Source organism: Oncorhynchus keta, chromosome 34 (assembly GCF_023373465.1).
Source record: "Oncorhynchus keta strain PuntledgeMale-10-30-2019 chromosome 34, Oket_V2, whole genome shotgun sequence".
NCBI lineage: Eukaryota > Metazoa > Chordata > Actinopteri > Salmoniformes > Salmonidae > Oncorhynchus > Oncorhynchus keta.
In genome coordinates, this window is record NC_068454.1 from 45,399,798 (window position 1) to 45,688,155 (window position 288,358).

At 41.7% G+C, this 288,358-nt stretch overlaps 2 protein-coding genes across 2 annotated transcripts; both read right to left on the reverse strand.

Moving 5' to 3' along the window:
• Window positions 1-11,167: 11,167 nt before the first annotated feature.
• Window positions 11,168-39,948, reverse strand: LOC118367201 (caveolae-associated protein 2). The gene is made up of 2 exons (XM_035750352.2): window positions 39,230-39,948; window positions 11,168-15,132 (listed from the first exon to the last, which is right to left on the reverse strand). The coding sequence occupies exons 1-2, from the start codon at window positions 39,779-39,781 to the stop codon at window positions 14,251-14,253; spliced, it is 1,434 nt and encodes a 477-aa protein (XP_035606245.1). The 5' UTR covers window positions 39,782-39,948; the 3' UTR covers window positions 11,168-14,250.
• Window positions 39,949-52,365: 12,417 nt separating this feature from the next.
• Window positions 52,366-215,289, reverse strand: LOC118367202 (tomoregulin-2-like). The gene is made up of 10 exons (XM_052493947.1): window positions 214,591-215,289; window positions 177,800-177,909; window positions 148,807-148,936; window positions 130,432-130,458; window positions 76,350-76,446; window positions 59,180-59,328; window positions 58,119-58,178; window positions 57,594-57,720; window positions 55,020-55,178; window positions 52,366-52,717 (listed from the first exon to the last, which is right to left on the reverse strand). The coding sequence occupies exons 1-10, from the start codon at window positions 214,763-214,765 to the stop codon at window positions 52,621-52,623; spliced, it is 1,131 nt and encodes a 376-aa protein (XP_052349907.1). The 5' UTR covers window positions 214,766-215,289; the 3' UTR covers window positions 52,366-52,620.
• Window positions 215,290-288,358: the final 73,069 nt, after the last annotated feature.

The following is a 288,358-nucleotide window of genomic DNA, read 5'->3' on the forward strand; positions in this document are numbered from 1 at the left end:
TAAAATGGAGCAAACATTAAATAAACAAGTAATTACAACTTATTTACATTGTGGATAATGTGTGTGAGTCTTGATAGGCCCAGAGTATGCACTTCTGGGTGAGGCTGTCAGGCAGTGGTGGAGTGCATGGTAGATCTGAAAGAGAAATGCACAAAGTGACCAAGTTTTCAGCTCAACAACATGTATGTGTGTACATCTGTTGGTATGAGTGAGCATATGCACATAAATGTAAGGGAGGAATAAGAATATGTACATATACATATACATATATGGTTAAGCGATGGCCGTGTGACGTAAGCAAGATGCTTTAGATGGTATAGAGCAGTATATACATATGAGATGAGTGACATAGGATATGTAAACACTATTAAAGTGGCGTTATTTAAAGTGACTAATGATAGGCATTGGCAAGATGCAGTAGATGGTATAGAACAGTATATACATATGAGATGATTAATGTAGGATATGTAAACTTTATTAAAGTGCCAATATTTAAGGTGACTAGTGATACCTTTATTAAGTCCATTTATTAAAGTGGTCAGAGATTTGAGTCTGTATGTTGACAGCAGCCTCTCTATGTTGGTGATGGCTGTTTAACAGTCCGATGGCCTTGAGATAGAAGCTGTTTTTCAGTCTCTCGGTCCCAGCTTTGAGGCACCTGTACTGTCCTCGTCTTCTGGATGATAGCAGGGTGAACAGGCAGTGGCTCGGGTGGTTGATGTCCTTGATGATCTTTTTGGCCTTCCTGTGTCATCGGGTGCTGTAGGTGTGATGGAGGGCAGGTAGTTTGTCCCCGGTGATGCGTCGTGCAGACCGCACCACCCTCTGGAGAGCCTTGCGGTTGATGGCGGTGCAGTTGCCGTACCAGGCTGTGACACAGCCCTACAGGATGCTCCCGATTGTGCATCTGTAAAGGTTTGTCAGGGTTTTGGGTGACAAGCCAAAATTCTTCAGCCTTCTGAGGTTGAAGACGTGCTGTTGCACCTTCTTCATTTCAGTTTGTCTGTGATGTGTACGCTGAGGAATTTAAAACTTTCCACCTTCTCCACTGCTGTCCCTTCGATGTGGATGGGGGGTGCTCTCTCTGCTGTTTGCTGAAGTCCACGATCATCTCCTTTGTTTTGCTGTCGTTGAGTGAGAGGTTGTTTTCCTGAAATCACACTCCGAGTGCCCTTCACCTCCTCCCTGTAGGCTGTCTTGTCGCTGTTGGTAATCAAGCCCACTACTGTTAAGTGGTCTACAAACTTGATGATTGAGTTGGTGGCGTGCATGGCCAAGCAGTCGTGGGTGAACAGGGTGTACAGGAGGGGGCTGAGCACGCAGTCTTGTGGGGCCCTAGTGTTGAGGATCAGCAAAGTGGAGATGTTGTTTTCTACGTTCACCACCTGGGGGCAGCCCGTCAGAAAGTCCAGGACCCAATTGTACAGGGCAGGGTTGAGACCCAGGGCCTCCAGCTTGATGATGAGCTTGGAGGGTACTATGGTGTTGAATGCTGAGTTGTAGTCCATGAACAGCATTCTTACATAGGTATTCCTCTTGTCCAGATGGGATAGGGCAGTGTGCAGTGGGATGGCGATTACATCGTCTGTGGACCTGTCGGTGCGGTATGGAAACTGAAGTGGGTCTAGGGTGGCCGGAAAGGTGGAGGTGATATGATCCCTGACAAGTCTCTCTAAGTGTAACGGTTTTCTAGGTGTGGTGAAGGAGAGTCGGACCAAAACGCAGCGTGTAGATTATGATTCATGTTTAATGAAAAAAAATAATAATAATAATACATAAAAGTAACAAAAACCGAAACAGCCTAAACTGGTGCAAACTAACAGTAGATAGTTACAAGGACACTAAGGACAATCACCCACAAAACAACCAAAGAATATGGCTGCCTAAATATGGTTCCCAATCAGAGACAACGATAAACACCTGCCTCTGATTGAGAACCACTCCAGACAGCCATAGACTCTGCTAGATCACCCCACTAGCTACAATCCCACTATATACCAAAACCCCAAGACAAAACACACCACAATACAAAAACCCCATGCCACACCCTGGCCTGACCCAATACATAAAGATAAACACAAAATACTTCGACCAGGGCGTGACACAAAGCACTTCATGATGACAGAAGTGAATGCTTCAGGGCTTTAGTCATTTAGTTCAGTTATCTTTGCCCTCTTTATAAATTATATTTCTGTATAGATTAATAAAAAAATCAGCCTTTAACTAATTAAATAATTTTTCTTGTCTATTGCATAGTTCCAATGTGTAACCACTGATTGGTAAAAACAGTGGTAGTGTAAAATTTTAATACATACATTTTTATTCATTTAATTTTCTTTCACCTTTATTTAACCAGGTAAGCCAGTGGAGAACACATTCTCATTTACAACTGCGACCTGGCCAAGATAAAGCAAAGCAGTGTGACACAAACAATGACACAGAGTTACACATGGGATAAACAAACATGCAGTCAATAGCTCAGTTGGTAGAGCATGGCGCTTGTAACGCCAGGGTAGATTCCCGGGACCACCCAATAGAATGTATGCAAATGACTGTAAGTCGCTTTGGATAAAATCTAAATGGCATATATTATTATTATATATTAAAAATCTATGTGCAGTGTGTGCAAATGTAGTAATGGTTCATACACAGACTGGCTACATACCTAGCTACACATCCATAGGCATACAGGTATTTTTTATCCCCCACTGCACAATAAGCAAGAACATAGTTAGCTAGCTATGTTACTTCAGCTGCATTGCATGGCAAATATCATCAAGGCAAGCTTGCAAAATTGTACATTCAATTTGCAGTACTTTTCTTTTTCTTTTTTTTTTTTACCAGGAAAAGCCCATTGAGACCCAGAGTCTCTATTTCAAGGGAGACCTGGTCAAGAAGGTAGCAACAATCAATACATTACATAATTAAAACATACAACACAACACGATCCAGCCTAAAAAAAAGGCATCAGGGTCATTAACATAAAAACTCTTACAACTCTGATCTCAATGATCACAGATACAAACGGACAGACTGATTGGTTACCATCTTGGATTTCATATAGGGAGGTAACATGCTTTAGCTAGCTAGATTCTTTACATCCACTGTTTCATAAGACAACAGCTTGGTTTGCTGGTTGTTTCAGGAGCCCCTAAAACATTAATCAATACGAATTACAATTTCATACTCATGTCCCAACACCCATAAAGCTAGCCAGCAAGTTGGCTAATGTTAATTAGACAGCTATATGGCTAATGTTAGCTAGTCAGCTAGTTTGCTAAATAGAGATTTTCATAAATTAACTTCATGACAAAAACATTATAGTTGTTTGTCTCTACATTAAACAAATGTGGTTTCTACTGACAATTGAGATGTACAAACAATGACGTAAAGAAATAGTGAGTGGATGAGTGGATAAGAGGCAATTTCGATGAAGACATTAATGAGCGAGTTAAGACTGGCGTAGTCAATATAACTATTTGTTACTAACTTTTGAAATGTACAGCGACAGAATTCAGAACATTGGCCGTTCTTACAGTATTCTCCCTGTACAGCAAGTCAGAACCATAGGATAAGTAAAGGGGACACATAAGCAGACAATGAAAGCTCTTACAATATTCAATGAAGACATTTTATTAAAACAGGCTATAGGCTACATTTGCACCACCAAGTCAGAACAGTAGGCTAAGTTAGGAGGGGGATAGGGATCAAATTATTAGGGTAAGGCACATGGGCTAACAGCTTACTACAACACTTAGTATTACTTGGTATTACTTTCTTAGCTACAGTATATATATTCCCTGGCATATTACATAATTTATGCAGCAGCATTCAAGCCATTTTTGGACTCACCTTGTTGTGCTGTGCTCACTTGAACAGCAAGGTGGCGCATGGGAAATTATGCCATCAAACTTTTTCAACAAAGTCTGGAATTTTTGGGATTTATGGTGATTTATGGATTTATGAGTTCCCGACTTCAAATTCAGAGGTGGATGACCATTTAAAATGTATTTTCCCAGTCAGAGCAATTTTTTTTTCAGATGTCTTAAACTTACTGAAGTCTGAGATTTCCCAGGTCTGAGTTTCCAGTGGCTTTGAACACAGAAGTCATGCTGATTGACAGCATGGCCAATGTATTCAACCTTTTCAGGCCCATGGTGTTTCATGTGAATGTTCATCCTTTTACATCTTGAAAAATAGACCCTTAAACCAAGACTTGGACCACACACCCTCTCCACTGAATAGCAGGCTAGTGATTGCTTTGCAATGCTTGCAGTTAGCCAGTGATTCCTTCCAAACCACTTATTGTTGAATTTGCGATTTCCAACTTGTTGTGTGATGTTTATGTGATACGTGTCATATATAATTTGTCTTCAAATGACAAGGATTGAAAAGGATTTGCCAGTAGATTGTTGACTTGATTCATCATGATGACTGCTTGTCTAGCTTGCTCGCTAAGATTTTGAAAGTATGATGTTGACATGATCAGTCCAATCAAAGCTGGTAGATCTAACTTGATATGACTTAATTGTATCTGTGGCCAATGACCTTGAACCTTCTTGGGCACTTCTAATGTAAATATACAGCAGAACCCAAGGGGGTTGAATTTTTGAGCTCTCCCTATCGATTTTGCAGTGACGTAGTGTCCCATGAGTGACAGAACATTACCAACCCCTACGCTCTGTATTTCCGCTGGCTACCCCACCACCACAGAAATCACTTAACATTACCAACCCCTACGCTCTGTATTTCCGCTGGCTACCCCACCACCACAGAAATCACTTAACATTACCAACCCCTACGCTCTGTATTTCCGCTGGCTACCCCACCACCACAGAAATCACTGAGCCAGGCTGAAACAACTGCACCAGTCCTATGGTCAAGAACGAGATGAGAGGTGCAAATTAGGAGAAAACATAAATGCACACTTTAAACGGGCACATCAATAGTCGTTTTAGACAAAGTACAATAGACATAATTCAAAATGATAAACACACAATTGTTATAGTGACTCAAGGCTTGAAATTATAGGCATCCCATCATTTATTTTGTATTTATATTTCATCTTTATTTAACCAGGTAGGCCAATTGACAGGAGGTTCTCACAACTACAACCTGGCCAAGATAAAGCAAAGCAGTGCAACACAAACAGCAACAAAGAGTTACACATGGAATTAACAAACATACAGTCAATAACACAATGGAAAGTCTATATACAGTGTGTGCAAATGAGGTAAGATTAGGGAGGCAAGGCAATAAATAGGCCATAGTGGCGAAATAATTACAATTTAGCAATTAAACACTGGAGTGATAGATGTGAAGAAGATGAATGTGCAAGTAGAGATACTGGGGTGCAAAGGAGCAAAACAAAAAAAAACAGTATGGGGATGAGGTAGTGATCTGTGAGCTGCTGGGCCTGGATTAAAACTTGTTATCGCTAGGACCGCGTGCAATGAGACAGAGGCTTTCTGCCAGACCACTCAGTAAAAGAGCTCCAATGAGCCCCTCCTTTATAGTAGAATCATACAACCAGAATCTAAAGACGGTGACATCTTGTGGAAGCCCTAGGAAGTGCATGCACATCCATAACTTAGAAGGACTTCAAATGGCACTGTTTTGAAAATCGAGTTCTCACTTCCTGTTTGGATTTCTTCACAGGTTTTTGTCTGCCATATGAGTTATGTTATACTCACTAACTGTTTTAGAAACTCAGAGTGTTTTCTATCCACCAGTAATAATAATATGCATATATTCCCATCTGGGACAGAGTAGGAGGCAGTTTACACTGGGCATGCTTTTCATCCAAAAGTGAAAATGCTGCCCCCTAGCCCAAACAGGATATATTAACATCTACATCACCAGAGGAACAATGGAGGAGTAGGATAAGGGTATGGCTAAACGCTATAATAACTCGTCGTCTAGTGTGTTCGGAACAGAGAGTAAAAGGAGCATGTTTCTGGGTACGGAATAATAGAGTCAAGGCATAATGAACAGACAAGGGTATGGTAGGATGTGAATACAGTGGAGGTAAACATGGGCATTGAGTGACGATGAGGGAGGTTTTGTCTCTAGAGACACCATTTAAACGAGGTGAGGTCACCGCATGTGGGGGAGGTGGAACAAAAAGGTTAGCTAAGGCATGTTGAGCAGGGCTGGATGCTTTACAGTGAAATAAGACAATAATCACTAACCAAAAGAGCAATGGACAAGGCATATTGACATTAGGGAGAGACATGCGTAGCCAAGTGATCATGGGGTCTAATGAGTAGCTTGGCGGGCTGGATACACGGCGATTCAGACAGCTCGCGGGTCAGGGCTAGCAGGCCAGTAGAAAGGCCTTAGGGGATGTCACGACGGAGAGTCAGTTGTAGCCCCTTCGGGCAGTTACGTCAGCAGACCAGTCGTGATGGATTGGCAGGGCTCCGTGTAGTTAAAGGGTCCAGGCCAATTGGCAAAATAGGTATTGTAGCCCAAGAAAATTGGCTGATGGACCTCTTCAGCTAACAGTCCGATATGCTCTAGACAGCTAGCATGCCACGGCTAGCTGGTTAGCAGGTGGGCATTCAGGGGACGTCACGACGGAGGAGCCTGTTGAGAACCCCCTCAGGCGGATTACGTCGGTAGACCAGTCGTGAAGGATCTGCGGGGCTCCGTATCGGCAGTAAAAGGGATCCAGGTCAATTGGCAAATAGGTATTGTAGCCTATTTGGCTTATGGACCTCTTTAGCCAGCCGGGAGATGGGCCTTGCATAGGCTAGCTCCAGACTAATTGGTGCTTCCTTCGGGACAGAGACATTAGCCACTCGTAGCCACTCGTATAGCACCTAGCTAGCTGCGATGATCCAGGTGAAAAGGTTCAGAGCTTGCGGTAGGACTCCGGAGATGTGGGCAAAAAGAGTCCGGTAAGCTCTGGGTTGAATCTCGCTGTGCAGACTGGCAGTTTTCAGGGCTAAAGGTTAGCTGATGACCACTAGCAGTGGCTAGCTGACTATTATCTAGTAGCTAGTTAGCTGGCTAGCTTCTGTTGGGGGTTCCGGTTCTAAAGTAAAGAAAATAGCAGATCCATACCACATTGGGTGAAGCAGGTTTTATCATCCCGGGGTTAATAAAAAACATGTAATGAGCTGTTCAAAACAGACTAGGACAGTTCTGGGACGAAAAATTCTAATTTTATACAAACCCTGTAGATGTTAATAAAAAGCAGCACCCACGAAGCAGATACAACAGATCAAAATGTTTAGCTTTAAATGTTGACTAACTATTGTTTGTTCACATTATAAGTGCAGCAATCGCATAACGCATACCGCTATAGGCTACTCACGGATGTCCTAAAAATGCAACCACCAGGAAAACTATTTCTTAAAGCGCACCGGCACCTCAAATGCGAGTGGTTTCATGTGACAGAGACACTAATATTTGTGAGAAATTTAAAAAGAGGGAAGATCTAACAACTAGGATGGGTTGTTAATATGATTAGGATTATGTGTTTGGCTTCTGGACATCGAAAATACATTTGATTTGAAAACCAACAGAACAAGAGAAAATGCTGGTTTCAATGGCATAATGTTAATGAGGAAATGTTTAGACTATGGTCAGATTTTGGTTAGGCTACTTTGAAACAAGGTAAGACATGCCTCAAAAAATTACATAAAACTTGCAGGTACTGTATTCCCTCCACTCAGATTGCAAGGTGGGTGATGTGCTATGCGCAATTGGCACTGCCCGTTCTCTCGTTCTTGTGACCATTTGATCTTAACAAACCGTGCCTTGCCTATGTCGACAGAATCAAGCCGATAACGTTGTTTAACATTATATTTGTCAAACATGACTGGTGTTTAGCCTATATTTTTGTAATTAGTAATAGTAATAATTCTCAATTAAGTTTGGCTACATTTCTGGTGTCTCCCTCATGTCAACATAGCAGTCTCATCACTGTGGAGCTATATTTATATTCATTCAAGTCACGAGTGTGTCCCAAAGTTGATGGGTTCATTGATCTCTTCGTCAATTTCTGGAAGTCAACCCCAGTTTCGTCAGCAACACGTGACAGCGCTGGGCCTTCTGAGCAAGTTGGTAGGGGTAAGGGGTTTGTTTGGGATTCACAGAGAGTCCGCTGGCAGACTTGAACTGACAGCCTGTTTGAGAGAGGGAGACAACAAGAACTTATTGTAGATGGATATATGAGAAGCTACATCTCTGCTGTAGCTTGATCAGTAGGCATACTTTTAATCACTTTCTTGTTCTGCTCTCTCTTCCACTAGTCCACTGAGCCTCTGTCATGTCTGACAGAGCTGCATTTCTAAGAACTGACAATAAGAAGGGAAAATATTAAGCAAAAAAGTATCGGTTCATTTCTATTTAAGATTTAAGATTCAACAATCTTGAAGAGCACTGATCATGTTGCATCACCAATGGTTTATGCGAAGATTGAGGTGTTATAAGCTGATCCTAAATCAGTAGCTTAATGCAGGACTTGCTGTGGCAATTAAGGAAACACAAATTACAGACTCCAGCAGTTCCAATCTTTATTTGCCTATCGTGATGCTAAACTCAAGCGTATCAATCAAAAATAGACTGTATGGGAAGAAAATACATTACAGCAAACGTTGCTAAGAGTTTTCTGCCATGGAGAAATAACTTATTTGGCTTGAGGGATTACAACTGGGTGAAATTTTGACTAAATAAGGTATCATCTAAAAAAACATATGTTTTGTAGTAACAAAACTAGTACTCCATGAATCGGACTTCTTACCTGTGACATTCACCTCTTCCACCGTGAGAGCCGATGTGTGGTGAGATTTTCTGGCATTAAATGGATGCTGTGCATCACCCAGGTTGGTGCTGCTACTGTACACAGTGGTGGCAGGTGGGGTGAGTTACCCCAATGCACTATGAAGCTTATTGAAAAGCACTGGAAAACTAGAAAACCTCAATAACAGTCACATTTGAATCACAACCTCTACATATTGTACACATATTGTACACACTTTTTTCAGTACTGTGACATCTATAGATGAAGAAAATCCCCTACATGTGGATAAGCACATACCATGCTGTACACAGGGCACCTGGCTTAAGTTTTGCCAAGGGACCACTTTATTTGTGCAATGTTTACTTGAATTCTGATTATTTCCAGGGATATATGACATGCTGAAATATACTCTGAGTGAACAAAACATTAGGAACACATGCTCTTTCCATGACAAAGACTGACCAGGTGAATCCAGGTGAAAGTTATAATCCCTTATTTATGTCACTCGTTAAATCCACTTCAATCAGTGTAGATGAAGGGGAGGAGACAGATTAAAGGAGATTTATTTAAAGCCTTGAGACAATTGGGACATGGATTGTGTATGTGTGCCATTCACAGTGACTGAGCAAGACAAAATATTTTTCCTGTGTATAAAGAATGGTCCACCACCCAAAGGACATCCAGCCAACTTGATACAACTGTGGGAAGCATTGGAGTCAACATGGGCCAGCATCCCTGTGGAAAGCTTTCAACACCTTGTGGAGTCCATGCCCGGACTAATTGTTCTAAGGGAAAAACTATGTTCCCTTGACGGAGTGATGCTGCATGTAAAGATTAATTCTCAATTTACCCCACTGTCCCCTACTTTATTCCGGATAGGAGGGTTATCATTTCATTATATGATGTGTAAATATGTCATTGCCCTCCACCATAGGTTCCATTGTTCATTGTTTAAAAACATTTTTTCATCAGACAATGATACACCATGGGATATTTCTAGGAAACTCTTCTTGCCTCTCTTTCCCTCTAAAGCTTTGATTAGAAAAACATATTTTTACATCACACTCTTTGTTTACCAGACCTCTGTAATGACTGACAACATTTCAATTTTATTACGTTGGATGCATATAATTGTGCGGTGTAGGGTTCAACTTATGGATCAAGAGTGGTATTTCATGTGTTCACCTGGGACGTGTGAACCCAGGACATACAGTATGTCTTGACAATATGACAAATGGTTGCTCTGGTGGCAATGCCATGATATTTTACACTTTTAAGTAAGTAGAAGCCCCCCCCCCCTCCTCCAAAAAGCCATATTACAACCTATGTGTTGTGCTAACTGCGTTGTTTGCTCTTTAACCTGTTAATTTATATGCCTTGCGACCATAATATATAGGCCTAAAGGGCAAAACAATAAGAAAACAGTGGCAGAAAAGCACTGCCTCCACTATTCCAGCACCGTTTCAACTTCAACATTTCAACATTATCAAATGACCCCTGCTTCGTGTAATACAGTGACAACTAAAATATACCAAAAACAATTTAGTCCAATCTTAGTCCAATCAACATAAGCTAAATATGATGTGGCTGTCCATGATTCTGATTCCTGTGTGCGCGTGTGTGTGCATTCGTGCAAGTAGAAAAACATGTTGATTCACCCTACTTGTAGAGAAACGCCGATGCCATCCTCCTCTCTTTCATGTTGATGAAACGGTCTATCAGTCATGCAGTGCACACTTTATTTTTTGTTGTCCTCGGGTACCTGGCTAAAATGCTTGCTTGCTTGCCGAAATTCATGGGCAACATTATCTAGTTAGCATTAGCCTTCTACATCTAGCTACATATTGAACTTCCATCCTCTCAGGTCAGGGGCACAACAATGTATGAGTTAATGGTTGGATCAGAATCACCATTATTATCATTGGCCAGTACAGAGAATACAACCACAAGTCCAAATTCCTTTATCCATCCATGGCTAATTTAGGAACGTGCCAATTTTAGCTAGTTAGCCACCGGATGACAACAACACAACCAGATGCAACAATTGAAGTTATTTCTGTCAATGACGTATGCTCTCAATGCGATTTGATTTGAGTCAAGCCAAAATCCACGCTGGCTTCCCTTGACACTTTTTTTTTTTGTGCACTAGGACAATTCACAGTTGAGCTTGTTCAGCTCAGCTCAATGCTGATTGGCAAATGTTTTGTACTTTTTTTTATCAAGGGAGGCCAATTCTCGCTGGCTTCCATTGTATTCAATGTTATGGGCAGCAACAATGTCATACTCATTTTGACCAGATAGCATCAGATGGCCCACACGTAGAGAGACAGATGGGTGCTGTTTCGCTCCTTGGGATGCTTTCTCCTGTGAATTGCGAGTTGAAGGAAAGTTATGAAACACAGAGACAAAAGATAATAATTTTGATTTTGTATTTTTTTATTGGTACATTTTGTGTGGGGGGAAGCCTGGCTTCCCTTGGCATCCATGAATACACACCATTGATTGGAGATTGGCTGCGCTTTGGAAGAGAGTGAGAGAAAGATGAGTGTGAGACAAATGGGGAGAGAGAAAATGTGTGTGTGCATTTGTGTGAGAGAGCAACAGGGAGAGAAAGAGGAGGAGATGTCTCTGTGATGGATAGATAGAAAGAGTATATGGCTTGTGGTTAAAAAATGTAAGGTCATGCAGGTGCGCAAACAGTTGGACATATCTCTCTTCAATTCATACCTCCTCTCAAAACATGGGTCCTTATTCTCCAATCATGGATTTCAAATAATTGAATTGGTGTTGGCATTCACCATTTTTAAATTCATGACACTGAGTGTGGAGAATCGGGATGCAACCTGTCCCATTTTCTGTTCTACTCCCACTGTCCAAAAACAATGTTTTTCTAACTTATCTACCCTCCTCACCCCTCCCCTTCCCTGCCCTCCCTGCACAGGTACTCTCTATCACCCTCCGTATCCTCCTCATCCTCCTCCCTCCCTTCCTCCCCTCCTTCCTAGTGAGCCAGTGCCCAGGGGCCTCCCTGGGGGCAACACACCTGTGGCCCATGAGGGCCCCAGTTCCCCCTGCCGCCACGTCCAGGCAGAGAGGGTAGGGCATGAAAAATGGGCTGCCAAAGAGTCATATGTCAAACCCAGGAATGCCTCTCTGCTCTGCCTCTCCTTCTCTCTTTCCCTTTCTCCAAGATCTCTCTCAACTGAGAAATAACATACAATACATCTGCTTAATGGTTTCATTCTGTTTTTAATTACATTTCTTTAGACACCTATATATTTTGGAGGCCCCTAAGTGTGTACTAGGCACTGACTGGTTGCAAGGCACTTGTCATCAGAAAGGCATAGGCCAGGGGATGTATATACTCCCCACAGAGGGGTTTAAATTCCATTCCATCTTATGGATATGAAACCATATAACCAGTAGCCACAAGTTAGTGGCAAGTGCTGCACATAGATTAGATGAACTATCCTCCCTTAGTGATACGAGCAAGTAGATTCCAAAAGGAGAATTTAAAGGAATGGAATCTTTCACTATCACTCTTATCTTCTAAAACATGCAGGAATTCCTCGCTCCCGGACAGCAATTACTCACACCAGCTTGTGTAGGCCTAAGTTTCAAGGCTTCCGTGCGTGCAGGAGCATGTGTGTGAATGTCTGTGTGGGTGACTCTGTAAATGTGTGCTAGTTTATTAAGGAAAATTCCACCAATCATCATCCCTGCTGTATTTCTGTATTTTGAAAGTTACATATCTTAACTTGATTGCTGACATGCAAAGCATTTTGGGACTATATCAACAATGGACTAATGAAACAAATACCAAAATAGATTTTGGGTGGAGTCTTCCTTTAAGATTTTGTGTGTGCATGTGTGTGTTTCAACCATATAAGAATGTGTAAATGCTTGTTTATGCTTGTTTATGCTATTCAAATCTTGTTTATGTGAGTGATCAACTCCAAAAGTCCACATTGTTAGACTATAATATTATGGAAGTACAATACTCAGGAGACAGTACCCGATAAAGTTTGACAGTATTCAACAAACCTGATTCTATATAAATCATTATACCCACTGATAATCCCATAATCGAATATGTACATACACATAAGATTAGAATTGCCCTGATATAGGGTGGTTTAGGAAAGTCCCAGTATGTAGAGCCTTAAGGTAGACGCCAGTAGACGTTAACACAAGACAGCTATTTCAACTTACTCTCCCCAAATATTGAAGGTGTGGTCTGTACCTAGTGAACCATTAACCACTTTCAAGCAGTTTTTTTTTACACTTTTTCTGGTGAGTATTTATTATGGCAAATAAACTAAGGTAGGGATGGCACAAAACTGCCTCAATTATATGGCTCTTTTTTTACCCTGCACTCAGGTTGTGTGGTTACATCAAGACATGGGTCAAATACATGTATCACAAACATTCAAATACCTGAGGTGTGCTTGATTCAGCTTCACCCACATGCCTGAGGTGCAGAGTTTGCACTTTTTGGGACTATTCCAATGGTTTTATTATAAGCGAAATGAAGCACACCGCATTTGCCACATGTATTTGACTCATCCGAACACTCTAAACGACTTTTCTTCTCTCGTTGTACTTCCTCTCTATCCCCCTTCTTACATTGAACCCGCTCTCTGAAATAATAAAAATATCCTTGATGAAGATAAGAAGCTATTTTCAGGCAGAGTATTTGGACAATATTTCAGCCCTATATCCCTTCAGCCTTACACCACCCTTGCTGTAGAAACCTAGCTACCAACCATACCAATGCCCAGACTGCCTGGCAACAAGCTACCATCCCCAAACTGTGGAGCTTTACCTTTTTTGCCAGAGATTTACCGGCATTCACACGAGGCAGAGGAACAAAGAGACTATCTGTCAGACAGACAGAGAGGCCCATGCAGAGACAGACAAATAGAGAGAGATAGTTGGCTCAGTGTACTGGAGATGTGCTGTTCTCTTGAAACAGAAGCAAGGTTCCAGTTGGGAAGGTGAGTAATAGTCTCTTGGCACAGTGGTTCTTTTCTTAAGGTAGCCCCACAGAAGGGTAGCTAGTTAAACACACCAGGCAGGAGCAAATGATGCAGGATCACTTGATCACTCTTGATAACTCTGGGTCACTCAGGATCTCTAAAGGGGAGGTTGGTGATCTGGGATCAGCCCATGGATCTCCTGGATCAATAATACATGCAGGACTGGAGTCGAAAGAGAGCTACAGAGAAAGGGAGCTGCATGGGGATGGCCTGTATCGCTGGCACAAGAGCTTGAGTTTTTTCAGGAATAGGTCTGCTAAGGACACGTCTTTCATGTTGTGTATATACATTGTGTGTGTGTGTCCATGTGTGTGCATGCGTGCGTGTGTGTGCATGTCTGTCTGTCTAGGAGATATCTCGGAAACATGGTTTGGAAAGACGGAGGGATGACTATACTGTTGGCATGGTAATATAAAGAGGGCAGGGAATGTGCAGGAGCAAAGGTTGAGGTGGATGCGATTAAGAGACTTGCTCCACAGTGATTCCAGTAGCAGAAGGTATGGGAGCTTTCATCTCCACCGGGCTCTCCTGCTCCTCCTCTTCGTCATCCTCCTCTTCCTCCTCTCCAATATCATCATCATGCTCCGGGACAGCGAGCCCCGCCGGACGATCAGTGGTCAGGTGACACTCCAGGCCCCCTGCTTCTCCATTGAAGGTCAGCTTGGCCTCTACGCTCCCAGTGCTAGATGGACTAGCCAGCTCCTCTCCTCCCTCCACACCCAGCACTTCCTGGGAATGCACCTCGGCCAGGGGCAGATCCCCATCCATGCTTCCCAGGGGAGGGATATCCACGTGGGCATGCCCGCTAGGCGAGCCTCCGGGCTGGGTTGAGTCCTCCCCTTCACCACGCATCTTCTTCACATTGAACGTCATTGGCGACACCTTGAATGAGGAACTCTTAGAGGCAGGGCTCTTTGGGTGGTTTGGTGTGAAGCTCTTCTTGATCTTCTCGCGGCTCGCTGTCGGCACAATCTTGGTGCTGATCTTGCTCATCTTTTTCTCGATACTCTGGCGTGAGAAAGCCTTCTTCAGGCTGTCCACCTTCTTCAGACTAGAGCGCTTCAGCCGGTCTGCTCTGGATCTCTCAACAGAGGGCCGGGTTGCTCCCAGACCCAGCGTTGCCTCTTCCTCCAGGGCTTCGTCTTCCTCGTGGTGACCCCCAGCATCATCGTCGGAGGAGGACAAGCTGATGGTATGAAGACCCTCCTCCTGGGAGCGGTTGGCGTCTGTGCCGGCGACGGACGGGGCAGGCGCCACAGGGGCGTTGTCCTCCAGCTGGCTGGCCTGGGGGGTCTTGGGGGAGTCCTTGAGGAACACGCTGGAGGGGATCTCATTGTCTTCCTGAAATACAGATGGGCGAGTGTTAGGATTAGGAAGGTGGTCATGTGAAAGAATGGGATGATCACTTGAACCAAGCCTTAGGTCATGACTTATTAATCAAGTGGATTAACACAAAACCATGCACACTATAATTGTTTTTGATTGTCAAACATAAGTATCAGCATTAAAACATACGTACATACTATATATATATATATATATATATATATATAGCATCTATAATTTAGTTCAATTTACATGAATCAAACCGTGCATGTGCACTGCAATAATGAGCAGTATACAGTACATCTCCAAACCTCTTCCAGAACAAATAGTTCCTACGTAATCGCAACATTTGAAAAATTACATGTATGCCATTTTTATGCTGCTATTTTTAAATTAAACTCTCATGGGAATACTTCTAACCACACATGCACATAATCCACGCAAACATTCAATTAATTTCACCGTACATCATTTGCCGCTGTATACCTTGGCAGCCATTAACGGATGTCAAGGTTCAAGTGTGTAACAGTTTTGGACATGTTGTGCACATCTTTTTTTCAGTAAGAGCTGACCCTGGAAGAAACCAGTCTCCACATGTTTCTTTTCTCTACTCCTGCAGACATCTGAGGAATTCCTACCTGTTTCTCTGCATGAGTCTCCCCCTCCCTCCTCTATACCTTCACTCTCTCCAGCCATGAAAAAAAATCTATTGCTATGTTGAGAAAGAGGGAGTGTTAAAAAGAGAGGGTAGTCGAATATCCTGAGGTATCTGAATTACTTTGCTTGTTTGTCTTCTCTCGTCATCTTACCTCCTTCTTCCTCCCCTCATTCTATGCGCCTCCATCTCCCTATTTTTCTCTCTCCTTTTCTCTCTCTATACCTTTATACACACACACACAAACACACACGCGCACACACACACCTCCTCCACATATATTATAAGCAGCTACAGTCTATCCCAAAATGACAGTTGGTGGTTTGTCATCTGACAGCTTCCAGAGCATTAGGTACTCAAAAGTACCAGTTACAGGTACCAGCCACACCCATTGATACATGTCAATGCTGATGTGAAAGTGGGTAAAGGGTAAAGGTTTGGAATGCGGTTAAAACAGAAAATAAATAGAAATAAAAAGAAGTGCCTAGCACTGGGATTGCACCCATGAGCTTCAAAACCATAGCCCACAGTTTAAACCCTGCGTCCATCCCATCTACAATGCCCTAGCAAGCCTACTAGACACTAATAGACACTCGCTTTGCCCCTAGTGAACAGTATTGAATTGCATGCATGCACAAGACATCTCCCAATGTCCTGGGGATCTGGACAAACGTCTAACACTGTAGTTGATCTGGTGGGACCTGGCTGCTTTTTGTTTGCATGCATCTATTGCTTCACGAGTTCACTCAGGGCTCAAGATATGCCAATGTAACTTCAACTTCTACGTAAATCATGTAATTATGTCAAAAGTGGATTTACGCAAAAGTTTGAGTAAGTCAGGATTCAGTAAATGACCCAGAGTGGAAAGTAAGCGTGTGTGGTGTGTGTGTAAAGTGGTTATATTGGAAAGCCCCAAACTATCTTTGAGAAATGAATCTCCTTTGTAGTTACTGTGTGTGTGTGTGTGTGTGTGTGTGTGTGTGTGTGTGTGTGTGTGTGTGTGTGTGTGTGTGTGTGTGTGTGTGGTGTGTGTGTGTGTGTGTGTGTTTCCGCTCAAACGCACGCATGTGCATGTGTCATTTATTACACAGCATGGAAGAATGCTGGAAGCTATAGGAAGGATGCCACACATTGCTTTTCTGACCATGTGATTTGTCAATAGGTTGTCCTTAGTGTCTAGTTTGGGACCAACCAGAAAGACAGGAACAGCCCTCCCCCATCAATCCCTCACTAACTCACCACCAGTTGCACGCCCTTTCAGGAAAGAACATTATCCTTGACAGACTAAAGGTGCCTTAAAGAGGGGCCTCTCTTTTTTTATTGAGGTGGTGACTGTGACACATTGATGTATTGTTTAAGAGGTTACGTCTGTTGAATTACATAAAACACAAGTATGTTAATGTACCATGTTACTTTGAAGACAAAATTACCTGGGTCATGTTCATTAGGACATGCAACTTAAAATGCTTTAAAATGCTGTGCAAAGAAAAAAATGAAATTAGTGTTTCTTATTGGACAAGTCCAGGTATTCACTTGCTGTTTCAGTTTGTTCACTTCCATTTGGTGCCTAATGAAAGTCTATGGAAAGAAACATTGCTTTGAAATCCATTAAATACATTGTGAAGCATACAGGAACATCGGTGAGCTGGATTTTTTGTCAAACATTGATATTTCTCCTCTTTGCACCTGGGTGACCACCAAGTCTAGGTCCAAAAGGCTCCTTACCAGCTTCTACCCCCAAGCCATAAGACTGCTGAACAATTAATCAAATGGCCACCCGGACTATTTACATTGACGCAAAGTAAACAATACATCACCAGCCTTAATAACTAAATATATGAAATGCCAATTCACCATGAAATACCATATTAACCTGCAGATATCAGATACCCAGGACCTTATCTGAGCCACGCACTGCGTGATTCACAGCTCAGGTGGAATTAGGCGGATTCCAAGCATGTGCAGCTTCTAGTGACAGTGGAGGTAAATCTGTCATCAGTGTTTTGTTCTTTTGAGTTCCTCAGGATTGATCCCAAAGCCTTTTATTTAGACCCTCCGGCTTTAAGGAAGTGCCTCTAAACGCTGCGCGGATTCAGTTTTACTAATTTCTACATCATATGGATAGACCCATTTTATCAAGGCCTCCATTGACATGGTAATCAATATGACTGTTTATGTTGAACTCCGGTTTAAGTCAATGATTCTCACATGCACTAATGTGTATTTAATATGGATTAGGTAAATCAAGATTGACAGGATTCTCAGGCGTTCCAGGCACAATAACCATATCCAAAATGTATTTATTGCACAGAAGAACAGCTGACCAATAACATAGGTCAACTTTTGTACTGTGACGGATAGTAAATTGACATAGGCTAGTGCTTTTGCTTTTTGTTAGGCCTACTCATCTTGTTGGCTGACCAAAAGTAGGCTAAATGTGGACAGTTCTTCAATATTCACCTCGGAATTCGATGAGAGGGACGAGTGCAGTTGCGCCCCCATGTGTCTGTCTTCATTCACTAATTTTGTATACATTTTTTATTTAACCTTTATTTAACTAGGCAGGTCAGTTAAAAACAAATTCTTATTTTCAATGACGACCTACACCGGCCAAATCCGGACGATGCTGGGCCAATTGTGCGCACCCTATGGGACTCCGAATCACGGCCGGTTGTGATACAGCCTGGATTTGTAGCCTACTTCTTAGCTGAAATTCCTGTGAGATGGACCCAATCATGTGACGAGCATAAGCTACATCTGACAGAGCCATGTGAGTGAGAGGTGCTTCGGAGCAGTGCAGCTGGGAGAAGGGAACTATAATTATTATATTCAGCCCAAGGGCACAACAGCCACATTGGCCACAAAAGGCATGGAATTTTTTTAAGGGGCATTATGGTCACACTAGGGAGATGCCAATGCAAAATTCGAGGCTTGGTGAGAATATTATCAAGTGTTTGTCAAATTGTGAATGAGAGACTGATGAAAAGTGTGCAGCTTTAGACTTTTTTCAAATCATCATTAGAGTCACATCATACAGCCTTAGAATGTATTCTAATCAAATACATAGCCCAACGTTCTTATCCTAATTAAAGTTGAATAAATAACTCTAAATTAAGTATACACAATGCCTTCAGACCCTTGACTTTTTCCACATCGTGACCCGTTTCAGGAAACTAGGCGTATGTCGCGGGTCACTACTTCACAGGAGAGCCGTTTGAATGTAAACTTTTTAAAATTATCAAAATGCTTCTTTTTTTTTTACAGAAATGCCTTCTCGAACATGTGAACGTTCAACGTTCATTAATAACAAACTTGTATACCATCTGTAAATACAAATACAATTCTTAAATTAGCCTAGTAGGTTAAGCCACAGAAAAAGCGGCATTCTTCCCACGAGCGATGATTGGCTGAGATAATGAGTGGGCTGGACATGCCGAGAAATTAGTTTGGATTGGTTTGCCATATAACCTTCTTCTGTCTATTTGACCGGGTCAGTATGTCTAGGTAATCCTGTCTAACGTGTTTTTTATGTATCGTCTATTGCTCCCTACTTTCCGGGTGGACCGAGTTTTGAAATCAGTGGAATTAGAGTGTGATAGCTAAGGGGGTGGAGAAAACACCTGTATCGGGATTACATCTTCAAACTAAGGGCAACTGTGGCATCTGTGACAGAGGGAGAAGCGTGCATCCATGTATATGAGCAAGATTGTCAGGCTAGCTACATTTTCAGATATTACACATTTCTAATTTTGTCAAAGTCATTTTAATTTCAAGTTAAAGCTAACCTTACGTGTATGATCTGTGTAGTAATATTATTCGTATTTCAGAGCCATTTGCTTGGTTAGGTATAGCCTAATATTAGCTGGCTAACATTGAACCTGGTTGGTTAGCTACCTGCAGATTCATGCAGGGTAGTAAAGTCACTAGTTGGGAATATGGTTCATTGTTTAGCTATCTAGCTAATTACATGTCTTAACAAAAGACTCCACTATGCAAATAACCATTTCAATAGAATGTTCATGATGTCACTGCAACAACTGTTGATAGACGTAGCTGATACATTCACTCTGGCTATCTATTCTGATTTCAGAGAACTCTTGTCTGAGTGTGCCAGAACTCAGAATAACTGATAAATTTACAAACGCTTAACACCTGTTGAATATGGCCGGTGTCACAGTGAATGTTGGCAAAAAAAAAGCATAACTAAATTGTTGCCAACAGCACAGTTGCAGTCACCAACGTTCAAGATAACATAAAAACAGCCTAACCAGCTCTGCTAGGGTGAGTAAAATGGTCAGTGAGCTGTTGTCTCATTGTTGTCTGGAAGTAGCTAGCAAGCTAGCCAATGTTAGCCAGTTAGCTTTGGGGCTTGACTGCTGTTGTTAGGACAGATTGCTCGGATCAACCCTGCTCCTCAGCCTCACATGTGAATCCTTAAAGAGATGGGTGGGGCTAAAGCTTAAGAGGATGTGAATGACGCTGAATGGGTGTAGTCAAAGAAGAGCCCCCAGTAGGTGTAAACAAATATAAAAGTGAGGTGAAAGTTTATAAACTTTCAAAGCAGAATTACTTTCCCATTGTTCTTCAACGATGGTGTGTGGTATGACATTTTATAGCTCGGAGTTTCTACTTTTATCCAATAAATTATTATTTAAAAAAAAAAATGTTATTACATAGGACCGAATTGAGCCGGTAGGTCACATATATCATAGCCATATCAGGGCCTAAAATAAGGACAACTCAGAGTATGGTATACTGTTATTCTGAAGTAGACTACATTTTCTTCATATCATGTTTCTTTAGGTCTGTCTAAAATAAATAATGGATTTATTGTGATTGTGTATATTAAATTGATGTATTATACTTTTTTAAATGTAGATGTTACAAAGGTCTGCATCAGTGGCTTGTAGGTTATGCGTGGAAGCCAGGAGATGCTAAATATGTTTATGTTAATTCATGTCTCAATTACCATGAGACCAGCAGTTATTTGCTTGACAATCACCGACTGACAAAATTTCATGACCGCCACAGCCCTAGTTAGCACCTCAGGGCACAGGTCTAGTTTCAAACAGACCTCACTGGGTTAACCTGTTCTCCCTCTTTCCTTCCTTCTTGTCAACCATCCACTCCCTTCCCTCCATTTCTCCTTCCTGCTGTTGATGAAAAGAAGCAACTGTCCCCATTTCAGCGCAGAGATGACAAACATATCGAGTGCCACACCCATACTTATCCTTCCAACTGTCGCTCCGAATTCAAAATTGTATTAACATGTTCAGTGGTGACCCGTCATTCAGGGTAGGTGGGCCTGTTTAGCATGTTACTTTGGCATTAATACATGTCACATGTCGTTATGCAAACAATGAAAAACAAAAAATAGAGTTAATAGTTCCATGCAAACATGTTCTCTTTTTTGCTTTCTTGAGCAAGCCAGCTCCAAAATGCAGGTGTTTCAGCCTAGCTCAGGGCTTTCTGTGGTGGTGGGGCAGCCAGCGGAAAATTTAGAGCGTAGGGGTTGGTAATGTTCTCTAGTTGCGGCGTGATTGGCTCAGTGCTCTGTCACTCATGGGGACACTGCAACATCTATGGGTAGAGCTTGAAAATGCAAGCCCCGTGGGTGCTGCCATAGATTTACATTAGAAGTGCCCTTCCGAGAAGGCTCAATGTCACTGGCCACAGATAAAAGGACGTCAAATCATATTATATCTACCGTAGCTTTGATTGGACTGATCATGTCAACATACCATCCAAATCTTAGCTAGCAAGCTAGCAGTCATAATCATGAATCAAGTCGAAAAATATACTGGCAAATCCTTTTCAATCCTTGTCAAAAGAAGAGACATTATGAAGAGAAATTATAGATAAAACGTATCGGTGCTCATCGAATATTGGATATAAACATTACACAAGAAGTTGGAATTCGCAAAATCAACAATGAGTGGTTTGGAAGGAATCAGCACTATGTTGTCCAAGTCTGGGTTTAAGGGTGTGTTTTCCAAGCTTAAAAGGATAAACATTCAACATGAAGGGACAGAAAATGTTTTAATTTTTAATTTATTTAACTAGGCAAGTCAGTTAAGAAAAAAATATTATTTTCAATGACGACCTAGGAACAGTGGGTTAACTGCCTGTTCAGGGGCAGAACGACAGATTTGTACCTTGTCAGCTTGGGGATCTGAACTTACAACCTTCCGGTTACTAGTCCAACGCTCTAACCACTAGGCTACCCTGCCGCCCCAAGGTTGAATACATTACCCATGCTGTCAATCCAGCATGACTTCTGCTGTGTTCAAAAGAACTGGAAACTTGGAACTGGGAAATCTCAGACTAAAGTGAGTTCAAGACGACTGAGAACACGAAAAAAACTGAGCTCCGACTGGGAAAATACGTTTTGAACGGTCATCCAACTCGGAATTCCAAGTTGGGAACTCGGACCACCTTCTAGAGCTCCGACATGAAGATCACTGATGTCCTGATTCAACCTTGTTTATGTTCAGTCTTCACAGTTGTCTTGAAAATACCATGAATCCAGAGAATGCCAGACCTTGATGACAAAGTTTGATGACAACATTTGCCCATGAAGGATTGCCGCGCCTCCTTGCTGTTCAAGTCACCACAGCACAAGGGGAGTCCAAAAATAGCTTGTATGATGCTGATGTAATATGCCAGGGAGAGATGTATACTGCAGCTAAGAAAGTAATTCTAAGTGTATGTTGTGTAGTAAGCTGTTAGTATCCCATGTGTAATTTGGTCCCTTTCCCCCGCCTAACTGATTCTACTGTTCTGACTTGGTGGTGGACATGTAGCCAATAGCCTGTTTTAGAGAAATGTCTTCATTGAATTTTCTAAGCGCTTTCATTCTTTGCTTATATGGCCCCTTTATTTATCATATGGTTCTGACTTGGTGTACAGGGAGGATACTGTAAGAACGGCCCATGTTCTGAATTCTGTCGCTGTACACGGAGATGCAGTGCCTTTAGACTGCTGCGCCACTCAGGAGCCCTACAATAATTGTGTGTGTGTGTCATTTCTTTAAAAAAATGTATTGAACCTTTATTTAACTAGGCAAGTCAGTTTAAGAACAAATTCTTATTTACAATGACGGCCTACACGATCATTGAGATCTTTTTCTTCACTAATCTAAACGTAATTGTTCCAACCCTGATGCAACAAACCTGATTATATTAACTAAACTTTGTTTGAGCAGAGCTGGATAAAACGCCTGTACACCCAGTATACTGCAGCTCTTCAGAAAGGTCCCCTGAGATAGACAGACTAGCTACTCTGAGTTGATGAAGGGGGCAATGTAAGCCAATCCTGCATACTCTTTATGTTCTTTAGAAGAAGTATGGGTGTGGCACGATAGTGTCATCACTGGCTTGATGAGATCATCAAGGAGTCTGGCAACAACAAGCCACTTCCGTCTACGTTCCCTTTTGATACTGTGACACAACATCAACAAAAATATTTTGGATCTCAAGTCATTCAAGAGGCACACTTAAAGTACTGTCTTTCCTTCTATTGAGTGTGTGTGTGGGTGTGTGCCTGTGCATATGTCTGTGTATGCTTGTGTGTATTCTCGGGATTGCATTATCCGTCTAGCTCACCTAGCCTACCGGTATATTAACTATCTCTAGGGTAATACATTAGCTTAACATTTCCCTTACCCAGATTTCATAGCCTACATTTAAAACAAAGCCCTGTCTTAACATCGAACCACATGAAAACATGAAAACAAGCCATGAAACGAGGGTCTATGCGTTTTGAAGGGGCTGCCAAATGACACCCTATTCCATATTTAGTCAGGTGTGTATAGGGAATATAACCCTATATGGAACAGGGTGCCATTTGGGCCTCATACATTGACTTCATGTGGTCTCTATGGAGAACAGGTGTATTTTCTGAGCCCTCCAAAAATCTACTAGGAGGTTGATTCCCATGGGGCAGCGGTTGGCACAGGTGGGTTGGCACAATGAGTCACGTGCCTACTGGGGACTTCCGCAACGAGAGGGCACCACGTCACATCACTTACTTAACACACACACACGCACACACAATTTCAGGAGAGAGGCATGGGAGGTGCTCAAAGGAGAAAGAAGACAACAGAGAAACTAAGACAAACTAAGTCTGAGTCCTCAGAGACACTTGGTTGATTGCCCTGTTATTGTGTGGTTTGAATGGATTGAGAGGAAGAAGGCTCAATGCACATTCAAACAAACGTATTAACGCATCCCCTAAAGGGATGGACTCGACACACAACTTGGGCACAAACCAAAAGTCATCTAACTCATTTCGAACGCACTTCTCTTCTCACTATCTCTGTCTCTCTGTATTTATGTCACTCTCTTTTTTCTTCACCTTTTTACCCTTCCTCCATCTCAGTCCCTTCATTTCCACTTTATCTACACAGCCACCTCCTCCCCCTCCCGACATTAGTGTCATCACATCCCCTTGTCCTGGGAAAATAACAAACCTGGAGCCTCTTCCCTGAGCCTCTATCCATGGAAATTTGACTTCATCTGCATGTGCTTTGATTAGCCTGCCACAAAGCATTGTGGGATTCCACTGGGTAAAGCCCAGTGTTATGTAACATTTATTCCCCCGTGTCACCAGGGCCGTAGGAAGGAAGGAAATGGGTTTCTGTCGTTTGGCGTTTGGAGAGATCAGCCATGTGATTGGCTGTTACCTTAGTACAACATACAGTACATGACCAGGGGAAAAGGGAAATAGGTTAACACACATGGGCACACACACTGGCAAAACAATGAACAGGGGATACACACACATATCAGTACATGCAAGCAAGCACGCACACACACACAAAGACACAAAGACACACAGACACACACACTGGCAAAACAACCCCCGTCACATGATGGTTTTCTGATTGAACAGCCAATATGAACTGAGGTAAAGACAGATTAGCATGTCTACTGAAGACAACTGTTATAGACTTGATATGAAGCATCCTAGGTTTTATGTCACGCTCATGTAGTTTGCCGTATTTCAAGTCAATACAACATAATGACTCATCATGCCTACCCATTAAGTGACCACACAGGATGGCACAACATGTTTCAGGGCATCTTCCCCACCACTACCGAATGGGACAAAAAAAAAAGGCATGACTGAGCTTATGCAATTACAAAAATACAATGCCCAATTCAACTCCAACCTCAAGCTGCTAACGTGTTAACCAACTCAATGCCGGTGCATAGAGTGGCCTCAAAGCATCCTGTTGCCATGCCAAGCTATGGGATGCCTATGCTAATCTTGTTAGCCATTTTGCACGTTGAACTTGTTCTGTTCTTAGCATTGTTTCAGGACAATGGCGTGGGCGTATATCATGGCCATTGTGTCGATAAGCAGCTATGGAGATAATACACTTTTTTTTGTCAGAGTAGTTCTTGATTGTTGCATTGTTTACTTGGACTTTACTTGGAAACGTCTATGTGAGGTCAAATGTCAAATCGAAGCAGAGAACTCCAAGAATTGTCTCGAGCCCTAGTTGGTTGGAATAAAAAACAGTAAAAGTGGGCTATTGTTTTTGCTTTCCTCAGCCCCTAACATTTGGACCTTGAGACTTTGTCCTGAGAGTGTGGATGAATGGCTGCCTGTGCCACGATTCAAATGTCAAAGAGAAGCAAGATAACTCCATCTGGATTGAGGACACTGAAAAATGACAATGGTTTTCTCTTTCCTAACTCTATGGCTTGGTTTGATCCCTCGCTGGTCTCCCCCAGTCACCTCTTCTCCACCAATTCGATTCTGTGATCCCTTTTATAAAAGTCACCACCTGTATGTGGAACGTAACCAAATTGCTAGCCGTGTGTGTGCGTAATAGTCATGACACACACACGTCTGGGAGTTATGGGTCTATAGGGACTCTTTTCCTTTACCGTTAATGCAAAATAAAAATTTATATCTTGATATATTAACTAAACTGTTGCATTCTAGCCCTCACAGCATACAGATGGACTTAGCTTGGTTCAAAAGAAGGTATTTCTTAAGTATTTATTGAATAATACAATAGCTTGGGCTCGTTTCCATTACGTTTATACTGTCCCTTCGGTGATAATGTTTCAATAGAGAAGTGAAAGCACAACCAGAGATGGGCAGTATTTCTGTTGCATGTACTTGAAATATGTATTTCAATTACTTCTGAGTATTTTGTAATTGGTATTAAACTGGGCTGAACTACAGTCCAATGTATTTTGTAACAAGATACTTTCGAGAGCTGTAATTGGTATTTCAAAATACATATTTCTATGGACATTCACATCCAAGGCATTCTGTCAATCGCCAAACATTTCTGTAAAAACCCAACACTAAAGCCTTGCCTTCCTATATTTCTAATTAGTCTCGCGCTGTTGGCATTAGGTGCACCCAATTCAGCTGTCCTGCACGCCGTTGTTCCCATTTTGAACCATTTCATGTGTTTGAAGGTACAAACTCTGCCATTATGACGTTTTTAGTTCTGTTTAAAAAAATCTGAGTGGTCGATCTCAGGTTGCCTCTTGAATCAGAAAAGGTTGGTGACCACTCCTCTAAATACATGGCTCTGGTAATACCCAATGGGCTTTGTAGTTCATTTTAGTATATACATTTAAATTTTTGTCAGTTAGCAGACAGATTGACTTGCTCAACAAAGGGAGATAAACAACAACATAACATAGTCATAGCAAGTAAAACGTTTCTGTAACTGTTACTGGAAGTGGACCGAAGCACAGCGTGGTGAGCGTACATATTGCTTTTATTTAGAAATGACGCCGACAAACACAATAAACAATACAAAACAACCGCAAAGCTTACGGGCTATTTGCCACAAACAAAGTTAACGTCCCACAAGGAAAGGAGGGAAAAGGGCCACCTAAGTATGGTTCCCAATCACAGACAGCGATAAACAGCTGTCCCTGATTGAGAACCATACCCAGCCAAAACATAGAAATACAAAATCATAGAAGAACAAAGCAGAATGCCCACCCCACATCACAACCAAATAAAACGGCTCTCTAAGGTCAGGGCGTGAAGGTCCCCCCCCAAAGGTGTGGGCTCCTGCCGCAAAACCTGAACCTATAGGGGAGGGTCCAGGTGAGCATCTATCCGCGTTGGCGGCTCTGGTGCGGGATGTAGAACCCGCTCCACCTCCGGCTCACCCCGCTTTGGTGGCGCCTCTGGTGTGGGGACCCTCTCCACGGGCCCCAGACTGGGGACCTTCGCCGCTGGCCCCAGACTGGGCACCCTCGTTGCAGGCCCTGGACTTGAGGCCCTCACTGGGGGCTCCGGACTGAAGGCTGTCGCTGGGGGCTCCGGACTGGAGACCGTCGTTGGAGGCTCCGGACTGGAGACCTTCGTTGGAAGCTTCGTGCCATGACTCCTCACTGGAGGCTTCGTGCCATGGATCACCACTGGTGGCTTCGTGCCATGGATCATCACTGGTGGCTTCGTGCCATGGATCATCACTGGAGGCTTCTTACTATGGATCATCACTGGAGGCTTCGTGCCATGGATCATCACTAGAGGCTTCTTGCCATGGATCTTCACTGGAGGCTTCGTGCCATGGATCATCACTAGAGGCTTCTTGCCATGGATCTTCACTGGAGGCTTCATGCCATGGATCATCACTGGTGGCTTCTTACCATGGATCATCACTGGAGGCTTCATGCCATGGATCATCGCTGGAGTGGAAAGACACACAGGAGGCCTGGCTCTGGGAGCTGCCACAGGACTTACCAGGCTGGGGATACATACAGGAGGCTTAGTTCTGCACGCAGGTACAGGAGACATACTGGAGGCTTTGTCCTCGGCCGAGGCACCAGATACAATGGGCTGTGGAGGCGCACTGGAGGTCTCCAGCTTAGAGCCTGCACAACCCGTCCTGGCTGGGTGGTTATCTTCACCCTGCAAATGCGGGGATGCTGGCACAGGATGCACTGGGCTGTGCAGACGTACCGGAGACACAGTGCGCAGAGCTGGCGCAGGATATCCTGGGCCGAAGAGACGCACTGGAGACTAGGCGCGCTGAGCCGGCAGAATCCGTCCTGGCTGGATGCTCACCCTAGCCCGGCAGATGCGGGGAGCTGGGATGTAACGCACCGGGCTGTGAACGCGCACTGGAGACATCGTGCGCTCCACCGCATAACAAGGTGCCTGACCAGTACGACGCTCGCCACGATAAGCACAGGGAGTTGGCTCAGGTCTCCAACCTGACTTAGCCAAACTCCCCGTGTCCCCCCCCCAACATGTTTTGGGTGGGGCTGCCTCTCTTCCTTGCTAGCCGTGTTCCCTCATAACGCTGGACCCCTTTACCAGCTGGCTTCGCCTTCCTCTCTGCTTCTATCTGCTCCCACGGCAGGCGATCCTTTCCGGCCAGGATCTCCTCCCATGTCCATGATCCCTTGCAATTCAAAATGTCCTCCCACGTCCATTCCTCCTTACCACGCTGCTTGGTCCGTTTGTGGTGGGAAGTTCTCTCATGGCCGTCAAAGGAAGTGGACCAAAGCATAAAGTGGTGAGCATACATATTCCTTTTATTTAGAAATGACGCAGACAAAAACAATAAACAATACAAAACAACAGTGAAGCTTACGGGCTATGTGCCACAAACAAAGTTATCTTCCCACAGAGAAAGGAGGGAAAAGGCCTACCTAAGTATGGTTCCCAATCAGAGACAACTATAGACAGCTGTCCCTGATTGAGAACCATACCCGGCCAAAACATAGAAATACAAAATCATAGAATAACAAAACATAGAATGCCCACCCCACATCACACCCTGACCTAACCAAATAGGGAAATAATACGGCTCTCTAAGGTCAGGGCGTGACACTGAGAATGTTTTTGCTGTTTGGGCTGGCTACTTGCACATTTATTTTTGTATTTTAAAATGCAAAATACATGTATTTTTATGAAATACACTACAAAATACATGCATTCTACAGTTTATTTTGATACATTGATCTTTATGGTATTTTGTAATTGTATTTTCTAATTATATTTTGTCATTTATGCACATCCCTGAGTGCAACAAAGTAACCTGGGGTTGTCAAACCACCTATGCACACAAGGAATCATTGACAGCCATTGGCAGTATGCACAATGTCTTAGGAGACTGAAACAGTGAGACGCCTATAGTTGTCAAACCTGAATTGGTGAAAGGCAAAAGAGCAGGACTCAGGGTAAAAAAAACTAACACTCCTCAAGAAAAATACATTAAAGAAGCCTCTCGCTCTCTCACTCTCAATTTCAATTTCAATTTAAGGGGCTTTATTGGCATGGGAAACATATATTTACATTGCCAAAGCAAATGAAATAGATAAACCAAATTGTAATAAACAATAAAAAAAAGAACAGTAAATACTTTATATCAACCTCTCCTTGTGTTTTCATTTAGTCTAATTGTGTCACAACTTCCAGCGAAGTTGGTTCCTCTCCTTGTTCAGGCGGTGTTCGGTGGTCGGCTTTACTGGTTTTCTAGCCATAGATCCATTTTTCGTTTTCCATTTTTTTTGTCTTGTTTTCCTACACACCTGGTTCTCATTTCCCTCATTAAGTGTTGTGTATTTAACCCTCTGTTCCCCCCCATGTCTTTGTGTAGAAGTGTTTGTTTGTCGTGCTTGTGCACATTTGTTACTGGTGCATGTCGGGTTTTGTACCCATGATGGTTATTTTTATGTCGTTGGTTTTGTACTAAACTGCTCCGGCTATTACCTAGTTCTGCTCTCCTGCGTCTGACTTCACTGGCACAAGTTACGCACGCCTTTACATATTGCCTTCAGAAATTGCCTTCACATACCTCCTTCCCTTTTTCTATTCCTGAACTTTTCTTTTCAGCTCTTTAACTCTGTCCACCTCTCTCTCTGATGTCTTTTTTTCTCTTTAACTCTCTATTTTCCACCCCTCTCTCTCTCTCTCTCTCTCTCTCTCTCTCTCTCTCTCTCTCTCTCTCTCTCTCTCTCTCTCACTCTCTCCTACCCTCATTCTTTTTTTGGACTCTTCTCTCACCGTAGCCTGTTCAAAAAGAGGGAGATTAACAGAGGAATGAACCACAAAGGGAAAATAAGAATGATAACAAAGGGAGGAGCCACAGGGTAAACAAACATATTTGGTCATTTAAGTCTGCAGGTCTATCTGGCTCCACAGACAGGGACAGACATATTAGGTGTCATGACAGAAACAGGATCATGTTCAATAGATTAGGGCACACATCATTTTTTAGAGTTTTGGGGATTTTGCAACAGAAAATGAAAATGAGTCATAGTCCCTCCCTGTTTCAGTCTGTTTTCTTCCGTTTGGTGACTATGAACACAACACAGTGTTGGGATTCAAGGCCCACATTCATGTTGCGGAAGCTGTCACTGAACAAAACTCATCCATGCACATCGGGGGATAAGGAAACAAAAGGCTTTGTTGTTTGAGAGAGAGACAAAACCAAAATTATTGAAAGGAGAGGGTATTTGTACGTGAGCCCTGCCCACTGAAACATAACACCTTTGAGATGTAGGCACGCACACACGCACGCAAGCACACACACACACACACACACACACACACACACACACACACACACACACACACACACACACACACACACACACACACACACACACACACACACACACACACACACACACACACACACACACACAATTCATGGATATACCCTCAAGACAGTTTTGGTTCTGTGCTTGGACCTGTGGAAATAGATTTGCTGTATAACATAGACGCTGTAGAGTTGACTATGCATACTTAGAATAACACATGTACTAACGTCTACACTATATCATGTATCCAAATTAAGATGGGGTTCACACTGCTTTACTAAAATTACATTGGTCAATACAGTAATGTAATACCGTAATATATGACATTTACAAAGCAGACACTTTTATCTAGTCCACATATTTCCATGTGTGACCCCAGTGGGAATCGAACCAACAACTGGTGTTGGTAGTGCCATTCAAACTGAGTCACTTACAGAACCAGTACAATACATAAGTAGAATGCAATACTGTAAAATACAATATATGATGATTACAATTGTCACACCCTGACCATAGTTTGCTTTGTATGTTTCTATGTTTTATTTGGTCAGGGTGTGATCTGAGTGGGCATTCTATGTTGTTTATCTGTTTCTGTGTTTGGCCTGATATGGTTCTCAATCAGAGGCAGGTGTTAGTCATTGTCTCTGATTGGGAACCATATTTAGGTAGCCTGTTTGGTGTTGGGTGTTGTGGGTGATTATTCCTGTCTTTGTGTTTGTTACACCAGATAGGGCTGTTTTCGTTTTTTTTCACGGTTTCTTGTTTTTTATATATTGTTCTATTTTCATCTTTATTAGATGTATCACAATAACCACGCTGCGTTTTGGTCCACTTCTCCTTCAACAGAAGAATCCCGTTACAACAATACTGGTGGAAGATGTATGATTGCCATCCCATTGAGCGTACCACCCTCCTTCAGGGCATTGATGAGGCATGCAATGACATCATTCCAGATCTATCTCAAGCTTGGATTAACAATAACAAAATGTTTTTTTCCCCAGGTGGATGAACAATGAGGACATTTACTGCAAAGTTTGAGAACATATGGCCAAAATGCAAAGTAGTGCCTGCTAAACATTGTTTCTTTAATTTGTTTCATTTGATTACAGTACACCTATAAATAAATTATAAATTATATCTGAACAATACATTTGTTTTTGTGTCAATGATTGTGAAAGATGTCTTTAATGATCACACTCAACATGCTCAGCGCTGACACAAATGACTGATGATTGGCTGAAATAAATTGATCGTAAGAAGATTGAGGGAGCTGTTTTATTAGACATCAGTGCAGCTTTTGATGTCATTGATACCAACATATTGCTGAACAAAATGTAGGTGTTATAGATTTACATCCTCTGCCTTATTATGTATTGGGAGTTACCTATCTAATAGAACACAGGGGGTTTTTGTTAATGGAAGCCTCTCTCATGCAAATTAATTTGAGTGTGGTGTACCACAGGGCAGCCGGCTAGGGCCATTATTGTTTTTACAAATGACCCCCAACTAACCTTGAATAAAGTCTGTGTGTCTATGTACACTGACAACTCAACAGTATACACGATGACTGCATCAGTAAAACAAATAACAGACACTTAACATAGAGCTCCAGTCAGTTTTAGAATGGGGAATTAGCAATAGGCTAAAAGCTACTAAAAGCTACATTTTTGGGACAAATCACTCGCTGAACGCTAAGCCTTGTTTAGATATTAAAGAATTAAATAATGTGGCTATTGAGCAAGTTGAGGAGACTTGTTGTAATCGTACTTTAGAAAGTAAGCTTTCATGGTCAAAAAATACAAACTCAATGGTTTCTAAAATGGGAAGAGGTATGTTCATGATAGGGCGTTGCTGTGGCTCTTGACATCTCAGTCGACCAGACAGGTCCTACAGGCCCTACTGTAGTTTTGTCGCACCTGGACTACTGCCTGGCTATGTGGTCAAAGAAGGACATAAGTAAATTGGAAACTGTCAGTAACTCAAAGTTGAGGAGAGATTGACTGCATCACTACTTGTCTTTGTGCTAGGTATTGATGTATTGAAGGTACCGAACTGTCTGTTCAAGCAGTTGGCACACAGTTCAGACATTCATCGGTACAACACAAGACACGCAACCAGATGTTTCTTCACATTCCCCAGGTCCAGAACAGAGGCTGGAAAACGCACAGTATTAAATAGAGTCATTACTGCATGGAACTCTCTGCCACCCTAGGTAACTCAAGCTAGCAATAAAACCAGTTTAAAAAAAAACTATTAAGGACGGTGAACACGGACGGTGAACAGCCATTTTATATATTTTATGATTAATTTACACTGTACTATGTATTAGACCTAGACATTGTTTGTACGTACTGATATGTAGGCTATGTGTGATGTTTTAAATTGATGTATTTCAGTCCTTGACTAATAATGTTCTGCACTATATATTATGTCTTGTTTCATGTGGACCCCAGGAAGAGTAGCTGATGCTTTTGCAGCGGCTGATGGAGATCCTAATCCTACGTTCAAGAACACAAAGAAACAGGGCTACGATCAAGAACACAACGAAACAGAACACAAGGTTGACTAAGAAAATAATTACAGAACCTTACACTTGTAGTGTATTTAAGCTTTTAAAAAGCTTCTAAAGTTCGTAATTTCTCATTTAAAATGTCAGACTTGATTTGCACTAATGAAAAATGTATCAATCGCTATAAAAATATCGAATAATTATAGTCACATAACAATATATATTTTTTTATAATAATAATATTTTCCTGCTGTGTGAAACTGGCTCAAAATAAGGTATGGGATTTGTACCTATCCAGTCACTTAAAGAGTTGTGCTTATTTTAAGGAAACAAGGAGGGAAGCGTGGATTTCTAAGTATTTGGAACATGGTCTTTAAAACCCCTTGGAACTACCGCTCCCGGATCCGGGAGAATTGTCATCAACTGACACTAAATTAGCATAAAGTAACAGACAAAAAATATTACTAGAAAATATTCATATTCATGAAATCACAAGTGAAATATATTGAAACACAGCTTAGCCTTTTGTTAGTCACCCTGTCATCTCAAATTGAAATTATGCTTTACAGCCAAAGGAAGACAAGCATTTGTGTAAGTTTATCGATAGCCTAGCATAGCATTATGCCTAGCTAGCAGCAGGCAACCTGGTCACGAAAATCAGAAAAGCAATCAAATTAAATCGTTTACCTTTGATGAGCTTCGGATGTTTTCACTCACGAGACTCCCAGTTAGATAGCAAATGTTCCCCTTTTCCATAAATATTATTTTTGTAGCCGAAATAGCTCCGTAAGTTCTTCACGTTTGGCTGAGAATTAGACCGGAAATTGCGGTCACGACAACGGTGAAAAATATTCCAAATTAGCTCCATAATATCGACAGAAACATGGCAAAGGTTGTTATAATCAATCCTCAAGGTATTTTTAAAATATATATTTGATAATATATCAACTTGGACAGCTGTATTTTCAGTAAGACCGGGAGGAAAAATAGCTACCTCTGTCTATTACGGAAGAATTACTCTGAGAGCACTCAGCTGGCCACTTCCGCAATGTAGTTGTTTATGCTCATTCTTCGACATAAAGGCGTGAAACTATGTCAAAATGCTTTAGACACCTTGGGAAATACATAGAAAAAGGAATCTGGTTGATATCCCATTCACTGCTCAATAGGGACGCATCAGAACGCAGATCTTTCAAAACATGAGTCACTTCCTGATTGGATTTTTCTGAGGCTTTCGCCTGCAATATCAGTTCTGTTATACTCACAGACAATATTTTTACAGTTTTGGTAACTTTAGAGTGTTTTCTATCATAAGCTGTCAATTATATGCATATTCTAGCATCTTGTCTTGACACAATAGCCCGTTTACTTTGGGAAGGTTATTTATTATTATTTTTTAAATAGTGCCCCCTAGTTTCAAGAGGTTTAAGACTAATGAGTTGAATCAGGTGTAAAAAAAATGGAAGAAAAAAAACTGTGTAAGAACTGTTAAATAATCCCTAATACTGTGAAGATTGATGGTGGATTGACGGTGGAGACATGAAGCAGTAATAAACTACAAACATGAAACAGGACAGGAACAGCGTCTGGACAGGGGACAAAGTCACAACATCAATGCTGACACGGGGATGAAACAGAGGAAACAGACAGATAAAGTGGAGGCAATCTAATAATGATGGAGCTTAGGTGGGTCCAATGAGGCGCAGGTTCGCATAACGAAGGTGACAGGTGTGCGTAATGGTAGGCAGTCTGGCCACCTCGAGCGCTAGAGAGGGAGAGCGGGAGCAGGCGTGACAAATACAGGTGCTCACTCACTGCCACCAATGGTGACAAGCCTAGAAACCTTTGGTCATGAGTTTTGTCACAATGGCAGTAAAAAGTCTGTTAGCTTACAAAATAAAACTGAATTAATTAATGAATTAAAGCTGCCTACTGAACTTTTCGATTTGATGAGCTGCATGGTCAGATTATTTTTAAGTATATGGTGCCAAAGTGTTTCCTTCTTACTTATAGAATGCAACGGTTCAAGTCCAGTATGTTAGTTAAAATAGTAATGACTGTCACGTATACTACCTCTCCGGCACACGAGGTCACCATGGTGCTCATTATTATGCACACCTATCACCATCGCTACGCACACCAGCACCTCATCAGACTGACCTGGGCTCCATCACCTGCCTGATTACCTTGCCTACATATGTCACTCCCTTTGGTTCTTTCCCTAGGCGTTATTGTTTCCGTTCCATTGTTCATGTCTGTATGCTACCTGTGTTTCTTTTGTTCTATGTTAATTTATTTATTAAAGCTTCCCTGAACTTGCTTCCCGACTCCCAGGGTACAAGTTACAGAATAACGCCTCCCCAAAGGGAAGCATTAGGGAGTGTTTTTTTAATTTATTTTTTAGTGTAGCTGACATCTGATCCGGTTGTCGCCAACGGAGCAACCGGGGATGCCTCAGCTGGCTTGTCAGGCTTCCATGCCTCAGCCAGCACATCAGATTTACAAGACCCGGTTGGCCCGTCAAGCATCCGTTGCCGAGTCTACAGAGGAAGCCTCAGCTAGCTCGACAGGCTTCCATGCCTCAGCTGGCTCGACAGGTTCACAAGACTCGGTAGGCTCGGCAGGCTCCCATGCCTCAGCCAGTTCGTCAGGCTCCCATGCCTCAGCCGGCTCGTCAGGCTCCCATGCCTCAGCCTACTCATCACATTCCTGCGCATCAGCTGGCTCGACAGGTTCCCGTGCCTCAGCAGAATTTATTTATTCAAGATTACCTAAACTTGCTTCCCAACTCCCAGCGTACACATCACAATGACAGATAAAATGTGAAAGATCAAAGATCCCACAACTTCAGCCATGCGTTCTCCTGCACGAATACATTGTAATACAAAATTGCTTGAGTCAAATGTGTTATAGAACGTCTTTCGACGAGGCTGTGTATTGTTTTAGTGATGCAGCATGTTTAGTTTGGTTATGAAGTGTGTTTTCATTCAATGCATTTGGATTTAAATGTGTTTTGATAGTGTGTGTGATAGAAGGCCGTCACTCTTGTTGTCACTCCATGCCTCTCAATGATTAAATGTCCCATAAACACTAATGAGCTCTCAGAGGACTTCCCTTCCCATACCACCTTGCCAATCCTACTACTTATCTTGAAAGTTGCACACATGCATGCACACACACGGACGCATGCATGCACACACAACAGATGCCTGCACACATGCAGGGACGCATGCACGTGCACGCACACTCATGCACAAACACACACACACACAAATGTGAACTGCCCAGCAAAGTGTGTTGCATACCACGATTGTGTCACTATCCCTGTTTCCCATTTTAATATAAATGAACATTTACCCTCTTGCCAATCCAAGACCTTTCACCTCCCTTAAATCAACAACTTACTTTGTCACAAACAGAAACTATCACATGACATTGAAATACTTCTCCGTGGCTGGGAAGGGAAGAATATGGAGACAGGAAAAGCGCTGGAGCACAAACACAAACAAACAATGGGCCAAATTGCAGTAATTAAGGACTACAGTTTCCCCCGGCCTCGTTAAAGCTAGTTACGTAGAGAAAAGCAGCCGAGCGGCAGGGACCTGTCAGCCTATCCATGGCAGCGCTGGTCAGTGCTCCTTTGGCCCAGAGCGGTGGATATCTACTGAGCGCCCTTAGGAGCGGCATGGCGGCATTTCCACCTCTGGTGGCATGTACAGAGCAATGTGTGTTCTCAATTAATACGTGGAGAAATCCGTCAGTCAGAGGGGAGACATGTTCTAGGCCAGGAGCAAATAAGAGACAAAAGAGAGCTCAGGGGCGTGGAGTTAGAATTGAAATGCCTTATCAGTGAGTCGCGTTGTTTGTGACTCATAGCGTGTTCTTTGTATAGGTGTGTGACAGAATGGCATCCTCTGATGGTTTCTGAGAAAGGAGGAATAGCTGCACGTTCAAATGATAATGATAGGTGGTTTGTGGCGAGGCTGCTCACATGCTTATGGTTAATTGGTTCAGGAACAGCCAGCGAGAGAGAAAGAGCGAGATAGATTTACAAAGAGAGAGGACAACTCTAGAGAAACACAGAAATACACAGAAAGAACAACTATAGGAAATACCTGTGGATAATCAACTATAAATGCACAACCATTAGACTAGAGTCTGGGCAGTTTGAGCCAATGTGCAGTATTTGCACCTGTTGCTATTGAACAACAGCGGTAGTACCTGGGTAACCAGATAAGACCAGTTCCTAGGAGCTCTTAGGACTTAGCCTGTGTCAATATGGCTCACCCTTTTCCTAACTGAACACATATCGAGCCCTATCCAATCATTAGAGAATATACTGGCCACACAATGATTCAGTATATTTGGTATAATGGAGCTAGGACTGAGCAAAGAGTAAGGTTGGGAAACACTATGCAAATACTATTAAAATCACCTCCCGGGTGCAGTGGTCTAGGGCACTGCATTACAGCGCTAGCTGTGCCACCAAAGACTCTGGGTTCGCGCCCAGGCTCTGTCGCAGCCGGCCGAGGCCGGGAGGCCCGCGGGGCGACACACAATTGGCCTAGTGTCCTCCGGGTTAGGGAGGGCTTGGCCGGTAGGGATATCCTTGTCTCATCACGCACCAACGACTCCTGTGGCGGGCCGGGCGCAGTGCACGCTAACCAAGGTCGCCAGGTGCACAGTGTTTCCTCCGACACATTGGTGCAGCTGGCTTCCGCGTTGGATGCGCGCTGTGTTAAGAACCGCCCTGGCTTGGTTGGGTTGTGTTTCTGAGGACGCATGGCTTTCGACCTTCGTCTCTCCCGAGCCCGTACGGGAGTTTTAGCGATGAGACAAGATAGTAATTACTAACAATTGGGGAGAAAAGGGGGTAGAATAAAAATATAAAAAAAACGAATTCACCTGATCACACCTTTTATGTGGCTCAGCATGACACTAATAATGCTAAATGTTGTCTTGCTGTTCAATTCCTATACATGTTTATATTATAATATTATAGATTAATTATTATTTCATATATAATGTATAGTGACAGCAGATTGCTTCAGCTGAAACCAGATAATTATCCTGAAAGCAAAATTATTGGCACCCTTGATAAAGACGAACTTAAAAGATACTGAGCTATATTGTATGATCAGAAAATTGGGAAATTTCAATTTCATTAACACAATTACTAATAGAAATATATTTTGTGTAACAAGTAATACATTTTTTAACTTCAGAGGAGGACAAGCAAGACAAAGTCACTCAATGTAAATGCATAAATCTAATTGAACTACATTTGAGATCATTATGCATAATGTGTGTTTGTCAACAGATCTAGAGTACTACCCTCTGAACCACACACACACACACACACACACACACACACACACACACACACACACACACACACACACACACACACACACACACACACACACACACACACACACACACACACACACACACACACACACACACACACACACACTCCCTCTCCCTCTCTCATATCCTATGGAGTTCTTCAAAACACCACTCCCTTTATACTGTAGTTTTCCCACCATGAACTAGAGAACCTAAGGGGGCTAAAACTGTACACGTAATTCTAAAATATCTTAAAACACACCTTTTTAGTTTTGCTTTTCCTTAAAGGTGCTATTTAGTCATTCAGTTTTTATTGTTGTTCTTTTGTTTTTTATCCTGTTGTTTGTTGTGTTGTAAATATTAACATTTCTTTTTTCATTGCGTTTTATGTTTTTTTCCTGTGAAGCACATTGCATTGCATGTCTAATACTATTATTATTTGCATGTCTGAAATAATAATAAAGATTCATTTGATTTGATGATCCTGCTTCTCCCTCTCACACACTTTCACACAGCTGCCACAGGCCCATTGCAGCTACACAGAACGCAAACATACAGAGTAGGCTGCACTCTTACATACCCTTGCATTAACTCCCAATGTGCACACTAGCTTTCACGCATGCACGCACACACACACACACACACACACACACACACACACACACACACACACACACACACACACACACACACACACACACACACACACACACACACACACACACACACACACACACACACACACACACACACACAAACAATCTATACTTTCAACATTCTCACAAACCTGACATTCTGTTCTCCCTCTCACACAATTGGCACACATGCACACAAACAAACAAATACTTTTAACAGATTTAACATTCTTCCCCTTCTTTTTTCACAACCCCTACACAGATAATGAAAAAAATATCTCAATACTCTCTCACCCTCACACACTCACAACCCCCTTCCCCATTACGCACCCTTACACATTCCTCGCTTCGGCCTTTCCCTTATTCCCCTTACACAAAAGCTCATCCATCCAACCCATCCCTCCATCCGCCCCTCCATCCCTACCTGGAAGATGAGAACTTTGAAGTGGTTCCTCTTTAGCAGGTGTCCATGGTTGGCCTCCAGCCTCTTCACCTGTGACGCCTGCTTGTCCAGCCGCTCCCGCACCTCCTTCATGTGGGTGTTGACCTTGTGTGAGCGCTCTAGCAGCTTGTTCACGCTGTTGGATGTGCTGGTGTGGTTCTTGGAAAGGCGGGTCACGTCACCCTGGACCCCTCGTACAGCTCCCTCCAGGTCGGCCTGACGCAACTCCATGCGCTGCTGGTTCTCCTGCACTGCCTCCAGCATGTTGACCAGCTTGTCGAGTAGAGCCACCACTGTGATGGCGCTCACCTGGTCCTTGGCAGTGGGACTGGTGGGACTTCCAGGCCCGAGGCTCCCAGGGGTTTTCAAGCCCAGCCTGGAGAGGGTGTGGGTGGGGGACGAGGGAGCTGGGCTCGGGCTGAAGCTGGACACCAGTAGGTCCATGTTGTCTTGCTGTGCCTGGTACTGCTGGGGGTTGACCAAAATGCTGCTGCTGTTGCTGCTGCGCTCGGCGTGCGATGAGTCTTCTCCCATGGCCACAGGGTGGAGGGGTTAAATGTCCTCTTTTGAAGTGTTTAAGTAAGTTAGAGGGCTAGAAGTGGAGGGAAATGTGGACTGACTTGTTCTGAGATGTGAAGAGTCTCTGTCAGTTAGTTGACGTTGTTGTTGTTGTTGCTCCAGAGAAGGACTGAGAAGGGAAGAAGGATTCTCTCCTCTTGGTTATTTTGGTGTCCCCTCCCCTTTTTTAAAATATTTTTTTTACAATGTGTAGTAGAGCAAGAGTTGTATTGCACACACCCACTTTTCTTCTCCCTTCTAAAAACCTCCTCCAAAGCCAGAGGGGAGGGGCATGGTTGTCCTGGTAACAGGTCTAGCCCTAAATTGCTGGTAGAAAATTACGCCAGAGATTGCCACTGTGAGTGTTCATGTGACTGCTCTCAATGCCTGTCCGTTCGCATGAATTAATCTGGAAAGTCTGTTTGAGTGGCAATTTGATACAATGAGCATTTCTGATGTTGTGTATTTGTTTATGCCAGTGTGCCTGTCTCTCTCCCAGGATCAGGTTTGTTTGTAGTTTGTTTGCAGAGTTCAGAGTTGTTTGATTAAGCAGTAAGACCTGGGTGTGGGGGTGTGGCATATGACCAATATACCATAGCTAAGGGTTGTTCTTAGTCCAAATGCAATGCGTGCCTGGATACAGCCCTTAGCCATGGTATATTGGCCATATACTACAAACCCCCGAGGTGCCTTAACGCTATTATAAACTGGTTATCAACGTAATTAGAAGAGTACAAATAAATGTTTCGTCATACCCGTAGTATATTAGATAAGAATGAGTAAGACAGAGTAAGACCTGGCACTGGTGTGGCTTGGTGTGCTCCATTCTAAACACTTCAACATTTTCACTGGTGCAAATCAAGCATGATACATCTCGCTCTGTATGTTTGCATGTCCCGATATGTACTTTTCCAAACATGCACAGACAAGTATGTGTAATTCGGTGAGTGCCCACGTGTGCAGCATGGCAGCCCTCTCCACCCCTCCCTCTCCTGTTCTGTTTTTCTCTCCTCTGCTCTGTAGCTTCGGTGTTGGGCCACTGTGGCACATGGAAACGAGGATATACGTGTTTGAACAATGAGCTCGTCTTTGCCCCTAGCACGGTGCCAGGATCCATATACCACACACACACTTGAATGCGAACACACATGCATGCTTAACGAGGGGCGTTACACAAAATCTCTGTGTGTGTGTGTGTGTGTGTGTGTGTGTGTGTGTGTGTGTGTGTGTGCGTGTGTGCGTGTGTGTGTGCGTGCGTGCGTGTGTGTTCATGCATGCATGTGTTTGGCTGTGTAAGTATATGTTCTCTTGTAAAAGTGAGAGACAAGGGAGTGGGGGGATTTGTATGTTTATTTATGGGGCTGTGGATATCCACATAGAGCAAAGCATTTGTAGAATATAATGACAAGAGCTCACTTTATCACTGTTAGCTATGGAAGGCATTCAGGATGGACACCTTGTTCTGGCAGTTATTTGATTATGTTAGGGTTAGCAATCATGTTAGCCAACCAAGTTCCAACTTCAACACTTTTGCCTTCGCTGACTCAAACATCTTAAACATTTTGTGTTCGTTTGTGTGCATGTGTGTGTGTGCTTTTCTGTGTTTATGCATGCATGTGTGTGTGTATGTGTGGGTGTGCGAGTGTAATCCTTCACACCTCCTTAACTTGAAAGTTTGACCTCCCTGCATTCTTATAGTTGAACCCTGAACCCTCACCTTTCCCTACTTTGGAAGACTGATGATCCTATTCTGTCATTCATCCAATGTGTGTGTTTCCTCCTACACTCTTTCAGATGTCTCATTTCATCCTCTCTTTCCACATACAGTGTGTTCGGAAAGTATTCAGACCCCTTGACTTTTTAAAAACATTTTGTTACTTTACAGCTTTATTCTAAAATGATTTTTCTTTTACAAATCCTCCGCAATCTACACACAATACCCTATATTGACAAAGTGAAAACAGGTTTGTAGAATTTTTTGCAAATGTATTAAACGTAACAAACATAAATACCTTATTTACATAAATATTCAGACCCTTTGCTATGAGACTTGAAATTGAGCTCAGGTGCATTCTGTTTGCATTGATCAGTCTTGAGATGTTTCTACAAGTTGATTAGAGCTGTACATTTAATTGATTGGACATGATTAGGAAAGGCACATACCTGTCTATATAAGGTGCCACAGTTGAAAGTGCATGTCAGAGCAAAAACCAAGCCAAGAAGTCGAGGGAATTGTCTGTAGAGCTCTGAGACAGGACTGTGTCGAGGCACAGATCTGGGGAAGGGTACCAAAACATTTCTGCAGCATTGAAGGTTCCCAAGAACACAGTGGCCTCCATATTTCTTAAATGGAAGAAGTTTGGAACCACCAAGACCCTTCCTAGAGCTGGCCGTCTGGCCAAACTGAGCAATCGGGGGAAAACGGTCAGGGAGGTCAGGCAGGTGAGGTAGGTGGTCAGGGAGGTGAGCAAGAACCCGATGGTCACTCTTACAGAGCTCTAGAGTTCCTCTGTGGAGGTGGGAGAACCTTCGAAACGGACAACCATCTCTGCAGCACTCCACCAATCAGGCCCTTATGCTAGAGTGACCAGACGGAAGACTCCTCAGTAAAAGGCACATGACAGCCTGCTTAGAGGTTGCCAAAAGGCATCTAAAGGACTCTCAGACCATGAGAAACATGATTCTCTGGTCTGATGAAACCAAGATTGAACTCTTTGGCCTGAATGCCAAGCGTCACATCTGGAGCAAACCTGGCACCATCCCTACCGTGAAGCATGGTGGTGGCAGATTCATGCTGTGGGGATGTTTTTCAGCTGTAGGGACTGGGAAACTAGTTAGGATCGAGGCAAAGATGAACGGAGCCAAGTACAGAGAGATCCTTGATGAAAACCTGCTCCAGAGTGCCCAGGATCTCAGACTGGGGCAAAGGTTCAACTTTCAATAGGAGAATGACCCTAAGCACACAGCCAAGATAATTCAGGAGTGGTTTCGGGGCAAGTCTCTGAATGTCCTTGAGTGGCCCAGCCAGAGCCCAGACTTGAACTCGATCGAACATCTCTGGAGAGACTTTGAAAACAGCTGTCCAGCAACGCCCCCCACCCAACCTGACAGAGCTCGAGAGGATCTGCAGAGAAAAATGGTAGAAACTCCCCAAATACAGATGTGCCAAGCTGCTTCAACAAAGTACTGAGTAAAGGGTCTGAATACTTATGTACATGTAATGTTTCCGTTTTTTTTTATTTTTAAAAATTAGCAACAGAAAAAAACTGTTTTTGTTTTGTCATATGGGGTAATGTTTGTAAATTGACGAGGGAAAAAAAAAACTATTTAATACATTTTAGAATAAGGCAGTAACTTCACAAAATGTATAAAAAGTGAAAGGGTCTGAATGCTTTTCGAATGCACTATATCTCCCCCCTCATTTTATTGTCTACTTTTGCCTGTTCCTCAATGTACCTGTGCTTTGCTACAGATTTCCTACATATTTCCCTTACGTTGAGGACTCTGTCCTGTCGCTTTCCCTCGTCTATGTTTTAAGGTTGGATTACCTATGTTGCTTCTGTTTCCCCTCTATCGCTTCATCATGCACGACACTTGTGTGCACACGTGAAAGAAAGCACCAACGAACGCACACACACACACACATCCCATCATCTCAAATGTTATATTGCGAATAAAATCATTTCCAAAGGATGGTGTGTTCCTGACAGATGGGTACATTTGAAAAGAGCCCCCTGCTGGTTAAGCAATATAAAAAACACTCCGCTTTTATCTTCAGATCTCTGTCAGTGTGCTGAATATATACACCATGAAATAAACAACACTGATTCTAGTGTGAAATCTGCAATATTGACCAGGGCAAAGCACTGGATACTTTTCAGGTTTTATAGAGATCCATTTCTACATCTGAATGACATAAGCATATGCAGTAGTAAAACACGTTACCATGTCATAAGGTTTTTATTGAAAGGAATGAACAAAGATAATGGGGATTATAACATTCCTTAGCTACAAAAAGATCCAAGCAACTCTAAAAATCTTTCTGAAAGTCTTGCCTTCTGGAAAAGTGTCAACCATTTATCTTTAACTTGAAAATCTCATATTCTACAACTAGGAGCCAAGTAGCACATTCAACAACAGTGTCTTAACATCTTTAAGATGTAAACAAACATGTTACAACAGGCTGGATGGATTAGGCAAACGTGGTTTTGTCTAACAGTCTTCCTGGGAACTATAATGGCTGGCTATTGGCCAGTTGCCTTCACCCATGGGCCCCTTGGCAAGTTTGGTTGATCAGCAGGTTTTTCATTTTGAATATCATGGAAACCCCGGGCACACCTGTCTTTGTCAAAACTGCAGTAAAAAATATATATATATATATATATATATATATATATATACAGGTGTATAAGAGTGGAGCAAATAAACAAAATAACTCGGAACAATATGTTGATATAGAAGGAATCAATCTTGACAATAAGTGTCGCTGAGAAGGTACAACCTTTGTTGTGGCTTCATCTATTGACTATTGGAATAACAGAAGACACAGGAGCTAGAGTTGCACTCCCATGTACTGCATCTACTATCCTGCCTTGATGACGAGCTAGTCTCGCCCCACCCACCCACAACTATAACGACACTGTAAAAATCAAAAGTCTCAAAACACTCTGAAAAGCACTGCACCTAAACTAAGATCTGGTGTTTCGGAGGGTGTTTGAAAATAAACCCACTGTAAATGTTGTAATGCACAGAATGCAAAGAATGTCTTTTTGTGTCTTTAAGCGTGCTGTGAAAACCCTTTTGGAGGGTTTCAGCACATGTAAAAGCAGCATCAAAACACCAAAACAATTTCTCACACAATCAATGGTTTAGAAATGCAAATAGTTTATAGCCTAAATATTGAAAATAAGGGGCTATGGAGATTTTTTTTGGGGGGGTGGAACTCGACCCCAAAATGTTCAATGCTTTATTTAAGACAGCTGAGAAACAGAAGGAGCAATAAGATGGTACATTTCATAGGAATTTTTCACACTCAACCACACTGACTGACTGACTCACTTGTGACTGACTGACTCATGTACAAATAATATTGAGTAGTTATTTATGATGCAAGGTCATTTGTAGATCAGCCAAGCTTGACTCACCTTTAACGTCGGATGCAACGTCAAACGCACCCTGTGAGAGGTCAGTCTGACGTCAATCAATCAAATGTATTCATAATGTACTTTTTACACCAGCAGTTGTCACAAAGTGCTTATACAGAATCTCAGCCGAAAACTCCAAAGAGCAAGGAATGCAGATGTTGAAGCACGGTGGCTAGGACAAACTCCCTAAAAAGGCAGGAACCTTGGAAGAAACTTAGAGAAGAACCAGACTCAGAGTGGTGGCCAGTCCCCAGTCCTCTTCTGGCTGTGCCGGGTGGAGATTGTAAGATTACATAGCCATTAAGGCCAGAAGTTCTTCAAGATGTTAAAATGTTCATAGATGACCAGCAGGGTCAAATAATAATCACAGTGGTTAGGTGGTTAGTGCAACAGGTCAGCACCTCAGGCGTAAATGTCAGTTGGCTTCATAGCCGAGCATTCAGAGGTTGAGAGGTTGAGAGAGAGGTTGAGAGAGAGGTTGAGAGGAGAGAGGAGAGAGAGAGAGAGAGAGAGAGAGAGAGAGAGAGAGAGAGAGAGAGAGAGAGAGGTAGAGAGAGGTAGAGAGAGGTTGAGAGAGAGGTTGAGAGAGAGGTTGAGAGAGGTACAGCAGGTCCATGGCAAAGTAGCACGTCAGGATTCAATAACCAAAAGCAGAACAGCGGAAACTGGATCAGCAGCACGAACAGGTGGACTGAGGCAAATTAATGTTCCTTTCATTTGATGACATTCTGAAAGATGTCTTTAATAATCACACCTTCCAGCACACATGGGATAGAAATTATGGAAATGTAATGTTCAGTCAATTTTAATGGGTAGTGCAAGTCAATAGCAGTCAGTGCCGTTTCAGGACAAGTTTGTTTTTTCATGAACATGGCCTTTTTTCTGTTACATTTTTCTAATTACATTTTTTCCCTTCCGTCATTGTGGGAAGTTGTATTTGTTAGGGCTACTATAGCCCTTGTAAGCTTCACAGTCGTTTTTGTTATTTCTTGTTTTGTTGGCGACATTTTAACAAATAAAATAAAATGTACGCTAAACTAGCTAGCTGCATTTGCTAGATAATAATCATGCAGTAAGTAAAAACTGAAAGTGAAAAAAATGATTACATCTCTCTCTGTATCTCTCTTCCTTCTCCTTCATTTTGGAAGAATTGAATTTGTTCAACTATTGTCTTTATCTTTGAGTCAACTACTTACCACATTTTATATGCTGCAGTGCTAGCTAGCTGTATATTTTGCTTTCAGGACTAGATTTATGCTCTGTCACAAATACTGGGAAAGTCTATGGAAGGGGGTGAGAACGGTTTACAGTACTGTAGGATACCACATCAAAGGGCAATTTTGAAACAAACAAAAAAACTGTATAACACACAGGCAAATACTGACTGGTTTTTCAATGGAATGTATTTCCCATTGAAAGCCATAACCACCATGACTAAATCCCTGTTTGTACCTGATGCTAACATGCGTCCTTTGTCCTGATCTTGTCCACATTCTAATTGTGCCTACATTTTCAGAAATGCATCTACACATGGTCATAAAATGTCTCTTATCTGTCCACTTGGTCCATATTGTGACCTGATTTCTTGATCTCTCCCTTGTATGCAAATTCTTTGAGAGATATTTTTTCAAACATAAATACAGTATTGATGGCCTGAGTCAATGGTGCCATCTGTTAATGATTTTAGAGGGCTGGATAATGATGATTTAAAAGGTTTTACCGGATACTTCCGGCGCCGACAGAGATGGCCACCTCGCTTCGCGTTCCTAGGAAACTATACAGTTTTCTGTTTTTTTACGTGTTATTTCTTACATGGGTACCCCAGGTCATCTTAGGTTTCATTACATACAGTCGGGAAGAACTGCTGAATATAAGAGCAACGTCAACTCACCATCAGTACGACCAGGAATATGACTTTCCCGAAGCGGATCCTGTGTTCTGCCTTCCACCCAGGACAACGGAATGGATCCCATTCTGCGACCCAAAACAAAGACCTCGTAAAAGAGGGAAATGTAGCGGTCTTCTGGTCAGGCTCCAGAGACGGGCACATCGTAGCATACTACTCACCCATGTCCAGTCTCTTGACAACAAGGTTGATGAAATCCGAGCAAGGGTAGCATTCCAGAGGGACATCAGAGACTGTAGCGTTCTTTGCTTCACAGAAACATGGCTCACTCGAGAGACGCTAATGGAATCGGTGCAGCCAGCTGGTTTCTTAACGCATCACGCCGACAGAAACAAACATCTTTCTGGTAAGAAGAGGGGCGGGGGCGTATGCCTTATGATTAACGAGACGTGGTGTGACCACAACAACATACAGGAACTCAAGTCCTTCTGTTCACCTGAATTAGAATTCCTCACAATCAAATGTCGTCTGCATTATCTACCAAGGGAATTCGCTTCGATTATAATCACAGCCGTATATAATTCCCCCCCAAGCAGACACATCGATGGTCCTGAATTAACTTTATTTGACTCTTTGCAAACTGGAAACCACATATCCTTAGGCTGCATTCATTGTAGCTGGGGATTTTAACAAGGCTAATCTGAAAATAAGACTCCCTAAATTGTATCAGCATATCGATTGCGCAACCAGGGCTGGTAAAACCTTGGATCATTGCTATTCTAACTTCCATGATGCATATAAGGCCCTCACCCGCCCTTCTTTCGGAAAAGCTCACCACGACTCCATTTTGTTGCTTCCTGCCTACAGAGAGAAACTAAAACAAGAAGCTCCCGTGCTCAGGTCTGTTCAACGCTGGTCCGACGAATCTTATTCCACGCTTCAAGACTGCTTCTTTGACTTGGATTGGGATATGTTCCGCATTGCGTCCAACAACAACATTAACGAATACGCTGTTTCGGTGAGCGAGTTCATTAGAAAGTGCATTGATGATGTCGTTCCCATACCAACGATTAAAACATTCCCAAACCAGAAACCGTGGATTGATGGCAGCATTCGCGTGAAACTGAAAGCACGAACCACTGCTTTTAACCAGTGAAAGGTGACCGGAAACATGATCGAATACAAACAGTGTAGCTATTCTCTCCGCAAGGCAATCAAACAAGCTAAGCGTCAGTATAGAGACAAAGTAGAGTCACAATTCAACGGCTCAGACACAAGAGGTATGTGGCAGGGTCTACAGTCAATCACGGATTACAAAAAGAAAACCAGCCCCGTCACGGACCAGGATGTCTTGCTCCCAGGCAGACTAAATAACTGTTTTACCCGCTTTGAGGACGATACAGTGCCACTGACACGGCCAGCTACCAAAACCTGCGGACTCTCCTTCACTGCAGCCGACGTGAGGAAAACATTTAAACGTGTTAACCCTCGCAAGGCTGCGGCCCAGACGGCATCCCCAGCCGCGTCCTCAGAGCATGCGCAGACCAGCTGGCTGGTGTGTTTACGGACATATTCAATCAATCATTATCCCAGTCTGCTGTTCCCATATGCTTCAAGAGGGCCACCATTGTCCCTGTTTCCAAGAAAGCTAAGGTAACTGAGCTAAACGACTACCGCCCCGTAGCACTCACTTCCGTCATCATGAAGTGCTTTGAGACTAGTCAAGGACCATATCACCTCCACCCTACCTGACACCCTAGACCCACTCCAATTTGCTTACCGTCCAAATAGGTCCACAGACGATGCAATCTCAACCACATTGCACACTACCCTAACCCATCTGGACAAGAGGAATACCTATGTGAGAATGCTGTTCATCGACTACAGCTCAGCATTTAACACCATAGTACCCTCCAAACTCGTCATCAAGTTCGAGACCCTGGGTCTCGACCCCGCCCTGTGCAACTGGGTACTGGACTTCCTGACAGGCCGCCCCCAGGTGGTGAGGGAAGGTAACAACATCTCCACCCCACTGATCCTCAACACTGGGGCCCCACAAGGGTGCGTTCTGAGCCCTTTCCTGTACTCCCTGTTCACCCATGACTGCGTGGCCATGCACGCCTCCAACTCAATCATCGAGTTCGCGGACGACACTACAGTGGTAGGCTTGATTACCAACAATGACGAGACGGCCTACAGGGAGGAGGTAAGGGCCCTCGGAGTGTGGTGTCAGGAAAATAACCTCACACTCAACGTCAACAAAACAAAGGAGATGATTGTGGACTTCAGGAAACAGCAGAGGGAGCACCCCCCTATCCACATCGATGGGACAGTAGTGGAGAGGATAGTAAATTTTAATTTCCTCGGCATACACATCACGGACAAACTGAATTGGTCCACCCACACAGACAGCGTCGTGAAGAAGGTGCAGCAGCGCCTCTTCAACCTCAGGAGGCTGAAGAAATTCGGCTTGTCACCAACAGCACTCACAAACTTCTACAGATGCACAATCGAGAGCATCCTGTCGGGCTGTATCACCGCCTGGTACGGCAACTGCTCCGCCCACAACCATAAGGCTCTCCAGAGGGTAGCATCAACGGGGGGAAACTACCTGCCCTCCAGGACACCTACACCACCCGATGTCACAGGAAGGCCATAAAGATCATCAAAGGACAACAACCACCCGAGCCACTGCCTGTTCACCCCACTATCATCCAGAAGGCGAGGTCAGTACAGGTGCATCAAAGCAGGGACCGAGAGACTGAAAAACAGCTTCTATCTCAAGGCCATCAGACTGTTAAACAGCCACCACTAACATTGAGTGGCTGCTAACACCACACTGACTCAACTCCAGCCACTTTAATAATGGGAATGGATGGAAATTGATGTAAAATATATCACTAGCCACTTTAAACAATGCTACTTAATATAATGTTTACATACCCTACATTACTCATCTCATATGTATATGTATATACTGTATCCTATATCATCTACTGCATCTTTATGTAATACTTGTGTCACTAGCCACTGTAAACTATGCCACTTTGTTTACCTACCCTACATTACTCATCGCATATGTATATACTGTACTCGATACCATCTACTGTATCTTGCCTATGCCGTTCTGTACCATTACTCATTCATATATCTTATGTACATATTCTTTATCCCTTTACACTTGTGTGTATAAGGTAGTAGTTTTGGAATTGTTAGGTTAGATTACTCGTTGGTTAATACTGCATTGTCGGAACTAGAAGCAAAAGCATTTCGCTACGCTCGCATTAACATCTGCTAAACATGTGTATATGACAAATACATTTGATTTGATTTGACTGTCAAGATCTGTCTGATCCAGACACAATGCTTGCCTGATTACCTCTGGAGGTGTTCAGAAAGATCAGATCACAATCAGATAAAAATGCATTATGTAATATGCATTAATAGTCTACACCTGTCTTAAAATGTGGGCACAATCAGAATGTGGACATTTTCAGGACAAAGGACGCATGTTAGCACCATGTTTTATGCTGCTAAAATGTCGTGCTGCTGCCATGTTTTGTTGCAACTATGTTGTTGTCATGTTGTGTTGCTACCATACTGTATGTCTTAGGTCTCTCTTTATGTAGTGTTGTGTTGTCTCTCTTGTGTTTAAAAAAAAAAGTTTTATCCCCAGTCCCCGCAGGAGGCTTTTTGCCTTTTGGTAAAGGCACATACCATGATAAAATCTCCCTATCCCTAAAATAGAATGTTAGGAACAATCCCATCCTATGTGTAAAATGCTACATTCCTGTGAAGAGGACACACATCTAATTCAACACTGGTCCCGGAATGATAACATTCCCATTGCGCATATTTGGTCGCGCATGCAGACATTCAGAGTTTCCTGCTCCTACCTTACCCCCGATCTGAAAAAAATTAGGGGAGAGGACAGGAAGAGAGGATTCCACACGCTCGGCTGTGGGGTGAACTGGGAAGTGCCTCCCCCCTCACCCCTCCTCTCCGTTGTCTCAATCTCGGTGGAATTTGTGTGGAATCCTGTAGTCTGGCAGTGTAGCCTTTGGGTGACCCTGACATTGACCACAACTCCTCCTGGTCAGCTCAGTTCAACTGTAAACATAACAGAACCTGGCCAGTGAGACCACTTTGAAAATGTCTTGTCAGTGGTGTGTACAATTCAAAATTAAAGACTTTTCAACATACCTGTATGGTATTTTAAATCTGTCAGCTGGACATGTGTATATAATTTGTGTGTGTGTGTGTGTGTACCAGTGAAGGCTGCTGAGATGGCTCATAAAAATGTATGGAACGCCACAAATGGAATGGCATAAACCATGTGTTTTATGTATTTGATACCATTCCACTGATTCCTCTCCAGCCATTACCACGAGCCCGTCCTCCCCAATTTATGTGCCACCAATCTCCTGTGTTGTGGATGTGTTTAGCTATACTTGTGGGGAGCCTAAACCGAAAAAAAGGGAGTTTAGGGTTAAGGTTAGAATTAGTGTCAGGGTTAGGGGTTAAAGGTTTGTTTTATAAGTTAGGGTTAAATTCGTTTTTCGGGTTAAGGATAGGTAAGGGTTAGGTTAAGGATATGATTTTATAATAACTTGTGTCCTCCCACAAGGTTAAATAAGTCTGTATGTGTGTGTGTGTACATGTGTGTGTGTACGCGCGCGTGTGTGTGTGTGTGTGTGTGTGTGTGTGTGTGTGTGTGTGTGTGTGTGTGTGTGTGTGGGTGTGTGTAGAAAAGACATCACCTGCCAATAGCACATAATTGGCAAGGTACTGATACTGTAACTCAGTTACTGTAACTCAGTTTTCTTTTAGTGGGGTAGACATATGGTAAAATAGCACATCCTTGTGTCAAGTCCGCTCCTCACCATCAATTATGGCCTTCAAGGTCCAAAGTTGTGGAAAGTTCCGATAGAAATATCTTATGTAGAACAAACATGCTTCTCTGACATTTAGAATAAAGAGTCATCATGTATCAACTGTAAGACAAATGTCATGACATTTCTATCTTCAATGTTCCACAACGCTGAAGCTCAGGTTTTCTTTTTCTATCTGATAGTTAATTGATCAACACATTTCACTGATTGCTGGGAAGTTCACTCACCTGCCGCCCACTAGGCCCTGAATTGATGATAGATCCAAAAGTAAAGATCTGAAAATACACATTTCATCTCAGACAAATGTACCTGTTGTCTCTTTCCTCTTAAGAATTCATGTTTTCTCTTGAGAGTGACGTTGTCTTAACCATAAATGTGAGAATCAACACTCGACAGCAATATTGTAGATCGGCCAAGGTCACTTTTCATGATATAAATTATTTATTTACATTACAGAAAAAAGACCCCACCAAGACAATGTAATAACTATTGGAAATAGACCCAGTAATACATAACCAAACAGAGCTGTACTGTAGTACCATAGATTCCTCTTAGTGACCTATACCACAGGTGCAAGGCATCACGTGTAGACCCCCTCCCGCCCCAACCCCCTATTGGTTCTACCCCTAAAAACAACCAACATTCCCCCACGAACATCAGATAGCCCACATCTATAGCCCCCCCCCCCCATTGTTTCCCCCCCACTCCCCATTGTTCTATTCCTCATGATCGGGGTCGGCGAGTTGGGGATTGCGCGACCTCCTAGATGCCGATCTAAGGTCAGTTTTGTCCCCCTCCCACCACCCACTCCCTTATAGTTAATTCAGGTTGGGATTGAAGGAAAGAAGGGTAAAGCTGATCCTAGATCTGTGTCTATGGTGCAATTTGGACCCAGAGCGGAGCGGGTCTTAGGGTTTCCCTGGGGAGGCTCACTCAGATGAGGCGGGTGGAGGCGCGCATGGTGTTCTCTGAGCTGTAGTGGGTGGCGTTCTGCTTCTGCCGATTGACCCTGTTGCTCCGCGGGCACTTCCTGTCCAGACAGGATGTGGAGTAGAGGACAGGAGAGGAGAGAGATAGATCAAGAGAGAGACAGAGAGACAGAGACAGAATGCTATGTAATTTGCCCTATGTTCAGTATCCCAGGCCTTGATGGTGAAACTCATCGTTATTTTTTTTGTCATTATAAAGAAATAGTTCTTATTTATTGAACCCCGGTTGGTTTAGTAGCTGGATTCCTCATATACTTGAAGATACACTAATTAAGCCAAGAAGGGCATTGGATTGCTTTAGAAATGCTTGTTATAAAAATAAGATAGCCTTCGTTGCCACCAAGTGGAGTGGTTAATGACATGCATGTCCATAGAGAGAAGTGAGAAGTCTAAATAAAAGCTGATCTGTCAACAATATATTACTACCAGATAGCACTTGTTCAATCCAAATACATAAATCAAGTGGAAGAAATTTGCTTAAGTTATTGAGTCTGTAAGAATCTAAAGGACAATGTTCCCTTTAACTGTAGTTAAAGGACTTCATTTTTTTTTTAACAAAAGATGACTTATAATGCATTGTATTTAGGGCTGTAAAACTAATACAAATTTTTAAAAATCCAATGAACTCGCAGGAGTTGCAAAAATATTGCTTAAAGTGAGCTGTAATTAAGATGTGTCATACAAGAAAAGAGAAATCCTGATGTCTTGATTTTGTCTAATGTAATGGTTAACAAAATTGGGTAAATTGAGAAAGAACACTTTATTTATCCTCAATGTCTATCTGTATATATTATGTATTTTGGATGTTTTTCTTCCACTAAAATTACAAAAGATTAACTTGAGTTTAATAATTAACAGCCCTAATTATATTGCAACTCCTGTTGATTTTTCTACTTCTTTGATACATATGAAATGGTTGGAGCTATTATGTACTTATTCAAAATATTCTGTACAAAACTTTGTCTATACACTTTGAACAAGAGGCTTTATAAATGAATGGTTATGTTATATATTCTTCCCGAAATACATAGATTGGTCTTCTACCTATTCTTTTGAATATGTTTATCAACTGTACACATAGTATTTTCAATAATAATAAATTATAATATATTAAATGATATTTCTGCATTTAGAATACGGGACAATTATGGGGGTGAGGGTGCTATAAATAAATCCAAATGTACTAAAGGTAGAGAGTCGTAAAATGTGTGTGTGTGTGTCCTTTGCTATAGAAGCGATGTGAATTTGTTTAAACTGCATTGAATTCAGAGGTTTACAGGGAAATAAATTAATGTAATTGAGCTACACAGACAGTCCGTATCTTTCTATCACACTTCTCTCTCTCTCTCATTCTCCGACTCGCCCTCTTCCTTTTCCATATCTCAGTCTCCTTTTCTCTGTCTCTCTCTTTCGGGCTCCATCTGTCTTACTCCCTCTAATTCTTTCACTCTCTTCTAATGTCTCCCTCATTAATTTTCTGTTTCTCATTTTTCTCTTTATCTATCATTGATCTTTCTCTTTCACTCTCTCCCCCCGTTCTCTCTCTTATTTCTACCTCTGTTTCTCCCTCTCTATTTGGAGGAGTTTCAACTTGGTGAAAGCTTTAAAAACTTTATTAAATGTCATGTTTTGCATAGGTCAGCCTAAGGGCAGAAGGCTGCTGACTGAGTGGCTGAGTGGCAGTGTGTGTGTGTGTGTGTGTGTGTGTGTGTGTGTGTGTGTGTGTGTGTGTGTGTGTGTGTGTGTGTGTGTGTGTGTGTGTGTGTGTGTGTGTGTGTGTGTGTGTGTGTGAGAGAGAGAGTGTGCACAGTGGGAGCAGAGTTCTTCTCCACCCTCCCTGTGGTGCGAGAGGTAAACAAGATGACCTTTCTGCATTCCCTCCACAGCACCTGAACGTAACCCCCTATGATTGCACTCCCTCTCATCATGACATCCCAATGTGGAAAATTGATCTCTGTTTGTGTATGTACTGTATACAGTCCTCTGTGGGAGTAGGTGGGCATGCATTTGTGTATAATGTAATGAGGTAATGTAATCTGTTTCCTGTCTCATGGATAGCAGTATGAATATTAGGATGCAGGATTGCTTTGGGCAAGTGTTTGTGTGTATGCACAGCATGTGAAAGTATATGCATAATGGTTGTGTAATGTAGTGGTTCTCAAACTCCTTTGGTTACTCAACCCCTAATCACCCCCTGTGGATGGCCAAGGTACCGTATGCGTGCTCACAGAAGTGTGTGTGCGTGTGTTTGCACAATGTGGTTGTGTATGTGTGCACATACATGTGTATGCGTGTGTATACTGTATGAGTGTGCATGTGTGTGTGTTTGTGTGTGTGTCCTACCTGGTAATACAGAGTACCACCACACAGATGATGGCCACCTGCAGAGCTCCGATGATGGAGGCGATGAGGACGTAGCGCAGCTTGCCAGAGCCGGGGACCACGTAGAGCACATTGAACTCCTTAGTGTCACAATGGGGCCCGCTGAAGCCTGAGTGACAGCTGACACACACACACACACACACACACACACACACACACACACACACACACACACACACACACACACACACACACACACACACACACACACACACACACACACACACACACACACACACACACACACACACACACACACACACACACACACACACACAGGTTGATGTTAGTTTGTGTACATGTATGTGTGTGTGTTTTGTGCATGCGTGCGTGTTGTGTGCAAGTTTGAGGTCACCATAGTTTACAGGCTAATGTGTTTCTGAGGTTACAGGTGTGTGTGTCTTTAGACTGTATGTGTTTGAAGTAACTGTAAACTCCTGTTTATACCTGCTGCTAACATGCATCCTCTGTCCTGATTGTGTTCACATCCTGATTGTGCCCACATTTTTAGACAAGTGTAGACGATCAAAAGAGACATTGTGATCTGATTGTGATCAGATCTTTCTGACCACCTCCGGAGGTAATCAGGCACACATTATGTACGGATATACAACAAGTGTAGATGGAGCTGGACAGTGAAACCATTGAAATCCTCATTATTCCGCCATCTAAAATCATTGACAGGTGGCACGATTGACTAATGACAAGAAATAAATATAATTTTTTTAAGAATATCGATCAAATTATTTGCATATAGGGAGGTACCAGGAAATCTGGTCACAATTTCGAACACAGTGGGCGGATGAGAGACACATTTGAATGCCACCTGTAGACGCATATCTGGTAATGTGGGCACAATCAGAATGTAGGCAAGATTAGGACCAAGGATCAAATTAGTGCCAGGTATAAACAAGGTTGTGTGTGTGTGTGTGTGTGTGTGTGTGTGTGTGTGTGTGTGTGTGTGTGTGTGTGTGTGTGTGTGTGTGTGTGTGTGTGTGTGTAGGAGTTATCTGGAGGACCACTGTCTCTGTGGGCCTGGTCTAAAAGCGGTACAATTTAAATCAGTCTATCCTTCTCTCTCTTTCTCTGGGGAGGTCATTACCTACCAACACCTGCATCACCCTGCTCTGCACACACACACACGCACGCACGCACGCACGCACGCACGCACGCACGCACGAGAGCATACAGGTCGCAGTGGTGGGTAGTATATGGGGCTTTGGTGACAAAACGGATGGCACTGTGAGTGTTGGAGGCTATTTTGTAAATGACATCGTCGAAGTCAAGGATCGGTAGGATAGTCCGTTTTACGAGGGTATGTTTGGCAGCATAAGTGAAGGAGGCTTTGTTACAAAATAGGAAGCTGATTCTAGATTTAATTTTGGATTGGAGATGCTTAATGTCAGTCTGGAAGGAGAGTTTACAGTCTAGCCAGACACCTAGGTATTTATAGTTGTCCACATATTCTAAGTCAGAAACATCCAGAGTAGTGATGCTAGTCGGGCGGGCAGGTGCAGGCAGCGATCGGTTGAAGAGCATGTATTTAGTTTTACTTGCATTTAAAAGCAGTTGGAGTCCAAGGAAGCAGTGTTGTATGGCGTTGAAGCTCATTTGGAGGTTTGTTAATGCAGTGTCCAAAAAAGGGCCAGGTGTATACAGAATGTTGTCGTCTGCGTAGGGGTGATCAAAGAATCACCTGCAGCTAGAGCGAATTCATTGATATATACAGGGAAAATAGTCAGCCCGAGAATTAAACCCTGTGGCAACCCAATAGAGACTGCCAGAGGTCCAGACAAACAGGACCTCTGATTTGAAACACTGAACTCTATCTGAGAAGTAGTTAGTGAACCAGGCGAGGTAGTCATTAGAGAAACCAAGGCTGTTGAGTCTGCTGATAGAATACGGCCAGGTCGAGGAAGACGGCTGCACAGTACTGTCTTTTATCGATGGCGGATTATTAAGCGCCTCAGATTAAGAGTGGTGATCTAGGATCAGGTCTCCCTCTGTCCACGTAATCCTATTCATTTGGATCTAAAAGGCAAAACTGATCCTAAATCAACATTCCCATTCATCAAAACACTACCGCCTCCATACAACAGAGGGTGCCAGAGACCTTCACCAATTTTCCCCATACAAGTTCACTATGACCACTATTCAGTATTCAGGGCCTGTAGGCTTGAAGAGCTACGGGTTTAGAGCCGTGTTGCTGTGAGGGGAGAGATGAGCAGAGGCTAAAGCCCTGTCACTGTGACCGCAGCACAACCCCACTGACCTCACAGGTTAATGGGCTTGGTCTGCCCACAGGCTTATTACTCAGCCAGAGAGCTCGAAGGGGCACAAGTGATCATGGGTGTGTGTGTGTGTGTGTGTGTGTGTGTGTGTGTGTGTGTGTGTGTGTGTGTGTGTGTGTGTGTGTGTGTGTGTGTGTGTGTGTGTGTGGGCGGGGGATTGAGGTTGTGTGTGTCAGTATGTGATGGTATGTGTCTTGTGTGTATGCGTGTGTCAGTATGGCTCTTTGTGTGTGTGTGTGTGTACCTGCAGGACGGCACAGACAGTATGTTGGGGTATTCACACTCTCCGTGGACACAGTAGTTCTTGTAGTGCTCGGGACAGGGAATATACAACCCTATGGCCACCTCTCCTCTCTGGTCCGGCTTCTCTTCTACACACACACACACATACACACACACATCACACACACACACACACACACACACACACACACACACACACACACACACACACACACACACACACACACACACACACACACACACACACACACACACATACACACACACATCACACACATTCACACACAAAGTACAGAGCACAGAAGCAGTGAATGCCAAGGGATAAAAAAAAAATGTATAGGATTGAAAGGGTAAAGGTGAGTCTCACTAATTTAGCATAATAGCGTAATTGCTGTCAATGACATTTATGAGCACTTATGCACTGTGTGCATTACTTTTTTCAAAAGTGCCATGTGGAATACACCCTAAGATGTCTAGTCCCGTCTGCTATTATTCACAGACCTGATACACACACACGTGCACCTACCTGAGTAGTCTTTCCTGGCATAGTGTCCGTCTCCGGCTTTGGTCCCTGTCATGATGTCACCTGAGAAGGTAGTCAGAGTAAGAGTGCTGATTAAGACCTCTTGCATACAAGGTCCAACCTTGTACAGTATGTCTATTCTTGATCTAACAGGGAAAACAGATCCTCAATCAGCACTATGAGTCATGCTAGAGACAAAATGACAGGCTAAAACACAAAAATGACCTTGAACCAGTAGCTAGGGTAGTAAAGTACTTCACTTCGTAGTTTCTTTCTAATTTCTTTCACCAATTCTCTCGTCTATGAGTGTGTCAAGTGTGGTTTACAATATTTAAAAAAAAATGATTATAATAATAACTCTATGAAACAAAACAAAAATAATTACTTAAAATGTTCTAACAATATGTAGAGCATATATTTAGAGTATTGAGTGTTATAGGATCATGATTTATCCTATTCAAATTATCCAAACCAAAGGTTAGAATGCTGGATAACTGTTATAAAACCTTCCATACAATATAATACCATTTTTATTGATTCATTTGAAAATATGTATTTCTTGCTGTCACAGAATTGCTGTGCTCCATTCAAACAAGAAGAAAAGTATAGATTCTTGGTGAATGGGTTGCTGTTATAAAAAACATAATGATGGTGTTTTGTTGACGTGGTTATGTTGTATTGCTTTGACCTGGATTGAATGTTGGTCAAATTAAAATGATAAAGGTCCCAATTCAATTGAGTTGCTGATAAAGTATTCAAGGACAAATATGGCTCCACGTCAAAATTCTGTGAGAGGAGTTTTTGACAGTTGTAAGGAGTTTGAAACTTCCAAAACAGCACAAATATTCAGAATTAACTGGCAGTGCGGGTCTTCCTGTATCTTCAATTGATTGAACTGGGTCCTAAATGACTAAATATGAACATAGAAAGAGGTGAAGGAATAATAATAATAAGAAAACATTGGATTAACATAGTGTTTTTCAAAATGACAGCGTGTGTGTGAAGAAGAAGAAGAAGAAGAAAGAGATATAGAAAAAAGTTGTGTATAACAGTAGCTATATCACCTTGGCAGTGGCCCAGGTATTTAACCTCGATCCTCTCCTGCTTCTGACAAGACGCCTCCTTCACCTGGCAGGGGTTGTCATAGGAACGGCCATCTGAAGCGCAAACCGGGTTGAAGCTGATGTGGGAGCAGTCAATGTTACACACGCACCTGCCACAAAAAAAATGATGGGACACATCAAATAAAGAAGACAGCGATGGAGAATTGTAGTTGTAATTATTCAGTGAATCGCTGTTGTTGAGTGTAGTAGTCTATTGTGTTAAAACATTTTTTACAGTAACTGTCAAGAGTTTGGACACACCAACCCATTCAAGGGTTTTTCTTGATTTTTTTACTATTTTATACATTGTAGAATAATAGTGAAGACATCAAAACTGTTAAATAACACATATGGAATCATGTAGTAAGCAAGAGAGTGTTAGACTAATCAAAATATATTTCATATTTGATTATATTTGATATTTGATATTCTGATTCGTCAAAGTAGCCACCATTTGCCTTGATGACAGCTTTGCACACTATTGACATTCTGTCAACCAGCGTCATGAGGAATGCTTTTCCAACAGTCTTGAGTAGGAGTTCCCACATATGCTAAGCACTTGTTGGCTGCTTTTCCTTCACTCTACGGTCCAATTCATCCCAAACCATCTCTATTGGGTTGAAGTCGGGTGATTACGGAGTCCAGGTCGTCTGATGCAGCACTAAATCAATCTTCTTCTTGGTCAAATAGCCCTTACACAGCCTGGAGGTGTGTATTGGGTCATTGTCCTGTTGAGAAAACAAATGATAGTCCCACAAAGTGCCAAACAGATTGGAGGGCATATCGCTGCACATTGCTGTGGTAGCCATGCTGGTTAAGTGTGCCTTGAATTCTAAATAAATCACAGACAGTGTCACCAGCAAAGCACCCCCACGCCATCACACCTCCTCCTCCATTTGGACTCATCAGACCAAAGGACAGCTTTACGCCGGTCTAATGTCCATTGCTCGTGTTTCTTGGCCCAAGCAAGTCTCTTCTTCTTATTGGTGTCCTTTAGTAGTTGTTTCTTTGCAGCAATTTCGACCATGAAGGCCTGATTCACGCATTCTCCTCTGAACAGTTGATGTTGAGATGTGTCTGTTACTGGAACCCTGTGAAGCATTTATTTGGGCTGCAGTTTAAGGTGCAGTTAACTCTAACAAACTTATCCTCTGCAGCAGAGGTAACTCTGGGTCTTCCTTTCCTGTGGCTGTCCTATATATATAATAATATATATGCCATTTAGCAGACGCTTTTATCCAAAGCGACTTACAGTCATGTGTGCATACATTCTACGTATGGGTGGTCCCGGGAATCGAACCCACTACCCTGGCGTTACAAGCGCCATGCTCTACCAACTGTGCCACAGAAGGACCATGTCCTCATGGTCACAAGTGTTTAGCAGATGTTATTGCGAGTGTAACGAAATACTTTGGTTTCTAGCTCAAACAGTGCAGTAAAATCTAACATTTTCAGAACAATACACACAAATACACATATATTTGAATTTAATAGAATACAGCATATACACTACCGTTCAAAAATGTGTGCTCATCTAGAAATGGCCTTGTTTTTGCACATTTTCTGTACATTAAAATAACATAAAATTGATCAGAAATACAGTGTAGGCATTGTTAATATTGTAAATGACTATTGTAGCTGGAAACAGAAGATTTTTCATGGAATATCTACAAAGACGTACAGAGGCCCATTATCAGCAACCATCACTCCTGTGTTCCAATGGCACGTTGTGTTAGCTAATCCAAGTTTATAATTTTAAAAGGTTAATTGATCATTAGAAAACCCTTTTGCAATTATGTTAGCACAGCTGAAAACTGTAGTCATGATTAAAGGAGCAATAAAACTGGCCCTCTTTAGACTAGTTGAGAATCTGGAGCTTCAGCATTTGTGGGTTTGATTACAGGCTCTAAATGGCCAGAAACAATTAACTTTCTTCTGAAACTCATCGGTCTATTCTTGTTCTGAGAAATGAAGGCTATTCCATGCAAGAAATTGTCAAGAAACTCAAGATCTCATACAACGCGGTGTACTACTCTCTTCAAAGAACAGCTCAAACTGGCGCTAACCAGAATTGAAAGAGGAGTGGGAGGACCCGGTGCACACCTGAGCAAGAGGACAAGTACATTAGAGTGTCTAGTTTGAGAAACAGATGCAAGTCCTCAACTAGCAGCTTCATTAAATAGTACCTGCAAAACACCAGTCTCAACGTCAACAGTGAAGAGGTGATTCTGGGATGCTGGCCTTCCAGGCAGAGTTGCAAAGAAAAAAACATATCTCATACTGGCCAATAAAAAGAAAAGATTAAGATGGTCAAAGGAACACAGACACTGGACAGAGGAAGATTGGAAAAAAGTGTGTTCAGATCACAAAGAAGAACATGAGACACAGAAACATGAAAATATGCTGGAGGAGTGCTTGACGCCATCTGTCAAGCATGGTGGAGGCAATGTGATGGTCTAGGAGTGCATTGGTGATGGTAAAGTGGAACAGGGTAAAAGGGATCTTGAAGAAGGAAGGCCATCACTCCATTTTGCAATGCCATGCCATACCAAATTAATTAAAATACAATTTTATTTGTCACATACACATGGTTATCAGATGTTAATGCGAGTGCAGCGAAATGCTTGAGTTCCTCCCAGCTGCATGTAATAAAACTTGAGATTTCCTGGGGTAACAATGTAAGAAATAATACATAAAAAACGAAATACTGCATAGTTTCCTAGGAATGCGAAGCGAGGCGGCCATCTCTGTCAGCGCCGGAAGTGCTCCCTGTGAATGGCGCTTAATTGGTGTCAATTTTCTCCCAACAGGACAATGACCCAAAGCACAGCTCCAAACTATGCAAGAACCATTTAGGGAAGAAGCAGTCAGCTGGTATTCTGTCTAAAATGGAGTGGTCAGCACAGTCACCGGATCTCAACCCTATTGAGCTGTTGTAGGAGCGGCTTGATCGTATGGTACGTAGGAAGTGCCCATCAAGCCAATCCAAATTGTGGGAGGTGCTTCAGGAAGCATGGGTTGAAATCTCTTCAGATTACCTCAACAAATTGACAACTAGAATGCTAATGGTCTGCAAGGCTGTAATTGCTGCAAATGGAAGATTCTTTTGACGAAAGCAAAACACAATTATTATTTCAATTAAAAATCATTATTTATAACCTTGTCAATGTCTTGACTATATTTCCTATTCATGTTGAATCTCATTTCATGTATGTTTTCAGGGAAAACAAGGACATTTTTATGTGACCCCAAACTTTTGAAAGGTAGTGTACATTTGAGATGAGTAATGCAAATTATGTAAACATTATTAAAGTGATCAGTGTTTCATTATTAAAGTGGTCAGTGATTTCAAGTCTATGCCTATAGGGCAGCAGCCTCTACGGTGCTAGTGATGGCTATTTAACGGTCTGATGGCATTGAGATAGAAGCTGTTTTTCAGGTCCCAGCTTTGATGCACCTGCACTGACCTTGCCTTCTGGATGATAGCGGCGATACAGCCTGAATGGATGCTCTAAATTGTGCATCTGTAAAAGCTTGTGAGGGTTTTAGATGCCAAGACAAATTTCTTTAGCCTCCTGAAGTTCTGTGTGGGTGAACCATTTCAGTTTGTCAGTGATGTGTACACCGAGGAACTTGAAGCTTTCCACCTTCTCCATTGCAGTCCTGTCGATGTGAATGGGGGGATGCTCCCTCTGCTGTTTCCTGAAGTCCACGATCAGCTCCCTTGTTTTGTTGATGTTGATAGAGAGGTTATTTTCCTGGCACCACATTGCCAGGGCCCTCACCTCCTTCCTGTATGCTGTTTCGTAATTGTTGGTAATCATGCCAACTACTGTTGTCGTCTGCAAACTTGATAATTGGTGGTTGAACAGAGAGTACAGGAGGTGAGCACGCACTCTTTTGGAGGTGTTTTTTCCTACCTCCACCACCTGGGGGCGGTCCGTCAGGGCTTAATGAGCTTAATGATGACCTATGAGGAAACTATGGTGTTGAATGCTGAGCTATAGTCAATGAACAGCATTCTTACATAGGTATTACCCTTGTCCAGATGGGATAGGACAGTGTGCTGTGCAATTGCATCGTCTGTGGATCTATTGGGGCGGTAAGCAAATTGAAGTCGATCTAGGGTGTCAGTTAAGGTAGAGGTGATGTGATCCTTGACAATTCTCTCAAAACACTTAATGATGACAGAAGTGAGGGCAACTGGGCAATAGTCATTTAGTTCAGTTACCTTAGCTTTCTTGAGTACAGGAACAATGTTGGCCATATTGAAGCATGTGGGGACAGCAGACTGGGATAGGGAGAGATTGAATATGTCCGTAAACACTCCAGCCAGCCGGTCTGCACATGCTCTGAGGACGCGGCTGGGGATGTCATCTGGGCCGGCAGCCTTGCGAGGGTTAACACGTTTAAATGTCTTACTCACACCGGCCACGGAGAAAGATAGCCCACAGTCCTTGGTAGGGGGCAGCGTCGGAAGCACTGTGTTATCCTCAAAGCGGGCAAAGAAGTTGTTTAGCTTGTCCGAAAGCAAGACATCGGTGTCCGCACGACTTGCCTGGTTTTCCCTTTATTGTCCGTGATTGTCTGTAGACCCTGCCGCATACGTCTCGTGTCTGTGCCGTTGAATTGTGACTCCACTTTGTCTCTATACTGACGTTTTGCTTGTTTGATTGCCATAAGGAGGGAATAACTACACTGTTTGTATTCAGCCATATTCCCAGTCACCTTGCCATGGTGAAATGTGGTGGTTTGCACTTTCAGTTTTGCGCTAATGCTGCCATCTATCCACTGTTTCTGGATGATAGCGCTTGATGGTGTTTGCGGCTGCACTTGAAGAAACTTTCATATTTCTTGAAATGTTCTGGATTGACTAACGTTTATGTCTCAAAGTAATAATGGACTGCCGTTTCTCTTTGCTTATTTGAGCTGTTCTTGCCATAATATGAACCTGGTCTTTTACCAAATAGGGCTATCTTCTGTATACCACCCTTACCTTGTCACAACACAACTGATTGGCTCAAACGCATTAAGAAGGAGAGAAATTCCACCAATTAACTTTTAACAACCTGTTAATTGAAATGCATTCCAGGTGACTACCTCATAAAACTAGTTCAGAGAATGTCAAGAGTGTGCAAAGCTGTCATTATCGCAAAAGGTGGCTACTTTGAAGTATCTCAAATACGTTAAACACTTTTTCGGTTACTACATGATTCCATGTGTTATTTCATAGTGTTGATGTCTTCACTATTATTCTACAATGGAGAAAATAGTAAAATACAGAAAAAACCTTGAAAGAGTAGGCGTGCACAAACTTTTAACTGGTACTGTGTGTGTCTGTGTGTAACGGCGTTCTTCGTTTGTCGAAAGAGAGTCGGACCGAAATGCAGCGTGGTGGTTACTCATGTCTTTAATGAATGAATCGCGATACATGAAATAACTTAAATAAATACAAAAACAACAAACGGAACGTGAAACCTAATTACAGCCTATCTGGTGAACACTACACAGAGACAGGAACAATCACCCACGAAATACACAGTGAACCCCGGCTACCTAAATATGGTTCCCAATCAGAGACAACGAGAATCACCTGACTCTGATTGAGAACCGCCTCAGGTAGCCAAGCCTATGCAACACCCCTACTCAGCCGCAATCCCAATAACTACAAAACCCCAATACGAAATACAACAAAATAAACCCATGTCACACCGTGGCCAGACCAAATATATAACGAAACACAAAACACTATGACCAAGGCGTGACACTGTGTCTGTGTGTGTGCGTGTGTATTCATTCTGGCTTCATATGCATAAAACAATTCAGCTTGTTTATTTGTGGTAGTGTTTACCATTTTGTCCATGACTTTGACTTTATGTCTCAGAATGTCAGAAAGTGTTTGTGTGCATTTGAGCATGTGGAAGAGATTTATGAATGTTCTTCGCCCAGCAGACACCCCTCCAACCATACATGCTTTATCTATTAATTTGCTGGATGCAGAGTAGAGGTCGACCGATTAATCGGAATGGCTAATTAATTAGGGCCGATTTCAAGTTTTCATAACAATCGGAAATCTGTATTTTTGGGTGCCGATTTTTAAAATTCTTTATTTTATATATATATATATATATATATAAATATATATATATACCTTTATTTAACTAGGCAAGTCAGTTAAGAATACATTCTTATTTTCAATGACGGCCTAGTGGGTGGGTTAACTGCCTTGTTCAGGGGCAGAATGACAGATTTTCACCTTGTCAGCTCAGGGGATCCAATCTTGCAACCGTACAGGTAACTAGTCCAACGCTCTAACCACTGTACTCCACGAGTATCCTGCCTGTTACGCGAATGCAGTAGAAGCCAAGGTAAATTGCTAGCTAGCATTAAACTTATCTTATAAAAAGCAATCAATCTTAATCACTAGTTATAACTACTAATCCCGTTTAGCAGGCAATATTAACCAGGTGAAATTGTGTCATTTCTCTTGCGTTCATTGCATGCAGAGTCAGGGTATATGCAACAATTTGGGGTGCCTGGCTCATTGCAAACTAATTTGCCAGAATGTTACATAATTATGACATAACATTGAAGGTTGTGCAATGTAACACGAATAATTTAGACTTAGGGATACCACCCGTTAGATAAAATACCGAACGGTTCTGTATTTCACTGAAATAATAAACGTTTTGTTTTCAAAATGATAGTTTCCGATTTCGACCATATTAATGACCAAAGGCTTGTATTTCTGTGTGTTATTATGTTATAATTAAGTCTGATTTGATAGAGCAGTCTGACTGAGCAGCAGCAGGCCCGTAATCATTCATTCAAACAGCACTTTTGTGCGTTTTGACAGCAGCTCTTCGCAAAAACAGTGCTGTTTATGACTTCAAGCTTATCAGCCCAATGGCTGGTGTAACCAATGTGAAATGGTTAGCTAGTTAGCAGGGGGTGCGCTAATACCGTTTCAAAAGTCACTCGCTTTTAGATTTGGAGTAGTTATTCCCCTTGCGCTGCAAGGGCCGCGGCTTTGAGGAGCGATGGGTAACGATGCTTCGAGTGTGGCTGTTGTCGATGTGTTCCTGGTTCGAGCCCAGGTAGGGGTGAGGAGGGGGACGGAAGCTATACTGTTACACTGGCAGTGCCTATAAGAACATCCAATAATCAAAGGTATATGAAATACAAGTGGTATAGAGAGAAATAGTCCTATAAATACTATATTAACTACAACCTAAAACCTCTTACCTTGGAATATTGATGTCTCATGTTAAATGTTAGCTTTTTTACATGGCACGTATTTTGCATGGCACACATTTTTACATGGCACACATTTATACATGGCACATATTGCATATAGTCACGTATTACTTTCTTCTCCAACACTTTGTTTTTGCATTATTTAAACCAAATTGAACATGTTTCATTATTTATTTGAGGTTAAATTGATTTTATTGATGTATTATATAAAGTTAAAATAAGTGTTGATTCAGTATTGTTGTAATTGTCATTATTCCAAATAAATAAAATTAAAAAAATAGTCTGATTAATCGGTATGGGCTTTTTTGGTCCTCCAAAAATCAGTATCGTATCGGCGTTGAAAAATCATAATCGGTCGACCTCTAATGCAGAGTTCAACAGAGTTCAAGTGAAGGTCAAGCAAATCATAGAGAAAGCAGACTGTATTGAAATCCTCTCTGATGGGTGGTAGAATGTTTGTGGGCAAGGAATAATTAACTACATCGTCTCCACCTCTCAACCAGTATTCTACAAGATCACAGACACATGGGACAACAGACACAATGGTCTCTACATTGCAGATGAGCTGAAGGCAGTCAGTCATCAATGACCTTGGACCACAGAAGGTATTTGCACTGGTGACAGACAATGCTTCAAGCATGAAGGCTGCTTGGTCTGAAGTGGAGGAGTCCTACCCTCACATCACGCCCATTGGCTGTACCGCTCATGCATTGAATCTGCTCCTCAAGAACATAATGACACTGAAATCAATTGATATACTCTACAACAGAGTCAAGGAAATGGTTAGGTATGTGAATGGTCATCAAGTTATAGCAGCAATCTACCTCACCAAGCAAAGTGAGAAGAATAAGAACACCACATTGAAGCTGCCCAGCAACACCCGTTGGGGTGGTGTTGTCGTGATGTTTGGCAGTCTCCTGGAGGGAAAGGGGTCACTCCAAGAAATGGTCATATCACAGCCTGCCGATATGGACAGCCCCATAAAGAGGATCCTCCTGGATGATGTATTTTGGGAGAGAGTGGTAAGCAGCCTGAAAATCCTGAAACCTATAGCAGTAGCCATTGCACGGATTGAGGGAGATAATGCCATCCTGTCTGATGTTCAGACTCTGCTCGCAGATGTAAGAGAAGAAATCCGTACTGCCCTGCCCACTTCACTGTTGCTCCAAGCAGAGGAAACTGCAGTTCTTAGATACATCAAAAAGCGTGAAGACTTCTGCCTGAAGCCTATACATGCCGCAGCGTACATGTTGGACACCAAGTATGCTGGCAAGAGCATCCTGTCTGGTGCAGAGATCAACAAGGCCTATGGTGTCATCACTACCGTGTCTTGCCACCTTGGCCTGGATAAGGGCAAGGTTCTTGGCAGTCTGGCGAAGGGCTTTGAGATGGAGATGCAATATGGCAGCTGTGCCAACATATCTCAGCCACCAGGTGGAAGGGACTTTGTGGATCTGAGGCTCTTTCCCCCGTTGCTTCCATCATCCTCCAAATCCCACCAACATCAGCCACCTGAGAGCGCAACTGGTCCTTGTTTGGGAACACACACCAAAGCACACCAAAACAGGCTGACAATGACAAGGGTTGAAAAATTGGTGTCTATCAGGGCAAATTTGAGGCTTTTTGAGCCTGAGAACGAGCCATCCTCAACAAGGTTGGAAAATGACAGTGAAGATGAGGCCACAGATTCTGATGTTCAAGAGGTGGACATTGAGGAGGTCCAGGGAGAAGAAATGGAAGTCTGACAGGAAGACATCCAAAGCTTTAGTTTCTAGACTATCATACAGATGTATGTTGAAAACATTTTTATCAGATGTGATGAATCAGTGGGGATCATTCAATATTCCCTTTCTTTTGTTGTTCAGTGAAATCATCCAATGTGAAGAGTCAACTCATTTAATTAAAGTTCAATTTGTAAATAAATCGTTTTTTAAATATCTATTGGAAGGATATAATCATTTGTAATTATCCTGTCTCTCCATATAATATGGCTATGTATCCACTGCAAAAAACATCAACATTTATTAATTTGCATATATTTCCGTTAATTCACAAATATTCCCGTAAATTCCCACAGAAGGTTTCCCCCTCTGAATATTCCCCAAAATGTGCAACCCTATTAAATATAACAGTGCATTGTTTTTCATTATTTCCTTTTAAGCCTTTCTCAAACCATACGCCTAACCTTAACCACTCAGAATGAATACCTAAACGTATCCTTTTGAGTTGTTTCTGCTTTAACCCTGTAACCACTCAGAATTAACCCTGTAATTACTCAGACTTAACCCTGTAACTACACGGAATGAATGGGTAAAAAAAAATGACATGAATCTAGAATAATGTCAAATTTTGAAGGGAAACTGTGAGCTCTTTTTGGAAATTACACCAAACTTGCAGTCTCTAGGCAGTTCTTGCTGAGTAGCTCTGAACATTAGACACTGTAATTATAAAACTGTCATTATTCTCTGCTCCTTTTCTATTATCCCCTGGCCCAGAGCACTGGCCCTGCTTTACAACCTGCTCAATTTAAATAGTGCAAACACACACATAATCACAAACAGACAAAGACAATCTCATACATAGAAGTATAGATATTCACACTGTGTAATGAAATGCATGACCTAGACGCACACACACATGCACACACTCGCACTCCCAAACAAACACATAACGCATACAGAATACTCCTTCTATTATTACCGCACACACACTCACATACACACATACACACACACATCCAGAAGTGACAAGTGCTTTCAGAGGCTTGCCATCCCGAGTGGCCGTGTGTGGCGGTCATCAAGGATAATGTCTGTAGGCCATACATTGTTTATGGAGCCTCTCACTTTCTCCACAATAGGCACTACCACTGCAATACTGCACTGCGTCAACACACACACACACACACACACACACACACACACACACACACACACACACACACACACACACACACACACATACACACACACACACACACACACACACACACACACACACACACACACACACACACACACACACACACACACACACACACACACACACACACACACACACACACGAACATGCACAGTGCACACACAGATACACCCACCCACAAATATACACGTAATATGTAAAGGTAATAGGATCTTTGAATATGTGTGTGTGTTTTTACTTAGCTTTTGTTATTTTTCAAAATGTTTTTACATTTCTTAAGGGCCCTTGGGAGACTAGCCCTTGGTCGGCTAAAAGAGATGCTAATACAATGAAATAAAATCACACACCTACCAACATATATCGACAGGGAGGGAGAAGAATCAGAGATGGAGAAAGAGAGAGTGTCTGGGTGGGTGTCTACCAGAGTGTATGTTTATTGGTGTGTCTGTGTGTGAAGAGCACTTCTTGGTAGGATGTGTCTTATTGATTTGTACAGTGCCATGTGATTTCCCCTCTATCTAAACTCAATGATTTACTGCAGGATTCCTGTGAACATGTTCTCTAAAGGCAACTTCCAGTCACGCAAACACACACGCACACACACACACACACACACACACACACACACACACACACACACGCATGACCGCACAAACACGCACAAACACACACACACACACACACACACACACACACACACACACACACACACACACACACACACACACACACACACACACACACACACACACACGCACACACCGCACACACACACACATAAACAAATGCACAAGGAGGCATGCATACACACACACACACACAATGCACACAGAGGCACACACAGGCAGGGACGCACTCGCTCATACACACACATTCGGTAGCTAGACCACTCTGCACCCGTCCCCAGCCACTTCTACATTGTACAAAGCCACAGCTATATATGCTATTGCTGTTAAATATAACATTCGTTTTTATAATCCCCAGCCTCATATTTCAGAGTATCCTTCTAAAGGACTAAGAGACACAGACAGAGGAAGGGAGGATTAGAGAGAGAGAGAGAAATAAAAAGAGAGAAATATAGAAAGGGCGAGAGGGAGAGAAAACGGAGGGAACAGAGGCAGTGAAGCTTGTTTGAGGCACTGAAGCGGGAATCCTCTTGCAGGTAAACACACACACACTCACAAACAAATAGGGTAGATTGGGGAGGGATGCATGCGTGTGTGTTTGTTGAGGGGATAAGGTGTGGGGGCCATTCAGCCTGATAAAGACATTTTCCAACTTCCCTCTATTGTTCTGTGGAACTCAGTCCATTTATCCTTCAAGAAACTTTTTAATTAAGTATTTGCCTTAGGGCTGTACCTATATAGAAAAAATCTTGGTCGTCCAGAGTCGTCTGTTCTTTCGACCAATCGATTGGTTAACATTTTCAAACGTGTCTTTTTCCATATATAGACACATCCTATGTGTTTAATCAAATCAACTATATGCAGTGAGCTTGTCTGCTGCTTTAAGCGCACTGTTTGGTGAAATAATTAAGACACACAAATGACTAGAGGGAGTCAAACCGTAATTGATTTGACTGTGTCAGGCGGGGCTCAGACTTGCTGCGGTGTGTTAACGAAAAATGACTGTGTGACTAGCACCCATGGTCTCTCTTTCCTCCCTGCTGCAGTGGTGCACCATATACAGTGCATTCGGAAAGTATTCAGACCCCTTGACTTTTTCCACATTTTTTTACGTTACAGCCTATGCAAAAATGGATTCAATTGTTATTTTTCCTCGACAATTTACACACAATACCCTATAATAACAAAGAGGATTTTAGATTTTTTTTTTTTTGCAAATGTATAAAAAATGTAATTTACATAAGTATTCAGACCCTTTACTCAGTACTTTGTTGAAGCACCTTTAGCAGCAATTACAGCTTCAAGTCTTCTTGGGTATGATGCTACAAACATAGCACATCTGTATTTGGGGAGATTCTCCCATTCTTGTCTGCAACACCTCTCAAGCTCTGTTAGGTTGGATGGGGAGCGTAGCTGCACAGCTATTTTCAGGTCTTTCCAGAGATGTTCGACCAGGTTAAATTCCGGGCTCTCGCTGAGCCACTCAAGGACATTCAGAGACTTGTCCCGAAGGCACTCCTGCGTTGTCTTGGCTGTGTGCTTAGGGTCGTTGCCCTGTTGAAAGGTGTACCATCGCCCCAGTCTGAGGTTCTGAGGACTCTAGAGCAGGCTTTCATCAAGGATCTCTCTGTAGATTGCTCCGCTCATCTGTCCCTTGATCCTGACTAGTCTTTCAGTCCCATCCACTGAAAAACATCCCCACAGCAAGGTGCTGCCATCACCATGCTTCACCGTAGATATTGTGCCAGGTTTCCTCCAGACGTGACACTTGGCATTTAGGTCAAATAGTTCAGTCTTGGTTTCATCAGACCAGAGAATCTTGTTGATAATGCTCTGAGAGTCCTTTAGGTGCCTTTTGGCAAACTCCAAGTGGGCTGTCATGTGCGTTTACTGAGGAGTGGCCACTCTAACATAACACCCTGATTGGTGGAGTGCTGCAGAGATGGTTATCCTTCTGGAAGGTTATCCCATCTCCACAGAGGATCTCTGGAGCTCTGTCAGAGTGACCATTGGGTTCTTGGTCAGCTTCCTGACCTTCCTGACCCCGATTTCTCAGTTTGGCCGGGCGCCCAGCTCCAAGAAGCGTCTTGGTGGTTCCCAACTTCTTTCATTTATGAATGATGGAGATTCTTGTGGATCTTCAACGCTGCAGAGATCTTTTGGTACCCTTCCCCAAATCTGTACCTCAATACAATCCTGTCTCGGAGCTCTATGGACAATTCCTTCGACCTAATGGCTTGGTTTTTGCTCTGACATGCACTGTCAACTGTGGGACCTTAAATAGACAGGTGTGTTCCTTTTCAAATCATGCCCAATCAATTGAATTTACAACTCCAATCAAGTTGTAGAAACATCTCAAGGATGATCAATGGAAACAGAATGCACCTGAGCTCAATTTTGACTCTCATAGCAAAGGATCTGAATACCTATGAAAATAAGGTATGTTTTTTATTTTTAATACATTTGCCAATATTTCTAAAAAAAAACGTTTTTGCTTTGTCATTATGGGGTATTGTGTGTAGTAGATTGATGAGGGGGAAAAAACGATTTCATTAATTTTAGAATAAAGCTGTAACGTAACAAAATGTGGAAAAAGTCAAGGGGTCTGAATACTTTCCGAATACACTGTAACATCAACAGTGTTTATCGCGTTGTCCATGTTGCTGAATCTGCAACATAATTACAGCCATTTCAGACTGAAATGTTCTGTTACCGAAATCCCTAATTCCTCAACACTTGCTCTCTTTACATGACACGTGTATGCATTGCATGTACCTGACCAATACGGTCTGACCTAAACATATCATAATCACATCAATATATACGTTCTAACAAACTCTGAACACCGTAACACGTGACAAATTAACTCAAAACTGGGAAATGTTTACTGGTTGTTCAGGAAACAAAGGGGAATTCGGATGTATGGAATAAATCTGACTAGTTCTGGAAAATAATGGAGATCAAGGAAATAAGGTAAGGCGCAAGCGCTGCGTGTGCATATTATGTGTGTCAAACAGGTGCTGTTAGATTACAATATAATTTCTCTAACCGTGTAAACAACACTAAATAAAATATAAGCATAACAGAGAGTCTGTTGTAAAGGTTTTTGGGTTATTTTTGCCTTTATTACAGCAGGGACCAAAACCACTCGAATTCATTCATGAACGTAATATCCAAAATGGAAATGTTTATTTGTTTTTTACGCTAATTATTCAAGGATCCCTTCGTTATTTTATTTGAAAACTAAATAGCTAGATTGCATTTCAAATCATGAATAACTCGTATGCTGTATGATGACATTAACTAATTAATGATTGATACAGTACTGTAGCTTATATAGGTTTTGAAATATAGGTCTCAGTAAGTTACCGTATTAAGACTTTAGTGCAAACAACACTAAATAAATTATAAACAATAACAGAGAGGCTGTTCTGACCAAAAAATTGTCAATTCTTTATTACAGCATAGCAAAAATGTAAAACAGACGAATTTGTGAAATGGTTCATCCGAAATGCTGTGGTTAGTGCTCATGAAGGTTTGGTGTTCACACAATCAGAAGGCAGGATCGGTCTTATTTCTGTAGATATCAAAATAATATAATATCAGTCAAACGTTTTAGAACACCTAGTCATTCAAGAGTTTTTCTTTATTTTTAAAATGTTCTGCATTGCAGAATAAAAGTGAAGACATCAAAACTATGAAATAACACATAGGGAATCATGTAGTAACCAATAAAGCGTTAGACAAATCAAAATATATTTAATATTTGAGATTCTTTAAAGTAACCACCCTTTGCTTGATGACAGCTTTGCACACTCTTGGCATACCTTTCAAATAGCTTCATGAGGTAGTCACCTGAAAAGCATTTCAATTAACAGGTGTCCCTTGTTAAAAGTTAATTTGTGGAATTTATTTCCTTCTTAATGCATTTGAGCCAATCAGTTGTGCTGTGACAATGTAGGGGTGGTATACAGAAGATAGCCCTATTTGGTAAAAGACCAAGTCCATATTATGGCAAGAACAGCTCAAATATGCAAAGAGAAACGCCAGTCCATCATTAATTTAAGACATGAAGGTCAAGTCAATCCGGAAACTTTCAAGAATTTTGAACGTTTTTTCAAATGATGTCACAAAAACCATCAAGCGATAAGATGAAACTGGCTCTCATGAGGACTGCCACAGGAAAGGAAGACCCAGAGTTTCCTCTGCTGCAAAGGATAAGTTTATTAGAGTTACCAGCCTCAGAAATTGTAACCCAAATAAATGATTCACAGAGTTCAAGGAGACACATCTCAACATCAACTGTTCAGAGGAGACTGCCTGAATCAGGCCTTCATGGTCTAATTGCTGTGTCTTTGTGAGATGCAGAGTAGATGAATGAATGATATCCACATGTGTGGTTCACACCGTGAAGCATTGAGGAGGAGGTGTGATGGCGTGGGGGTGCTTTGCTGGTGACACTGTCTGTGATATATTTAGAATTCAATGCACACTTAACCAGCATGCCTACCACAGCATTCTGCAGCGATACGCCATCCCATCTGGTTTGCACTTAGTGGGACTATCATTTGTTTTTAAACAGGACCAAACACACCTCCAGGCTGTGTAAGGGCTATTTGACCAATAAGGAGAGTGATGGAGTGCTGCATCAGCTGACCTGGCCTCCACAATCACCCGATCTCCACGCTATCGAGATGGTTTGGGATGAGTTGGACCGCAGAGTAAAGGAAAAGCAGCCAACAAGTGCTCAGCATATGTGGGCTCTCCTTCAAGACTGTTGGAAAAGCATTCCAGGTGAAGCTGGTTGAGAAAATGCCAAGAGTGTGGAAAGCTGTCATCAAGGCAAAGGGTGGCTACTTTGAAGAATCTAAAATCTATTCTGATTTGTTTCACACTTTTTTCGTTACTACATGATTCCATACTTGTTATTTCATAGTTTTGACGTCTTCACTATTATTCTACAATGTAGAAAACTAAACTAAAACAATGTAGTAAAATAAAGAAAAACTCTTGAACGAGTCGGTGTGTCCAAACTTTTGACTGGTACTGTATATGAATGATTTATAAAGCCAGGCACATTTAACAGTTAGGCTATTGATTATAGACCTAATTAAGTTGGGGTTTCCTCTCTCCTCACTTTTCTCAGACAATTAAGGCAAAAGCTGTTTTCTCATCTCCTAACTCCGCTGCTGCCTCCACAGCATTGTTCTGGTTAATGGTTACCTTTGCAAAGATGCACATAGCAACATGGTGTAGGAAAATGTGCCACTTCAACAGCGCACTGATGTGTTTCAGAACAGTGGATAGCGACCACTATCCACCATTGGAGAAAGTGCATCTGTTATAAAATAATAAGCGTTGCACCATTGTTTTTACATAATGTAACCATATACAATTTCAATAGCACATCTTAGAATGATGGACTGTGCCATCCCTATGGCCTCCACCATGAATTACTCCACTCAGACAGGCACAAATCAGACAGGTGTCTTGTACACCATGATTTTATTTATATTTTTTTGCCACTGCTCGACTAAAGAAATCTTGATCGACCAACAGTTTATTGACCAAACAATCGACCAGTCAACTAAATGGGAAAAGTCCTAATAGACATACTGCTCATATATTCTTCTTATCCTGTATACTTATACTAGAATTTTGCAATATGTAACTTTTCGGGCGACCCAACCAAATTCACAAAGAAATGTGTGTTATACATCTGTCTTTCTCACTCGGGGCCTCCCGAGTGGCACAGCAGTCTAAGGCACTAGAGGCGTTACTACAGACCCGGGTTCATTCCCGGGCTATGCCACAACCAGCTGTGGCCAGGAGTCCCATAGGATGGAAATGAACTATGGTTAAAATATGTGCAGTGAAAAGTGTTGCCAATCAAAAAGGTGTCCCATTAGAGGAAATGAAGGGTTGCATAAAATGTGACAAGACACAAAAATATATGCATTCATTCGTTTGTTCAACCCCAATCCATCCAATCCATGAGTGCCATGCAGATATGCATTGGGTCCCATTTTTTAAGTTGGCCTATTTGTGTAGCGTAGTCAGGTACATGGTTTCTCATGGTCTCATGATGAGGTAGCCCTGCCTGCGAATTCAAAATGGTTTAATGGTAATGACGTTGGTTTCTCCTGTGGGAAAACAGGATTCAGATCCCACCTGTGACAGTTGGTATGACTCTACTGGGGGTTAAACTCCAAACCTTCCTAACTCAGGGTGGACACTCTATCTACAAGGCCACTGAGTATGTACTACGGTTACTGTTATGACTCCTAAATTAGTTGGCCAACTGTGCACTAACCCTGATGTTTACTCACCATACGTCCTCTGCGTCCACATCGCACTCTGCCCCAAACTGGCAGATGTCACAGGTAGACGTCTCCTTCTGCCCAGTCTCCGCTGACCCCTCACCCCCTGAGAGAGAAAGAGCAAGAGATGGAAACAGAGACATAAGTCTAATAGATCTAACGTCAAACTTTATTTATTTTATCAATGTATTGTATTTGATTTATTTTTGCTGTTTTCAAAATAGCTAAACATGCAGCCAGGCAAACCCCTCTTGCTTAACAAAATGTGTGTTGACTATGTCACGGATTTTTCTGCCATTGAAATCCTTGGGCGGGCCGCCTAAGTGTTTTTCTTTGGGCCGAACAGTGCAAACAGTGTAAAATATATACATAATATACAGTGCCAGTCAAAACAATTGGACACACCAACTCATTCCAGGAATTTTCTTTATTTTTACTATTTTATACATGGTAGAATAATAGTGAAGACATCAAAACTATGAAATAACACATATGGAATCAGCCAGCTTTACCTGGATTGCTGGCCACACACACAACACACATACACACAATAACGATATGGTCATTTAACCAACGTACTAGTGGCCGCATGCAGAAATCAAACCCACAACTTCACAGGCCCTTATAAGGCCCCTACAGACACCCATACATCTACACAGTGTTTCAATAAGTTTACTTCCCCCAGAAACACTAAAACCACAAAATCTCACAATTCCTCAATCACAAAATGTTACTGTGACCCCTAGCAACCGAAGTCAGACGTCTCAAGTGCCTCTACAGCCACCCTATCTAACAATCAGCCCGTACGGTCACTTTGATTCACACTTTCCTTCCTTCCATCCCTTCTTCTTTCCCTTTCTCCATCCCTCCCTGTCTCTATCTCTGCCGCCTGAAATCCCTGCTGATATTTCTAGAGTCTCTCCTTTATTCCATCATCATTTTTTTTTCTTCGGTTTGTTAGGGAGCCACCGGCTGTAGGTGGCAGGACTAGAGTGCTTTCTGGTTGCCTGTGAGCTTATGGGGGTCAAATGCCCCTACCGGTGCATAGCCACAACTCATCAGTCGCCAGGCAGGGAAAAAAGCATCCCTCCTCAGAGAATCCCTTGTTTCGCATCCTTCATTTACCCCCTACCTTGAGTTGTTGCCTTGTGGTGTTTGGAAATAATCTTTGGACTGGATAATCCTGGTTTTTAGTCTCGCTTTCATCTAGATTAGTGCTTGTTTGAATGTCCTATTTTGAATTGGTAAGTCAGTTTTAGTGTTAATTTCATGAAGCTTTGTCCTTGTTTTGGTTCATTCACTATTGGTTTTGCCGACTCTTGTACATGTTTGGTCTGATTAGTGCTTTGGTTTGTCTACACTCGAACATGTTTGGCTTAAAAATCCTTCTTTAACCTGTCTCCTCCACTTCATCTTCAAGTGAGATCAATAAGGGAGCATAGCTTTCAGCTGGATTCACCTGGTCAGCCTATTATTACTGTTGTAATAATAATTCATAATTAACTTGATTTCTATGGATTTCTATGGATTTCTATTTCATAGAATATCAAAGTGCTTCAAGAGCAAAAAACAAACAAGCAATATTTCATGATAGGTCAACCAATAGAGGCCAACTCTTTGAAATGTGCTTCCTCTGAAGATATAGAGGGTCAGTTCTTGGCTTGAGAGGAGAGATCTGGTCAGAGGATGGTGGATGACGGTGATGGAGTCTGGGAACCAACCTGACTCTTTTAGCCACTGAACTTCTGTTCCACTCTGTGTAGCACACACTTGGATGATGCCTCAGCAGCTCAGAAAGCTCACAGCACAAAGTTCAGAATAGTATGTAGCCTGTCGTCCTCACTACGTGCTCTCTGCCTCAGCACTACTGTATTCCTCCATCTCTCATTCCTAACAGGCTTCAGGCAACTCTTCAAATTATGTTCTCAGAAGATCAGCAACTGACAGCCAGGTGAAATCTCAGTGTCCAAATGCATTTTTCAAACAAAAACATTACCCAGCTTGCTAGCTATCTCGCCAAGCCAAAAATCTGTCAGCTAGCTAGCTAGCCTGTGAGAGCAAAATGGTCAAAATAGGTGTTCTCTCATTTGTGTTTGGAAGTAGCTAACAAGCTAGCCAACATTTGCCAGTTAGCTTGGGTTCTTGACTGCCGTTGTGAGGTCAGAACGCTCGGATTAACCCTACTCCTCGGCCAGATGGTCCAGCGTACTCTCTGAACGCTCCGAGTGCGAAATGCTCTGAATTTACGAAATGAAAATCTGACAACGCTCTGAATTTACGATCGCACTCCAGATTGAATTTATGAAGACAACGTATGTCATGAATGTTTTGTACACTTTGAATGATTTGTACACTCAGCGTATATGATAGTAACAACTTTATTGTCTTTCTGATACAATGTAATGGATAGGCAGCTTATTTCAGGCAAACGGAGGGATGCCCTTGGGGCCATCTACCTTGGGGCCAAAAAGGAGCCGATGAGCCAAGGCGCATCGACCTAATGTGGCAAACGTCATGGGTCCAATGTTTTAACCCGCATTGGGCCCACAACGTGCCAATGTGAACATGTTTGCTGGGTAGTGCTTTGGTTTGTCTACTCTTGTGCATATTTGGTCTGGTAAGTACTTTGTTTTATCTTAATTTGATCTCCCTGTTGCAGGAGAACTTTCCTGCAATACAGATTTAAAAAGGCTTCAGAAGTTTGTAATTTCCACTTTGACATTTTAGACTTGGTTTTCCCTTATGAAAATGTATCAATCCCTACATCATGATCGTACATCCATTCATATTTGTCTGGTTAGTTATTTTTTGTCTACTCTTGTATATACTGTATTCGGTCCGATTGGTGCTTTGGTTTGTGACCCCTTTCTGACTGTTTCAGTGCCTATTTAGTCTGGTATTGTCTGGATAGCACTTTCTCAACGTTAAATCAAGCCTTGTTTACGTTATAATTATTTCCTTGTTTTGTTGATCTCAGTATTGGTTCTGACCATGTAAATGCATGTGCCTGAAGTCCTAACACACCAGTAGAAAGGAGAAAAAGATTGGCAAAAACAAGAAAATAGAAAGTTTCCTTGCAGTGACAGTTTGAAAATTCCTCTCCATTCCTCCATTTTTGTTTGAACCTGTGTCTTTGCCCTTAGGTCTCACAGACACAAACACACATCCTGAATGCTTAAGACTCTTTCTCTCTGTCCCTGTCTCTGTGAAGATTATAACCCAGTCAGGCAAGAAAAGGTGTCCTTTCTGTATTCATGGGACTATTCTATACTTTAGGTCTCTCCAGAAGGTAAGGTGAGCCTCCATTCTCTTAAACAGCAAAAAGCAGCTTGAATCCCAAAGCAGTACTACATACAGTAACAATATAACAATACCAACTGCAAGTTCCAACCAGAGAAAATATGCAAAATAGTTTACAAAAGGATATATCATACAATTGATGAGTGTGAGTTGCATTCAAGTGTTCAAATGAGGTTTCATTAGACTTGAAGTTGACAGTTCAATTATTCTGTGAATTTTCTTATCCAGGTTGAATTGCCATGATTGACTGCTGATTGCAAAAACACCTCATTTCAGCCTTTCTTACACATTCTCTGCTGTATAAAACATGAATAAATGTCATACTGAAGCTGTATTTTAAACTGCATCCCTTACCCAAACGCTTCACCTCACCTCACCTCACACACACACAACCACCCCCACACACACATGCTCACACCTGCACAAACACACTCCACATAAATACCCCCAACACCCACCTACCCCTCTCCCCACCCACCCTACACTCAGTAAAATGACAAAGTGACTTGGGACAACAGGCAGTGCTTTACCCTCTTTCCTCCCAAGTCCCCATATCCCGATTATTTTGGTTGCAACACTACACATCTCCCCTGTTCCTGTCTACTCATCCCAGGAATCAGGAGACACAGGAAGGTACTGACTGTAACAAAATGCCCTGTTTGTACTCTTCACATCACACTGTATTGATCGGAACCAGAAGCTGACCAGCGCCCCATTTGGAAAAGAAACAGAAGAATTCTTAAATGTTCTACCTGGAACTAATACATATGGCAGCAAATACACTTTTGCAAGACTTACAAGATTCATAGAAGATTCCTGTAATAACTGACTTAAATGGGTGGTTAACAATTACACATAACAGAAATGTATTATAAAAAACATGCAAGAGTGCAAGCTAAGCCTAATAAGGTCTCACATGCATGGGACATACGACATTTCAATGCAGTTGGATCATAGTAATAACAGAAATGTTGCATGTAGTATATAAAAAGCATACAAGAGTGTAAGCTCATGCAATGTGACACTTATTGAAAAAAGAGAAGAGGAGAGAAGAAGGACAGGAGGAGGAAAGGAGGAGGAGCAGGATATACTGCCCAGCCTTAACCATGGAAACTCATAACTGAAAATGTATTTACACAAATGTTGTATTTTTATTATAGTAACACACATACAAATACATCAAACGTACAATCAATCTTTTCCAAAGACCCAAAGGGGGAGCCAAAGACGAAGAACAAAGATGGAGCGAGAAAGGGGGAGAGAGAGAAATAAAGAGAGCGATGAATAAATGGTACGCAACAGATAAGAGATGTATGGTAAAGTTTGATTTTGTTCTCAGTAATAGAGCTCCCCACACTGACCAAGACTCCTCTCTCAACCGAGACAGAGGGAGAAAGAGACAGATAGAGACAGAGAGAGAGAGTGAGAATGAGAGAGAGATGGAGATTTAGGGCACTCCAGCAGCACCTATCACAGGGATGATGAATGAAGCCCACACACCTCTAAAAAACATAGTGTTTCAAGAGCGACCTTGGTTACAAACACAGAGAGGGAAATGGCACGTACAAGCATGGAAGCACACACACACACACACACACACACACACACACACACACACACACACACACACACACACACACACACACACACACACACACACACACATACACACACACACATGGTGCATGGGATGATGAGGACTGTTGCTGGTCTGTGGTCACTAGGACAATGCAGCTTTCAGAATTGAGTAAACCATATGCTTCACTGTTATTACTGGTTGATCCTAATTTCCTTTCAACTCAGTAGAGCTAGATGACTGTAACGTAAAAAGACTGCATGCCACTTTCAATACTGGCAAGTATATAGTTTTGATCAGCGATGTGCAAGACATCAATTGAACCAATCCGGCATGGCAGTACATACACAAACCCCTGTTTCCCACTCAATTGATATTGCAGATTGTGGTTACCTATAGTAAAAAAGCTAGCTCTTTTTGCCTCTAACAGTTAAATTCTACCATTGAAAACCTTGAGAAGGTGCATCTATGTCACCTCAAGTTAAGGGTTCAGTATGAAATACACTCTCTTCTCGATGTTTTGGGAGTTGCCACCTCAAGGCTTACTACAAAAGCATGTGACAGCGTGCCGTATTTGGCAATGGTCTTGGTAAGTGGAGTGCATCCTTCCTTGCTTCCTTGACTAGACTACTGACATTACATAATATTCTGTTTCATACATATCAATGTGCTTTTATGGGAAAAAAAGAAAAAAAAACGGGCTATAAGGATAACACATTTATATTCGTAGCTGCATCCATCATAACAAGAAATAGATGACAATGTTGGTCATGACAACTTGTTGTATTTTTTTCCTAACCATTGATTGGTGGCAAAATCCGCAAAGACAGTTTGCTCATATGTGGCAGATGTATATATTTTCAAATCCTTTATTTACAATATTCATCCCGTGCCCACACATGTCTAACTCAGAAAAGTGAAAGCATACCTTTGAGAGGGGTCGTAGTTGTAGGTTTTTATACAGTAACCAAATCCAATCTGTGAGTTAATTTTACCATTGGAAAAAGAGATACTGCGTAAATACTGCAATGTGGGTTGAATCTAATTGAGCCGCTAATTTTCATTTTCAAGGTGATGATTGTACGTTTTTTACCAACACAATACTACAGTAAATGTGAGTCCACAATTCAAAGATTGTTTTTGCACCCCATGGGGAATTATTGGCAATAGATGTCAATAACTTGGCACCTTACCACTATGAGCTCACTGACCAGAACCTTATTTGCTTGAGATGCACATCATTTTAATATCAGAGCCAGCCATTGGACTTCTGGTAAGTCTGCTTTAGTGAGGAAGTTGGGATTAGGTACAACTATGTTTACCCACCACAAAATGTATATACACTGCTCAAATAAATTAAGGGAATACTTAAACAACACAATGTAACTCCAAGTCAATCACACTTCTGTGAAATCAAACTGTCCACTTAGGAAGCAACACTGATTGACAATAAATGTCACATGCTGCTGTGCAAATGGAATAGACAACAGGTGGAAATTATAGGCAATTAGCAAGACACCCCCAATAAAGGAGTGGTTCTGCAGGTGATAACCACAGACCACTTCTCAGTTCCTATGCTTCCTGGCTCATGTTTTGGTCACTTTTGAATGCTGGTGGTGCTTTCACTCTAGTGGTAGCATGAGACGGAGTCTACAACCCACACAAGTGGCTCAGGTAGTGCAGCTCAGCCAGGATGGCACATCAATGCGAGCTGTGGCAAGAAGGTTTGCTGTGTCTGTCAGCGTAGTGTCCAGAGCATGGAGACAGGCCAGTACATCAGGAGACGTGGCAACAACCCAGCAGCAGAACCGCTACCTCCGCCTTTGTGCAAGGAGGAGCAGGAGGAGCACTGTCAGAGCCCTGCAAAATGACCTCCAGCAGGCCACAAATGTGCATGTCTGCTCAAACAGTCAGAAACATGAGGGTGGTATGAGGGCCCGACATCCACAGCTTACAGCCCAACACCGTGCAGGATGTTTGGCATTTGCCAGAGAACACCAAGATTGGCAAAATTCGCCACTGGCGCCCTGTGCTCCTCACAGATGAAAGCAGGTTCACACTGAGCACATGTGACAGACGTGACAGTCTGGAGACGCCGTGGAGAACGTTCTGCTGCCTGCAACATCCTCCAGCATGACCGGTTTGGCGGTGGGTCAGTCATGGTGTGGGGTGGCATTTCTTTGGGGGGCCGCACAGCCCTCCATGTGCTCGCCAGAGGTAGCCTGACTGCCATTAGGTACCGAGATGAGATCCTCAGACCCCTTGTGAGACCATATGCTGGTGCGGTTGGCCCTGGGTTCCTCCTAATGTAAGACAATGCTAGACCTCATGTGGCTGGAGTGTCAGCAGTTCCTGCATGAGGAAGGCATTTATGCTATGGACTGGCCCGTACGTTCCCCAGACCTGAATCCAATTGAGCACATCTGGGACATCATGTCTCACTCCATCCACCAACGCCACGTTGCACCACAGACTGTCCAGGAGTTGGCGGATGCTTTAGTCCAGGTCTGGGAGGAGATCCCTCAGGAGACCATCCGCCACCTCATCAGGAGCATGCCCAGGCGTTGTAGGGAGGTCATACAGGCACGTGGAAGCCACACACACTACTGAGCCTCAATTTGACTTGTTTTAAGGGCATTACATCAAAGTTGGATCAGCCTGTAGTGTGGTTTTCCACTTAAATTTTGAGTGTGACTCCAAATCCAGACCTCCATGGGTTGATAAATTTGATTTCCATTGATCATTTTTGTGTGATTTTGTTGTCAGCACCTTCAACTATGTAAAGAAAAAGTATTTAATAAGAATATTTCGTTCATTCAGATCTAGGATGTGTTATTTTAGTGTTTCCTTTATTTTTTTGACTGGTGTATATGAGCAATTACCCCCAACTTGTCAACTGAATACAGTTTAAGGAGTTGGGCAAAGACTGAAATTGGGTTTGCGAGTTACCCTTTAAATGTAAAAGAAACTAAAAAACTCCTTAAATGAACATGCTCCAAACAAAAAAGGAAGTTGATAATATAACAGCAATAACAGTGTGCTGGGTGAGTTGTTGTTTTCCGTGGCCATGACATGACCCCCCTACATTCTGAAATGGTATTTTTGCCCCCCCCATCCAGCTTTATCAATGTTCTCTGGTAAAAAAAAAAAAACAGGCTCCGGTGTGCTTTAGGACCATGCGGACGCCTCAGAGCGGTCGGGTAGGCTGTTTGGCAGTTTCAGCCGACTGGATTTAGAACCGAGCAGACACCACAGAGCATGCGGCTGTTGTCTGTGTGTGTTGTGCTTTTTCTCCAAGTTGTAACAGGACGCAGGGCAGAAACTGGCTACTCTTTATTTGACTGATGTAGCTGGCAAGGCAATAGATGTTTGACTTAACAGAAAAACATATTTATTGTACTGACATGTAACGTTAGCTAATGCATTTCATGTTTCATCCTGTCTGGACTGAAGTTCTGTCTGAAGCGAATGAACTAGCTAGCTAGTAGCTACCACAGTCAGTTCAGCTCTAGTTACTGTATCTGTTAGGTAACCGAGACCCCTTAGTTTTTTCATTTTTACTTTATTTGAAAGTTTCTATTATTATTTCCTATGACCGACAAGCACATCTGGTCTGGACATCAAATCAGGGATTACTGACCACAAATTAAACTTTCCAAACCTGGAAGCTTTGTATTGAACATCCAAAGCAATTCCTTTCATCATTTTACCCGGTTCCGGGTTGGAGCGAGCGGTCGCATTCGCACTTCGCTCTGCAGGTTGTATAACTTTTTCATTACATTTCATTATAGTACAACGGTTGATTTGTCTAATCTTAGCAATTCTTCTTAGCTAGCTACATAGCCGTCCTTGTATCAGAGATAATTGCATAATTATCGTATTTCGTCGCCCTAACGTAGCCTTCACTGCTATTCGCCCAGGAGCTAGCAAACGCTAGCTAACGCACACAGATTAGCATCACTGTAGTGCTATTCACTCAACTGAACGACTTGATTAGTCTAGTGTTAGCTAGCTACATAGCTGTCTTTGTTTCCAAGATAATTGTGTAGTTTAGTGTGTGTAGCCTTGGAGTGATTATCTTAATTCACTGAGGTTCGCTAGCCAGCTATTTGTCGTCCTTAACGTAGGAGACTCTGCTAGCTAGCCAACAGCTAACAGCTAACAGCTAGCCAACGTCTACTGTTTCGAATTCAATCACCGGTCAGGTAGTATCACATTTTCATTTCATTTCATTACAGTACAACGGTTTGATTTGTTTGATCGTAGCTAGCTACATAGCTAGCTACATAGCCGTCTTTGTTTCAAAGATAATTGTGTAGTCTAGAGCGATTTCCTAGGTTAGCTAGCCAGCTATTGTCGTTCTTTTAACGCAACGTAACGTAAACAACACTGCTAGCTAGCCAGCTAGCCCCCGAATAGTAGCACTGTAGAAACTATTACACTCAACGGAACGACTTGATTAGTGTAGTGTCAACAACGCAGCCACTGCCAGCTAGCCTACTTTAGCAGTACTGTATCATTTTAATCATTTTAGTCAATAAGATTCTTGCTACGTAAGCTTAACTTTCTGAACATTCGAGACGTGTAGTCCACTTGTCATTCCAATCTCCTTGCATTAGCGTAGCCTTTTCTGTAGCCTGTCAACTATGTGTCTGTCTATCCCTGTTCTCTCCTCTCTGCACAGACCATACAAACGCTCCACACCGCGTGGCCGCGACCACCCTAATCTGGTGATCCCAGCGCGTACGACCCACGTGGAGTTCCAGGTCTCCGGTAGCCTCTGGAACTGCCGATCTGCGGCCAACAAGGCAGAGTTCATCTCAGCCTATGCCTCCCTCCAGTCCCTTGACTTCTTGGCACTGACGGAAACATGGATCACCACAGATAACACTGCTACTCCTACTGCTCTCTCCTCGTCCGCCCACGTGTTCTCGCACACCCCGAGAGCTTCTGGTCAGCGGGGTGGTGGCACCGGGATCCTCATCTCTCCCAAGTGGTCTTTCTCTCTTTCTCCCCTTACCCATCTGTCTATCGCCTCCTTTGAATTCCATGCTGTCACAGTTACCAGCCCTTTCAAGCTTAACATCCTTATCATTTATCGCCCTCCAGGTTCCCTCGGAGAGTTCATCAATGAGCTTGATGCCTTGATAAGCTCCTTTCCTGAGGACGGCTCACCTCTCACAGTTCTGGGCGACTTTAACCTCCCCACGTCTACCTTTGACTCATTCCTCTCTGCCTCCTTCTTTCCACTCCTCTCCTCTTTTGACCTCACCCTCTCACCTTCCCCCTACTCACAAGGCAGGCAATACGCTTGACCTCATCTTTACTAGATGCTGTTCTTCCACTAACCTCATTGCAACTCCCCTCCAAGTCTCCGACCACTACCTTGTATCCTTTTCCCTCTCGCTCTCATCCAACACTTCCCACACTGCCCCTACTCGGATGGTATCGCGCCGTCCCAACCTTCGCTCTCTCTCCCCCGCTACTCTCTCCTCTTCCATCCTATCATCTCTTCCCTCTGCTCAAACTTTCTCCAACCTATCTCCTGATTCTGCCTCCTCAACCCTCCTCTCCTCCCTTACTGCATCCTTTGACTCCCTATGTCCCCTATCCTCCAGGCCGGCTCGGTCCTCCCTCCCGCCTCCGTGGCTCGACGACTCATTGCGAGCTCACAGAACAGGGCTCCGGGCAGCCGAGCGGAAATGGAGGAAAACTCGCCTCCCTGCGGACCTGGCATCCTTTCACTCCCTCCTCTCTACATTTTCCTCCTCTGTCTCTGCTGCTAAAGCCACTTTCTACCATTCTAAATTCCAAGCATCTGCCTCTAACCCTAGGAAGCTCTTTGCCACCTTCTCCTCCCTCCTGAATCCCCCCCCCTCCTCCCTCTCTGCAGATGACTTCGTCAACCATTTTGAAAAGAAGGTCGACGACATCCGATCCTCGTTTGCTAAGTCAAACGACACCGCTGGTTCTGCTGACACTGCCCTACCCTATGCTCTGACCTCTTTCTCCCCTCTCTCTCCAGATGAAATCTCGCGTCTTGTGACGGCCGGCCGCCCAACAACCTGCCCGCTTGACCCTATCCCCTCCTCTCTTCTCCAGACCATTTCCGGAGACCTTCTCCCTTACCTCACCTCGCTCATCAACTCATCCCTGACCGCTGGCTACGTCCCTCCCGTCTTCAAGAGAGCGAGAGTTGCACCCCTTCTGAAAAAAACCTACACTCGATCCCTCCGATGTCAACAACTACAGACCAGTATCCCTTCTCTCTTTTCTCTCCAAAACTCTTGAGCGTGCCGTCCTTGGCCAGCTCTACCGCTATCTCTCTCAGAATGACCTTCTTGATCCAAATCAGTCAGGTTTCAAGACTAGTCATTCAACTGAGACTGCTCTTCTCTGTATCACGGAGGCGCTCCGCACTGCTAAAGCTAACTCTCTCTCCTCTGCTCTCATCCTTCTAGACCTATCGGCTGCCTTCGATACTGTGAACCATCAGATCCTCCTCTCCACCCTCTCCGAGTTGGGCATCTCCGGCGCGGCCCACGCTTGGATTGCGTCCTACCTGACAGGTCGCTCCTACCAGGTGGCGTGGCGAGAATCTGTCTCCTCACCACGCGCTCTCACCACTGGTGTCCCCCAGGGCTCTGTTCTAGGCCTCTCTTATTCTCGCTATACACCAAGTCACTTGGCTCTGTCATAACCTCACATGGTCTCTCCTATCATTGCTATGCAGACGACACACAATTAATCTTCTCCTTTCCCCTTCTGATGACCAGGTGGCGAATCGCATCTCTGCATGTCTGGCAGACATATCAGTGTGGATGACGGATCACCACCTCAAGCTGAACCTCAGCAAGACGGAGCTCCTCTTCCTCCCGGGAAGGACTGCCCGTTCCATGATCTCGCCATCACGGTTGACAACTCCATTGTGTCCTCCTCCCAGAGCGCTAAGAACCTTGGCGTGATCCTGGACAACACCCTGACGTTCTCAACTAACATCAAGGCGGTGTCCCGTTCCTGTAGGTTCATGCTCTACAACATCCGCAGAGTACGACCCTGCCTCACACAGGAAGCGGCGCAGGTCCTAATCCAGGCACTTGTCATCTCCCGTCTTGATTACTGCAACTCGCTGTTGGCTGGGCTCCCTGCCTGTGCCATTAAACCCCTACAACTCATCCAGAACGCCGCAGCCCGTCTGGTGTTCAACCTTCCCAAGTTCTCTCACGTCACCCCGCTCCTCCACTCTCTCCACTGGCTTCCAGTTGAAGCTCGCATCCGCTACAAGACCATGGTGCTTGCCTACGGAGCTGTGAGGGGAACGGCACCTCAGTACCTCCAGGCTCTGATCAGGCCCTACACCCAAACAAGGGCACTGCGTTCATCCACCTCTGGCCTGCTCGCCTCCCTACCACTGAGGAAGTACAGTTCCCGCTCAGCCCAGTCAAAACTGTTCGCTGCTCTGGCCCCCCAATGGTGGAACAAACTCCCTCACGACGCCAGGACAGCGGAGTCAATCACCACCTTCCGGAGACACCTGAAACCCCACCTCTTCAAGGAATACCTAGGATAGGGTAAGTAAGGGTAAGTAATCCTTCTCCCCCCCCCCCCCAAAAAAAAAGATTTAGATGCAAGTGGCTGTTCCACTGGATGTCATAAGGTGTATGCACCAATTTGTAAGTCGCTCTGGATAAGAGCGTCTGCTAAATGACTTAAATATGAATGTAAAATCACAGGAGTCCTCACAAAAGACACAGAATAGGTAGTAGAGCTGGCGTTCTAATCAGACCAAGGAGAAGGGCAAAGCACCCTCCACTTCCTACTATATTACACGTTTAGAGCATGCATTTCCTACCAGAGAGATAGTTAATCAGTTTTACTGAGTTTCGCTAAATGGGAAGGTGCTATTGGTGGCTATACAGCCTGCAGGGTTTTCTGTACATCGCATGGACAGGAAAAAATGACTTTGCAGGAAAAACAAAAGCGGATGAGTATATTTTATGATAAACTACTCATGGTGTCATTGTAGGAATGTACAAACCCTTAAGATTTCCCCCGACCTGGAATACCACATGATCAAATGCCTGATTCGGTCTTATATAGCAACATTTGAAATTGTGCTTTTTACATTGGATAAAAGTAGATACTCAGAGCTAGAAAATGGTATATCATACAGTACAGGAACAATGGGAAAGTAATTCTGCTTTAAGAGTTGATAAACTTACAAAGTTCACTTTTGAGAAAATGATTTTGATACACCCACTGGAGAGCCCTTTGTCTACACCCATTCTGCATCGTTCACACCCTCTACAGCTTGAGCCCCACCCATCTCTTTAAGGATTCACATGTGAGGCTATGTAGTAAACAACCAACGATTTCAAGACTAAAGGCTGGTTTATACTACGGGTATGTTCGTAAATTTAATCTGGAATGCCAGAGTGTGCTCGTTCTGGTCGGGGAGTAGGGTTGATCCGAACGTTCTGATCAAACAACATCAATCAAGCGCCCAAGCGAACTGGCTAACATTGGCTAGCTTCCTAGCTACTTCCAGACAGAAATGATAGAACAGCTCACTGACCATTTTACTCGACCTATCAGACATGGCTAGGCTATTTTTATGTTATCCAGAGCGTTGTTGACTGCAACTGTGCTGCTGGCAACAATTTAATTATGCTTTTTTTGTCAAAGTTTACTGACACCGGCCATATTCAATGGGTGTTGAGCATTCATAAATGTGTCAGTTAATCTATACTCTGGCACACTTAGACGACAGTGCTTTGAAATCAGAGTTGATAGACATATCAGGTAAATCGCTTTGGCTATCAACAGTTGTCGCAGTGACATCATAACCATTCTATTGAAATAGTTACTTGCATAGTGGAGTCTTTTGTTAAGACATGTAGCTAGCTAGCTAGCTAGCTGAACAATGAACCATAATCCCAACTCATAATATTACTATCCTGCATGAATCTGCAGGTAGCTAACCAACCAGGTTCAATGTTAGCTAGCTTACATTAGGCCATAACTAGAAATGCAAATGGCTCTGAGATACCAATAATATTACTACACAGATCATACATGTAACATTAGCTAGCTAGCCAGCCAGCTAATGTTAGCTAGCTAACAGTACACATTAACTTAAAATGAAAATGACTTTCTGACAAAATTGGAAATGTGAAATATCTGAAAATGTAGCTAGCTAGACTATCCACCTCCTTAGCTATCATACTCTAATTTCACTGATTGCAAAACTTACTCCTCCAGAAAGTGGAGAGTAACACTTCTGCAGTTCTACTACATGATCTTTGAAAAAAGACGTGTTAGAAAGGATTCCCTAGACATACTGACTAGCTGTTATGGAGAGAAAATTGCAACATGGCAGACCAATCCAAACTCATATTTTGGCATGTCCAGTCCACTCATTATCTCAGCGAATCATGGCTAGTGGGAAGGTTGTTTACTTTTTCTGTGGCTGAACAAACTAGGCACATAATTTAACAAATGTATTAGTATTTTCAGATGGCATACAAGTTTGTTATTAAGGCACATTTCTGCCCAGAAATGAATTTTGATTAAAAAAAGTTTAAGTTCAAATAGCTCTCCTGTGAAGTAGTGACAAGCGACATACGCCTAGTTTCCTGAAATGAGTCACATATGCACCTTAGAAATGATTTGCACGGACTATCCACAAGTGGCAGAAATCGGTGGAATGAATACACCCCAGATCACATGCAAACAGTTCACTTTTATAGCAGCCACATAAAAACAGCATAATCTTTGGCTCGTTGTCTTTATAACTATCTAAGTGCTCTCCTCCTCTCACCTTTTCCCTTTGTGTGTGGACTTCAGTGCACAACACATCAGCTGTCTGTGACCAGGCAAAAAAAACTTTCCAAGCCAAACCTTCATAACCATGACCGCTAACCACTACACAGCCTATATTTGTTAGGCGGAGCGACACAGGGGAACCCAAGAGCAGACTCAGACGAGGAAACAGGGATGAATGAACCAAGATATTTATTGTAACACAGGGAGATATGGAGTGTAGATCCGGGGAAGCTCGGATGAGTTGTAGTAAACCAAATGTGGAGACTGAGGTTGGAGTGAGCTGGGTAGAACCGGGTAAACAGGTCCGGAGGGGAATCCAAGGTAGTGGTGGTGAGCTAAATCCAGAACAGGGAAGTAGGGTGGTGAGATGTTGAATGGGAGACAGGAGCCAGAGACAGAGCGGTAAACTGCAATGAGAGGATAAACAGCGTCAGGCAGGGAAACAGGCACAGCAGAGTAACAGGATCTTGAATAATCATAAATAGCTAGAAGCATGAACTGACTGAGCAGAGATTACAATCTGGCAGAGTGGATGTGGACTGAGTATTTGTAGAGGTCTTGATTATGAAACGAGTTGCAGCTGCTAGGGACCTGCTCTGACTCCAGCACACCTGTCTCCAACCACAGAGTTACACAGAGAGGGAGAGGGAGAGAATGTGCTGGGGGAGAAACTGCAGGTCAAGAAGACACAGAATGAACGTAAATATGATGTAGCTACTAGAACTAACGTGTTAGTGAACCCATACAAAACCAGCTACAATAATGTAGTACAGTGTACAGTCAGAAAGCATTTAGCAGTTACATTGGTGGCAATAGAGTAATAAAACCAAAAGCTTACCTTGACATAGAAGAGTTCCAGTGTTGGATAGACATAGCCAGCTAGTTAACATGGCATATGTCTCTGTTTGAGCCAGGTGTTTGAGTAGGCTAAACTAGATAGCTGCATTTTATAGTTAAGTGAAAGTTTAAAAAAAAAATATATATATATATATATATTATTTCTCCTTAATTTTGGAAGAAATTAATTTATTAAAAACTATTCAACTATTGTCCCTCTTTTAGTCAACTACTCACCACGTTTTATGCACTGCACTGCTAACTAGCTCTAGCTTATGCTTGCAGTACTAGATTCATTCTCTGATCCTTTAATTGGTTGGACAACATGTCAGTTCATGCTGCAAGAGCTCTGATATGTGGGAGGACGTCCTCCGGAACTTGTCATAATTACTGTATAAGTCTATGGAAGTGGGTGAGAACCATGAGCCTCGTAGGTTTTGTATTGAAGTCAATGTACCCAGAGGCGGACAAAATGTAGCTGTCCTCCAGCTACACCATTGGGCTATACTACAGAATGCCCCTAAGCCTACTGTAAACCTTCATTGGAAAACAGTGTGTTTCAATCAATTATTTGGTGACGTGAATAGATTTAGTATAGTTTTATCTAAAAAGGATAACTTTTTAAATATTTCACAATTAATTTTTTTATGAAATTCACTGAGGAAGATGGTCTTCCCCTTCCTCCTCTGAGAAGCCTCCACTGCTACCCACACATCCAACCCTTACACACAAACACACACACACAACAACCACACACTCAAAACTCATACACAGACTGCACACAGTCAACGCTGCTGTTCTAATATACACTATTGATTCCTCTACCCACTATATATTTGTAAATATAGTCCAATATTACTATTACTTGTTATTTTTTACTTGACTCTTTTCATTGTTATTACTGATCATTGATGAATGTACTGCATTGTTGAGGGAGCTAGCACATAAGCATTTTTCTGCACCTTTTATACCTGCTGTACACAGTGTATGTGACAAATCATTTTTATTTTGATACAGGAAATCATATAGCAGTTGTCGAGATCATTGATAGTGTCTAGGGACGACATCATCATGAACTATAGGGAATGGAGGACTATTCACTCTCTGAACCATAATCTGCCTGCACTGAGAGACGATCCATTATTAGAAGACTTGCACCGACAATTAAACGATTTAAAAAATCGATCCAAATGACATTATCAACAGCCTGGTGCCCCTAATCATTGAATCTGTGAAAGTGGCACACAGGGCCCGTGCGCATATGAATAAAGGCCACAGTCAAACAATCCATAAACATAATGGACATTGATATCGAAAAAGATGACATCACTGAAGTCCAGATTCAAATGTTTAATTTATTTTTCTTATTTTTTTTTCTCTATAGCGCTTTTTACAAAGTAATTTGTTACCAGCAGCCGAACAAAATAGCCTTGCCTGAATTCTCAAAAGCAAGTCAAGGGCGACAGCAGCAATGACAGGGATGAAAAAATGACAAAGAATACGAGACATGGCGGTAATGACTGAATGTAAATAATGATACTATTAAGGGATTTGATGAGAGGCGAAAGGGAAACACAAAACTTGCAAATATCCCACAGGTAGGGTGAGGAATGTTGAATTTCTATGGAAAAGAACCGTCAACCATCTCTCGCTTCTATTTTCATAAAAGGAGACATGTATACCTATACATTATATATGACAGTGGCATTGGTTTGTATGCTATTGGTACAGTACCTAAAAAGGCCAAGCACAAATGTCACATTTGGTGACACGTTTAAGCTTTTTTGTTGTTTTAATTCATCTGAAACAGAGTGAAAAACGTCATACAGCAGTAAACCATGTGTGACCCTTCAAGAGTTAACCATTGAATATTATCCAGAGACGGGTGTTGAAAATTTGCTTGAAATACAGGCCTGCCTACACACAATGGATTGGATCGGTCTTTATCCTAAACCCTACAATGACAATTAAATCCATTGAGGGACCCCAAGAGCCTAATGTTGACAGTGTTAGATTATTTAATGGGTTATTCTCATGCCGGAGCACTACCCAATCACGAACTGACAACAATCACTCCCCAACAAGGCGTGCTAAAGAATACTGATAAGATGATTAGAACAAATACTTATTCATCGCTTAACCTTAGTAGACAGTGACACTTTCTTCTACGGCAACTTACAAAATTACATTCCACTATATTTACACAGCAATTTTTTTCAATTTAGGCAATGCAGGGACTGTATCACTTTCCCGGACCCAGACTTTACGGGACTAAAAAGCGATTTCAATGGAACTTCTCCACAGACCCCAAACAAATCATGATAGATACAAATCTAACATCAAAAATGGTCTGGAATGCATATGTATTCATTTTTGTTATAGAGTACCTATGTGGAACAACATACACTCAGTGACCAATTTATTAGGTACACCCATCTGCTACCAGGTAGTTTTACAATCCTCAATTGTCCAGTGTTGGTGACCGCATGCCCACTGGAACCGCTTGTTCTTGTTTTTAGCCGAGAGGAGTGGAACACAGTGTGGTCTTCTGCTGCAATAGACCATCCGTGAACAGGACCAACAAGTTGTGCATTCCGAGATGCCGTTCTGCACACCACTGTTGGACAGCGCCATTATTTGCCTGTTTGTGGCCCGCCTGTTAGCTTTCACAGTTCTTGCCATTCTCAGTCGAACTCTCACCGACAAGCCGTTTTAACCCACATGACTTCCGCTAATGTCTTTTGTTTGTCACATCATTCTCAGTAAACCCTACACAGTGTCGTGTGTGAAAAGCCCAGGAAGTCGGCCATTTCTGAGATACTGGACACGGTGCGCCTGGCACCGACGATCATACCACGCTCAAAGTCGTTAAGGTCCCTCGTTTTGCCCATTCAAATGTTCAATCGAACAGTAGCTGAATGATTTGATTTGATTTGAATGACTCGACGCCTGTCTGACTGCTTTAAATAGCAATAGTAAGTGAATATTTAAAATGCTATTTCTGAGTAATTTTGACTACCTAATATGGCGCGTATCTTTTTGGCTCTTTTGTTGTCTAAAGCCTGTACTCAGATTATTGCATGGTTTGCTTTCTCCGTAAAGTTTTTTTTGAAATCTGACACAGCGGTTGCATTAAGGAGAAGTTTATCTAAAGTTCCATGTATAATAGTCGTATCTTTATCAATGTTTATTATGAGTATTTCTGTAAATTGATGTAGCTCTCTGCAATATCACCGCATGTTTTAGAACTACTGAACGTAACATGCCAATGTAAACTCAGATTTTTTTATAGAAATATGAACATTATCAAACAAAACATATTATCTCTATTTCTGCTTTTTGTGACTCCTCTCTTTGGCTGGAAAAAATGGCTGTGTTTTTCTGTGGGTTGGTGGTGACCTAACATAATTGTTTGTGGTGCGTTCGCTGTAAATCCTTTTTGAAATCGGACACTGTGGCTGGATTAACGAGAATGTTATCTTTAAAATGGTGTAAAATACTTGTATGCTTGAGGAATTTTAATTATGAGATTTTTGTTGTTTTGTTTTGTTTTGAACTTGGCGCCCTGCACTGCACCGCTAGCGGAAAGAGGTTCCAGTCCAAGACAGGTTACCAACTCATGTCTAAACAAAAGACTTCAAGTTAAAGCTGGCAGTGAGCTACAGTGCCTTTCAAAAGTATTCATCCCCCTTGGCGTTTGTTTTTCCTATTTTGTTTGATTACAAACTGTCATTTAAATGGATTTTTATTTGGATTTCATGTAATGGACATACACAAAATAGCCCAAATTGGTGAGGTGAAATGAAAAAAAATAACTTGTTTAAAAAATTCAAAACACAAGTAGTCAGACCCTTTGCTATGAAACTCGGAATTGAGCTCAGCTGCATCCTGTTTCCATTGATCATACTTGTGATGTTTCTACAACTTGATTGGGGTCAACATGTGGTAAATTCAATTGATTGAACATGATTTTGAAAGGCACACACCTGTCTATATAAGGTCCCACAGTTGAAAAAACAAAAAACAAGCCATGAGGTCGAAATAATTGTCCGTAGAGCTCTGAGACAGGATTGTGTCGAGGCATAGATCCCTGGAAGGGTACCAACATTTTCTTTGCAGCATTGAATGTCCCCAAGAACACAGTGGCCTCCATCATCCTTAAATGGAAGAAGTATGAAACCGCCAAGACCCTTCCTAGAACTGGCCACCCGGCCAAACTGAGCAATCGGGGTAGAAGGGCCTTAGTCAGGTAGGTGACCTAGAACTCAATAGTCACTCTGACAGAGCTCCACATTTCCTCTGTGGAGATGGGAGAACCTTCCAAAAGGACAACCATCTCTGCAGCACTCCACCAATCAGACCTTTCTGGTAGAGTGTCCAGATGGAATCCACTCCTCAGTAAAAGGCACATGACAGTCCGCTTGGAGTTTGCCAAAAGGCAGAAGCAGAGGCTGGGAGACTAGCCAGGATTGAGGGAAAGATGAATGGAGCAAAGTACAGAGAGATCTTTGATGAAAATCTGCTCCAGAGCACTCAGATCTCAGACTGAGGTGAAGGTTCACCTTCCAACTAGACAACGGCCCTAAGCACGTAGCCAAGACAATGCAGGAATGGCTTTGGTACAAATGTCTGAATGTCCTTGAGTGGCCCAGCCAGAGCCCGGACTTGAACCTGATCAAACATGTTTGGAGAGACGTGAAAATAGCTGTGCAGCTACGCTCCCCGTTCCAGGCTTTGGTGATAAAATGGATGGCACTGTGACTACATCCAGTTTGCTGAGTAGAGTGTTGGGGGCTATTTTGTAAATGACATCGCCGAAGTAAATGATCGATAGGATAGTCAGTTTTACGAGGGTATGTTTGGCAGCATGAGGGAAGGATGTTTTGTTGTGAAATAGGAAGCCGATTCTAGATTTAATTTTGGATTGGAGATGTTTAATGTGAGTCTGGAAGGAGAATTTAGAGTCTAACCAGACACCTATGTGTTTGTAGTTGTCCACATATTCTAAGTCAGAACCGTCCAGAGTAGTGATGCTAGTCGGGTGGGAGGGTGTGGGCAGCAATCGGTTGAAGAGCATGCACTTAGTTTTACTAGCATTGATAAGCAGTTGGAGGCCACGGAATGAGTGTTGTATGGCGTTGAAGCTCGTTTGGACGTTTGTTAGCACAGTGTCTAAAGGGCCAGATGTATACAGAATGGTGTTGTCTGCGTAGAAGTGGATCAGATAATCACCAGCAGCAAGAGCAACATCATTGACATATACAGAGAAAAGAGTCGGTGTGCAAGCTTGTAGCAAATACAGGTTTACCAATCTTGTAGCATCATACCCAAGAAGACTCGAGGCTTTATCGCTGCCAAAGGTGCTTCAACAAAGTACTGAGTAAAGGGTCTGAATAATTGCGTAAATGTGTTACTGTGTAAATTATGTAAAAATGTGTTGTTGTTTTTTTAACATTTGCAAACATTTTTCAAAACTGTTTTTGCTTAGTCAGTATGGGGTATTGTGTGTTGATTGATGTGGGGGGGGGAAACGATTTAATCAATTTTAGAATAACGCTGAAAAGTAACAAAATGTGGAAAAAGTGAAGGGGTCTGAATACTTTGCGAATGCACTGTAAATCAGATTATTTCACATGGAGATGTTGGAAGCTAAGGCTTGCTAGCTTGCTAAGGCTAAAGTAATTTAGCTATCGCCCCCTTGTGAATGGGAGTTTTAGAAACCCGGTTTCCTGTTACCAAAAAGTGTCCGCTGCTCCAAAAATCAGACTCGACTCAAGCGCACACACGCATGTAGATATATTCACCTCAAGCTTATAGATCCCTTTTGCCCAATGAACAAACAGCTTTTCTCTCCCTCTCTCTCTCAAACTTACACACACACACACACACACACACACACACACACACATAAACAATGTCTATCACTCTCTGCATCCATCTCCATCCAGTGGTGTAAAGTACTTAAGTAAAAATTAAGTACTACTTAAGTAGTTTTTTGCGGTATGTGTACTTTAATATTAATATTTTTTACAATTTTTACTTCACTACATTCCTAAAGGATAGTATGTACTTATTACTCCATACATCAAACCTGACACCCAAAAGTACCAAGCAGGACAGAAAAGGGTCCAATCCATTTTCTATTGAAGTATCTTTACTTTTACTCAAGTATGACAATTGGGAACTTTTTCCAACACTGTGTCTATCTCTCTCTCTTTCTATCTGTTTGTCTCACTCTTGTCCCGTCACCCCCCTCTCTCCATCCATTTCACTCCAGAGCTATGAGGAGCGTCTCTATGCTCTAGCCTTTTCACGTGAGTTCCAAATAACTCTGACGGTCCCCCCAGCGTGAGATTATGTGGCTGATGTCAGAATGCACTCACTGTTCCAAAATGTGATTGTTACGCAAAGGGACAGTTAACCCCTCGAGTGGCGCAGTGGTCTAAGGCACTGCATCGCAGGCTCTGTCCCTTTCCCGTTGAAGCATGACAATGCCCCTGTGCACAAAGTGAAGTCCATACAGAAATAGTTTGTCGAGATCGATGATGCAGAACTTGACTGGCCTTCTCAGATCCCTGACCTCATCCCCATCGAACACCTTTGGGATAAATTGGAACACTGACTGTGAATCGCCAAACATCAGTGCCCGACCTCACTAATGCTCTTGTGGCTGAATGGAAGAAAGTCCCTGCAGCAACATTCTAACATCTAGTGGAAAGCCTTCCCCGAAGAGTGGAGGCTGTTATAGCAGCAAAGGGGAACCAACTCCATATTAACGCCCTTGATTTTGCAAAGAGATGTTTGACAAGCATGTGTCCATCAGCGGCGGTCAGTGCCGTTTATGATGAGGTGACACATGGATAGACAGTGACATATTCAATACCACTGTGCACATTATTGCCTGCATCTAACTTATCTAGGGTGTAATCATTAGTCAACAGTTGCTTCCGTTTAAGAAACATTTTTCAACAGAATCGTCAGAAAGAATACACCCCTGATCACGCATAAACACATTTTATGTAGCCACATTGTATTCATTCGAGCCTCTATGTACTCTCCTCCTCTCACCTTTTCCCTTTGTTTTTGGACCTCAATGAACAACATATCAACTGTATGTGACCAGGCAAAAAAAAATTTCAAAATCATGTCATAAGCGCTTCACACAGTCTACCTACATCGTTGTCCCCAAATTAGCTAAAGTAACTTCCTAGTCAACATAGCTAATATAACTAATGTGTTAGTAAACCCACTACAATCATGCAATAATGTATAGTCAGTAAGCAGTTAGACCGGTGGGCCCCGGTGGCAATAAATTAATAAAAACAAAAGCTTACCTTGACTTGGAAGAGTTCCAGTGTTATGTTAGCTTGGAGGTTATGACTATCCAACATCGCATTCCTCTGTTTGAGCCTGCAGTGCTAGCTAGCTGTAGCTTATGCTTTCAGTACTAGATTCATTCTCTGAGCCTTTGATAGGGTGGACAACATGTCAGTTCATGCAGCAAGAGTTCTGATAGTCTATGGAAGGGAATGAGAACCAACAGCCAGCCTTGGTACATAACTTAATGTACCAAGAGGAGGACGGAAGCTAGCTGTCCTCCGGCTACACCATGATGCTACCCTGCAGAGTGCTGTTGAGGCTACTGTAGACCTTCATTGCAAAACAGTGTGTTTTAATCAATTGTTTGGTGATGTGAATATATTTAGTATAGTTTAGTATAACGTTTTCAATGTTTTACCATTTTTATTTTTATGAAATTCACTGAGGAGGATGGTCTTCCCCTTCCTCCTCCGAGGAGCTTCCACTGGTGTCCACATAATTTTGTCATGTAGTGTAGCTAGCTGCATTTTTCTATTAACTCTGTAAAATAATACTAATGGCTTCAGAGAATTATTAGCTTGAATTGTCACTTTGAAAGCTTCCCTGACCTTATCATGACCATGGTTTGTGTATTAATTTGGCATGTTTAGCATTGCTCTGCCCTAACCATTTGTGGAGCCCTTGTGGAGCTCTTCATTTACTGTTTCTTATATCATTCAAAATTGTGATTTTGTCAATTAAAAACGTGTACAACTAATTTATAGCAGTGTTATTATGTTGCTTGATTGTAATACTGTTTTATAACTATATCCTGATGTTGCATTCTAATTAAGCAATAAGGCACAAGAGGAAGTGCTGTATCATGAATACAGTCACAGGCAAATGCTGTTTACCTGTGACTGTATTCATGATACAGCACTACCTCGCATGCCTTATTGCATTTATAAAACTGTTACCAACATATAACAATAAAAAATGATTTACATATTTTCTTTAACACTATTTTGATAAGTCAATTCCTACAATTGCATTATTCCATCAGAAGATATAGTCCACTCAAAAATCTGGTTGTTAGTTCATTTTGCTACAGACACGACCCAGTCATTAATTATTTTTGCAAAGTTGCTATGCAAAAGGTTGGTCATTTGTTCTAAAACAAAATGGTTGCTATGCAGGCTGGATAACGTTCTTGTCACATCTTGCCACACGAGAGCCATTTGAACATAATATATATATTTTTAACAAAATGCGGAAATGCGGAAATGTGAACTTTCATGTATGAACCTTAAATAACAAACTTGTATGCCATCTATGAATATGAATACAATTGTTTAATTACAAGCCTAGTTGGTTTAGCCACAGAAAAAGTAAGAAACCTAATGAGTGGACTGGACATGACGATAAATGAGTTCGGATTGGTCTGCCATATAGCACGCTTCTGTCTATTTGAGCTGGTTAGTATGTCTTTTGAAATCAGTGGAATTAGAATATGATGGCTAAGGAGATGGAGAAAACATCTTCAAACGAAGGGCAACCATGGCATCCCTGACAGGTAGAAGTGTCCAGCATGATGTAAGATAGTCAGTCTAGCTAGCTACATTTTCAGATATTACACGTTTCTAATTTTGACAAAGTAATTTTCATTTCAAGTCAAAGTGTACTGTTAGCTAGCTAGCTAACATTATCTAGCTGGCTTGCTAACTAACGTTATGTTTATGCTCGTATTATTCATATCTCAGAGCTGTTCACCGTATGAGGTTGTGAACGATGATAAATGGGTGTAGACAAAGAAGGGTTCGCCAGTAGTAGTACCAAAACATTCAAAGGCCATTTTCTCAAAAGTGAGTTTTAAAGTTCTTATAAACTTTCAAAGCAGGATTACTTTCCCATTGTTCCTCAACTGTAGTGTATGATATACCATTTTCTGGTATATTCACTTACCTTTGATGATCTTCATCAGAATGCACTCCCAGGAATCCCAGTTCCACAATAAATGGATAATGTCCATAATTCATGTCAAAATAGCTCCTTTTGTAGCAACATGTCAAACGATGTTTAGAATCAATCTTTAGGATGTTTTTAACATAAATCGTCAATAATTTTCCAACCGGACAATTGCTTTGTCTTCAGAAATGAAGTGGAGCTTTCACTTGAGCGCTTGAGACTGATGCTGTGGCATTCTGACAGACCACTCACTCAAAGAGCTCTTATGAGCCCCTCCTTTATAGTAGAACCCTCAACCCAGTTTCTAAATACTGTTGACATCTAGTGGAAGCCATAGGAAGTGCAACATGACCAATATCCCACTGTGTATTCGATAGAGGCTGAGTTGAAAAACTACAAACCTCAGATGTTTTCTCAGGTTTTTGCCTGCCATATGAGTTATGTTATACTCACATACATCATTCAAACAGTTTTAGAAACTTCAGAGTGTTTTCCATCCAAATCTACTAATTATATGCATATTCTAGGTTTTATGGTTGAGTAGCAGGCAGCTTAATATGGGCACACTTTCATCCAAAATTCCCAATACTGCCCCCTACCCCAAAGAAGTTAATAGTCACAGTGGGTATAACATCTCCTATACACTTCCTGATAAACTCACTCACTGAATCAGCATATGAATCAATATTATTCTCTGAGTCTACCAGGAACATATCCCATTCCACGTGAATCCATGTGTCCACGTGAATCTTGAAACATGGATTCCAATTGGCCAGACCAGCGTTGAATAGTACTTAGCACGAGTACTTCCTGTTTGAGTTTCTACCTATAAGAAGGGAGGAGCAAAATGGAGTTGGAGTTGTGGTCAGATTTGACAAAAGGATGGCAGGGGAGGGCCTTGTATGCATCGCAGAATTTAGCGCGAGGGCTACAGTCAATATGCTCTCAAATTTGCTTTGTTAAAATCCTCAGCCACAATAAATACAGTCTCAGGATAGATGGTTTCCAGTTTGCATGAGGTCCAGTGAAGTTCCTTAAGGGCCATCAAGGTATTGGCTTGATGGGGGATATAGACTGCTGTGACAATAACCAAAGAGAAATAAGAAGATAATATGGTGGGCATTTGGTTGTGAGGAATTCTAGGTCAGGTGAACAAAAGGGCTTGAGTTCCTGTATGTTGTTACAATAACACCATAAATTGTTAATCATGAAACATACACCCGTGCCCTACTTCTTCCCGGAGAGATGTTTATTCATGTTGGCGCGATGCACAAAGGATCCAGGTGCTGTATCGACTGTATCGAAGCTTATCCCGAGAGCCATGTTTCTGTGAAACAGAGTATGTTACAAACCCTGATGTCTCTCTGGAAAGCAACCCTTACCCTGATTGTGTCAACCTTGTTATCTAGCGACTGGACATTAGCAAGTAATATACCCGGAGGCGGTGGATTGTGTGCACGCCTCCGAAGTTTGACCAGAAGACCGCTCCGTCTTCCTCTTCTCCGGGGGTGTTGTTTTGGGTCAGCCTCTGGAATCAGTTCAAATGCCCTGAGTGGTTTGGACAAAGTATCCGCTTCGGGAAAGTCGTATTCCTGGTTGTAGTGGTTGGTAAGTTGACGTAGCTCTGTTATCCAATAGTTCTTCCCGGGTGTATGTAATGTAAGAAATGTAAGAAACAATACATAAAAAAAAAACTAAATACTGCAAAGTCTCCTAAGGACTAGAAGCAAGGCAGCCCTCTCTGTCGGCGTAATTTTCATCTCAATCGAGAATCCTCACGACCAAGTGAAGAATCTTGTAATGTGTGACACCTCGTCCCGTATGTGCCAGATCGTTTAGTGTGTGCACCACTACGTTGGCAATACAAAAAACTACAGGAAAGATGGTAGTTTAATGTGAGAGGCTCAGCGATCTTAGAATTTTGAATGTGGTGTAGTGTAAACCCCACATTACTAAGTAAATATGCTAACATGTTGTTAGCAAAGCATTAGCATTGCGTAGCATCACTGTCTCACTCACATCTACAGGTAACTGCCAAAATAAAGGAGTACATCAACATAAAGTTTCTTAATGGGGCAGAGTATGTGTACTGAGCTCAAGTTGGGCAGAGTATGTGAGCTGAGTTGAGCTCCCACTCATCAAAGCGGTCATTGCACACAGCTCCTCTTTGCACACTGCTCCAGTGCTCAACATCCTTTCTCCCTGCTTTGCTAAAAATAGCTCAGTGCTCACAGGAAGAAAAACTGCTGCCCCAAATTCACTCCATTTGTTGGTTTTAAAAATATATCTTAACAACCACCCCATCTACTTTTGTGAATATGTACTATTTGCTTTTGAAGTAGGCTGTCGTAAGAACTTTTAACATTTCATATGCCAGGTGTTCCTAAACATCTTCACTCCCCACCTCCAGCATTGGGGAAAATCCCGCGCCACGTATTTTTGTATGGGCACAAGCACTGTTGTTGACACAAACTGTTCACACCCCTCTTGTTGGTGGAGAGCATTTAGCAGGTTTAAAGCTTATTTTACTGGAATTCTATACATTCTGTCCCGTCTAATATGTATTCATGTGATATTTGAGTGACAGAAAAACATACAAACAACAATATATGGGGTGGCCCGCAGGATCCGACTTGTACATGAGATATAAGGAAGCAGTGACTCTGGGAATAAGGTAACCCTCATTGATGTAGTCATTAATAACACAAATGCAAATTCATAGCATTAAAGGCAACCCAGTTGAATTCAAGATAGACACAGGAGCACAAAGCAAATGTCATCACCAAACAGCTTGCAAGGAAAATCTAAAATACATTAACCCCAAACAGCTTGCAAGGAAAATGTAAAAGACATTAATATTTCACATCAAACAAACCAGGAGCTGTTTATCTTCATACAAAGGCAACAAGCTTCCTGTCACTGGAAAATGTGTTCTACCATGCACTCACAAAAGGGAACGCACAAGTGTGAATTCTACATTGTTGATGTAGCCTCAGAGCCCATCCTGGGCCTGGAAGACCATGTGTAAACATGGACTTGGTCAGGCTAATCAGGATGTGGGTAAGCAGCCCCCCGAGCCACTGCAACCCCTCATGATGAGTTCTGCTTTGTTGTGCTCCCCACCCCCATCAAAGTTACCCATACCTGCTGTAGGCTATTATGCCACTCTTCGTGGAGTGCCTTTGTTACAACTATGAAACAGAAAGCAAATGTGTTGGAAAGCCTTAACAGCTTCTTTCTATAACGACAAAATAAAATTAAAAATACCCCAACCAACATACCCATGGTCAAAAGACTCTCGGTCAAATGATGAAAAGATCATAAGCCTAAACATAATTATAAGCGCCAAGTGGCCTTAATAAATAGTGAAACTCTGCATAAAAGCAATAATGGCATCATAGTTCAAATAAATGTCAATATGACAGAAGAAAAAAATTGCCAATTGTCAGCTCGTGCTTATATTGTGTGCATCGTTACACAATGGCATCAGTTGGATATAATTTAGCTATTATTCCTTGTCCTAACAGTTCACACAATTTTTGTAACTTTCACTTTGTTTTGTTATAGTGCATAATAGTCTATGGTTTTCCCTTTATTGTGTTCTCCTTGTCTTGTCATTCTTCACCACCATTGTGGAGTACAACAGATGTGCAGGTGTCTTATTTTGCGTAGAGGGAGGGAGCTCTCGTCTCACTTTGTTCATGGTGCCGGCCAGACTTTTTTCTTTGCGAGCAAATTGTTCACCAATGACAGTGAAGATAAGAAACTGTCCATGGTGACATTTCTCCCCTTGCCAAATGAAGGTCTCCACCACTTCCTCGTCTGCTGCCCAATGTGGATATTTAAGACTATATTCCAAGTATGACTGCTTTGATTCAGTGGACTGATATAGGGTACATTCCATTTTCAGATTATAATTAGAATGGATCAATAAAATAGAATGGCCCGTCCTGTTCTTCATTCACAATTTGTGATTCCATCATTATGCATTGTTCGCTTACCCTCACTCATCAACTCACCCTTTTTTCCAGTAGATATTTTATGTAATATCTACATAGCCGTAAAGAGGCCCATTATCAGCAACTATCACTCCGGTGTTCCAATGGCACGTTGTGTTAGCTAATCCAAGTTTATCATTTTAAAAGGCTAATTGATCTTTAGAAAACCCTTTTGCAATTATGTTAGCACAGCTGAATACTGTTGTCCTGATTATTGACGCCTTCTTTAGACTAGTTGAGTACCTGGAGCATCAGCATTTGTGGGTTCAATTACAGGCTCAAAATGGCTAGAAACAAATAACTTTCTTCTGAAACGCATCAGTCTATTCACGTTCTGAGAAATGAAGGCTTTTCCATGGGAGAAATTGCCAAGAAACGGAAGATCTCCTGCCACATTGTGTACTACTCCCTTCACAGAACAGCACACACTGGCCCTAACCAAAATAGAAAGAGGAGTGGGAGGCCCTGTTGCACAACTGAGCAATAGGACAAGGACAGTAGAGTGTCTCGTTTGAGAAACAGACACCTCACAAGTGCTCAACTGGCAGCTTCATGAAATAGTACCCGCAAAACACCGGTCTCAACGTCAACAGTGAAGAGGCGACTCTGGGATGACATCTGTCCTTTGGTCTGATGAGTCCAAATTAGACACTTTTGGTTCCAACCGCCGTGTCTTTGTGAGACGCAGAGTAGGTGAATGGATGATCTCTGCATGTGTTGTTCACACCGTACTCAGGTTCAGGCAAATGAGAAATAGGTACACACAGGCTATCCGGAAGGCCAAAGTTAGTTACTTTAAGAAGCAGTTCTCTCTCTGTGGGTCTAATGCCAAGATGTTCTGAAAAACAGTGAAACACCTGGAGAATTAACCCTCCTCCTCACAGTTGCCCATGTCCCTTAATGTTGATGATGTGGTTGTTACTGACAAGGAGCATATGGCTGAGCTCTTTAATTAACACTTCATTAAGTCAGGATTCCTATTTGACTCAGCCACGCCTCCTTGCCCGTCCAACACTTGCTCATTTCCCAGCCCTTCTAATATGATATAATATGATATATTCCAGTCCCCCCCCCCCCATGCCACACTACACAGCTTCTTCCTCGAGGCGGTCACTGAGTCTGAGGTACAAAAGGAGCACCTTAAACTTTTTTTTTTTTGCGGGGGGATGCAATGATATGATTATACTGCCACCTGGCAGAACATGAAGTTCAATAAAAATGTCTCAATAGATGCACACACCTGATTCTGAAAGTGATAGCTAGCATAGAATGCATAAAGTGCATTCCTAAAGTATTCAGACCCCTTCCATTTTTCCACATTTTGCTACATATTTATTTTCCTCATCAATCTACACACCATACCCTATAAAGACAAAGTGAAAGCAGGTTTTTTGGACATTTTTGCAAATGTATTCAAAACAAAAACAGAAATACCTAATTTACATAAGTAGTCAGACCCTTTGCTTTGAGACTTGATATTGAGTTCAGGTGCTCTTGTTTCCATTGATCATCCTTGAGATGTTTATACAACTTGATTGGAGTCCACCTGTGGTAAATTAAATTGATTGAACATGATTTCGAAAGGCACACACCTGTCTACCGTGCATTCGGAAAGTATTCAGACCTCTTGACTTTTCCCACATTTTGTTACGTTACAGCCTTATTCCAAATGGATTAAATTGTTTTGTTTTTTTCTCATCAATCTAAACACATTACCCCATAATGACAAAGCAAAAACTGTTAAAAAAAAGAATTTGCAAAAAAATTTACAAATAAAAAAATGAAATATCACGTTTACATAAATATTCAGACTCTTTACTCAGTACTTTGTTGAAGCACCGTTGACAGTTATTAAAGCCTCAAGTCTTCCTGGGTATGACGCTAAAAGCTTGGCACACATGTATTTGGAGAGTTTCACCCATTCTTCCCTGCAGATCCTCTCACGCTCTGTCAGGTTGGATGGGGAGTGTCGTTGCACAGATATTTTCAGGTCTCTCCAGAGATGTTCAATCTGGTCCAAGTCTGGGCTCTGGCTGGGCCACTCAATGACATTCAGAGACTGGTCCCGAAGCCACTCCTGGCTTGTCTTGGCTATGTGCTTAGGGTCGTTGTCCAGTTGGAAGGTGAATCTTCGCCCCAGTCTGAGGTTCTGAGTGCTCTGGAGCAGGTTTTCATCAAGGATTTGGGACACTGTAAAGTCCATGGAGAATAAGAGCACCTCCTCCCAGCTGCCCACTGCACTGAGGCTAGGAAACACTGTCACCACTGATAAATCCACAATAATCGAGAATTTCAATAAGCATTTCTGCAACCCCCACAGCAACTGGCACAAGCCCCCCTCTGCTTCTCCTTCAACCAAATCCAGGCAGCTGAGGTCCTGAAAGAGCTGCAAAATCTGGATCCCTACGAAACTGCTGGGCTAGACAATCTGGACCCTCTCTTCCTAAAATGATCTGCCGCCATTGCCGCAACACCTATTACTAGTCTGTTCAACCTGCTTTGCTTTGTCTTGGCCAGGTCGCAGTTGTAAATGAGAACTTGTTCTCAACTGGCCTACCTGGTTAAATAAAGGTGAAATAACAGAAATATACCAAAAGGCTCAAATCTTTTGGTGAGGTTGCTTGGTGTTGTACTAAGGTTGTTTACTATTCTTCAAGGGGTAAAGTTTAGCAATAGCTAGCATAGCTGTGATTCAAAAACCATTATAACAAAAGGCTACAATATTTTGGTAAGGTTGTTGGGTGTCTTACTAAGGTTGTTTAGTATTTTTCACGGGGGTAAAGTTCACCAATACACTCAACACCTCAACTGAACCAGGAATTATACATGAACAATTCAATATTCATTCTTTATCCTAAACACCCCTCTACCCGAACCCATACACCAAAGTAGAAAACCTTTTTTCACTCCTACTTTACTCCTCACTATGTAACGCAAATAAGATATTTTCATTGTTGTCAACTTCCTTAGCTTCTGCAAAAACACAATTTCCCCAAAAAAACAAAACACCTCTCGAAATCAACAAAAAATGTCCTTCCCCCACATCACAACACAGGCAACTCACAACACGAGCATTCCCTAAGCACCAACTCCCACTCTTCTTACATCCAACCCTTTACAATAACAACACATTGCAGTGTTTACCCTTCCGTAGACTCTCCAGAGATATTGGCTAAACATGTAAATAAACAGCCTTCAGATGTTTACATATGGAACACAGCGACACGTGGCGTCTCCAGGGAGTAGGTCGGTGCTGTGAGCTAATTTACACTACTTACTATTGATAAGAAGAAGATGTTAGTGGGTGAAGCTGGGTGTGGAGTGTGATGAGTCACTGGTGTGCACCTGAATAGAAAGAGAGAGTTTTCTGCCTGTAACAATTGCAACACTCCTGTTGTTTTGCCCTCAAATACTATTGTTCAAAGTGACTTGTGATATCGAACATGTCTTCTGACTGCTGTTAGTACTTGCCTATTGCCATGGAGCAGAGTAGCTACAGTGTGAGACATTTCTTTCTTTCTTTGTTTCTTTGTTTCTTTCTTTCGTGCACTATTTTTGACAAGAGCCCTATATTGGAAAAAGGTGCCATTTCAGACGCAGCCCATGCCTCTAATGAGCTAACCCAGCTCCATGGTGACAGCAGTGGAAGGAAGTGACAGCATGGGAGATCGGAGAGAATTGTGGCTCTTTTATATTATGTGACCAAACACCAACCTGTGGAAAGAAATGTTAGAGGGCACTTTTAGGTACATCAATCGAGAGCAAATACACTCGTTACTTGGTCTATTAGACTGAAACGAACACATAGAAATAAACAGAGTTTAATGAGTTTTTTTTTTTGCGATAAAGATATTTCATTAGGCGAGTGGTAGAAGGTGTTTTGTTCGGAATATGGTTTCCATTGTGGTATTGCAGCAGATAGATTTGTCATTTTTATTTAGCAGAGAAGTACATACGATTACATGACCTTTAAAGGGTTCGGATTTGTGCTGATTGAGTGACCTCTTTTCGAATCAAATCAATCAGTCTCTGTTTTTTTTATGATGAGACCAACCTATCAGAAGGAAAAAGCTAAAGACATATCTTAAGTGAAAACAGGCTACATGAACAGAAATATAATTAAAGAGATACATCAGGACTCCTGGGAAGTAGATAAAGGGCGTCATTGCCAACATTCAGAATTATCCCTTTCAAACATGTTTTATTAAATAACATTTCATAAGACTGTGAATCAGCCCAGCAAACAATGTTGGGTTACCTCAGCATTCCCAGAACGTTAGTAGGGACATTCTAAGAAACAAGTCTCTGAGAAGCAAAAGCAATTAACGGTTGCACCTCCATCACTTGGTTGCGTCACACCAATGTTATGAACATTATAAAGGCGTCTCGGACAAAGTGACTCCCGAAAGTCGAGTGATGCCCAGTCATTCTTAACGAGGACTAATGATTGTTTCCTTTAAATTACACATAATTATTAGGAAACAACTTTGTCGTCATCACTCCACCTCTCTATGGCTACACTACACTCTCTATCTTCTTTTGCAGAAACACACACACACACACACACACACACACACACACACACACACACACACACACACACACACACACACACACACACACACACACACACACACACACACACACACACACACACACACACACACACACACACACACACAACCCTGTTTGCAAAAATCCCCACTGTTATGCTAGCCCACCTGACTCTCCCTATTCTCTGCTAATCCCACCTAATCCCGCCATTATAGAGACAGGCACCATCCCTCCATGTCCTCCACTTCCCGGGCAGGCTTGGCTCCTGTGATGGTTAATTTATTTACTATCAAATGAGGAGAGACAAACTTATCACACAAGTCAGAGTTATACTTAAACTAAATATTTAATAGTGAGACCTTGGCAATAGCGATGGTTGGTCGTCGAATCCCCGTCTCTGATGATCTTTTATAGCCAAGATACACCCCTTTCAACCTACATGACGAACAACAGACATATGGAATGGGTCACAAGGTTAGGAATTGTATGAAAGATACCTATAATACGTAGCAGACAGTATCTGCAGTGTCAACAGTTTTCATTGTATATTGATACTTTAAAAGTATTATAATATAATCTTGCAATTTTTCCTCTCACACTCCACACCAGCCCTGGGACTGAACACCTCCCTCTGCAACTGGATCCTTGACTTCCTGAAGGGCTGCCCTCAGGCAGTGAGGGTAGGCAACAACACATCTGCCACGCTGACCATCAACACGGGCGCCCCTCAGGGGTATGTGCTTAGTCCACTCCTGCACTCCCTGTTCACCCACGACTACATGGTCGTGCACAACTCCAACACCATCATCAAGTTTGCTGACGACACAATGGTTTACTGATCACCGATGACGATGAGGCAGCCTATAGGGATGAGGTCAGAGACCAGGCTGTGTGGTGCCAGGACAACAACCTGTCCTTCAATATCAGCAAGACCAAGGAGCTGCCCGTGGACTACAGGAATAGGAGCTGTACTGGAGCTCCAAGTTCAGTGTCCACATCAAGGAATTAACATAGTCCATACACACCCACACAGTTGTGAAGAGGGCACGACAGTGCATCTTCCCCCACAGGAAGGCTGAAAAGATTTGTCATGGGCTCTCAGATAATCAAAACATTCTACAGCTGCACCATTGAGAGCCCCTTGACTGGCTTCATCTTCGCTTGGTACGTCAACTGCAAGGCACTTGACCACAAGGCACTACAGAGTGTGGCGAGTCCAGCCCAGTACATCACTCGGGCCGAGCTCCTTGCCATCCAGGACCTCTATACCAGGCGGTCAGAGGAAGGTCCAAAATATTGTCAAAGTCTCCAGCCACCCAAGCCAAAGAATGTTCCTTCTACTACCGCACAGCAAGTGGTACCAGTGCACCAAGTCTGGAACCAACAGGACCCTGAACAGCTTCTACCCCCATGCCATTAGACCTCTAAATAAGACTGTTAAATAGCTAATCAAATGGCGACTTGCTGCTGCTACTGTCTATTTTCTATCCTGTCACCTAGTCATGTTAACATTACAAAACACTACCGTTCAAAAGTTTGGGGTCACTTAAAAATGTCAATTTTTCTCAATTTTTTGTCCATTAAAAGAACATCAAATTCATCACAAATACAGTGTAGACATTGTTAATGTTGTAAATGACTATTGTAGCTGTAAACGGTTGATTTTTTAATGTAATATCTACAAAGGCGTACGGAGGCCCATTATCAGCAACCATCACTCCGGTGTTCCAATGTTGTGTTCGGTAATCCAAGTTTATACACACACACACACACACACACACACACACACACACACACACACACACACACACACACACACACACACACACACACACACACACACACACACACACACACACACAGGAGAGGAGGCTGCTGAGTGGAATGATTGCAAACACATGGGAGCCATGTGTTTGATGTGTTCGATACCATTCCATTTAGTCTGTTCCAGCCATTACAATGAGCCTGTCCTCCCCAATTAAGGTGCCACCGGCCACCTGTGTGACACACACACACACGCCATAAACTCCCTCCCTCCCTCTCTCTCTCACACACACACTATATTTTATCTCCCTCGGTCCCAAACCTATCAGTGTTTGCCAGAGATTTTACATTTCATCAACAAAATTATTCCAGATTTATTTGATTTGAAAAGCCACCATCCACCATGGGGAGAGAGAGAGGGGGGGGAGAACATGCAATGGGATCTGAGGACTCTGCTTGTGTCCCTTTGCAGATCCTAACCCTCGCTGCGTAACACGACAGCATCTTATCGATGCACAACTTTTGACAATTTTGAATGATGGAAAAGTTGTGGAAGATTATGAGGATAGTGATTTCACATGTTGTGGTACGTCATGCAGCCAATTAGCTAGTTTATGGTGAGCAGTCTCGTGCAAAATGGCTGCCATGCATCACCCAGCAGGGTGCTACAAACTGGTATCCAATGGGGTGAGTGAATGTAGAATGCATAGCATGAAGAATACAGAATGTACATCAACGGTGGCCAACCCTACCCCTGGAGAGTTACTAGATGTGCAGTATTTTTCTCCAGCCCTGATCTAACACCTCTGCTTTTAAAAATCAGCGGCTCCTTGGGACCCTGACAAGCTGAATTAGGTGTGTTCAAAACAGGGCTGAAGCGAAAGCCTGCACAACCAGTAAGTCTCCAGGAGGGTTCATCGCAGCTGATGTACACCATACACCTACTAAAAAGTACTATGGAAATAACATGCATAATCCTCAAAACAAGTCTCGTTTCATCTTTTTGTAATTAACCAAGGATGCCATTTGAACAGACCAAAAAGTGTCAATAAAAACAGATCAGAGTTTTCACTGCTAAGTGCCAGCAATGTCGGATCAGTTTCAGAATTGTCATAACTGTCCTGTCCTGCTGATCCATAAAAATAATCTTTATGGAACAAAAGGAAGGTTTGCTGTGTAACTGGGAGTCTCGTGAGTGAAAACATCCGAAGACCAAAGGTAAACGATTAATTTGATTGCTTTTCTGATTTTCGTGACCTAGCTACTTAATGCTTAGTGTACATAATGTTATGTTATGCTATTGATAAACTTACACAAACGCTTGGATTGCTTTCGCTGTAAAGCATAATTTCTAAATCTGAGACGACAGGTGGATTAACAAAAGGCTAAACTGTGTTTTACAATATTGCACTTGTGATTTCATGAATATGAATATTTTTTTGTAATATTATTTGACTGTTGCGCTATGCTATTCAGTGGTTGCTGACGAAAATGATCCCGCTAACGGGATGGGTAGCGTCAAGAAGTTAAAAAGGCCTGGTTCTGATAAACGACGAATAAAGGCACTCACAATATATTCATTATTTCTTATTCCAAACGTGCGGCGATTCATATGCAAAGTACATGATTAATGTGAGAATAGTTCCAAAATGCATCCTTTTTCTCTCTCCCCCCTCTCCATCTCTGTTGTAACAAACCATCATATTGTGTCAGTCCGCTCGGGACCTGTTTCCATCATATTACGTTTCTAGTCAATAATCCATACCGTGTGTGTGTCTATCCTGTGTAATTATTTAGTTAGCCATGAGTAAGGCTGTGTTTTTGCAGATGCATAAGGTTATTCAGAATGATGATATGTGACTCACCACCTGAATTCGGTCTTATGTTGCAAAATGTGAAATGGTGTTTATTACATTGGATAAATGTAGAGACTCTGAGCTACAAAATGATATGTCATTCACTGCATTTGAGGAAAAATGGGAAAGTAATTCTGCTTTGAAAGTTGATCAACTTGTAAACTCACTTTTGAGAAAACTGCCTTGGAATGTTTTGGTATCTAGTGAAGAGCTCCTCTTTGTCTACACGCATTCAACATCATTCACACCCTCTTACGCTTTAGCCCCACCCATCTCATTTTGCTCTCGGAGCACACACTTGACGCTCGGGACGATGATTTGTTTACCTCTGGATAACATGAAAAAATCAACAATTTCATTACGCTCTTTCTCTGGATATCAAATCAAATCAAATTGTTTTTGTCACATGCGCCAAACAGGTGTTGGTAGACCTTACTTACAAGCCCTTAACCAACAATGCAGTTTTAAGAAAAATCAAATATTTACCAAAATAAACTGAAGTATAAAATGAATAAATAAAATTTAAAATTAAAAGAACAAGTATAAATAAAAAAAAGAAAAATTAAGGATCAACAATAAAATAACGGTAGCGAGGCTATGTACAGGGAGTACCGGTACACAGTCAATGTGCGGGGGCACAGGTTAGTCGAGGTTCTGAGGTAATATGTACAGTACATGTAGGTAGAGGTAAAATGACTATGCGTGGATAATAAAAAGAGAGTAGCAGCAGCGTAGAAATGGGTGTGGGTGTGGGGGGACAATGCAAATAGTCCGGGTAGCCATTTGATTAGCTTTTCAGGAGTCTTATGGCTTGGGGGTAGAAACTCCAGCACCATTTTCATCTGGATCCCACTGTACCATCTCCGTAATGCAATCTGGTTTCCGAGCTGGTCATGGGTGCACCTCAGCCAAGCTCAAGGTCCTAAACGATATCATAACCGGCATCGATAAGAGACAGGCTTTCGACTCTGTCAATCACCACATTCTTATCGGCAGACAAAACAGCCTTGGTTTCTCAAATAACTGCCTCGCCTGGTTCACCAACTACTTCTCTCATAGAATTCACTGTGTCAAATCGGAGGGCCTGTTGTCTCGGCCTCTGGCAGTCTCTATGGGGGTGCCACAGGGTTCAATTCTCAGGCCAACTCTCTTCTCTGTATACATCAATGATGTCGCTCTTGCTGCTGGTGATTTTCTAATCCACCTCTATGCAGACGACACCATTCTGTATAATTCCGCAACTTCTTTGGACACCGTGTTAACTAACCTCCAGACGAGCTTCAATGCCATACATGTCTCCTTCTGTTGCCTCCAACTGCTCTTAAATGCAAGTTAAACTAAATGCATGCTCTTCAACCTGATCGCTGCCCGCACCTGCCCGCCCGTCCAGCATCACTACTCTGGGCGGTTCTGACTTAGAGTATGTGGACAACTACAAATACCTAGGTGTCTGTCTGGTTAGATTGTAAACTCTCCTTCCAGACTCACATTAAGCATCTCCAATCCAAAATGTAATCTTGAATCGGCTTCCTATTTCGCAACTAAGCATCCTTCACTCATGGTGCCAAACATACCTTCGTAAAACTGACCATCCTACTGATCCTCGACTTCGGGGATGTCATTTACAAAATAGCCTCCAACACTCTACTCAACAAATTGGATGCAGTCTATCACAGTGCCATCACCAATTACTTTGCAGACAGAGTTCAGTGTGTCAAATTGGAGGGCATGCTGTCCGGTCCTCTGGCAGTCTCTATGGGGGTGCCACAGGGTTCAATTCTTGGGCCGACTCTTTTCTCTGTATATATCAATGATGTTGCTCTTGTTGCGGGCGATTCCCTGATCCACCTCTACGCAGACGACACCATTCTATATACTTTCGGCCCGTCATTGGACACTGCTATCTAACCTCCAAACGAGCATCAATGCCATACAGCACTCCTTCCGTGGCCTCCAACTGCTCTTAAACGCGAGTAAAACCAAATGCATGCTTTTCAACCGATCGCTGCCTGCACCCGCATGCCCGACTAGCATCACCACCCTGGATGGTTCCGACCTTGAATATGTGGACATCTATAAGTACCTAGGTGTCTGACTAGACTGCAAACTCTGCTTCCAGACTCACATCAAACATCTCCAATTGAAAATCAAATCATGAGTCGGCTTTCTATTGCGCAACAAAGCCTCCTTCACTCACGCCGCCAAGCTTACCCTAGTAAAACTGACTATCCTACCGATCCTCAACTTCGGCGATGTCATCTACAAAATGGCTTCCAACACTCTACTCAGCAAACTGGATGCAGTCTATCACAGTGCCATCCGTTTTGTCACTAAAGCACCTTATACCACCCACCACTGCGACTTGTATGCTCTAGTCGGCTGGCCCTCACTACATATTCATCACCAGACCCACTGGCTCCAGGTCATCTACAAGTCCATGCTAGGTAAAGCTCCGCCTTATCTCAGTTCACTGGTCACGATGGCAACACCCATCCGTAGCACGCGCTCCAGCAGGTGTATCTCACTGATCATCCCTAAAGCCAACACCCCATTTGGCCACCTTTCGTTCCAGTACTCTGCTGCCTGTGACTGGAACGAACTGCAAAAATCGCTGAAGTTGGAGACTTGTATCTCCCTCACCAACTTCAAACATCAGCTATCCGAGCAGCTAACCGATCGCTGCAGCTGTACATAGTCTATTGGTAAATAGCCCACCCATTTTCACCTACCTCATTCCCATACTGTTTTTATACTGTTTTTTATTTATTTACTTTTCTGCTCTTTTGCACACCAATATCTCTACCTGTACATGACCATCTGATCATTTATCACTCCAGTGTTAATCTGCAAAATTGTATTATTCGCCGACCTCCTCATGCCTTTTGCACACATTGTATATAGAGTGCCCATTTTTTTCTACTGTGTTATTGACTTGTTAATTGTTTATTCCATGTGTAACTCTGTGTTGTCTGTTCACATTGCTATGCTTTATCTTGGCCAGGTCGCAGTTGCAAATGAGAACTTGTTCTCAACTAGCCTACCTGGTTAAATAAAGGTGAAATAAAAATAAAAAATAAAAAATCAAAGCCCCATATACTACCCACCATTGCAACCTGTACGCTCTCGTTGGCTGGCCGTTGCTTCATACTCGTCGACAAATCCACTGGCTCCAGGTCATCTACAAGTCTCTGCTAGATAAAGCCCCGCCTTATCTCAGCTCACTGGTCACCATAGCAGCACCCACCCGTAGCACGCGCTCCAGCAGGTATATCTCACTCCCCCCCCCCCAAAGCCAATTCCTCCTTTAGCCGCCTTTCCTTCCAGTCTCTGCTGCCAATGACTGGAACGAACTGCAAAATTCACTGAAGCTGGAGACTCATATCTCCCTCACTAGCTAGCAGCACCAGCTGTCAGAGCAGCTCACAGATTACTGCACCTGTACATAGCCCATCTGTATTATAGCCCATCCAACTACCTCATCCCCATACTGTATTTATTTATTTATTTTGCTCCTTTGCACCCCATGTCTCTACTTGCACATCTTTTACACATCAATCACTCCAGTTTTTAATTGTTATATTGTAATTACTTCATCACCATGGTCTATGTATTGCCTACCTCCCTTATCTTACCTCATTTGCACACACTGTATATAGACTTTTTTCTACTGTATTATTGACTGTATGTTTGTTTATTCCATGTGTAACTCTGTGTTGTTGTATGTGTTGAACTGCTTCGCTTTATTCTTGGCCAGGTCACAGTTGTTAATGAGAACTTGTTCTCAACTAGCCTACCTGGTTAAATGAAATAGGTTAAATAATTGTTAAAAATAAAAGGCAGATTACAATTATGGGTAAATTTGTACCCTTGTGTTGACAAAAAATAAATCTCATGAGTTGCGTTTTTGAGTCAGTGCATAGTCTGTTAAATGAAGTGTGAGTGTGATCTTGTAAACAGGGAGAGCGTAACTTGCTAAACTTATTGTGTCGCTACAGTATGTATTGACTATGGGAGATCAATCAAAATTGAATTCACATTTGGGTACCGGAATCTCACACTTAATTAAACATAATGGAGTGGAATCAAATCCATATCGCTGTGGTTTCAGAATTATAATTGGATTAATCACCTTCAGTTCAGATATGGTATTTCAATTAACTTAAGTGGAATCTTTAGGCATGGATTAGTCGACTCACACATACACTTTAGACACCCACACACGCACGCACACACACACACACACACACACACACACACACACACACACACACACACACACACACACACACACACACACACACACACACACACACACACACACACACACACACACACACAGTATAGACACGCATAGCATAAAGTTTGACCTACTACAGGCCATAAGCCAAAAAACAAATTACACATATTATGTAACACAATCATTTCACTAAGCTACTGACTCTTACAAAGGCTGAAGGAGAAGAAGAATTAGAGAGAAGAGAGAGGAGATGAGAGGGAAAGAGAGACATGGAGAATGCTGTCCTTTCAATGCTGATAATTCGGTGCAGTGGTTTAAGGCACTGCATCTCAGTGCTAGAGGTTTCACTACCGACCTTGGTTCGATTCCAGGCTGTTTCACAACCGGCCGTGATTGTGAGTCCCATAGGGCGGTCCACAATTGGACCAGAGTTGTCCGGGTTAGGGTTTGGCCGTGGTAGGCCGTCATTGCAAATAAGAATTTGTTCTTACTTGACTTTCCTAGTTAAATTAAGGTTAAATAAATGTTTAAAAAATATATATTATGTTGTATGGCTCGACATACAGGGGTGCCCACTCTCCATTGGGAGATTTTGGAAACCCTCCGGGCCAGTCAATCATCCATGTCAGACTTGGCGGTGACATACTGTCCCCATGAGTGACAGAACACTGAGCTAATCACGGCGCAACTGGAGAATATTACCAACACCTACGCTCTGTATTTTCCACTGGCTGCCCCACTACCACAGAAAGCACTCAGCTAGGCTGAAACACCTGCATTTTGGAGCTGCCTTACTCAAGAAAGTAAAAAATATTGTTTACATTGTTTGCAAACTAATATGTGACAAATGTTAATGGCAAAATATTATGCAAAACAGGTAAGCTACAAGTGTGGGAATCATGCCCCTCCTGCCCTGAATGACAGGTCGCCACTGTGTGTCCGTAAAATGTAAAATATATGGAAAATAGAAATCAAAACTGGATGTTCTTCAGAGATAGATGGGAGGGGTTGAGGAAAGCTGAAGGGTGGGATTAAAAACAAACAAAAGAAAAGTATTGTAAAAAAAAGTGTCCGTAAATTGTATATGGTATATGTATAAGCTGGAAGCAGAAGCAGAAGTTACTGTCCATTAGTTTACTCCAATTAGCGGACGAAACTAATGTACTGGGTAACGTCTGCATATCATTGTAAAACAAATAATAGGTCTCAGTCTTGGTTAGGGGAAAATAATAAATGAATATATATATATATATATATATATATATATATATATATATACTGTATATATAAATATAAGTTTACTGTTCCAGTCAAAAGTTTGGACACCTACTCATTCCAGGGCTTTTCTTCATTTCAACTATTTTCTACATTGTAAAATAATAGTGAAGACATCAAACTTACAAAATAGCACGTATGGAATCATGTAGAAATCAAAAAAGTGTTAGAGATTCTTCAAAGTAGCCACCCTTTTGCCTTGATGACAGCTTTGCACACTCTTGGCATTCAGCCGTTACCTGGAATGCATTTCAATAAACAGGTGTGCCTTGTTAATTTGTGGAATTTATTTCCTACCTAATGCGTTTGAGCCAATCAGTTGTGTTGTGACAAGGTAGGGGTGATATACAGAAGATAGCCATATTTGGTAAAAGACCAAGTCAATATTATGGCAAGAACAGCTCAAAAAGCGAAGAGAAACGACAGTCCGTTATTACTTTAAAAGTCACGGTCAGTCAATCCGAAAAATGTCAAGAACTTTGACAGTTTCTTCAAGTGCAGTCACCAAAACCGTCAAGCGCTATGATGAAACTGGCTCTGCTGCAGAAGATAAGATCCCTAGAGTTAAGAGCCTCAGAAATTGCAACCCAAATAAATGCTTCACAGAGATCAAGTTTTTATTTATTTAATTTAAATGTAACCTTTAATTAACTAGGCAAGCCAGTTAAGAACAAATTCTTAATTACAATGATGGCCAACCAGGGAACAGTGGGTGAACTGCCTCGCTCAGGGGCAGAACGACAGATTTTTACCTTGTCAGTTTGTGGATTTGATTCAGCCGTCCTCAAGTAATAGACACATCTCAACATCAAGTGTTCAGAGGAGACTGCGTGAATCAAGCTTCATGGGGCGGCAGTGTAGCCTAATGGTTAGAGCGTTGGACTAGTAACCGGAAGGTTGCAAGTTTAAACCCCCGAGCTGACACGGTACAAATCTATTGTTCTGCCCCTGACCAGGCAGTTAACCCACTGTTCCTAGGCCATCATTGAAAATAAGAATTTGTTCTTAACAGACTTGCCTAGTTAAATAAAGGAAAACATGTATAAATTGTCAAATTCCTGCAAAGAAGCCACTACTGAAGGACACCGATAATAAGAAGAGACTTGCTTGTGCCAAGAAACACGAGCAATGGACATTAGACCGGTGGAAATCTGTCCTTTGTTGTGATGAGTCCAAATTTGAATTCTTATCAATCGGGTCAGCATTTGTTTTGCAAACTGCCATCATATACACTGAGTATACCAAACATTAAGAACACCTTCCTAACATTTAGTTGTACCACCCCCTTTTTTGCTCTAAGAACAGCTTCAATACGTCGGGGCATGGACTCCACAAGGTGTCGAAAGCGTATGATGGCCCATGTTGACTCCTATTCTTCCCACAGTTGTGTCTAGTTGGCTTGGTGTCCTTTGGGTGGTGGACCATTCTTGATACACACGGAACACTGTTGAGCATGAAAAACCCAGCAGCGTTGCAGTTCTTGACACAAACCTTTGCGCCTGGCACCTAATATCATACCCATTCAAATGCACTTAAATCTTTTGTCTTGCCCATTACCCTCTGAATGGCACACATACACAATCCACATCTCACACACACTTTACCTACCCTCGGGTCCAGAGGACCCCAACACAGCTTATGTCATATAAATGTGTAGGTGGTGCACAGTGTGCACTCAATGAAATTGTGTTATTTACATGCTCTTCACAGAAAATTAGCAAAGGCCAATGAGTCTTATGTTGAAGAAATAATTCATTTGATAATGTATCTTTTAGTAAACATTGAAAATGGGTCCCACAGACCCGAACCCCACACGTGAGCCTATGTACTAAACAATCAAAGTCTCCAAGACTTAAGGCTGGTTTATACTACGAGTGTGTTAAAAAATTTAATCAGGAGTGCCAGAGTGTGCTCTGGGCGTTTGTAATTCAGATTGTCTGTTCGTAAATTCAGAGCGTTTTGGTCTCGAAGCGTTCAGAGCGCACACTGTATGCTCTAGACAAGGAGTAGGGTTGATCCAAATAATTCTGACCTAACAACAGCCAAGCACCCAAGCTAACTGGTTAACGTTGGCAAGCTTACTAGCTACTTCCAGACACAAATGAGAGAACAGCTCACTCTGACCATTTTAGTCACTCTAGCAGAGCTGGTTAGGCTGTTTTTATGTTATCCAGAGCGTTGGTGACTTCAACTGTGCTGCTGGCAACAACTTAATCTCGCTTTTTTTGCCAACGTTTACGGACACGGACCATGTTAAAACAGGTGTTGAGCGTTCGTAAATTTGTCAGTTATTCTGTGCTCTGGTACACTCAGAAGAGAGTGCTCTGAAATCGGAGTAGATTTCTAATTTACCAGCTATGCATATCAACAGTTGTCGCAGTGACATCATATACATTCTATTGAAATGTTTTTTTTTGCATAGTGGAGTCATAATGCTACTACCCTGTATGAATCTGCTGGTAGCTAACCAACCAGGTTCAATGTTAACCAGCTAACATTAGGCAATAATGAGCAATAAAATGGCTCTGAGACACGAATAATATTACTACACAGATCATACACGTAATGTTAGTTAGTGAGCCAGCCAGCTAACATTAGCTAGATAGATAACAGTATGTTTTAACTTCAAATGAAAACAAGTTTCTAACAAAATTAGAAATGTGTAATATCTGAAAATGTAGCTAGCTAGACTATGTTACCTGTATACATGGATGGACACTTCTCCCTCTGTCACGGGTGCCATGGTTGCCCTTAGTTTGAAGATTTAATCCGGAGACAGGTGTTTTATACAACGGCCTTCTATGTGTTTTCTTTTTGACTCTGTCTGAATATGGCAATCAAAAGCCAGACATTTCTCCATCTCCCTAGCTATCATACTCTAATTCCACCGATTTCAAAACTCAGTCCTCCAGAAAGTGGAGGGCAACACTTACTCAGTTCTACTATGTGATAGCTTTCAAAAAGCTGTGATAGATAGGATTACCTACACATACTGACCGAACTCATCTTTTGGCATGTCCAGCCCACTCATTATCTCAGCCAAACATGGCTAGCGGGAAGGTTGCTTACTTTTTTCATGGCTAAACCAACTAAGCTCTTAATTTAACAATTATATTCGTACTTACAGATGGCACACAAGTTTGTTATTAAGGCACATGAAAGTTCACATGTTCCAATAGGTATTTCTGCTCCAAAATTCCTATTTTCCTGAAACGGGTTACATATGATGAAGCTGTAAAGTCTCAAAGTAATATTTGGCTTGTTTGAAAAGGAATGCTGTTTAAACGCAGTGCCAAACATTGGATATCAAAGCGGCGGTAACTCACTAGCACTACCAGCACTACAACCAGGAATACGACTTTCCCAAATCACATCCATTGTTTGCACCCCCCAGGGCAATTGAACTGATTCCAGAGGCCAACCCAAAACACCACCGGCGGAGGAGAGGTACCCGGAGTGGTCTTCTAGTCCGACTTAGGAGGCGCGCAAACCACCCACCGCTTCCGAGTGTATTACTCGCTAATGTTCAGTCTCTGCATAATTACATTTACGAGCTCAGGGCGAGGATTCCTTTCCAGAGAGACATCAGGGATTGTAACATACTCTGTTTCATAGAAAAATGGCTCTCTCAGGATATACTGTTTGAGTCTGTCCAGCCAGTTGGGTTCTCAGTTCATCGCGCAGACAGGAATAAATCTCTCTCCGGGAAGAAGAAGGGAGGGGGTGTATGTTTCATGATTAATGACTCAGAGTGTGATAACATACAGGAACTCAAGTCATTTTTTTCATTTCCTAGAATACCTCACAATAAAATGCAGACCGTATTATCTCAAAATAGAATTAGCTTCGGTTATAGTAACATCCGTGTATATCCCACCTCAAGCCGATACCACGACTGCCCTCAAAGAACTTAATTGGACTTATGCAAACTGAAAACCACAGTGGAGCAGTAATTCAACGGCTCAGATATGAGACGTATGTGGCAAGGTCAACAGACAAGCATGGACTACAAAATGAAAACCAGCCACGACAAGCTAAACACCTTATTTGCACGCTTTGAGGATAACACAGTGCCACCGATGCGGCCCGCTACCAAGAACTGTGGGCTGTCCTTCTCCGTGGCCAACTCACTTCTGTCATCATGAAATCACATTTTATTGGTCACATACGTGTTTAGCAGATGTTATTGCGGGTATAGGAATGCTTATGTTTCTAATTCTGACAGTGCAGTAATATCTAACATTATCACAACATCTACCCAATACACACAAATCTGAGGAATGATGAATATATAAATACATGGACGAGCCAATGTCAGAGCGGCATAGACTAAGATAGAATACAGTATATACATATGAGATGTATATGAAGTGCTTTGAGAGACTAGTCAATGATCATATCACCTCTACCTTACCTGCCACCCTAGACCCACTTCAATTTTCTTACCGCCCTGTGCAACTGGGTCCTAGACTTCCTTACTGCAGTAGCTAGAAACAGAAGCATTTCGCTACACATACACAACAACATCTGCTAAACACGTGTATGTGATCAATACAATTTGATTTGACTGCTGGGCTGCTGGACATGAGCAGGGATAATGAGTGCAATCTAGAAGAGATACTCGACGTATCAGCAGTGGGCATGTGGAAATAACATGTTTGATTGTTTCAATCGAAGAGGACTTTACTTAATCTATGTGAATGCACGGAGCCTGCTGCCAAAATTAGACAGTATTGTGTTGAGGCACAGATCTGGGGAAGGGTACCAAAAAAGTTCTGCAGCCCTGAATGTCTCCCAAGAACACAGTGGCCTCCATTCTTACATGGAAGACGTTTGGAACCACCAAGATCCTTCTTAGATATGGCCGCTCGGCCAAACTGAGCAATCGGGGGAGAAGGGGCTTGGTCAGGGAGGTGACCAAGCACCTGATGGTCAATCTGGAAGAGCTCCAGAGATCCTCTGTGGAGGTGGGAGAACCTTCCAGAAGGACAACCATCTCAGCAGCACTCCACCAATCAGGCCTTGATGGTAGAGTAGCCAGACGGATGCCATTCCTAGGTAAAAAGCACATTACAGTCCACGTGGAGTTCTCTCAAGATTCTCTGGTCTGATGAAACCAACATTGAACTCTTTGGCTTGAATGCCAAGCGTCACGTCTGGAGGAAACCTGTCACCTATGGTGAAGCATGGTGGTGGTATCATCATGCTGTTGGGATGTTTTTCTGCAGCTGGGACTGGGAGACTAGTTAGGATCGAGGGAAAGATGAACAGAGCAAAGTACAGAGAGAGATCCTTGATGAACCCCTGCCCCAGAGCACTCCGTACTTGCTGATAGGGAATGTACTTCTGCTTGGCAATTTTAATACAATTGTGCAGTTACCACCCAAGATGAGTACACTAGTAAATGCCTTGTATAACTTTAATCAGTTATTTGGACTTAGACAACTGATTGTTGAATGTATCAGACCAAGAGAAGGTTTCAGTCATGGGTCTTAAATATTGGTTAAATCAAAATCAAAAATTCTACTTGAGCCAGTTAATAAATACATGAAGATACCGTCTATGAAACAATACTCAAATGAACGTTTTGTAGATGTACATGGAAATTTGGGTTGGTCGTATGTAGTAAACTGATGATGCCGATCAAACTTGGTATCTTTTTAACTCGACTCTTTTTAACTCGACTCTATGGCTTTCGAAAACAAATTTGAATCATACAGCTGTTAGGGAAATGGTTCACTTCCGAGATCTTAGAACTCGGAAGGAAAAGAGATCGCTACCTGGCCAAATTCAAATGGACAAATCTACAACAAGATTATGGTGGTTATATTAACTGTAGAAACCAGGCAAAATACAAAATGGATGAGGTCAAATCCCAACATTACATAGATGCTGTTAATTACAATTTAAGTCAGCCTCAAACTGTGGAAAATATTAAAGGACATTGGCTCAAAAACTCTCCATAAGTTAAAATCATGTAGTATTGGCCTGGATATTGAGGAAGTTTTATGCTATGACCAGGCAAAGGTTACTTTAACAAATTTTTTACCACTATAGCCTCATCTCTGGTTAAGAATTTACCGACCTGCTCTGGACACTATGGCCAGTCTATGGCCAGCAGGGAATAGGGAAAAAGGCATCGTTAAGTGAGGATGGCCAAAAACGACGATACACTGGTGGACTAATACGGGGAGAAAAAAACTGTGCGCCGAATAGAAATGTGTATCAAAACAAACAATACCTCACAATGATGGGTTGCAAAGAATTGAACTAAATTGAGTGTGTAAATGACATACAGGTTTGTGAACAGGGGATCAGAAATCAGGTGATTGGGATCTGGAGCGTGAGCTGCGTTCAGGGGATCTATGTGTTTGAGCGTGTGAGCTGGAAAGTGAGCTGCATTCTGGGGATCTATGCGTTTGAAGCAGACGTTACAATAGCAAAGGTATCACAAACGATTTGTTTGAGCTGTACATGGTAACAGAGAACAACGTTTCCAATCTGCTATGCTTAAGAACACAAACAAAGCAACTGGGTTGGAACCTTCCTGCAAGATTCATAAAGAATAGTGATTGCGTCACTGCTAAAATTATAACGCATATTGTAAAACTTTCTATTAATAGTGGTAAATTCTCCAATGATTTCAAAACAGCCAGGGTGGTTCCGCTCCACAAGAACAGCAGTAAAACAAATGTAGGAAACTACTGGCCTGTGTCCAAAGTTGTTGAGAGATTTGTTTTTAATCAAGTTGAGGCATACCTTCTCGAGCACAAACATTTTTTATGAAGTCCAATCTGGCTTTAGAACAGCTCATTCCACTGATACTTGCCTTCTCTACCTTTTTGACCTCATCAAGCAGGAAAGTGAGAAGGGGAACTATACAGGTAGTTTCATGTTAGATTTGGATAAAGCCCTTGACACTGTGGACCATGATATTCCCTGAGGAAACTGAAATGCATGGGTCTACGTGATGTAACAGTGAATTGGTTTAGATCTTATCTGACCAACAGAACACAAGTATGTGATGTTGGGGATGTTCTGTCAGAGTCCCAAGAAATATCCTGTGTAGTACCGCAGGGATATATGTTAGGGCCTCTCCTATTTCTTATATAGGTCAATGATATGCCAGATAGAGTAAAGTGCAAATGCTATATGCTGATGGCTCAGCCTTACTGGTATCAGGGAAGGATACAGCGTACATAGAGGAGACCCTGAGTAAAGAATTCTGTTAGAAATTGGTTGACTGGGCTGACAAGATAAATGTGAACTGTGCAGGCATGGAGATTGAATCTAAGACAAGTTTAACTTATCTTGGTGTGTCCCTTTCTGATCAATCAATTTCGGGAGACCTGATTGACATTTTAGAAAGGATTTTAGCAGCAAACAAATTATAATGAAATAGTTTAATAACATCAAAGTTAAGAAATTGCTTGTCTCAATCTTGATTCAGTGTCATATTGATTATGCCTTGGTATATTAGGCTATCAAAAAATATGAAAAAGAGAATGGGGTTCATGCTTAATGTTATCAAGTATATACTATTCCAGGAGGTGGGCTTGTTGCCTTTGGAGTCCAGAGTGGACCAACTTCAACTCCATCATATGTTTGACAGTTTAAATGATCGTGCCCCAGATTATATGAAAAACCACATTGATATGCTCTATAACCAGCACAGTTACCATGCCAGAGCAAGTGTTATGTCTTTGAAACAGTACAGCGAGGAGCACATTTTTCAATACAAGCATTTGTCATTGGAATAGCCTTCCCTTGGACATAAAGCAAAGAAAAAGTGAAAATAGATTTAAAAGCAAGCTTGTTGTCTAAGTAAGATAAACCACTCCGCTGCCCCTTGCACTCCCTGCTGTTGGTCAGGTGTATTGATCATTTTTTACGGTTGAAATGTGAAATGAATACGGTAGATTTGTTAGGTTAGGGGAAAGTGGATTGAATAGTACCACTTTCTAGGATGTCAATATGAATTCCTGTATTTATGGTTGTTTGTAATTTTGACAAGCCTTTTAATCATGATATGTGTTTGTCACACCCTGATCTGTTTCAACTGTCTTTGTGCTTGTCTCCACCCCCCTCCAGGTGTCGCCCATCTTCCCCATTATCCCTAGTGTATTTATACCTGTGTTCTATGGTTGTCTTGTCAGGACTTACCAGCATGCTTTCCCATCTTCCTTTTGCTCAAGTTTTGTGTCATAGTTTTCCAGGTTCTGACTATTCTGCCTGCCCTGATCCCGAGCCTGTCTGCCAACCTAGTGAAGTGAACTAGTGAACTTTGCTGTTAGCCTTCAAAATAAAAGTGTCATTGACAGTGATGCAAATTAATACAAATAGCAGAATAATGCCATAATTGAATAGCTCATGCTAAACGAGGTTGGAATGTTGTTATATAAAATAAACAAAAGACAATTATTTGTTAATTTGACAAATTGTATTATACTTTAGAATTGCATTTGGGGCATAATTATTTCACTGTGCAACCTTACCTATGGATTGTGGATTAATGACATTGGGTATCAGTCTACTCAGTGACACCTAGAGAACATTAGTATCGTAGCACTTATTGCGGGATTCTGAAACAACTGTGAAAAAGAGCCACATGTATTGTCAACGTATGTGTATTGAACATTATTCTTGAGGAAAAACAATACTGTGTGGATGTTTTGGAGTCTGATAACTCTGAGGAGGACGTTGGGAAAAAATATATTGGGTATTGAGTAGACTGATACCCCCTTTCATTGATCCCCAATCCTTAGGTAAAGCTGTACAGTGCAATGTGAATGTCAATACACACAATAGGCTGACTGGGGAGGTGATTTCACACAGTCACAGTCCCGCGAAAAGAGTAACAATGCTAATATTTCCGTAAACTCTTCACAGTTGTGTTCTGTGGGTGTCACCGAGTAGACTGATACCCCATGTCATTGCTTCACATTCCAACCTGGTTTAACATTATCTAGTCTAAATATGGCATTATTCCATCAATTGTAACCTTCTGCATGACTTTCAAAGCGGTACTTTTATTTTGAAGGCAAACCGCAAATTACACTATTGTGCCTAATCCTTATTATGGCAATTTCACTTGGCGAACAACGAGTGGCTATCTAGATAATACTTACTCGCAAGGATTCCTAAATCATTGCTAAGAATAATGAAAATGACTGCATTTTCTACTGGTAAATGTTTTCATGCTCGTTGTAATGGTGTTAGCTAGGTACCAAGATAAAGGTAGCCATCCCAGAAGTTGCGGTCGAACAAATATTGCTTTATTACCAACGCAGTATTGTAAACACATTGTTTTTGACCGGTGCATGCTTGTGCTACTAATAGTAGTGGTGGCACTTGGCTTGCACATGCAAATTCAGAACACACAACATTCTATAATAGAACTGTGTTATTTGACGTGTCAAATTAAAAGCGTATTTAGCGCTTCAAATGGTGTTATTTGATGTGTATCTTTTTTGACACGCAAAGATCCAAACGACGTTCCACAGTATGTCGTGAAGCTAATAGCAGTGACGTTATTACTGTGTAACTCCGGTAGGGCAACATGTGTACCAGTGCTCGACCTGTCGGCGAAAGCCAACATCACCCACGACAGAGAATGGTGGATTGTCAAGGGCAATGAATTCCATTATCTTGGCGTTAATGAATTTCACCTTTGACTTGTATTACTCTTTCAAATGACTGCACGACTTGTTGACTGCTCGATCCACACTGCAGACATTGTGGGCTAGGTTAGGAATGCTGTGGTGCACGTGTAGTGCAGAATTGTACATGGCGTCATTACGTCATGTACCTATGTTTTATAGGTATGAAACATCAGCTTTGACATTGGTTTGGTACATCGGTGTAAAAAATAGACAACGGGCCGATACCGAAGTTAACATTTTTAGCTAATATTGTCCGATTCCGATATGTAATTTAATTTTAATTGGTGGCTGTTCTTGTGCTAGAGCTAGAGTGCTTCTGTACTACCCTAACCCCCCTTCTATACTGTAACTCTGTCTTTAACCTTCTCTTTACCCATAAACTGCCATCTTTTCTCCACCTCCAACTCTTCTTCCTGCTATCTCTCCATCTAGCGCTACCTCCTCCTCCTTATCTTTGTCAATCCTCCCTCCATCTCTATCGCTCTACTTCTGTTATCGCTCTCTGCCTTCTGCTTCTCCCTTTATTTCTCTTCCTCATCTCTCTGGTAATTTCTGTCCATATATCTCTGGTTAACCTTCCACTCTGTTATTAATGTCTGCTTCTCTCTGCCCATCTCTCATTTGCAGGTTAATGGGAAGATTGTAATATATTTCTCATATCTGACTCTGGGATACTGATTATTCTAGCACGAGCATGACACACTTACTCACACACAAATAAACAGTACATGATCGACACAAACACCTATATACAGAATATACAGCTACAAGAATGAAATCTCTTACATACATGCATGTAAGCACACACCTTTCCTGTCATCTGCTTGAAAGATTCCCACTCCTTTCAAATGTTATCCCAGATCTGCCACCATACTCCAATCCCCTTTCCAATTGTCTGCACACTCTACACCCCTTCTGACTCCCACCACTCATTGAAAAACAATATTGAACATACTGTACATATAACACTTCCAGCTTGTGCAAATGAACCCCATTCACATACTAATACCTATTTCAGGCACTATTCACGGTATGTTACCTGTAAAAGAAAATGGTAGCCAATGTTTATGTCCCCCTTTCAAACATTATTTTCCACTTCCTTGCAGGTATACCCCTCTTTTATTGTTTTTGTCTAGATATGAAAGGGGTAATACATACACATACACGCACGCACATCTGGCTACCCCAGGAGAAGAGTAATTTCTGAATTAAGAGGAGGAGTGTGTAGAGGGGACAAAAGGAGAGGGAAAGAGAGAGAGAGAGAGAGAGAGAGCAAGCGGCAGAGAAGATACTAATTTCCCTCGTCAGTCTCTGTGACCATCGCTGTATACCAAATAGCACCATATTACTTGCATCATGCATTACTTATGTGCCCTAGTAAAAACAGCACTATAGTGCACTATATAGAGAATGTCTCTCACTTGTCACACTCAGGGGAAAAGGTGCACAATCGCTCTCAGAAGTGTATGTATGTGCGCATAATTGCTTTATGAAGGGGGGAGGGGTGGAGTGTGTATGTTGGAAGAGGTCAGAGAATTGGCAAGACTATGTGTCTGTGTATAATAGCTTGGTACAGGGGTGTGTACAAGTGTGTGCGAAGCACCTGAGAGCGTGTTTGCTGTATACATGCATGAATGCTTAGTTCAAGGGTATGATAGCATGGTGTGTGTCAGGATGTGTCTGCTTGTCTGAGAGAATACAAACATGTCTGTGTGTGTGTGTCAGTGTTTGTCAAATTTTCCATGCAGTATGTTCACCGAGGGCATGCGTGCATGTTTGTGAAGACGTATTTTTTTCCACAATCTGAAAGATGTGTTATTTGAAACCTCAATTCCAAGTAGTGTGTCATGATCAGTCTTGTTTCTAGGCAAGGATAATGACTATAGAGATAACAGTAAGGGATAATGAAAACAAGGGAAGATGAAATAGTTGAGCAATCTTACCATCATCTCCCGAGCCTGAGCCGACATCTGTGAGAGAGAAAGAAAGAAAGGAGAGAGAGAGAACAAACACATTTGTTAATTAAAGACAACTTCTGAGAGGAATTTGCGACAACAGATAAAGCAGGCCTCCTGCTAAACAACATCTTTATTTTGTGTGTGTCTGTCTGTGTATCTGACTTAGCATGTGTGTGTGTGTGTACAAGTGTCTATGTGTGATTTAATGTGTATGAATATGTGTCTGTGTGTGTGTGCACTTTGCATGTGGATACATCTGTGTGCATTGGTCACGTCACGATCCGCACAATCCCGAACTCACATCAGAAATGTCTATGTGATCATGTTTTATATTTCCCATTGCTCAATATGCTTGTGTGGTACATCTTTCTGTATGCACATTTGAATCCTGCTGAATCCTTCTAAAGCTTCCTAAAAGACATCAAGCATACTTGTTTGTTTAGCGATACGCCTTTGAAAGGAATATTGGCGGACACTTATTGGAGCTGCTCCAGTGGTAAAATGAGCAGCCAGGTCAGTATTCGACATCTATCCAAGTATGATGACACCGGGAGACGATATGGAAACTGGCCACTAGGGGAAACAGTGAGCGATGTAACCTTCAAGTAGGTTTCAGTTTTGCTATGGTGTTGTGGATGGGGATCAAGGGGTGGCGGATGGCCCTAAGCAACTGCCTGTGGTGCCAAAGGTTGCATGTTTGAATGCAGTGCTAGAAAGTATTTTTGAGATTTTTGGGGGCAGCGTTTTCACTTTTGGATGAATAGCGTGCCCAGAGTGAAATGCCTCCTACTCTGACCCAGATGCTAATATATGCATATTATTATTAGTATTGGATAGAAACCACTCTGAAGTTTCTAAAACTGTTTGAATGATGTCTGTGAGTCTTAACTCACTAGTTAGAGCTAGGCAGAATACTGCCCCCTTTGGAGGAATTGCGTGCCCATAGTAAAACAGAAAAAAAATCTGTCCAAAATTGCTAATATATGCATATAATAATAATTATTGAATATAAAACACTATAAAGCTTCTAAAACCGTTCAAATTATGTCTGTATGTAAAGCAGAACTCTCAGGGCAGCCATTCTCCCAAACTCTCTCTTATCATCTGAAAAGTTGGGCCAACTTTGACGTCATCGCCCCCACCCTTCCCAACCAGCTACAGATCTGGGAACAGTTTCTATCTCTTCAGCGCGATGTCTCCTTTCAATGGGGCATTTCATTGTGAGAATCGCACACTCCTAAAACCCCCGGGTCACGCGAAAATACATGTACTCTCATGCGCGCGTCGGGTCTGGAGCTCTCTTTGTTCCAGGATTCACCAAACGATGTCAGTTTGTCTGTCGAGCTGAGAATTGTTTTGCACGTTTCGAACATCCTAAAGCTTGATTCTGCACTTAGTTTGACCAGTTTTGTCAACATATAATATGTAAATTTGAAGTTTTGATGCACATCCGCTAGAATTTTGGCTGCATTTCAGCCGGAATTTGTCGCGTTTGATAACCCAAAGACACAGACTTGAAAGCCAAACGCAGTTTTTGGTAAGTATGACTCCTTCCACGACTTCTGATCGAAGAACATCAAAGGTAAGGGAATATTTATGTGGTAATTTTGTGTTTCTGTGGACTCCAACATAGAGGAGACATATATTGTTAATGTCTGAGCACCGTCTCATATTATTGCCTAGTGAACGAATTCTGTAACGTTAAAAATAAATGTAACACAGCGGTTGCATTAAGAAGAAGTGTATATTTCTAACTATATGTAGAACATGTATATTTAGTCAAAGTTAATGATGTGTAATTGCTTGTTATCTGACGTTATCTGGCGGAGCTATCATCATTTCTCCGGACATTTTAGCAGCATTTTTTGAACATGGCGTCATTGTAAACAGAGATTTATGGATATAAATTTCATATTATTGAAAAAAACATAAATGTACTGTGTAACATGTCCTATTACTGTCATCTGATGAAGATTTTCAAAAGGTTAGTGAATTATTTTTCTTTTAATCCTGCGTTTGTGATTGTTCTATTTGCATGACAATGTGGATACATATTGTATGTTTTCCTAGTGGTGGTTTGATATACATATGTGCTATGTTTTCGCCGTAAAACATTTTAGAAATCTGGGAAGATGAACAAGGTGTTTATCTTTCATTTGAGCTATTGGACTTGTTAATGTGTGGAGGTTAAATATTTCTAAGAATATTTTTGCATTCCATGCGCCACGTTCCAGCTGAACGGGAGAGGTAGTGTTCCCCTAGGGGAACCCCTCGCGTTAAGACGATAACAGAACTCATATACCAGGCGAAAACCTGAGAAAAATCCAACCAGGACGTGGGACATCTGAGGTTTGTTGTTTTTCAAAGCTTGGCCTACCGAATACACATTGAGATATGGATGAGGTTGCACTTCCTAGGGCTTCCACTAGATGTCAACCATCTTTTGAAACTTGAATGAGGATTCTACTATAAAGGAGGGGCTCATGAGACCTCTTTGAGTCAGTGGTCTGGCAGAGAGCCTTGGTCTCATGACGCGCGCTCTCCCGACAGAGTTACCTCGCGTTCCAGTGCTTTTTCTGAAGACAAAGGAATTCTCTGGTTGGAACATTATTGATGTTTTATGTTAAAAACATCCTAATGATTGATTCCATACATCGTTTGACATGTTTCTAAAGGACTGGAATGGAACTTTTTGAGTTTTTGTCTGGATGAAGTGCCTGCGCCTCATGAAGATGGATTACTGCGCTGAACACGCGAACAATAAGTGGCTATTTGGACATAAATAATGGAACTTTATGGAACAAATCAGTCATTAATTGTCGAACTGGGATTCCTGGGAGTTCCTTCTGATGAAGATCATCAAAGGTAAGTGAATATTTATGGTGTTGTTTCTAACTTAGTTGATTCCAAAATGGCTGATATTCCTCTGGCTGTTTTGGGCTTTGAGCGCCTTTCTCAGATTATGCTTTTTCCGTAAAGTAAAAAAACAAATCGGACACAGAGTTTGCATTAAGGAGAAGTCTATCTTTAATTCTGTGAATAACACTTGTATCTTCTATCAATGTTTATAATGAGTATTTCTGCAAACTCACCGGATGTTTTCGAATCAAAACATTACTTACACGTAAGGCGCCAATGTAAACTGAGATTTTTGGATATAAATATGCACATTATCGAACAAAACATACATGTATTGTTTAACATGATGTCCTATGAGTGTCATCTCTGATTTTTGTGACTCTTATTTTTGGCTGGAAAAACAGCTGTGTTCTTTGACTTGGCGGTGAGGCATTTTTTAAATCGGACATGATGGGTAGATTAACAAGATGTGTATCTTTCATTTGCCATATTGGACTTGTTAATATGTGAAAGTTACATATTTCAAAAAAATATTTTAGAATTTCAGGGGAAAGTTACCTTAACCATTCAGAGTTAATGCCTAACCTTAAGCATCTGGCTCTGGTGCAGAAGGTTAAATATCTGAATCCAGCTTAACTTAACCTTAAACACAAACTTCGGAATTTGACATTTGAAAAACATGAATGAACGTCTAATCCTGATGTGAGACTATGAGAGCTAGTTGAACATGAGATACAGTAGACCACACTGCTAAAAAGCCTAGAGGGGAAAGCAGACATTGAACATTCACACGCACTACGGCCGTGTTTATTATGCACCAAACAGAAGAAAATAAGATGAAACAGGGAGGCACTACCAGGACTCCAATAAGAAACTTACATTTTAATTTGAATGCTGCAATGCTACAATATGCCTTAATGCCAATATGCACCCGTTTTGCCGTCCGAACAGCCTCAATTCATCGGGGCATGGACTCTACAAGTTGTCGAAAGAATGTAGGCCCATGTTGACTCCAATGTTTCACACAGCTGTGTCAAGTTGGCTGGTAGTGAATCTCTACTTTGAATAGCACGTTCCATCTCATCCCACAGATACTCAACAGGATTGGTGATCTGGTGACTGGGCTGGCCATTGCAGTAAGCTATATTCACTGTCAAGTTCATGGAACCATTCCTGGACAGTCTTAGCCTTGTGGCATGTGACATTATCCAGCAGTAAAAATGGTAGATGAATTGGTAGATTGGTAGATGAATAGACTGCCGCAATGAAAGGATGCACCTGATAGACAATGATGTTCAGATATCATGTGTCATTCAGACGTTGCCCAATTTTATCAAAGGGACCAATGTGTGCCTTGACAACACACCTAACACCACCAGCGGCCTGCAATGTTGACATGTGGCATGATAGATTAACATGCACATGTGGTTTTCTCCATACCCTAGTCCGCCCATCAGCAGGAACCGGGATTCACCCTACCAGGCAATGTTTTTCCAATTCTCCAGTGTCCAGCGTTTTTGTTCCTTAGCCCACTGCAACCGCAGTTCCTTGTTTTGTGCTGCCACCCCAATCGACGAGTTGATCATTCTTTTATGGGTTTTTGGGCACCAATATTGTACTGGACTGTCAATTGACTAACTGTAGCCCATCTGTTGCTATGCACAATTCGTGTCAGCCTCCTTTGTCCTCTTTCATCAATGACCCTTTTCAACCACTGTTCTGCCGTTGGCTAGATGTCCTTTGGCTGGTGGACCAGTCTTGATACACACGAGAAACTGTTGAGCGTGAAACCCCCAGCAAACCGGTGAGCCTGGCACCATTCACCCTCTGAATGACACAGAGACAATCCGTGTCTCAATGCTAAAAAGTATTTTTTAAATCTGTCTCCTCCCCTTTATCTACACAGATGGAAGTTGATTTAACAGGTGACATCAATATCCTGAACATCTAATGAAATGGCTACCCAAACTATTTGGATTGCCCCCCCCCCCCCTTCTACGCTGCTGCTACTCTCTGTTATTATCTATGCATAGTCACTTTAATAATTCTACCTACATGTAATATTACCTTAATTACTTCGACACCGGTTCCTCAGCGCATTGACGCTGTACTGGTACCCACTGTGTATCGCCCCGCATTTGTTATTTTACTGTCGCTCTTTAATAATTTGTTATTCTTATCACTTACTTTTTTAGGTATTTCCTAAAAAACTGCATTGTTGGTTAAGGGCTTTTAAGTAAGCAATTCACTGTAAGGCCTACTACACCTGTTGTATTCGACGCATGTGACAAACTTTTATTTGATGTTATTGATGATGTTTCACAACATCACACCATCATTAGGCTTGCTAAAGCTAGTTTCAAAGTTAGTCTAAAAAGCTTTGCCACCAGCTCCTCCTTGGTTGGTTTCTCTATTGGGGTGATGTTGGGAGGTAGGTCTCGTGTCTCAACTTTGAAGTATGGGTCTTTGTATATGATCTGTTTATCTTCCCGCCGCTTGACAGCCTGCTGGACCAATCGTGTTCTAAAGTTGAATGTCTTCTGTTCAGAGACTCTTCTCTACCCAGTCGTTGGCCTGTTTGGAATACTCTACACAGCTTCTCGGGTATCCTGAAAGATGTGTAACAGAATACAAAACAAAAAAATTGAAATTAGTCCTATTTAGTCATTCTTCACATCCTCCTGAAAAGTTATTAGAGGAGGCATGAGTGGAGGAACATTGGTTCCGAGAAACTATGGTTCATTGTCCTATCCTCATGTCTGTTCCACCACCTCTCTCTTTCTGCCATTTCCTCCCTGGCAGGTATAAACAGAAAGAGTGATTGGTGGTGTTGGCTGGTATAAAACAGAGTCAGTCATTACATGTCAATTCAGGGCATGAGCTGATATTCTAAATGTTTTAATTGACCTCATGTAAAGGCTGGGCAAGTTTGTTGTCATTACAACTCATGCACCAGGTAGGGCCAGAGCTGCGTATTTATCTATATGGCTCTGGCTAGGGCTGTGTCCTACTCATGGACCTCCACTAGTGCAATTCATTTTAATCAGTCAAGAGCACTACAGAAAACTGTGACATCTAGAAGAAAATAATATACTATTTCTCATCAGTAACATAATAATGAGAAAAAGCAAACTACATAAAACAAATTAAGCAAAACAGTCAGTAGGACAGGATAACGTTGTCACGGGATTCTTCTGTTGAAGGAGAGGCGGGCCAAAACGCAGCATGGTTATTGTGATACATCTTTAATAAAGATGAAAATAGAACAATATACAAAAACAAGAACTGTGAAAAACCAAAAACAGCCCTATCTGGTGTAACAAACACAAAGACAGGAACAATCACCCACAAACCCCAAAACCAAACAGTCTACCTAAATATGGTTCCCAATCAGAGACAATGACTAACACCTGCTTCTGATTGAGAACCATATCAGGCCAGAAACAGAAACAGACAAACTAGACACACAACATAGAATGCCCACTCAGATCACACCCATAGAAACATACAAAGCAAACTATGGTCAGTGTGTGACAAACGTTACTGTTACAATAGTAGCTAAGTAAAAAATACTACAAACTAGTTCAAGGAATATCAAACAAATGCCATTAAACTACTTTGCGGTGACTAGCTACAGGTGTTAGCAACTTAGCTAGCTAGGATCATACTTTGAATGGTTCGAGTTTTCCCATCCATGGTGGAAAGACTATGGGAACAGAACCCGGTCCCCATTGTAGTCAGTGGCCACAAAGTGATCACTGGACACGGTAAACCGCAGCTGGTACATGATTTCAGGCGTCATTTCGACACTATCAGCAGGATGTCGGATGACCTGCAGCCCTGTCTGACACAAAGCTCCATCGCGTTCAGGAAAAGAGTGGAAATGTGTAGTGTAGTTGTATCTGTGGAACATTATTGCACTTAAATTTGGCCAATGTCACTCACCTACTAATGTTATTCACCTAGTCTTACTTTACTTCAGAGATTACTACCCGCTAGCCTAGCTAGATACCATATCTTTGTTTACTTCCTTTCCTTTCATTCTGATGTTCTTTCTTGAAGGCACATAACTTCTTCGTCCCGCCTCCTGTAATTACATATTTTAGAATCACAAAGGAGAGCACCTACTGGATTACAGACTATATGGAAGACGTTTGCACCAAGTAGGTCTTTGTTTTTTTTTACACTTTTTACATTAAAAAAACATGTATTTAGAAATCCAATGCAGAGACACCAATTGTTGTTTATGTAACAACAAATACACTGTTTTTAATGTATTTTAGGTCATTTTGGGAAATTCAGCAATTTGACAAAAAAAGAACGAAATCTAAACACTCTAACAATGGACCTAAAAACTGTCTGGGGTCCTGACAAACACCCAGGCCAGTGTTATAAAGGGCCCAGAAATGTTTTTGGGTGAACACCCCATTTAAGATCTCATAGGCTAATGAGGAATTTGTTACAGGAAATAATCATTGTCACCTGATGAGATTAGCATAGGGCTAACGTGTGCCAGGTTATCTGATGGGATAAGCCACAATGTAGCGTTCTATAATGTGACACAATATTGACCATTTTAATTGGCTGGTGCTTTAATTTAATGTTTAATTGTTTTGTTCGCAAGTATGGCCCCATATAAACTACAGGCGAGAAGTGACAGTGGCTGAATCACAAATCACCGCATTCCCATTCCCCACACCACTCCATTTGCACATTACCTCGTGCCTCTGCCATTTTCACAAATGTCCAGAAGCTGAGAGAATTACAATTACCGATGGTGTCGGGGCTAATTCGATCCTCAGATAGCCACTTCGACTGAGCCAGCAAGGCTACAAGCTTCAGAGCTGTGCTGTCCCGACACACACTGTGATATGTTTGGAGTTTGCGCAATTTCATACAAAATAATGGAGTGGCGTGCCTATTTATATGTTAAATGCATTTATTTATGTCTGATTTCGAGACATCGAGATGAAATACACTACATTACCAAAAGATGGTTGAATATCTCATTGAAAAATCATGGGCATTAATATGGAGTTGGTCCCCACTTTGCTTCTTTAACAGCCTCCACTCCTCTGGGAAAGATTTCCACTAGGTGTTGGGAACATTGCTGTGGGGACTTGCTTCCATTCAGCCACAAAAGCATTAGTGAGGTCGGGCACTGATGTTGGGCGATTAGGCCTGGCTCGTATTCGTCATTCCAATTCAACCCAAAGGTGTTCGATGGGATTGAGGTCAGAGCTTTGTGCAGGCCAGTCAAGTTCTTCCACACCGATCTCAACAAACCATTTCTGTATGGACCTCGCTTTGTACACAGGGGCATTGTCATAAAAGAGGAAAGGGCCTTCCCCAAATTGTTGCCATGGATTTGGAAGCACAGAATAGTCTAGAATGTCATTGTATGCTGTAGTGTTAAGATTTCCCTTCACTAGAACTAAGGGTCCCGAACCATGAATAACAGCCCCAGACCATTATTCCTCCTCCACCAAACTTTACAGTTGCCACAATGAATTGGGGCAGGTAGCGTTCTCCTGGCATCAGCCAACCTCAGATTCGTCTGTCAGACTGCCAGATGGTGAGTCCAATGACGGCAAGCTTTACACCACTTTTCAGGCTTGTATGCGGCTGCTCAGCCATGGAAACCTATTTCATGAAGCTCCCGATGAACAGTTCTTGAGATGAAATTGCTCCCAGAGGCAGTTTGGAACTCGGTAGTGAGTGTTGCAACCGAGGACAGACTATGTTGACGCATTACGTGCTTCAGCACTCAGCGGCCCCATTCTGTGAGCTTGTGTGGCGTATCACTTTGTGGCTGTTGCTCCTAAACGTTTCCACTTCACAGGGGAAGCTCTAGCAGAGCAGATCTGACTTGTTGGAATGTTGGCATCCTATGTAAGTCACTGAGATCTTCAGTATGGGCCATTCTACTGTCAATGTTTGTCTATGGAGATTGCATAGCTTTGTGCTCAGTTGTACACACCTGTCAGCAATGGGTGTGGCTGAAATAGCTGAATCCAACATTTTGAAGGGGTGTCCACATAATTTTGCATATATAGTGTACCTCCCAAATTACATGTTTAGTTAAATAGTCCAGTACTGTAGCCTACTCCTGACCGCCACGTCGTACAGTGCCCATAGGAGAATTGAACTCCGGTCTCCCACTTCCCCGCACAAAATGGGGATTCTTTAGCTAAATAGCCGAGAAGCCCTTGACTGCAGTGTGCAGTTCGGGGCTGGGTTCAATGTGGGTGGAGTCAAGAGCGTTTAACCCGAACCCTTCCAGTCTCCTTCAAGGTCACCCAAGTTGAGGTTCATGTCGAAGTTATCAACGTCAACGAAAGCAAATCTTAATCGAACACGGATAAAAATATAAACCATGGAAGTAAGTGAGTCTGTCACTATAATGTACTTTGTAACATTCATGTTATACCAGTGCAAAGGTATATTTTTATGTAACTAACTACTGCACTGATTGTTTTATTTAACTAGGCAAGTCAGTAAGAATAAATTATTATTTACAATGACAGCCAAAGAACAGTAGCGTTGTTCAGGGGCAGAACGACAAATTTATTTTTACCTTGTCAGCTCGGCGATTTGATCTAGCAACCTTTTGGTTCCTGGCCCAACACTCTAACCACTAGGCTACCTGCCACCCCAGCTACCTGCTAACCAATGTTAGCATAGCGTTAATTAGCCACATTTTCAAGTGAGCTAGCTAATTAGCAATATCACCCTTTTGCATTCCAGCTAGCTAATTGCTTACAGTGATGGAATCTTATTTGGACAAATTTGCCCTACTTGAGCAGTGTTTCTTCAGTGTATGCCTTGTTGTGTTTGGCTTGCTCTAAATGTGTATCGTTGATGCCGACGGCCAATCCCTAAGTTACACATAGCGAGTCTACACAGCCTACACATGGGAATATACAATAATGAAATTAATTATAGACACCTGTCCACAACCTCAAACAGTCACACACTACCACGTGGTTAAACTCTTAGACTATTGATACTGACAGAATAAGAACAAGTCTTTGATATGAATTACTAGTCTGCAGCTAGGAATTCGGTGTCATTGAACGTGAAGAACGACAACCGCCGAAACATCTACTCTATAACAAATTAATGAATGTCACTCTGAGTAATCCACTCTAACCACAAGATAGAGAAAGAGAGAGAGAGAGAGAGAGAGAGAGAGAGAGACTACATTTTCAACAAAGATCCCGACGACACACTGAGCGTAAATATATATATTGATTGCAATTGTTCCCGAATGAGTGAGCTTTCATGTGCAAAGGATTAGCATTTCAATTGTTATGATTATCAACTTTGTAGTGTCTCATCTCAGTTGACCCCCACTTCCCTTTTTGTCCACCAAGCCGCGATACCGGTTTATCCCACTAGGGAAACTCCGTTATCTTTTCTTTGAAACTATCTACTGTTTGTTTATGCATTTCTGTGAATTACTTAGTTAGTAAATAAATGATTTATGGATGACTCATAGTGAAGACTGGTGTAATTGGGATGGACGGGGAGACCGCATTACAACCCTTAATTACCTCTTGGGGATAGGGCTGTCTACTGCCCCCGCTGGAGTAATTGCGTGCCCATAGTAAACATAATTATTTTTTTGTCAAAAGTTGCTAATATATGCAAATAAAAAATATTATTGAATAGAAAACACTCTAAAGCTTCTAAAGCCGTTTAAATTATGTCTGTATGTAAAGCAGAACTCTCAGGGCAGTCATTCTCCCAAACTCTCTCTTGTCATCAGAAAAGTTGGCCCAACTTTGACGTCATCGCCCCCACCCTTCCCAAGCAGTTACAGGTCTGGGAACAGTCTCTCTGTCTTCAGCGCGATCTCAGCTTTCAATGGGGCTTCTCATTGTGAGAATCGCGCGCTCACGAGAGTTTTGGCGGGCCGAAACCTTTCGGTCACGCGAAAAAACAGGTCACTTTTATGCGCGCTCTGCTCAGGTCCTGTCTTTTTTCCAAGATCGATTATACAATGCATGCGTTTCTGTTCGTCCTCACGATTGCTGTACACCTTTATAACATGTTAAAGCTTGATTATGAAGTTAGTTTGACAAGTTTAATCGACATATAATATGTAAGTTCGACGTTTTGGTGCGCATCCACTTGACTTTTGGCTACATTTCAACCGAAATGTGTCGTGTTTGAGAACCGAAAGACACAGACTGCAAAACTAAACGCTGTGTTTGGTAAGTATAATTCCTTCCAGGTCTTCTGATGGAAGAACAGCAAAGGTAAGGGAATATTTATGTGGTAAATTTGGGTTTATGTGGACTCCAAGATAGAGGAGCCATAATGCTACTTTTTATGCGCCGACTCATAGTATAGCCTAGTGAACGAAACCTGTAACGTTAAAAATAAATAACACAGCGATTGCATTCAGAAGAAGTGTATCTAACTATATATATGTAGAACATGCATATTTAGTCAAAGTTTATGATGTGTATTCCTTGTTAGCTGACGTTATCTGCCGGAGCTATCGTCATTTCTCAGGACATTTGAGTAGCATTTTTTGAACGATGCATCATTGTAAACAGAGATTTATGGATATATATAGCATATTATTGAAAAAAACATAAATGTACTGTGTAACATATTATATTACTGTCATCTGATGAAGATTTCAAAAGGTTAGTGCATTATTTTTCCTGCGTTTGTTGATTGCATATTTTTTTCAACTTGGCTATGCAAATTAGCCGTGTCTTCGGTGGTGGTTTGACATAAATATGTGCTATGTTTTCGCCGTAAAACATTTTAGAAATCTGACTTGCTGGGTAGATAAACAAGGTGTTTATCTTTCATTTGAGCCATTGGACTTGTTAATGTGTGGAGGTTAAATAGTTTTAGGAATATTTTTGCGTTCCATGTGCCACCTTCCAGCTGAACGTGGGGGGGGTGTTCCAAAATTGGAACCCTAGTCCCCTTCTGGTTAAAGAACTACGGTTGTATGATGCCCTGTGTGAAGAGGAAAGTACTCACTTCAAGGAACCATTCATGTTCTTGTTCCAGTCACAGAGAAATTATTAGATGTTCTATGTGGAGGCAGTTGACAAAAAAGAAAATGACTGTCTTTGCATCTTTTGCGGAGTGCACACTTGGTTTTATCTGCTGTGTTAATTGTTTCATTTGTTAATTGTGTTATGTTGTTTAGTAATAATGACGTAGAAGTCACCCGAGTCTCTGATCTCTTTACTGGAGCTGGTATAACTTAATGTACAAAGCACATTCAGCTTGTCAGTATGTCTATATGGTATAGTCTGTCTCCATTCTCATGACGAATGTAAATAGTATTATAAATCAGTAACTGTATATAATACACTCAATGAAATAATATAACTACAAAGTTATAATATTTATCAAAACAATTTTAACAGTACATGACATACATAACACGTCTGTTGTTCACTGCAACAGTATCCGTGTCTCAAATTATAGCATGAAGCAAAAAGTGTTACAAGACATGTGCTGGTACCACTTTATATAATATTTCTTACGATCTGTGTTTGTATTTAGCATGTGACTGGACAAAAAAACACAGGTGGGCGGGGTCAGACGTGGGCGGGGTCAGACAGGCCACGAACTGCATACTGCAACAACAAAAACAATGGACGGGTCAAATGTTTGACTCCGCCCACATTGAGCCCCGCCCCGAACTGCACACTGCAGTCAGGGGTACTTGAAATAGCCCAGCACTTGTAGCCTATTCCCAACCGTCACGTTGCACAGCGGCATATTTTCTGTTCCATCCTAACAGAAACCCATAGGGTTTTTTGTTTTTCTTGGAAAAGAAACACCATAATATTAATCAAATTAATTAAGCAACGTTTCTTAAAATCAGTCCCAAATACTATGTTCTTAGAGAAAAAGGTTTTAAATGATCTAGTACAGCCACTATTGAAGGCTATCAAATCCTTCTCAAAGATACCATTAATGCTAGTTTGACCACCAAAGGGCATCAGTGGTTGGCACGTGCTATAGAATTCTGCAGCACCACGCAAGCTGTGATGCCATATGCTTTGACCACGCAAGCTGTGATACAGTACCGTTTGACCCACGTTAAACAATTTAAAGGCAATGCTATCAAATACTAATTTGAGTGTATGTAAACTTCTGACCCACTGGGAATGTGATGAAAGACATAAAAGCTGAAATAAATCCTTCTCTCTTCTATTATTCTGACATTTCACATTCTTAAAATAAAACGGTGATCCTAACTGACCTAAGACAGGGGATTTTTACTAGGATTAAATTTAATTTAGAAAAACTGAGTTTAAATGGATTTGGCTAAGGTGTATGTAAACTTCCAACTTCAACTGTAGGTGTTCCTTTTGTGCATGTGGGAAAGGGCAGTGATCTGTTGGGGAGGTATGCAAATTGGAGTGGCTCTCCCTTTGTAGTCCGTAAAAGTTTGCAAGCCCTGCCACATCCGACGAGCGTCGGAGCCCGTGTAGTATGATTCAATCTTAGTCCCGTGTTGACACTTTGCCTGTTATATGGTTTGTCAGAGGGCATAGTGGGATTTCTTATAAGCTTCCAGGTTTGCTCCTTGAAAGCAGAAGCTCTACCTTTTAGCTCAGTTCGGATGTTGCCTGTAATCCATGGCTTCTCGTTGGAGTATATATGGTCACCAGGGGTCGAGGTCATCAATGCACTTATTGATAAAGCCAATGTATGGCCATATTTGCCAAATGGAGGGTGAGGGAGAGCTTTGTACACGTCTCTGTGTGTGGAGTAAAGGTGGTATAGAGTTTTTTTTGCACATGTAATTTACATTTACATTTAAGTCATTTAGCAGACGCTCTTATCCAGAGTAATAATAACAAACTGGAAGAAATTAGGTAAAATGGATTTACATTTCCCTCCATTAAAGTCCCCGGCCACCAGGAACACCGCCCTCTGGATGAACATTTTCTTGTTTGCTTATGTCCTTATACAGCTCGTTGAGTCCCTTCTTAGTGCCAGAATCGGTAAGTGGTGGTAAATAGACAGCTTGGTAAAATATAGATAAATACTTTCTTGGTAAGTAGTGTTGTCTACAGTTTATCAAGATATACTCTACCTCAGGTGAGTAAAACCTTGAGACTTCCTTATTTCGTGCACCAGCATTATTTACATTATTTACAAATAGACAATGACCACCACCTTTTCTTACCGGAGGCAGCTGTTCTATGTTGCTGATGGACCAAAAACCCAGCGGTATGTTATTCATGTCGTCATTCAGCTACGACTCAGAAAAACATAGGATATTACAGTTTTTAATGTCCCGTTGGTAGGATAGTATTGATCGGAGCTCATCCATTTTATTATCCAATGATTGCATGTTGGCTAATAGGACTGATGGTAAAGGCATTACTCACTCGCTGTTGGATCCTTACAAGGCACCCCGACCTACGTCCCCGATATCTTTGTCTCTTCTTCATGCGAATGACTGGGATTTGGGCCTTGTTGGGTGTTTTAAGTAAATCCTTTGTGACCGACTCGTTAAAGAAAAAGTATTTGTCCAGTACGAGATGAATAATCGTTGTCATGATATGCAAAACTCTTTTCAGGCATAAGAGACGATGGCAGAAACATTATGTACAAAATAAGTTTCAAATAATGCAAAAAAACACACACAATAGCACAATTGGTTAGGAGCCTGTAAAACGTCAGCCATCTCATCCGGCGCCATCTTGCATCCATAACAATGAACTAATGATGTGAGATTTTACTTGGCATAGAACATGTGCTCTCTCGCCAGGACACTATTGTTTAGAGGAGCTAGCCAACAACACAGCTAACACAATAACTTCAAAAGGAAGCTGGAAAGACTGCAAACTAGCTGCATTGCATTTAGTTTTACCTGTTTTCTATTGACATTTCTTTGTACAGTGCATTTGGAAATAATTCAGACCCCTTGAATTTTTCTACGTTTTGCTACGTTACAGCCTTATTCAAAAATGTATTAAATTGTTTTTGTCCATCATCAATATACACACAATATCCCAAAATGACAAAGTGAAAACAGGTTTTTAGAAATGTTGGCAAAAATATATATATATGCCATTTACATAAGTATTCAGACCCTTTGCTATAAGAATTGAAATTGAGCTCAGGTGCATCCTGTTTCCATTGATCATCCTTGAGCTGTTTCTACAATTTCATTGGAGACTACCTGTGGTAAATTAAAATGATTGGACATGATTTGGAAAGGAAAAGACCTGTCTATATAAGGTCCCACAGTTGACAGGGCATGTAAGAGCAAAAACCAAGCCATGAGGTTGAAGGAATTGGAGCTCAGAGACAGGATTGTGTCAAGGCACAGATCTGGGGAAGGGTACCAAAACATTTCCGCAGAATTGAAAATCCCAACGAACACAGTGGCACTGTGGTTTTGGAACCACCAAAACTCTTCCTAGAGCTGGCCGTCTGGCCAAAATGAGCAATCGGTTGAAAGGGCCTTGGTCAAGGTGGTGACCAAGAACCCGATGGTCACTCTGACAGAGCTCCAGAGTTCCTCTGTAAAGATGGGAGAACCTTCCAGAAGGACAACCATATCTACAGCACTCCGCCAATCAGGCCTTGATGGTATAGTGGCCAAATGGAAGCCACTCTTCAGTAAAAGGCAACTGACAGCCTGCTTGGAGGTTGACAAAAGGCACCTAAAGGACTCTCAGACCATGAGAAACAAAGTATTATGAAACCATGATTGAACTCTTTAGCTTGAAATCCAAGAGTAACGTCTGGAGGACTGTAAATGTAACAAAATGTGGAATAAGTCAAGGGGTCTGAATACTTTCCAAATGCACTGTATATATCAATAAATTATGCTTATTGATGATTTCGACTGACTGAGAAAAGCTGCCTGCCTGTCTGTCTTGTCCCGACTCCGGACCCCTACACGTTCATTACTATGGGACAGCTGGAGATCGAATTTCAAAATATACATATTTTTGCCATTATGACATCCAATTGCTCGTCTAAAATAAATGGGAAATAATGTCTAGATGCTTTTTACAGTAGAGATCCAGTTTATAAATTGTTTGGCTGGGCTGATAAGACAGTGGATTGCACAGTGAGATGGAACAGAGTGAATATTAACTTAAAACTTAAAATTATGGAATAGACACCAATCAGCATCCAGGATTAGACCCACCTGTTATATAAATTGCATGAAGTCACTAGTGTGTCCCAAAGTTGACGGGTTTATTGATCCCTTTGCCTCTCTCTGGAAGTCACCCTCTGAGATTTGTCAGCAACACTCCACATGTTTGCCTTCAATTCCCTTGATATCTGAGATTGTGCATCCCCCCAGTCAACCAAACATATTGCTCATGTCAGCTGTGACTTGCCTTAGCAGCCCTGAAATCTGACAAGTGGTTCCCCAAACGGTTCACTCTTTCAAGTTGCTAAATTGCTGACTGCACTGTAGCACCACCACTCAATGGGATGGAGGAACTGAAGCATCCTGTGCTAATCAACTATCATTCACTCTCTGTTAGCTCACTGCCTAGTGCTAGCTTGGTGAATACCTGCTTATCTGTAGCCCAAATGTAAACAAACTCATCTTTCCCTCAATTCTAAAAGTATAAGTAAACAATACATTTACTTATTATTTACTTATATAATACAACTCGAAGGCAAAATGGCCGATAACTGTTGTGTTGTGAGTCAAAAACATTGGAAAACAGGTACTGGAACAGTTAAGCAACCATTTAAGATGGTCTTCTTCCTTGCAGAAGCTCTCTACAGAGTCATCTGAATGTGGCTCTCTTGTTTAAATAGAACTTTTGAAGTACACAGTGGTACCCAGTAGCATGGTAGCATGACTTTGCAACTCGGCTCTGTGTCCTTCTGTTCCCAGTTCGACAGCTACGGAAAACCCCCGATTCTGGCCTTTTGGCCTTGGCTCTAGTCACACGGCGACTCTGGGAGGACAGAGCCCTGCTGTCACACGGCTGTCGGATATGGTTATTGAGGTAAACAACAACAAGGAGCCTGGCTGTGTTGCCAACATGTAGGCTACAGAACACATTAGCCAGTCTTCTGATGAAGACCAGACTTGTTTACTTGTCAGACAGGGTGACAGGGTAGCCAATCAGAGAACATACAGAGATGCCTGGATACTGGACAGCCATTGGGAATTTAGGTGTGAATAGACAGGATACGAACCATCAGATCAGAGGATGTTAACGTATGCCTGGACATAAATATACAGTGCCTTGCGAAAGTATTCGGCCCCCTTGAACTTTGCGACCTTTTGCCACATTTCAGGCTTCAAACATAAAGATATAAAACTGTATTTTTTTTGTGAAGAATCAACAACAAGTGGGACACAATCATGAAGTGGAACAACATTTATTGGATATTTCAAACTTTTTTTAACAAATCAAAAACTGAAAAATTGGGCGTGCAAAATTATTCAGCCCCTACTTTCAGTGCAGCAAACTCTCTCCAGAAGTTCAGTGAGGATCTCTGAATGATCCAATGTTGACCAAAATGACTAATGATGATAAATACAATCCACCTGTGTGTAATCAAGTCTCCGTATAAATGCACCTGCACTGTGATAGTCTCAGAGGTCCGTTAAAAGCGCAGAGAGCATCATGAAGAACAAGGAACACACCAGGCAGGTCCGAGATACTGTTGTGAAGAAGTTGTTTTGTGAAACAAATCAGAAACACACACAACCCTCAACACTCCCCCACCCCCCCCCCCCCCCACCACCACCATCCCACACACACACGCTCCAATTCCTACTGTGTTCCTTATGAGTGTGGTGGACTGCTGAGCTATATGAATGTTTTAGGTCCCTTGAGTGGAGTTGACCAGGGTGTCAGTGAGGTTAACTGAGCCAGTAACACCCCCAGTGTACAACGCTAGCCCAACAGTGGAGCTTGAGTGGAGCCAACATGTTCCCCTTGAAAACAGATTCACTTTGGTCTTGTTCAGGCAGCAAACAGAAGAAAACTGACCGAAACAGGAAGGTACTGCCTGGACATGTCCAGTAAAACACAAATGTCTGTTTGTCACTGCAAAATGTTTCCTGTTGCATGCCCTAATGAACATGACCTATGCTAAGCGCTAGATAAAATCAACATGCATGTTGGTTCTTATCTTGAAAAAAAAGGAATTGTAGGATACTCCTACTTTTCACACTATTGTGATGACCAAACCATACTGTGCTGACTTGGATATGTTCTTCTCACAGTATTCTTTCCTCACACGGTTCCAGAAAGTGTGGTCAATGCTTAACCAGGCTAGCACAGTACAGTTTGACTCAGCTTGGCTCAGTAGTGAGAAAAAGGGTATAACTTGCTTTCTCTAACAAAGCTTGATTCGCATACTACATTAGTAACTCTGATGAACTAAAGATTTGTGGATGAAATCAGTTTAGCTTTATAGTTTGATATTGGACTGAAGGAGAGTGTAGGTATGCATCTACAGACCTATGTATATGTCCATCCTTAAGATGCTACGTAGGCTACGTACCGACAGGACAAGAGCCCTCTGACACCACCAGCACTTCAGACTGCTGCTTGCAGGCATCCCTGCGTAGATAACATTCGTTCTGGTAGTTCTCATTGTTGGAGCCGCACACAGGGACGTAGTCATTGTTGCACTGCAGAAAGAGAGCAGAGGTAAAGGTTATGGTCAGATCACTACATTATACATCTCTATGTCAGATAAATCCATCTCCCCTCTCCACATAATACAGTATGAATTATTACATCTCTCTTTTCTCAGATAATATTTTTATTTACATTTTTTAACAGGAAATTGTACAAAAGGCAGCAACATGCTGAATTGTGAGTACGACATACATTTGAATATTACAATTGATATTACTAACTAAAATACAATAATGTTCATCATCAACTGTTCCGCAGGCAAACCATGGTTGGGATGATGCTGCCATGGAAATGCACAGTCCTGCAGTGGATCAGTTCCAGTTTAGTTGAGGAGTGGGTCTGGTATTGGCTCACAGACGATTGTTGGGGTGGGAGCATATGGCGGTAAGGATCGGATTAAAGAAGTCCCTCAAGATCCTTAAAGGATCTTGAAAGACTTTCTCTGCGTGTAGTGATGATAGACCGAGATTGGTGCATGCATCTGAGTAGGAGGTGTCGTCTGTGCCAATGATGATACGAACTGCTTTCCTTTGGACAGTCTCGATGGTATCGGATTGTGTCTTGATTAGCCCTGCGTGCCACACTGGGGCAGCATATTTCACCACTGGTTGGATGTAGGTTGGAAATACTCTTACCAGGTCATTCTTATGGATGTGGAAGTACTTCAGGCATCAGAGGAGGAACAGACGTTCTCTACCTGTGTCGACTATTTTAGATTTCCTTTGATCTTGATACCTCAATTTTCTGGAGTTATGTGTTGTTAATAGACTGGTGGGGTAGTACGGGTGGAGCACTTTGCACTTTTTAGGGTTCAGAGCATGTGGCTCTCCACTGACCACTTCTCTAGGTCAACCAGGTCTTCTTGGATGGTGGAAGGTGATCCACAAGCTTCCATTGTTTGACTGCAGTTAGCCTGGCTACACTGTTGATAAGTGTCACCTGTGTGAAATTGCTAGCTAGTTAGCAGTGCGTGCTAGTAGTGTTTCAATTGGTGATGTCACTCGCTCGAAGACCTTGAAGTAGTTGTTTCCCTTACTCTGCAAAAGCAGTGGCTTTTGTGGAGCAATAGGTAACGATTCTTTGTGAGAGGCAGTTGTTTATGTTCAGAGGGTCTCTGTTTCGAGCCTAGGTCGGGGCAAGGAGAGGGACGGTGCCATGACCTGGATGACTCAGTTGTGCTCTGCCCGGTTGCTGCCGAGATTGAGGAGATCAAAGGGGGTGATATTAACCAGTGTGAAATGGCCAGCTAGTTAGAGGTGCATGCTAGTAACATTTCAGTCGGTGAAGTAGTTGTTAGGTAATCTTGAAGTAGTTGATAGGTAACAATGCTTTGTGGGAGGCAGTTGTTGATGTGTTCAGAGGATCCCTGGTTGGAGTGAGGAGAGGGATGGAAGAAACATTGTTACATATACAATAAAAATCAGCAGGCCAAGCAGAGTTCCTTGAGGTAGGCCATAAAATACACTGACACTGTTCGACAGCACACCATGATACCTCACAACCTAGTGTCTGCATTTAGACAGGCAGCCCAATTCAGATATGTTTCCCACTAATTGGTCTTTGACCAATCAGATCAGCTCTGAAAAATATCTGATGTGAAAAGATCTGATGTGATTGGTCAAAGGACCAATTAGTGGAAAATATCAGAATTTGCTGCCTGTATAAAGGCATCCTTAGAGAGGAAGTTGTCTAGCCATATGGCAAGGGATGGTCGAAGCTGGAGGTCTAACATCCTGTTGATGGCAAAGTTGTGGCAGACACGTTAGAAGGCTTTGCTGAAGTAGGTGGGCAACCATTCTTATCCTGGGATTTGAAGAGCTTGTTGGTTATATCCACCAGTGTGTGGTTGACCGGCCTTGTAGACATCCGTACTGTTGAGTATTAACTTGGGGTAGGATATCGCTAAGAGCTCATTCAGTGATAAAGCTCTTAACTACTTTGCTCAGGAGAGAGGTTAATGAGATACATTTCACTGATGGAGAGCGGCTTGGTTTATGGTAAAGAGCCCACTATCTTCTTTCCATTCATCAGGAATAATGCCTTGTCGCATCGACAGGCCAAGAATATCAGCCAGTGGCCCGCTCAATTCATATGCAGACTCCTTTTTTAGTCTGCCTGGGATTTCATCTGAGCCCTCTGCCTTACAGGTTTTCACCTTCTGCAGCTTTCTGTAGACTTTCCAGGGTTGGACCGTTGGAGCAGGGCGTGCTGGTAAAAAGCAGGGCAGCAGTACAAGGTTGATAGATGGTAGGTACTGTGTTACTTTTGATAGTGCTTTGTTGATTTCATTTGGAGAGTTTACAGACATAGTCAATCTCTCCCTATCCCAGTCTGCTGTCCCCACTTGCTTCAAGATGTCCACCATTGTTCCTGTATCCAGAGAAAGTAAAAGGTTACTGAACACGGCTGCTAGAATCTTGACTAGAACCCCAAAACTTGATCATTTTACTCCAGTGCTAGCCTCTCTACACTTGCTTCCTGTTAAGGCTAGCGCTGATTTCAAGGTTTTACTGGTAGCATTATATTTTACTACAAAGCATTATATGGGCTTGCTCCTACTTATCTTTCCAATTTGGTCCTGCCGTACATACCTACACGCACGCTACGGTCACAAGACGCAGGCCTCCTTACTGTCCCTAGAATTTCTAAGTAAAAGGCTGGAGGCAAGGCTTTCTCCTATAGAAGTCCATTTTTATTTAATGGTTTGCCTATCCCATGTGAGAGACACAGACTCTGTCTCGACCTTTACGTCTTTATTGAAGACTCCTATGATTGAGTGTAGTCTGGCCCAGGGGTGTGAAGGTGAATGGAATAGCACTGGAGAGACTAACCACCCTTGCTGTCTCTGCCTGGCCGGTTCCCCTTTATCCACTGGGATTCTCTGCCTCTAACCCTATTACGGAGGCTGAGTCACTGGCTTACTGGTGCTCTTCCATGCCGTTCCTAGGAGGGGTGCGTTGAGTGGGATGAGTCACTGACGTGATCTTCCTGTCTGGGTTGGCGCCCCTTGGGTTTGTGCAGTGGGTGAGATCTTCATGGGCTATACTCTGCCTTGTTTCAGGGTAGTAGATTGGTGGTTGAAGATATCCCTATGGTGGTGTGGGGGCTGTGCTTTGGCAAAATGGGTGGGGTTATATCTTGTGTCTCCCGACCCCTCCTGTCTCAGCCTTCAGTATTTATGCTGTTCTGCCTGCGGCTTTGGAACCCTGACCTGTTCACTGGACGTGCTACCTTGTCCTGGACTGGCTGTTATGGAATCTCTCTCTACCGCACCTGCTGTCTCTAACTCTGAATGATCATGACATTTACTCTTGAGGTGCTGACGTGTTGCACCCTCTACAACCCCTGTGACTATTAATACCTGACCCTGCTGGTCATCTATGAACGTTTGAACATCTTCGCCATGTTCGGTTATAATCTCCACGCGGCACAGCCAGAAGGGGACTGGCCACCCCTCAGAGCCTGGTTCCTCTCTATGTTTTTTCCTAGGCTCCGGCCTTGCTAGGGCTTCTACATCTGCATTGCTTGCTGTTTGGGGTTTTAAGATTAAGGTTTCTGTACAGCACGTTGTGAAATCGGCTGATGTAAAAAAGGGCTTTCTAAATACATTTGATCATACTAAATGACTATCGCACCATAGCACTCACTACTGTCATCATGAAATTCATTGAGAGGCTAGTTAAGGATCAAATCCCCTCCACCTTACCTGACACCCTTGACCCACTTCAATTTGCATACCGCCCCAATATAGCCACATACAACACAATCGCCATCCCACTGCACACTGCCCTATCCCATCTGGACAAGAGGAATACCTACAGTATGTAAGAATGCTGTTCATTGACTACAACTCAGGTATATTTCCAATATGTTTAAACAGTGATGACCTACAGAAAATGTACATGCTGAAATCAACATTAAAAGTGTTGGAAAATGGCATCACCATAGTTTCTAGGCCATGCCGAGTTCAAGGAGATCCTCCACTTCCTCGCTGAGTCTGACCTTAGCTCTCTCGGTCTGACCGCAGCGACCATGCAAATTGCATGGAATGAAGAATGACTTGTAGTGATTTAATGATACTGTGGATATATTGTGGCCTCGAGGTCACACAGACACACCGTATTCGATGGGCTCTTCAGGGGGCAGGTTGGGGTGGATAAGCCACAGAGTTATTCTATCTGCGCGCAGGTTCATTTAGTGTGACACATCCAAGTTTCTCCCTGATGATAACATGGGTTTACGGGTTATGCTCTAACTCTGCTTCTGTGCAGGCCATTTTCAAACGTATTTTTGCCACCTGTACCTCTACAGATATCAACGTGATATGGTTGTATGGACCATTGAATGGTCATCTTCATATCCTAAAGGGGAAGTATGAACTTTACCATCAAATAGGGCTGAAATACAGAAATTTGAAGGCTTAAATCATCACAGAAAGGGAAACAAATGGAATCACCACAGTCTCTAGGCCGTGCCGAGTTCAAGGAGATGCCCCACTTGACCTAGCTCGCTCGGTCTGAACGCAGCGACCGTGCAAAAAAGTAGGCCCAAAATGAAGCCTGAACTAAATTTGAGGTGCTTTTGGGTGAGAGCAGCAGAACCGTTAAGGCTAGAAGCATAATTCAACCACAATAACGTTCCTAAGGTCCTCCCGATCTGTGAACACCTAACCTTGACTGTGTGAAAACAGTGTGTTTTCTTTTAACAGTTTTCATTGACATCTCTCCCCATAGGAATACATTGCTTGCACCCCTAACTTCAACCTGATGCCTATGTGAGTTATGATTGCCATATCAAACTGTCTTCATTAACAATCCATCAGGCTACTATGAGTATTACCTGTGCTGATTTTAAGCCTACTGGAGCAACCAGAAGTGGTTCAATTGAACCTAAAAGTGGTTTTGATTTCACAACCTACAGTTGCTGAAAAACACTGCATTCAACTATCTGTAAATCAGTCAGTTCTTAACGTAAAGACTAAACTCGGGATTCTGTAAAAGACTGCTCAAATGAAGATATGTGTTTACCTTCAGCTTCCTGTGACAACAGGAAGTGCTTTCAATTGGGGTCATTGAGGCTGTTTCGAAGGGTTAAAAAAGTCACATCTTTCCAAAATGTCATATGTGTGATTAGGCAACACTCATGAACTGTAAATCAGTCAGTTCTCTCATCAGATGTACAAGAAAAAACACACACACACAGCCAGGATGGAGTGACACAGTGTGGGGCTTACAGACACACAGAGCCTGCAAAATATACCGGCGTTCGAACCATCAAAGAACTGTCAGACCAAGAGCTCTGACACTTTATAAACCTGTTCTAGAGCTTAAGTCAATAGTGCTCAGTGAGTTATGTGACTCTAGACGGTTCTCAGGCCAAGAAACAGCCTTGTCCATTTGCAATGTATTCAAATCATTTTTAACATTGCGAAAATGATGCCATTTAGAAAAGTCACGGAATCACAAGACTAGGTTCATTGAAACCCACCCGGCCCATAGAGACTGACCCTACATGTTTTACATTTTTATTTCACCTTTGTTTAACCAGGTAGGTTAGTTGAGAACAAGTTCTCATTTACAACTGCAACCTGGCCAAGAATAAAGCATAGCAGTTCGACACATAAAACAACACAGACTTACACATGGAATAAACAAACGTACAGTCAATAATACAGTAGAAAAAAGTCTATATACAGTGTGTGCAAATAAGGTATGATAAGGGAGGTAAAGGCAATAAATAGGCCATGGTGGTGAAGTAATTACAATATACCAACTAAACACTGGAGTGATTGATGTGCAGAAGATGAATGTGCAAGTAGAGATACTGGGATGCAAAGGAGCAAGATAGTCAGAACTGTCCAGAGTAATGATGCTGCACGGGCGGGCAGGTGTGGGCAGCGATCGGATGAAGATCACGCATTTAGTTTAACTTGCATTTAAGAGCAGTTGGAGGCAACTGAAGGAGAGTTGTATGGCATTGAAGCTCGTCTGGAGGTTTGTTAACACAGTGTCCAAAGAAGGCCTGGAAGTATACATAATGGTGTTGTCTGCATAGAGGTGGATCAGAGAATCAAACAGCAGCAAGAGTGACATCATTGATGTATACAGAGAAGAGAGTCGGCCCGAGAATTGAACCATGTGGCACCCCCGTAGAGACTGCTAGAGGTCCAGACAACAGGCCCTCCAATTTGACACACTGAACTCTATCAGAGAAGTAGTTGGTGAACCAGGCGAGGCAGTCATTTGAGAAACCAAGGCTGTTTAGTCTGCCGATAAGAATGTGGTGATTGACAGAGTCAAAAGCCAGGTCGATGAATATGGCTGCACAGTAATGTATCTAATCGATGGTGGTTATGATACCTTTTAGGACCTTGAGCGTGGCTGAGGTGCACCCATGACCAGCTCTGAAACCAGATTGCATAGCGGAGAAGGTACGGTGGGATTCGAAATGGTCGGTAATCTGTTTGTTAACTTGGCTTTCGAAGACCTTCGAAAGGCAGGGTAGGCTAGATATAGCAGTTTGGGTCTAGAGTGTCTCCCCCTTTGAAGAGGGGGATGATCGCGGCAACTTTCCAATATTTGGGAATCTCAGACGATACGAAAGAGAGGTTGAACAGGCTAGTAATAGGGGTTGCAACAATTTTGGCAGATCATTTTAGAAAGAGATGGCCCAGATTGTTTAGCCCGGCTGATTTGTAGGGGTCCAGAATTTGCAGCTCTTTCAGAACATGAGCTATCTGGATTTCAGTGAAGGAGAAATGGGGGAGGCTTGGGCGAGATGCTGTGGGGGGTGCCGGGCTGTTGACCGGGGTAGGAGTAGGGGTAGCCAGGTGGAAAGCATGGCCAGCCGTAGAAAAATGCTTATTGAAATTCTCAATTAGTGGATTTATCGTTGGTGACAGTGTTTCCTAGCCTCAGTGGAGTGTGCAGCTGGGAGAAGGTGCTCTTATTCTCCATGGACTTTACAGTGTCCCAGAACTTTTTTGAGTTTGTGCTACAGGATGCAAATGTCTGTTCGAAAAAGCTAGCCTTAGCTTTCCTAACAGCCTGTGTATATTGTTTCTTAACTTCCCTGAAAAGTTGCATATCACGGGGGCTATTCGATGCTAATGCAGTACGCCACAAGATGTTTTTGTGCTGGTCAAGGGCAGTGAGGTCTGAAGTGAACCATGGGGTGGTTCTACATTTTTTGAATGGAGCACGCTTATTTAAGACGGCACTTTTTTAACAATAACCAGTTATCTTCTACTGATGGGATGAGGTCAATATCATTCCAGGATACCTGGCCAGGTCGATTAGAAAGGCCTGCTCCCTGAAGTGTATTGGGGAGCGTTTGACGGTGATGAGGGGTGGTCGTTTGACCGCAGGCTCATTATGGATGCAGGCAATGAGGCAGTGATTGCTGAGATCCTGGTTGAAAACAGTAGAGGTGTATTTGGAGGGCAAGCTGGTTAGGATGATATTTATGAGTGTGCCCGTGTTTACCGATTTGGGGTTGTACCTGGAAGGTTCATTGATAATTCGTATGAGATTGAGGGAATCAAGCTTAGATTGTAGGATGTCACAGTTTACGTCACCTAGCAGCATGAGCTCTGAAGATAGATGGTCAGTAAGACAGAATATGGTGTTGGCAGTTCTATCTTGGACGAAAATGTTATAGTTAGTGATGGAAATTTCAGGGGTTTTGGTGGTCTTCCGAAGTCAGGATTCAGACACGGCTAAGACATCCAGGTTGGCAGAGTGTGCTAAAGCAGTGAATAAAACAAACTTAGGGAGGAGGCTTCTAATGTTAACATGCATGAAACCAAGGCTTTTATGATTACAGAAGTCAACAAATGAGAGCACCTGGGGAATAGAAGCGGAGCTAGGAACTGCAGGTCCTGGATAAACCTTTACATCACCAGAAGAACAGAGGAGGAGTAGGATAAGGGTATGGCTAAAGGCTATAAGAACTGGTTGTCTAGTACGTTCAGAACAGAGAGTAAAAGGAGCAGGTTTCTGGGCACAATTGAATAGATTCAAGGCATAATGTACAGACCGGTATGGTAGGATGTGAGTACATTGGAGGTAAACCTAGGCATTGAGTGATGATGAGAGAGATATTGTCTCTAGAAACATTTAAACCAGGTGATGTCATCGCATATGTGGGAGGTGGAACTACATTTCTTGGGCAATAGTGGCCCGAGAAACTGGCCGATGGACCTATTAGCTAACAGTTTCTAGCTGATAGCTCATTCAAAGACCCTGTAGCAACCCCCGATATAAGTGCATTTCAGCACTAAGGTCGCTGCTTAGGGCTCCAAATGACCTATCGACCCGAAACTCGCGGATTCGGGGTCGCCTCAGCTAGGCCTACACATAATGTCAGAACTGGACCCGCAGTTCGAATGTAACTCTGTTTTTGAAGGTTGTTTTATGGTTTTAACATAATAGAGCGTATCCAATTAACATATTAGAGCAGTATATTAGAGCATATCCAATTTGTGTTGGTAAATGCCCATTTTAATACATTGCAAATGGACAGTGTACATGTCCAGTGAGGGATATACCGTCACCAAATGGACAGGCTGAAATCAACACCAACGAGGAATAGATTATAATTGGCACATATTATTTGTGTAAAATACTTTTTTGAAGGTTGTACTGCTTATGATGAGCTAAGCTAATTCCAGCTATGTGTGTAGAGCCATGTTTGTTGACATACAATGCATTCTGGGTTTCACATAATCGTCAAGAAGGTTTAAACATTTCCTTGACAATAATGAGACAACCTACAGGGAGGAGGTAAGGGCTCTGACGGAGTGATGCCAGGAAAATAACCTCTCCCTCAACGTCACCAAACTGAAGGAGCTGATCGTGGACTTCAGGAGACAGCAGAGAGACCATGCCCCCATCCATGTCGGTGGGACCGCATTGGAGAAGGTGAAAAGCTTCAAGTTCCTCTGCGTACACACCACTGACAATCTGAAATGGTCCACCCACACAGACAGTGTGGTGAAGATGGCTCAACAGCGCCTCTTCAATATTAGGACGATGAAGAAATCTGTCTTGGCCCCTAAAACCCTCATAAACTTTAACCTCTTGAAGCACTATTTTTATGTTTGGAAAAATAACGTCTCCAAGGTAAACGGCCTATTTCTCAGGACCAGATGCTCGAATATGCATACAATTGACAGATTAGGATAGAAAACACTCTAAAGTTTCCAAAACTGTCAAAATATTGTCTGTGAGTATAACAGAACTGATATTGCAGGCGAAACCTGAGGAAAATCAAACCAGGAAGTGGCTTCTATTTTGAAAGCTCCATGTTCCATAGCCTGCCTTTGCTCCATTTAAAGGGATATCAACCAGATTCCTTTTCCTATCACTTCCTCAAGGTGTCAACAGTCCTTAGACATTTATTTAGAAAAATGAGCGAGAAAGATAACATCGCTTCAGGTGTTCGCATGAGTTTTGCTCACGCAACAGTGTTTGGGCAGCCATTGCCTCTCCTACTGATAAAGACAGTTGCGGTTGATATTTTATCAATTATATATTTTAAAAACAACCTGAGGATTGATTATAAAAAAAGTTTGACATGTTTCTGTGGACATTACGGATATTATTTGGAATTTGTCTGCGTTGTCGTGACCGCTGTTTCCTGTGGATTTCTGAACATAACGCGCCAAACAAACGGAGGTATTTTGGATATAAAAAATAATCTTTATGGAACAAAAGGAACATTTATTGTGTAACTGGGAGTCTCGTGAGTGAAAACATCTGAAGATCATCAAAAGTAAACGATTAATTTGATTGCTTTTCTGATTTTCGTGACCAAGCTAATTGATACTAAGTGTGCATAATGTTTTGTCGAGCGATCGATAAACTTACACAAACGCTTGGATTGCTTTTGCATATTTTCCAAATCTGAGATGACAGATAGATTAACAAAAGGCTAAACTGTGTTTTGCAATATTGCACTTGTGATTTCATGAATATAAATATTTTTTGTAATATTATTTGAATGCGGCGCAATGCAATTCAGTGGTTGTTGATGACAATTATCCCGCTACAGGGATGGGTAGCGTCAAGAAGGTAACAGATGCACCATTGAGAGAATTCTGTCGGACTATATAACCACCTGGTAAAGGCAACTGCACCGCCTGCTGCCACACGGCTCTCCAGAGCGTGGTGCAGTCTACCCAACGCATCACCGGGGGCACACTGCCTGCCCTCCAGGACACCTACAGGAAAATATTGCCAACAGATTCACTATGGTCTTGTTCAGGCACCAATCAGAACAAAACTGACCAACCGGGAGGGACTACATGCATATGCCCAATAAAAACACTCATTTCCGTTTGCTACTGTAAAATGTTTTAAAACATTTCCTGTTGGATGCCCTAATGAACATGACCCTTGCTAAGCGCTAGACTACATCAACATGCATGTTGGTTCTTATCTTGAATAAAGGAATCATGAGACAATCCAACTTTTCACACTATAGTGCTGACCAAACCATACTGTACTGGATTGGATATGTTCCTCTCACATGATTCTTTCCAGCACGGTTCCAGCAATTGTGGTAGATGGTGTCATGTCGTGACTCTCATTAATGTAATGATTAACTGTTCTTAACTGTTATTATTACGTGATTAAATTAATCCTGTAACAATTAACTCAGTAACCTGTTGCACCACGGGAATTGTTTGTTTAATGAGTTACCGTTTCCCGAAATAATATCAAAATATATCGATTTCATAGCAGTCACCTATTATTATATATTAACTCATATCTCAGTCTCTGAACGTCGTAATGTCCTATTATTCTGAATGAACCTTAGTCTCCATGATGAATCACCAATACACAAATTGGCTTAATTATTTATTTACTAACTAACCAATCATACAGAATTACATAAAACACACAAACAGGATAGAATACATATTTATTACCACATAATGCAATGAAAAGTCTGGAGTGGACTGACCTGATATGATGGCTTGTTACACAAAATGGTGGATTCAAAAGAGAGGGAAAGGGAGAGACAAATGAATTCCACTGTCGTACATACAGCTGATAACTATGCTCATGGAAATGTGAATGGCCGCTCATTCGAAATAATTGTAATGTACATATTTACGTCTGTATATGTCTTCGCTGTCCCTCTGTTGAAAACACTCAATTCATCTACGGAGAGTCTCTGGTTGTGTAAGTCTCTGGTTGTCCAACAGAGGTCACCATGTCCTTTGTAGTTGTAGTAGGTTGGTCTCGGAGTGTCTGTTAGACGGATCTTCCAGATGCACCAATGTTCATTCGATGGGGAAATGTTCTTTTCTCATCTTCGGTCGAGTTTCCTGGACTATTTTACATATACAGCTGCAGACTGTGAATGTGTAGTCTTTATCTTCTTCACTCGTTGAGAGTTCCAGACCATTTGTGACGTATTCAGCTTGCGCCGCATGTATATTCTGGTCTAATGTAGAGCTGGAACCATTTTACACGCCAGTAGCAAACCGGCAATGTACTGGTCTCTAGAGATTTCAATTCCTACCATTTCAACGTGCATCCACACTCCACGTTTTTCTGGTCTCGGAGATTCTACCCATTTGTGACGTCAGGTTCAACACAGTCTGCCAACTTGGTCTGATATATTAATTCTTCACAAGGGGTTTTATGCACTGGCAAAAGGGGCGTTTTATGATGCCTACATAATGTCAATGCTCACGTGGGTGTGGTCACTGACTGGTTAAGACTTTATATGAAAAACAATTCTCGCATTTAGAAGTCCATGTCACTAGCTGGCTACCACCCGGTTACTCAACCCTGCACCATAGAGGCTGCTGCCCTATGTAAATCACAAATAGTTCATATTTAAACATTTAAGTTCTACAACATTTAGATGTGGTACAGTTATTTAGTTATAACGTCCTTCATGATATCACAAAAAAAAAAAACTTTTGGACATGGTTATTCTTTAAATACCCACTAACCATTCCCGATGTTTGGACTACAGAAACATTGTTTCATTATCCAGCCTTTTGATGTTGTAGTCATGGCGGGAGGAATCTCCTTGTAACAAAAGGTTTCTTCCCCTCTCAATCCTGCAGATGTCACGTTCTGACCTTAGTTCCTTTGTTTTGTCTTTGTTTTAGTATGGTCAGGGCGTGAGTTGGAGTGGGCAGTCTATGTTCTTTTTTCTATGATTTGGGAATTCTGTGTTTGGCCTGGTATGGTTCTCAATCAGAGGCAGCTGTCAATCGTTGTCCCTGATTGAGAACCATACTTAGGTAGCCTGTTTTCACCCTTGAGTTGTGGGTGATTATTTTCTGCTCTGTGTTTTGTGCATTCACCGTACATGACTGTTTCGTTGTCGCTTTGTTTTGTTTCAGTGTTCAATTGTTCTATTAAATCAATATGGACACTTAACATGCTGCGCATTGGTCCTCCTCTTCTTCCATCACCAACAACGGCCGTTACAGAATCACTCACCACCAATGGACCAAGCAGCATGGTAAGGTGGACTCCTGGATATGGGAGGAAGTTCTGGACGGCAAGGGAGTCGACACATGGGAGGAGATCCTGGCGGGAAGGGATGGCCTTCCATGGGAACAGGTGGAGGCAGCTAGGAGAAAGGAACCAGCGGTATGTGGGAACACGGCTGGCAAGGAAGCCAGAGAGGCAGCCCCAACATTTTTCGGGGGGAGGCACACGGGGAGTGTGGCAGAGTCAGGAAGCAGACCTGAGCCAACTCCCCGTGCTTACCGTGGAGAGCATGGGACTGGTCAGGCCCCGTGCTGTGGGGTGATGCTCACGGTGTGCTCTGTGGCAGCGTCCCGCATTTTCCAGGTGGAAGCTGGCATTCAGCCAGAACGGGTGGGGCCAGCTCTGCGCTCGAGACCACCAGTGCGCCTCCACGGCCCAGTGTATCCGGTGCCTCGGCCAAGGAAGAGGCCTCCCTGATGTCTCCCCAGCCCGGTGACTCCTGTGCCTGCTCCCAGAGCCAGGTCTCCTGTGTGTCTCCCCAGTCCGGTGAGTCATGTGCCTGCCTCCTGTCCGGAGCTGCCAGAGTCCCCCTCCTGTCCGGAGCTGCCGGAGCCGTCCGTTACTCCGGAGCTGCCGGAATCGCCCGTCACTCCGGAGCTGACGGAATCGCCCTGTCCGTTGCCCGTCCATTCGGGACCCTTTGCTAGGGTCCCCAGTCCGAGTGCGGCGGCGAGGGTCGCCGCTCTAAAGAGGCCACGGAGGCGGTTTAAGAGGCGGACAAAGACTATGGGTGAGTGGGGTCCACGTCCCGGCGCCAGAGCTGCCGCCGCGGACAGACGCCCACCCAGACCCTCCCCTATAGGTTCAGGTTTTGCGGCCGGAGTCCGCAACTTTGGGGGCGTACTGTCCTATTCTGACCTTAGTTCCTTTGTTTTGTTTTTGTTTTAGTATGGTCAGGGCGTGAGTTGGGGTGGGCAGTCTATGTTCTTTGGGATATCTGTGTTTGGCCTGGTATGGTTCTCACTCAGAGGCAGCTGTCAATCATTGTCCCTGATTGAGAACCATACTAAGGTAGCCTGTTTTCACCCTTGAGTTGTGGCTGAATATTTTCTGTTCTGTATTTTGTGTATTCACCGTACAGGACTGTTTCGTTTCGTTCGTTGTCGCTTTATTGTTTTGTTTCAGTGTTCAATTGTTCTATTACATCAATATGGACACTTAACACGCTGCACATTGGTTCTCTTCTTCCACCACCAACAACGGCCGTTACAGCAGAGCCCAAAGGCAGAGTTTCTACAGGGTATTTACGACCGTCATAAAGCGGCCAACTTCACCCCTCTCCCCCTCTGCGGGGGAGAGAGAAGGTGTTGTAGAGCGTACTCACTGTAACCTGATCCTTCGTATCCTCACAGGAGAGTCATAACAACGTGCTGACACCAGGCCAGCACAGTACAGCTTGACTCAGCTTGGCTCAATTGTGAGAAAAGGATATAACTTTCTTCCTATAACAAAGCTTGATTTGCGTAGTACAATAGTAACTTTAATGAACTAAAGTATTGTGGATGAAAGCAGTTTGGCTTTATAGTTTGATAATGGACCTAAGGAGAGTGTAATACCTACAAACAATATTCCAACTTCCATCAGACACTTTTATAGAGAGTGTTTGCTTCAAATCTAACATTGGGCACACTAGTACTCAAGTGAGGCACTTGTAGCCCTTGTAGGCCCTTGTAGGTAGGCATGTGTGACCACAATTTAGAAAAGTCCCTTTCACTGAACTTTATTGTGCCTTGAATAATCGCTGAGTGGCTGGCATTGCAGGTGGCAATAATTTTCCCTGGCTTCCGGTGTGTGTGCACAAACAAACATGTGCAGATATAGTGCATTCGGAAAGTATTCAGACCCCTTGACTTTTTCCACATTTGGTTATGTTACAGCCTCATTCTAAAATGGATTTTAAAAATAAATCCTCATCAATCTAGACACAATACCCCATAATGACAAAGCGAAAACAGGTTTTTAGACATTTTTTGAAATAACCACGCCCTCAATGTCAACAATATGAAGGAGCTGATCATGGACTTCAGGAGACAGCAGAGAGAGGACTCCCCTATCCACATCGACGGGACCGCAGTGGAGAAGGTAAAAGATTTTGAGTTCCTCTGCATACACATCACAATCTGAAATGGTCCACCCACACAGACAATGTGGTGAAGAAGGAGCAACAGCGCCTCTTCAACCTTACAAGGCTGAAGAAATTTGTCTTGACCCTCACAAACCTTTACAGATGCAGATCCAGGACACCTACAGCAGCCAATGTCACAGGAAGGCCAAAAAAATATGAACCACCCGAGCCACGGTCTGTTCACCCCGCTATCATCCAGAAGGTGAGGTCGGTACAGGTGCATCAAAGCTGGGACAGAGAGACTGAAAAACAGCTTCTATCTCAAGGCCATCAGGCTGTTAAATAGTCATCAATAGCCGGCCTCCACCCAGTACCCTGCCCTGAACTTAGTCCCTGTCACCAGCCAGCTACCACTCTGCATCTTAGAGGCTGCTGCCCTATGCACATAGACATGGAATCACTAGCCACTTTAATAATGGAAAACTGGTAACTTTAATAATATTTACATACTGTTTTACTAATTTCATGTGTATATACTGTATTCTAGTCAATGCCACTCCGACATTGCACATCGTAACATTTATATGTTTCTTAATTCCATTATTTACTTTGAGATTTGTGTATATTGTTGTGAATTGTTAGATGCTACTGCACTGGAGCTATGAACACAAGCATTTTGTTACACCCGCAATAATATCTGCTCAATATGCGTATGTGACCAATACAATTTGATTTGATTTCCTGTTACTTTCCTTTTTTGCGGGTACTATTTAATGAAACTGCCAGTTGAAGACTTGTGAGGCGTCTGTTTCTCAAACTAGACACTCTAATGTACTTGTCCTCTTGCTCAATTGTGCACCAGGCCTCCCACTCCTCTTTCTATTCTGGTTAGAGCCAGTTTGCTCTGTTCTGTGAAGGAGGTAGTACACAGCGTTGTATGAGATCTTCAGTTTCTTAGCAATTTATCACACGGAATAGCCTTCATTTCTCAGAACAAAAATAGACTGACAGGTTTCAGAAGAAAGTTCTTTGTTTCTGGCCATTTTGAGCCTGTAATCAAACCCACAAATGCTGATGCTCCAGATACTCAACTAGTCTAAAGAAGGCTAGTTGTATTGCTGCTTTAATCAGGACTAAAATTTTCAGCTGTGCTATTTGCAAAAGGGTTTTCTAATGATTAATTAGCCTTTTAAAATTATAAACTTGGATTAGCTAACACAACGTGCCATTGGAACACAGGAGTGATGGTTGCTGATAATGGGCCTGTGTATGCCTATGTAGATATTCCATTAAAAAATCTGCCGTTTACAGCTACAATAGTCATTTACAACATTAACAGCTCTACACTGGATTTCTGATCAATTTGATGTTATTTTAAAACAAAGACATTTCTAAGTGACCCCCAACTTTTGAATGGTAGTGTATATTGGCATTTTGATTCCACTTTAAACTTTTCTAAACAACAAGCCACTGCAAATACTGTAAAGACTTGTAGAACAGTAGCACATACGCTAAACATTTCTGAAAAAACAAACCATGAAACAATTTGTCACTGCCACAACTTGGGCCCACAGTGTGGGTCCCACAGGAGATAAACTGGCTACTACAGGCCCCTAATAGATTAACTATAATGTGTGCAGGTGTACAGGATGGCAAACCACACAGTAGGCTGTCATTTCATCTGTTCACACTCCGGCAGAACAATGCAAACACACACACGCTAACACATACAAACACACATGCACAAACTCAAACATCTACATCAACAGGACTGCAGTAAAGAGGGTCCGCAGTTTAAGTTCCTCAACATCCACATCACTGGGACTTGACATGGACCAACAACACCATCACTCTTGTCAGAGGGCGCAACAAAGCATATAATTCCTAAGGCGGCGTAAGAAATTCGGCATGCCACCCCGGTTCCTCTCCAAATAATACAGTGAGAGCGGTTGCATCACGGCATGGTACAGGAATTGCTTCATCCATGACCGCAAGGCCCTCTAGCGGGTGGTGAAGACGGCCCAGTACATCACTGGGAAAGTGCTCCCACCCATCCAGGACATCTACTCAAAATGGTGCCTGAGGAAGTCCCACATCATACACACACACACACAGTGTACAAAACATTAGGAACACCTGATCTTTCCATGACATAGACTGACCAGGTGAATCCATGTGAAAGCTATTATCCCTTATTGATGTCACTTGCTAAATCCACTTCAATCAGTGGGGGGAGACAGGTTAAAGAAGGATTTTTAAGCCTTGACACAATTGAGACATGGATTGTATATGTGTGCTATTCAGAGGGTGAATGGGCAAAACAAAATATGTAAGTGCCTTTTGAACAAGGTATGGTATTAGGTGCCAGGCGCACCAGTTTGAGTGTGTCAAGAACTGCAACGCTGCTGGGTTTTTCAGGTTCAAACGTTTCCTGTGTGTATCAAGAATGGTCCACCACCCAAAGGACATCCAGCCAACATGAAACAACTGTGGGAAGCATTGGAGTCAACATGGGCCAGCATCCCTGTGGAATGCTTTCGACACCTTGCAGTGTGTCCCGCCAAATTCAGGCTGTTCTGAATGTGTTTATGTTTATTCTATTCTTCTATCCTACTGAGCCATTTACTTTGTTTGTATTATTTCTTATTGTTGTTGCATTGTCGAGAAAGAACCTGCAAGTAAGCATTTTGTTGGACTGTGTATTCCATGTGTAACCTGTACATACGACTAACAAAACTTGAAACTTGAAACATACCCACACACACACATACAGTCTGTCGACTGCCAGGAGCAGCACAAAAATATCCATGCCATCGATTCTGGAGCCTGAAAGCGATGCAAGGCTACAGAGCGGCAACATTTTTAACTGGCTGAGAGAGTAAGGGAGGGTGGCATAATGCAGGGAGGGAGGAAGAGACAGAGGGTTGGCTCCTGATCAAAGAGAGAGAGAGAGAGAGAGAGAGAGAGAGAGAGGGATGGAGAAAGAGAGTGAGTGAGCAAGAGTAGAGGAAAGAAGAGAGTTGGAGATAGAAAGCCAGAAGGAGGGGAAAAAGGAAGATAGAGAGGGAGGGTGAGAAGGGGGTAGAGATAAGGACAGTTCGAGATAGAAAGCAATGGAGAGGGGGAAAAAGAGGATAGAGACAGAGGAGGGTGAGGAAAAGTGAAGGAGAGGAGAGGAAAGAAAGAACAGGGTTGGAGAAAGAGAGATACTAGGAAGAAATGGTCGACAGGAACAAGAAAGAAACAGTGAAAAAAGAAGGGATGAAAGGACTTGATAGCTCAAGGACAGAGGGATGAACTCTCCCTCCCACCCCCTTCTCAAAAGAAAGAAAGGAGGGCCAATTCTACAGAGAGGACCTGGGTGGCTTATACTGTACGTTTTTATCCTCCTCTCCCTCTCTCCATCTGGTTCAGTGTTTTTTTAACACCAGGAATGTCTTTTGCCAGACATGATGCAACTGAGGGAAAGATGCCTGGCAGGACCCTGCGGGCATCTTGGAGTGTGCCTGTTTCTCTATAAAGCCTCTCTTAGTATGATCTTCTCCTAAGGGAAGTGAAAGGGATTTAAACATCTATCTCTTAGGGAGGTGTGAATTCAGCCCCCCCGTCTCGGAGCACATCTATGTAGGCACAAAGATGCCATTGAGCCTTGATGTCTCACGGTTCTCAGTTGCCCAGTGTATCTCTCATCGTTTTCGATAATGGAGGATGGTGGAGAGGAGGAGGAGAGGAAGAGAGGAGAGAGAAAGAAGGCATGCAGGGGGATAAACAGGCAATGTGGGTAGGAGGAATCAGAGTGACAGACAGAACCCTGGAGGATGGAGAGGAAAAGACATGAAGGAGGATGTGGCAGAGAAACATAGGCAAACGTACTATGGAGGGATATGGAGAAGTGGTGATTGAGTCCAAATGAGAGAGGGGGGGGGGTGAATGAGTGCGATAGAGGGGGAGGGGTGAATTGGGATGGAGAAAGGGACAGACAGAAGCTGAGAGAATTTGATCCCCCATTTGTCTCTGCAGACAGTGAGCTAAAGCGATGGGCTAAGGCCATATGGCACAGCCTTCTACGCCTGCACTGGGCCTTTCAAAACATACCACACCTCCGAACGGAGATTCAGCCCTTCTCTGTTACGAAACCTGGTGCACAGGGCAGCATTTCAACTACCTAGGAGATAATGGAGTGTGCTATTGTCCATGTGTGCATGTGTGTATGTATGTACTGTATGTGTCTTTGTCTATCGACATTAACCCATCCCATTGCAAGTACTCCGGGCTGCTGGCTGAGCTGTAGTTCCCAAATCCACCTGCAGGGGCTGCTGTGGCTCTGCCTTGTGAGCAAGCCCCCTCTGCAACCCCAACCTAACCTTACTACCTCTATATTTGGGCAGAGAAATAAGGAACGGACAAGTAGACCTGTTGTCTACCTGCTTGTGAGACTGGCCTGACACACAAACACAGGGGCGAGGGCACTTTGTATACTATGTAGAAAATGCCTTCTTGCAATTGCAGGGGACATCACACAAAGCAGTTGTACATAGCAGTTGTCTGACAAGGTTTGACAAAAAGGAAGAGAGCAAGAGAGAGGGATGGCGAGGAAGAGGAGGAGAGAGAGAGCGAGAGAGCGAGAGCACAATCATCGCTGTCTGTATATGTATGTATAATAAACGGACAAAGCACATTTTAGTGTTTGTAAATTGGAGAGTTAGATGAATCTAACATCTGTACAAACAAAACATGACAGCCCATCAGAATCAATAAATGAATCAGCTAATCATCCATTGAAATTAGCATTTATCTACCTGCCCATCTACCCAAGAATAAAATAAACAATTAGTCAGTCCATTTGAATTTTGTGGTGTGAAGTGAATAGTCAACAGAAGGCTAGTTATTCACAGAAGGCTTTACAGGGCCAGATTACATTTAGACAAGAATAATCTGACAGTAGAGAGAGATATAAACATAGTGATGATGGAATGGAACTGAGGCTTGGTAAAAACTGGTTGAGTGCGTCCCAAATGGCACCATATTCCCTTCAATGTGAACTACTTTTGACCAGGGCCCATAGGGCTGGGGCGGCAGGGTAGCCTAGTGGTTAGAGCGTTGGACTAGTAACCAAAAGGTTGCAAGGTTATGTCCCTGAGCTGACAAGGTACAAATCTGTCGTTCTGCCCCTGAACAGGCAGTTATCCCACTGTTCCTAGGCCATCATTGAAATTAAGAATTTGTTCTTAACTGACTTGCCTAGTTAAATAAAGGTAAAAAAAGACATGTACTATGCAGGTAGTAGGGTGTAATTTGGGACACACAGTTGACTTTGTACTATAAGACTGTGTGAGCCTGGGATATACTTTAGTCCAATAGAAAACCATAATGTCATGGAAGCATGATGTAAAATTCCACGACAATTTATTTTCAACATATTTTTCATAATAATACTACAGTAATAATAGAGTCATTTTGGATCAAGACCTGGTAAACTTGTTTTTTTATTAAACGTGTTCCCACATTGTTGTTACAATTGAGTTAACTTGCTCAGTGCATTAAAACAAATTGAATAATCCTAAATGTGTAAACCTTACTGTCACGCCTTTTATGTCTCTATTTGGTTTGGTCAGGGTGTGATTTGGGTGGGCATTCTATGTTCTTTATTTCTATGTTTTGTGTTTCTATGTTTTGGCCAGATATGGTTCTCAATCAGGGACAACTGTCTATCGTTGTCTCTGATTGGGAATCATACTTATGCAGCCTGTTTTGCCACCTTAGGTTGTGGGATGTTGTTTTTTGTTAGCTCTGCGTAGCCTACGGAACGTGACATTCGTTGTTCTTTTGTTTGGTGGTCGGATTTAATAAAGAATCATGAACACGTACCACGCTGAACCTTGCTCCACTTCTTCCGACGAGCGTTACACTTACCCATCAAGGTGCTACACACCAGTGAAATTAAGCATGCTTAACAAATAAATACTATTTCATCCTAGACCGGTTACATACAGTACATAGAGACTTAACTGGCTTAGCTGAGAATGTCTATACCTGACATTGGAGATTAGAGGTCGACCGATTATGATTTTTCAACGCCGATACCGATATCGATTATTGGAGGACCAAAAACGCCGATACCGATTAAGCGGACAATAGTTTTTGTTTTTTTGTGTTAATGACAATTACAACGATACTGAATAAACTTTGATTTCAACTTAATATAATACATCAATAAAATCAATTTAGCCTCAACCAAATAATGGTTTAAATAATGCAAAAACAAAGTGTTGGAGAAGAAAGTAAAAGTGCAATATGTGCTGTGTAAAAAAGCTAACGTTTCGGTTCCTTGCTCAGAACATGAGAACATATGAAAGCTGGTGGTTCCTTTTAACATGAGTCTTCAATATTCCCAGGAAGAAGTTTTAGGTTGTATATACAGTATTATTGGAATTATAGGACTATTTCCCTCTATACCATTTGTTTTTCATTAACCTTTGACTATTGGATGTTCTTATAGGCACTTTAGTATTGCCAGTGTAACAGTATAACTTCCGTCCCTCTCCTCGCTCCTCCCTGGGCTCGAAACAGGAACGCAACTTACCTTGGCTTACTGCATTCGCGTAACAGGCAGTCCTTGTTGAGTGCAATGAGAGAGAGGCAGGTCGTTATTCCGTTGGACTCGTTAACTGTAAGGTTGCAAGATTGGATCCCCCGAGCTGACAAGGTGAAAATCTGTCGTTCTGCCCCTGAACGAGGCAGTTAACCCACCGTTCCTAGGCCGTTATAAGACAATAAGAATGTGTTCTTAACTGACTCGCCTAGTTAAAAAAAAGGTATATATAAAAAATATATATGTAGATTTTTTAATAGGCAAATCGGCGCCCAAAAATACAGATTTCCGATTGTTATGAAAACTTGAAATCCGATTAATCGGTCGACCTCTATTGGAGATATTAGGGAGAGAGGTAAAGGAAACATATGTGCACAAACATTTGTAAAATAGGATGCAGTTAGTAAAATATTTAGATAATAGATATTTGTCCTGCAATTAAACAAATTGAGATAATATCAATATGCAAACAAAATAAATCAAATCAGACATTTGAGGATAACACAAATAGCATAAACCTATGTCATGTCATCAAAATACCATTGACAGTGTCACGCCCTGGTCGAAGCAATGTATGTTTGTCTTCATTTATTTGGTCAGGCCAGGGTGTGACATGGGTATTTGTGGTGCGTTTTTGTCATGGGGTTTTTGTAGAGTGTCTAGCATAGTCTATGGCTGCCTGAGGCGGTTCTCAATCAGAGTCAGGTGATTATCGTTGTCTCTGATTGGGAACCATATTTAGGCAGCCATATTCCTTGAGTATGTCGTGGGTGATTGTTCCTGTCTCTGTGTTAGTGTTCACTAGATAGGCTGTATAGGTTTTCAAATTTCCGTTTGTTGTTTTTGTATTGTTCATGTTTTTTTTCATCTACTAAAGATGTATCGAACGAACCACGCTGCATTTTGGTCCGACTCTCATTCGACGGAAGAAAACCGTAACAGACAGACTAACAATTGCCAGGCCATTACTGTGTTTAGAGAAAGTTATGTGTTATTGTGAGTCACTTTTGTCACATAATGAATTGCCATATTAATATTTTTCCATTACCATGTGTGAGGGTCTAAAATATAAACCTGTAATATGAAAACCACATCTCTGCATTCAATATCCATGGGCTTCCAAATTGACACCTGCACGAGTGATTTTCCAATGAACCTCACTGATATCCTTTTGTTTCAGAGGTTGTCTACTTGAAGATCTTCTCAGCTTGACCCCATAGAGCACCATGTCAACTAGCACAAGCCACACCATTGGCGATTAACATTGATATTCTAATCAGCTGCTGCCGAACCCATTACAGCTACATTATGGCCAATTACTCAGCATGGTCACAAAAACTCTTTGAAGTCTGGGCCATGGGTTGCCAAGCAGTGGACGGTTGCCCTGTAAAGAATCCATCCGCCCCCTCTGAATGTTTTTTTTCCCTCTTAATTATATATATTTTTTTCATTGCTACCATCACTCTCTGTTTACTGTGAGTGATGCTAAAGGTTTCGCTTCCTGTTGTACGACAACGCAACATCACAAACATGTATGCACAAACACACACGCAAACACACAGAAAATAAAACACAAACACACGGAAACAGACACACACTGACAAACTCAAACCTCACGCACTTCCTGTATCCATTAAAGCAAGCTCTCGAATATGAAATACATCCCAAGGCTATGATTCACTCCAATCAATAATAAACATCTCTACAAAAATGTGGCTCACCTCAGAAGATAGCAACCGTGCTGCACGGCACGTTCTGATTGTCATTGAATCACTCCACCATTTGATCTATACAATGTGCCGTATTCACGGTACACGATTTCCACTCAAAAGACCCTGAGGCATAGTATTTTCTTACGTCTGCTCATACTAATCAAAGCGACATCTCTTTAAGCCTCTGAATGAGATGACTCACTGGTTCTCGAAGCAGGGGTACCTGTGGCTCATGACAAGAGACAGATGTTTTCGTCTGAGATGGCGTCTCAGTCTCTGATGCAGAGCTCTCATCTGTCAGTCGACCTTGAAGCGTGATGGATGTCTGCTACAGTGTTTCTGACATGGCACAGAGCTTGGGGGACAGAGAGCGTAAAATCAGGGGCTTTTGTCAGATCATTAGCTCCACACCGGGGGTAAGCTCTGACCTTCCATCAGGGAAAAGAATTACAACCGAGAAAGGCTTTGGTAAAGACGAACTGTGAAACGGGAGGAGGCAGTGGATAGCAATGGGTGTTTGTCACTGCATTGAGAGACAAACACCCAGGGACAAACACCCACAAAGATACTGTAACATTAGTTGTTCATTCTCTCCTCTTACAAGGGCACCCTCTGTACAGCCTTCAATCCAAAAGTGGGTGTTAAAGTACTTTGTTGCTTCTAGTCCAAAGTTGGTGCCAATTCAGATATAATTCCAATACAGAGCCAGAAGCACAGACAACAACTCCCAGTTTCAGTTGATTTGGTTTGGCTCAGCCTTCGCCTCAGCCTTTGCCTCAAAAACACTCCACATTACACAAGACACATCCGAGGGAGCTTATGTCAGTGGGGGTCAATAACAAAACACAATGGACCAACAGCTAATTCCCGAGGAACACCATCCCAGGATAAAATCTGTTCTGTGTCTAAGGTGATGATGTATTCCTTCTATCCCCCAGACATAAATGTGTTGAGCATTGTCTGAGTGATTGACAAACTCCCATGATGCCTTGCCATGGTTGCAGATGCTAGTCTGCACTGACGGTCGGGGGGGAGATAGACTGGGGCATGCTTGGCTTGTGCTTCTGCTCTTTAACCGGTTGGCAGTCTCCTCTTGATTAGGCCCCAGTGCAGTCACCGGAGATGGACTCTGCTGTAATAGTGTCTGACAGGCCAGCTAGAGCCGCCAAGGAGCTGACACAGATGCTACCGTCCTGAGGAGATAGCCTTGCCCCCCCCGCCTTGACTGAATAAAGGCAAATTGGAGGCCAGACGCTGCATACATTTTCATGGTGTTAATTTGGGTGACTGGTTGGGTTGTGAAGCCTTGAGTGATAAATGTAGGACAATATCTTTAGATCTCATCTTCATTTCTAACATGGTCACATGAGCTAGTTGGGCTTATGCATGCACCAATACCTGACTCTCACCAGTGAGTTTACCCTACTAAACATGTTCCTATCTACGGCCCATACACCAAAGGACTGCCCTTCTGGCCTTTTCCATGAACTAAAACAGCACGGACAGTACAGGAGTGCCCATCTATCAACATTGCCCTTCAGTCAATCTGAATTAGCTCCCAAAGATACAGCTCTGGGAGATGCCACCAGTGCTGGGCTCTTCTTCACACTGATTTGAATTGGCACAATTGTCATGCAAAAGGTGGAAGTCAATTAGGGTTAAGTGCCTTGCTCAAGTGCATACAGCTTTTTCACCTAGTCAGTTCAGGGATTTTAACCAGCAACCTTCCAGTTACTAGCACAATCTCTTAACCACTTGGCTACCTGCTGCCCAATGCAACTCTCAAAGGGCTTACAGGTCCAAAAAATATATTTTCTAACCAAAAGGGTTATTCTATTGTCCCCATAGGATAACCCTTTTGGGTTCCATGTAGAACCCTCTGTGGAAAGGCTTCTACCTGGAACTGTCACGCCTTGGTCATTGTATCTTGTGTTTTTGTTATATGTTTGGGTAGGCCAGGGTGTGACATGGGTTTATATGTTGTATTTCGTATTGGGGTTTGTATTAATTGGGAGTGTGTATTATTAGGGGTGTGTCTAGTTAGGCTTGGCTGCCTGAGGCGATTCCTAATTGGAGTCAGCTGATTCTCGTTGTCTCGGATTGGGAACCGTATTTAGGCAGCCTGAGTGCGCGTTGTATTTCGTCGGTGATTGTACCTGTCTTAGTGTTAGTCACCAGATAGGCTGTATTAGTTTCACTCGTTTGTTGTTTTGTATTTTCAGTTATTTCATGTACCGCATTATTCTTCATTAAAAGTCATGAGTAACCTACACGCTGCATTTCGGTCTGACTCTCTACAAACAACAGACGAAGTTCATTACAGGAACCAAAACAGGTTATTCAAAGGGTTTTCCTATGGGGACAGCCAAATAACATTTTATGTTCTAGATAGCACCTTTTTTTTCTAAGAGTGTAGAAAGAGAGACGGGGGGTAGAGAGTCAGCTGGAGAGTTGCGGAAGGTAGTGGAGGAACAGATAAGAGGGGTTCGATGGAAAGAAGGAAGGGGGAGCAAGATATAACAAAATTAATGGGAGATTAAACATATTCTATCATGTCTTATCCTATCATAGTGGCATGTCACGTCAGTGATGATACAGCACCTGTCTCTGCTAAGAGGGTGCTAGTGTAACAACTCCCAATAAAATACTTATACTTAACCACTTCCTGACACATGCACTTTAGTTTCACTACAAACACTAATGAATATTTGAACAGCCATCATCTTAAACCAGGGTACCTGTTATTCCAGTGTCCCTAGGTGCCCTTTATCCAAGGCTCTGCCTGGGAATTACAGCTCTATGGACTGTACGACTCACAGACGGTTCCCTGATAAAAGGATCATAAATGTATACAAATACATGGAACAAGGTTTCCATCAGGAGCCCTCTTATTATGGCCTCCTGAATGCCACCAGGGACTGTACCGTGGTATAGCTAGTGTGTGTGTGTGTGTGTGTGTGTGTGTGTGTGTGTGTGTGTGTGTGTGTGTGTGTGTGTGTGTGTGTGTGTGTGTGTGTGTGTGTGTGTGTGTGTGTGTGTGTGTGTGTGAGAGAGAGTGCTTTCTGGGGGAAGTGTTTGCTCTGAGAGAGCTAGGAAGGACATTTTGTTCTGTTCCACTGTCACATCTACAACACGACTTGCATTATCTCTATCTTTGAAGTACTATCCCAACCTAACATTAGAAATGAAATGACATAAACATGCTGAATAGCCAGTAGCAACCAGATATTAGAGGAAATAACAGCAACATTGTGGACTGATACACAAAATTACATTAAAATGCTGAAATCCAGTCATGTGCAGTGTCGTGGTAATTTCCTTCATTACTAAACATTGAGAGAGCAAACCACACAGAAGTCAGAGTTATATTATGAAGTCTATCTTTAATTATATATGAGCTTCACCATAGCCCTGTGACTCTCAGATGAATTCAGTGTCTATAAATGAATTCTCTGAGAGTGCTTGCAAAACAATTCTAAGTATCATTTATAGCCAAGACACACCCATCTCAACTCACATGATGAAACACAGATCTTAGGAACATTACAAAGGAAGACTTTTAATTGAGAGAGGAGTATCCCATAGCCAGACAGCATTAGCTATAAATTATTGTTCAGTTTGGTCTCTTTAGACAAGGTTCTATTCTCGTTCTTGGTACCACTTAGGACTAAAACATTACCTCATCCAATGGCATATATCAATTGTCAAATCTAGATACTCCCATTTCAAATACCACCCCTCCTGGACAAGATCAGGAAAGACAGTGAGCCTCTTAGGTCATATACTAGGTCAAGATAAGGGCAACCTCAGAGGGGACATACAATAGTTACAGACACATTCCCATAAGAAGACAAGCCTCCATTCTGTCCTCCTCCCCTTATGATATTCTTCATAGCATCACATGGTTTAACAGATACATTGACATATGAAGACAAGCCTGACCTCTCCCCTCTCTGGGCCCCAAGTGACTAAGCCCTGGAGAAGAGAGAGGAAAATGCAACTGCCAACAGTATTATCCAAAAGAAGACATTCTAATGACATATCTCACATAAGCATTATTATGTAAATAAAACATCTTGTTTATTAATGTTACCTAACTAATTCTGATTCAGCCATGACAGCAGATAGATATAATGTATTACAGCAGAGAAAATGTCACAACCCAAAATTGGAGTTACAGAACACATTGTAGACAGGGTCAAAACTATACCTTGAAGAGCAAGCCAGAGCCGTTGAAACAATAGCCTTATTGAAAAAATTAATTGAGATGCTAGAAATAGTCATACTCCGACATGAATGGATCATATCATAAAACGATATCAAGATATTTCACAGCAGGTCCAAGTATCACATGACTGTGAAACTGTAGCACAACACACACGCACAGCTTGTTGTGTGGTAGTGATAGTGAGTCCTGCTAAAGACCTGAGCCTCAGCTCCTCAAAAGAGGCAGTGTGAAATGGACTAGCTATCTAACATGGTTGCTGAATGGACATCCCGCCTTTGAATAGCACCCATTGATTCTCGCAGATCAAACCGACTTCCTCCTCACAGCTATACTGCACGTAACCCCTCAGCAGCTTAAAGTGTGTGTGTCGTGTGTGTGTGTGGAGAAGTACTCAACCCCCTCAGACACAGCCTACCCCTATAAGAGAATCATGTTTGCTGAATTACAATGCTTAATGGAATAAAAACATGGCGGCTATTAGGTTTAAGCGCATTGACGTCAGGTCCCGTCCCGTCCATACATACAGAGACACAGGATGCCATGGTAGGCCGTGACCCAAGGCCAAACCAGTATTAAGTAAGTATGAAAGGAAAGCGGTGTGACCCGCTCCTTGCTATGCTTCACAGAGAGAGCTCTATCCCGAATGACATCCACTATCAGTACGAGATCTCAGGGATGAGAAATGGAGAGGTAATGTAATTTATCTGTGCGCTTTTACTAATGTCCGCTCCCAGGGATGTACGAAATTGAGATTAAAGCAAACGACCGATCGAGTGTCGTCTGCCTAGAGCGTCGGCGCTGGGTGTGCTGATAAGCTCGCCACATTGGAAGAGAGTTTTGAGCTGAAACGCATAAGGCATATCCTTATGCTTTATCTTGGTATAATCTTTTACATTTGTAATATAGAATATATTCGTTTGAATGAGGTGAGAGTAATACAAAAATCTATCAATGGATGGCTGGTTTGCTGCCTTTGTTATAGATTGGTAATAAACTGAACCATAGCACAGCATCATTCACTGGATTTATGATACTAATGAGGGTATTTAAATCTGTTTTTTGTCAATGGCAATAACATCAATAAAGTGGAATGCATTAAACAGCCACCGTGACTGAGAGTGGCATTCAGTTTTATGAGAAGTAGTAAATTATGTCTTTACTATACAGTGTAGTCACCTCCCTCTTGATAGCTAGTGGGTGTTTTGTTTTCAGCTGAGGAATAGGTCTAGAAAAATGTAACCACTCTCAAATTCATAGACAGAACATCCATGACAACAAAATAATAATAATTTTGAGGCTATACAATGTTTGTTTACAATTACATTGTTTACAAACAAAAAAGTAAAGTAAGTTTAATAAGTATAGTATATATACACAATATATATTATATTTTGGGGGATATGAATTTGAACTAAGCTCATAACACATTCATAATTTATATTCTTCAAGAATCAATGGCTGTATCATGAATTTAAAAGTCCAAAAATAGACGTAGCAATCACAGATTGCCCCTTTAAATGGAATGTTTTGTACATTTAAGTCCAATAAACTATAAGAAAATAAAGTTGCACACTCCATATATGAACTCCCAGTAATTTATTGGTTAAATCAACATTGCGTAAAGTCCAACATCTTAATTTGAAAAACAACAAACCGTCAGCCCACCATAAGAAGAATATGCAATTTTTCACCAAAACATTTTCTGAGAATAAAACATTGAACAGTGTCTTACCTTGAAGTTACAGATGCATGTCACGGTCTCTCCAATTCTCAAACATTCTCCATCAAACTTGCAGGTGTTGGTGTCGCACAAGAAGAGATCTGTGTCCCGGTCATCAAAACCTGCCATGTAAAAACACAAATCATAAAATGTTAGCTGAATGCGTAAACATACTGAAGCAAAAGTGGGAGGTACGCAAAAATAAATTGCATTATGCAGATGAGTCCAAGGCCCCTTCCTTAATGGCACCCTATTACCTACAGTGCACTGCTTTTGAGAAGAGCCCAATAGGCCCTGGTCAAAAGTAGTACACTATATTGGGAATATGGTCCAATTTGCTATGCATCCCAAATGTCTTATCAGGGTCATTAGGTTGTGTTAAATGTGTATGTTTAGTGTTTATTGGGATCTTTAGTAGCTCATTATCAGTTTAAAATAAAACAGAACAATGACACAAAATATTTTACATTTATCTATACAGTCCCATTGAGATTAAACGTTATTTTGTGAGAGAGACTTATTAAACACAAGAACCATCAGGATTTGACACCTACCGAATGGCGCCAAGAACAGCATTATAAGGTCTACATTTTAAGCTGTGTAATAATCCCATTTAACATATACCATCGAAAAACAATCAAAGTCAATTGGAAAAACAACTGAATGAATAATCTATGTTTTTGAAGTCTTCCATTAGTCATGCTACATTTTGAAGCAAGAGTCTTTCTTTGTCTTTAGGGAAGTAAGTTCTGTCTGGCTTTACATAATACGGTTGGCACTGCATCTACATCCCAAATGGAACCTAAAAGTAGTGCAATGTATAGTGCATAGGGTGACATTTTGGATTTGATCCAATTCAGTCTAAATTAGGTAACTCAAATGACTCAGACAAAGCATTCCAACCCCGAATCATGCAATCACATGGGCATGAGGCAGGACAGAAAGCTCCGGGCTACTATTCTACCTGAGCACATTGCTTACAAATAGCATGCACATTTCAAAGTGTAAATTTGAAACAAAGAAGCCTTAGTCTTTTATACAAAACAAAAACACAAAAAGAGTGCAAATATTGCCACAATTTCATAGTTAAATGTACGTTGTCATGGTTTTTAAAATTCATTCCATGATTCTAACTTCGAAACCTGCATGTAAATGCAGGCAGCAACATATCATTAAGTGCTCTCTATACAGGCTCAGGAATGGCATATTTTAACAGAATACTGAATGTATTTACTTCCCATTTTCATCCGATATATGGTGAGACTAGGGCTGTGGCGGTCATGAAATTTTGTCAGTCGGTGATTGTAAAGCAACTAACTGCCGGTTTCACGGTAATAGACTGCTAATTAACATAAACAAATGTAGCATCTCCTGTCTTCCACGCATAGCCTACAAGCAACTGATACAGACCTTTTGAAAAGTCGTATAATAAATCCATGTAGTATAGCCTACACCACCAAAATAAATCTATTATTTATTTTAGACAGTTCTAAAGAAACATGATATGAAGAAAATGTCATCTATTTCAGGAGAATAGAATAGCATACTCTGAGTTGTCCTTATGAAAAGCCCTGATCTGGCTATGCCATATGACTGTGGGCAAGACTTGTTCAATGGACAGACAAGATTTGCTTAGAATTCCGTGGCATTATTTTATACTATTTTACAATATGAAGAATACAATTGAAAATAGCTGAATAAAATAGAAAGGATATTTTCTCCAAGCGATTTGAGGGAGTGTGCACATGCGGCTATTCTGTGTTGAACGGTTTACAAAGACACAGGTAGTCCTATATGCTTGATTTAGAGTTATTTATGTAACTTTAGTTGTGATACAAATGTTGGGCTTTATGTTTAGTTTTTTAGTACATTCTAAGGCTGCACGATGCGACTCTAATGATCATTTGAAAAAAGTGAAGCTCTGCTTTGTTTTTTGCGCACTTCATCAGTCTCACATTCACAATTTGACAAGCACTTGATAATTCCTTGAATTTCCCGGCGGCATCCCCTTGTGTGGCCGTAATGTCCCCTAAAAAAAGCAATGCCAGTGGCTGTTGTACCCTTGGGATGAATATAATAATTGTAATTCCTTTCTCCCGGCTGCGTACTCCTAAGTGACTCTCACTCACATGGCTCTCCGTCATGTGATTGGGTCTTTCTCACAGGCTACAAGTGAAGACAGACACATCGGGGATGCAACTGCGCGCATCCTTATCCAATTCCAAGGCACCTATTGAAGATAATGGAAGAACTGTCCACATTTACTTTTTGTCAGCGAACAAGATGAGTAGGCCTAACGAACAGCAAAAGCCTATGTCAATCTACTATCCCCCATAGTACAAAAATGTACCTATTCTATTCTGTGCAAGAAATACATATTCCAAACATTGTCTGGGACAGTTGTGGGATGCGATAGATCCCAAATTAATACAACCACCAGAATAAAAAAAAGTTTTAAGCAGTGAGGCTAACGCAACAGATCAGAACATTTAGCTTAAAATGTTGATAAACTATTAGGGTTTTTCTTCACATTATAAGCATAGCAATGAGCACGTGGCAATAGGCTATAAGCATGAATGTTCCATTAGCAGGAAAATCCAATTCTCAAAAGTGACCCAAATGCAAATATGCATGTAACGCTTTTATTATATAAGTACATTTTAATGGTGAAAATGATCTTCCCCAAACTTGTATGCCTGTTTGGCTCTACACTCATTGTAAATCTGATGAATGTGCTTAATTTTAAGAAGTTATTTGGCCATTTTAGTTCAACCTTATCAAAACATATAGGCCTATGGGCTAGCCTACATGATGTGTGCGACTATGATTTGAAAAAGTCGCAAAAACAAGGCATGCGCTGTTTCTTTCCTTAAGCTGGGCATCATTCCCAAGTGATAATATACAGTGCCTTGCGAAAGTATTCGGCTCCCTTGAACTTTGCGACCTTTTGCCACATTTCAGGCTTCAAACATAAAGATATAAAACTGTATTTTTTTGTGAAGAATCAACAACAAGTGAGACACAATCATGAAGTGGAACGACATTTATTGGATATTTCAAACTTTTTTAACAAATCAAAAACTGAAAAATTGGGCGTGCAAAATTATTCAGCCCCATCAAGTTAATTCTTTGTAGCGCCACCTTTTGCTGCGATTACAGCTGTAAGTCGCTTGGGGTATGTCTCTATCAGTTTTGCACATCGAGAGACTGACATTTTTTCCCATTCCTCCTTGCAAAACAGCTCGAGCTCAGTGAGGTTGGATGGAGAGCATTTGTGAACAACAGTTTTCAGTTCTTTCCACAGATTCTCGATTGGATTCAGGTCTGGACTTTGACTTGGCCATTCTAACACCTGGATATGTTTATTTTTGAACCATTCCATTGTAGGTTTTGCTTTATGTTTTGGATCATTGTCTTGTTTGGAAGACAAGTCCCAGTCTCAGGTCTTTTGCAGACTCCATCAGGTTTTCTTCCAGAATGGTCCTGTATTTGGCTCCATCCATCTTCCCATCAATTTTAACCATCTTCCCTGTCCCTGCTGAAGAAAAGCAGGCCCAAACCATGATGCTGCCACCACCATGTTTGACAGTGGGGATGGTGTGTTCAGGGTGATGAGCTGTGTTGCTTTTACGCCAAACATAACGTTTTGCATTGTTGCCAAAAAGTTCAATTTTGGTTTCATCTGACCAGAGCACCTTCTTCCACATGTTTGGTGTGTCTCCCAGGTGGCTTGTGGCAAACTTTAAACGACACTTTTTATGGATATCTTTAAGAAATGGCTTTCTTCTTGCCACTCTTCCATAAAGGCCAGATTTGTGCAATACACGACTGATTGTTGTCCTATGGACAGAGTCTCCCACCTCAGCTGTAGATCTCTGCAGTTCATGCAGAGTGATCATGGGCCTCTTGGCTGCATCTCTGATCGGTCTTCTCCTTGTATGAGCTGAAAGTTTAGAGGGACGGCCAGGTCTTGGTAGATTTGCAGTGGTCTGATACTCCTTCCATTTCAATATTATTGCTTGCACAGTGCTCCTTGGGATGTTTAAAGCTTGGGAAATCTTTTTGTATCCAAATCCGGCTTTAAAATTCTTCACAACAGTATCTCGGACCTGCCTGGTGTGTTCCTTGTTCTTCATGATGCTCTCTGCGCTTTTAACTGACCTCTGAGACTATCACAGTGCAGGTGCATTTATACGGAAACTTGATTACACACAGGTGGATTGTATTTATCATCATTCGTCATTTAGGTCAACATTGGATCATTCAGAGATCCTCACTGAACTTTTGCAGAGAGTTTGCTGCACTGAAAGTAAAGGGGCTGAATAATTTTGCACGCCCAATTTTTCAGTTTTTGAATTGTTACAAAAGTTTGAAATATCCAATAAATGTCGTTCCACTTCATGATTGTGTCCCACTTGTTGTTGATTCTTCACAAAAAATACAGTTTTATATCTTTATGTTTGAAGCCTGAAATGTGGCAAAAGGTCGCAAAGTTCAAGGGGGCCGAATACTTTCGCAAGGCACTGTATCATTCACAATTCTTAGGCTAATAAAGTCACCCATCAGACTATTCTTGATTGTATCTTGTTTTTACATATTCAAACTAACATAAGTGTGAAATTTGTTTGGATTTAGAATGGACCATTATCATGCACCTGTCTAGAAAAAAAAGGGGCAGGGGAAAAAAATACATGTCATGCACTTAAAATAGTGAATGGAGGAGGCTTTTCCCATGGTTCATTTTCATGCTAGCCAGGTAGGCTATACTTCTGTTGTAAAGAGAAGCATTGTGCTTAATATTAGGAAAGTGGAGAAATAAATATAATAGGCCTTGCATATAGAAAGCTGATGGAACCCTGTTTAATAGAGAAGATCACTCTGTTTTCTCACGCAATTGCATAGCCTATAAAAATGGTGTGCATCATGAGCTCATAGTGTTCGTCAAGTGTTCGTCAAGTGTTTGATTACACTTGCGTTGATGTCAGAGTGATTAGACGGACAGTAGAGTGCTGAGTACCAGGCACGTAGCTGGTTTGGTAGGCTACTTATGACCATCAGCAGCATCAGAGCTTGGAGAAGACTAATTACCTGACTAAAAAGGAATTTAACTGCCATCGTGACTGCTGGTGTGGCGGTAATATGGTCACCCTAACAGCCCTGGTTGAGACTGAATCACCTAGTAGTTAACTGTGTGACAAGTAAGGCCTTCAGACAACCATGTTTAAGACCAAATAAAGCTAGAAGCACAGTGGTTGAGGAAATCATTCCAGAGCCCTACTACACTCTTAGACAGGTGCTATCTAGAACCTCAAACAGTTCTTCAGCAGTCCTCTGGAGAACCCTTTGAATATTTATTTTTGGTTTCAGGTAGAACCCTTTTGGGTTTCATGTAAAACCCTTTCCTGGAATCAAAATGGGTCAACCAATGGGGACAGCCGAAAAACCCTTTTGGAACCCATTTTTTCTAAGAATGTATCCTAGCAGTATGGCCAGAAGCAGCTTTAACGCTTACATAACACGTATGATTTTGCCTGCTAAAGAAGGTAAATAGCCCAAACCCATAGAATTCACAAATAATGTCTCTGTCAAAAATGACACCCTATCCTCTTTAGAGTGCACTACTTTTGACCAGGGCCTGTAAGGGCTCTGCTCAAAGGTAGTGCACTATATAGGGAATAGGCTACCATTTAGGATGCAATCAATGGGTCTAATTACTGCCATAGAGAATGATTTGAGGCTTAACGTATTCCAAGCATGTTTATGAAAGCGTTAAACAAGGTCAACCTTTTCAGAAAACAGGTTGCATCCCAAATGGCACCCTATTCCCTATATTACATTTGACTAGGGCCCATGCACCCTATTCCCTGTATAGTGACCACATTTTTACCAAAGCCCTAAGGTGTCTGGTCAAAAGTAGTGCACTAATATAGGGAAACGGGTGTCATTTGAGACGAAAACAAAGTTAGGTAGATTGAAGTGGAGGCTCCCCCAGAAAGGATGAGGAGAATGGTTCACCTTTGGGTTTGGTACCACATCCAATCGAATGGAAGTACTGTAGTGACAATTTATTTTGTTAAATATGGCTTCAAATGTATAATAATTCTCTGAGCTTAACATCCCATGTATGAATATGTTATTCAATGCATTTATTAAATTTACTAATTGCAGTTAGGCCAAATTAAATGTTTCATCACATGTAATTAAAAAAAAAAAAATCTAATAAATTACAATTGAAAATCAAATATCTGAATGATCCTCGGTATGACAATATTAAAACAATTCCATATGTTAGATAAGATTATATGGCTGCTGGACTGATATACTGATGAGAATAGGGCACTATGAGGTGTCATGGAGAAGTGGCTAGGGGCTGACACATTGGTGACACTCGCATTGGAGAGGAATGGCATGCTACCTGTTAATTCCCTTCTTGGAAAGAAAAAGAGGAAAGATGTTCACATGTTCCCAGCACAATAACATTAGCCTGCTTTGTCACATAAACCAGTTTTATTCACTGACAAGTCACTTCAGCAAAGTATTCTTCAAAAATGTGACTCATTTCAGGAAACTAGGTATATGTTGCGCATCACTACTTCACAGGATAGAGATTTGAACCTAACCTTTTTTAAATCAAAATGTCTTTGTTGGCATAAATGTCTTCTGAAACATGTGAACTTTCATGTGTCTCAATAACAAAGGTGTATGCTATCTGTAAATACAAATACAATTGTTAAATGATGAGCCTAGTTGGTTTAGCCACAGAAAAAGGAAGGAACCTTCCTGCTATCCACGATTGACTGAGATAATGGGTGGGCTGAACATGCCGAGAAATGAGTTCGGTTTGGTCTGCCATGTAGCATACTTCTGTCTATAACATGACCTGATGAGTATGAGTAGGAAACTCTTTCTAATGCAGCTTTTTTGAAATATATCACGTAGTAGAACTGCAAAGGTGTTGCTCTCCATTTTCTGCAGGACCGAGTTTTGAAATCAGTGGAATGCAAGGTGGAATTAGTGTATGATAGATAAGGAGGTGGAGAAAATGTGGATGGAGTCGAAAAGAGAACACACAGAAGGCTGTGGTATAAAACAACTGTCTCCGGATTGGTCTTCAAACTAAGGCAACCAGGGCATCTGTGAAAGACAGGGAGAAGCGTCCATCCATGTATATGGTCTAGCTCAATAGATTTTCAGATATTACACGTTTCTAATTTTGTCAGAAAGTAGTTTTAATTTCAGGTTAAAGTGTACTGTTAGCGAGCTCGCTATGTAATGTATTATGTATGATCTGTGTAGTAATATTATTCGTTCTCAGAGCCATTTGCATTTCTAGTTATAGCCTAATGTAAGCTAACTAACATGGAACCTGGTTGGTTAGCTACCTGCAGATTCATGCAGGGTAGTAACATTATGAGTTGGGATTATGGTTCGTTGTTTAGCTAGCTAGCTAGCTACATGTCTAAACAAAAGACTTCACTATGCAAGTAACCATATCAATAGAATGTTCATGATGTCACCGTGACAACTGTCAATAGACGTAGCTTGTACATCCGCTCTGGCTAGCTAATCTGACTTCAGAGCACTCGTCTGAGTATGCCACAGCACAGAATAACTGATGAATTTACAAACGCTCAACACCTAAACTGTTGCAAAAAATAGTAATGACATTTTTGCCAGCAGCACAGTTGCAGTCACCAACACACTGGATAACATAAAACAGCCTTACCAGCTCTGCTAGGGTGAGTAAAATGGTCAAAGTGAGCTGCCTCATTTGTGTCTGGAAGTAGCTAGCGAGTGCCATGTCTTTGGCATCATTGAAGTGAAGACTTATGTTATTAAATCAGTTCTCTGTAGTTATTATTACATGATTAAACTAATCATGTACATGTAATTAACTAGGAAGTAGGGGCACCAAGGAAAACCTCAGTTTACCAAATTATATTTTTCCTAATATAACTCTTCAGATATTTTAATATCTGATCAATTAGTCTTCTAAACAATTAATTATTCTTTACCTCACATTAGTCTCATTCCAAATGTCATACATTGTTGGTTATCTGCACAAACCCAGCCTTTAATATGAATCCACCCATACATCAATTGTCTTAATCATTTATTTACTAACTAACTAAATAATCACAGAAATGCGTAAACAAACAACACAGTAGATATGGTTACAAGGAAATGATAGGGGAGGTTCCCTAGTCGGCTAAACCGATATGACCGCTTGGTGGACAAAGAGAAGTTGGTGTGGACTGAAAAGGCAGGAAAGAACAGAAGGAGTCACTACACAATTGATAAGTATATTATTTGAAATGCTAATTCTTTTCACATGAACGCTCACTCATTCGGGAATAATTGCAATCAAAATAAAATGAAAGGGGTGACAGTCCCCCACAAATCAGAGGGTGTATCATCGGAAGCATAGTACACTCAGCGCATCAATGTTTTTCTTGCTGAGACGGCCGCAGTGCTTGCGGAAGTGTCCGAAGGGCAAGATACGTTCATCTCAACTACCGTATTGCAGGACTGCAAGGAGGAGGGAAGTACTCATTCACAGAGACAGCTGGCTCAAAATCATGAAAAGAATGGTCGTCAGAGGACATCAGTTAACCACCTAAATGAGGAACTCAATTTAACCTTGCGCAATACCCTAGATGCAGTTGCACCCCTAAAAACTAAAAACATTTGTCATAAGAAACTAGCTCCCTGGTATACAGAAAATACCCGAGCTATGAAGAAAGCTTTCAGAAAATTGGAACGGAAATGGCGCCACACCAAACTGGAAGTCTTCCGACTAGCTTGGAAAGACAGAACCGTGCAGTATCGAAGAGCACTCACTGCTGCTCAATCATCCTATTTTTCAACTTAATTGAGGAAAATAAGAACAATCCGAAATTTATTTTTGATACTGTTGCAAAGCTAACTAAAAAGCAGCATTCCCCAAGTGAGGATGGCTTTCACTTCAGCAGTAATACATTCATTAACTTCTTTGAGGAAAAGATCATGATCATTAAAGTAAATTACGGACTCTTCTTTAAATCTGCGTATTCCTTCAAAGCTCAGTTGTCCTGAGTCTGCACAACTCTGCCAGGAACTAGGATCAAGACAGACACTCAAGTGTTTTAGTACTATATCTCTTGACACAGTGATGAAAATAATCATGGCCTCTAAACCTTCAAGCTGCATACTGGACCCTATTCCAACTAAACTACTGAAAGAGCTGCTTCCTGTGCTTGGCCCTCCTATGTTGAACATAATAAACAGCTCTCGAACCACAGGATGTGTACCAAACTCACTAAAAGTGGCAGTAATAAAGCCTCTCTTGAAAAAGCCAAAATTTGACCCAGAAAATATAAAAAACTATTGGCCTATATCAAATCTTTCATTCCTCTCAAAAAAGCTTGAAAAAGCTTTTGCGCAGCAACTCACTGCCTTCCTGAAGACAAACAATGTATACGAAATGCTTCAGTCTGGTTTTAGACCCCATCATAGCACTGAGACTGCACTTGTGAAGGTGGTAAATTACCTTTTAATGGCATCAGACCGAGGCTCTGCATCTGTCCTCGTGCTCGTAGACCTTAGTGCTGCTTTTGATACCATCGATCACCACATTCTTTTGGAGAGATTGGAAACCCAAATTGGTCTACACGGACAAGTTCTGGCCTGGTTTAGATCTTATCTGTCGGAGAGATATCAGTTTGTCTCTTTGAATGGTTTGTCCTCTGACAAATCAACTGTAAATTTTGGCGTTCCTCAAGGTTCCGATTTAGGACCACTATTGTTTTCACTATATATTTTATCTCTTGGGGATGTCATTCGAAAACATAATGTTAACTTTCACTGCTTTGCGGATGACACACAGCTGTATATTTCAATGAAACATGGTGAAGCCCCAAAATTGCCCTCACTAGAAGCCTGTGTTTCAGACATAAGGAAGTGGATGGTTGCAAACTTTCTACTTTTAAACTCGGACAAAACAGAGATGCTTGTTCTAGGTCCCAAGAAACAAAGAGATATTCTGTTGAATCTGACAAGAGCGCAGAGCATACAGGTCGCAGTGGTGGGTAGTATATGGGGCTTTGGTGACAAAACAAATGGCACTGTGATAGACTGCATCAAATGTGCTGAGTAGAGTGCTGAAGGCTATTTTGTAAATTACATTGCCGAAGTCAAGTATCGGTAGGATAGTCAGTTTTACGAGGGTATGTTTGGCAGCATGAGTGAACGAGGCTTTGTAGCGAAATAGGAAGCCGATCCTAGATTTAATGTAACCAGTAATGTGTGTGTATGCTGAAAGAACAGTGGCAAGAGTGGGTAAAAACATGTGTTTTGACAATGAATCTCATCCGTGGTGTAATGGTGCCTGAAAAAATGGGTATATTATTATTTTGCCAAAGATTTCCCAAACGGCCTGCCCAGCGAATGAAAAGCGCCCTGTGTGAATAATTCTATGACCAACAGTGACATACACTCTGAATGACCTAAAATTATAAATCCCATATTGGTCTTTCACAATCCAAGACGTCAACTGAGTCAGAAATTCACAGAGTTCAGATTTTCCCAATTTGTTTCACGCTTTCACTCAAAGAAAACCAACCAAATGTGATGTTTTAAGTCCACAACAATGCTTAAACCACATCAGGAGACCTCTTTTGACATCTGGGAATAATCTAGAAATATGTTCGAGTGAAGTTACCCTCTGGGTTGGGGAGTAACAGATTACATGTAATCCTTTACATGTAAGGGATTACAAAAATGGTAACTGTAATCCATCACGTTACCAGCAAAAATAGTGTAATCAGATTACAGATACTTTTGATAAACTAGATGATTACTTCGAGGGTTACTTTTAAATCCAGAAAGGATGTTTGACACTTCTCTGTTTTCTCAATGACATTCAAATCAACATTCAAAAAAGGTTCAAATTGAAGTTTGTTCCACCTGAGCGAGTCTGACCACAAGTCAGAGACCACTACGATGACACACCACATGTGTTTGATGGATCGTGGGAAAAGAGGAATAGTATTTTGCAGGCTACAGTCCAAGCTATGTCTTCCAATGCTGCGACTGCTGTCGGCATTCAAAGATGATCCAACTTGAATAAACGCTTGGAGGTAAGGACAGCAGTGGTATAGTGTTTGGCGATACGGATATCACTTATTATTGATATCTACATAGCGTATTTATGTGAATCACACTGCTGCTCGCTCATTTAGCTATTTGCGCCTTACGGATTGTGATTGTTGTGAATTGCTGTTCCCAATAATGGTTGAATTCAAGAAGTTTAAGCTGCCAATTAATTTTAAAAAATGAATACAGTGGACAGCCAGTGAAAAATGCGCTCTTGCAACAGCTGCATAGTGCATATCCAAGCCTATGGAATAAAAGTGGGGCTTTAAATTGCTCAATCTAGTTCATGCTGATGAAAAAAATAAATAATAATATCCATAGTCCTAATGGACATATGCTCAAACTTGCACACTTTTGAAAGACTTGAAGGGGCAATATGTAGTTGCTACATGAATTTTTGGACAAATAAACAATATATACATCTGAAGTCGGAAGTTTACATACACCTTAGCCAAAAACATTTAAACATACCTGACATTTAATCCTAGTAAAAATGCCCTGTCTTAGGTCAGTTAGGATCACCACTTTATTTTAAGAATGTGAAATGTCAGAATAATAGCAGAGAGAATAATTTATTTCAGCTTTTATTTCTTAGATCACATTCCCAGTGGGCCAGAAGTTTACATACACTCAACTAGTATTTGGTAGCATTGCCTTTAAATTGTTTAACTTGGATCAAACGTTTCTGGTAGCCTTCCACAAGCTTCCCACAACAGGTTGGGTGAATTTTGGCCCATTCCTCCTGACAGAGCTGGTGTAACGGAGTCAGGTTTCTAGGCCTCCTGGTTCGCACATGCATTTTCAGTTCTGCACACACATTTTCGATAGGACTGAGGGGTCAGGGATTTGTGGTGGCCACTCCAATACCTTGACTTTGTTGTCCATAAGCCATTTTGCCACAACGTTGGAAGGATGCTTGGGGTCATTGTCCATTTGGAAGGCCCATCTGCGACCAAGATTTAACTTCCTGACTGATATCTTGAGATGTTGCTTCAATATATCCACATAATTTGCCACCCTCATAATGCCATCTATTTTGTGAAGTGCACCAGTCCCTCTTACAGCAAAGCACCCCTACAACATGATGCTGCCACCCCCGTGCTTCACGGTTGGGATGGTGTTCTTCGGCTTGCAAGCCTCCCCCTTTTTTCTCCAAACATAATGATGGTCATTATGGCCAAACAGTTCTATTTTTGTTTCATCAGACCAGAGGACATTTCTCCAAAATGTACGATCTTTGTCGTCATGTGCAGTTGCAAACTGTAGTCTGACTTTATGGCAGTTTTGTAGCAGTGGCTTCTTCCTTGCTGAGCGGCCTTTCAGGTTATGTCAATATAAGACTCGTTTTACTGTGGATATAGATGCTTTTGAACCTGTTTCCTCCAGCATCTTTACAAGGTCCTTTGCTGTTGTTCTGGGTTTGATTTGCACTTTTTGCACCAAAGTATGTTAATCTCTAGAGGACAGAATGCTTCTCCTTCCTGAGCGGTATGACGACTGCGTGGTCCCATGGGGTTTATACTTGCGTACTATTGTTTGTACCGATGCATGTGGTACTTTCAAGTGTTTGGAAATTGCTCCCAAGAATGAACCAGACTTGTGGAAGTATTCCATTTTTTTCTGAGGTGTTGGCTGACTTGTTTTGATTTCCCCATGATGTCAAGCGAATAGGCACTGAAGGTACACCTCCAATTGACTCAAAGTATGTCAATTAGCCCAACAGAAGCTTCTTAAGCCATGACTTAATTTTCTGGAATTTTCCAAGATGTTTAAAGGCGCAGTCAGCTTAGTGTATGTAAACTTCTGACCCACTGGAATTGTGATACAGTGAATCATACGTGAAATTATCTGTATGTAAACCATTTTTAGGAAAAATGAATTGTGTCATGCACAAAGTAGATGTCCTTACCGACAAGAAATTTGTGGAGTGGTTGAAAAGAAAGTCACTCAGTGTTTACCAAAACAGAGACAGGGTGTTTTGATATGGTTTCATCTTTGGATTTGCCCTTTAAACAGCTGCATATTATCAATATATCAAAGTGTCACCAACAAAAAGGTAAACAATAGGCCTATAGAAAATTCAGCAGGGCTGGCTAATAAGTCCTTAGTTTTGAGGTTATGCTCAGGTAAAACAATTTGGCTCATCTGTACTTCCATATTTCCATGTCCTATTCTTGAAGATCATGGGGTATAACATTTATTGGAATGACTGGAATTCTGATAGACTTCGGGTTTTATGGTAATACGATCAAATTATATATTGACATTATGTAGAAAGTGAAGGGTTAGAAGAAGTCTACATAACCAACCCATAAAGTAAAATGTAACATCCCATATATGGCCAGCTATGTAAACTGTAACATTGATTTGTCCTGCAATAGATGTTGTTCAATTGGTATTATACATGTTGGTCTTCTTCTAATGCCTCCAAATGGGAAAGTAATCTAAAAGTAATGGAATGTAATCAGATTAAGCTCCTGAGATTGGGTAAACCAAAAGTTACATTACTGATTACAATTTTGTACAGGTAACTGTAACAGATTACATTTAGAAAGTAACCTCCCAACCCTGGTTACCCTTTAATTCAACTGGGGCAGGCACCTAGCACTGTTTGGTTAGCACATGAGATGGAGTTTGCAAAACATATGGCCATTGGATTGAAGCAAATAATCATATTATACTGCCAGATAGATATGGGTTACTTTTTAGCTACACTGAACAAAAATATAAATGCAACATGCAACAATTTAAAAGATTTTACTGAGTTGCAGTTCATATCAGTCAATTGAAATCAATTCATTAGACCCTAATCTATGGATTTCACATGACTGGGAATAAATATATGCATCAGTTGGTCACAGATACCTTAAAAAACAGTGACCACCATTTGCCTCATGCAGTGCAACACATCTCCTTCTCATAGAGTTGAACAGGCTGTTGCCTGTAGAATGTTGTCCGTCTCCTCTTCAATGGCTGTGCGAAGTTGCTGGATATTGGCTGGAACTGGAACACGCTGATTGACAAGTCGATCCAGAGAATCCGAAACATGCTCAATGGGTGACATTGCCTGGTGAGTTTGCAAGGCATGGAAGAACTGGGAAATTTCCAGCAGAACCTTGAGACATGGGGCTGTGTATAATTAAGCTAAAACATTAGGTGATAGCGGGGGATGAATGGCACGACAATGGGCCTCAGTGTAACGGTCTGAGTGTAGTGGGTGAGGAGTCAGGCGCAGGAAGCAGAGAGTTCAGGGGAGTGCTATTTTAATGCACAGAGAAACTGCGAACATAAGCCAACCCTCACGAAAACACAGGGCGTAATGAACAAACAAATGCCCCAAACAGGGGGACTTAAACTGTCCAGAAAAACCCCACAAAATGGGAAAACACAAAACCTATAGACGTGCACACAAGTACACCAAACAGACGGTCACAATAATTAATCCCGCACAAGGAACCAGGCGGGCCGGCTGACTAATAAAGCCTTACTAATAACTACCTAACTCAGAACAGGTGCACTCAATAAACACATAAGGAGGGGGAGGAAATAATCAGTGGCAGCTAGTAGGCCGGCGACGACGACCGCCGAGCGACCACCCGAACGGGAAGGGGAGTGTCCTTAGGTCGGAGTCGTGACACTCAGGATCTCGTCGTGGTATCTCTGCACATTCAAATTGTCATTGATAAAATGCAATTGTGGTTTTTTTTTTTACCCCCTACCCCTTTCAGACACACACAAAATCTGGCATAAAAAAAGCTTACAAAGTAAAATAGTGGGATTTTTATCTGTATGATACAATTAGGACTTTAAAATGGCATATCCACAAATGTGTTGGTGTATTGTTGCTGCACAATGTTTCCAGAGCCCATTATTTTATGGATGTCGTTTGGTTTATTTTCCTGACACATAACGATTCTATGGGAAGCTCAGTTTGTGTGTCTTTGAACATATTTTGGCATTGATTGGAAATGGAGCAATAGTCATTACAGGAATTGGTGAGCAGGTTGGTAGAAGGGGGCAACCCAGAGCATTTCATATGTAAATCTGAGATGCTGCATTTAGTACGGTATGTTATGCATTCACTCGGTGATGTCCATCACCCATTTCGTTAATAATTACAATTTGTATTATATATTCAGAATTTGAAAAATGTACAACATATTACACATTTTCTAAATGTACAATATGTTACGAATTTCAAAAAATGTATGAAATGTTATGTATTCCAGCTAGGTGGTTAGAGTGGTTCTTCCTTTAAAAGTTGTGTCATACTGCAGCACACCTGCGGGCTGGTGCAGAATTCTATGGCACATTATTTAAGTGTCAGCCATTGTTGCCATGAATGCTAGTTAGTGCTAGTGTGACCACCAGAGGCCCTCTTGAGAAGCATTTGACAGTTGTTAATATTGGCTCTACTAGATCATTTAAAACCTTTTTTTGTTAGAGCATATGGGATTGATTTTAAGAAATATAGCTAAATTCATTTGATTAATATTATGGTTTTTCTATTCCTAGAAAAAATGGAAAACGAAACTCTCAGGGTTTCCGTCAGGAATATATGGCACTGTACAATGTGACCAGTCGTAGATAGGCTACTAAGAGCTAAATAATCATAAAATTTCCTCACCCTAATGGTAAGCTAACCAAAATCCAAACGGAGATTCAGTGAAAATAAAAATCTCATTGATTTATCAAGACTAGTCCCCATGATTGTCTCAGACCAGCGCAAAACGGTGCTGAAATAGCTGAGCACACGTGGGTAGGCTAATGCTTCAAATCCTAGGATAACAATTGGATGACTTTGGGTGTTCCAGTAAGCAACCATTTGTTGCCTTCATTAGCATAGTTTATTGTGAAAAATGTATCCGTAACTCTGCCAAGCCTAAAAGCAAGAAACTGATGATACTATAATCTAACAAATGCATTGATCATCTCAGCAAGATTTTACCCATGGTAGTGGAGCTGGGGGGAAGTGCAACTAAAGAGTAGCTGAGATGTACTGTACGGTAGATGAAATAAACATATGCATTTTGAAAGTATTTTTTTGTCATTATTTTATTAACGAAAGCGGAAAGATGTTGATGAACAGATACTGTGTAAAACTTCAGAGTACTTAAGCATCGAATACATTGCAAGTAGGGAGATTTTCACACCTACAGTAGCCGGGCTACTAAACTAATCGTTGGAATACAGATCGCCTCTTGGAACTCATTAACAACTCTCTCTCTCTCACACGCACACACACTTGCTGTCTTGACCTTTGAATACTCAGCTATGAAAGGCCAACTGACATTTCCTCCTAAGGTGCTGACCGGTTGCACCCACTATAACCGCTGTTAATTCTCATAGCAATTTCTTTTCATTTGCATTGCAAATGTGGGCATAAACTGGGTCAAGATGCCAGCAGAGTTCGTAGACTATTATGTAGTAAAATAAAGGTAAAAAAAACAACCTACAACCCTTTTAACAGCACATTACTCAATTGTAGTGAGACTCATGTCGCCTACAGTATATCTAATAATAATAATAATTTAATCTCTACATGTAGGTCTCCTGATTTAAACCCAATCTAACTTGTTGCAACTAAAACGTAGTTGAAATAAACATCTGCATGTTTGCCTGGCATCCATCTCATTCCTTGCCCTCTTTTACTCCGCTAATGCCGCCTGACTCTCCGCCAATGACGTGACTCTCCGCCAATAATTACATTTAGAGGATAGGAGGATTCTAAATGAATATCTAAGGGGCTTTTATATAATTATAATGCAGGGTTAATAATAATAATAGTAATAATAATAACTTTATAAATAAGGATGCATTATTAAAGGAAAATAACATGCGCAAGAGACGGTGGTATATATTTTTATTCGTCACAATTTTCTTTAACCAATTTAGGTCTTTAATGCAGGGCCTACAGACACATTTTTTACTGAAATTGAAACCAACTTTGTATGGCTTGTTTAAAAAATAACAATATTTTGGAGATTATTTTCTTTCAAATAACCGAAGGTCAGAAATTGTAATCTGAATAAAGGCCATTCTTGAACATGGGGTGAGACATTCTTACTAATTTGTAAATAAAACCAGTTTGTTATTATACTTCTGTTTTTAGAGGGAGATAAACCAAAGCCCCACATGTCAAGTGAAATTCCCACATTGTATTTACCTAACTTCTCTCTTAACTCCAGGACCACCAACAGTTTTTTTTGTTGTTGCCTGATGCAGGACTCTTGTACCAGAGGAGAGACTCAGACTGAAAACGCCTCCATTAATTGCAACAATTTAGACTACCAATAGATCAGCGTTCTAACTTCCCTTTGTGATAGTGTGGTGCAATGTCAGAATGCCACCAACTACCACAAATGGTAGCGGCATAAGCTTGTAAATTCTAAAGGAAGAACCACTAAAGGTGGCTAACGTAAACTAGACTAGGGATTAGGGGTTAAAGGTTAGGGTTGTTTAGTCCGTAATTTCCGGACTATAAACCGCTACTTTATTCCCAGGCTTTGAACCTCCCGGTTTTTACAATGCCGCGGCTAATTTGTGGATTTTTCCCGCTTTCAAAAAAACTGAGCACCGTCACATAATGCCGTGTTTCGTTAAAGCCTATTTATTTTTGTTACAAGCCGTGTTTCTTTTTTTTTTAAAGGCTGTGTAAAGTTCATTTGTTTCAATGTACCGGTAGGCACCTGTGGCTTATTTATGTACAAAATATATATTTTTTTAAATAATTCAGTGGGTGCGGTTTATATTCAGGTGCGCTTAATAGTCCAGAAATTACGGTAGTTAGGTTAAAGGGTTAAGGTTGGGGGACGGGTTAGCAAAAATGGTTAATGTTAGTGTTAGCTAAAAGGGTTAAGGTTAGGGTTACGGTTAGGGGAAGGGTTAGCTAACATGCTACGTAGTTGAAAATGTGCTAATTAGCTAAATTGCTAAAGTTGTCCGTGATCAGATTCAAACTCACAACCCTTGGGTTAATAGACGTTTGCATTATATGCCTACCCATCCAACCCAACTAACCACCCTCCATTCTGATTGCCTTAATCTGTTTTATGTAACCATACTAAACAGAACATATTATACTAAATGGAATGTCTTGGATTTACATACAGAATAATATGACATTATATCCGACCAGGTTTGAGGATGTGGTAGATCACTTCATGCACAGGACTTGTAAGCCAAGTGGTGCCTACTCATAAGCCTCATTGCTCCAGGCCAAATATGCCCTCAACTGCAAAATATCTCAGAGGCCAAGACTATTTGTACTTCCCATGCCCCACCCACTGTTACAGGAGGATATAACAGTAAATTAATAATTAACCAAAACAAGCTGGCAAACATCAAATATGCAAAAGGGGGTGATGTTTATATGCCAACGATTAAGATGGCAAGCGAAGCACTTATGCAACCCAAAGCAATTTCTACACAGTCCAATGCATCTGTCAGATTGAGCCAGATCGTTCTATAGCACTTTCCTTGTTTTCAAGCCATGTGTTGGTAAAAATGTAAAAGGACTATAACTATTGCTTGTTAGTGGGAATAAGCATTGCAAAGATCAGGGGATTTATGTGTTCAAGAGCACTCTTTCTAATCTCTTGTGTAAACAAAAGGGGAAATAAGGTCACGGCCAGTAGTTAAATCCATGGTTGGTAATACATCTAAAAAGCCCTGTTTGAAAGGTTGTGGGAGGCAGGCAGTCGGCATAAGGCCTAGCAATGTATTACCCTGTTTCGATTAGATGTTATTGGGGCTGACTCGTCACATACTGCACAGTGCCTTCCTGAAATAATTCACAGCCCTAAACTTTTTCCACACTTTGGTACATTACAGCTAGAGGTCGACCGATTATGATTTTTCAACGCCGATACCGATTATTGGAGGACCAAAAAAAGCCGATAACGATCAAATCGTCCGATTTCTATTTTTTGTAATAATGACAATTACAACAATACGGAATGAACAATTTTATTTCAAATTAATATAATACATCAATAAAATCAATTTAGCCTCAAATAAATAATGAAACAAGTTCAATTTGGTTTAAATGATGCAAAAACAAAATATTGGAGAAGGAAGTAAAAGTGCAACATGTGCCATGTAATAAAGCTAACGTTTAAGTTCCTTGCTCAGAACATGAGAACACATGAAAGCTGGTGGTTCCTTTTAACAAGTCTTCAATATTCCCAGGTAAGAAGTTTTAGGTTGTAGTTGTTAAAGGACTATTTCTCTCTATACCATTTTGTATTTCATATACCATTGACTATTGTATGTTCTTACATTAGTATTGCCTGTTTACAGTATAGCTTCCATTCCTCTCCTCGCCCCTACCTGGGCTTGAACCAGGAAGACATCGACAGCCACCCTCGAAGAATCGTTACCCATCGCTCTATATGCAGCCCAAGGAGAACAACTACTTCTGGGTCTCAGAGCGAGTGACGTCACCGATTGAAACGCTATCAGTGCGCACCCCGCAAACTAGCTAGCCATTTCACATCGGTTACACCAGCCAAAATCTCGGGAGTTGATAGGCTTGAGGTCATAAACAGCTCAAACCACGAAAGTGCTGTTTGAATGAATGCCTACGAGCCTGCTGCTGCCTCCCACCGCTCAGTCAGACTGCTCTATCAAATATCGAATCATAGACCTAATTATAACATAGAAATACGAGCCTTATACCCTGACTCTGCCTGCAATGAACGCAAGAGAAGTGGCACAATTTCCCTAGTTTAATATTGCCTGTTAACCTGGATTTCTTTTAACTAAATATGACGGTTAAAAAAGTATATACTTCTCTGTGTTGATTTTAAGAAAGGCATTGATGTTTATGGTTAGGTACATTCATGCAACGATTGTGCTTTTTTTGCAAATGCACTTTTGATAAGTCGTCCCCTGTTTGGCAAAGTTGGTCTTCACGCAGTTCGCAACGAGCCAGGTGACCCAAACTGCTGCGTATAGCCTGACACTGTTGCACAGAATGCAAAAGAAGTGACACAATTTCCCAAGTTAAAAGAAATTCATGTTAGCAGGCAATATTAACTAAATATGCAGTTTTAAAGGTATATACATGTGTATTGATTTTAAGAAAGGCGTTGATGGTTAGGTACATATGGGTGCAACGACAGTGCTTTTTCGCGAATGCGCTTGTTAAATAACCATTTGGCAAAGTAGGCTATGATTCAATGACAAATTAACAGGCACCGCATCGATTATATGTAACGCAGGACGAGCTAGATAAACTAGTTATATCATTAACCATGTGTAGTTAACTAGTTATTATGTTAAGATTGATTGTTTTTTATAAGATACGTTAAATGCTAGGTAGCACCTTACCTTGGCTCCTTGCTGCACTCACATAACAGGTATTCAGCCTGCCACGCAGTCTCCTCGAGGAGTGCAATGTAATCGGCCATGATCAGTGTCTAAAAATACCGTTTACCGATTGTTTTGAAAATTTGCAACCGGCCTTAATTAATCGGCCATTCCGATTAATCGGCCAACCTCTAATTACAACCTACATTTAAAATGTATTAAATTGATATTTGTGTATCACTGCCCTTGTCACACCCTGACCTGGGAGAGCCTTTTTATGTCTCTATTTTGGTTTGGTCAGGGTGTGATTTGGGTGGGCATTCCTTGGTCCACTTCTTTAGATGGCCATGACAGCCCTACACACAATATCACATAATGTCAAAGTAGAATAGTTTTTTAATGTTACAAATTAATGAAACAATGACAACAAAGGTGATTCTAACATGTTGATTTAGGTGTGTGAATACTAATATAAATGACATATTTCTGTATTTCATTTTCAATATGTTTTCAGTTTGTCATGAAGAGGTATTGTGTGTGGATGGGTGAGAAAAAAAGATTTTATTACATTTTGAATTCAGGCGGTAACACAACAAAAGGTGGAATACGTCAAGGGGTATGAATACTTTCAGATGTAACTGTAATTCACGTAAATGTAGGCCACTTGTGAGGAGAATGATTTCCACCTCTATCCTCTGAGCTTGGGCAACTGATTCTCACATTCAATGTTTTTTACAATAGTGTTTGCTAATAAAATGCAACATAAACTCTGACTTTATCAACAGAGTCTCACCAGCTTGTGTAAATATCTGTAAACTTTACCACTTGTTAAACCAATGACTCCAAATTCACAGAGAGTTAGTTTTGTTTATCACTTTTAATTCCACAGTGTCTTAGGTCTTTAGGGGAACAGTTCAGATGCAATATAATTTGGGATCTAACTATGAACAAAACAAAATATCTTTAATCTTTCCATCTCTTCTGCCTATCTAAGCACCATGCAGGCCTTCCAGATACGACCAGTAATACAATATCAAAAAAATACGATTTCATCATCTTCGCCAAATTATTCTCTCGCTCATTCTCTGATCATGTACATTATCCAAGCACAGTCAATGAATTAATCACACCAGGGACACACAATTCTTTGTTCATTGTAGAAGGCTATAATGAAAAATACAATGCATTTCTAGCTTTGCAATAAAAATATTTTAACTGTAATGCCAATCAGCCACAGACTTGGTGTTGAAAACATGTATTCATTAAATCATCAGTTTAAATATACCATGACAAGGAAAACATCTTCCATTAAGTCAAGCTACTACTTAGGGGTTCGGTGTTTTGCATCATTGAGGATTACCGTTCATGTTCATAATGTACTTGTCACTTGTTACATTTTCATTTACTAATTGTATGGGTGTGGGAGGGGTAGGGTTGGGAGGGGTGAAAGCTCAGACACAGCCCCCTAAGAGGATCATGTGGGTTTGAGTGCGGAGACACCTAATCTTCATCATCAACAACGCATTCATCTTCACCAACACAATCACTGAATTCGACAATTTGGCTAAGCCGAGAGAGAGACTCCATTGATAAATCACATCACAGTTACAAAGTTTACAGCCTACAAAACAAAACAGTTGAGTACTAGTGAAAGTATTTCTAGGAAGCAATTAATAAGATAGACATTCAGGATGTAAAAAAGGCAACCCTATCCAGACTAAAATAAGTCTCAAGTCCATTACAGAGAACTGAGGGATGCAAACCGGGGTTGATGAACGACAGAGCTTTGACCAAATTACCTACAGCGGCCCAGTAATAGTTTAGAAACCAGGGATGCGTCCCAAATGGCACCCTCTTCCCTATATAAGTGTACAAAAGTAGTGCACTACATAGGGAATTGGATGCCATTTGGGATTCAATCCATCATTCTTCACTGGCTGAGGAAATGGGACATAAAATTCAGGATAGCATCTTTAGTCATATGCTCCCAAGATTACCATCCCAACCTGTAACTCTGGCAACATTGGCCACATATTGAGTGTTGGCTTTAAGCATTCAGATCTCTCAGTTTACAGTTTTCAGTTGATGCTCTGCATGCATTTACACTCACATGTGTAGTTTAGAACATTCTTGCTAAAAACACAACTCTTGTGCTTATTTGCTTATCCATTAAAATGTGATGTGTGGTAATAGGCAACCTGATGGGTAAAAGGAATGGGGATTTGGAGAGTGTTTATCTCAAGTAGGCCTACATTCATATTACTGCTTTTGAAGGAAATTAGTTAAAGGGAATATAGGTCCTAGTGTATTGATTAAAGAAAATAATTAATTCTCATCACAATCATTTAGCATTTTATGTAGGCTACAGGCTAAATAAGTGATAATTGCACAGTGCAAAATACGTGGATATAGGCTAATGCTTGCACTTACTTATTGCTCTCAAATGTGGCGAAAAGGGTTGAGGCTATTTTAGGTTTCAAACATGGAAATGCGACAGAACAAATCTACGTCGGCACAGTCAGATGATTTACAAAGGCAGGAAGGCACACAGGCATGCTTTACAGCCTCCCGCCCATGGTTTTATCGGTTTGGCACCGAAAAGGGAAAACAAGTTTACTCCGGGCTATAAAAAATATGTAAGGTTCATATTCTCAAGAACTCTAGGTAACGGAACAGCACGTGGGAGATAAAAAGAAAATGCTATACATACAGTTGAAGTCGGAAGTTTACATACTCTTAGGTTGGAGTCATTAAAACTAGTTTTTCAACCACTCCACACATTTCTTGTTAACAAACTATAGTTTTGGCAAGTCGGTTAGGACATCATGTGTTCAAGAGCACTCTTTCTAATCTCTTGTGTAAACAAAAGGGGAAATCAGGTCACAGCCAGTAGTTAAATCCATGGTTGGTAATACATCTAAAAAGCCCTGTTTGAAAGGTTGTGGGAGGCAGGCAGTCGGCATAAGGCCTAGCAATGTAGTACCTTGTTTCGATTAGATGTTATTGGGGCTGACTCGTCACATACCGTACAGTGCCTTCCCGAAAGAATTCACAGCCCTAGACTTTTTCCACATTTTGGTATGTTACAGCTAGAGGTCGACCGATTATGATTTTTCAACGCCGATACCGATTATTGGAGGACCAAAAAAAGCCGATACCGATCAAAATCGGCCGATTCCTATTTTTTTGTAATAATGACAATTACAACAATACTGAACGAAATCTTTTATTTCAACTTAATATAATACATCAATTTAGCCTCAAATAAATAATGAAACATGTTCAATTTGGTTTAAATAATGCAAAAAGAAAGTATTGGAGAAGTAAAAGTGCAACATGTGCCATGTAATAAAGCTAACGTTTAAGTTCCTTGCTCAGAACATGAGAACACATGAAAGCTGGTGGTTCCTTTTAACAATTCTTCAATATTCCCAGGTAAGACGTTTTAGGTTGTAGTTATTATAGGACTATTTCTCTCTATACACCATTTTGTATTTCATATACCATTGGATATTGTATGTTCTTATAGGCACTTTAGTATTGCCAGTTTACAGTATAGCTTCCGTTCCTCTCCTCGCCCCAACCTGAGCTCGAACCAGGAACACATCGACAACAGCCACCCTCGAAGCATCGTTACCCATCGCTCTATATACAGCCCTTGCAGAGCAAGGGGAACAACTACTTCAAGGTCTCAGAGCGAGTGACGTCACCGATTGAAACGCTATCAGCGCGCACACCGCTAACTAGCTAGCCATTTCACATCGGTTACACCAGCCAAAATCTCGGGAGTTGATAGGCTTGAAGTCAAAAAACAGCTCATTGCTTGAAGAACAGCGAAGAGCTGCTGGCAAACCCACGAAAGTGCTGTTTGAATGAATGCTTACGAGCCTGCTGCTGCCTACCACCGCTCAGTCAGACTGCTCTATCAAATATCAAATCATAGACTTCATTATAACATAGAAATACGAGCCTTATGTCATTAATATGGTAAAATCCGGAAACTATCATTTTGAAAACAAAACGTTTATTCTTTCAGTGAAAGACCGTTCTGTAATATATCTAACGGGTGGCATGCATAAATCTAAATATTCCTATTACATTGCACAACCTTCAATGTTATGTTATAATTACATAACATTTTGGCAAATTAGTTTGCAACGAGCCAGGCTGTTGCATATACCCTGACTCTGCCTGCAATGAACACAAGAGAAGTGACACAATTTCCCTAGTTTAATATTGCCTGCAAACCTGGATTTCTTTTAACTAAATATAACGGTTTGATTTTAAGAAAGGCATTGATGTTTATGGTTAGGTACATTCATGCAACGATTGTGCTTTTTTCACAAAGGCACTTTTGATAAGTCATCCCCCGTTTGGCGAAGTTGGTCTTCACACAGTTCGCAACGAGCCAGGCGACCCAAACTGCTGCATATAGCCTGACTCTGTTGCACAGAATGCAAGAGAAGTGACACAATTTCCCAAGTTAAAAGAAATTCATGTTAGCAGGCAATATTAACTAAATATGCAGGTTTAAAAATATATACATGTGTATTGATTTTAAGAAAGGCGTTGATGGTTAGGTACATATAGGTGCAACGACAGTGCTTTTTCGCGAATGCGCTTGTTAAATAACCATTTGGCAAAGTAGGCTATGATTCAATGACAAATTAATAGGCACCGCATCGATTATATGTAACGAAGGACGAGCTAGATAAACTAGTACTATCATTAACCATGTGTAGTTAACTAGTTATTATGTTAAGATTGATTGTTTTTTATAAGATACGTTAAATGCTTGGTAGCACCTTACCTTGGCACCTTGCTGCACTCGCATAACAGGTATTCAGCCTGCCACACAGTCTCCTCGTGGAGTGCAATGTAATCGGCCATGATCGGTGCCCAAAAATACAGTTTACCGATTGTTTTGAAAACTTGAAATCAGCCTTAATTAATCAGCCATTCCGATTAATCGGCCAAACTCTAGTTACAACCTACATTTAAAATGTATTAAATTGATATTTGTGTATCACTGCCCTTGTCACACCCTGACCTGGGAGAGCCTTTTTCTGTCTCTATTTTGGTTTGGTCAGGGTGTGATTTGGGTTGGCATTCTATGTTTTGTTTTCTATGATTCTTTAATTCTAAGTTTTGGCCGGGTATGGTTCTCAATCAGGGACAGCTGTCTATCGTTGTCTCTGATTGAGAATCATACTTAGGTAGCCCTTTTTCCCTCCTTAAGTGTGGGTACGTTACTTTTGTTAGTGGCACTATAGCCCTGTAAGATTCACAGGAGTTTCTTCATTTCTTGTTTTGTTGGCGACATTTACAATAATAAAAAAAATGTACGTTCACCACGCTGCACCTTAGTCCACTTCTTTCGATGGCCGTGACAGCCCTACACACAATATTACATAATGTCAAAGTAGAATAGTTTTTTTAATGTTACAAATTAATTAAACAATGAAAACAACCCCTTTCTACACACATTATTACATAATGTCAAAGTAGAATAGTTTTTTTTAATGTTACAAATTAATTAAACAATGAAAACAACCCCTTTCTTATGGCAAGCCTAAATAAGTGAAGAAGTCAAAATCTGCTTAAAAAGTTGCATAATAATTTACATGGACTCTGATACACCTGTTCTGAAAGGCCACAGAGTTTGCAACACAACTACGCAAGGAGCACCACCAAGCAAGCGGCACCATGAAGACCAATGAGCTCTCCAAAAAGGTCAGAGACAGAATTGTGGAGAAGTACAGATCAGGGTTGGGTTATAGAAAAATATCCGAAAATTTGAACATCGCAGAATATGGCACCAAAACAAACCTACCAAGAGTGGGCCGCCCACCAAAATTCACAGACCAGGCAAGGAGGGCATTAATCAGAGGCAACCAAAAGACCAAAGATAACCAAAGCTCCACAGCGGAGATTGGAGTATCTGTCCATAGGACCACTTTAAGCCGTACACTCCACAGAGCTGGGCTTTACGGAAGAACGGGCAGAAAAAAGGCATTGCTTAATGAAAATAATAAGCAAACACATTTGGTGTTTGCCAAAAGGCATGTGGGAGACTCCCCAAACATATGGAAGAAGGTACTCTGGTTAGATTAGACTAAAATTGAGCTTTTTGGCCATCAAGGAAAACGCTATGTCTGGCACAAACCCAACACCTCGCATCACCAAGAGAACATCATCCCCACAGAGAAGCATGTTGGTGGCAACATCATGCCGAGGGGATGTTTTTCATCGGCAGGGACTGGGAAACTGGTCAGAATTTAAGGAATGATCAATGGCTCTAAATACAGGGAAATTATTGAGGGAATCCTGTTTCAGTCTTCCAGAGATTTGAGACTGGAAAGCAGGTTCACCTTCCAGCAGGACAATGACTCTAAGCAGACTCTTAAAGCAACACTGGAGTAGTTTAAGGGGAACATTTAAATGTCTTGGAATGGCCTAGTCAAAGCCCAGACCTCAATCCAATTGATAATCTGTGGTATGACTTTAATATTGCTGTACACCAGCGGAACCCATCCAACTTGAAGGAGCTGGAGCAGTTTTGCCTTGAAGAATGGGCAAAAATCCCAGTGGCTAGATGTGCCAGGCTTATAGAGACATACCCGAAGAGACTTGCAGCTGTCATTGCTGCAAAAGGTGGCTCTACAGAATATTGACTTTTGGGGGGTGAATAGTTATGCACGCTGAATTTTTCAATGTGTGTTTCACAATAGAAAAATATTTTGCATCTTCAAAGTGGTTGGCATGTTGTGTAAATTCAATGATACAAACCCCCCAAAAATCAATTTTACTTCCAGGTTGTAAAGCAAATTGTTTTTGAAAAATGCCAACCAAAGGGGGTGAATACTTTCACAAGCCAATGTAAAACATCCTATTCCAAAACATCCTACATCCTGTATGTAAGGCACTGACGTAATATTGTAAAAAATGTGTCAAAGCTTTTTATCCTGAATAAAGTGTTGTTTGGGGCAAACCCAATAACACATTACCGAGTACAATCTCCATATTTTCAAGCATAGTGGTGGCTGCTCATGTTATGGGTATGCTTGTAATTGTTAAGGATGTGGAGTTTTTCAGGACAAAATATAAAAAGAACAGAGCTATGCACAGGAAAAATCCTAGGGGAAATCCTGGTTCGGTCTGCTTTCCACCAGACACTTAAGAGGTTAATTCACCTTTCAGCACGACAATGAGCTAAATTGCAAGGCCAAGTCAACACTGGAGTTGCTTACCAAGAAGACAGTGAATGTTCTTGAGTGGCCAAGTTACAGTTTTGACTTAAGTCTGCTTGAATATCTATATCTATAGCAAGACTGGAAAATAATTGTCTCGCAATGACCAACAACCAATTTGACAGAGCTTGAAGAATTTATAAAATAACAATGGGCAAATATTGCACAATCCAGGTGTGCAAAGCTCTTAGAGATTTACACAGAAAGACAGCTGTTATCGCTGCCAAAGGTGATTCTAACATGTTGATTTAGGTGTGTGAATACTAATATAAATGACATATTTCTGTATTTCATTTTCAATAAGTTTTCACTTTGTCATGAAGAGGTATTGTGTGTAGATGGGTGAGAAAAAAATATTTTATTAAAATTTGAATTCAGGCGGTAACACAACAAAAGGTGGAATACGTCAAGGGGTATGAATACTTTCAGATGTAACTGTAATTCACGTAAATGTAGGCCACTTGTGAGGAGAATGATTTCCACCTCTATCCTCTGAGCTTGGGCAACTGATTCTCACATTCAATGTTTTTTACAATAGTGTTTGCTAATAAAATGCTATATAAACTCTGACTTTATCAACAGAGTCTCACCAGCTTGTGTAAATATCTGTAAACTTTACCACTTGTTAAAACAATGTCTCCATATTCACAGAGAGTTAGTTTTGTTTATCACTTTTAATTCCACAGTGTCTTAGGTCTTTAGGGTAACAGTTCAGATGCAATATAATTTGGGATCTAACTATGAACAAAACAAAATATCTTTAATCTTTCCATCTCTTCTGCCTATCCAAGCACCATGCAGGCCTTCCAGAATATCAAAATACAGTGCCTTGCGAAAGTATTCGGCCCCCTTGAACTTTGCGACCTTTTGCCACATTTCAGGCTTCAAACATAAAGATATAAAACTGTATTGTTTTTGTGAAGAATCAACAACAAGTGGGACACAATCATGAAGTGGAACGACATTTATTGGATATTTCAAAAACTGAAAAATTGGCCGTGCAAAATTATTCAGCCCCTTTACTTTCAGTGCAACAAACTCTGCAAAAGTTCAGTGAGGATCTCTGAATGATCCAATGTTGACCTAATTGACGAATGATGATAAATACAATCCACCTGTGTGTAATCAAGTCTCCGTATAAATGCACCTGCACTGTGATAGTCTCAGAGGTCAGTTAAAAGCGCAGAGAGCATCATGAAGAACAAGGAACACACCAGGCAGGTCCGAGATACTGTTGTGAAGAAGTTTAAAGCAGGATTTGGATACAAAAAGATTTCCCAAGCTTTAAACATCCCAAGGAGCACTGTGCAAGCGATAATATTGAAATGGAAGGAGTATCAGACCACTGCAAATCTACCAAGACCTGGCCATCCCTCTAAACTTTCAGCTCATACAAGGAGAAGACTGATCAGAGATGCAGCCAAGAGGCCCATGATCACTCTGCATGAACTGCAGAGATCTACAGCTGAGGTGGGAGACTCTGTCCATAGGACAACAATCAGTCGTATATTGCACAAATCTGGCCTTTATGGAAGAGTGGCAAGAAGAAAGCCATTTCTTAAAGATATCCATAAAAAGTGTTGTTTAAAGTTTGCCACAAGCCACCTGGGAGACACACCAAACATATGGAAGAAGGTGTTCTGGTCAGATGAAACCAAAATTGAACTTTTTGGCAACAATGCAAAACGTTGTGTTTGGCGTAAAAGCGACACAGCTCATCACCCTGAACACACCATCCCCACTGTCAAACATGGTGGTGGCAGCATCATGGTTTGGGCCTGCTTTTCTTCAGCAGGGACAGGGAAGATGGTTAAAATTGATGGGAAGATGGATGGAGCCAAATACAGGACCATTCTGGAAGAAAACCTGATGGAGTCTGCAAAAGACCTGAGACTGGGACGGAGATTTGTCTTCCAACAAGACAATGATCCAAAACATAAAGCAAAATCTACAATGGAATGGTTCAAAAATAAACATATCCAGGTGTTAGAATGGCCAAGTCAAAGTCCAGACCTGAATCCAATCGAGAATCTGTGGAAAGAACTGAAAACTGCTGTTCACAAATGCTCTCCATCCAACCTCACTGAGCTCGAGCTGTTTTGCAAGGAGGAATGGGAAAACATTTCAGTCTCTCCATGTGCAAAACCGATAGAGACATACCCCAAGCGACTTACAGCTGTAATCGCAGCAAAAGGTGGCGCTACAAAGTATTAACTTAAGGGGGCTGAATAATTTTGCACGCCCAATTTTTCAGTTTTTGATTTGTTAAAAAAGTTTGAAATATCCAATAAATGTCGTTCCACTTCATGATTGTGACCCACTTGTTGTTGATTCTTCACAAAAAAATACAGTTTTATATCTTTCTTTATGTTTGAAGCCTGAAATGTGACAAAAGGTCGCAAAGTTCAAGGGGGCGGAATACTTTCGCAAGGCACTGTAATACGATATCATCATCTTCGCCAAATTATTTTCTCTCTCATTCTCTGATCATGTACATTATCCAAGCACAGTCAATGAATTAATCACACCAGGGACACACAATCCTTTCTTCATTGTAGAAGGCTATAATGAATAATACAATGCATTTCTAGCTTTCCAATAAAAATTATTTTAATTCTAATGCCAATCAGCCACAGACTTGGTGTTGAAAACATGTATTCATTAAATCATCAGTTTAAATAGACCATGACGAGGAAAACATCTTCCATTAAGTCAAGCTACTATTTAGGGGTACGGTGTTTTGCATCATTGAGGATTACCGTTCATGTTCATAATGTACTTGTCACTTGTTACATTTTCATTTACTAATTGTATGGGTGTGGGAGTGGTAGGGTTGGGAGGGGTGAAAGCTCAGACACAGCCCCCTAAGAGGATCATGTGGGTTTGAGTGCGGAGACACCTAATCTTCATCATCAACAACGCATTCATCTTCACCAACACAATCATTGAATTCGACAATTTGGCTACGCCGAGAGAGAGACTCCATTGATAAATCACATCACAGTTACAAAGTTTACAGCCTACAAAACAAAACAGTTGTAAAAAAGGCAACACTATCCAGACTAAAATAAGTCTCAAGTCCATTACAGAGAACTGAGGGATGCAAACCGGGGTTTATAAACGACAGTGTTGACCAAATTACCTACTGCGGCCCAGTAATAGTTTAGAAACCAGGGATGCGTCCCAAATGGCACCCTCTTCCCTATATAGTGTACAAACGTAGTGCACTATATAGAGAATTGGATGCCATTTGGGATTCAATCCATCATTCTTCACTGGCTGAGGAAATGGGACATAAAATGCAGGATAGCATCTTTAGTCATATGCTCCCAAGATTACCATCCCAACCTGTAACTCTGGCAACATTGGCCACATATTGAATGTTGGCTTTAAACATTCAGATCTCTCAGTTTACAGTTTTCAGTTGATGCTCTGCATGCATGTACACTCACATGTGTAGTTTAAGACATTCTTGCTAAAAACACAACGCCTGTGCCTATTTGCTTATCCATTAAAATGTGATGTGTGGTAATAGGCAACCTGATGGGTAAAAGGAATGGGGATTTGGAGAGTGTTTATCTCAAGTAGGCCTACATTCATATTACTGTTTATGAAGGAAATTAGATAAAAGGGAATATAGGTCCTAGTGTATTGATTAAAGGAAATAATTCATTCTCATCACAATCATTTAGCCTTTTATGTAGGCTACAGGCTAAATAACAGTGATAATTGCACAGTGCAAAATACGTGGAATATAGGCTAATGCTTGCACTTACTTATTGCTCTCAAATGTGTCGAAAGGGGTTGAGGCTATTTTAGGTTTCAAACATGGAAATGCGACAGAACAAATCTACATCGGCAGTCAGATGATTTACAAAGGCAGGAAGGCACGCAGGCATGCTTTACAGCCTCCCGCCCATGGTTTTATCGGTTTGGCACCGAAAAGGGAAAACAAGTTTACAGCAGGTGGGAGATAAAAAGAAAATGCCATACATACAGTTGAAGTTGGAAGTTTACATACTCTTAGGTGGGAGTCATTAAAACTAGCTTTTCAACCACTCCACACATTTCTTGTGAATTACAGTTTTAGCAGGTCGGTTAGGACATCTACTTTGTACATGACACAAGTCATTTTTACAACAATTGTTTAAAGACAGACAATTCCCTGTATCACAATTCCAGTGGGGCAGAAGTTTATATACACTAAGTTGACTGTGCCTATAAATAGCTTGGAAAATTCCAGAAAATTATGTCATGGCTTTAGAAGCTTCTGATAGGCTAATTGACATAATTTGATGTGTACCAGTGGATGTATTTCAAGTCCTACCTTCAAACTCTGTGCGTCTTTGCTTGACACCATGGGAAAATCAAAAGAAATCAGCCAAGACCTCAGAAAAAAATGTGTAGAATTCCACAAGTCTGGTTCATCCTCGGGAGCAATTTCCAAATGCAGGAATGTACCACGTCCATCTGTACAAACAATAGTAAGCAAGTATATACACCATGGGACCACGTAGCCGTCACACAGCTCAGGAAGAAGACGCGTTCTATCTCCTAGAGACAAACGTACTTTGGTGCGAAAAGTGCAAATCAATCCCAGAACAACAGCAAAGGACCTTGTGAAGAAGCTGGAGGAAACAGGTACAATATAATCGATATCCAAGGTAAAACAAGTCCTATATCGACATAACCTGAAAGGCTGCTCAGCAAGGAAGAAGCCACTGCTCTTAAACTGCCATAAAAAAAAGCCAGACGACGATTTGCAACTGCACATGTGGACAAAGATTGACGTTTTTGGAGAAATGTCCTTTGGTCTGATGAAACAAAAATAGAACTGTTTGGCCATAACGACCATGGTTATGTTTGGAGGAAAAAGGGAACACCATCCCAACAGTGAAGAACTGGGGTGGCAGCATCATGTTGTTGGGGTGCTTTGCTGCAGGAGGGACTGGTGCACTTCACAAAATAAATGGCATCATGAGGTAGGAAACATTATGAGGATATATTGAAGCAACATCTCAAGACATCAAACAGGAAGTTAAAGCTTGTTTATGTAACGGATGTGAAATGGCTAGCTAGTTAGCGGTGTTCGCGCTAAATAGCGTTTCAATCGGTGACGTCACTTGCTCTGAGACCTTGAAGTAGTAGTTCCCCTTGCTCTGCAAGGGCCGCGGCTTTTGTGGAGCGATGGGTAACGATGCCTCGTGGGTGACTGTTGTTGATGTATGCAGAGGGTCCCTGGTTCGCGCCCGGGTATGGGCGAGGGGACGGTCTAAAGTTATACTGTTACATATACAAATTACTTTCAAATTTACAATTACCCCAAGCATACTTCCAAAGTTGTGGCAAAATGGCATGTGTGAGCAAGGAGGCCTACAAACCAGACTCAGTTACACCAGCTCTGTGAGGAGGAATGGGCCAAAATTCACCCAACTTATTGTGGGAAGCTTGTGGAAGAGTACCCGAAACATTTGACCCAAGTTAAACAATTTAAAGGCAATGCTACTGTATACTAATTCAGTGTTTGTTTACTTCTGACCCACTGGGAATGTGACTAAAGAAATAAAAGATGAAATAAATAATTATCTCTATTATTTTGACATTTCACATTCTTAAAATAAATTGGTGATCCTACCTGACCTAAGACAGGGAAGTTTTTCGAGGATTAAATGTCAGGAATTGTGAAAAACTGATATTAAATGTGTTTAGCTAAGGTGTATGTAAACTTGCGATAGATACCTGACATGTCCTCAACTGGCAGCTTCATTAAATACTACCCGCAAAACACCCGTCTCAACGTCAACAGTGAAGAGGCGACTCCGGGATGCTGGCCTTCTTGGCAGAGTTCCTCTGTCCAGTGTCTGTGTTACTTTGCCCATGTTAATATTTTCTTTTTTTGCCAGTCTGAGATATGGCTTTTTCTTTGCAACTCTGCCTAGAAGGCCAGCATCCCAGAGTTGCCTCTTCACTGTTGAAGTTGAGACTGGTGTTCTGTGGGTACTATTTAATGAAGCTGCCAGTTGAGGACTTGTGAGGTGTCTGTTTCTCAAACTAGACACTCTAAAGTACTTGTCCTCTTGCTCAGTTGTGCACCGGGGCCTCCCACTCCTCTTTATATTCTGGTTAAAGCTAGTTTGCGATGTTCTGTGAAGGGAGTAGTACACAACGTTGTACGAGATCTTCAGTTTCTTGGCAATTTCTCACAATTTCTCGCATACTGATGCTCCAGATACTCAACTAGTCCAAAGAAGGCCAGTTTCATTGCTTCTTTCATCAGAACAACAGTTTTCAGCTGTGTTAACATAATTGCAAAAGGATTTTCTAATGATCAATTAGCAATTTAAAATGATCAACTTGGATTAGCTAACACAACATGACATTGGAACATAGGAGTGATGGTTGCTGATAATGGGCCTCTGAAAGTTAGTCAATACGGAACATTTCAAGAACTTTGACAGTTTCTTCAAGTGCAGTCGCAAAATCCATCAAGCGCTATGATGAAACTGGCTCTCATAAGGACCGCCAAAGGAAAGGAAGACCCAGAGTTAACTCTGCTGCAGAGGATAAGTTAAGTTACCAGCCCAAAGAAATGCTTTATAGAGTTCAAGTAACAGACACATCAATATCAACTGTTCAGAGGGGACTAAGTGAATCAGGCCATCATGGTTGAATTGTTGCAAAGAAACCACTACTAAAGGACACCAATAAGAAGAAGAGACTTGTTTGGGCCAAGAAACTTGAGCAATGGACATTAGACCGGTGGAAATCTGTCCTTTTGCCTGATGAGATCAAATTTGAAATGTTTTGTTCCAACTGTCAGTGATTTATTTAAAATTCAAGGCATACTTAACCTGCAGGGATACCACAGCATTCTGCAGCGATACACCAACCCATCTGGTTTGAGCTTAGTGGGACTATCATTTTTTTTAACAGGACAATGACCCAACACACCTCCAGGCTGTGTAAGAGCTATTTGACCATGAAGTAGAGAGATGGAGTGCTGCGTCAGATGACCTGGCCTCCACAATCACCCGACCTCAACCCAATTGAAATGGCTTTGGATGAGTTGGACCGCAGAGTGAAGCAAAAGCAGCCAACAAGTGCTCAGCTTGTGTGGGGACTCCTTCAAGACCGTTGGAAAAGCATTCCAGTTGATGTTTGAGAGAATGCCAAGAGTGTACAAAGCTGTCATCAAGGCAAAGGGTGGCTACTTTGAAGAATGTCAAACATAAAATATATTTTGACTTGTTTAAACACTTTTTGGTTACTACATGATTCCATATGTGTTATTTTATAGTTTTGAGGTCTTCACTATTATTCTACAGTGTAGAAAATAGTAAAAAATAAAGAAAAACCCTTTAATGAGTAGGTGTTCTAAAACTTTTGACCGGTACTGTACATATAATACACTGAGTGTACAAAACATTAATAACACCTTCCTAATATTTAGTTTCACGGATGTCTATTGGGTGTTGGAACATTCTTCATACACATGGGAAACTGAGCGTGAAAATCTCAGCAGCATTGCAGTTCTTGACACAAACCTGTGTGCCTGGCACCTACTCAGCATCTGACCGTAAGGCGCAACAGAGGGTAGTGCGAACGGCCCAGTACATCACTGGGGCCAAATTCCTGCCATTTTTTTAGGCAGTGTCAGAGGAAAGCCCATAGAATTGTCAGAGACTTCAGTCACCCAAGTTATAGACTGTTTTCTCTGCTACCACATGGCAAGCGGTACCGGAGGGCCAAGTCTTGGACCAAAGGAATCCTCCAGCCTGTACACTGCTGCTCCTCGCTGTTTGTTTACCTTTGCATAGTCACTTCGCCCCCACCTACATATACAGATTACCTCAACTAGCCTGTACCCCTGACTCGGTACCGGTGCCCCCCGTACATAGCCTCATTATTATAATTCTTATTGTGTTACTTTTTATTTTAGCCTACTTGGTAAATATTTTCTTCTTCTTGAATTGCACTGTTGGTTAACGGCTTGTAAAGTCAGCATTTCACGGGAAAGTCTACACTTGTATTCGGCGCATGTGGCAAATAAAGTTTAATTTGACATATATAATCCATGTCTCAATTGTCTCAAGGCTTAAAAATCTTTGTTAAAACTGTCTTCCCCTCCACCTACACTGATTGAAGTGGATTTAACAAGTGACATCAATAAGGATTCATAGCTTTCACCTGGACTCACCTGGTCATGGAAAGAACAGTTTTTCATAATGTTTTATACACTCAGTGTATGTATATACACTGAGAATATCTAACAATAATATATTATATTCTAGTAAAATAGGCAATACAAATGGTTTGTAGCAGCCTATAGTGGAAAAATGCATAGTTGTGTGTGTGCGATGGGTAAAATAATATTGTTGGTGTCACATTTCCAATTGCTCACAAGATTAATGAGTTATTAGCATAACATGAATCAATAAAACTTGTAGACATTTATATAAATGTCTAGGATGATTTCAGACCACTGTAGACTCGGGAGTCTTAAATATCAACTAGAATGTGGCACTTGAATTCCTCAAGTAATGAACCGATGCTGAGAAATAATAGAAATGAAACATTGACAGCGACTAATAATAACAATAGACCTATAATAATAATAATAACATGTTCATAATAATAGCCAATTTAGGCTAATTAATGAATTAAGCAAAACAACAATGCAAGAAAGGTAAATATTTCATGTCATGTACATTTGCATCATTGTACCATTTTAGAAAATGTTGATTAGCATAATTTGTTTGTAAATGAATGTATGTGTAGGTTTTCGATGAGAAAACCATAGACTATTGTAATATAGGGGGACCTTAGGATAACCTGAAATTCCCGAGATTTCAAGGGCTGATGACCACCTCACCTCTCGGCAATTTGGAAGAATGTTTTCTCTAAAACGCAAACGATGCTATTTGCAGATAGTGTCCTCGATCATTTATTAGCTTTCCAGACCAAATTCCCATATGCATGCGGACTAGGTTATTACCATTACGACCGTTACAGTCGCGCTGCGCACTAAGGTGCACACCTGGAACAGACAGAAAATATATAATAATAATGTAGCCCAAATAAATGCCCCCGACTTATCGGTGTTCTCACCAGAGCAGTTCCAGCCGGTAGGCGTCTGACAGTCGCTCAGGGAAGACGGGAAAGCGCAAAGTTGCTCTACAGGTAAAGTGGCGAGAAACGAAACAACGGTGATCCAGACCCAATCTCCCACTGTCCGGCTCCCCTGGTTCGGGCGTCGGGGCTCCACCGCCACCGACAGACCCATCTCAGTTCAGCGGCGCTCCCCGACTACACAAGCGAGCTGGGCAGAAGTGGTAGACACGCACCAACAACTCCGGTCCAGACGTTGGCTGTTTCAGAGGGGCGCTCAGTGACAAAGAAAGGGACATTTTCCGTGCAAGAAAGCGAGCCCCATGAAGTGATGAATCAACGGGTTCCGCCCGATCCAAGGTGGTGCAGCTACAATATGAAGGGGGTTGGGGGAGTGGGGTGATGGAGGGTGTAGGATAGTGTTGGGGGGTTAGCCAGGTAAATCAGCGTAAGAGGACGGGCAGGAAGAGGAACGATGTTCACCCATGAGGATAGAAAATAACAAATAAAAAAAAGGGGTGGGTGGAAGGAAGAAATAGAAACAAAGAATGTTTATATCCCACGGATTCGAAACGGCGACGTCCTAGTAATATCCATAAATGCCACGGGCTTAAATGAGTGGTCGGCTAGTTGTGTTCAGACGCTCAGTGAGTCCGTCAGTTGCGCTCGCCTCCTCTCTCTATATCTGGAATCCGCGTTGCGCGCACCAGCAGCAGGTTACAAGTCTGGGTATGATCACGTGTTGTTACATGCGAAAGAGGGGAGTGGGTCTCGGTAATTATACAACGCTGATTGGAGGAGAGAGAGAGAGTGAGATAGAGATGAGAAAGGCTTGTGGTTTCTTTCCGACCCACACAACCTACTGGGCAAAAACTGGTTGGATCAACCATGTTTCACGTCATTTTAACCCCCAAAATATATGTAAAGACGTTGAATCAGTCTGGAAAATTGATTGGAATTGCAGAAACATATAAACGTAAGGGCATTTAGTATTTTTTTTCAACCAATGTCTTACCTAAATCCAATGACATGTTGAAATGGTTTCTTGATTTCACCTGAAATTTAGGTTAGTTGACAGCTCAACCACATGTACATAAAAACTAGACGTTAAACTGACGGGAATGGTCAGTCTCTGTTTAAGGCTTGGCCTTGTAATGAGCGGGATTCGGCTTTAGTTACAGCTGAACGTGGCAGGTTTAGAATAGATGCACTTGCAATGTAATTGGTCACTAGCATTTAAAAAAAGGCTGGATAAATCGATTCGTCCAGCAGAGGATACTAATATTGCTCTGCTTTGAAATAATGTGGACTCCTTCACTGATTTGCCTGTCCCATAGCATGTCAAAATACCTAAATATTATTATCATAGCTTGATACACAGCGTCGACCCAGTAATGTTGGACACAAAGGCACTGTTCTTTTTACCGCTTCTTTTTACAACATTGGAGCCCATGCATTTGGAAGCCCCAGCTTGTAGGTCAAGTCTAATGGCACAAACAGGCCACTGTTTTCGTGGCCAAATGTGGTGTCAAAATTCAGTCAAACATCTTTGACCTCGTGATGGTGCTTGTAGTTCCAGTATAGGCCAACTATTCATTGTTTGGGTGGGATAACAGATCTTAACTCCATCATACAAATAAAAGGATAACCAAGTAATACAAATAATTGATTTAACCTACAATTGCTTTGAATATATAATAATATAATAATATAATAATAATTGACTTTGTTGCAGTTATTTATTGGACTTATAGATAATACGCATTTGCATTTCCTGTCTTTAAAAGTGATATGACCTTAATAACAAAGCACTCAAACGTAGTATATATGAAGCCTTTATAGTACACTGTACCTATGACATAATAGCCTAAACACCAATTCATCAGTCTCCTCCATTGGCATGCTAGGTTGTTTTTTTTCAGTCAGGTATTCACAAACAAATAACACAACACTGTAAAAGGGTTACAGGCTGCTCGGTGGCAAGTAAAATGATGTATTTCCTATTATAGTACACCTACTGTAATAAATTCAGTATCAAATCAAATACTGTGTAATGACCCACAGTAAAAGTGTAAAATATACTGTATAATTATATTGTTTAAAAAAAAGAAGAGTAAATGCTACCGTAATCGTGAATGAACGAGTTAATGGATTAGTTACATTTGTTGAAGAGAGTTGTCAGGCGTCTGCATACTTGAGGTAAAGTCAGGTGAAAGAAAAATCTTATCATTTACAGTTTCCCATTTCAGTGTAGTGTTCAAACCAAGGACACATTCCCCCACTCATATGAACTCAAATGCTCGTTCATCCATAAATATTATGTTTCTCTCGCAGCAAGGGTGAGGTATTATGAGGACACCATTAGCTACATGTAAACAATAATTTTATGCTAAATAGGTTGTTCTGTAAACAGGCAGTGAGTACATAACCATCTGAGTGCACATGGAAGCATATAAGGGAGTTGGCCTTGTTTGTCTGTGTGTGCATGTGTGTGTGTTCGTGCCTTAAATCCCTCTTAACCCTTGGACAAATGTAGCCTGATGAGTGATGACTCACACTAAATTCTTCCTCTGCTCTGTCATTCACTACATACTTTAGTCTGAGACTGCCATGATTGAAGTAATTTGTGGTGACGAGGGGCATGGGAGGCATTGTACAAAATAAAGTCATCAGTGATTTGATCGTCTCTAACCAATCAGAGTATCAAAGCCAATGATGAATTTTCAAACCACCGCTTTACCCAAATGTGTTCTAGCTCTGGCCCAACTCTTTGGTTTCTGGACCAATCATACTTCCCCAAATGTGTTCGCATTCGGTGAAGAGTCCCGATAAAGACTCATTCAGGAGAAGAAACTAACATTTGTGGGCCTGGTGTAACGTTTGGCCGAGTCTGGGTAGCCAGACAAGAACATACAGTGTGTGTGCATGTCAGAGAGATAACGCTTTGTTGGGGTATTTGAGGACAATGTGGTCTGTGAGGATGCCTGTAAATGCTGGTGTGCAGAGTACATGTGGAGAACAAGGAACTTGATGGGTGGTTGTATGCATGCATATTGAGGACAGTCGGGTGTGTGTGTGGCTATGTGTACAGTGGGGCAAAAACGTATTTAGTCAGCTACCAATTGTGCAAGTTCTCCCACTTAAAAAGATGAGAGAAGCCTGTAATTTTCATCATAGGTACACTTCAACTATGACAGACAAAATTAGAAAAAAAATCCAGAAAATCACATTGAAGGATTTTTTATGAATTTATTGCAAATTGTGGTGGAAAATAAATATTTGGTCAATAACAAAAGTTTATCTCAATACTTTGTTATATACCCTTTGTTGGCAATGACAGAGGTCAAACGTTTTCTGTTAGTCTTCACAAGGTTTTCACACACTGTTGCTGGTATTTTGGCTCATTCCTCCATGCATATCTCCTCTAGAGCAGTGATGTTTTGGGGCTGTTGCCGGGCAACACAGACTTTCAACTCCCACCAAAGATTGTCTAAGGGGTTGAGATCTGGAGACTGGCTAGGCAACTCCGGACCTTGAAATGCTTCTTACGAAGCCACTCCTTCGTTGCTCGGGCGGTGTGTTTGGGATCATTGTCATGCTGAAAGACCCAGCCACGTTTCATCTTCAATGCCCTTGCTGATGGTAGGCTTTGTTACTTTGGTCCCAGCTTTCTGCAGGTCATTCACTAGGTCCCCCCGTGTGGTTCTGGGATTTTTGCTCACCGTTCTTGTGATCATTTTGACCCCACCGGGGGGGAGATCTTGCTTGGAGCCCCATATCGAGGAAGATTATCAGTGGTCTTGTATGCCTTCCAATTCCTAATAATTGCTTCCACAGTTGATTTCTTCAAACCAAGCTACTTACTTATTGCAGATTCCGTCTTCCCAGCCTGGTGCAGGTCTACAATTTTGTTTCTGGTGTCCTTTGACAGCTCTTTGGTCTTGGTCATAGTGGAGTTTGGAGTGTGACTGTTTGAGGTTGTGGACAGGTGTCTTTTATATTGATAACAATTTCAAACAGGTGCCATTAATACAGGTAACGAGTGGAGGACAGAGGAGCCTCTTAAAGAAGAAGTTACAGGTCTGTGAGAGCCAGAAGTCTTGCTTGTTTGTAGGTGACCAAATACTTATTTTCCACCATAATTTGCAAATAAATAAAGTAAAAATCCTGCAATGTGATTTTCTGGATTTTTTTCTCTCTCATTTTGTCTGTCATAGTTGAAGTGTACCTATGATGAAAATTACAGGCCTCTCTCATCTTTTTAAGTGGGAGAACTTGCACAATTGGTGGCTGACTAAATACTTTTCTGCCCCACTGTATGTAAGAAAGAGCAATAGAAAGTGATCATGCAAGTGTCTTGATTGAAGGAAGATAGTTTTTAGAGCACCATTCCCCAAACGGGCCAATTAGCAGAATAGTGGAGAGTGAACCCAAGGCTGCCTTTGTGCCTGCGCTAATTTGGATGCCAAAAAAAAGAATATTCTCTTGGCTGACTTTATCCTTGCATTAGTCTAATGCTACACGTTGAGAAGTGAGAAAGCCTAAGCATACTTACTGCATTGTAGACAAACACCATCATACACAGTAATACATTCAACACCTGAAATTAGCGCTAGACATTTTGAGTTAATGACTTCCAATGTGAGAAAAGACCAACAGGGTTAATTTATGTGTATGTGAAGAAAGTAGTTGGTGAGTGATAATGCACACACACACACACACACACACACACACACACACACACACACACACACACACACACACACACACACACACACACACACACACACACACACACACACACACACACACAGTGTGTGTTTAAGGACGGGATTTGTTTTGACATAAATTAGAGGTTGTGCATAAAGCCTGTTTATTGATTGTTTATGAATGTGATGTGTTCCATATTACACTAGATAGATATTCATCCATATTAGGTACACAGTAATTACCCATGAATGTAATGCTCTGTAAAGTGGGACTTTTTGTCAGCGATACAAATGTGAAAAGTTTCAAAATCATTTTCACTTAGTGAAAAAACACCATTTAGTGTATCTCCTCCCAAGTCCTTTATGAAATATTTCTACTTTTACAAAAAGCGTAATCTATTTCCATCTTTCTGCGTCATTTCAGCCGACCAGACTGGTGTCAATGACAACCATGCAGGTAGTTTTGAGGAGGTTAGGTAAAACACAGCAGGTTCGGGTGCTAAAGGCTAATTACATTCATGACTTGTTGAAAAGCACACCATCTGAGAGAGCATTCAAGAGTGACTCTCGCCCTAGTATCAAATATCTGATGATTGATTTTTACCTCATAATTACTATAATGAATTAATAAATCATCCATTTTGTTGCAAATCTGGAAGCTGGTATTGTCGAGGGACTCATTCGTCAGTGTGTATTACCGACTTCGAGAGTTGAAAGCTTCGAGTGCACATGTGGTGCTGTGTAGATTGTACAGTGCAGTTATCATGTTACATTAACACAATTGTATTAAAATCTACAAAACACATTTGTGTGAGGCAGCAAATTGTGTGAAGGGGCTGGTACCCAGCAAACCTAGGACATTCCCAGGACATTAGCTAACATTAGATTAGAATTTTCAACAAACATTCAAAGAACGTCATCATCATCATCAAATCCCCTTCAAACATCCATACAATAATTGGCAAGCTCTGGTCATGCAAAGGTAACATAATCATTCCATAGTCTAAGACCATTCACAAGATAGTCCATGCCTTATGACCAGTGACTATAAAACAACGTTGACACAGCGCCGACATACTAGTTGTCACATCTTTCCCAGACTCCAGTACAAATCCCCCACTGGCATATGAGAAGGAGTTGACATGGCAACTGGAGAAGAGCCCACAGTAGTTGACTCATGTGAGTCTCCCTGGGTGAATAGTGAATGACTGCGTCCCAAATGGCACCCCATTCCCTACATACTTTTGACCAGAGCCCAATGGGTCTTGTTCAAAATACGTACACTATAGGGAATAGGGTGCCATTTGAGACACAACAATTGTCTGGTACAGTAATGAGGTGGTGGAGCAGTGTGTCTACATTCTAAAAAATGCTGGGTTAAAAACAACCCAATTTGGGGTATTTGATAACCCAGCTCCGGGTAAATATTGAACACAACACACAATGGGTTATTTTGCGTTATTTTAATCATATTTATGTAATCCATAGGTTATCTCCTTGAGCCGTGGCCTATTAGGGGCGTGGCTTTCAGATAGTTATTGTTAGCCACCCGTGAGAGTAAATGTATTTCCTGTTCATCATGTTAAGTTTGTACACTGCAAATTGTATTTTTCTTTGAATATTTTTGCACATTACATATAACATAATAATACACTGCTCAGAAAATAAAGGGAAGACTAAAATACTAAAAGAAGACTAAAATAACACATCCTAGATCTGAATTAATGAAATATTCTTATTAAATACTTTTTTCTTTACACAGTTGAATGTGCTGACAACAAAATCACACAAAAATTATCAATGGAAATCTAATTTATCAACCCATGGAGATCTGGATTTGGAGTCACACTCAAAATTAAAGTGGAAAACCACACTACAGGCTGATCCAACTTTGATGTAATGTCCTTAAAATAATATAATATAATATATAATATATGCCATTTAGCTGACGCTTTTATCCAAAGCGACTTACAGTCATGTGTGCATACATTCTACGTATGGGTGGTCCCGGGAATCGAACCCACTACCCTGGCATTACAAGCGCCATGCTCTACCAACTGAGCCACAGAAGGACCACCACCTTAAAACAAGTCAAAATGAGGCTCAGTAGTGTGTGTGGCCTCCACGTGTCTGTATGACCTCCCTACAACGCCAGGGCATGCTCCTGATGAGGTGGCGGATGGTCTCCTGAGGGATCTCCTCCCAGACCTGGACTAAAGCATCCGCCAAACTCCTGGACAGTCTGTGGTGCAACGTGGCGCTGGTGGATGGAGCGAGACATGATGTCCCAGATGTGCTCAATTGGATTCAGGTCTGGGGAACGGGCCAGTCCATAGCATCAATGCCTTCCTCTTGCAGGAACTGCTGAAACACACCAGTCACATGAGGTCTAGCATTGTCTTGCATTAGGAGGAACCCAGGGCCAACCGCACCAGCATATGGTCTCACAAGGGGTCTCATCTTGGTACCTAATGGCAGTCAAGCTACATCTGGCGAGCACATGGAGGGCTGTGCGGCCCCCCAAAGAAATGCCACCCCACACCATGACTGACCCACCACCAAATCGGTCATGCTGGAGGATGTTGCAGGCAGCAGAACGTTCTCCACGGCGTCTCCAGACTGTCACGTCTGTCACGTGCTCAGTGTGAACCTGCTTTCATCTGTGAAGAGCACAGGGCGCCAGTGGCGAATTTACCAATATTGGTGTTCTCTGGCAAATGCCAAACATCCTGCATGGTGTTGGGCTGTAAGCACAACCACCACCTGTGGACGTCGGGCCCTCATACCACCCTCATGGAGTCTATTTCTGACCGTTTGAGCAGATACATGCACATTTGTGGCCTGCTGGAGGTCATTTTGCAGGGCTCTGGCAGTGCTCCTCCTGCTCCTCCTTGTACAAAGGCGGAGGTAGCGGTCCTGCTGCTGGGTTGTTGCCCTCCTATGGCCTCCTCCACATCTCCTGGTCGCGCCTCCATGCTCTGGACACTACGCTGACAGACACAGCAAACCTTCTTGCCACAGTTCGCATTGATTAGCCATCCTGGATGAGCTGCACTACCTGAGCCACTTGTGTGGGTTGTAGACTCCGTCTCATGCTACCACTAGAGTGAAAGCACCGCCAGCATTCAAAAGTGACCAAAACATCAGCCAGGAAGCATAGGAACTGAGAAGTGGTCTGTGGTTATCACCTGCAGAACCACTCCTTTATTTGGGGTGTCTTGCTAATTGCCTATAATTTCCACCTGTTGTCTATTCCATTTGCACAATAGCATGTGAAATGTATTGTCAATCAGTGTTACTGCCTAAGTGGACAGTTTGATTTCACAGAAGTGTGATTGACTTGGAGTTACATTGTGTTGTTTAAATGTTCCCTTTATTTTTTTGAGCAGTGCATTATAATTTACATATTGTAACAAAGTGGTAACTTTTCCAACATTGGGTTACATATGCATATGCTCGTGAGGAACTCACACAGTAGTCATTCATTTTCGTAGAAAAATATCGTACTTCATATATCGGAGCAATTCAAAGCTGACTTCAAAGTGCTCATAGGCAGGCTATAGGAGACCAACAAGTTGGTTCTCATTTCCGGGCCTCCACCAGCAATAGGTTGCGGGATTGATCACTTTAGTCGTCTCCTCCGTATACACTACTGGCTTAAATCCTACTGTTCCTTGATGGATTTGGAGTTCATTGACAATTTTGACAACTTCTGGGAGAGGCCCCAGTTTCACAAGAGGGATGGCTTGCATTGAAATAGGAAAGAGGCAAGAGTTATCTTGGCCTATATCATATAAAATATTGCTCAAGTAATTCTTTCCATTCCCACTATTTCACAGAGTTATCATTGCACTTCTACAGATATCCATATTCCCAGGGATATTATCAGTAATAATCTTGTGACCTGTAATGAATTTCCTCCTCTTCTTCCGAAGAGGAGAGGCGAAACGGATCAGAGGACCAATACGCGGCGTGGTAATTGTCCATGGTTCTTTTTAATACGTTAAGGTACACATGAACAACTGACTACAAAAAAACAAGAAATGTGAAAACTCAAAACAGTCCTATCTGGTGCAAAGACAGAGACAGGAACAATCACCTACAAACACACAGTGAAACCCAGGCTACCTAAGTATGATTCTCAATCAGAGACAACCAATGACACCTGCCTCTGATTGAGAACCATACTAGGCCGAAACATAGAAATTCCCAAAACCTAGAAAAACAAACATAGACTGCCCACCCAACTCACGCCCTGACCATACTAACTAAATACAAAACACAGGAAATAAAGGTCAGAACGTGACATGACCATAAAGTTGAATTCAACTGTTTGCTCTGTTACTGTTACGCTGGTTGGGAAACCCACTGTGGTAAGATCGTCCAGTGCTATTATTTCAAATGCCACAAATATGGATAACCCCACTGTTACATACTGTATGTGTAATCAACTTATTTGGCATCATGTTGTCTAAATATCACCATGCCGACAACACTTGAGCTTTTGATTGTAGATATGTCCATAAACCAAAAAACACATGTATCTGTTGCAGGGATTATGAATACTTAAAACCTTTTCTGTCATCTAAATGAGTTGTCTTATGGAATTTTAACACTGAACAAATATAAATGTAAAAGGTACAGTGTTGGTCCCATGTTTCATGAGCTGAAATAAAAGATCCTAGACATTGTTGGTTAAACATGTCTCCTTTGCCAAGATAATCCATCCACCTAACAGGTGTGGCATATCAAGAAGCTGATTTAAACAGCATACCACATGTATGGTGTTGTGTAGGCGAGCGGTTTACTGATGTCAACGTCGTGAACAGAGTGCCCCAAGGTGGCGGTGGGGTTATGGCACGGGCAGGCATAAGCTACAGACAACAAACATAATTGCTATTTATCGATGGCAATTTGATGGCACAGAAATACCTAGACTGTGAGTCCCATCTTTTGCATATCTGTCTTCCCAGTCATGTGAAATCCATAGATTAGGGCCAAATTTATTTATTTTATTTGACTGATTTCCTTATATGAACTGTAACTCAGTAAAATCTTTGAAATTGTTGCATGTTGCGTTTATATTTTTGTTCAGTTCTTGGCTTCCCTTGGCCTAAGAATATTTGTCTTGACTTTAACCCGACTTAAATGATTACAAAAACCACAGATTCATGTAAGAATTCCAGCAAATTCCTAATTGATTCACCTAATTCTGACAAATAGCCACCACAAGTACTTGTCTTGTGGTGTCTTTGCTAATGATATCAGTTTTCACTGTCCTTTTGCATGCATTAGAGATACCAAACCTATTAACACTGATCCTTGTGTAAATATGAAGAGAAAAAAGCTTTTAATTTTACTTTATTAAACAAGGCAAGTCAGTTAAGAACAAATTCTTATTTACAATGACAGCCTACACCAGCCAATTCATGATGTGTATTACGCTGACTTTTCCTTGATCATCTGAATGCCTGACCGTGAATTAGCTCTAGAATTGTTATCATCTATTTTTGTATCTCTGGCTGTCACGTTCTGACCTTAGTTCCTTTTTTATGTCTTTGTGTTAGGTTGGTCAGGGCGTGAGTTGGGGTGGGTAGTCTGTTCTTTTTTCGATGTTATATTTCTATGTGTTTTGCCTAGTATGGTTCTCAATCAGAGGCAGATGTCGTTCGTTGTCTCTGATTGAGAATCATACTTAGGTAGCTTGTTTTCCCCTTTTTGGTTGTGGGTGTTTAATTTTCTGTTTAGTGTTTTTGTGCACCTTACAGGACTGTTTCTTTTTTTCATTTATTCACGTTGTTGTTTTGTATTTCAGTGTTCAGTTAAATAACTCATGAACAAGTACCACGCTGTGCTTTGGTCCACACTTTCTTCCACCTGCGAAAATCGTTACACTGGCAGACAAACATGCTCCTTTTAAATGCCTTGGAGAAAAAAATTGAACAAATTCTTGGACCTTTTATAGAACTTTCAGAACTTATTATGATGAGAAATCAGCCCTAGGACAAGGCAAAAAACGGAGTCTGTAGCTGATTGGCAGCTTTTAAGGCAATTGAGAAAAATATGCACTTCAATCAGGAAAGCTACATCTAGTTACTTCATAAGTTATATCTCAGACTCTGCAGGTGATCCATCTAAATTCTGGAAAACAGTTAGTGCAATGAAGTGTGGCAATTCCTCTCCTTCCCAGCCTACAGTGCATTCGGAAAGTATTCAGACCCCTTGACTTTTTCCATATTTTGTTACGTTACAGCCTTATTCTAAAATTGATTCAATAAAAAAATGTCCTCAATTTTCACAAATGTATTAAAAATAAAAAACAGAAATACCTTTTTTACATAAGTATTCAGACCCTTTGCTATGGGACTCAAAATTGAGCTGAGGTGCATCCTGTTTATTGATCATCCTTGATTGGAGTTCACCTGTGGTTAATTCAATTAATTGGACAGGCACACACCTGTCTATATAAGGTCCCACAGTTGACAGTGCATGTCAGAGCAAAAACCAAGCCAATAGGTCAAAGGAATTATCCGTAGAGCTACGAGAAAGGATTGTGTTGGGGCACAGATCTGGGAAAGGGTACCAAATAATTTCTGCAGCATTGAAGGTCCCCAAGAACACAGTGGCCTCCATCATTCTTAAATGGAAGAAGTTTAGAACCACCAAGACTCTTCCTAATGTTGGCCGCCCGGCCAAATTGAGCAATCAGGAGAGAAGGGCCTTAGTCAGGAAGATGACCAAGAAGCCGATGGTCACTCTGACAGACCTCCAGAGGTCCTCTGTGGAGGTGGGAGAACCTTCCAGAAGGACAACCATCTCTGTAGTAGTCCACCATTCAGACCTTTATTTTAGAGTGGCCAGACGGAAGCCACTCCTCAGTAAAAGGCACGACAGCCAGCTTGGCACCAAAATGACCCTCACACCATTGTCAGAAGAAACCAAGATTGAACTCTTTGGCCTGAATGCCAAGTGTCACATCTGGAGGAAACCTGGCACTATCCCTACGGTGTGCGTAGCAGCATCATTCTGTGGGGATATTTTTCTGCGGCAGGGACTGGGAGACTAGTCAGGATCGAGGGAAAGATGAATGGAGAAAAGTACAGAGTGACCTGTTGTGTAGCACACTGTATTACTTATACAACTAATATAAGGACAGGACATGAGACGGGAGTAGAAATTAACGTCGGCATTGTTTAATGCATTTCACAGGAAGAACATTCCAAACATTTCAACGGAGGTAAGCAAGGGGGGTTACAGGTGCCCTAAAGGGACAAAACTAGAATATCAATACATAACATGGCCCTTGATGAAAACCCGCTTCGTGGCGCTCAAGACTTCAGACTGAGGCGAATGTTCACCTTCCAACAGGACAACGACCCTAAGCACACAGCCAAGATAATGTAGGAGTGGCTTCGGGATAAGTCTCTGGATATCCTTGTATGTCCCAGCCGGACCCTGGACTTGAACCTGATTGAACATCTCTGGAGAGACCTGAAAATAGCAATGCGGTGATGCTCCCCATCCAACCTGACAGAGCTTGAGAGGATCTTCAGAGAAGAATGGGAGAAACTCCCCAAATACAGGTACCAAGTTGTAGCATTATGCCCAAGAAGACTCAAGGCTGTAATCATTGCCAAATTTGCATCATTAAAGTACTGAGTAAAGGGTCTGATTACTTATGTTTTTTTGATATTTCATTTTTGTTTTTAATACCTTTGCAAAAATGTCTAAAAACCTATTTTTGCTTTGTAATTATGGTGTATTGTGTGTAGATTGAAGAGGGAAAAAACAAATGGATCCATTTTAGATTAAAGCTGTGATGTAACAAAATGGGTAAAAAGTCAAGGGGTCTGAATACTTTCCGAATGCACTGTAAGCTACAGACAAACACATTTTATCTGTCCATTTGCATTCACAGAGATACTATTCTGCCCTCGCCAAGTAGTCCCCTTCTTAAGATTAGCAGATAGATAAACTCGATGCAGCTACTGTAGTGTTAAAGGATGATTTATTGCCACCGCTTTGCAGGTACAGTAATAGTGACTGACATGAGTCAAACTAAAATCTAGAAAGAAAAAGAACAATGAGTATGACTCATTGAATGCTAGCTGATAACTAGGCTTAATTCTCAATAATAACACAGCTTTTATTTGTATACATGTTCATAAAAATGCATTAATGGGATGTAAATAATTTCCCAAAACATGACAAGATCAAATGCAATAAACAGTATCCATGTGGCTATCAAGAAGATTCATAAATCTCATTAAAACAATCATCCGTACAAAATATAATCATGAATTGAATGCCAAATATGCTATGATTCATTTTACTTACAGACAATGCTTCTACAAAATGATAGCAAAGAAGGATGGAGTTTGATAATGTCTCCAGCTCCACAGTGTGACTTTCACCATTTTGGAATGTAAACAATTATTCTACAGGGTTTAGCTTATTAAACTAAAAACACACATCAGCACAGGACAGTGGCCCCCAAGTGGTCAACAATGGAATTACACAATAGCCTTAAGGAACTCAAACCCAAATACAGGGGCCAAAACAGATACTCTGATAAGATACTGAGACCCATTGTCATGTAATTCATCCTCTGCCATCACCTCATGTTTCAGCATGATATTGCACAGCCCCATGTTGCATTGATTTGCACACAGTTCCTGGAAGCAGAACATGTCCCAGATCTTCCATGGTCTGCATACTCACCAGACATTGAGCATGTTTGGGATGCTCTGGATCGACGTGCGTTTCAGTTCCTGCCAATATCCAGCAATTTTGCACAGCCATTGAAGAGGAGTGGGACAACAATTCACAGGCCACAATCAACCGCCTGATCAGCTCTATGCGAAGGAGATGTGTCGCACTGCATTATGCCAGTGGTGGTCACTGGTTTTCTGAGCCACGCCCTTACCTTGTTTTTAAAGGTATCTGTGTCCAGATGCATATCTGTATTCCCAGTCATGTGAAATTCATAGATTAGGACTTTATTTATTTATTTCAATTGACTGATTTCCTTATATGAACTATTTGAAATAGTTGCATGTTGCATTTATATTTTTGTTCAGTGTATAAGAGACATATGTTTCTATGTTTACAATGTCTTTTTCAACATGACCTGATCATGAAAACTGACCATCCCATGTTGCTCCAAGCAGATAAGCTTCTTCAACTTGCTCAATGGTCACACCCTTTATGTCCTACTCCAGTTGAGGTTAACGTCTAAGAGAATTATTTGAACCACATACAATGCTTTTGGTTTTAGATGTAATTAAGACAATTCTATTGTTAATTACCCATTCTGAAACGGACTAACTCCTTGCTAAGAGTCTCAGTGAGCTCACTGGCTGTAGGTGCTGATGTGTAGTGTGTGCAATCATCAGCATACATAGTCATTTTAGCTTCTTTTAAGACAAGTGGCAAGTCATTTGTAAATAGAGAAGAGTAACGGCCCAAGGAAACTACCCTGAGGGATACCGCACTGTACATATCTGATGTTAGAAAAGCTTCTATTGAAGAATACTCAGAGTTCTATTGGATAAGTAACTATCCAACCACGTGATGGCAAGTTATGTAAAGCCATAAGAAGTTAGTTTTTTTCAGTGACAAATTATGATAAATAACAGTATAACTTGGGGCACTACATATGGATTCTGCCGATAACCTTTGGAGTAGACATAAATTATCCATGACATCAAGAGACACGCATTATGCTTTTGAGATTTTAATAAATTATTATTTTATTTAGTTGGATCTAAAGTAATTATGGACACCTTATTATTTCCACATCCCCCCCAGGTATCCCAAATAATAAAATGAACATACAGTGGCAAGAAAGAGCATGTAAATCCTTTGGTATTACCTGGATTTCTGCATAAATTGGTCATAAAATTTTATCTGATCTTCATCTAAGTCACAACAACAACAAACATAGTGTGCTTAAACTAATAACATACACATTGTTTTTTCTTGCCTAAATTGAATACACAATTTAAACATTCACAGTGTACGTTGGAAAAAGTATGTGAACCCCTAGGCTAATGACTTCTCTAAAAGCTAATTCTAGTCAGGAGTCAGCTAACCTGGAGTCCAATTACTGAGACGAGATTGAAGATGTTGGTTAGAACTACCCAGCCCTATAAAAAAAACTGAGTTTGTGAATTTGCTATTCACTAGAAGTCTTGTCTGATGTGAACCATGCCTCGAACAAAAGATATCTCAGAAGGCCTAAGATTAAGAATTGTTGACTTGCATAAAGCTGGAAAAGGTTACCAAATTATCTCTAAAAGCCTTGATGTTCATCAGTCCACGATAAGACAAATTGCCTATGAATGGGGAAAGTCAAGCACTGTTGCTACTCTTTCTAGGAGTGGCTGTAAGGGAAAGATGACTGCAAGAGCACAGTGCAGAATGCTCAATGAGGTTAAGAAGAATTCTAGAGTCAGCTAAAGACTTACAAAAATCTCTGTAATGAATGTAAGGCTATCTGACTGCCAATTGAATCTCAACAGGACAATGGCCCAAAACACAGAAGTTAATCAACAACAGAATGGCTTCAACAGAAGAAATTACGCCTTCTGGAGTGGTCCAGTCAGAGTCCTGACCTCAACCCGATTGAGATGCTGTGGCATGACCTCAAGAGAGCGGTTCACACCAGAAATCCCAAGAATATTGCTGAACTGAAACAGTTTTGTAAAGAGGAATGGTCCAAAATTCTTACTGACTGTGCAGGTCTGATCCACAACTACAGCAAACGTTTGGTTGAGGTTATTGTTGCCAAAGGAGGGTCAAGCAGTTATTAAATCCAATGGTTCACATACGTTTTTCACCCTGCACTGTGAATGTTACAAGGTGTGTTCAATGAATCAAATCAAATCAATTTTATTTATATAGCCCTTCGTACATCAGCTGATATCTCAAAGTGCTGTACAGAAACCCAGCCTAAAACCCCAAACAGCAAGCAGTGCAGGTGTAGAAGCACGGTGGCTAGGAAAAACTCCCTAGAAAGGCCAAAACCTAGGAAGAAACCTAGAGAGGAACCAGGCTATGTAGGGTGGCCAGTCCTCTTCTGGCTGTGCCGGGTGGAGATTATAACAGAACATGGCCAATATGTTCAAATGTTCATAAATGACCAGCATGGTCGAATAATAACAAGGCAGAACAGTTGAAACTGGAGCAGCAGCACAGTCAGGTGGACTGGGGACAGCAAGGAGTCATCATCTCAGGTCGTCCTGGGGCACGGTCCTTGGGCTCAGGTCCTCCGAGAGAGAGAGAGAAAGAAAGAGAGAATTAGAGAGAGCATATGTGGGGTGGTCAGTCCTCTTCTGGCTGTGCCGGGTGGAGATTATAACAGAACATGGCCAAGATGTTCAAATGTTCATAAATGACCAGCATGGTCAAATAATAGTAAGGCAGAACAGTTGAAACTGGAGCAGCAGCATGGCCAGGTGGACTGGGGACAGCAAGGAGTCATCATGTCAGGTAGTCCTGGGGCATAGTCCTAGGGCTCAGGTCAGTTGAAACTGGAGCAGCAGCATGGCCAGGTGGACTGGGGACAGCAAGGAGCCATCATGTCAGGTAGTCCTGGGGCATGGTCCTAGGGCTCAGGTCCTCCGAGAAAGAAAGAAGGAGAGAATTAGAGAACGCACACTTAGATTCACACAGGACACCGAATAGGACAGGAGAATTACTCCAGATATAACAAACTGACCCTAGCCCCGACACAAACTACTGCAGCATAAATACTGGAGGCTGAGACAGGAGGGGTCAGGAGACACTGTGGCCCCATCCGAGGACACCCCGGACAGGGCCAAACAGGAAGGATATAACCCCACCCACTTTGCCAAAGCACAGCCCCTACACCACTAGAGGGATATCTTCAACCACCAACTTACCATCCTGAGACAAGGCTGAGTATAGACCACAAAGATCTCCGCCACGGCACAACCCAAGGGGGGGGCGCCAACCCAGACAGGATGACCACAACAGTGAATCAACCCACTCAGGTGACGCACCCCCTGCAGGGACTGCATGAGAGAGCCCCAGTAAGCCAGTGACTCAGCACCTGTAATAGGGTTAGAGGCAGAGAATCCCAGTGGAAAGAGGGGAACTGGCCAGGCAGAGACAGCAAGGGCGGTTCGTTGCTCCAGAGCCTTTCCGTTCACCTTCCCACTCCTGGGCCAGACTACACTCAATCATATGACCCACTGAAGAGATGAGTCTTCAGTAAAGACTTAAAGGTTGAGACCGAGTTTGCGTCTCTGACATGGGTAGGCAGACCGTTCCCTAAAAATTGAGCTCTATAGGAGAAAGCCCTGCCTCCAGCTGTTTGCTTAGAAATTCTAGGGACAATTAGGAGGCCTGCGTCTTGTGACCGTAGCGCACGTGTAGGTATGTACGGCAGGACCAAATCAGAGATAGGTAGGAGCAAGCCCATGTAATGCTTTGTAGGTTAGCAGTAAAACCTTGAAATCAGCCCTTGCTTTGACAGGAAGCCAGTGTAGAGAGGCTAGCACTGGAGTAATATGATCAATTTTTTTGGTTCTAGTCAGGATTCTAGCAGCCGTATTTAGCACTAACTTAAGTTTATTTAGTGCTTTATCCGGGTAGCCGGAAAGTAGAGCATTGCAGTAGTCTAACCTAGAAGCGACAAAAGCATGGATTAATTTTTCTGCATCATTTTTGGACAGAAAGTTTCTGATTTTTGCAATATTACGTAGATGGAAAAAAGCTGCCCTCGAAATGGTCTTGATATGTTCTTCAAAAGAGAGATCAGGGTCCAGAGTAACGCCGAGGTCCTTCACAGTTTTATTTGAGACGACTGTACAACCATTACGATTAATTGTCAGATTCAACAGAAGATCTCTTTGTTTCTTGGGACCTAGAACAAGCATCTCTGTTTTGTCCGAGTTTAAAAGTAGAAAGTTTGCAGCCATCCACTTCCTTATGTCTGAAACACATGCTTCTAGCGAGGGCAATTTTGGGGCTTCACCAGGTTTCATTGAAATGTACAGCTGTGTGTCATCCGCATAGCAGTGGAAGTTAACATTATGTTTTCGAATAACATCCCCAAGAGGTAAAATGTATAGTGAAAACAATAGTGGTCCTAAAACAGAACCTTGAGGAACACCGAAATTTACAGTTGATTTGTCAGAGGACAAACCATTCACAGAGACAAACTGATATCTTTCCGACAGATAACATCTAAACCAGGCCAGAACATGTCCGTGTAGACCAATTTGGGTTTCCAATCTCTCCAAAAGAATGTGGTGATCGATGGTATCAAAAGCAGCACTAAGGTCTAGGAGCACGAGGACAGATGCAGAGCCTCTGTCCGATGCCATTAAAATGTCATTTACCACCTTCACAAGTGCCGTCTCAGTGCTATGATGGGGTCTAAAACCAGACTGAAGCATTTCGTATACATTGTTTGTCTTCAGGAAGGCAGTGAGTTGCTGCGCAACAGCGTTTTCTAACATTTTTGAGAGAAATGGAAGATTCGATATAGGCCGATAGTTTATATTTTCTGGGTCAAGGTTTGGCTTTTTCAAGAGAGGCTTTATTACTGCCACTTTTAGTGAGTTTGGTACACATCCAGTGGATAGAGAGCCATTTATTATGTTCAACATAGGAGGGCCAAGCACAGGAAGCAGCTCTTTCAGTAGTTTAGTTGGAATAGGGTCCAGTATGCAGCTTGAAGGTTTAGAGGCCATGATTATTTTCATCATTGTGTCAAGAGATATAGTACTAAAACACTTGAGCGTCTCTCTTGATCCTAGGTCCTGGCAGAGTTGTGCAGACTCAGGACAACTGAGGTTTGGAGGAATATGCAGGTTTAAAGAGGAGTCCGTAATTTGCTTTCTAATAATCATCATCTTTTCCTCAAAGAAGTTCATGAATTTATCACTGCTAAAGTGAAAGTCATCCTCTCTTGGGGAATGCTGCGTTTTAGTTAGCTTTGCGACAGTATCAAATAGGAATTTCGGATTGTTCTTATTTTCCTCAATTAAGTTAGAAAAATAGGATGATCGGGCAGCAGTAAGGGCTCTTCGTTACTGCACGGTATCGTCTTTCCAAGCTAGTCGGAAGACTTCCAGTTTGGTGTGGCGCCATTTCCGTTCCAATTTTCTGGAAGCCTGCTTCAGAGCTCGGGTATTTTCTGTGTACCAGGGAGCTAGTTTCTTATGAGAAATGTTTTTAGTTTTTAGGGGTGCAACTGCATCTAGGGTATTGTGCAAGGTTAAATCGAGATCCTCAGTTAGGTGGTGAACTGATTTTTGTCCTCTGGCGTCCTTGGGTAGGCAGAGGGAGTCTGGAAGGGCATCAAGGAATCTTTGTGTTGTCTGTGAATTTATAGCATGACTTTTGATGGTCCTTGGTTGGGGTCTGAGCAGATTATTTGTTGCAATTGCAAACATAATAAAATGGTGGTCCGATAGTCCAGGATTATGAGGAAAAACATTAAGATCGACAACATGTATTCCATGGGACAAAACTACGTCCAGCGTATGACTGTGACAGTGAGTGGGTCCAGAGACATGTTGGACAAAACCCACTGAGTCGATGATGGCTCCGAAAGCCTTTTGGAGTGGGTCTGTGGACTTTTCCATGTGAATATTAAAGTCACCAAAGATTAGAATATTATCTGCTATGACTACAAGGTCCGATAGGAATTCAGGGAACTCAGTGAGAAACGCTGTATATGGCCCAGGAGGCCTGTAAACAGTAGCTATAAAAAGTGATTGAGTCGGCTGCATAGATTTCATGACTAGAAGCTCAAAAGACGAAAACGTCATTTTTGTTTTTGTAAATTGAAATTTGCTATCGTAAATGTTAGCAACACCTCCGCCTTTGCGGGATGAACGGGGGATATGGTCACTAGTGTAGCCAGGAGGTGAGGCCTCATTTAAAACAGTAAATTCATCAGGCTTAAGCCATGTTTCAGTCAGGCCAATCACATCAAGATTATGATCAGTGATTAGTTCATTAACTATAATTGCCTTTGAAGTAAGGGATCTAACATTAAGTAGCCCTATTTTGAGATGTGAGGTATCATGATCTCCTTCAGTAATGACAGGAATGGAGGTGGTCTTTATCCTAGTGAGATTGCTAAGGCGAACACCGCCATGTTTAGTTTTGCCCAACCTAGGTCGAGGCACAGACACGGTCTCAATGGTGATAGCTGAGCTGACTACACTATGCTGGCAGGCTGGCTAACAGCCTGCTGCCTGGCCTGCACCCTATTTCATTGTGGAGCTAGAGGAGTTAGAGCCCTGTCTATGTTGGTAGATAAGATGAGAGCACCCCTCCAGCTAGGATGGAGTCCGTCACTCCTCAGCAGGTCAGGCTTGGTCCTGTTTGTGGGCGAGTCCCAGAAAGAGGGCCAGTTATCTACAAATTCTATCTTTTGGGAGGGGCAGAAAACAGTTTTCAACCAGCGATTTAGTTGTGAGACTCTGCTGTAGAGCTCATCACTCCCCCTAACTGGGAGGGGGCCAGAGACAATTACTCGATGCCGACACATCTTTCTAGCTGATATGCACGCAGAAGCTATGTTGCGCTTGGTGATCTCTGACTGTTTCATCCTAACATCGTTGGTGCCGACGTGGATAACAATATCTCTATACTCTCTACACTCGCCATTTTTAGCTTTAGCCAGCACCATCTTCAGATTAGCCTTAATGTCGGTAGCCCTGCCCCCTGGTAAACAGTGTATGATCGCTGGATGATTCGTTTTAAGTCTAATACTGCGGGTAATGGAGTCGCCAATGACTAGAGTTTTCAATTTGTCAGAGCTAATGGTGGGAAGCTTCGGCGTCTTAGATCCCGTAACGGGAGGAGTAGAGACCAGAGAAGACTCGGCCTCTGACTCCGACCAGCTGCTTAATGGGGAAAACCGGTTGAAAGTTTCTGTCGGCTGAATGAGCGACACCGGTTGAGCTTCCTACAGCATTTCCTTCCAGAAACCGTGAGAAAGTTGTCCGGCTGCGGGGACTGTGCCAGGGGATTTATACTACTATCTGTACTTACTGGTGGCACAGACGCTGTTTCATCCTTTCCTACGCTGAAATTACCCTTGCCTAACGATTGCGTCTGAAGCTGGGCTTGTAGCACAGCTATCCTCGCCGTAAGGCGAGTACAGCGACTACAATTAGAAGGCATCATGTTAATGTTACTACTTAGCTTCGGCTGTTGGAGGTCCTGACGAATCGTGTCCAGATAAAGCGTCCGGAGTGAAAAAGTTGAGGAAAAAATAAATAAATATATGAACGGTAATTAAAAAGTGAAAACCGTAAAGTTGTCAGGTAGCAAAATAGGTTGGCAACAAAACGCACAGCAACTCGAAAACAAGCCTGCAAGTTGTATAGTGTGTTGTATTATGCCTCATAATCAACAAATCCAGTGAAGGCATTTGTTCGTTATCTGTGGCTTGTAGGCCTCTCCAGGTCACACACCCACTGTGAAAATTGGTGGAGGATCGGTGATGATCTGGGGGTGAAGGTTCCAATTGATAAAGTTGTTTTAAACAATTAGTATATTTGAGATTAACCACAATATTTGTTGTATTATTTGTTCTGTCCTTTCTGGTGGATTAAACTGAAATTGCAACCAACTTTCCATGGCTTGTTTAAAAAATAACGATATTTTGGTTTTCAAATAACCTAAAGTGAGTGAGAAATAGGCCATTCTTGAACATGGGGTGAGACATTGTTATTAATTTGTAAATAAAGCCAGTTTGTTATTTAGAATGAATTATTTGTGTTTTTAGAGGGAGAGTAAACAAAAGCCTACTGTTGCCTCATCGGTGTCCTGGTCGCAGCCAGCACAGGTATTGAACCAGCTTCTTGAGCAATGTCTTTTACTGCAATGCAGTGTCTTAGACCGCTGCGCCACTCGGGCACTGTACAACAAAATACTGGTTTGGAGTAGGCTACAGTACTACAGTAAGAGCAAAATAATCCTAACATTTCCACACCCTAATCGTAGTCCACATTTCTCTTAGAATAAAAACTTAATGTAACAACAGTTTTAGTAAGTAATACTGACAAGTAGTAACAACAAAAATAAGTGTATTTTTCCGGGTGTGAGCATTCAAGACAGAGAAATACAAATTCTTACACTATTGTTCTAAATGTAATAACCTTCTTCATCCAGTTCATTGAAATACATTTTTTAAAGTTGTGCACAATTATCAGTTTCAATTTGGTTTATGTCACCCATTCATTGTCAGTTAAAGACACAGTAGAGCCGTGGGACCCAAAAGCATAGTCAGTGCTCTAACTCCCCCTTGCGCTTGTCTGGAGCAATGAAGTAGTGCCGCAGGGTCTGTACTAAACCACAAATTACCTCTAAATCCCGCAGCATAATCGCAAAACTTTTAGTTGAGAAACCACTGTAGGTTGACTGCAGACACTGGTTACAGTTTGAAGTCAATATGTAGGTTTACTTGATGAACAGCAAGTCAGTGGGCTTTAGCAGGCTGGTGAACCTGTAGCCTTTGCAGACAGTGGACTTCTAAGCTTTACAGGAATATGACTCTGTGCAAAACCACCTGAAGATGTTAACAGTATAACTCAGGTTCACAGGCACAAATAATGACTGATTATTTCATGAACCTTGTTTTTTACGCTGCACAATGTTAAGCAGTTTTTTGCACTTTTCCTGGGATTCTTGATTGTTTGACAGAAGCATTCAGTGGTTTGAGCTGATAGTGCAGGGTGTGCTGCAGACAGTAAATGAGTGTTAACAGTATAACAGGTTAATGACTGCCAAGCTGTAGGTTTGACAGAAGCATTCCATAAATGGGCCATAATGACTGCCCCTACATTTGCTGCAACACTACGATAACTCAGTGACACAATGGTAGGGATTATTTGAGCAGAGCTTGGGTCAATGATAAGTCACTGTCTTAATGCACTTTGAGAGAAAACAACAATGGAGGAAGCATGGATTTAATAGTAACATTTTCAGACACAGCCAGCTCCTGCCTATATGGTTGGGGCATGCGATTGATTAGACTGGGAATCTCTTTTCCTCTCTCTCAACCTCTCTCTCTATGACAGGATGTCTTGCTAATGATCATCAAGCTTTGTCATCCACCACCTATGCCAACCCTCTTCCTCGCTGTCTGCAGCTGTGAAGTAATGAACAGCATGTTTGTGGCCCTAAATCCATTCCTCTTACAAATGAACGTGAACCTGTTCTGATGTTTGGCTTTTAATGGCAAAGGTTAGCATCAGGAAGCAAGTGCAGTTAGTGAGATTAATGACAAAGACCATTGACGGCTACAAAGCAAGAAAATTGTCTAGAACATGGAAATGTAAACAATATTGCCTGGTTGGTGATAACAACAGAGTGCTAAATAAAGAGGAAGTAATCAGGGAGATGATGAAGTCCAGGTGTGCGTAATGATCGCCGGAGAGGGGGAGTGGACATGATAGTATCAATAATATAAGAAAATACTTTTACCCCCCCACACCCAGACATTTCTCTGTTGCCTCGGTTTAAAGCTGTGCCATGAGGGTACCTCATCAGATCTTTTCAGAACACTTATTACATAAAATATAGTAAAATCAAGCACTCTTTTCAGAAAAACATTTGTTCAGGACATATTCGTATTGTGCAACAAGAAGAATTGTCTCTCCCCTTTCCCCTCCCTCGCTGTCTCTATATGTCCCTGGCCTCTCTCTCTGACTGAATCGCTTTATCGCTCTCTCTCGCTCCCCTCCTCATCAATGTCTCTTTCTCTTTGTCCTCTCATGTCCCAGTCTGTCTCTCTGTCCTCTCCCGTCTGTCCTCTCCTGTCTCTGTGCCTGTCTGTCTCTCTTATTCTGGTTTTGGAATATTTTTTCCAGGAGTAATTATTGTATACAAGTTTGGCTTAAACTATTATTTCACTTTCTCTCAAACCTGATTCTGGGGTCCTTTCTTCCTTGCTGTCATTGTCGTCACTATCAGATGTTATGGTCCTAACTGCTTGATTAGGCTCCTTTCGCCCATAGAATGTCCCTGTGTCCATTGCCTGTGAATGTCAGAGCAGGACAAGCAGTCTGAGTATCTCTTCTCGTGGGAGCCTGTATTTTTGAAGGATAGCCGCATCATTGTGAGTCTGCCAAGGGCTTAGGTTGTTTTGCGAATATGCACATTTATATACACCAACCAATGTTGGAGAGCAACAATCGGCTGAATAGCAGCCATGCTGTATTATTGTTGTTCCACTGACCTCTGACAATGGCTTGGTGTTCCAGGTGTTTCCAATTTGTAGCAGATGCGATTCAGCTTTGGATACAACTAATCTTGACAAAATGTTACATATTTCAAATATCCTATACATTATCCAGATTAAATATTTGTCATCGTATGATCATGCCCATTCACACAAAACACTTATACGTTGTTTAAGAATGCTGTCTTGTGATGTTCGGAAGAAAAGAAGCCTAATGTTTAAATTTGGTTGCTCTATGAGTTGTCTGGATCACGTGTAGATGCGCAAAGGTTTTTAACAGCCTCGTTACTAACAAAGGGTCTAGGAAACACCTTGGCTACAAAAGTTACAATGTAAAAATGTTCTAACTATGATACGCTACGAAGGCTCTGGGAAACAAGGCCCTGCTCAGTCTGTCCCTCCGGACATCCTGTATTAGCAGGCCTACATGTGTGGTGTCTCGGACCCTGACAGCCTTAATGCTCTGATCAAAGGAACCAAATGCACTGAGCTCTAATGGGGCAAGGAATAAAAAACAATGGGAAATGTAACAACTGATTAGTCCCGACCCTGGTACGCTCCCTCTCCCTCTAGTCACCGCCAATTCTGCCTACAGAGTTCAGGGAACCACCACCTCTCATCCCCTTCAGCCTCTCTCCTCCTTGCATACCTCCTCCACTTACTCAGCTTCTCGTTTGTCTCTAAATGAATCATTACCTTCAAGCCAAAGGGATTGACGTCAGCACTCTACCGTTGGTGTTGAGTTGGTGGGGTAAATGTTCATTTTCAAGACAACAGAGAGGATAAGAATGTTTTTTGTTGATCAACAAAGAGGAGATTCATGTTTTTACACTTTGATTACGGTAATACTTCAACTTGGTTTAGAGTGTTCTTAAACGGTACATTTAGATACCTTAACATGTGAGATATGGACCCAAAAACTGTCTCAGGGAATCGATAAATGTGAAAACAGGTTAATCCTTAAGTCTATTGACACAACCGTGCATCAATCTAAGTAACCTAATAAAAGAATCCCATCAAAATCTGTCAGTTTAAGCTAGAGATCTGCCTATGACGGCCTTCCGCATCTGCAGTGGAAGGAGGCCAAGCTACAGCTGTGTTTGACAGACCATGACACGGTGGAAGGTGGCCGAGCTACAACAATGTTTGTCAGACCATGACACATCCTGAAAATATTCTCACAAAAATGTCTGTAGCGTCGGAAAGGGGTGGAAAAGGGAAGCCTCTCACGAACACGATGTTCTCCGTTTTTCTCTACAACCCCCACAACTGTCATAGGACTCGTCTGAAGGCAACCTGAGAAAATGTCCACAAAGGCCCAAGTTAGAATTCAAACTCTCTCTTTTTTTACCCCTTTCTCTCCCCAATTTCATGGTATCCAATTGGTACTTAGTCTTGTCCCATCGCTTCAACTCTGTACAGACTCGGGAGAGGTAAAGGTCAAGAGCCTTTGGTCCTCCGGAACACAACCCAGCCAAGCCACACTGCTTCTTAACACAATGTGTCAGAGGAAACACTGTGCACCTGGTGTCCGTATGCATTGCGCCTGGCCCGCCACAGGAGTTACTAGAGCACAATGGGACAAGAACATCCCTGACGGCAAATCTCTCCCCCAACTCGGACGACGCTGGGTCAATTGTACGCCGCGCCATGCGTCTCCCGGTCGCGGCAGAGCCTGGACACGAACCAGGATCTCTAGTGACACAGCTAGCACTGCAATGCAGCGCCTTACACCACTGCACCACTCAGGAGGGCCATAACTTCTCTCTATCTCTCACACACACAAACACCCACCCTTCCCTTGATCCGCTAAATCCAGTGGTGCAACGTATCACGAATTCACACACCCGCTTGTAATTAAACACCTCAATGAATAGATTACGAGTTTCCCCATTTGGAAATTTCATTACCATTCCCATAATTGGATTCCACATTTAATTAGCTTTCCTGGGATGAACAGCAGGTGATTCCAGAGTGACTGCAGATGCTGGTTGAGGTCATTAAGATTGTGTGATCCCCCCCTATTCCTCTGACACCTGGTGACCAGGGATGAACACATTGACCCATATACAGTACTGTACATTCCAAAAAACAACACTGTAGTCTTTAGACTAAGGCCTACACTGGACATGGATAGGCTAAGTTGGTCTTGTGTAGCTGCACTGTAAAATACCCCCCCCCAAAGTTTTAAAGTACTTTACCTGCAATTCTACACATTTTGCCACAGGGAGGAGAGACCAGTTTAGCAATTTTATAACAAATGTCATGCTATTCTACTAATTTTGCCATGGGGCAAAGAGAAAACAATTGCAGTTTTACAGCTAATTTCCTACAATTCTACTCATTTTACACTGGGATATATTGTTTTTGTTGCAATTCTATAACAAATGTCATGCTATTCTACTCATTTTACCATGGGGCAAAGATAACAAATGAGCAGTTTGAAAGCTAATTTCCTGAAATTCTACACATTTTGCCATGATATGCCACATTAATATAAATCTAAGTGAGAATGACGAACAAAATCAATGGGGAGTCCACTGGAGGTCAGGGCCCCTAGGCATGTGCCCTGAGTGCCCGGTCGATATTTGGCCATGATTACTACAAGTTTAGATAGCAGGCTACACTAACTACCAATCTAAAAATTGTCTGCTGACACAACTAATTGACTGATGGTCAGTGACTGACACATCAAGAGAAAAACTGCTGATTCACAACCAAATTTCGAATTTCCACCTTGTGTGTTCAACTATTCTTACACTCAATAGTAAGTTAAGACCCCAAATGAAAGTTGCTTATGTCGGGCCTTCCCTGTGTAAATGAATGTGATTTGTGAAGCAAAATGAGGCATTTGGGACACAATAGAAACAGACTTATATACTGTCTGTGTATTCATGCAAATAGACATTGTCATGACTGTCCATGAGAAAGTAACTAGGTCAGATCAGGTTTGCAATAATTAATTTCAATCAGACCCCCTCTCACCCCCAGAGGAGGGAAGGAAATAACTAGTGGGGATTAACAACTCGCGTCCTGTTGTAAATCAAGGGCAGAAGATTCAGTTCTCCCTCTCCAAATCCACCAAAGGAATGTGCTTTGTCTCAACATACATTTTTCCATCTGAAAATTGAACCCGTTCAAAAACAACCACTGGATCAATATTTATAACATAGAATGTTGCAGCAGGTGGGACGGAGTCAGGCGCAGGACACAGAGGATGAGTAATAACAGACTTTTACTCAAGACGACAACAAAATAAATTCCACGCAGGGAAAACAATCCAGCTCACAAAATAGTAGCGACTGCTAAACACAGAACAAACACGCACAAAACCAGAGGGTTAAATAGGGAATAAATAATAATGGAATGGAAACCAGCTGTGTACAATAAAGACAACACAATTGGACAATGAAACGTAGATCCGTGGCGGCTAGAAAACCAGTGATGTCGACCAACGTAAGAACAAGGAGAGGCACCAACTTCGGCGGAAGTCGTGACAACTGTCATGTCATTAAAAATGTTATAAAGAAAACTGGAAAGTGTTACCACTGCATAGAAACTATAAGTGCTAATTGTTTTACACAACTTTGTACAAGTGACAAGTCATGCCCCCGAGTGAGGTCAGAGAGGGTGTCAGCCTGATGGAGCCGTCCATTTTGAACAAACTCTATAAATGATAAGTAAAGAACTGAACATACCAGACCAGAAAAGCGTCAAGCAACAAGTTTAAAGTGGTTTGAACTGTGAATCTCAACACGAGGTAGAGGCGATAACCTCACTTCCCGAACAATCATTGGTATGGTTGATTAGCTGTCCCAAGTAAAGTATTTTGGAGACTAATTTAAGTAGGACCATTATGATACTCTGCTCTCATCATTCCACTGGCAATCTGACATGACAGGCTAGGCTATCTTCAAAGAATCATCTTTAAGAGCGAATGGATGGAAAGTAAACTCTGCAGTTCTGTTCAGGACTACACGAAAAAAATCACCGGATACCGGACAACTACAGAGAAGAACAAAAGTAGAAGACTTGTTGGAACCTTGTTTGATGATCAGAGCCTTACAAGCATGCCGTGAAAAGGCCCAACTCGGTGAACCAAGGCATTTCACATGAATACAGTTGAAGTCGGAAGTTTACATAAACTTAAATTGGAGTTATTAAAACACATTTTCAACCACCACACAAATGTATTTTTAACAAACTATAGTTATGGCAAGTCGGTTAGGACATCTACTTTGTGCATGACACAAGTCATTTTTCCAACAATTGTTTACCGACAGATTATTTCACAATTCCAGTGGGACAGAAGTTTACATACGCTAAGTAGACTGTGCATTTAAACAGCTTGGAAAATTCCAGAAAATCATGTAATGGCTTTAGAAGCTTCAGACATCATTTGAGTCAAATAGAGGTGTACTTGAAGGCCTACCTTCAAACTCAGTGCCAGGATAACTCAGTAATCAGGATAACCTCATCTTTGTAATTATGTAAGTCTGGGCAGAGAGCTCGTTTGTCATTGATTGCTAGACCAGAAATAGTCCGAAGTTTTTATTTTTTCCCTACTTTTTCATTATGCAGACATAAGCACAGTTGACAGCATCAAGGTGCTGATTTTACCTTCATTTAACTAAGCAAGTCAGTTAAGAACAAATTCTTATTTTCAATTACAGCCTAGAAACAAGTGGGTTAACTGCCTGTTCAGGGGCAGAACGACAGATTTGTACCTTGTCAGCTCGGGGATATGAACTTGCAACCTTTCGGTCACTAGTCCAACACTATAACCACTAGGCTACCCTGCCGCCCCTTATTTTCTACACAAGTTGTTTTTATCCAGTTTCGTCTGACGAACAGATTGTAGTGGTAAAATAAAAAGAGATACATTTTTAATGGAATTCTAAGCATCACTCCAGTCAAAACAGGTTCTGCGAACATTTGATTCCATTAATTTGCTATGGGCTCGCACTAGTGTGCCAGTTTAGCCAACGTTCTTAAGCCATTTTTCAGCCTTGGGTGAATTTTGAATCGTGTATTGAAGTATTCTAAAAATGACATCTGCTGCTTCAGATTGAACGGTCACATCTCAGTTGTTGTTTTCCTATCTATAAAAATAAGCTGTTCTCTTTACTTTCCAAGAGCTGTTCACAGTCCGAGGAACAGGCCGCGGAAGCTTTATTGCTGGCAAAGTGTTCATAACCAGAGGTAATTAAACTGTTCTGTGTTGTTTTTCTCCATCTCTGCCTGTCTAGTTGTACATGGAACCTGTCTCAAATCCATTAATTAAAAAACCCTTAAGATGTCAGGTGCTAATTTTCAGATTTACACCAAATAAACACAGCCATTTTCACTGGACGATCTGTTGTTGCCAAGTACTGATTTCCCTGGGGGTTAGCCTTGCAATAACCAAGTGGTGAGACACATAGCCCTCTCTATTTAAATGTTTCAGGTACACTCCGATAGGTGTCTGAGTCACATACATCTGAGTCACATATCTTCTATCTTCTATTGTTTGTCCTCATGTGTCTGTTTTTCAGCATAAAGTAATCTGTAGCCACTTAGTGTGGACACCAGGTGAGACCACACACACACAATAACAGCCTCTCTTCTTCACTTCATCCCTCGTCTCCCTAAACCCTCTAGGTTATATCAGCTGTTTTGGTGAACCCCTTACGCATCTGAACTGGCTGACACAGAGGGCACAGCATGATCATAGGTGAGATGTCACTTGGTCGGGTCAACAGGAAGTATTATTAAAGAGAAGCTTTACATTGAAATACAGACAGAGATGTAGTAGTCCCAGAGTTAATGATCCAAGATCAGTTTTGCATTTCACCTCCTGATTTAAGATGACTGACCATGTTTGAATAGAAAAACAAAGCTTAGTCATGCTCTCTCTCTATCCATCTGTCACTCGTCTGTCTACATGTATGTTTTGATGTGAGATAGGAAGCCAGTCCCGTCATCGCCATCTCACCCACTCTTAAGTTAACCTTCGGGGCAACTGGCGGCCCAAGGCTGGTTAGGAGACCACAATTGTTATTGTGATAAACTGAGAGAAAATATTAGGGTAGCACTGTAATTCATGAATCAGATGCACGTTGACCGTGCTTTAAACAGCTCGGAAAATTCCAGAAAATTATGTTATGGCTTTAGACAACGCTAGCACTAGCGTCCCACATACCCTAGTGAGGTTAAACTTGACCCTAAAAAAACATCTGTGTCAGATGGTTTCGTCCCTTTCTTCTTTAACCTGTTAAGTCGACCCTCTACTTTTTCGAACATTCTGTTAAAAATCGCGCAACATTTCAGCACCCTGCTACTCAGGCCAGGAATATAGTATATGCATATGATTAGTAGGTGTGGATAGAAAACACTCAGACATTTATAAAACTGGTTAAATCACGGCTGTGACTATAACAGAACGTGCGTTTCATCGAAAAGTGCAGGAAAACCTGGTCACTGAAAATGGAAATAAATATCCTTGCGCTCCTTCCAGGAATTGTTCAAAGTGAACCGAATTAAATGAGGCCGAGGTTGCAGTGCCTACAGCTTCCACACGATGTCTAGAGTCTTGTCATTTGATTCAGCTTTGATTCTTGGTCAAACCGAATCAAGGGAACCAATTCCCTCCGGTCTCTGACCGGATGTTTTGGTCGAGCTCTCTCCAGACATTTTTTCGAGACGGACACCTATAGAATGTACATCGCCTCCTGATGAATTTTATCGCTTATTAACGTGTACTAATACCAAAAGTATTTTGAAGTGTTTTGTGAAAGTTTATCGTCGACTTTTTGAATTTAAAAAAATGACGTTACGTTATGAAACGCTATTTTTTTCCGTTTATCACACAGTCTTCATAGATCGATATCTAGGCTATATATGGACCGATTTAATCGAAAAAAAAGACCAAATAGTGATTATGGGACATCTAGGAGTGCCAACAAAGAAGATGGTCAAAGGTAATGAATGTTTTATATTTTATTGTGCGGTTTGTGTAGCGCCGAATATGCTAATTATTTTGTTCACGTCCCCTGCGGGTCTTTTGGGGTGTTACATGCTATCAGATCATAGCTTCTCATGCTTTCGCCGAAAAGCATTTTAAAAATCTGACTTGTTGCCTGGATTCACAACGAGTGTAGCTTTAATTCAATACCCTGCATGTGTATTTTAATGAACGTTTGAGTTTTAACTAATACTATTAGCATTTAGCGTAGCGCATTTGCATTTCCAGAGCTCTAATATAATAATAATAATAATATATGCCATTTAGCTGACGCTTTTATCCAAAGCGACTTACAGTCATGTGTGCATACATTCTACGTATGGGTGGTCCCGGGAATCGAACCCACTACCCTGGCGTTACAAGCGCCATGCTCTACCAACTGAGCCACAGAAGGACGCCTGCGTGCCAGGTAGGAGCAAGAGGTTAAGGTTGCTGCCGTTATAATCGCCAAGCCTCTCTCTCCTCTCTGGGGAGGTTCCCATTGATTGGAAGGCATCCACTGTTCTTCCTTTATTTAAAGGGGGAGATCAAGCTTATCCTAACTCTTATAGGCCTATTTCTTCTTTGCCCTGTTTATCAAAAGTGTTGGAAAAACTTGTCAATAATCAACTGACTGTCGTTCTTGATGTCTATAGTATTCTCTCTGGTATGCAATCTGGTTTCTGCTCATGTCATTGCAACCTTAAAGGTCCTCAAAGATGTCACCATTGCCTTTCATTCTAAGCAATGTTGTGCTGCTATTTTTATTGACTTGGCCAAAGCTTTTGATACGGTAGACCATTCCATTTGTTTGTGCCGGATGAGTAGCATTAGTGTCTCTGAGGGGTCTTTGGCCTGGTTTGCTAACTACCTCTCAAAGAGTGTAGTGTATAAAGTCAGAACATCTGCTGTCTCAGCCACAGCCTGTCACCAAAGGTGTACCCCAAGGCTCCATCCTAGGCCCCACACTCTTCTCAATTTACATCAAGAACAAAGCTCAGGCAGTGGGAAGCTCTCTCATCCATTTCTATGCTTATGATACAGACTTATACTCAGCTGGACCCTCCCTGGATTTTGTGTTAATTAGGCTAGGCGTCCCGCTAGTGGGACAACCTCCGGTGAAACGGGAGGGCGTGTAATTCAAACAATTCAAATAAAATAAATAACCATACATATGATAGATATTAAACAATTATGTACATACAAGTGTCTTATATCGGTTTAAAGCTTAAATTCTTGTTCATCTAACTGCAATGTCCTATTTACAATAGGCTTTACAGCGAAAGCATGCCATGCGATTGTTTGAGGACGGCGCCCTATATCAAAATATTTTTCCACCAGCACAGGTTTCATAAATTCACAAATAGCAATTAAATATTCACTTACTTTTTGAAAATCTTCCTCTGATTTGTCATCCAAAGGGTCCCAGCTATAACATGTATTGTCATTTTGTTAGATAAAATCTGTCTTCATATCCCAAAAAGTATGTTCAGTTGGCACCATCGATTTCAGGTAAGCTGCCGCTTAACTTTGTTAACCTCTTGGTGTTAGGGGGCACTGTTTTAACTACTTCTATGCTTGGTGTCTCCCACAGAAAATCTTGCGTAAAATACTGAGGTAGCCATTTTCCCAATCGCTTCTTATGAGAAACCAATTGCCTCGACAGATATATTATCAAATATATATGTTAAAAACACCTTGAGGATTGATCCTAGCATTTTCCGGTCGATTTCTCAGCCAAGCATGAAGAACAAACGGGAGCTATGTCGCCTACAAAAATACTATTTTTGGAAAAAAGGAACATTTGCTATCTAACTGGGAGTCTCCTGAGTGAAAACATCCAAAGTTCTTCAAAGGTAAATTATTTAATTTGGTTGCTTTTCTTATATTCGTGAAAATGTTGCCTGCTGCCAGCAGAGCCTAGCATAGCATTATGCCATGATAAACTTACACAAATGCTTGTCTAGCGTTGGCTGTAACGCATATTTTGAAAATCTGAGATGACAGTGTGATTAACAAAAGGCTAAGCTTGTGTTTGGATACATTTCATTTGCGATTTTCATGAATAGGAAAAGTTTCTAGGGGTATTTATGTCCTCTGCGTTATGCTAATTCGTTTGAGGCTATGATTACGCTCCCGGATCCGGGATTGCTAGTCGCAAGTAGTTAAACAAGTAAAAGTATGTTTCTATGTAATCCTTAGACACCCTAAAATGTAATACGGAATGAAGCATGCTCATTTGGAAAGCGATATTATCAGGTGCGCATCCTCTTCATCGCGTGCGCATAGACTGATTTCCAACTCTGAGTCCAAGTACTAAAACTAATAATTCTTCCTCGTTTGGGAAGAAACAAGCCTGAAACCTAGGACAAAGACTACCAATTTTTCAGTTTTTGATTTGTTAAAAAAGTTTGAAATATCCAATAAATGTCGTTCTTGTTGTTGATTCTTCACAAAAATACAGTTTTATATCTTTATGTTTGAAGCCTGAAATGTGGCAAAAGGTCGCAAAGTTCAAGGGGGCCGAATACTTTCCCAAGGCACTGTATATGTCCTTTACCATTCGGCCATCAGCTTTGCCACCAATGCTCCTCATAGGACATATCACTGCACTCTATACTCTTCTGTAAACTGGTAATCTCTGTACAATTGTCGCAAGACCCACTGGTTGATGCTAATTTATAAAACCCTCTTAGGCCTCACTCCCCCTATCTGAGATACCTACTGCAGCCCTCATCCTCCACATACAACACCCATTCTGCCAGTCACATTCTGTTAAAGGTCCCCAAAACACACACATCAGTGGGTCGCTCATCTTTTCAGTTCGCTGCAGCTAGCGACTGGAACGAGCTGCAACAAACACTCAAACTGGACAGTTATCTCAATCTCTTAATTCAAAGACCCAATCATGGACACTCTTACTGACAGTTGTGTCTGGTTTGTGTGATGTATTGTCGTCTCTACCTTCTTCCCCTTTGTGCTGTTGTCTGTGCCCAATAATGTTTGTACCCTGTTTTGGGCTGCTACCATGCTGTGTTGTCATGTGTTGCTGCCATGCTACGTTGTTGTCTTTAGGTCTCTCTTTATGTTGTGTTGTCGCTCTTGTCGTGATGTGTGTTTTGTCCTATATTTAATTTATTTTTAGTTTGAATCCCAGCCCCTGTCCCTGCAGGGGGCCTTTTGTCTTTTGGTAGGCCATCATTGTAAATAAGAATTTGTTCACGGACTTGCCTAGTTAAATAAAGATAAAGTTGTGGCAACAAAGTTGGAAGCACAGAATCGTCTAGTATGTCATTGTAGAGAAATTTCAGAGTCCAAATTTCAGCGAGCTTTACACAACTTCAGCTGACGCTTGGCATTGTGCATGGTGATCTTAGGCTTGTGTGCGGCTGCTCAGCCATGGAAACCCATTTCATGAATCACCCGACAAACAGTTCTTCTTCTGATATTGCTTCCGGGGGAAGTTTGGATCTCGGTAGTGATTGTTGCAATCAAAGACAGACAATTTTTACCCGTGTCTCGCTTCAGCACTTGCCGGTCCCGTTCTGTGAGCTTGTGGGGCCCACCACTTTGCAGCTCAGCCGTTGTTGCTCCTAGACATTTCCACTACACAATAACAGCACTTACGGTTAACCGGGGCAGCACTAGCATGGCAGAAATCAGATTAATTTACTTGTTGGAAAGGTTGCATCCTAGGATGGTGCCATGTTGAAAGTCATTGAGCTCTTCAGTAAGGCCATTATACTTTCAATGTTTGTCTATGGAGATTGCATGGCTGTGTGCTCAGTTTTATACACATGTCAGCAACGGTGTGGTTAAAATAGCCGAATCCACACATTTTTAAGGGGTGTCCACATACTTTTGTATATAGTGTAAATCTATGTATATATATGTTTATATACATGTTGGTCCCATTTTTCATGAGCTGAAATAAAAGATCCCGTAAATGTTCCATACTCACAAAAAGCTTATTTATCTCCAATTTTGTGCACAAATTTGATTACATCCTTGTTATTTAGCATTTTTCCTTTGCCAAGATAATCCATCCACCTGATAGTTGTGGCATGTCAAGAAGCTGATTAAACAGCATGGTCATTACACAGGTGCACCTAGTGCTGGTGACAATGAAAATCCAAAATAAAAAGTTTGGTTTTGTCACACAACACAATGCCACAGATGTCTCAAGTTGAGGGAGCTTGCAATTGGCATGCTGACTGCCCGAATGTCCACCAGAGCTGTTGCAAGAGAATTTAGACTGTTAATTTCTCTACCATAAGCCGCCTCCAATGTCGTTTTAGTGAATTTGGCAGCACGTCCAACTGTATTGCCTCAGCGGTTTGCTGATGTCAACATTGTGAACAGAGTGCCCCATGGTAGAGGTGGGGTTATGGTATGCGCAGGCATAAACTACGGACAACGAACACAATTGCATTTTATCGATGGCAATGTGAATGCACAAAAATAAAGTTTGGAAATCCTGAGTCCCATTGTGAGGAACCATTTTTTAAAGGTATCTGTGACCAACAGTATATCTGTTTTCCCAGTCATGTGAAATTAATTGATTTCATTTGACTGATTTCCTCATATGAACTGTAACTCAGTAAAATCAATTAAATTGTTGCATGTTGCCTTTATATTTTTGTTCAGTATAAATAGATGTATTCTCTTGGCTGAAATCACATGACTAAATGCTGCACTGTATATATGCTACAATGAACATAAGAGACATTTTCCAGAAGTAGCTAACTACTCTGGTCATCACAATGCCTTTCGTCACTGACTGTAGGCCTATCAATATTTATATTCTGACATGTGGAGATAAATGCTTGCATACACAGCAAAGAAAGACACTTACACTTTCAAGCCATTGTGCCCCGTAATGGTCCTAATTGAAGTTTGTGACTAATGATTGAGAGAGTGGTGGAGTGCGGCTTGGGGACCATAACCGTTATTTTACCTCTTAATAAAGACAAAGGACGTTGGGGTACAAAGGTGCAGCTCAGGAGAATTGGAGGCGCGGTGCATTAGTGCACATTAGCAGCTATGCTAATCAGTGTTTCTGTGAGTCAGGAAACTCAGGCTGGGAGCTGAACTAAAGGGCCAAACCCCCGCTGATGCACACTGGTACCCTGCTAATGGCGGATCATTTGCTGGTGAGGCATAATTGGGTTCCGGCAGCGTTTACACCACGGGAGTATGAACCTCGACTGAGCCGGAGATGGTGGTAAGAGAGAGAGGGAAGGGAAAGGAAGGTTTGCCCTCATAGCGATGTGTTTGTGTGTGTGTTAGCGTGTGTTTGTCTATGTGTTAGCATGTGTGTGGAGTTTCATTAAGTGATAGCGGGCCAAAAGCTACATATTGTAGGAGGGGTTGGCCACAGCGATTTTTATTTGGCCCCCCAAAGTAAAGAAATGGTCATATTTCATTTTCTGGGTAAAAAAAAAAGTTAGAATCACCATTAATTCAGAAGAAAATATACACTACTGTTAAAAAGTTTGGGGTCACTAAGAAATTTCCTTATTTTTTAAAGAAAAGCACTTTTTTTCCATTAAAATAACATCAATTTGATCAGAAATACAGTGGAGACATTGTTAATGCTGTAAATGACTATTGTAGCTTGAAAAGGAGGATTTTCTATGGAATATCTACATAGGCATACAGAGGCCCATTATTAGCAACCATCACTCCTGTGTTCCAATGGCACGTTGTGTTAGCTAATCCAAGTTTATCATTTTAAAAAGCTAATTGATCATTAGAAAACCCTTTTGCAATTATGTTAGCACAGCTGAAAACTGTTGTCCTGTTAAAGAAGCAATAAAACTGGCCTTTAGACTCGTTGAGTATCTGGAGCATCAGCATTTGTGGGTTCGATTACAGGCTCAAAATGTCCAGAAACAAAACTTTCTTCTGAAACTCGTCAGTCTATTTTTGTTCTGAGAAATGAAGGCCATTCCTTGCGAGAAATTGGCAAGAAACTGAAGATCTCATACAACGCGCTGTACTACTCTCTTCACAGAACAGAGCAAACTGGCTTTAACCAGAATAAAAAGAGGAGTGGGAGGCCCCGGTGCTCAACTAAGCAAGAGGATAAGTACATTAGAGTGTCTAGAAACAGACGCCTCACATGTCCTCAACTGGCAGCTTCATTAAATAGTACCCGTAAAACACCAGTCTCAATGTCAACGGTGAAGAGGCGATTCCGGGATGTTTACCTTCTAGGCAGAGTTGCAAAGAAAAAGCCTTATCTCAGACTGGCCAATAAAAATAATAGATGGTCAAAAGAACACAGACACTGGACAGAGGAAGATTGGAAAAAAGTGTGTTCAGATCACAAAAAGAACATTCGTGAGACGCAGAAATATGAAAAGATGCTGGAGGAGTGCTTGACGCCATCTGTCAAGCATGGTGGAGGCAATGTGATGGTCTGGGGGTGCTTTTGTGGTGGTAAAGTGGGAGATTTGTGCAGGGTAAAAGGGATCTTGCAGAAGGAAGGCTATCACTTTTTTTTGCAATGCCATGCCAAACCCCGTGGACAGCCCTTAATTGGAGCCAATTTCCTCCTACGACAGGACAATGACCCAAAGCTCAGCTCCAAACTATACAATAACTATTTAGTGAAGAAGCAGTCAGCTGGTATTCTGTCTATAATGGAGTGGCCAGCACAGTCACCGGATCTCAACCCTATTGAGCTGTTGTGGGAGCAGATTGACCGTAAGTAAGAAGATCTCAACAAATTGACAACTAGAATGCTAAAGGTCTGCAAGGCTGTAATTGCTGCAAATGGAATATTCTTTTGACGAAAGCAAAGTTTGAAGGACACAATTATTATTTATAACCTTGTCAACGTCTTGACTATATGTCCTATTCGTTTTGCAACTCATTTCATGTATGTTTTCATGGAAAACAAGGACATTTCTAGGTGACCTCAAACTTTTGAACAGTAGTGTATATTTTATGAAATCAGTTCCCAAGTATTCCCACAAATAAAGAGAAACATATGTGATTGTGTCTCAATGTAAAGAAGGTATGAAACAACTGTGGTTTCCGAATACAATCTCTTTTTGGCATTTTTATGGATAATTTACAGTGTACAATAATTATAATTATCATCCGATCTGCCAAAAATTGTCCCGTGGCTAAATCTACGGTTTATGTTAGTCTTTAATGTATCTGGAGGTTTTTGTGAGTTTCTGCGTGGGTGTACACGTACAGTAGTTCCACGACACTGTAACGGTCGTCTTATGAAAAAGGTTTGGAACAAACCGCTGCGTGCTAAGTGTTCATGTCATTTTTATTTAAACTGAACACAAAACAAAATAACAAAGAAAATGGATGAAACCGAAACAGTTCTGTCTGGTGCAGACACAAAAACAGAAAACAACTTCCCAAAAACATCAGGTGGGAACAGGCTACCAAAGCATGGTTCTCAATCAGAGACGACGATTGACAGCTGCCTCTGATTGGGAACCATACCAAGCCAAACACACAGAACCAAAACATAGAATGCCCACCCCAACTCACACCCTGACCAAACTTAAATAGAGACATAAAAAAGGAACTAAAGTCAGGACATAACATACACCACCTGGAATGTTGAGGAAAACGCTTATCTGAGCTGTGTTGGTAGTATGTTGACATCTGAAGATAAGCAACATGATAAAACATCTACTAAGTCCATGAAAGTATTGCTGCACATGCAGCAGAATGAAGTGTGGAGAATTTCCTTGCCATACACATTTTATATAATACTTACCAACCAACCAAGCTGTCAACCAGGTTCTAGATTAAGTTTGTATTCATCAATTGTATTTATCACTGATATTAACCTTTCGACCGTCTGGTTCTTTTCCCAACAGGGTTGCAAATTTATTTCCCAAAATTCCCATTTATTTCAGAAATCTCGATTGGAATTTCCTGAAATTATGGAAGAAGCTGGAATCCTCCAACTGGGATTACAGAAAATCTAAGCACTTTGGCCAAATTACTGGAATTTTGCAATTCTATTCCCAAAACATTTGCTTGTTTACTACCAAGAGCTACCCAAGAGCTAAGAGATACCCAAGAGCTGCTACAGTTGCAACAGCTACTGTCCCTGTGGTCCACAAAGCACATTCACAGCCCTCACTTCTGTTGGTATTGGTAATATTTGTGTGCTGCACTTCAAATGCTTTGCAAGCATTCCCCACTAGCCCTGCATGTGCATCTGTCAGTGCGAAAATAAGCGTTAGGCGGACCAAGTCAGGATTTTTTTAATGGGAACAATGAGAGTGTCGAATTTGGTCAAGATAAAAGTGAATTGCTATTTTGAAACATGGGGCATATTTGATCAACATTTACAAACATTTTACTTAGGTTGTTTCAAGTGTACTGATGTAAGTATAATGCACGTGACATTCTGACAACTTTGAAAAAAATGTTTTTATATCGGAGTTCACATGCGAATCTGCACTGTTATTGGGTAAAATGTTCCCACCTGCCTTTCACTTTTGCAGACATATATTTCAATTGTTAGAGCAGTCAGTTGACCATCTTGTCAATATAATAGATAATCTTTGTTAACATTCTTCTCCCTTGCTAGCTAGCCAAAATAACAGCGAACTGTCACGCCCTGGTCTTAGTATTCTGTGTTTTCTTTATTATTTTGGTTAGGCCAGGGTGTGACATGGGTTTATTTAGTGGTGTGTTTTTGTATTGGGGTTTTAGTAGGTTTTGGGATTGTGACTTAGTAGGGTTGTCTAGAAAAGTCTATGGTTGCCTGAGGCGTTCTCAATCAGAGGCAGGTGATTATCGTTGTCTCTGATTGGGAACCATATTTAGGCAGCCATATTCTTTGAGTGTTTCGTGGGTGATTGTTCCTGTCTCTGTTTTTGTAGTCACCAGATAGGCTGTATAGGTTTTCACGGTTGTTGTTTTTGTATTGTTCGTTTTTCATCTTTATTAAACATGTATGAAAATGACCACGCTGCATTTTGGTCCGACTCTCCTTCGACGGAAGAAAACCGTAACACAATCGCATCAAACTCTGCAGCTGGAATGACAGCAAACTAGCTGTTTTGTATCATCAAATATTTGGATATATCCATATGTTGATGCATGATTTTGCCTGACTCAGAAAAGTTGCTGTCTCATCAGGACACCTTTCACTCTCTATGGTACAGGGGGGATTACATTTCAAATTGCCAACATTGTGGCCGAGGTCGTAAACAAGGTAACAGCAACGTTTACACAGACCCCTGCTGTTGTAAACTAAATAATAGACAAGAACCAAGGGTACATAATGTGTTAATAAAAGCCTTATTGCTTTTCTTTTTGTCATTTGCTGTGGTATGTCAAGAACTGTGTAGTGATACTTTAGAACAATAAACCAGTATTTTTTATATCGTCTGATATACACATGACTGGAATGCTGTTGTTTCGGCCAGTCAGCAACCAGAATGCAATCTACCCGGAAAATCCCACATCATGATTTTCCAAATTCTAGTAATAATTTATTCCACTTAACCCCAAGACTTTCCCAAGTTCTCACCATCATTGTTAAGCCACACTCAAAACAGTTGACTGTTGGCAAATCCAACAAAAAAGTCAAAGATTTGACTGAGTTGCAGTTCATAAGGAATTTAGTCAATTGAAATAAATTCATTAGGCCCTAATCTATGGATTTCACATGTATGGAATTTTACAGATATGCATATTTGGGACCGAGAGACAAGTATTTTGTTCAAGCTCAAGGCCATCAAACTATTAAATAGCAAACAATAACACAGAGGCTGCTACTTTTAATAAATGGAACACTAGTTTGAATAATGTTAAATATCTTACAGTATATACTACATATGAGATGAGTAATGCATCTTAGTCAATGCTGCTCTGACATTTCTCGTCCATATACAGTGGGGCAAAAAGTATCTAGTCAGCAACCAATTGTACAAGTTCTCCCACTTGAAAAGATGAGAGGCTTGTAATTTTCATCATAGGTACACTTCAAATATGACAGACAAAATGAGAAGAAAAAAAAATCCAGAAAATCACATTGTAGGATTTTTATTTTTATTTGCTCCAACAAATTCAGCCCACATCTGAATCTAGTTGCCTACCTCACATGTGCATTTGCAAACCATAGTCTGGCTTTTTATGCCGATTTTGGAGCAGTGGCTTCTTCCTTGCTGAGCGGCCTTTCAGGTTATGTCGATATAGGACTCATTTTACTGTGGATATAGATACTTTTGTACCTGTTTCCTCAAGCATCTTGAACGTGGTACCTTCAGGCGTTTGTAAATTGCTCCCAGTGAGGAACCAGAATTTTTGAGGTCTTGGCTGATTTCTTTTGATTTTCTCATGATGTCCAGCAAAGAGGCACTGAGTTTGAAGGTAGGCCTTAAAATACATGGACAGGTACACCTGCAATTGACTCAAATGATGTGAATTAGCCTTTCAGAAGCTTCTAAAGCCATGACATAATTTTATGGAATTTTCCAACCTCTCACCTTCCCCTACTCACAAGGCAGCAATACTGTTTAAAGGTACAGCCAACTTAGTGTATGTACATTTCTGACCCACTGGAATTGTGATATAGGGAATTATAAGTGAAATAATCTGTCTGTAAACAATTGTTGAAAAAATGAATTGTGTCATGCACAAAGTAGATGTCCTAACCGACTTGACAAAACTATAGTTTGTTAACAAGAAATGTGTGGAGTGGTTGAAATATGTTTTAAAGTTTTAATGACTCCAACCTAAGTGTATGTAAACTTCCAGGTCCAGGTCAAAAGTAATGTATTCTAACAAATACACCAGTGTTCCTGTAACAGAATGTTGATACTGTAATGTAGGTTATAGCCAAGGGAGGAGGAAGTGGTGGTTTGTTAGCGCACAGACATGGTTCTAATGCCAGTGGTGCTCATGAAGATCCTCATAACAATTGAAATGTCAATGTGGCCTAAACATATTGTAACATTGGGAACACTCAGTAGTCAATGTGTTATAGGACTTGAGTGCTGGAGTAGACTCTAGGTGGCGTGGCGAGAATCTGTCTCCTCACCACGCGCAGTGTGGATGACTCACCTCAAGCTGAACCTGAACGCGTGGGCTTTTCAGTACGTTGTAATCATTCATTTCCCATTCCATTTCTGCTATTTTTTCCAATTTACATTTTAGTCATTTATCAGACACTCTTATCCAGAGTGACTTACAGTTAGTGCATTCATCTTAATATAAGCAGGTTGTAACGGCGTTCGTCTGTTGAAAGAGAAGTTCGGACAAAAGGTGGCGTGGTGGTTACATATGTTCTTTAATAAAAGCCTGAACAAGACATGAAATAACTTATAACTTACAAAAACAACAAACGGAACTGTGAGAAAACCTATACAGCCTGTCTGGTGAACAACTACACAGAGACAGGAGCAATCACCCACGAAAACACTCACAGAATATAGCTGCCTAAATATGGTTCCCAATCAGAGACTGTTCCACTGGATGAAAAATCACCTGACTCTGATTGAGAACCGCCTCAGGCAGCCATAGACTAATTAGTCACCCCACAAAACCCCAAGACAAAAAACACACCACAATAACCCATGTCACACCCTGGCCTGACAAAACAAATAAAGAAAACACAAAATACTAAGACCAAGGCGTGACAGAACCACCGCCCTAAGGTGCGGACTCCCGGACGCACCTCAAAACCATAGGGAGGGTCCGGGTGGGCGTCTGTCCATGGTGGCGGCTCCGGCTCGGGACGTGGACCCCACACCATAAATGTCTTAGTTCCTCCCCTTCGCGTCCTGGGATAGTCCACCCTCGCCGCCGACCATGGCCTAGTAGTCCTCACCCAGAACCCCACTGGACAGAGGGGCAGCTCGTGACTGAGGGGCAGCTCGTGACTGAGGGGCAGCTCGGGACTGAGGGGCAGCTCGGGACTGAGGGGTAGCTCGGGACTGAGGGGTAGCTCGGGACTAAGAGGAAGCACGGGACTGAGGGGCAGCTCAGCACTGAGGGGCAGCTCAGCACTGAGGGAAAGGCCAGCACTGAGGGAAAGGCCAGCACTGAGGGAAAGCCCAGCACTGAGGGAAAGCCCAGCACTGAGGGAAAGCCCAGCACTGAGGGAAAGCCCAGCACTGAGAGGAAGCTCAGCACTGAGAGGAAAGCCCAGCACTGATCATGGCTGACTGGCGGATCTAGCTGCTCTGGTTGCTCCATGCAGACTGGCAGCTCTGGCTGCTCCATGCAGATTGGCAGCTCTGGCTGCTCCATGCAGATTGGCAGCTCTGGCTGCTCCATGTAGACTGGCAGCTCTGGCTGCTCCATGCAGACTGGCAGCTCTCGCTGCTCTGAACAGGCAGGAGGCTCCGGCAGCGCTGTAGAGGAGGAAGGCTCTGGAAGCGCTGAACAGGCGGGAGACTCCGGCAGCGCAGGAGAGGAGAAAGGCTCCGACAGCGCTGAACAGGCGGGAGACTCCAGCAGCGCTGTAGAGGAGGAAGGCTCTGGAAGCGCTGAACAGGCGGGAGACTCCGGCAGCGCTGGAGAGGCGAGGCGCACTGTAGGCCTGATGCGTGGTGCTGGCACTGGTGGAACTGGATAGAGAACACGCACAGGAAGCCTGGTGCGGGGAGCTGCCACCGGAGGACTGGTGTGTGGAGGTGGCACTGGATAGACCAGATCGTGCAGGCGCACTGGAGCTCTTGAGCACCGAGCCTGCCCAACCTTACCTGGCTCGATGCCCACTCTAGCCCGGCCAATACGAAGAGCTGGTATGTACCGCACCGGGCTATGCACCCGCACTGGAGACACCGTGCACTCCATAGCATAACACGGTGCCTGCCCGGTCTCTTTAGCTCCCCGGTAAGCACAGGGAGTTTGCGCAGGTCTCCTACCTGGCATAGCCATACTCCCTGTAAGCCCCCCCCAATACATTTTTGGGGCTGACTCTCAGGCTTCCATCCGCTTCGTCGTGCTGCCTCTTCATACCAGCGCCTCTCCGCTTTCGTCGCCTCCAGTTCTTCTTTGGGGCGTCGATATTCACCAGGCTGTGCCCAGGGTCCTTTTCCGTCCAATATCTCCTCCCAAGTTCAGAAGTCCTTTGATTGCTGCTCCTCACGATTAACAGGGGAGTTGGCTCAGGTCTGAACCCTGACTCTGCCACACTCTCCCTGAGCCCACGGGTTTCCCCAATACCTTTTTGTTGGGCTGACTTTAACGCCAGGGGTTTCTTTCTGCGACCGCCGTGTTTTTCTCACACATGACTCCATTCTCCTATAGCCCTCTTAAATGGCATATCCAGCGAATCCCAGTGCGGGCTCCGGCACTCTCTCTGGGTCCCCTCGTCCTCCCCATGGACATTCCTCCTTCTGGGTCCTGCTCCTCCCATGGACATTCCTGTTACCATGCTGCTTGGTCCGGGTGTGGTGGGTGATTCTGTAACGGCGTTCTTCTATCTCCTCCTCTGACGAAGAGGTAGAATAAGGATCGGACCAAAATGCGGCGTGGTGGTTACTCATGTTCTTTAATAAAAGTGAACGATACATGAAATAACTTATAATATACAAAAACAACAAACGGAACGAGAAAACCTATACAGCCTGTCTGGTGAACAACAACACAGAGACAGGAACAATCACCCACGAAAACACTCACAGAATATGGCTGCCTAAATATGGTTCCCAATCAGAGACAACGAAAAATCACCTGACTCTGATTGAGAACCGCCTCAGGCAGCCATAGACTAATTAGTCACCCCACAAAACCCCAAGTCAAAAAACACACCACAATAACCCATGTCACACCCTGGCCTGACCAAACAAATAAAGAAAACACAAAATACTAAGACCAAGGCGTGACACAGGTGGGACAACCACATATCACAGGCACAGAAAGTACATCTTACCTCGAGGTCATGAGGTGGATTATTTAAGATACTGTTTGAAGTTACAGATGTTTTCTGTAGATGGACAGGGACTCTGCTGTCCTAGCTTCAGGGGGAAGCTCGTCCCACCATTGGGGTGCCAGGACAGAGAAGAGCTTGGACTGGGTTGAGCTGGAGCTGCCCTCCCTGGCATATTGGAATGCTCGGGGTGTAGGGTTTGTTGGGGTGTAGGGTTTGAGCAGCAGATCCTCTTGCTGTTCCATAGGTAAGCACCATGACCTTGTAGTTAATGCAAGCTTCGACAGGAAGCAGAGTGTGAGGAGGAGCAGGGTGACATGAGAGAACTTGGGAAGATTGACGACCAGGCGGGCTACAGCATTCTGGATAAGTTGCTGGGGTTTGATGGCACAAGCTGGGAGCCCAGACAACAACGAGTTGCAAGTAGTCCAGACGGAAGAGGACAAGCGCCTGAATTAGGGCCTGCGCCACTTCCTGTGTGACATCATCGTACTCTACGGATAATGTAGAGCAGGTATTCCCGCGCAATGCCGTTGGGGGTACACCAAATAAAAATGGGATTCACATTTAAAATAATATAACGGGGCTATACATTTGGGTGAGATTTTTCTCACCTGAGTAGCCTCGTTTCACTTTCAAAAATAAAATAATACCTTCTCGTGTTCAGCGAAATAACAACTCAATGTCAAATACAGGTAGCCTAGTCAAGTGGTTAACATCCAATCACATTAACCGTTATTCTCTCGTGGGAATTCCCCTAACTGTCCATTTGTAGCCAAACATAGCCGCTGCTCATGTTGGTATCTGTACTGATGGCACAAAAGCCATGACATGGAGACATAGTGGAGTGGTAACGCGCTTGAAGGCAGTTGCTCCCGACGCCACTTGGGTACATTACAGCATCCACAGAGAGGCTATTGCTGCCAAGGGAATGCCTGAGGTTTTGGACACTACAGTGAAAATGGTTAACTTTTTAAAGCAAGGACCATGAACTGTCATGTTTTTTCTGCACTATGCAATGATATGGGCAGCGACCATGTAACGCTTTTACAACATACAGAAGTGTGCTGGTTATCAAGGGGCAAAGTATTGACGCATTTTTCTTTTAATTGAGAGACGAGCTTAAAGTTTTCTTTACTGACAATAATTTTCACATATTTGACCGCTTGCATGATGATGAGTTATTCACACGACAGGCCTATCTGGGTGATGTTTTCTCTGTCAAATGTGATATAGCGAAGCACCTAAGTGAGACGGGGGCGCAATTATACAGGTCATTTCCTGAAACGGATGGCACAAACAACTCGATTCGTTATCAATTTCATGCCCTGCCTCCAGTCCACTGAGCCTCATTGAAATTGCAACAAGCGGTTTTGTGAAAGTGTAATTTAATCAGAATCCACTGCCAGTTTTCTGGATTGGGCTGTGCTCAGAGTATCCTGCCTTGGCAAATCACAATGATGCCCTTTACAACCACGTACCTATGTGAGAGTGGATTCTCAGCCGACACTAGCATGAAAACTAAATACAGGCACAGACTGCGTGTGGAAAATCTTTTAAGACTGAGACTCTCCAATACAACCCAACATTGCAGCGTTATGTGCATCCTTTCAAGCACCCCCTTCTCAGTAACCTGTGGTGAGTTATTCGCAATTTTCTATTAACAAATAAGGTTTTATATGTAAGATGGTTAAATAAAGAGCAAAATTGATTATTATTATATTACTATTTGTGCCCTGGTCCTATAAGAGCTCTTTGTCACTTCCCACAAGCCGGGTTGTGACAAACCTCACTCATTCTTATGTTTAATAAATGTATTGTATAGTGTGTGGCAGGCTTACAATGATGGCCAAAAATAACATTTTAAAGTGCGCTGACCCTGGTGCTCAAGGGGATACAAAGCTGGAGGATGAATGTTTGAAGGGGTATGAGACTATAAAAAGTTATGGAACCACTGTTATAGGGCATGCACCTGGAGGAGCGAGTCACTGCTTTGATGTTTGCAGAGAACGACAGGGCGTTGTCCTGGGTCACACCAAGGTTCTTTGCACTCTAGCATGGCAACACCTGTTGTCAACACGATAGATAGTTCTTTGATGGGGCAGGCCTGGCAGGTAGGAGCATTGGGCCAGTAAAAAAAAGGTTTCTGGATCTAATCCCCGAGCTGACAAGGTAAAAATATGTCGTTCTGCCCCTGAGCAAGGAAGCTAACCCACTGTTCCCAGGGCGCCGATGATGTGGATATCAATTAAGGCAGCCTCCCGCACCTCTCTGATTCAGAGGGGTGGGTTAAATGCGAGAGACACATTTTAGTTGAATGCATTCAGTTGTACAACTGACTATGTATCTCGCTTTTCCTTTCCTGGGAGGAAGAGCAATTCTGTCTTGTCAAGGTTGAGCTTGAGGTGGTGGGTTGACATCCAAGTTGAGATATCTGCAGGCACGCAGAGATGTGTATTGCCACCTGGGTGGGGGTGGATGGAGAAAGGTACTTGTGTGTCCTCCACATAGCAATGATAGGAGAGGCCATGCGAGGATATGACAGAGCCGAGTGACTTGGTGTATAGAGAGAAGAGGGGAGGGCCTAGAAACGAGCCCTGGGTGACAGTAGTAGTGAGAATATGTGGTGCAGACACAGATCCTCTCCATGTCACCTGGTAGGAGCGGTCTGCCAGGTAGGATGAAATTCAAGAGTGTACAGAGCCGAAGAGAAGAGTGAGTCAGCTTTGGCAATGCGGAGAGCCTCCATGACACAGAGAACACCAGTGTCGATTGAGTGATCCGTCCTGAAGCCTGACGGGTCAGGGTCAAGAAGATCGTTCTGAGAGAGATAACAAAATATTGGCAATGGACACTATCCAACTGCAGTATAAAATGCTAAGACTGGCAATGTATTATGTGTATTGGACACTGTCCTGTGGTTGATTTGTGCTTCTAGCCTCAATGGTTCTGCCGCTGTCACCCAAGAGCACCTCAAATTTAGGTCAGAATTCATTTTGTGCCTACTTTTTTGCACGCTCATTGCGTTCAGACCAAGCGAGCTACGGTCAAGTTGGGCACCTCGTTGACCTCGGCACGGCCTACAGACTATGGTGATGCCATTTTCTAACACTTTCAGTGTTGATTTCAGCACGTCCATTTTCTGTTGATTCATCACTGTTGAAACTTGGAAGTGGACAAAAGTCAGCCATCCATCAGTCAATAAGATATTTTAATGACACCAAACCCACTTTGTCCAACTCGTTTAGAAGCCAACTATCACATATTTCAGAGCCTGCCCAAAATTCACAGTGCCTTCTGTTAAAACCTTTTTCAAAAATTAAACACCTAGTTACTTTCTAGCTGCGTGTCCAGTTCTGACATTATGTGTAGGCCTAGTTGAGGCGACCCTGAATGTCGAGTTTATGCTCGATAGGTCATTCGAAGCCAGAGCAGTGACCTTAACTTTTTATGGCTGCAGGGGCAATATTGAGTAGCTTGGATGAAAGGTGCCCATATCAAATGGCCTGCTCCTCAGTCATAGTAGTTAATATTTGTATATTATTATTATTAGTATTGGATAGAAAACACTGACGTTTCTAAAACTGTTTGAATTATGTCTGTGAGTATAACAGAACTCATATAGCAGGCAAAAACCTGAGAAGTTTTATTTTTCTGGAGGTGGCAGATTTTCAACCAAGGTCTCATTGAAATTACAGCGAGATATGGATGAGTTTTCACTTCCTACGCCTTCCACTAGATGTCATCAGCCAAAATAACTTTGATTGATGACTAATGTGAAGGGGTTTCGATTGACACAGGAAATGAGTGGACCATGCTTTCACCAGGCGCGTTCACACGGGAAGGACTTGCGTTCCAATGCTCATCTGAAGTAATTCTAATTCTCCGGTTGGAACGTTATTCAAGATATATGTAAACAACATTCTAAAGATTGATACAGTACATCGTTTGACATGTTTCTTTTGGACATTTCATCACGTTATAGTGGACGCGCTTTGTGACTTTGGAATAGTTTACCAAACGCGCTAACCAAAGTAGCTAATTGGACATGAATAACGGACATTTTCGAACAAATCAAGCATTTATTGCGGACCTGGGACTTCTAGGACTGCATTCTGATGAAGTTCATCAAAGGTAAGGAAACATTTATCATGTATTTTCTGATTTCTGTTTACTCCAACATGGAGGCTAATTTGGCTATAGTTCTGAGTGCCATCTCAGATTATTACATGGGTTGCTTTTTCCTTAAACTTTTTTGAAATCTGACACAGCGGTTGCATTTAGCGTATTTGAAATCGGACACTTTGGTGGGATAAACAACGAGAATAGCTTTAAAATGATATAAAACACATGTATGTTTTAGGAATTGTAATTATGAGATTTCTGTGGTTTGAATTTGGCGCCCTCTATTTTCACTGGTCGTTGTCATATCGATCCCGATATCGAGATTGCAGCCATAACAGGTTAACTTCTTGACGCTACCCATTGGATGTTTTCACTCACGAGATGCCCAGTTACACAACAAATGTTCATTTTGTTCCGTAAAGATAATTTTTATATCCAAAATACCTCTGTTTGTTTGTCGCGTTGTGTTCGGAAATCCACAGGAAAGAGCGGTCACGACAACAAATACAAATTCCAAATACTATCCGTAATGTCCACAGAAACATGTCAAACGTTTTTTATAATCAATCCTCAGGTTGTTTCTAAAATATATAATCGATAATATATCAACCGCAAATGTCTTTCACAGTAGGAGAGGGAAAAACAATAGCTGTCCAAATTCTGTTGCGCGAGCAAAAAATGTGACCACTTAACGCGATGTTATCGTTCTGGCTCATTTTTCAAAATAAAAGCCTGTCTGAAGACTGTTGACACCTTGAGGAAGCGATAGGAAAATGAATCTGGTTGATATGCCTTTAAATGGAGTAATGGGAGGATATTGAACATGGCGTTTTCAAAATAGAAGGCACTTCCTGGTTTGATTTTTCTCAGGGTTTCCCCTGCAATATCAGTTCTGTTATACTCACAGACAATATTTGGACAGTTTTGCAAACTTTAGAGTGTTTCATATGCAATTATATGCATATTATGCAATTACATGCATATTGTAGCAACTGGTCTGGAGAAATAGGCTGTTTACTTTGGGAACTATTTTTTTCCGAACATAAAAATAGTGCCCCCTAGCGTCAAGAGGTTAATTAGTGCTGAAAATTCACTTTTTGGGGGGGGCGTTGCTACGGGGACCCTGAAAGAGATATCGGACATAGGACCCTTGTAGGGTCCATCTCTATGGGCCGTGGCTGTTTCAATGCACCTAGTCTTATGATTCTGGGACTTTTCCAAATGTTGTCATTTTTGTGATGGTAAAAACGAATTGAAGATATTGCAAATGGACGAGGCTGGTTCTCGACCTGAGAAGCATCTAGAGCCACATAACTGACCGTGCACTACCGACGTAAGCTCTAGAAAAAGTTTATAACGTTTCAGAGCTCTTGGTCTGACGGTTCTTTGATGGTTTGAACGCCGTGTGTCTGTAAGCCCCACACTGTGACACTCTATATTGGCTGTGTGTGTGTGTGTGTGTGTGTGTGTGTGTGTGTGTGTGTGTGTGTGTGTGTGTGTGTGTGTGTGTGTGTGTGTGTGTGTGTGTGTGTGTGTGTGTGTGTGTGACTACAGACTACAGAAAAAATAACAAAAAAAGAATTGTTTTAGCACGTTGTACAATTTCTTGTAAACTACAATAGATAAATGGCTGGTTCTATTTTTCCTTACACCGTAGGTTTATTTACTTTGACATAAAGCAGTCAAATTAGCACTATTACAGTTTTCGACCTTGATGAAATCAAAGAGCATTGTGGCCTCGACACCATTTTGTTTCTGGGCTGAAAGTACATTTGGCCACCCCTGTGTTCACTGAGTTTCGTCTTTGAAGTCTATTCCATTTACGAGGAACGACCATGTTCATTTGGTTATGAAATGTCCATTTGCCATATACAGTCAGTTGCCATCTGGTGGAATTCTCAGGTACAGCAAAAAATAGATAATTTATATATCGGAAACCGAGTGTCCTAGAAGTCCAGGCCTTGTGGTGCGACCTGAGGCCTTTGGCCTATTTTAATAGAACCAGTGGACATCTAGTAAGGGACAGTCCATTTGCCCTATTGAAATCCTCATCAATCATAAGGGAGCTGCCACATGCATCTCTTATGTAGGTTAGAGTGATAGAAAGTGGCTTGAGCAGCGGATACAGAGGAAGAGAAGGTAGAGAGGAAGGAGAATCTGTCCTTCGCAAGTTTAGTTTTCCTACATTTTAGCTCAGCTGCCTGCAGCTCTGTTCTGTAAGCTCGCAATGAGTCACTCATTCATGGAGCAGGAGGCGAGGGCCGACCCGGCCGGGAGGAAAGGGGACAGTGCTGGGCGACACACACACATAGTTGACAAAGCTATAAAAGAGCAAAAACGAGAATCTGTAAATAGCTAGGTAAGATACTCAAGCGAGAGAGTGGTGTGGAGCCTACCTCTCTTTCCATCCTCAAACAACTGTAGATCAACTAGACAGAACCGTCGTTGTTTCTGCAACAAAACCGCCACTGAGTACTACCGCCGCTTACAGCTGTGGCTGAAAAACCAGGGGAGACTGAAAAACTAACACTAATTGTTGATTGCCTATGGTGTCATAGGGGCAGAGGGGCGCGGCTCTGTTGCGATCTGCAGTGTGTGTGACATTTGGTGTGGCGTTATTTTATGTTTTTAATTTGTACACTTAGTTTACAAAGTTTTGCCGCTGAGAGTTACGCACCAACGTGAACAAAGGACACCGGACGGGACCCTGGCAAATGTAGTCTATTATGGCCAATCTTCCAATGATATGCCTACAAATACGTCACAATGCTGCAGACATCTTGGAGGAACGGCAGAGCGCATAAGCTCGTTCACAGCATATTCACAGCCATATAAGGAGCGAATGGGAAACAGAGCCTCAAAAATACTGCTCATTTCCTGGTTGAAGTTGCATCTTGGTTTCGCCTGTAAGATCAGTTCTGGGGCACCCAAAGATAATATCTTTGCAGCTTTGAAAACGTCAGAGTGTTTTCTTTCCAAAGCTGGCAATTATATGCATAGTCAAGCATCTTTTTGTGACAAAATATTGCGCTTAAAACGGGCACATTTCTTTATCCAATAATGAAATAGCGCCCCCCTAGCTTCAACTGGTTAATGGCATTAACTGAGACTTGGCTGGATGACAGAGTCCCGGACGGCTTCACTCTGGCCAGAGCGGACCGTGATCTGACAGTCACAGGGAAACTTCACGGCGGGGGCGTCTGCCTGCTTGTCAGGGACCAGTGGTGTAAATCGATCCTGGTAAGAGAGAGACTCTGTACCCCCGACGTTGAACTGTTTTCTGTGTCACGGCGAACTTACTATCTGCCCCGTGAGTTCCCCCAATTGTTTGTTACCGTTGTGTACATTCAACCTAAAGCTAATATCACAAAAGCATCAGAGATTATTTATAATCTGTTACAGAAACTGGAATCCATCTCCCCCGACGCACCCAAATTTATTTTCGGGGATTTTAACAACTGTACCTTGCACAAAGTCTTGCGCACATACCATCAGTATGTGAAATGTCACACTAGGAAAAATAGGACTCTTGACTTGTACTATGGAACAATACCAATGGCGTTCTCTGCCACCACCAGACCTCCCCTGGGGACATCAGACCACAATGTGGTCTACCTCAGGCCAACCTACTGTCGGCTCCTGGAGAGGGAGAAACCCACAGTTAAAACTGTCAAGATTTGGAATGACAACAGTTGTCTCCAGGGGTGTTTTGACTGTACAATGTGGGAGGTATTTGAGTACAGCAGCTCTGATCTGGATGAACTCACAGATGTAATTTCAGGTTATGTAAACTTCTGTGTTAAGTCAGTTATGCCTACTAAGACCTGTAAACTCTTCCCTAACAACAAGCCTTGGGTATCAAAACATCTAAAATCACTACTTGATAGGAAGAAGGCAGTTTATGCTGGGGTGATAGAAAGGCTTTAAGAGATGTACATCGTCAGATCAAAAGACAGATACTGGTGGACAAGGAGGCATACAAGCAAAGGGTGGAGTGGACCCTCGCCTCAGGAAACGCAAGGGTGGCCTGGCAAGGGATTAAATCCATGGCTAGTGCCCCCCACATAGGCAGGGGAAAAACCAGTGCTGACCTTGGGGGATATGAGGGCCAGAACATGGCTAATGAACTGAATGTTTTCTTCTCAAGATTTGAATCAGACATCTTCGTGTCGGAGGTAAAACAAATGGAAGCATTATTACAAATGTTTCAGAGTTGTTGTTCAACAGTCTGATGTTCTAAAGATGTTCAGGGGATGTAACACATACAAAAGCCCAGGCCCAGACAAAATACGTGGACATGTGTTAAAGCACTGTGCTGAACAATTGGCTGGTGTTTTACAGAGATTTTCCAATCCTCACTCGACCAGCAACACGTGCCAGCATTGTGGAAAAACGTAATAATTATACCAATTCCTAAAGCATCTAATCCCACTGTCGCCTTGACATCCTTAGTAATGAAATGCCTTGAGAAAATTGTGAAAAGTCATATTCTCAGAGTCACCCAGAAGCTCCTCAACCCATTTCAGTTTGCCTGTCAGCCTAGAAGAGGAGTTCATGATGCCATTCTTACCCTCCTTAACATGGTCTATAGACATCTATAGGGTGCCAAATCCCATGTCAGGGTTCTGTTTGTTGACTTTTCTTCTGCCTTCAACACAATCCCTACATTCTGGCACAGAGACTCATTCGGGACTTCTCCTTAGATGGGCGGCAGGTTTTGTGGCTGTTGGACTTCCTGAGCCAACGCTCACAGCGAGTCAAAATGGGTCCCCATGTGTCGGATATACGCAATACCAACACAGGCTCTCCTCAGGGATGTGTTTTGTCCCCACTTCTGTACATCTTGTACACTAATAGTTGTACTAGTTCCCATACTGACAGACACCTCATTAAGTCTGTTGCATGATGATGAGGAACATCATGGCCCGGTCCTGGATGACTTTGTAGAGTGGTGTGACACTTGGTCCTCAATACCAACAGGACCAAAGAGATGTGCATAGACTTCAGGAAGCGTACAACACCTACCTCTGCAACATCTATCAGAGGTCAGAATATAGAAATTGTAGAGGAATATAAATATCTGGGTGTCCTTTTGGACAATAAGCTTCAGTGGAGTAAATGTACAGACCTGATCTACAAAAAGAGCTAACATTGACTGTTCTTTCAAAAAAAGTTGGGTTATTTTAATATAGACTGTACTATACTGACTCCTTTATTGAGAGTATTTTAACTTTTTGTATTGTTTGTTGGTTTGGCAATGCCACTGTCAGACAGAGAAACATGCTGAGAAGGATTATTACCACAGCAAGCAATGTACTGGAGTCAAACAGACAGGTCTGGATGAGATCTTTAAGGTCAGGGCCTTCCGTTAGGCTCACAAATTCATTTTAGACCCAAGTCACCCCCTGTACCTGGACTTTGAATTACTCCCCTCTGGGCGCAGGTATAGGGCACCCCTCAGCAGGATAAACAGAACAAGACAATAATTTGTGCCATGTGTGACATCCCTCCTAAAAAGCTCGGGTGAATGTTCCCATTGACTCCATAAGGCCAGCAGGCTCGTCTTTTCTTCTTTTTTTATTTAATGTTTTATTTCTTATTTCATACTATTATTATTTTTATTGGTGCGTAACTGTTATGAAAGTTGTACTGTTAATTTTGTTTTGTATTTAAACGCCACTTTAAATGTGTACATGACACTGTAACAAAATTTCCCCCGTGGGGACAATAAAGTCAGTAAGTAAGTAAGAAGAGGTGAATCATCAACACAAATCAAAAATTGCCCTGCCCCTTGATCCTGGTTGATGTGTTAACAACTATTAACAATTTATGAGCAGTCAGCAGTTTACATACCAAGCAGGCCACTGGGAAGACAGGCAGCACTTAGCTGGCCCTAGCTAGGAAAAAGACTACTATACCATAGCAGATAAATGCAAGAAAATTATACTTATTACTACTGGAGATATCAGGAGTCCTTTAGCTATAGAATGAAGCTCATCTTGTAATTGTAGTTGCTTATGTAACAATTATCATTACAGGCATTGACTGATAAACAGAAACACACTTGGACCCATTCTGTGATAAAAAAAAAAACATCAAAATCTTCACTTTTTTCAATATTATAATATTGCTGCTTGGTCAGCCTCTGTCATTGGTCTCCATCACACAGCCCGATACTCCTCAGGCCTGTAAGACACATGAAACACATAGGTAGGCTGTTGAATTGACATTACATCTGTCATGGATCCGGTCCATACATTACCATTTTGCTGTTTTTAGTTTAGCCCAGAGAACTGAGAATCTCTCTTTTTACAGTCAAGACAGTGCTGCTGGGTGCCTACCCTCTGTGTACATCAACACCCGGATCAAGAGCCCCATTGTTGTCCAGCGTTGTTGTAGAAGTGACTCTAATGTACTTCACCTAGGTGGTGTAGGGATTTTAGCAGGGTCATGGACGGTGACCTGATTAGCAGAATCCTCTCTCCATTTTCTGGGCGTTCTCATGTTATTTACAGTGACATAGGTGTACCTTCACAATAAGATACTTAAATGAATGAGTACACTGCATTTTTATGGGCAAACTTCAGTGAGGCTGAATTGTTGGTGTCTGCTGACCCCTTGAAACAAAGACACAAAATTGACCTAGCGGCTTGATTCGGTCTTATATAGCAACATTTGACATTGTGTTTTTAACAATGGATAAAAGTATAGAATCAGAGCTAGAAAATGTATATTATACACTACATTTGAGGAGCAATGGGAAAGTAATTCTCACTTTTGAGAAAATGGCCCTTCAATATCATGGTACACCTACTGGAGAGCTCTCCTTTGTCTACACCCATTCATCATCGTTCACACTCACTTAACTTTTTGCGTTGAGCAATCCCGTATCCGGGAGTGTAATCATAGCCTCAAGCTCATTACCATAACGCAACGTTAACTACTCATGAAAATCGCAAATGAAATGAAATAAATATATATTGACTCACAAGTTAAGCCTTTTGTTAACAACACTGTAATCTCAGATTTACAAAATATGCTTTTCAACCATAGCTACACAAGCATTTGTGTAAGAGTATTTATAGCTAGCATAGCATTAAGCCTAGCATTCAGCAGGCAACATTTTCACAAAAACAAGAAAAGCATTCAAATAAAATTATTTACCTTTGAAGAACTTCGGATGTTTCAATGAGGAGACTCTCAGTTAGATAGAAAATGTTCAGTTTTTCCAAAAATATTATTTGTGTAGGAGAAATCGCTCCGTTTTGTTCATCACGTTTGGCTAAGAAAAAAAACTGAAAATTCAGTCATTACAATGTCAAACTTTTTTCCAAATTAACTCCATAATATCGACAGAAACATGGCAAACGTTGTTTAGAATCAATCCTCAAGGTGTTTTTCACATATCTATTCGATGATAAGTCATTCGTGGCAGTTGGGTTTCTCCTCTGACGCAAATGGAAAAATACACGCAGCTGGAGATTACGCAATAATTGCAACGGAGGACACCAAGCGAGCACCTGGCAAATGTAGTCTCTTATGGTCAATCTTCCAATGATATGCCTACAAATATGTCACAATGCTGCAGACACCTTGGGGAAACGACAGAAAGTGTAGGCTCATTCCTTGCGCATTCACAGCCATATAAGGAGACATTGGAACACAGCGCCTTCAAAATTTCATCTTGGTTTCGCCTGTAGCATCAGTTCTGTGGCACATAATATCTTTGCAGTTTTGGAAACGTCAGAGTGTTTTCTTTCCAAAGCTGTCAATTATATGCATAGTCAAGCATCTTTTCGTGAACAAAATATCTTGTTTAAAACGGGAACGTTTTTTTATCCATAAATTAAAAGAGCGATAAAGTCCTTCTTTATATAAAAAAAAGACAGATGGTTTACTTGGAGCGTTTGATTCAGTAATCCACACGTTACACTCTTTCAAAATGCAGATGAAGCGATCGCAAAAGTTAGAGGTAAACTTCGTCCAAACAAGTCAAACAACGTTTCTAATCAATCCTCAGGTTCCCTAATATGTAAATAAATTATACAATTTAAGACGGAATGTAGTATGTTCAATACCGGAGATAAATAATGAAGTGTGAGCCCTCATCCACGTGCGTCAAGACTACAGTCCAAATGAGAGCCACCTTGAAAAACTACAACTACTAAATAATTTTTCAAAAAACAAGCCTGAAACCCTTTCTAAAGACTGTTGGCATCTAGTGGAAAGCATAGGAACTGCAATCTGGGAGGAATTCCTTTGAATATCCCATAGACAAGCATTTGAATAGACTGATCTTAAAAAAAAAATATTTCCGGATAGCTTCTCCTCGGGTTTTCACCTGCCATATCAGTTGTGTTATACTCATTGACATTATTTTAACAGTTCTAACTTCAGAGTATAATCTATCCAATGCTACCAGTTATATGCGTATTCTAGTTTCTGGGCCTGAGTAACAGGCAGTTTACTTTGGGCACGTCATTTATCCGAACTTCCGAACACAGCCCCCTAGCCCTAAGAGGTTTAAGGATTCACATGTACTTAACAACTAAAGACTTCAGACTAAATGCTGCTGTGTACCACATCTATCGAAAGTTGTCGCAGTGGCATCATGAACATTCTATTATCGTCCGACATCAAACTTGTTGTTGTCATTATTAAAAAGTATAAACACAACAACTACATGCTGCATAACTAGTGTATTTTAACACCAATAAACCCACCGGTTTAAAAATGAATTTAGTACAGTGGAAGTCGGAAGATTAAATACACCTTAGCCAAAAACATTTAAACTCAGTTTTTCACAATTCCTGACATTTAATCCTAGTAAAAATGCCTGTCTTAGGTCAGTTAGGATCACCACTTTATTTTAAGAATGTGAAATGTCAGAATAAAAGTAGAGAATTATTTATTTCATTTTTATTTATTTCCTCACATTCACAGTGGGTCAGAAGTTTATGTACATTCAATTAGTATTTGGTAGCATTGCCTTTCAATTGTTTAACTTGGGTCAAACATTTAGGGTAGCCTTTCACAAGCTTCCCACAATAAGTTGCTCCTGACAGAGCTGGTGTAACTGAGTCAGGTTTTGAAGGCCTGTTCTATAGGATTGAGGTAAGGGCTTTCTGATGGCCACTCCAATACCTTGACTTTGTTGCGCTTAAGACATTTTGCCACAACTTTGGAAGTATGCTTGGAAGTCATTGATCATTTGGAAGACCCATTTGCAACCAAGCTTTAACTTCCTGACTGATGTTTTTAGATGTTACTTCAATATATCCACATACTTTTCCTACCTCATGATATGCTATCTATTTTGTGAAGTGCACCAGTCCCTCCTGGTGTTCTTCAGATTGCAAGCTTCCCCCTTTTTCCTCCAAACATAATGATGGTCATTATGGCCAAACAGTTCTATTTTTCATCAGACCAGAGGATATTTCTCCCAGAATTTACGATATTTTGTCCCCATGTGCATTTGCAAACCGTAGTCTCGCTTTTTTATGGTGGTTTTGGATTAGTGGCTTCTTCCTTGCTCAGCGGCCTTTCAGATTATGTAGATATAGGACTCGTTATACTGTTGATATAGATACTTTTGTACCTGTTTCCTCCAGCATCTTCACAATGTCCTTTGCTGTTGTTCTGGGATTGATTTGCTCTTTTCGCACCAAAGTACGTTCATCTCTAGGAGACAGAACGCGTCTCCTTCTTGAGCGGTATGGCGGCAGCGGGGTCCCATGGTGTTTATACCCTGCATACTATTGTTTGTACAGATGAAGTTGGTACCTTCAGGAATTTGGAAATTGCTCCCAAGGATGAACCAGACTTGTGGAAGTCTGAGGTCTTCGCTGATTTCTTTTGATTTTCCCATGATGTCAAGCAAAGATGCACTGAATTTGAAGGTACAGTGGGAAGAACAAGTAGTTGACACACTTCCAATTTTGCAGGTTTTCCTACTTACAAATCAATTAGAGGTTTGTATTTTTTATCGTATGTACACTCATATGTACAACTATGAGATAATCTAAAACAAAAATCCAGAAAATCACATTGTATGATTTTTAAGTAATTCATTTCCATTTTATTGAATGACATAAATATTTGATCACCTACCAACCAGTAAGAATTCCGGCTCTCACAGACCTGTTAGTTTTTTTTAAAGAAGCCCACCTGTTCTCCACTCATTACCTGTATTAACTGCACCTGTTTGAACTCGTTACCTGTATAAAAGACACCTGTCCACACACTCAATGAAACAGTCTCCAACCTCTCCACAATGGCCAAGACCAGAGAGCTGTGTAAGGACATCAGGGATACAATTGTAGATCTGCACAAGGCTGGGATGGGCTACAGGGCAATAGGCAAGCAGCTTGGTGAGAAGGCAACAACTGTTGGCACAATTATTTGATTATGGAAGAAGTTCAAGATGACAGTCAATCACCCTCGGTCTGGGGCTTTTTTAAAATTTGACCTTTATTTAACTAGGCAAGTCAGTTAAAGAAAAAATTATTATTTTCAATGTTGGCCTAGGAACAGTGGGTTAACTGCCTGTTCAGGGGCAGAATGACAGATTTGTACCTTGTCAGCTCTGGGATTTGAACTTGCAACCTCTCAGTTACTAGTCCAACGCTCTAACCACTAGGCTACCCTGCCGCCCCAATAGAAGGTGTAGTGAAATGGTTACTTGCATAGTGTCTTATTTTGTTCCGACATGTTTCTAGCTAGCTAAACAATGAACCATAATTCCAACTCATAACGTTACTACCCTGCATGAATCTGCAGGGAGCTAACCAATCAGGTTCAATGTTAGCTACCTAATATTAGGCTATGACTAGCAAAGCAAATGGCTCTGAGATATGAATAATATTACCACACAGATCATACACATAATGTTAGCAAGCGAGCCAGCCAGCTAGCTAACAGTAAGCTTGAACTTGAAATATAAAGGACTTTGACTAAATTAGAAACATAGTCAACTAAGAGAGAAAAACACTCATCTCCGCAACTGTAGTTCCATGCGCATTGACGAGCAAGGAAACTTTCTATGTTGCTGGAGTTAAACGCGTGTTGCTGCCTCTATAGAAACAGCCATGGCAGATAGGGCTGTTCCGCTACTACTTCACAGAAAGTTATGTTAGACTGTTAAATATTAGTTGGCCTATGTTAATCCTTTCTTGATCTGTCCTCTTGATATAGCTGTATGTCAACAGTAGGCTGCTAATTATATGATAATTGTCAGTTCACCAATGACAACATGTTGAATGAATGGTAATCTAGTAGTCAGACCTAACTTGATGGATTAGGTCATGGATGGAGATCTGAAAATATTTTATGTAGAACCTTTCTTGCCTTCCAAAGAATCCGTCCTGCTTTCCAAATAATCATCAAATAACCCTTTCTTCCAAAACAATGCTTATTAGGGTGAAAAGGGTTCTAGGTAGAACCCTTTGACTTACAAAGAACCCTTTTCTTCCAAAAAGGGTTCTTCAGATTAAAAACCTGTTATGGCTGATATCCCGATACCGGGATTGATATGACAACTACCGGTGAAAATAGAGGGCGCCAAATTCAAACCACAGAAATCATTTCAATTCCTAAAACATACATGTGTTTTATCATTTTAAAGATATTCTCATTGTTAATCCCACCAAACTGTCCGATTTCAAATGGGCTTTTCAGCTAAAGCACTACAAACGATTTTGTTAGGTCTCCACCAAAACACAATAAGCACAGCCATTTTCCAGCAAAATATAACATTCACAAAAAAGAGAAATAAAGAAAATTAATCACTAACCTTGAATTATCCTCATCAGATGACACTCGTAGGACTTCATGTTACACAATACATGCATGTTTTGTTTGATAAAGTTCATATTTATATCAAGAAATCTGAGTTTACATTGGCGCGTTAGATTCACTACTTCCAAAAATATCAAGTGATTTTGCATAGCCACATCATTCAACTGAAATACTCATCATAAATGTAGATGATAATACAAGTTATACACATGGAATTATAGACATACCTCTCATTAATGCAACCGCTGTGTCAGATTTAAAAAAACTTCACGGAAAAAGGAACGCATGCAATAATATGAGACGGCGCTCAAAAGTAAAAACACCACAGCCGCAAAGATGGCGTCAACATAAACAAGAAATTACATTATTTTTTAGCAATATTCCCTATAAAGGGAACACTAAAATAACACATCCTAGATCTGAATGAATGAAATATTCTTATTAAATACTTTTTTCTTTACATAGTTGAATGTGCTGACAACAAAATCACACAAAAATGATCAATGGAAATCAAATTTATCAACCCACGGAGGTCTAGATTTGGAGTCACATTCAAAATTACTACAGGCTGATCCAACTTTGATGTAATGTCCTTTAAAACAAGTCTAAATGAGGCTCAGTAGTGTGTGTGGCCTCCACAATGCCTTCCTCTTGCAGGAACTGCTGACACACTCCAGCCACATGAGGTCTTGCATTAGGACGAACCAGGGGCCAACTGCACCAGCATATGGTCTCACAAGGGGCCTGAGGATCTCATCTCGGTACCTAATGGCAGTCAGGCTACCTCTGGCGAGCACATGGAGGGCTGTGCGGCCCCCCAAAGAAATGCCACCCCACACCATGACTGACCCACCGCCAAACCGGTCATGCTGGAGGATGTTGCAGGCAGCAGAACGTTCTCCACGGCGTCTCCAGACTCTGTCACGTCTGTCACGTGCTCAGTGTGAACCTGCTTTCATCTGTGAAGAGCACAGGGCGCCAGTGGCGAATTTGCCAATCTTGGTGTTCTCTGGCAAATGCCAAACGTCCTGCACGGTGTTGGGCTGTACGTCGGGCCCTCATGCCACCATCATGGAGTCTGTTTCTGACCGTTTGAGCAAACACATGCACATTTGTGGCCTGCTGGAGGTCATTTTGCAGGGCTTTGGCAGTGCTCCTCCTTGCACAAAGGCGGAGATAGCGGTCCTGCTGCTGGGTTGTTGCCCTCCTACGGCCTCCTCCACGTCTCCTGATGTACTGGCCTGTCTACTGGTAGCGCCTCCATGCTATGGACACTACGCTGACAGACACTGCAAACCTTCTTGCCACAGCTCGCATTGATGTTCCATCCTGGAAGAGCTGCACTACCTGAGCCACTTGTGTGGGTTGTAGACTCCGTCTCATGCTACCACTAGAGTGAAAGCACCGCCAGCATTCAAAAGTGACCAAAACATCAGCCAGGAAGCATAGGAACTGAGAAGTGGTCTGTGGTCCCCACCTGCAGAACCACTCCTTTATTGGGGTTGTCTTGCTAATTGCCTATACTTTCCACCTGTTGTCTATTCCATTTGCACAACAGCATGTGAAATTTATTGTCAATCATTGTTGCTTCCTAAGTGGACAGTTTGATTTCACAGAAGTGTGATTGACTTGGAGTTACATTGTGTTGTTTAAGTGTTCCCTTTATTTTTTTGAGCAGTGTATTCCCTTACCTTTGATGATCTACATCAGAAACCACTCCAGGAATCCCAGGTCCACAATAAATGTGTGTTTTGTTCGAAAATGTCCGTTATTTATGTCCAAATACCTTCTTATGTTAGCGCGTTTGGTATACATATCCAAAACGCTAATTCTGGTCAGCGTTATATCGGACAAAAACTACAAAAAGTGATATTAACTTTCAAAAAAATATTTCAAACTAAGTACAGAATCAATCATTGGGATGTTTTTAACATACAGCTTCAATAAAGTTCCAACCGGAATATTCCTTCTTGTCTTCGTGAGCAATGGAACGCAAGTGACTACCATGAGGAAAAAGCGTGATCACAAAATGGCTGCTCGATGGACATCTGATATATTCTGCTCTCATTCCCTCCCACAACAACATAGAAGCATCATTATAATTTCTATTGATGATTGACATCTAGTGGAGCCCCTAGGCAGTGCAACATCATTCATATCTCAAGGGGATTTCAATGGGGACTCTGGTGAATACATACAAGCTCAGATTTCTGACTTCCTGTTTTGATTTCAACTCAGGATTTTGCCTGCCAATATGAGTTCTGTTATACTCACAGACATCATTCAAACTGTTTTAGAAACGTTAAGAGTGTTTTCTTTGGGTTCTGATTAAAGAACCCTTCTTAATAATTTTCAAGAGTTCCATATATGAAAAGCAAGCGATATAACCCTTTTTGGTTCTATTTGGAACCTTTTTCTAAAAGTGTGGTTCAAAAATTCTACAATGTTTATGTGATTAAACAAGAAGGGGTATTAAAATATTACTGTACAAGCTCTGGAGTACTGCTGGTTTTCTGTTCTACCTGATTTCAAGGTTGAAAGCAATATGTAATTATTATCAATGACAAATTACATCCTTTAAACAAAAACACCTTGTTCTTAGGTTAAAACGTTGAGCCAATTATACTTTTAAGTGGTAGCTGGTAGCTCATTTGTACAGTTGCACATAACATAACGGATTAGAGGGGAAGCATTAACACAAGCTGTGTAATGTGCATTGAGGTCCAGATTTGAATTTGAGGGGTGTCTCATTGTACAAAAAAACAATTATCATGTAAAGTGTGTAAAAAAACAGATCTCCGTTTTATGAGAATGACATATCTATAACTCACATTTCTATGTGAATTAGGTAAGGTCTCTCACAAAACTACATACTGGACCTTTAAGATTTTTACTGTCGGAGCCAATGATGTAAATGAATCCTGGATTCCCGATGCTACGTATTGTCCATTGAGAGGCATCGAAGCCAACGGTCAGCCATATTGGAACTTCCCAGTAGGAGAAGTCTTCCATAGGAATGAATGGAATTGTACATTATTTTAATAAAGTGTTTCAAAGACAAAATTACAAGTATTTAGGTATTTTTGTTGTAGTGGGGAGTCATATAAAAACTAAATACCTTAATTAAGGAAAATATTTTAATATATTTGGAAGAACATTTTAGCTCACATATCACTTAAAAGTACGCATTAAGGTGTCTGTAATATAATTAATGTGCCATTAATAAATGCATTTCTTTTGCTTAAAAAACATGATTTACAGCGTTGTAGCTGTGCCAAGACGGAGATGTGGTGGCTCCAACACAGCAGCCCCTAATAGTCATCTGGTATACAATATAAATCATTGGTAGGAGCATCTGGCTTGAAGAGACCATTCTGTATGTGGATGTGTGTATTCTGTATGTGGGTATTTTTGCCATAACTCTTGTAATTGTAGAGTCAATGTAAAATGGCTCTAATCTCTGTGTCCTGAGACACAGAGAGTAATCTTCTAATCTTCATGTTGACAAATCTTTCTCTTCCTATAATGACGTATAATACTCTTCAAACCAGCTGACCACTGACCTCAGAAACCTTGTTAAGAAATCAACTTGGGAGTCTGCAAAGAAACGAGGATCCATAATTTTGGCTTTTAGAATGCTAGTCTAGTGTTGTGGAGGAGGCGACAATCTCTGGAGAGCCATTATCGAATCCCCCACCCCCGAGAAAAAAAGAAACTATAATTGCCTGACCTTTATCGAATCCTCTTAAGGAGAAACAGGCGTGTGCCATCCCACATTACATCCGCATAATTAACACCAATCGATTGGGCTCCTATTTTTCTCTGCCTTGATATTGGACAAGTGGACGAACGGATGGCTGTCGTGTGAAGTAACACTAGGTGAATACATTAGCCCGGCGGGTCAATGATGGTGATGAAAACAGAGCAGAGAGATAGAGAGAGGTACATTGTGCTACCAGAGACCAGCTTCAGACATTTGTCAAACTGTATTGACAGACATTATTTGAATATCAATGCATTTGTTCAGAGGATTGAATTTTGGTTTGTGCTCGATCATGAGATGTATCCCTTGACTATCATAAATTAAAGAAGACATTACAAGACACTAATTTATGCTTTCATATCACACCCAAATGATTTTCACAGTATTGTTCCAGCCTGAACTGTAATGTGGGAGCTCGAATGTTTGTCTTTTTACACCAAAATGCATCAAAAAAGATTGAGAGAGAATTTGGGTCGGCACAATGCTGTACTAGTTTTAGTCACTTTTCTGTACACTCTTTTCTCAGAAGTACACAATGGGTTGTCAATGTTGATAGTAACCCATGGGGATTTTCAGGAAACCAGGACAGAGAACATGCAAGAGGAATTTTCTCACATTATATACAGAGTACTTTCAGCAATGAGACCTTGCCAGTCATGTGACAATAGACAAAGCATAGTGCATACCCCAAGTTTTATAAATGCTAGTCATGTCTAAGGCAAATCTAATTATGCATTTTGCCACCTTGGGGAGATAAACATTTTGTTGCCGCTGTTGGTCTTCTGTGATTTGCATAAAGGTCAAGAGGTCAAAGACAGAGCTGCATGGCATTTTAATTCCCCTTACCGAATAAACAGGCTTCTGGCAGACAGTTGTGGCAAATCTTTGGCCAATTTGCTGCTGTTTAGCGAGTGTTTAACTCATATTTTTCAGCAAAAACTCATTTAAACATACTAAATGTACTAAACAACGTGTATTCAATGTCTTAACCTCTTGGATATAGGGGGCGCTATTTTAATTTTTGGATGAAAAACGTTCCCGTTTTAAACAAGGTATTTTGTCACGAACAGAAAAATAAATCCAAAACAATTTGAAATCATCAGCATGCTAATTAAGAAAAGACTGAATATATATCAAATACATTTTTATTTAAAGGCACAATCAACAGTTGCTACATAAATGTTTGTGTCAGGCGGTGGGTCATTGGTGCAGTGAATCAGGCGCAGAAGAGCAGAGATGTGTACAAGGTAATTAATTCCACGACAGCACCAGTATACAGACAATACTCAAGTGCAGAGAAACACCGGTCACTCGAAAATAACGGGAGTACATACATAACCCGGCAAACACAACCAGCCGACAAGTACCGACATAAACAATCAATAAACACGCACACTAACATGTGGGAAACAGACGGTTAAATAATGAAAATGTAATTGGGGAATTGAAACCAAAGCAAAGCGAAAAGTGGATCGGTGATGGCTAGAAGACCGGGACCGAAGGACCGAAGGAGAGGGACCGACTTCGGCGGAAGTCGTGACAGTTTGGACTTATAAATTAATTATATGTACCCATTGATGTGGGTTTGGGGAGTACGCATTGTTATTTTTTCTACAGATGATTGCCGCTTTAAAGGTGTAATATGCAGAAATCGCTCTGTCATTTCCTGGTTGCTAAAATACTAATAGTTCGCCAAATTTCGGTTTATGTGACAAAACAAGCATTGTAGTTAGGACATATACTTTGTGCATGACAAAAGTAATTTAATTAATTTTAACTTATAATTAGCTGTATCACAATTCCAGTGGGTCAGAAGTTTACAGCTTGGAAAATTGCAGAAAATTATGTCATGGCTTTAGAAGCTTCTGACAGGCTAATTGACATAATTTGAGTCAATTGGAGGTGTACCTGTACATGTATTTCAAGGCCTACCTTCAGACTCAGTGCCTCTTTGCTTTACATCATGGGAAAATCAAAAGAAATCAGCCTAGACCTCCTGCTTCTAAAGCCATGACATAATTTTCTGGAATTTTCCAAGCTGTTTACAGGCACAGTCAACTTAGTGTATGTAAACTTCTGACCCAATGGAATTGTGATACAGTGAATTATAAGTGAAATAAATCCAATAATTGTCTGTAAACAATTACTTGTGTCATGCACAAAGTATATGTCCTAACCGACTTGCCAAATCTGTAGTTTGTTAACAATAAATTTGTGGAGTGGTTGAAAAATGTGTTTTAATGAATCCAACCTAAGTGTATGTAAACTTCCGATTTCAACTGTTTACACACATGTTTTAGATATGTGGAACATGGGTCTGAGGGCACACACTTTGTGTTGTGGATTCTGAAATGAATGTATTGTCATGTTTTTAAAATAGTTTAACTACCTTAATTTTGCCGGACCCTGGGAAGAGCAGCTAATGGGGATTCATAATAAATAGAAATACAAGCAGTGACACTAGCATATGTATGCATATTGTTGGGATTAAAACAGAGCAAAGTTGTCATCTAAAAATGTGTTTAGACAAATCATTGGTTCATTTGCTAGCTAGCTATCACATAAATTGTGCAAAAATGTGATAGCTAACGTTAGCCAGCTTGCTAAGCATTAGCCAGCTAGCCAGTCAGCAGTGCTGACATATTTAAACTGATATAATAAACAACAAAATGTGATTCACTCTATTCCATAAAACATGACATTGCTAATCAGGCATCAATTAGCTAACACAATTTCAAAGTTTATTAGGAAGTTTAATTAATAAGTTAGACAGTCACTGGACAACTTCTTCGTCAACGGTTATTGGTCTTGGAACTCATGTGTTTACCAGAAGCTGTTTACCATAAATGTTATTGCAAAATATTCAAATATAATCTAGAGAGTATTGTTTAGCAGATAAAAATATCTGGCAAACTGTTTGCTGCAAGTGGCAATACATATTATTCTTGCTAAAGGATTGCTTTGTTATGGCAAGGCTAAATAAGTTCAGGAGTAAAAAAAGGTCCCTTAGTCAAGCAGAGCATTTCAAACACAGATTCAACCACAAAGACAAGGGAGGTTCTCCAATGTCTCACAAAGAATGGCACTTATTGGTAAGTGGGTAAAAAAATACGTTTGATAACCCTTCCTTTTAGCATTAATTACACATTTGATGGTGTAACTCACTACAAAGATACAGGCATCCTTCCGAACTCAGTTGCCAGAGATAAAAGAAACCACTCAGTGATTTCACCATGAGGCCAATGGTGACTTTAAAACATTTACAGAGTTCAATGGCTGTGATAGAAAACAACTTGGATGGATAAACAACATTGTAGTTACTCCACATTTCTAACCGAATTGAGAGAGTGAAAAGAAGGAAGCCAGTACAGAATACAAATACTCCAAAACATGCATCCTGTTAGCAAGAAGGCACTAAACTAATACTGCCAAAAATGTGGCAAAGCAATACACTTTTTTCCTGAATAAAATGTGTAATGTTTTTGGGCAAATCCAATACAACACCTTACTCCTAGTCACGGATAGTGGTAGCTGCATCATGTTACGGGTATGCTTGTAATCGTTAAGGACTGGGGAGTTTTTTAGGATAAAAAAATAAATGGAATGGAGATAAGCACAGGCAAAATCCTAGAGGAAAACCTGTATACGTCTGCTTTTCACCACAAATTTGAAAATGAATAATGGGCAAATGTTGCACAATCTAGATGTGGAAAGCTCTTGGAGACCCAGAAAGACTCAAAGCTGTGATCACTGCCAAAGACGCTTCTACAAAGTATTGACTCAGGAGTGTAAGTATTTATGTATTTCAATTTCAATACATTTGCTAAAATTTCTAGAAACATGTTTTCACTTTGTCATTATGGACTATAGTGTATAGATGGGTGAGATAAAAACAACATATTTATTCCATTTTGAATTCAGGCTGTAACACATCAACATTTGGAATAAGTCAAGGGGTATGAATACTTTATTGACTAAATTGTAAAGATGGGAAACCTGTAAATAAATACAGCAGCCTACATAAAATAGTGGGAATTTGAGATCAATCGTACAAGCCAAACTGCAGCCGGAAAACTAAACTCCATTGTGATGAGGGTTCCAAATTCAAATGAGTCCAAATAAAAAAAAAATGAACAAACAGATAGGACTCCAATTATTCTCAATGTTATTACCTAGCCTAAAAAGCCTTATGACATACATGATTAAACATGAAATAATTGATTTTCAGAGAATCACTATGCCTACCTTTTTTGGTTAACTTTCTTGTTGAATTCAATCAAAAATATTTAATATGGAAAATAACCAAACTGTCACAGCAGGGGGAAAATGTAATGTCCTTGGGCTCAGTTTAGGAGGTAAAATAAGTTGCATGCATTAGCCTACCTCCACCAACCAGCAGAGCCCTATTCAAAGCACAGCAGCACACAGTAGTACAGCAGCACTCAAAATCCTGTTTGCCACCCTATAGGATGCCAGTGTGAGAATCAGGCTGCAGCACTTTGTTTGATCTTTATTTATATATTTTCACATAATTAACTGTCTGATGTTTGCCTCTGCATGAAATGTGCCGTGGGCAAGTAATTAACTGTGTATTGTAAGAGGAGCAAACTTGCATGGGTAAAAACATAAGATAGTTTCTTACAGATGTTTTCCCCCCGAGACGCTTATTAATTTGATCTGGGATTTTTTTCTACATCTGGGTAATTATTTATTTTGCTATCCTGGATATCTTCCTCTCATTTAGTATACATGACTACTGTGCATTGACTTTGTTTCGCCTGAGTGTGCTTACAGTATATCTCATATTGTGGCAGCGATATACATTTTTATCCTGACAAACTCCACAGTTCCTGCTGGTGACAAGCATACTGATAACACGATGCTGCCTCCACCACTTGAAAATACACTCTACTTTGTTTCAAATCCAGTAGACCACAACATCAATAAACCCAATGGGGTGGATTTGAAATCAGTTGAGCTAACAGCTGTTTTGCACTGTTTCGCTATGGTTTTAGTGATCCATCTAGCAAGAGGGTAATATTTTATTAATGTAGTAGTGTTTCCCCCCCAAAAAGCTACTACGACATTTGGCATTCACCTGGAATTGTTAATTTATGTCTGAGAAACAAAACACTTTTACACCCATATGATCTACGACACAATAAAAGTATAATAAAACATATACAAATATAGTATACAGTATGGGTCTTCTTTTCCTGTGGTGGTCCTCATGAGAGCCAGTTTCATCATAGCGCTTGATGGTTTTTTGCTACTGCACTTGAAGACACTTTCAAAGTTCTGGATTGACTGACCTTCATGTCTTAAAGTAATGATGGACTGTCGTTTCGCTTTGCTTATTTGAGCTGTTCTTGCCATAATATGGACTTATACCCCCCTACCTTGTCACAACACAACTGATTGGCTCAAACGCGTTAAGAAGAAAAATAAATTCCACCAATTACATTTTAAGGAGGCACACCTGTTAATTGAAATGCATTGCAGGTGACCTTGTGAAGCTGGTTGAGAGAATGCCAAGAGTGTGCAAAGCTGTCATCAAGGCAACGGGTGGCTATTTGAAGAACCTCAAATATAAAATATATTTTATTACATGATTCCCTGTGTTATTTCATAGTTTTGATGTCTTCACAAGTCTAATACAATGTAGAAAATGTAGACAACTGCAAAAATAAAGAAAAACATTGAATGAGTAGGTTCTCTAAAACTTTTCATAGATATATTGCATGAATAGTCCCATTTACCTCAGTATAATTCCGTGTAATTCAGTTGGAAGAGCATGTCCAGAGTTGTGGGTACGAAAAAAGTATTAAAATGTATGCACTCACTGCTGTAAATCGCTCTGGATAAGAGTGTCTGCTAAATGACTAAAATGTCAATGTAAATGAACATTTCCTTTTCTTTATGCAATACAACCTTTACAATTGTTTATGCACTATTTATCAAAAATATTTATCAAACCTTGTTGCTTACCTTTACTACAAGTAATTTGACCTCTATCACCAATCAAATCTACAAATAATATGTATCAAATATATTACACTGTAATGTTTTTATAATTTTAGAAACAAAACACAAAACATATCCTTAACAAATATTTTCAAAAATATTTGTTTGTGGGCACTCTTATTTTAATATGAATGGCTTGAAATGGAAAAAAAATCTCCCCTCGGTGAAAGTCAAATCTGACACTGAGTAAAATGTGTAGTTAAAAAATGGCAAGCTGAACAAAACGAATGGACGTACTAACCGCATTGCAGATATTGCAGAATTTTGATGAGCTGGAGTCAGATGGAGGATCAGATATTGAGCCTCAAATCGACGTTGCTGATGACCTCGAGCCTCTGCCTCCGATGGCTGAAGGCCATGATACATTGGCAATTTTTGGGGGCAATATTGCTGACAACGGAGAGGGGTTATGAGACACTGGAACAATGAGTAACGTGGACATGATTAGGATATTTCATATGAAGCATCGATAAACTTCCCCCATTGATTTTCTCATCTCCTATAGCTTCATATTACCATTTTTTTTTACATTTTTTTATTTCACCTTTCTTTAACCAGGTAGGCCAGTTGTGAACAAGTTCTTATTTACAACTACGACCTGGCCAAGATCAAGCAAAGCAGTGCGACAGAAAACAACAACACAGAGTTACACGTGGGATAAACAAAAGTACAGTCAATAACACAATAGAAAAGTCTATATATAGTGTGTTCAAAGGGCGTAAGGAGGTAAGGAAAAATAGGCCATAGTAGCGAAGTAATTTTAATTTAGCAAATTAAGACTGGAGTGATAGATGTGCAAGTAGAAATACTGGTGTGCAAAAAAAGTAAATAATAACAATATGGGGATATTGGTAGGAAGTTGGATGGGCCATGTACAGATGGGCTGTGAACAGCTGCAGCGATCGGTAAGCTGGTCAGATAGCTTATGCTTAAAGTTAGTGAGAGACATATAAGTCTCCAACTTCAGTGATTTTTGCAATTCATTCCAGTCATTGGCAGCAGAGAACCGTAAGGAAAGGTGGCCAAATTAGGTGCTGGCTTTGGGGATGACAAGTGCAATATACCTGCTGGAGCGCATGCAATGGGTGGGTGTTGTTATGGTGACCAGTGAGCTGAGATAAGTCGGGGCTTTACCTACCAAAGACTTATTTATGACCTGGAGCCAGTGGGTCGGGTGACAAACATGTAGCGAGGGCCAGCCGATGAGAGCATACAGGTATCAGTGGTGGGTGGTATATGGGGCTTTGGTGACAAAATGGATGGCACTGTGATAGACTGCATCCAGTTTGCTGAGTAGAGTGTTGGAGGCTATTTTGTAAATGATATCACCGAAGTCGAGGATCGGTAGGAAAGTCAGTTTTACGAGGGTATATTTGGCAGTGTGAGTTAAGGAGTCTTTGTTGCGAAATAGGAAGCTGATTCTAGATTTAATTTTGGATTGGAGATGCTTAATATGAGTCTGCAAGGAGAGTTTATATTCTAGCCAGACACCAAGGTATTGGTAGTTGTCCACATATTCAGTCAGAACCGTTCAGAGTAGTGATGCTAGTTGAGCAGGTGCAGGCAGCGATCGGTTGAAAAGCATGCATTTAGTTTTACTAGCATTTCAGAGCAGTTGGAGACCACCGAAGGAGTGTTGTATGGCATTGGCGCTCGTTTGGAGGTTTGTTAACACAGTGTTCAAAGAAGGGACAGATGTATACAGAATGGTATCGTCTGCGTAGAGGTGCATCAGGGAATCAACCGCAGCAAGAGCGACATCGTTGATATATACAGAGAAAATATTTGGCCCGAGAATTTAACCCTGTGGTACCCTCATAGAGACTGCCAGAGGTCCGGACAACAGACCCTCCGATATGACACACTGAACTCTATCTAAAACGTAGTTGGTGAATCAGGCGACGCAGTCAATTGAGAAACCAAGGCTATTGAGTCTGCAGATTAGAATGTGGTGATTGACAGAGTTGAAAGCCTTGGCCAGGTCGATGGCGGTAATGATTTCGTTTAGGACCTTGAGCGTGAATGAGGTACACCCGTGACTATCTCGGAAACCAGATTCCACAGCGGAGAAGGTTATGTGGGATTCGAAATGGTCAGTGATCTGTTTATTCACTTGGCTTTCAAAGACTTTAGAGAGGCAGGGCAGGATGGATATAGGTCTATAACAGTTTGGTTCTAGAGTGTCACCCCCTTTGAAGAGAGCTTTCCAATCTTTAGGGATCTCAGACGAAACGAAAGAGAGGTTGAACAGACTGGTAATAGGGGTTGCAACAACGGTGGCAGATAATTTTAGAAAGAGAGGGTCCAGATTGTCTAGCCCAGCTGATTTGTACGGGTCCAGGTTTTGCAGGTCTTTCAGAACATCTGCTATCTGGTTATGGGTGAAGGAGAAGCTGGGGAGGCTCAGGCAAGTCGCTGCGGGGGGGGCCAGTATAATGCTGTAAACCTACAGTGAAATTCTCCCTGAAATCGAAATGTAACAAAAACAATACCTTTGTAAATTAACTAAATGTATTCAAATTGCTAACCAATTTAAAAAAAGAAATGAGAATAGAAGTAACAACAGTCAACACATAACCAAATACGAGCATAATTCTCTCCTGTGTGTATTTTTAGGTGTATTTTTAACTTTGATAGAATTGAGAAACTCTCCTTACAACGTGGGCAGTGGTGAGACCTCTTAGGTCTGTGATCTTCCTGCTGTTGCTCTCTGGATGTAGAGAATGTCTCAACATGGTCGTAAAACACAAATTTAAAAATGATGCTGTTTGCGGAGAGAGAGACAAAGGAACAGAGGAAGAGTTAAAATAGGGATTGGGTATAATCCTAGATCTATGATCAGGGGCAACTCTACACGACATAAGGGGGCTCAGAGGCAGTGAAACACACAACGGGACAGTTTGAACAGGAAAGCATCCAGGAGAGAGAAGTCAGCAGAGCATCGGGTGTTGCTCAAGGGGCTCCTTAACAATCCTCCTCAGTTCTGATTTGTCAGCTCTTCTCAGCCCTAGGACAAGCATAGAAAAATAAAGATTAGAAGGACAGACAGAGAGAACCAGGGCTGTTACTATGTTGGTAAAAAGATAGGTGACAAGGGACATATCAAGCTGGTATTGGTGTGTGCATTCAAACTCAGTGAGCTCTTAGGGGTTGAGAACAGCTGAATCCCTCTTGGTTACCTTGTCATGCACTTTGTCCCATCTTCAGGGTTCATTATCTTGGGTTGATTTGAACCAGGAATCCGTGCAGCCATACA

What these genes read in the sequence shown, in the direction of transcription:
- LOC118367201 (XM_035750352.2), bottom strand. Translation starts at nt 39,781, where the DNA reads ATGGGAGAAGACTCATCGCACGCCGAGCGCAGCAGCAACAGCAGCAGC. An exon ending in TCAAAGTTCTCATCTTCCAG is followed by an intron (nt 15,133 to 39,229) that starts GTAGGGATGGAG and finishes TCTGTATTTCAG; the next exon opens with GAAGACAATGAGATCCCCTC.
- LOC118367202 (XM_052493947.1), bottom strand. Translation starts at nt 214,765, where the DNA reads ATGGGTCTGTCGGTGGCGGTGGAGCCCCGACGCCCGAACCAGGGGAGC. An exon ending in TACCGGCTGGAACTGCTCTG is followed by an intron (nt 177,910 to 214,590) that starts GTGAGAACACCG and finishes TTTACATGGCAG; the next exon opens with GTTTTGATGACCGGGACACA. An exon ending in CATGCATCTGTAACTTCAAG is followed by an intron (nt 148,937 to 177,799) that starts GTAAGACACTGT and finishes CTCTTTCTGCAG; the next exon opens with TGCAACAATGACTACGTCCC.